Source organism: Pteropus medius, unplaced genomic scaffold (assembly GCF_902729225.1).
Source record: "Pteropus medius unplaced genomic scaffold, Ma_sr-lr_union100, whole genome shotgun sequence".
NCBI lineage: Eukaryota > Metazoa > Chordata > Mammalia > Chiroptera > Pteropodidae > Pteropus > Pteropus medius.
The window spans coordinates 389,726-678,083 of record NW_024350397.1 but is presented as its reverse complement, the minus strand read 5'-3'; the positions used below and the strand labels follow the sequence as shown (position 1 = coordinate 678,083).

The window sequence follows — 288,358 nt, the reverse complement described above, 5'->3', positions numbered from 1 at the left end:
AAAACAGCCTTATAACCTAAGTATGTTTAAAATGATATAGGACATAAAAGAAGGCCTCAATCATGAGAAAAACACTTGAGTGCTAGAAGAAAGATTTGTAAAAAGCCATATTTAAACTACAGGAATAAAAAAATATAGTCACTTAAAGAAAACAAAATTCTGCATAGGTCTCTCAGAGATTAGACTCAGCTTAAGAGAGCAAAGTGAATTGGAAGATAGATTTCAGGAAAATTCCTAGAAGGCAGAGAAATAACAAGGCTAAGACACATTAACTTGGTTTTTCATGGAATATGGAGTCCTAAAAACCTTGTGGAAGAATAAAGGGCTAAGAGGTTTTGCCTTACTACATATCAAGAGTGTATATAAAAATATAGTAATGATATTGGCTCAGAGAGGCGAATCAAGGAACAGAATAGAGAGCCCAGATACAGACACTTGTATGTGGGAGTTTGATCAATGTCAAGTAGTATTGCACACCAGTGGGAAAAGCGTAAATGGTGTTATCTTTTTGGAAAGTGATAAAGTGAGAGCTCCTTGTGGTGTGAGTTAAGACTTCAGCATATAAAGTAAAACTTAAGAAAAAAAAAAAGACACAGGAGAATCTCTCTATTACCATAGGATAGGAAATGTTTTCTTAAGAAATAAAATGCACAACAATAAAGAAAAATATATATCCGTGTATGTTAAAAAAAAACTTCTGCTTGTCCAGGGCCACTGTATTATTTAAGGTAAGGGGAACAATTGACACAGTCCAAGAAATGTAATAGTTAAGAGACAGTAGAAGTTAATTTCCCACTTAGTAATCATTTAGAGGGATATGCCAGATTGATGTGTCGCTCTCCTCCCTAAAGTGTTTTGGGGACCCAGTTTCCTTCCATCTGGTAGCTTTGCTGTCCCTTGAGGCCTTGTCTTAATCTGCATCCAGCTGGCAGAATGGGGAGCATGCGAGTTTCCTAAAGGTCTCAGCCTGGGAGTGGCACTTAGAACTTACACTTACATTTCATGTTTGACAGCTAATGTTCCTTAACCTAACTGCAGGGAGGAGGGGGAAGGGTGGGCATTATAGCAAATGCAGCTCTTGACTAGGCAGCTTCTTTCTAGCTACTGTGGAAGGGGACAATTGGTGTTGGGGAGCCGCTATCTCTGCCTCAGAAACTATTATGAAAAGACAAGTCCTAGACTGGAGACGATAGAAATTAAAACCATAGGGAGATTCAGTTTCATATCCATTTGATCGGCAAAAAGTCTGTGAACGCAAGTCTTAGCTAGGGTGTGGGGACACAAGAAACACTTAAACACTTGTAGGCGTGTCCGCCAGAGTGCAGGCAGGAGTCATGTGAAAGGGTATTCAGTAGCCAAAAGCAGAAACAACCATAGTGTTCCTCAATTAAAAAATGGATAAGTAAACTGCTGTTTATATGATAGACTGTTATTCAGCTGTTAAGAATGAACTAGATGGACATTTATCAACCTACATATCTCAATATAGTATTGAATGAAAAATTTAGTTGTAAAGGAAACAGTATCATTTAAGTACACTTCAAAAATAATAGCATGTATTACACACACACACACACACACACACACACATGTATGAAAATGTGTGTGGGACTGTATCCAGTTTCAGCATATTTTTTTTTTCCCTTGGAGGAGGAGGAGGAGGGAGGGATGAAAGGATGGGTCTTCAGTCATATCTTTTATGATTTATATCGCAAGATCTCTGAAGCAAATATACCAGGTTAATATCTCTTTAATTTTGATGCTGGTATGCAGTTTGTCACATTTTCTTTCCTTTTTTATATGTCTGTTTAGAAATAGAACTTTATTAAAATGCTGCAAAAATTTTAGAAGTTAGAGAATGGTGCACTACACACAATGAAAACAAACAAACAAACAAAAAACCACATGAAAGCCACTTTGTAAATTCCTTATTATTAGAAGCATTTCATGACTGAAGGGCAAAGATGAAAAGAGGGAGTTGAAAGTACGTGATTTCACTTCTGATTTTACAGTTGGGTAGAGAGCTAGTCCTTCATGGTCTTAGTGCCACTAGTGGCACAGGTGGCCCGATGTTTTCGTCCTATACTAAGTACTCTTAAGCGAGTACTAAAGTAATGGCAAAGATTAAATTGACAAAAACCTCTTTCTTCTCAGCTGCTCAACTAATGAATCGTGAATGAAAGAGGAACAAATAATATTTCAGCTTCCTTAAATAGGTCAACTGAAGTTTTCCCTTTGTATGATGTATGTCCTCATCTCTTTCTCAGGTCACCTTTCTAATAGCAAGGTTAGAATTACTTACTCTCCTGCCGTATTTTGTCTCTGACCCAGAGTATCTTTCTTCTGGAATGGGTGCTTATTTTACTCAAAATTTTAGGAATGAATAAACTCTGATTAGACTAGTTTGCCTTTTCTTTTGTTTTCCAATAATTTGTGTGATGCACATGACTGAAGTGTGATGTATGGCCGGGTTACATAAAGATAGAAGGAACAAATTAAGGTAAAAACAAAAATAAATATTAGAAAACAAAAATGGTGAAAGTAATAAATCTAAAAGGTGGTTCTTTGAAAATACAGTAAAATCAATATTAGTCGCTAATGAAAGGAGAAAATAGAGGAGGTATAAATCACCAAATAAGAAATGGTAATGGAGAAAAATGTACACAATACAAGAAATTCAAAGACTCCTAAGAGACTGTTTGCTTAAGTAATTTTTTTTAAAGCCAGATAAAAAGAAATAATTTTCCAGGAAATAGTATTTTCTGCAATTGACACTCGAAGCAGTAGAAAAACCTAAATGGAGAAATTGCCATAAACCAGCCAGAAGAAATAAAGAAATTTGGGGGATAAAGCTACCTTCCACAATGTATCAGACTCAGCTGGTTTCTCAGGGGAATGTCATCAAATACTTAAAGAAGAGATCATTTTTGGAGCATATAAAAATATAGAAAGCTTTCATAGTTTTAAAAATAATGAAATGACTATAACATTGATATTAATACCCAGTAAAGACAGGACCAAACAAACAAAACCAAAATACAAATGCCAGCCTCAGTTGTGAATCTTGATGCAAAAATTCTTCATAAAATATTAGCCAGTGAAATTCCATAGCACATTAAAAGAATAATACATCGTAATCAAGTGAGGTTCATCGTGGGAGTGCAAGGATGGCTTAGTATTTGGAAATCTATCAATAGAATTTACCAAATTAACTGGTCAAATAAGAAAACAAAATGTTTGTCAATGCTGAAAACAGCTCCTGAAATCAAACATCCATTCTTTTAAAAAATTCTTGATAAATTTAGAATATACGATACTGATTTCATGTGATAATATGTATCTGTGGCAAAGGAAAGCCAGATTTTATCACATTAAAGGCGGGAACGGAACAAGGATTTCAACTCTCAATGGTTCTATTAAAGTTTTTCTTTTTTCTGGAGTTATTGGCCGTGAAAATTAACCAAAAGAGAAAGGTTAGTGGTCTAAAACTGGAAAGGAGGACATACAGTTAGCACCATTGCCTTTGCTATGCTTGTTGTTTTTCAGTTTTAAATTTTCCCTTTATTGTCCCTTTTTTCTCTTGAGCCAAAATTATTTTTATCCTTTTGGAGAAAGGATTAAATTGTTCTTTTCAGTGAGGGTCCCAGCCATTAGAATACTTTTTTATTTCTACACAACATAGTGTATAATTTCCAGCTCATCTTGGCTGTCGTTGTATCCAGGGATCTTTTAATACTCAGAATTCCCTCTTCTTTATGTATTAAATAAAGGAGGGAGATGGGTGTGTGTTGTGCGTGCGTGTGTGTGCATGCGTGTGCGTGTGCACGCAACGCCACTTTTAGATTGGGTACTTTTACCTAACATAGAAGAGATTCAAACTGCTGAGCAGTTATTTCAGTACTTTTTTATGCTCATAATAGAAGACAGGAAACGGATTTTACAGCCTTGGTTTACTTAATGTCATTCCAGTAACCGTGAGTGGGTTTTTCAGTTTCAATGCCTCTACTCATCACCGAGAGGTTGAAAACAAATGATTGCACTGGGACTGGTTAAGCCTTATTTATACTTTTGTTATTGAAGCTTCGTTTAAAACGATTTCTACTGTACGTGTCCTTTTTAGATTATTGGCACCAGGTTCCCTTACAAATTTTAAGTATTTTCAAGATGTGTATAAATGAAGGTAATTACATATTTCCTATAAGAATCGGTTACATATAAAAATGATTTTTATTTTAACTGCCTTTTTCTGATTACAAATATAATGATAGAAAACAAACCCTTAAGGACACATACTTTAGACTATACTATTTAGGGCATAAATGTGTGTGTATTTTGAAATGCACATGCATTTTGAAATGTACGTTATTTCTTAATAGTGTATTTTAAATATTTTGGCATCTTTTTAAAGATCTTACTTTTGAATAATTGCATAGTTTTTATAGGAAATGAATTTAACCGGAGCCTCCCCTTCTCTCCAGACTTCTTTACGCCTGTTTCCTTTCCTCAACTCCTTCCACTTTTGCTTTCTTCTTGTTGTTCAGGTAGAAAAATGAATTGTATCCTACCGCTGAATCTTCAAAGGGACATGTTTAGTTAAAATGAGATTTTGCAGATGTGGCTATACATGATATTTAGTAATAGATGTTAGTTTGCCTTATTGATGATTAAGCCATGTCTTTGGATATATATTTTGTCTATTGGATTCCAAAATGTTTCCATTCAGGAAAAATTGCCAAATTATATCAGAGTGAATTTTTTTTTGAGGGGGCAGGAAGTTAAGAGGGAAATTACAGAGTGCATAATATAAAGCTATGCCATGTTATCCAATATGAAAGCCACTAGCCACCTGTGGTCATTTACATTTAAATTAATTAAAATTAAATGACAATTCAGTTCTTCAAGCATACTAGCCACAGTTGAAGTGCTCAATAACCATATATGACTAGTCCAAATTACATATCGAACAGGCAGATTTAGAATGATTTCAACATCCTCACAGAAAGTTCTCTTGAACAACCTCGGCATGAAGTCTATACATGTTACCTGTTTATTGTATTAGAATTTAAAATTCATTTTGGTTTTTAAATTTTCTTTTCTGGTGTTAAGCAGAATTTGTCAATATTTCTGGAAACATGAACAGCTCAAAATTATTTAGAGTTTTACTTTCCTACCAGCTTAATTTAAAAAATTATGTATAGAAGTAAAAAAACATAACATAGGGTTGCCAGAGTTTGGAAATCTCAGAACATTTAAAAAATTCTTGATCTAGTACAAAGGCCAGAGGTTGGCAGGGGAGCGCTGGGCCCTCGGGTAAGAATCTAGAGACAAGATGATATAGAAAGAAGAGCTGACTCTTTTTAAAAGCCACTCAGAGGAAGCAAATGAAGTGGAGAAATAATGTATGTGGGGCATGTAATTTTGGTTATAATTATAGTATTAATGTAAATGAATCTAGAAAAATTAGGAGCCATAGGAAAGGAAAAATAAGGGTGGAGAGACTGAGAGGAACCGTCAGTAATCCTGTCTTAATTGAAAACAGCCACTACTCTGTCACATTTCTATCTAGCCTCCTTTCTGTGTCCTACAAACAGATCATATGCATTCAGTGGAAGAGATCAGTGAAGAACGCAGACAAGATGTGAGTCTGAGAGTCAGGCTAGCAAAGTGACAAAACGCTGTGAGGCTGAGCCAGATGGCCCAGGTTTCAAATCCCAGCTCCGTCATTTACAATTTGTGGGACCACAGCAAGTTATTTCACTCCTGTGTACCCGTTTACCTGTAACATTTGGGATAATGGTGCCATCTACCTCCTAAGGTACTTGTAAGGATTACAGTATTAAAATATTGAACTCATGGAAGACTGAATTACTGATAGTACTGATAACTATTATTAGGTAATCTAGGCACATGATATCTAGTAAGTACAAGCTTCTATATTTATTACTGCAGGGAAGCAGACATATAAACAAGTAGTTGCAATAAAGTTAGAGGAGTTTATGAGAGAGAAAGTTCAGTATTCCATCATAGTATATGTTGAAGTGACCTCATTCTTGATAATTACTTAAGCAAAATTAATTTAGCTCTTAGGATGGTTGGTTTTGTTTTAAATTATACTGTAATAATGTTCAGATCAAATCTTATTCCTTATAAAGCTGTATTCTTGGAAATTTGTTTATTACTTGAATGTAATAAATACTTAATAGTTCCAAGATATTAAGAATTTTGCCCTGATGATTCTGGGAATATCATAAGTGTCAAAGTTCTTTCCCTGATGCTTTGCATTATGTACCAGGTTGCCAAAAAGGTAATAGAATCTCCTCTTAGCAGTATCATTAGGATATTCAAAATAAAATCTTTCCAGACTTTTTACATGAGAGTATGGTTTGCTTTGAGTATAATTAAAGAGTGTATTCCTTGATTCCTATTAGAAACAGGAAATTGTGAGGTGCAGCTGTTTTTCATTGTAGCGGGGGGCAGTTGGTCAACTATCAATAAGAAGCTAAAATAGATTTTCAAGTATAAAATTTTAAGTGTACCTATGTAAGAGCGGACATACATTAAACAAGTGCTGACAGTTTTGCATTCATCAAACCATCTTTCACTTTTTAACTATAATACTAGAATTTTAAAGGAACACAATTTGTTTTATAATGCTTTAAAGTATATTCTTGCCTTTGAGTTTCTTGGGTAATGATGATGGGAAATGAAGTCCCCAAATTATTTTTTATTAATGTAATTTTTCTTTCCAGTATGGGAAATTATTTTATTTAAGCTAACTAGTTATAAGAAATGTCGCTAGTTAAGAGAAATCGCTTTTTTTTCCTTAGAAACTTGAATTTGGGAGGAAAAATTGGCAATTAAAAAAAGAAGAAGAAGAAGTGAAAGGAACAGCGTGTTGTTCCCGGAGTGCTGGCACACAGGTCCTACAGCGCCAGCTTCTTCACCCTTGGTGGCGGTCGCATACCAGACTGCCCAAACGAGGCTGCCAGTTTACTGCTTTACTTTAATCATAATGTGTGTTTTTTAGCAGGAATATATACTACAACCAATACTTGAAGTATTAAAGCGCTATGTTTTAGAAATTAAAGATTTTATAAAGCTAATGTTTGTTGGGGGGAACAAAGGTGTAGTTTCTAAGTGGGTTTTATTTGATGATGATTTTTTTTTTTCCATTTGATTCATGTTATAAACACTGGACCATACTCATGGATGAATTATGTATGCATGTTTGTCATCTATAAGTTTATAGGAACATATACTTTTTGTTTAGAATATTCGATGGATTGGCTTCTATCGTCAACGATAAAAAACGGTTAAATATCTCAGATTGTTTGCCAGCAGGTGAACTTATATATGCATTTGCTATTCTTTCAGATTCATGAAAAACTTCACTACTATGAGAAGCAGAATCCCGTGCCCATCCTCCATGGCGCGGCAGCCTTGGCTGATGATGTAAGTAAGTGTGTCCTTTCTGAGATCATTGGGACATGTCTCCCACCCGCCGGGCCACGGCAGAACTCATCCTAGCACAGACAGATGTGTGCGATCCTATGCGTGAACACCAGAAGTCGCAAATGTTTCTGAAAGCCCTGTCATCACTGAGCTTACGCCGATGTTATGCTGATTTTCACTCACTTTCCTGTTCTAAAATTTTGCCTGTAGATACTGTCTTGTTCTACCTTAGTAACTACGCAATAGAAATTTTAGGCTGTAACTCTCTGGGGAGAGAGAAGCTGTCAGCTATTAGCGTTTGGAGAAAGTCACAGACAAGAGGAATGCTTTGGAGAGAGAAAGACAAATGAGATAGCTCTATTGCTGACAGTACTAAAAAAATGACAGATGCTAGTATAGGAATGAGGCATATGAAATACATAAAAAGACAGGATTGTTTTTAAAATGGATTATAAAGCATAGTAATGATTTATGGGTATTAGACCTTTCCAAATTACCTTCATAACCAAAAAATAAATTTTAGAAGCAGTTGGCATTGATGGAGTAGTTAATTTCCTGTAGCTATAATTTTATTTTCAATGTGGGGGAGGGAACTAACTTGCTGTTTCTTGCTGTTAACTTTCGGACTCGGATGAATTGAGAGCACACCTGGATAAACTATAAGGGACACTAAGCTAGACGAGAAATATGGTTAGTGTGAAGGCTGATTTTAGTGATCTCCTGGAGCTTATTTGTTGCTTTTTAAGTTTAAACTTTGTTATGATAAAATGTAATTCAGTTTAGTAAAATACCATGGCTATAAGAGTAATAAAAAAAAATTGACCATGTTCAGGTATAGTTTACTTGATACACTTTATATTCTAATTTAGAAAATAAAGCATAAGTAATAAATTTCCAAGCTGTATGGTATTTGTTTAGTCCTCAAACTTTTTGCCTTCCATTTTTATCTACAGAAATTACAGGTTACAAGAATGTTTCAACATATGTATTTTATGAGGGAGCTTACCTCTGCATTATAGAACCAAAACATTTAAAGTGAAGATGAATAAAAGTGTAGATATAGTTCCACAAAAAGCTGCACTTGCCACTTGAGAAAGTCTTAAAAACCAGTTTTTAAAAATTTACTGTCGAGGGTTTGGGGAAATATTTGTTTATAAAGTGATGAAATCGTACTACAACAATATCACTTTTTTAAAAAATTAGAGACTATTAGTAAATATGGTAAAACGGCATTTTGTAATTTATCAGAACAGTGCATTGACATGTTAAAAAATACCGTTACATATTAAGTGACCAAAGAGTGCAAAGAGCCCTTTGTGACTTTCTGCAACTTAATTTTGTAAAAATGTTACCTTGAAAAAGTAAAAGCACTTTTCAAAATGTAATCAATGAAGATACTGATTTTATTTTTTGTGCATAATTTATATTATGTCTTTCTTTTAGAGAAAAGTACTTTTCCAGAGATAAGAAAATTTTTAGCTTGATAGAAACATCAGGGCAAATAGAAATTTAATCCAATGTTTTAGAAAGGTTTTTAAATGAAAATATATACGTTGTTTGACTTCTGTATTTCATATTTCATGATTCTAATCTTTTTTCGAATCTTGCTTTTCTTATGAAAATTATGTGATCCTTCCTATAATACAAAATTGAATATAAATTCTGATAGGAAGATATCTTAATGAAGAACATGAGGCAGGTTCAAAGCTCCAACAAATCCTTTCTTTAGCTACAACCAGCAAATGAGAATTCTTAATCATTGTAAAGGACAGTCAGCGTTTTTGGTGCTGCGTAGTTGTCAACCTGTTATAAGTCATTTTATGATTGACTTGGTTTATATTTAACAGACTTCTTAGTCTGTGTAGGTAAACATAATAAAAGTTTCAGACTATTTGTTCTATTAGAGGCATTCTAGTTCTTTTCACCCAGGCTCTGAATAGCAGGCTACTGTGGGTTTTGGGAAACCTTGTGGATTTCACCACCTCATTCAGCAGGTCCTCTTTTCCCTTTTCTCTTCTCTTCCTCCTTTCCTTTCTTCCTTTCTTCTTCTCTCTCTCTTTCTCCCTTTCAAATTGAGTCAAAGCTTGATCCAGTCCTTTTTACAAGTGGCCCTTTGTCTGCACGCTAAACCCCATTCGGTAGATGAAGTGCTGGGTTTGCCCTCATTGTAATAAATCAGAAGATGATCTGACTGATTTATGCTCAGCCAAGAGCCTGGGCTAGGATCTGGCCTACCAAGGGCCTAAAAAGAAGAGCAATGATTGATAGTCTGTTTTCCTTCATGCCGACTTCTCCTTAATCACTGAACAGTAGCAAGATAGAATCGCAGTGGTCACACGTGGAACTACCCAACGCTCTCACTAAGTGTTCTTTATGTCAATGTGATCTCTCTTGCAGCTGGCCGAAGAGCTTCAGAACAAGCCATTAAACAGTGAGATCAGAGAGCTGTTGAAACTGCTGTCAAAACCCAATGTGAAGGTGAGGACGTGCAATAAATATCTTCCAAAAGGGCCACTTTCCGAGACTTCAGATGAATTTTGTTTCGAGCATCAATTTTCAAGTAAATGTATTTTTAAAAAGCGCATAGTATTTTAATAGTCTAACTCTCATTAAGGAAAAAGAGTTGAGCTTTTGATGCTAATGTTGTGACATTACAAAATACTTTAGTTGAGAAGCTCAGGATTTAATTTGGCAGACATAATGTGGCTTCACGGTTATTTTCCTTTTAAATGAAGTTACAAGTACAGAATACAAAACCTATTAGTGATTTGGTTTAGTTTCATTTTACTTGGCTAGTTAATGGTATTCCAATATATTTGACAACTATATCTATTTTTCTGTTGTATTATTTCAGCATTCCTTCTCCCCACCCCGTCTCCTATCCCTCTATCAGTTCGTATTATAATACAGCCTATAGTTTTGCAGAGCAGAGCAGTGTTTCAGCATAAATACCAATAAAATATCAGTAGACAAATTCAATTCTCCTTGCAATTTTCCTCCCATGTTTGTCACTTATTTTTTCCTCCAATGTGATTGGAGGCATTCTGAAAATGCCCTTAATTTGAAGATTCTTAATGCACTAAATCCCAAAACTTACATGTTTTGGACTAGACACTACTGCAGTTGTATGTAAAACATTGTCCACGAGTCAAAGTTACATATAGATTACATAATTATGTAATTAACATGATTAGTTAAGCATACGTGGACTGTTGGATGAAAATTTATGCCTAGATGCAAAATTGCTTTCTACCTTCCTTGAGTAATCTCCACTGGAATGTTATCTATGGTCTTAAATTGATATTCAAAAAAAGAAAGATTGTTTTAAATAAAAGATGAAGATATACATGGACTATAATTTCTAACCCCTATTTAAGTACACGGATATATTGCTGTAAAGGGTAATTGGATTATGATTAGTAATATGAGAGTAATTAACTTGTAATGGTACAGAGGAGGCTGGTTAAATTTTAGTTTCAAAAGAATAAGGATTGCATTAGAGCAGAATAGTTGCTTTATATTAAAGACAAAGTGTGTGGAAAGGTTAAGAGCTCAGAGTAGGAGATTCACAGTCAGTGCTCTGAAAATTTCATCACTTGGTCTTAGACTGCGCATAAGAAAGCAATATTAACCAGAGCATTTCAGGTTAGCTGCGATAAGTTTGTTAACTCCTTTTCGAGAAGTATTATCTTGGTTTGAGTATTAGAAACTTCCGACCAAAACAAAACATGATTTCATTCAAAAAAACTTTATACTTGAATACTTGAACTTTATCATAGCAAAAATTATTTTAGAGGAATAATTTTATTTTTCATACTTACATAGCAGTGTGAATAAAGCATGGGTGAGAAGTCAGCTTGAAAGGTGTATATTCAGGGAATAATTTGTAGAGGGTGGGTAAGATTGCAGGCACATGATGTTGCAGTTGGCAATAACTTTTTCTAGTTAGCCAGTCTTGGGAAGAAAAAACTTTCTTTCCTTTTTGACCTAACATTTGACATTGCTTTCCTTGAAATCATTTATATTAACTGTCATCATTTTGAATCTCACTTTTATAGGTATTACTTTAAGAAGCGCAGCCCCCAAATAAGTTTTATTCTATTTCAGAATACGATCACTGCCCCCTTTTTGTCCTGGGAATGAAATAAAATATTTGCTTTTTTTTTTTTAAAAGAAACAGAATCAAAGTGGTACAGTAGAATATGACATATATACATGAATTGTTAGTCGAACTGACAGTTAAAATATGAAATATGAATCCTGGGGTGTTAATTTGAATATTGTCTTTAATTTTCACTGGATAAAGAAAGTATTTACTTTTAAAGATTGCTGTTCCATTTTAAATATTCAATTCACAATAATACTAAAAAGAAACCTGACGTGTACGTCCAAAATAATAATAACTTTTTAAAATACACACAGATGTATACAACCAAATATGTAGCCACTATGGGAAGGTAATGTATCCCACAGATCTGCCAACTCTTTTGAAAAGTTTTACAACTTTCTTTGGTAATTTGTAAATGTCATTGGCGTCACATCTTGATTCATTCATTCTCATAGGTTTATTTAATGCCTACTCTGTGCCAGGCTCTATAGATACAACTTACAGAAGATATACGTAGATTAATGAAGGTAATAGGAGAAATTCTGGGTAAGAAAAGGGCACGTGTGGAATACAGGAGTAGTGCTAAATCTAAACTTGGGTTGTGGGAGAGGTCTGGGGGGGCAGGGCAGGGAGCGGGGAGGAAGGAAGTGGCATATAAGTTGAGATAATCAAAAGGGAGAAGAAGGGAGAGAGAGGGAGGGAGAAAGAGGAGTCAAGGGTAGGATGTGAAAAATAAATGTTTTAAATAGAGTGAATAGTATGTGAAATCCCATAAAGAATATAACTTGTCAAGTTTGAGGTTGTAAAATAAGTTCACTTTGGCTGAACAGTTGTTTGTGAACGACGAGGGGCAACAGTTTAGAGCTAGGCAGCAGAGCCTTTGATTGGGGTGGGGGGGATACGCATCCCTGTTTGCCCAGGATGGTCTGGTTTATGCCTGAACTTCTGGCATTATGATTGATAGCCTCTCTTTCAATTTCAGTTGTTTCCTTATTTAGATGATAAATTATGTGGTCACCCTAATTGTGAGCTTATTAAAATGTTTGGATTTCATTCTCAGAGCAGTGGAAAGCCATCGAAAGCATTTAAATAGGCAAGCAACACAATCACTCTGATTGGAGTATACAGAACAGTTACTTGGGCAGGAGTGGTGGTAGGGTGGAAGGAATGGAATCCGGAATGGAGGAAGGCCAGTTGGGAGCTCGTAGAAATAATTCAGGTGAAACATAATTGTGGCTTTAATGACAGATGTGAGGGATGGGTGGAATTGGATGTAACTTCAATACATGGTGTTGGTGAAAGCAGTTAATCATTGAGAGAAAGTAAGAAACTCCCCCTACTGGAATGAATTCCAAGTAGATTAAAGATATAAGTGTAAAAAATTGAACCATAGTCATGGAATAGAGAAGAAGCATTCACAACCTTAGGGACAGATATACACACACACACACACAGAAAGTTTTAAGGAATTCATAAATGAGGTTAGAAGGAATTATTTATATAAACAGCTATCTTTGTTTTTGATACATTGTGATAGTTTATTACTTTTTTTAGAAAGTCCTTTGATACTTTTAAAAATATACAGAAAAAAATTTTGATAATACGTAATAGTATTTTTAATTCAAACTATAGAGTAGGAGCCGCTGTCCTCATTTCTTTTTTAGGGAATATGAGCATTGTTTTTATGCTTAAAGACTTTTTCTTCTGTGAACTGTGTTCGTATACCTTTTCAGGTAACTTCTTAATTGGCTATATTACCTTTCATTCCTTTTTGTATACAGAAATATTACATATACATTTTTCCATTATAAATAGGATAATATAATGTGCTACTTAATGTTTTCTTGTTTTCTGGACTTTTAACATTTGGATATTTTGGACTTCTCTTTGGATCAGCATAATTACCTACTTATCGCTTAGAGATGAACATTTCTATTGTTTCTGCTTTTCTGCTATTTAAACATTACTATACCACACATCTCTTGTATATTACAGAATTTTTTCAGTGAATAATGTTGGGTTAAAATGTTTGTACATTTAAAATTTCGATAGTTATTGACAGCTTGTCCTTAGCAATAATCTAGACAGGTTCTCTCAATGTACAGTGCCTTCAGTACTACATGTGAAGGGCCTTTTGCTCTATGCCCTTGCAAGACCTGTTCAATTAATGTTCTTTTTTTTAGCTATGCTAGTTGATCATCACTAGAATATATATCAACACTTTTCCTGTATAACTTGTTGCCCCCTAGTCTTCAATAGTTAGAAAATGACTTATTACATAATAGTAGTCTCATCTGAGAACTGTCAAAGATTTAAAGATTACACTCAGTCTTTAAATCTTTGAATTGATTGGTTAGCTGCCCTATACAAAAAAAATAAAACAAGTATTCTTAATAATGTCTACAAAATCCAGGCTTATTGTTCAGATCTTAAAGTCCAGGACAGAATAACAAAGTTAAAACGAAAGAACAGATGGTGAGAAAAGGAAAATGGTAATGAGCAGTGAAAGGCCCAAATATATATATATATAATAGAATGTGAAAGCTTCCTTTAGCGATGGACCATTCCATCAGCAATAATGTTGGTGGCATTTGGGGGCACTGATGGAGGTTTGTTGATCTCTACAAAGACTTTGTTTCTAGGGGAAGCAAAGGGAGTCATCAATAAATAAGAACTATTCCTAGGCATCAAATTGTCACATTAAAGGCAAATCAAACTCTATGAGTCATCATTCTGTGGCTTATTTTTGATAAAACAGGGAAGTGACATCATTTTTAGAACATGGTATTATAATTTAGGAAGTTGGGGAAAATTCGGTAGATCCGTATTAGGCAATAAAATAAAAAGATTCGTTGTAATTTTTCAGCTTTCCAAAACATTCACCTACAAGTGAATTACTCATTGCCTGAGCATGCAGAATGGATGAGGTTTCATTAAAGCATGCTAAAGGGAAAAGTTAAGCTTCCTTCTGGAGGAATAAATCAATGTTACTCATCCTTCTGAGTTAGACACTTAATTCTGTGGACCTGAGAGATACTTAGAACATAGAAATGACTTCAGGGAGTCCAAGGCAATGAGAGCTTGTGAGCCTGATGAGTTACAAGGTCAAGTGTTCAATTTCCTGCAGATTATTCTGAGCGACAGGTAAACCCATCAATTGTGATTGGGATTTAGGACATATGGAAACACAATTTTCATTTAGGTATTGCCTTTTAACAGGAAAATGGAATACAAAGTTACTTTTAGTTGTCCGAAATAGAAATGTTGCTTTTACAACCAAAAATAGTTGTAAAGCAAAGCTATTAAAAATTAGGAACTTGATGTCTATTAATCTTAAAATTATATTTCGAAATCTAGACATGGAACTTAACACAAAGCAAACGAAGAAAAATACATAGCTGGTATTCTTAATATTGCCTATCAACTACAATATTCATTTAAAATGCATTCATTAGTTATCTCTATTCTTACTTTGTATATATATGAGATAGTTACCATAGGTGTCTAGATAGTGGACATTTCTGGTATTCTTCATTCCTCTGTATAGATCCATAGTCCCATCTGCTGCCATTCTTTCTGTTTGAAAGATGTAACTTTTTTTTTTTTTTTTTGGAATACAAGTCTGCTGGTGATGAATTTGTTCAGCTTTTGTATGTCTTTAAAAAGTCTTCAATATTCCTTCATTTCTAAAAGATATTTTTACTAGGTATAGAATTTTAGGTTGACAGTATTTTTCTGAGTATTTTAAAGATGTTGCTCCATTGTCTTGCAGCTTGTCTTTCTGATGAGACGTGTATTGTCATTTTTATCTTTATATATATATTTATAGATTTATAGATAGATGTAGATATATAAATATAGATCTATATGTAAATATAAATATGTAAATATATACATGGATATATAAATATTTATATATGTTTATATACAAATAATATAAATAAAAGGGAACATGTGTATTCCCTTTATATATTTATATAAAATATTTATATATAAATAAAAAGGAAATATATATATAAATAAGTGTGTGTGTGTGTGTGTGTGTGTGTGTATGCTTTTTTCTGCTAGAAATGTGCTTTTTCCCCCTTTTGGATGACTTTCTCACTGGTTTTAAACAATTTGGTATTACTTCTTTTGCGTTTCTCATAGTTAGATACACTGAGCTTCTTGAAGATGTGGGCTTTTTTCCCTCAGCATGTTTGGAGTATTTTCTGCCATATTTTTTCAAAATTTTTTAGCACCCTTCCTTTCTTTGAAGGTGCCAATTATGCTATATATTAGGCCATTGAAGTTGTTCTACAGCTCGATAATATCTTGTTCACAATTTTTCACTTTTTTTAATTTCATTTTTGATAGTTATTTTTTGGTTCTGGGAAACGCTCAAAAAATTTTCCATCTAAATTAATAGTAATTGCCCCTTTGCTTTATGTCATTTTAGGTTTAGGAACGTTTTCATAGGAATGCTCTACTTTCAGATCGCAGGGGAAACCTATAATGCAGGGTTTCCGAACCTTAAAACTATTGACGTTTTGGGGATGGATAATTATTTGTTGGGGCAGGGGACTGTTTTATATGTTATCAGATGTTTAGGAGCATCCCTGGCTTCTATTTTGACAAATCAAAAATGTCTGCAGATATTGGCAAATAGTTCCGGGCGAGTAAAATTGCCCTCAGTTAAGAACCATTGCTCTAGTCCTTTCTGGTAGTTTCTCTTCTGTTATCTTTGGTTAAGTACCTGGCTAAGGACTCAAGGAGGCCCCCTGCAGATCTCCAGAGCTCTGACCCTGGCAGTTCTCTCCTCTCTCATACCCCTGAGAACTTTACCACTTGACCTCCTTGGATTCTCAGCTGTTTTTTTCAACTTGAGGAGACCACTGCTTCCTGCCTGGGTTCCTCTTCCTCTGACACAGCCAGGAAACTCTATGTTGTAAACTGGGGCAATCATAGGACTCATGTTTGTTTCCTGTCTCTCAATGGTCACCATCCTTTGTTGTCTGAATTCCAGCGTTTTCAAAAACCATGGTCGTATTATCCTTTTTTCTTTTTTTAAGTTTTATCAGCAACCCCCCGCCCCCCCATTCTCATTCTTGAATGATACTTTTGTTAAATATACAATTCTGGGCTGGCTATTATTTTTTTCTATGCACTTTTGAAGTAATTTAACTGTCTTCTGATTTCCATTGCTGCTGCTGCTGATCGGTCAGCTCTCAATTTTTTTCTTTCTGATGATCTTTTTTTCTCTCTGTTATTTTTAAGATCTTCTCTTTGCCTTTAACATTGTGCACTTTCACTATAATGTATCTAAGTCTGGGTTTCTTCATTCTTTCTCTTTGAAACTCTTATTGGATATGAAAAGCTCCAACCAGAAAGGAAAAATATTAATTATGTTCATTAAAATTAGATCCTTTGTTGATCAAAAACACTAATAAGAAAGTGAAAGGGCAAGCTACAAAAAGGGAAAATGTATTCATAGCATGGCTAACCAACAAAAGCTTGGATCCAGTATATTATAAAGAATTCTTACAAATTGATAAGAAAAAGATGGATGGAATAGAAAAACATGCAAGAGTCTTGAACTGGCATCTCACAAAAGAAGGTATGCACATTCCTAATAAACATAAGAAGAGGTTTTCAATATCATTAGTTATAAGAAAAATGAAATTTTAACCCCAAGAGGATACCACTACACACTCAGAATGGCCAAATTTAAACTAATAATGTAAATTGTTGGGGGATCACAGAACTTATTAATGCTGTTGGTGGGGGTATAATTGGGACAAACACTTTGAAAAACTTTCTGTCTACTAATGTTGAATATTCTTATAACCCATGACCCAGAGAGTCCACTCTTAAATATACTTAACCAAATTATACATAGAAATATGTGTATGCATCAAACGATATGAAATATTTATAGCAGCATTATTTATTATTTATGATAGTCAAGAAATGAAAACAACCTACATGTCCCTCAGCAATGGGCATAATGGGTAAAGAAACTGTGAAACATTCATATATCGAAATGCTATGTAACAACGAAAAGTGAATGCTATCACCAGTAATAGTATGGATGGTTCTCACCAACTTAATATCAGGGAAAAAATAAATACATACTTAAAAATTCTATTTATGCAGTATGTAAATTGAGGCAAAACTACTACCTTCAGAGGAATAGAGGGCATGCTGACTACAAAGGGGCATAAGCGGGGGCTTCTGAGACTCAATTAATGTCGTATTTCTTGTTTGGGGAATGTTTACATGGGAATATTCATTTTTGAAAATATGCTGTGAATGTGTGAATTGTGTACTTTTCTGTATATATATATTATGGTCAATAAAAAGCTTAATTAAGAAATAGATACCATTTATTACATTACAGTTAATAAAACTTAAAAACTAGACATCATTTGTCACTTAGAGCTTCTCTTTCGGTAGATAGAAATATTAAATATGTGCACATAAAATATTTATATGGTTATGAATTATGAATGTATGAAGGCAAAGAAGAAGGCACTACAAGATCAAGTAACCAGGTGATCAGCTTTTATATCGAATGTTTTGGCCAAGTGAGGAGAGTGGTATAAAGTACAGTTGGAGAGAAATGCAGGACTAGGACATGCTCAAGTTTGATCTTTATCCCGAGATCAGAGGAAAACTTTAGAAGAGTTATTAGCAGGCCAGTTATGTGATTTTATCTAGTTTTAAAATAATCACTTTGGCAACACTGACTTAAGGATTTAAAAATGAGCCAAAGATAAATAAATGCATTTGGATTCTTTAGAGGTTATTGCATAGATCAACAATGGCATCAATGATCTGGACCAGGGGTCTGTCAAGTCTTTATGTGAAAAGTGTCTCTTGCTTCTACTTAATTTTGTTATTGGAGGGTGACAGTGGCCATTGACATTATATCAGTGAGTGAGCAGGGCTGTATTCCAGTAAAACTTCATTTACAGAAGCAGGTGGCATTGTCTGTCAACCTCTGATCTAGACTAGAGAGCATTCATTTTGGAAGTGGATTTACAGGATACAGATTGGACCTTGGAAGTGTAGGTAAGAGAGGAGATTTCAAGGATGGCTTCTCGGATTCTGGCTAGAGTAATTTATGATGTTGCTGGTTAGGGAGCAAATTAGTTATAAGTCTAGACCTGCTCACTTAGTGAGTAGTGTCATGTCAAGGTTCCAGTGTTTTTCTAATTTTTGGTCTATAATGACAATATGATGGTGTTTTGTGGAGTTTTACCTCTTTAGTGTCTTGGTCACCTATTACACTAAAAATTAAAAAGTGAGAAAACAACAAAAGAATTAAAGCTAGTCAATCATATTGATCAGTTATTTTTGTGTTTTCTGCTAACAGCAGGAAAGAAAATACATAGTTTTCTCAGACTCCTATTGGCTCATGGGCAATATGTCTATAGCCTCATTTTCTCCCTCTTTTCAAAATTGACACCCCCCCTCCCCGCCCGCCATGTCCCCAACTGCCACTCTTATATGGATGAACCAGAGAACACACAGGTTAGGAGATATTTTATGCTGATTTTTGTCATACATTAATTGCATTGGGGATGGGGGGTGGCAGCTAAGTGGAACTGTCTTCTGCTGTTCTATATATTCCTTGTTTGTAAGAGACTCCTTTTCAAATGGTTGCCTTATTACCATTGTTATGTCAAAATTATAACCTCAATTTGATTTTATAGTTTGAAGGGTTTGGGGTTTTATATTTGATTAATATATATATATTTTTTCTTACCAAACTTTGACTCTGATAGGCGTTGCTCTCTGTACATGATACTGTGGCTCAGAAGAATTATGATCCTGTATTGCCTCCTATGCCTGATGATATTGATGATGAGGAAGACTCAGTAAAAATCATCCGCCTTGTCAAAAATAGAGAACCACTGGTAAGTTTTGGTCTGCATCTTGTGCTCGGATATGAGTAGATGAGTAGATATCGTGATAAAGCCAAATCTGATGGGGGACATTCTATATATTTCTCTCTTTAAAATATACTTTTTCTGTGTCTTCAAACTTTAAAATAAATGGAACTTTCTCCTCTAAAGAATATGATTTAGAAAAATGAAAATGAAGCCAAATGATAGGCATTAATAGAGGTTATAAATAGCAGTAATTTTTAAAATGTAACTTGTTGACATTTATGAGACAGTATAAAATAACATGCACCAGTCACAGTTGGTTTGAGATTAAATGGTGCAACCAAAAATAATTGCTTATGGCTTTTCTAAAAAGCCTACTTATTTAATAGTAATGAGAAATTATTCAAGCGTCTCATACTTCAAAATGTAAATGTCACCATTTATTTTAGCACCAGAATTTATACAATGTTGAATTATGTTAAAGGATCTATGATAGACAGAATAATGTCCCCCACCCCAATTCCCAGTGACATCGCATCCTAATCTAAAGAACATGTAGATATGTTACTTTACATGGCAAAAGGGGATTTCCATGATTAGTTAAGGATCTTGAGGTGGGGCGATTATTCTGAATTATCTGCTGGGCCCAGGCTAATCACGAGGGTTCTTATGAAAGTGAAAGAAAGAGGCAGGAGGGTCAGAGTTACAGACGGAGTTGCGATGATGGAAGCAAAGGTCGGAGTGCTGTGACTGTGAGCGAAAGGATGCCAGAAGCTCCTAGAAAATAGAACAGTCAAGGACTGGATTTTCTCCTAGACCCTCCAGAGGAATGCAGCCCTACTGAAACCTTGATTTTAGCCCCATGATACCCATTTTGGCCTTCCTACCTCCGGAACTGTAAGATAATAAATCTGTGTTGTTTTAAGCCACTACATTTGTGGTTATTTGTTATAGCAGCAATAGGGAGTGAATGCAGTGTATCCATATTTTTATGAAACTACATTTAAAAGAAAAATTTCATTTAAAAGAAAAATAAATTTATCCTACTTAGGGTAAATGGGGCACATTTAAATCAGTAGCAAGTAGCAGTTGGTAATACGTTAGTTGCCGGGCATTATTTTAAGTACTTTACATATATTATATTTAATCCTCATAATTGGCATGAAGATCATGGTTTCTCTCTTTACAGACTAGGAAACATATTCAGAGAAGGAAAGCAACTTACCTCAAGTATCACAGCTAACAAGTGGTAGAACTAAGATCCATCTAGACTTGGCTCTTTATCTTCAAATACTAGTTTTTTTCTTCTACACCATATTGTGTCTTGATATCTTTCTCTTTTTGGTAGTTTTTGCATTCATGGAGGATAAAAGTGACTTAATTTTCTTATGGTTATACTGAGCCTGTGGGGCTATGCGGGTGCTAGGAGGAGGTTAGACATTTAGGAAAAGGAACCAGGGAAATTTCTTTAAAAATAGGTTAAACTGATGATGCTGTTTAAAAAATGAATTTTTCTTGTAAGCAAGAGAGTATTTTCCAAGTTTATAATATTTGTGTATTCAGGGTTAGTGTAAGCATTTCTCAAAATTGTTTGGTTTATTAGTATATTATGGTGTAATTTGGCATATATTTTGTAATATACTTAATAGCACTTTCCTCTCCATTTCCCCTTAAATTTGGGTGTTTACGAATTTTAGTTCCATTTTATTTTATCCCTAATTCACATTCTGCTTATTTGCCCATTTTTACATGGATTTTTAATTTTTTCTCTCTGAATTTCAGTTAATTATTTAAAAGTGAATTAGTAAAAGCTTTCCCTCTCTAAACATATGCAGATAACTTCTTTAAACTCTAGGTTTAGTTTTCTAAATATAATTGCATTAAATATACTAATGCAATTTAAAATAATTTTGAATGCTTTTAAATTATTTTACTTAAAATTATTTTAGTGATGCTTCGTCTTCTTTCTAGTGAGCCATGATTCGATTGTGTGATTTCTGTCCCAAGAGCTGTGTTGTAAAAATAAATAAAAGCTTCATACAGAAAATAGGACTTCTAATTGGAATGAAGAAATTCCCCAAATTATGTTGAGATTCTTGAGAAAAGTATTAAGATTTAAAATGTTTTAGCATTGGAATAGGAAATCAAATAAGGAGAATTACTTGTCTTGAACTTTTTCTCATCCAAATGTATAATCACTGTATTATCTTCAGTTTGACAATTATTGTAAAGGTAAAATAGGATTATTAGGTGAATAAATTTAAAGTTTAAAAAATGCAGTGCCCAAAAAAGTAGAAAATATTTATTTTTAACAAAGTTGTCATTTTACATTTATCAAATGTCATATATCAGTTTGGGAGTTACTGGAGAAGCCACAAAACTGCCAAGAGGGAAGGAAGCAGAGACCAAGAGAAGACTGAGTCCGAGGCATCTTTAGGAGAATAAGTCAAGAAGTAAGAATCAGAAATAGGTAAGGGAAGGGAAGCCAAGGTGGAGTAAAATTCATACAAGTGGATGGTCAGGAGCCATTTGGCAAATGATTCAGAAGAAGAGGCAGTAAACTTTAGCAATGAATGGGTTAGGTTATCAGTGTTAAGAATATAATTTTGTTTATTAGACCCAAAAATAATGTGGCAAAATGAATATGAAGCTTGCATTAGATGACCTAAGTGGGAGATACAGGGTATCACTTTCTGCTCTATATCTTTACAGCAGTAAGTCACTTAACATCTCAGCCTCATATTCCTGATCAGAAAATCAGGACCTGTACCTCCTCAGGAGTGTTTTAAATGTCAACTGAGTTATAATGTATTTGCAATGTTTTATAATGTATTTGCAATGTTAACTGTATAATGTATTTGCAATGTTTTATAAGTTCTTACGTGTTAGGCATATGTTATATAAACATCACATAGAATGACAAAGTCGATGACAACTGTTTAAGCAGAGGATGGTTTCCTGGGAGAAGAGGCAGTAAACAAAGGTCATGTGGACATTTGGCAATGCGAAGGGAAGAGGATGACAGTGTGAGGGGAGGATGGATAAAAGAATTGAGAGAAGGGGAGAAAAACAGTGGTCAGGATGCGAGGGGCAGAGCTGTCCTCCCTCCCTTATGTGCGGGGAGCATTTCATATTTGTTTTATCCAGATTAATTTTTAGACAAGCTTAAGAAAATGCAATTTGTTGTTGGGTGGATTCAATCCTAAGTTTTCAGCGTTTCTTGCATGGTTTGTCCTCTGGCTTATTTTAGAACTGTGGTTCTCAAACTTTGGTATTATGAGCATTACTGCAGGTGCTTACTTAAAATATAGACTTCTGGGCCTGTGCCCCAAAGAGGCAGTAAGTTTTGGGTGGGACCTAGGAATCTAGATTTTTAAAGAGTGTCTCAGAAGTTTTCGATGCAAATATTTGGTAAACCATACTTCGAAAACATTTATTTCAAAGGTTCAACCTGAAATCGATGTGCTACCTGCTTAAGGAGGTCTTACAATATTGGCAGTGTTATAGGACATACAGTTTTTATTCAAGGAGATCATGGTAGCCCAGTCCTCTTTCATAAACCATTTACAGAAGTGGCAACAAAAATCTAACGAGAATTTTAACTTGTTAATCTAATCTGAAGTTCTCTCTATCCTTATTTTTTGTCAAAATCTCTTAAATCTTATGCCTTAGCTCTGTTAACTTTTGTATAATATTGCATTTAATGTGCTCTATTTTACTGAGTTTTGATTTTATTTTCATGCAAGTATGTTGTACTAGCACTACATCAAGGAATTGTGATAATAAGGGTTTCAAAAGCAATATGGAAATAGATATCTTCAGGAATGAAGGGATCCACAAGAAGATTGAGTTGTGCTAGTATCATGTAGAAAGTGAGAGATCATGCCTCAGGCTCCTAGTTTACCATCCAAGGGTAGGGAGAATCAGCAGATAGCAATGTATTCTCCTTCAGGGTATGCATCTGTAACAAAATAACCCTTATGTGTGGAGTGCTTTTTTTTATCTACAGATTCTGGAAGAGATTTCATCCAGCCTATGGCGTTAAACAACATCTGTGTGCTAATGACTCCCAGAGCTATTTCTCTTCCAGATCTTTCTTCTGATCTTTACATTTGTATGGCCATCTGTCTACTTGATATCTCCATTTGGATGTCTAATAGACATCTCAGTCTTCACATGTTCCAAAGTAAACCAGTCTTTGTCCCCAAATGTGTTCCACCCATAGATCTAGTTCTCGCTGTCAGTTGATGATAATTCCATCTTTCCAGGTGCTCAGCCAAAAACCATAGTCAATCTTTGATACCTCTGTCTCTTTCCCATTCCATTTCCAACCCATTGAGAAATCCTTTTGGCTCTACAATACTATATCCAGACCACTTTTCATTACTTCTCCTTCTGCCAATCAGATTTCTCTTAGATTATTGTAACAGCTTCCAATTTGTTTCCTTGGTTTAGCCTCTGCCTTCCCTCACTCCTTTTCTTAGCACAGTAGGTCGACTGATCCTTTCAGATTGTGTCATTTCTGTTTCTCAGAACCGTGCGGGTTCTCCCCGTTTCATTCAGAGTAAATTTCAGAGTCCTCACAATGACCTGCAAAGCCCACGTGATCTGGCTCCCTGTTACCATCTGATCTCTCCTCCTCCTGCTTTTCTCCTTTTACCTTATTCCAGCCCCACCGGCTTCTTGGCTCTTCCTTGAACATTCCATTCACAGCCCACCTCAGTGCATTTGCCCTGGCTGTATCTTCTGTTCTTTCTCTTTGGCTAACTCCATGTCCTTCCAGTATTTCTTTACTCAGATGTCATCTTTTTCAATGAGGCCTGTGTCTTTACAATGTCTCCCCTCTATCTGCCCTGGCACTTCTGATTTTTCTTACCTGCCCTAACCCATCTCCATAGCATCTAACCCCCTTCTAACATATAAGTATTCCATTTTTGTTTATTGTCTGTCCCCTCTGTCAGAATGTAATCTCCGTGAGGGGACAGAAATCTTTGTGGTTTTTTTTTTTTTTCATCATCATATTATGAGCCTTTAGAAGAGTACTTGTCACATAGTAGGTTCTTAGTAAACATTTGTCACCTTCATTGAATTACAGACTAAGTCAAAAGGATGACTAGCATTAAGCATAATAAATGGGATGGCCCTATACTGAAAAACAGTACAACCCATAGTGTGGAAGGTACATTGCAGTCCTAGTTCTACATTACAAACCACACAAAAATTTTGTGACTAAATAACTAACAATAATATATTATTATCTCTCACAGTTTTGGAGGTTTTCAGGCTCAGTTGAGTGGTTTTTACTTGGAGTCTCTTACAAGGACAGTTAGACAGTGGCCGAGACGAGTCATCTAAGGGTTCCTTCATTCCCATGATTGATACCTGGGTTGGGATGGTTGGAAAGTTGGAGGGTAGTGAGGCATCTCTTTTTCCAAGTGGCATCTCCACTTGGCTAGATTGGACTTCCTCACAGCATGGCATTGTTCATGATTTCTTACATGGCGGCTGGTTTCCCGTAGAGCAAGTGTTTGAAGAAGCCCAGGTAGCATCTACAAGTCATCTTGTCATTTTCACTGTTTGATTTGAGAATATGGCATATGCGTACAAAGAGGGAAAGAATCGATTACCGCCATCTCAGAAACAAGCTCCCACAAGGGTAATGAGCTTATGACCTTATGAATAAAAAGTTAAAGATAATAAGGTAAGCAGGATTGAATGACAATTAAGATAATACGGTAAGCAGGATTGAATGGTAATTAAGACAATCAATTCTGAACAGTTTGCCTTAGACAGGTCCTGACTTTGCTGCACAGTAATTGTCTGCGTTTGGACAAATTATAACCATTCGGAATTCAATTCCTCAACTGTGAAATATGGATAAGTGATATTAAATCACATTAGTAGACCAGTCTGCCATTCGCCATACTTTGGTGGGAAAGTTTGAGATACACTGTTAAGGAAACGAAAGTTGAATTAACCAAACTAATTAGTTGTATTAAGAATATTAAATTTCCAGTAATCTTGGCTACAAGTTGACTGTTTAAAAGCAGAAAATACGAGTAATTGGTAACTCTAAAGTTTATGACCATGGAGAGATGCTTATTCAAGTCTTTGGCCTTAATGTATGCTTAGGTGATGAAAAATGCTACAAAAATCATCATATCAATTATTCGATTTTTACTAATATGACATGTATCTGATAGTTGTCATATATTAAATATGCTTGCTACAAATAGATTTCTAATTTTGTTCACATATCTATTTTTTAGTGATATAAATGTGTTTATTGGCACACAAGAAAAATTCCACTTTCTTGGGGGGGTTGAATTTTGCCACGACCTAATGTGCATTTTTATTTAGCCTCGTGATCCAAGGTAGAACAGCTTTTTGAAACCAGTGTCGGTTTCTTGGAAAGAAAAGTCATGAAAGGATGTTCAAAGTAACCGTTTGTGCCTGATGTTCTGACAAAGCAACATGTAGTTAATCTGCTTCTGAACATCCATAAATGAAGAATTTCTGGATTCATTTTGAAATTGTTTCCTAATCTTATGCCAAAATGTTCTGTTTGTACTAGGGACAATCCTAGTACATAAAAACCCTGGACTAGCAGTTCTTTGTTCCATTAGTTTATATTAGTCTTGAGTAAGAAATGCAACTAACTTTGGAGTTTTAAGTTTTTCTTTATTATTATCACTGAGCTTCTTTACTATAATACTGTAATAGAAGGATCACTGAACTAAAAGTTAGATGACCTGAGTTTTACAATTTATATAATCTTTTTCTATTCTCTTAACCTTGTTTGTAATAGTCTACCTTCTTTGTGGGGGTATTTTAAAGATGAAATGAGGAAATCCTTTAAAAGAGTAAAAACAAGTAGTACTCAAATACAAGATATAATAATGGAAAAAAGATATTTGTACTTTCCATAGTGTTGAAGAAGTTAGACTTTAAAAATCTTTAAATTTTGCTGAAAACTTTACATGATAAGTACAGTAGAAAATTCTATACCTAGTAATGAGCATTTATAACATACATGGCATGATGTCTATTTCTCCTACCTGCTTCCTTTAATTTTTTCTAGTTTTCAGTTTTTTCAGCTGAATGTCTTTATTTCTGCCTCCCCTTTCATACCACCAGCACATATATTTACCCACAAATATTGTTTTTCTTAAAAGGGAGCCACCATTAAGAAACATGAGCAGACTGGGGCCATCATTGTGGCTAGAATCATGAGAGGAGGGGCCGCGGACAGAAGCGGTAAGAGTTTAAATGTTAAGCGAATGCAGACAAGTCATGTATCCCAACAGATACTTAAGGTTTAAAAAAAAAATAAAAAGAGAAACACTTTAATGGTGAGAAATTCAAATAGAAAATAACTAATGGGACTATAGAATGGAAAACTTTCTGTATAGAAAACAATGCCATACATGAAACTTAAAAGACAAACAAGATTGTAGGAAAAGAGATTTCAATATATATGACAGAAGGCTAATATGTAATGTATGGAGAGTTCTTAAAAATGTTATAGGAAAATTGGCAGAGCATATGCACAATTTACAAAAGAAAATGTGTTTAATGTATAATATTTCCAATATATGACAAAGAGAATAATCTTTTGATATAATACAGCAAAACAAGAATAAGATACTTTTCATTAAGTTGAAATATGGGAACCTATTTCAATAAATGAGAAATAAATCTCTACTGTCTTGGTTTACATGGGCTTCCAAAGTTATATTGACTTGTTTCAGTGTTTCTGCTTTGAAAGGTACTGCGAAAAGCATGCAACCTTTTAAAAAATGTGTAAGAATTCTTTTATACGGGGCAAATAACATGCATTTTACACACAGAGGAAGAGGCTGTTGTCCAGCATGTCATAGTCATTGATTCATCGCTATTCAGAGACAGAATCTGAAAGCTGAGACGCATGAATGTCTCCTTTCCAACCCTCAAATGTGTTAGGGGAACCAAACAACGCTTGATGTGTGGAGACAACTGCAAATTACAGTTACTTTTGTAGGTTACACTGCTGATTTACCGCATTTACTGTTTCTCAGGTCTTATTCACGTTGGCGATGAACTTAGGGAAGTGAATGGGATACCAGTTGAGGATAAAAAGCCTGAGGAAATCATTCAGATTTTGGTAAGCTGAAATTTTATTTTAAAATTCAATAAAAATGAAACTGAGTCGCTCTCATTCAGACTTGGTTATGAAAACAGGATTCGAATTTAGCGTTCCTGGGTTTGAATTCCAGTCCCACCACTTAATCCCTGTGTGTCTGTGGAAAATATCTTAACCTTTTTATTGCCTCAGTGTTTCCATTTACAGAATGAGCATCGGAAGAGGTAAATATCTTACTGGGGTGTTTTGAGAATTAAATGAGCTAATGTATGTAAAGAATTTATTACACGGCCTGTCCCAAATTAGGTATTTAGTAGCTGTCATCTACTCTGTTGTTAGTGATACATTTATCTTTCTCTTTCTCCCATCGACATAGCCAGGCTATGCTTTCTAGGTATATGAGATTGTAAAACTGGTTCAGATGTCTTCTGAAATCTAAAACAGAATGAAATTATGTTTGGCCTCGACAATATTCGTTTGTTAGGATAAAATGAAGGGAGACTGTTACATACGAAAACATATTATGAACTTACAGAAATAAAAAAGAGAGTGTAGTATCTCAAAATAGACCTCGGTATATATGAAATTTAGTATATGATTATGATGGCATCTTATATTAGTGGGAAAAAAAATGAAATAGTAAATGATATTGGATTAATTGGTGATTCAGTTAGCAATAAATAAAATCAGTCCCTATTTTATACCACACACACAAAAATAAGTCCCGACAAATTAAATATTTACGTTTTTTAAAAATTACAAAAAAAATTCTTTAGCAGTGGTAATTTCAAATAGAAAATAACTAATGAGACTATAGGATTGAAAACTTTCTGTAGAGAAAATGATGCCAGACATAAAACTTAAAAGGTAAATGAGATTGTAGAAAAAATTTTCAATATATATGACACAAGGCTAATATTTAATGCATAGAGAGTTCATAAAAATTAGTTAAAAAAATAGTTACAGGAAAATTGGCAAAGCAAATGCACAATTTACAAAAGAAAACGTGATGTCTGAAAATTATTGGGGATTTAAAAACTTGAAAATGCCTAGAGTTAGCCAGATTATAGGGAAATAGATATGTTTACATGCTTTTAGTATTAGGATAAATTAATAGAGCCTTTTGAGATGGCTATTCAAACTATCAAAATTTTAAATTTGCATACCCCTTAAGAAACTCAACTGTTGGAAATTAATTCTAAGAAAATAATTTGGCAAATGCGCATAAACAAGATATCTTAAAAAAAAATTAGAAACTATCAAGAAGGTTGAAATGATTGAATAATCATTTATCCATGTGATGAAGTACCATGAGGCAATCACAATGGCTGATAGACTTATATTACTTAATAATAATAGTAATAATTGCTTACATTGATTGAGCTCTTAATAACACTGTCCTAAGGGCTTTATATACATTAAAACACACACACACACACACACACACACACACACACACACACACAGAAAACTAGAAGAATGGGAAGGGATTATAGAGAAGACTTGCTTTCTCTCTACCTATGTGTATGAATTCTCCCTACTGAGTGTATGAATTCTTAATAAGATTTGTGAATTACTTTTATGATAAGCAGCAACCATGATATTGCCATTTTGAAATCACTCTTTTATAAAATTCTGATATTTATACTGTTAAAACTCCATTTTACTTGAGTCTTTGTGCTTACTGGATCTCCTTCTTAGGCTTGCAATAGCTGATTCTAGACAACTCTTCCCAGCTTGGCTTCAGTGACTTCACACTGGTAAATTATAATTGGCTGCAGTGGGAGTATTTATACCACGGACATTGGCAAACAATACAAATCAGGGCCTTTTTTTTAAATAAAACATGGTCCTTGTTTACCAGCACACCCCTTGTAATGAGCCTCAGAGAGATCTACCCATTCTCCCCTCTCCTTTCCTTCCCTGCCTGCTTTCCCCTGTATCTGCCTGTCTCCCTCTTTTATTCCCTCTCTTTAATATGTGCCAGCTATTTACTGCTTTCATGGAGCTTACAATTAGCAGGGTAACAGATATTAGGAAATAATTGTATAAATAATTATTGAGATATGGTTATGATAAATGCTAAAAAGAGAGAGAGATGAATGACATGAGAATTTGTTAAAGGGAGACTTATCCTTGTCTGAGATAGTCAGCAAAGAATTATGGGTATTGTTGCTTGTTTTAATTAAATTAGAATAGATGCTCAATTCTTTCATCTTTTAATTACTCTATTACATTTGGTATTTTACTCACTAACTAGAATAGAGACAAATGTTCCTTTTTGTTTTTTTATTTTTTCTGATGAACATTGCAACTAATTAAATCACAGATTTCTAACTATAACTGACAGTATAGGTATTTTGTTTCTAAAAACATGGATGCTGATACTTAAATGTAATAGTCTGAACCTTGCACATTATCTGTTCTCAACATTTATAATTATCTGTATAAAGGCACTGTGCATATTCTGTGTTTCCATTTGAAAGTAACTCGGCATGGATGGTAATATATTCATTGGCATTTTAAGTGCACAGGAGGTAAAAGTGGATTTAATGGTCGATGTTTTTTAACTTATTTGACAAGCTTTAGTGCTTTCTCATGTTACAGGAATTTCTACAAAAATAGTTTCTCAGTTTGTTCTAAGAGTAGAAACCCCATACTTGTAGATTTTTAGATGCATTTAGTTTTCTAACCTATTTTACTTTTTCTTGGCTCTAGAAGTTGCCTAATAATTCTTTGTTTCCTCTGATATAAGGCTCAGTCGCAGGGAGCAATTACATTTAAGATCATACCCAGCATCAAAGAAGAGACACCATCTAAAGAAGGCAAGGTAATCATTACTTAAGAATCTTTTTTGTGGGGGGAAATGGTGTTTTTTTCCTCTAATACATATCTTCTTTGTCATGACAAGTTTATTTTAATATTGTATTTTTAAAAAATTGTTCTTAAATCAGAGTTAGAAGAATGCTGGCCATTTCACATTTATATTTATTCATTTTAAATGGAACTTTTTTCCAGATGTTTATCAAAGCCCTCTTTGACTATGACCCTAATGAGGATAAAGCAATTCCATGTAAGGAAGCCGGGCTTTCTTTCAAAAAGGGAGATATTCTTCAGATTATGAGCCAAGATGATGCAACATGGTGGCAAGCGAAGCATGAAGGTGATGCCAATCCCAGAGCAGGCTTGATTCCTTCAAAGCATTTCCAGGAAAGGTGAGCTACTGGCAAGTAAAGATGGCCTTTCTTCAACTGACCTTTCGTTCTCTGCAAAATATCACTCCAGCATAGTTGTGATAAAATAAGCACTAAAACCTTGCCTTAGAATCCTTTATCCCTCAGATTTGGATTTCTGTTTTGTCTAAGTATGAATAATGACCAAAAATAATATGACAGTACCAGGTCATATTCGGTTTTTGTTATGAAGCAAGTGGAAAATAGCACATTAATATCTGAGACTGTATTGATGTGAAGGATGGAAAAAAAAGAAGAAGGATTTTGGAATGAAGGTAATTTATAAAAGTTTGAAAGAAGAGTATTTATTTCTTAATTCGAATAGATTGCATCGTGTTCATTTCCCCCCTAACTTTCCATTTTTTTTTTCCTTAAGACTTTTATTATTTTGGTGTTATATTAATCTTGGATCTGTACTGAAAATTGATAGGCATATTGACCTTCTTTTCCCCCAGGAGATTGGCTCTGAGACGACCAGAAATAATAGTTCAGCCTCTGAAAGTTTCCAACAGGAAATCATGTAAGTTTGTTACTAAGAACGCAGAGTAACCAAATCTTGCTGTTTATTTTTGACTATTAAAGCAGGTGGTGGTGGTAGAATGAGAGGTCATATTACCTGTGATAGCTTCTGGATCATCATTTCACAGGAATTAAACAGATAAGACATTCATAGTAGGACTATTAAAGTGAATCTTTTGAAGAAAGGGATGTTCGGAGTTGTTTATAATAAACCCATTTTTAAATCACTCTTTAAAAAAAGAACTGATTACTACTACTGTGTTTGATTTTTGAATTTAGGTATTTTACAAATGTAACTTGAAATTCATATTTTTTATTTCTCCAAAGTCAGGAGGTTTGAGTAAGATATTTCTTGGTAAAGATTATGGGGGAAATTCCATCACATTCTTGGGCACAAAAGCAGTTGTGCCGAAGAACAATTAATTGTTCTTCCTCTTAGTTCCTTGCTTATCCAGAAATCGTAGTAACTCTGACCTTTATCTCGTCTGTTTGGACTTATTACCAGGCTAGATGAAAAGAAAATAAGGGTGAGAAAAAAGATGATACGGGATTATTGCAAAAGATAGTGTAGACTTAGGTGCACTTTTTTTTCTTTCAGCCTACGCGTCTTTCAGCTTCTTTGTACTTCCCACTTCTCTCCAGTCTCCATCTCATAAATTTCCTGCTTCATCTCTTCTAAATGTTTCATGGTTCTAGGTATTGTAAGTGTCAAAAAAAAATGCCCTTTGTTTTCAGTATGGAAATTGTACGTTAAAAGGCAAAATGAGCAAATAAATGGTCTTGGAATTTTACACCAACATCTGTTTTTAGTATTGTTGCATTTTTCACATCTCCTGTTATTTCTGTCAGTTTGTAGAAGCTTATAGCCCAGAAATTACATTATAAGAGAGCCAAACTGCAGTCGGTATAAATCTCCCAAGCAAGCAAATACTCCACATGCAGCACTGATTCAAAAGCCTGCTTGTTCTTGCTCCGCTAAGTCCACGGAGAAGGAAAAAACACTTGTCGTAGAATGCCACGTGTATTGTGACATCAGAAAGCTTAAAGTTTAACCAGGATGTTGCACTGTTTTAGTGTATGAATTTTCACTGGCAACTCATTCATTTGAAAGGGCCTTGGGAACATCCACCTGACTTGCCCTTTGAGGGGTTTTTAAATTTGGGGCTGGCACATTTTTAATATATTTGTATATTTGGTGCACGTGGGATAAAATATGTGTAGCTTGAAAACGAAATAAATGTGATTCTACTCGAATCCGAATCCATTCTCCAATCTAAGTGTTAGGCAACTTTGAAATGTACAATTTGTTATAATTATGAATTTTCTTTTAAAATTGTTTATTTTAAAATTGTGATAAATGTATGTTTCTTTAAAGAATTATACAATGTGTGTAGATGATCTTTTTAATACCACTCCTCAAACTGATTTCAGTATAAACGTGTGTAAAAGTGAGGAGTGTATGTAATGAAGCCTTTTTGTTAATTTGCAAAATTTCTTTTATATGTTAATACTTCAGTATTGGAATCTGCGAGGTATTTATTCCAGGACTTATCTTTACTGAAATGTCCTCATTTGAATGCTTTTTTTTTCTTTTTGTCCTTGAATACCATTTAAAAATGCCTACTGTTTCTCCTTTCACCCTTCTTTTTCTTTTTTCTCTTTTATTTTTTTATTAGATTCTGATTCACTGAGAGATATAGTATTCTCATATACAGATGTTCTTTATTTTTAAACAAAAATAAATCTGGTCAGTATTATCCAAATTAAATCACTAGTATAGAATTTATATGGCTTTATTCAGAGAGACAGTATATTTCTATGAAAACTAAATAGAAATCAAGTGTCTTGATTTTAAAAGAATTAAAATTCCATTTAAAATTTCTTTGCTGTTGTCTCAGAAATCCCTAAACTCAAGTTATGCAAAAATCATTGCACTGGTTCTGAACATTTTTAAAGGCTAAAGCACTTTGTTTTATAACTTGTATAGTTGATAGTGATTCTTTAAAGAACTAATTTTTGTAAAGGCCATCTGACTCAACACTTCCTGGACTTCAGCATTTGGTACGTAGATTTAATAGGGCATTCATGTCATCATGCTCTGCGCTAAATTATAGAATAAGGCTATGGAGAAAAACAAAGTTGATATAAAATCTTACATTTTAGTGACTTAATAATTCATAGGAAAGGCTTTAAGAAAAGTGTCTGATTTAATGTAAAACCTCTGAAAAAAGAGGTCTGTCATATTGGTGTTTATAAGTTTATGAAAAAATACTAGTGTTGATAAAAGTTTTTGGCAGTAAATTTTTATAAGTGCACTTAACACCTAGGAAGATATTGTTAAGCATTGCATTTAGAATAATTACTTTAGCCAGGTTGTAATATGTATCAAGTTGGCCAGTTAACTTTTTCACAAAGAGGCTGCTTGTATTATTATGTTTTACTCTTTACTTGATTCACAGTGTACCATCGTAAGTAAAGTTTCCATGGAAGAAAAGTTCATGAAAGATGGCTCTGGAAATATAGGAGTTCAGTTACTGTCAACATAGAATTCAAAAAGGAATGGAAAATCCCAGTACTATTACCTTGGTATTTCTATTTGTGCTTAGAACGCTCGATCCTGGTTCCATGGTAAATAAAATCAGGAGCCATGATAATACCGACTTCTTCAAGTTTTAAAACTACCAGCCTTCTGCAAAACGCTCAGTATGGATGGTGTTCATCTTTGATACTTGGTTATTTCCTCCCCAATCTAATAAGACATATCCAGAAAATAGGCTTCTCAAACAAAGTAATTGGCTTTTTAAAATGAAACATACCTAAAAACTAAAACATAAACTCTTAAAACATTCCTAAATCTTAGAAGGTGATACAGAGATTCATCTCCTCTTTCTCCTATTTTTTTTTAGAGTAGCTCATCAAACAAAGAAATTATTAATAGAATTTTGCTTCCTCCCTCCCTCTTTCATCTAATGATAAGATCTCACATAACGGATTTATATTAGTAATTGAGACAGAAGAGCAGACCCAAGTTAAGCGTTTTGAAAATGAGTAAGAAAAGTGTCTTATGTCTCAAGTAGCATATAGTAGGGGTTTACACGACAGACGCTTGGCATCTTGCAATTCGTGTGTTGATATAATTTAAAGTACTCTCATTTTCTACCAAAAGCTTATTTTTATAGTTCAGTTGCATATATAAAGGAATATGAAATATCACCTAACCTTTAAAAAGAAACTTAAATTTCTTTGATTACTTGAAATATTGTTTGTTCCCTTTCTATTGAAATCAAAGTATTTAAGTTAGGGATTGTCCCAATATTAAAAATATCACTTTAACTTCAGTAGGATGTAATTTATATTGAAATCCAGTCTATACGGTATTTAGAAAAAGTTCTTTTCCATATAGTGTATTTTACAGAAGAATACAGAAGTATGACATATATTTACAGTGCTTAGTTTTCTTTTTTTAGTTATCAAAGTATATCTGAACATTTCTAACACTGCTGACTGAATAATATTAATTTAAAAATTTTCTTTTACATAATAGCTCTTATAGAATTCTTGTAATAAAAAAACAAAATGTTTAGTTTTTTGACCTTTTAAAGATTAGAAGGTAAAACCACAAATATTGTAGTTTAGAAATTGTTTTAACCAATTGTGATTGTGATCATGTGGGTAAAAACGATCTTTAACTGCTGCCAAAAGGGTCCATTCAAACTGGGTGTAACCAAGTTCATTCAAAGACAAGTTCATTTTGGGGACTAAAGATCACCATCTACCAGCCACAAAATTTAAAACACTGCGTCAATGAATGATTTCATTCTACATGGTACCAATGTTTTGAAGGCCGAACATTTCAGAATAATATATAACATTACTCCACAGTAATACAACTTTTCAAATTGAATAAGCTCCTTCCTCCTGGCATCTTAAATAATGTCTGTTTAACATGTTAAAGTTAATTCAGGGATTAAATAGATAGCTAATGTTCTTATATTAAATTCGTGTGTCTAAAACTTTGTCAAACATTTTCTTAATATTAGCGAGATTTTGTATAACAACATCTAGGGTTTTAAATACTACAAGTATTTTTCCCCCTTAATACTTACTGATACCCTGGGAGACACCAGAGTTTAGAGTTTGGGTAGAAAGAGGTGCAGACAATCTAGGCTATAAATTACATGTCTGATTCCTTAATGTCATGAGGTGGTTGAGGTGTAGGCATTTCTAATTTCATTGCCCACTTTTTGTCTCACTAAATGTGTTGTCCTTCCATATATGAAGGTGTTGCTTATAAGACACTATTCAGGGGATGTGCTTTTAGCTTCTCCAGATGATGGGTTCTAAGTCATACTGTCTCTTGACTTTTGTCCTATGGACCCAGTGCCGTGCAGGTAAGAACTGATTAACGATTAGACAGGTCTGGTTAGTGGTCAGGGATTATTGCAGACTTGTAGGGGAGATGGAAGTGGGGGCAGAGGGGATTTGAAGAAAGTAGTTTCTCAGGTGGGGATTTAACTTTGCCCCTATGTATAATATCACCTAAATAGACACAATCTCTCCACTTGTCCAGAGTATCAGACATGTCCCCTCAGAGTGACATCCAGCAGCCTGGAAAAGCTCTCCTGTCGTGCAGGGTTCATCAAATGCTCTTCATGAGAGCCTTTCCGCTCCATTCGCGGAAGACAGAAAAATTGCTTTTTGTGACCTGTTGGCCTCTCCTCTGTGCTGTTTATAATTTTTTCATCCTGCTCTTCAGTGCTTGAAGATGTAGAGAGCGGGCTTCCGATGAGACTGGGGAGAGGAGGAACACGTGACAGGTTGAAGCTGTGGGGCAGGGGCCCAGAGGCTGGCGTGGCGGGCGGCAGTGCGAGTAGACGGGCATCTTGAAAGGAACTTATTCCCTTGACCTCTCCTGTAGGTCGTATTTTCTAGCCTAAAGCCTGAGTAAGTTAATCAGTGACTTGGGTGTGACAGTAGAGCATAACCGTTAAACGCTTGAGTCTGGAGCCAGACTTCGTGTATCCAAATCCCAGTCTTGCCAATTCTGAGCACTTCGTTTCTCTGTACCTCTGACTTCCCATCTGTACAACAGGGGTGAAGAGTATAGTGTTGGCCTCACAGAGTTGTTGGAAAATTAAATAAGTTTATGCATTTAATGTGTACAGAACACTGTCTTGCCATTGTAAGAATCATGCAAGTATCCCAACTCTCAACTTTTTATGTGGTTTCCCTCTTCATTCAAATTTGCTAAATGGAAGGAAATGTGTTCCTTTGTTTTTTCTATTGGATGCCTAGTAAGCATACTTGCTATTGGAGATAATGTGTGTGTTTTATTAAGTTAAAAATACTGTTCTCTTCCTACTTAAGTATCGCATAGAGGAAATACTCTTTTGAGAATTTACGTAGTATATTCATGACCTTTTATTAGAATATGACATAAACATATACTATATGTAATATAAAATATGTTTATTTTTATTGTGGGTTGGCTTTAATCATGCGTGAGTGATCGACATGGCTTTTTTCATCTGCTTTACATGACACTGGTTCTTTAATCAAGGGTGCAATACTCTATCCTATTGTTTCTTCTGAAAATGTACTCTCTGTTTAACAATCTTCATTATGGTGGAGTCTCTGAGATTGCAGACTGATCAGTTTTAAGCACCGTGCTTATTATTTCCAGCATGCCTAATTGCTTGGCTTGGCTAACCCATGCTTATCACGTGGTCGATTGTTGATTTTCTAATAATTTGTTTAGGTGTGTATTGCATTTCAGCGCTGCTAAGAAACAAGTATAAATAAACTTACAATGTGGGTGACTCATAATAATTGCCTGAATAATAATAACTTACTTGCCATTTTTGCTAATTCCGTTCAAATAAAACCAATACAGTTTGAGGACCCATAGGTATCTGAAAAGCAAAAATGCCATGGTGTACACTTTCTCCTGTGTTTTCTTTGACTGCCATTCTGTGGTTTGGAGACATAAAGGAGCAAAGAACTTTGCTGATCAGTCACACTCACTCTGTAAGGTCACGTAGCAAAACCCATTCTGCTTCGACTTGTGGGTAGATTTTGCTTCTGTTAAGTTGCCAGTTTTTTTTCCACCTTTAACTGAAGGTGAGTCGCCTAAGTCAAACTTAACTCTTAAACTGCTGTCCCATTAGTAACTCAAGAATCGCTTTTTAAAATCCCTTTCATCAGACATGATAGAATCAAAAGGTTCTGCCTGACTCATTTCACAGGTGTAATAAGGTGATAATTATCAGGATGTTATTGAATTTACAGAATATTTAGATTTAGGCATTTTAAAGGCAAATTGGTTGTTTCTAAAATGTTTTCTTTTTACTATTTTTATCATGGAATAGCCTCAGTGCTGAACAGATTAGTTTACACACAGAACTGTTCTATGAAAAGTAAATATGATCCCCTTATGAAGGATATTGTTTCAAAAAATTACTGACAGTTTTTTCTCATTTTTTCCATTTAGGTATTTAATAAGCTATAAGAAGGCTATATGCTTTTATTGCTTATGTATATACATTCTTTTTAGACCAAGAGTACAGTCTAAAATGTATATTTTTCATAAATTCTATTTATTTGTTGACTAATAATTTTGAAATATTTAAAATACATTTGTTTTTTTTCCTTTGGCTTTTCTAAGATGAGGAAACAGTTGAGTGTGGTAGGTAGATTTTTTTTTCCCTTGGATGCAATATCTTCCTACTTTAATTGTATTTTCTGCACATTTAATCATTTCCTTTTTCATTTTCTTTGTGCTTCTCAGAGGAAATTAAAGGTACATGTATAAAAGCTCCCCTGCGTAGTCTAGTGCACATATGTGTGGGATTAAATTGGATATAGCAAATAGTTTATAAAATATTGTACGTCCAAACTCCCATCTTGACATTGCAGTACCAAAAATCATGGTTGGACTTTGTTTTAGAAAGGAATGTATATATATATATACACAAATATATATACATATATATATACATTTGTATATATATGTATATATATATATTTGCTTCATATAGCAGAAATATGGAAAGTAATCTGAACTAGTACATTATATTTTTTTTCACTGTCAGTAGTCTGAATAAAAAAAGGTGAATGAGGAAAACAATGTTATTCAAACATATTGAAAGACTTATTTTTAACATGGATATGGGGAGAATCTTCTCAATTACTTGATTTCTGCATGAGCTGTGCTGTTCTAGAGGTATATTTATGTAAAGATTAGAGGCCCATATAATAAGTATTCCTCTGCTTAAATTAAGTTTTTAAGACAAGCATAGCCCAGTATTAATTCCTGGAAATAATTAATAGCATATTACTTTTAAATGTTTTCATCTGTTCATTTTAAAAGGCGAAATAAAAATAGAAATATTATGCCTTTATTCCTTTCCAACACAGAATCTTTTCTATTAAAAGAAAGGATGCATCTTAATCTTAACCTTTCTGTCTAATCCAGTGAGCCCAAATAAGTGCTATATTTTACATATTATCAAAGAGCCTGATTTACAAAAATAAATTTACTTTGGGGATCAAGTGTTGTCATTTCCTTAACTGCGAAAGTATAAATATCCCAGGCAAGTCTTTTATAATTTTCTTGGAACTGTATCAAGGAACCTCTGAAGAAGGTTGAGAAAAGAATTGCATGATATTTCGAAATGCTACTTTAAACTTAAATATAAAACAGCGTTTTATGTTTAAGAGTGGCATTGTGAAGGCTGTTCTGTGCTGTGCTTTACATAATTGTTTTAAGTAGTTTACTTTTTGCATCTGTGGCTGGGCATCTAACTTCTGCTTTATTTCTTGGCTTTTGTTCTGAATGCTTTTACACTCCATCCAGAAGATGCTGACTATGCTGGTAACCACAGTGGAACCTATATAGGTGAGCAATTGGTCATGGAAGAAGATTTCTTTCTTTCTGTTGCTTTCTTCAAAACCATTATATTGTTTTACCTTAAATTAGCATATTTTCATTAGCATGTCCTGCTGTTCAGTGGGGGAGCACGATCCTTTGTATTAAACAGGCTCAATGGGTTGGACACAAAGGAATTTGTAGTGTGCTCTGGTTATTATTCAAGAAGTTTTCCAGGTGCTATATTTTTTGTAAACCATTATATATTTTTTGAGAGAAGATGATAGAGCATCCATTTGTGCTAAGTAATTTTACTCCATTAACAGTATCTGGAGCTTTCTAAATTATCTGGTTAGCTGTAAATTATTCAAAGCTTCTAAATAACTTATTTCTTTGTAAATAACTTTTTGGTAATGTTTTCTAATGATTTATTATTCCCTTAACACCATCCCCTAAATAACCATTGACTGAACAGCTCCAAATATAATTAAACTTTATGATTAATCTGTATTGGAAGGAAAAATTTCCAGTTTGGCGACGCCAAGGGATATTATAAACAAAAGCCAAGATATCTAGAAATTGTTAAAGGCATCAGAAGTATCATCTGCATTTCACTTCAGACTGTTCCCCAACCTTGCCATGTATTGATATGCTCACAAGTTCTCTACTTTCGGTCATGAGGGGTAATAGTGTAGAAACAGATTTATAGATAACTGCTTCAATTTCCTTATTTTCAGATTAATATTTCTGTAGTTGACACTTGAACAACGTGGGTTTGAACTTCACAGGTCCACTTATATGCAGATATTTTTCAGTAAATATATAGTCAGCCCTCTGTATTCTGTTTTCGCATCTGCAAATTCAACCAACTATGGATCGAAAACAGTATTTTCCATCTGAAGTTTAGAGTTGGTGGGTGTGTATGCATGGTTTTATGCTGTTTCATATGCGGGGCTTGAGCATCTGAAGTTTTGCTATCCACGGGGGTCCTGGAACCAATCCCCACAGATGCTGAGGAACAACTGAGTTTTTCGGGAGTTAAAATTGCAATGTGGATTTTTGACTGCGCAGAGGTCAGCACCCCTAAACCCTGTGCTGTTCAGGCGTCAAATGTATATGATAATATCTCTTGATTACTGAAGAAATGTGTCAGATATTATATTTGGTGTTTAATATGTATAATATAGTATTTCAAATACTGTGAAATTGGTGGTATTTTATTCACTTTACAGAAAGGAAATTGAGGCCCAGAACATTTACAGGATTTCCTAAAAATAGTAAATGGTGAATTGTGGTTTCAATTCCACATCTACGTAGATATAATACCTGTACTCTATCCTTTAAAATACACCGCCTTCTAGTTTCTTGTTCTACAAAACAAAAAACCTTGTGCAGAAAGATAGAGCATGCCAATTTTTAGGCTGGAAAAGCTATAATTTACTAAGAGAGAATTAAATGATCAGAGAGAGGTTAAAATTTCACTAATTCTTTACTTATTCAAAACAAGCGTGCCAGATACTCTGTATATCGATTAATGCCTCCCCTTACATCCTCAGAAACCTTAATGGCTTAAAACGACACGCATTTATTATTCTCCTGATTCTGTGGTCAGCCAGGTGGTTCTGGTCTGTGTTAGCTTGGTGGATCAGTGCAGTCTGGTGGTTTGGCTGGGGTCTGGTTGATCTGGGAGGTGGGGTTGGTGAGCTAGGTGAACTTGTTTCTGTTTCATGTAGTCCCTCACCCTTCCCCAGTAAGCTGGTGGTCTCACGGTTCCAGAGAGCATTAGAAAATAATCTGGTAGATACGTGTTGTTGAAGCCTCCACTCACATCACACCTGCTAATGTCCCATTGGTCAAAACAGTGTCATGGCCAAGCCAGAGTTGGTGTGGGAGGAGACCACCTGAACACTTGGATACAGGGAGAGGTCAAGAAATGGGCAGCCATGACTGTAAGCTTCTACCTCTCTCAAAAATAGAGGGGTGACTGCTCTCTCTGATTTTAATGGTTTATACCCAATTAGATGGGACATGTATAGCCATCCAATGAATAACCGCGGCAAAAAGCATTATCTGATGAGTGTCACATAAAATGCCTTAATTCAGAAGAGAGGTGGATCATTTGAGCCTGTGACGGTGAGGGACTCAGTCTCACAAGAGATGACATTAAAACTGGGCACCATGGATTAGGTGGAATTATCATTAGCAGCAGAGGATGAAGGTAGAGGCAATAACGTGGAGAGAGATGACTGTTGCAGAGCCTGAGGCATATTTAAGTTTGGGTGACATGTAGATGATAGGGCTGGAAATTTAGCATGCCACTTAATAATGTGAGACCTTCAATGACAGGCTGTCATTTACACATTTATTACCATTTTGCTTGATTTTTGCACTCCCATTATTCTTTGTATAAAATTTCATTCAAGTAACAAAATATGGATTTTTAATCTGTATATCTCTTAAAGCATGTAGGAGTTTTATAAAATTAATATTTAATCAGTAGACAAATCAAAGCACAAAAGCAAAGGTGATCAGTAAAGTAGGTTTCTTTAGAGAGTTTAGAGAAAATGCATTCTGGTAAAATGGCACTGGCATTGGCAACAACGCTGTCATCTGGAGTCACAGATAAAATATGAGAAATAACTTTCCTGGAAGAGAAATTGCAAGGAGGAGCCATGGACAATGAAAGCAAGATAGTGCTTGAGTTCAAGCCAGGTTTTCATAGCTGAGGGCAGATATAGTTTAGTGGGAAAGGAAAATAGGATCAATTTTGTAGGCAGATGACGGGACCAATGGTAAAGGACTGAATGTCTGAGGCGGAAAGTAACGGGTTGAACAAAGCCCCAAAGCAGACTAGATTAGATGGAATTGAGACCACAGGAGTACTTCAGGTAAAAGAATTTGGCATTAGCAGGTGAAGTTAAGCATGTAGATATTCCAGAACCCAGAAAAGTGCTTTCCGTTGCAAAGGCAGAGGGCTTTGTGCTTCCAAGAGACCATTCTGTATCACCCTATTACAGATGAAAGTAGGGCACCATGTAGGTAAAATGAGAATATCATAAATCATAATAATTTGTGTCATTATTGGTGGCTCACAGACCATCTTTAAGATGTGTTTAAACGAAAGATATATTTTTGTTTGCACCCAAATATGAGAAATTTCATGTAAAATTTTCTGGCTCCTTTAACAAAAGTTTTGACCAACTTCATTTCTCAACTACTCACAATTAGCCGACTGCTCAAACGGAACACAAGCTCTCCAGTTCAACACAGTCTCCACCGCTCCTTCCTGTCTTGCCAGTGCTTGCAGAATATCAGCAGGCATTCTCCTAACACTTATGTTTGTGCTCATATCATAATAAGAAGTATTTCTTTGTATCCGCGTTCTCAAATGTGGGGAAATAAAAATTACCACAGAGTATTTAAAGAAAAATAGGACAACCTATTTCTTCTACAGCTGAATGTTGTGCAAAAATGTTTAGTCTCGACAGAATGCAGTTTAAGAGTTTTCTACCTGTTTAGCTTCTATAGGCTTTTGAATTTGCAAGCCCTGATTATAGAGTATAGCTATCCACTCCACCTCCTGGTCTTAGAAATTATCATTGTCCTTTCCACACCTTCCTATAGGAAAGAAAAAAATATGGCCCATACGTTTTAATATATGTGCATCATGACATTCTTTCTTTCTGGTCTAAGTGCTTGTCTGACACATGTGTGTCAAGAGACCACCATAGCTTCATGCACCTAGAAGTTTGTTTAGTTATGACTGAGTTCAGGGAATCTAGCAAGTTACCTGAGAAGCATACTGCCTGCCTTCTTATCCAAGGTTTCATTTTCCGTAGTTTCAATTACTTGTGGTCAACCACGGTCCAAAAACAGTAGTGGGAAATTTCAGAATAAATTCAGTAAACGATTCGTAAGCTCTAAGTTGGTCACCTTTCCGAGTAGTGGGATGAAACTCCCACCGTCCCACTCCATCCTGCCTGGAATGTGAATCATCCCTTTGTCCAGCGTCTCTACACTGCAGACAGTCCCCGCCCATTAGTCACTGAGTAGCCACCTTGGTTATCAGGCCAGTTGTTACCTATCACAGTGCTTGTGTTTGGGTCACCCTTATTTTACTTAATAATGGCCCCAGAGTGCAAGAGTAGACATTGGTGCTGGCAGTTAAGTTATGCCAAAGAGAAGCCGCATGTAAAGTGCTTCCTGTAAGTGAACAGATGAAAGTTCTTAATCAGGAAAGGAAGAAAAGAGCAGATGCTGAGGTTGCTAAGGTCTATGGTGAGAACAAATCTTCTGTGAAATTGTGAAGAAGGAAAAAGAAATTCATGCTAGTTTTGCTTTTGCACCTCAGATGGCTAACGTTATGGCCGCAGTATGTGATAAGTGCTTAGTTAAGATGGAAAAGGCATGAAATTCATGGGTAAAAAACATGAACAAGAAACATGTTCTGACTGACAATAATGTGCCAGAAAACACTGAGCCTGTATGGAGACTTCAATCAGCAATGGATCCCCTGAAAAGAGTGATCACATTCACATAACTTTTATTATAGTATATTGTTATAATTGTTCTATTATGTAAGTTATTATTAATCTCTCACTGTGCCTAAATTTATAAGTTAAACTTTACTATAGGTATGTATGTATAGGAAAAACATAGTATATTATAGGGTTCCGTACTGTGTCCATGGTTTCAGGCATCCACTGGGGGTCTTGTAACATATCCTCTGGGGAAAAAGGGAGAATACTATATTTTTATACTATTATCACTTTGTTATAAATTCATTGAACATATTGACTGTTTAGTGGCATTGTTTTCCCCCCAAAAGCCAAATTCTTAAAATACCTACAGATCTTATGCATTTTTAAAAGAGGTCTCATAAGCAACATGCTAACAAATGATAAATCTGTTTTATGGTAAAAGTATTATCTGGTTAAACACCTTACAGTATGCTGTGGTTTGGTGCAATACTCTGACTCTTTATTAGTTTTTCTTCTTCTTTTTCACTTGAATTATCATTTCCTTGCCTATTTTTTTCTATCAGGTTCTTTATCAGTTTCCTAGTAATTTGACGAGCTCTTTGTGTCACGAGTATTAATGTTCTCCCTGTTGAGTGCATTTTTGCATTTTCTTCTGGCCTTTGGGTTGGATTTTACCTTATTCTATGTAATTTTCACAGGATAGAGATATTTTAATTTTTATAGTCAAATCCAAATTGTTTTCTTCCTGTCTAATTTTTCTTTTGTGTTCTCACACCATAATTTTGAAGATAATTTAAAAATTTATATCAAAGTAATATGTTAATTAGGTTGAGGTATATAAAATTGCTGTTTTTGAAGGTCAAAAAACAATAGAATGGCAGCAGCTTCATATGGCTCTATTTAATAAATTGTTTAAAAGTGAAATAGTATTTATTGTAATTTTCACAAACCGAACAGGAATTCCTTTCCCTCTCCCTTTCTAGTTCCATGTCCGCCCTCAAGAGAAAGTCAGTATAGCTCTGGTTAGCAGTATTTTTTCTGGTATTTACAGAATATAACTTTCTTATAATGCTGTTTCTAGATTTTCTCCCTAGTTTTTATTGAGTGTCTTGTATGTTTCTAGACTGTTTTAGGACCTGGAGTTTTAAGAGAGGTCAAAACAAATACCCTTTCATAGAACTTCCATATTGGGATAGAACTGAAGACAGACAAATAAATTATGTAGTATGTTATATGGTAATACGTGCTATGAGGAAAAGTAAAGCAGAAATGGGGTGATGTGGGGAGCTGCGGAAATGAGGCTTCGAATTTCAATAGGATAGTTAAGGCATGCCTCACCGAGGTCATATTTGAGCAAAAGCCTGAAGGCTTGTGGGAAATGAGCATTCCAAGGAATGAAACAAGCATGTGCAAAGGCCCTGGGGCCCTGATGTGTCTGAGGATCAGTGAGGAGACCAGTGTGGTCAGAGCAGAGTGAACAAGGGAAGACTTTATGGGTCAGTGAGGTAGCAGAGGGGTTATGGAAGGGTGAGAGGCAGAGGGGCATTCCTTGGCTCTCTTCTGTGCGAGATGGGAAATCATAGAATGATTATGAGCAGAACGGTGACATGATGAGACGTACATTAAGGACCACTCTGGCTGAGCAGTTGAGAAAGGACCGTCGTGGAGCAAGGGCAAAAGCAGGAAACTATGTGATAATCCAGACAAAAATGACTGTGGCTTGAACCGAGATATCATTGGATGTAGAGAGAAGATGTGAGATTCTGGATTCACTTTGAAAGTAGAAGTGACAGGATTTTCAGACAGACTGGAGAATCAAGGGTGAGTGCATGGTTTTTGGAATTCGTGACTTCAAGGATGGAGTCACCATTTACTGAGATGGGAAAAACTGCAAGAGAGGGTTTAGGCAGGGGAAGATCAGGTATTCCATTTAGGATATATTTAGTTTAAGATATCCAAACAGAGATGTCAAACAGGCAGTTGGATAGACAGCTTTGAGCTCAGGGTATTGATTTGGAAGTTGTCAAAGTTAGATCAAATTTAAAGCCATGAAGCTAGATGAGATCATCCTAAGATCAGAAACTGGACAAGCATGTACATTCTTGACACTTACTGTACTGGAGGTGTTAGCTAGAGCAATTAGGCAAGAGAAAGAAATAAAAGGCCTCTAGAAAGAAAGTAGTAAAACTATCTGTTTGAAGATTACTTCATCTTGAATATAGAAGATTCTTTTTTGCATCAATTGAGATGATTGTGGCTTTTTTCTTTAATTCTCCTAATGTGGTGTATTAACATTGATTGATTTTTTATGTTGACCCAACTTTGCATTCCTAAGATAAATCCCACTTGCTCTCGGTATATAATCCTTTTTTTATGTTTGGTTTTATTGAACTTGGGTTGCTAGTATTTTGAGGAATTGAGATATTGGTCTATAGATTTCCTTGTGATATCTTTGTCTGATTTCAATGTCAGTATAGTACTGGCCTCATACATGGAAAGTGTTCCCTACTCTTCTTATTTTTTAAAGTATTTGTAAAAGATTGGGTTAATTATTCTCTAAACGTTTGATAGGATTTACCAGTGAAGCCATCTGGCCCTGGGCTTTTTTCTTTGAGAGAAGTTTTTGATTACCAATTTATTCCCTTTGCTTGTTTAAAGATGTTTGGATTTTCATTTTTTTTTTTTTCCATTTCCTCTAAACTATCTAATTTGTTGGCATATAGTTGTTCATAGTATTTTCTTGTACTCTTTTTATTTCCTCAAGGTTGGTAGCAGTATCCCCTCTTTCATTCCTAATTTTAGTAATTAGGGTCTTCTCTCTCTTTTAAAATTAGAGTAGATAAAGGTTTATCAATTTTATCGATCCTTTCAGAGGACCAAAAATTGGATTTATTGATTTTTCTCTATTCTAAGGGACGTTAAAATATAAGTCGATTTCTGCACTAACTAGGAAATGTTTATTCTAAAATTTTAACATTTAAAATTAACATTTCCTTCTTAATCCTCTGTATTAGTCAAGAAACAGAGTGTGCACACACACACACACACACACACACAAACATACATATATACAAAGAGAAAGAGAGAGTTTAAGGAATTGGCTTATGTGATTACGGAGGCAGGGTGGGCCAGTCAATCCAGAGGAGAGTTGTAGTTCAAGTCCAAAGGTCATTTGCTGGCACAGTTCCTTCTTGCTCAGGGGAAGTTAATCTCTTTTCAACTGATTAGATGAGGCCCACTCACATTATGGAGGGTAATCTGGTCTAAATGTTAATCTCATCCAAAAACCACCTTCACAGAAACATCCAGAATAATGTTCGGCCCAATGTGTCAGCACTGTGTCCCAACCAATTTGACACATAAAATTAACCATCACCTTCTCCATTCTCCTACTCTAAATATACCCATGGTAATCAATGCATTGAGGAAAAAGTTACCCTTTTGAGATTTGATATGTCTTCCACATATCAAATGTTTCTTTCACTAAAAGAAGTAATTTAAACAGTGCAAGTCAACAAAGTGGAATAGATTTGTAACATTTTAGTCACTGTGTGTCATACAAATGACCATAGTATTCTGGTGTGCGTCAAATGCCAGCAGGTACCACTACTTTCACAGATATGTCCAAGTGCCACTATTTTGAAAGAACATCTATGTACACAGAGTGGGTCTATAGCCATCCTTGGCACTGATGTCTTTCTCCAGTTCTAGAGAAGCTCCGGAAAATAATCGAGGGAGTTTCAGGAAGTTTAGCCTTCTTACGGGGGCTTTTCCAAAATCTACTTAGAAACATTTCTGAGACCTTTATTTTAGAACCTTAGCCTTGTCCTTCATCCTCCTCCACACCTTGTGTCTTCCGAGTCCACAGACAGAAAGGAAAAACAAAAGTGATCTACCTTGCAGACCTCGAACCAAAACTGGGACTGCCCAGGGTCAACCTGTAGACCCATGACCTCTATCGATTAAAATTAGGCCAATGGCCCAGTGAATACATTTGGTTATTTTCACTTCCTTTGAAGTACATAAAAATTAAGCACAAAACAGTGTGTATATAAGTAGTCCTTACCTGATGATCAGTTACATTTTTGAAAAATACATACTATTCCACAATAATCTAACTGGACTCTTTTGAAAAAAGCAATATTATAATACTCCAAGAATTGAATGTCTATTTGTATATGAATTGTATCTTAAAACCACATTTAATAAGCTGTCGCTGATACAAATGTACACTGTGTGGTATGATTCTTACTGATGTGTAACACACCACATTCTCTGAGGTCAGGATATTTATCAATAAAAAAACGTTTGGCTTTTATTTTTGGAAGGGAGGAAAAAAGTACACTGAGTGGGCAATGTAAGTTGTGTGGTATTTGCATAAAATTTTATAGTAACATGAAGGGAAATCGATAGTATGCTGTAAATATGAATTGCAGAAAATTGCACCTTTTAAGGTGGCCAGTCTTTTTATATATAAAGATTGCAAATTATTTACTTTATATATATTTCACTTATTACATATATTTCATTTATATTTAATTATATATCTATGTCATTTATCTTTGGTGGATGGTGTGGAAGTTAGTGTATTTTCGGTGTGTGTGTGTGCGCGCGCATGTGTGTGCATCCTAAAGGTAATTGTTTCTTGATGGTACAATGGTCTGTTTTAAAGATTCTCTCTCCTTTTTCCTAATGCCATACAAAATAGTGCATATGAAGAGTGATTTTTTTTTTTTTTTTACATTGGTAAGAATTACAGAATATTTTGCCTCTGGTTAATTCATTATTGAAATCTCGTTATAATCATTTCACAAAGTGCTGCTTATCATGCATCTGTCTTCAAACATAATTTCTTGCAAATGGTTTCCTGAAAAATCATCAATTTTTCTCCACTTTTGCCCTTGCTGGAGTACTTCATGCATTCTTTTAAAACAAGATCAGTTTTTGGGACTTATGTAAGTTAAGACTGTTCTTTCTATTTAACTAAAGTGTTTACCATAAAGTTTAATAAAATCAAAACTGTCCATTTGCGTTATTTCTTTTAAATGTTATTATTTATCCATCTATACGTCTGTTTTTTCTAAACCTGTTTCTTATTTCTCCTATAAATAAGCACCATTGATCCTCAACAAGTTACATTGCCTATTTTTTAAATTTCGTAAAAATTCCCATTTCTGCCAATATTCATCCATTTTATTAAAGAATGTTATGTAGGTAAATATAGCTATGTCTAAATATACTGCCTTAATATTTTTCCAAAAAATAAAATTTATTCAAAGAGAACATTTAGAAGCATTCTTTCAAAAGTGGTACAGGTTCTTTCTTGAACAAGAAAGAACTCTGCATAATCTCAACATGTCTGGAATTCTACTTGGAAATATTTTTTCTACAGAAAGAAACCATTCCTGCTTGGAGAATTTTAGGTTGCATAGACTCAACTTAAAAAAATATATTAAAATTTCAAATCCAATTTTCCTCTCTTTTCAGAACTATATTTTTATATTCAATTTTATATGTGCATACTGTATTTTCTCATAATTTCGAAAGAGTATAACTAAGAACTCATTTCTTTATTAGCTGGCTGGCAGAAAATTAAATTCTCATATGGTTTCTCTTTTTTTTTTTATGGTAATGCTGTGCTACGCTTTAGAAATTGTCAGTGGTATCAGGAAAACTTTTTAAGACCTAAGTGATTTTTTTTCCTTGGAAGTTGCAAATTGATATTTTATATTAGCTTCTATGATTTTATTAGGTACTTTGAATTTCTATTTTTAGCTCGAGATGAGTTGAAAGATTCAATGGTATTTATGGCATTTGAACACTTCTTTAAGTTTTACTGAGAGCAACTCTGAACCTGTAACATTCCAGAGATGAATTTTCTGTTTGTTCAAGCGCCTTTTCCCCTTCATATACAAAATTAGCATCTGTGCGGTCGATAAATGTAATCCATGATAACGTTCATGTTTCTCTGATTTTTTTTCCCCTGACACTGTTTCATAAGATGAATATAGAAGCTGGCTCTCCCAGCTTCTTCAGATCTTATTATTAACTTTTATAATTTTGTATTGGCATTTCTTTTCAATTTAAACCTCTTCCCAAGATTTTTACTTGTTTGTTGCTTTAAGATGTTCTTAATTATCCTCCCCTGTCTTTGGGATAATTTTATAATTGGCATACTATGAGAGCGTCATTTCAACAATAATTTTGTCTTAGGATCTTGTTACTACATAGTTTTTACATGTCTGTTATGATTTATATCATTATGACAATATTGGCTTTATATTAAAAATGTTGATTTTAATGGAAATTTTCAATGTTTTGTTGTCAGGAGCTTAACATTGTATAATAGTTTTCAGCTGCTTAGTTTTTATTAATGTCCACGTGGGTTTTTTTTAAGTCTTCTTTTAAAAGTCATTTATATTAAAATTTTCCTTGTAATTAAGTTACTAGTTAACTTGAACTAGTGAAATATTTGCTTCTTCACATTAATCCAGTGTTTTAGGATACAAAAAAATATTCATACAATATTTTTGGTAGTTCTCCCAAATTTTAAAAAAATCCACATTTGAGTATATTTAAGATGAGAAAAAACAATTAAAATGTTTATTTTTATCTCCTTTTAAGAAAGTAAGCAGTTTTCTTGATTGTGTTTGTATCAAATAAGTGTATTTCTTCAAAAATTAGTAACTTTAGAGTGGTTCCTTCTGTAAATCTCTAATTTTCGAGGTGCCTGTCGCTCTGTTACGATTAAAACAGGTGTCACTGAGATTCTTCTTTGCCCATCCTACAAACATCTGTAAAACTTAAACATATTGGAAAATTATTATTAAAAAAACAAGGGAATGCATAATACCTGATGTTATTAGACCAGTTTGGATACCTAAAATAATGTAACTAAAGACTAAAACTGTCCCATTTGAAAATTATAAGTGGTAACATAATAGTATATATTCTTTTGAATTAACATAAAAGCACGTACCGCTTTACCCTGGTTCACATGTATGTTTTTGAGGCTGTTAGTGGTGGTGGTGAGTTACCTTGACTCTGTTGGAGGGTCTCTTGTGTTAATGGACATGTTTGTTTATAAAATAGTCATGTATTTTTAATAAAATACCATCCTAAATGTCGTAATTTCATGAAAAAGATCATTAAAAATATAAATATTTATATTATAAATTTATACTGAAGTTATTTATAGGAGCCAAAGAATATGATAACGATTTGCGACTTTAAAAAAGATTTCACATCCATGTTTTAGTTTGGTTGTAAGTTTTCAGAACCCTGACTGCTTTTCTTCACTATCATCTTCACTTCTCAGGTGAGACTGCTGGTTCTCTCTTTATCTTCCTTGACCTTTGATCTTTAGTTCTTACCTTCTCATTTTCTCAAGAAACATTTTCCATTATTTTCACTTTCATTGCCTTTTTAATGTTGTAATTTATTGGTTATTTCTAACTATGGTGAACATTTAAAAACATTGATTTATTACCGTAATCATTTCAAAATGTAGAAGACGAGACCCTGCCTTTGAGACATAGTCAAAATGTATTTTGTGTTATATGTTGTTATAACCACACAAATACATCTGCCAATACTGGGAGTTCATTCGCTTGTTCATATGTTATGAACTCTGTGTTTTTTGTGTGGTTTTTTTTTTTTTCAAATTCTAAAATTATGTAACATTACAGAAAGTTTGAAAAATAGAACAATAATTGCCTACAACCCTCTCTCCTTAACACAACCATTTTTATACATGTTCTTCTGTATTTCTGTATCTATACTGATTTTTATATTAGTAAAAAAGTAAAACCCAGAGTGTAAGTATGATTATTGTATTCTGTCCAGTTTTCTCCATTTATTACATCAGATGCATTTCTATGTTACTGTATAATTTTATAATTATAATTTTAGTGGCTTCAACCAATTTCTTTGAAAAGGTGTTTCATAAATTATGTTTCCCATACTTCAGTATATTTTGGATGCTTCAGGTTTTTTACCATTAAAAAATCATTAACATTTGAAATGATAGGGTTAACAAGTATAACACTTATCTGCAATATGAAGCTTATTTTAATAATAAATGATTCTTAATTTACATATGTAAGCATTAAATTTAATTATCTCAATGAATGGCATTATAGAAATAAAATGTAGTGAAGTAGCTTTGAAAATATCCAAATCATAACTGAGTTTAATTTTTTTTACTTAAGAGAAGTGTCGAAGTCCAATCAGACAGATTAAGAGTACTTGAAGAAAAATCTTAGTTTCTAATCATGAGCCTATGTTGTGAAACCCCTAAAACTACAAATATTTGGGAATATTTTCTATGTCTCCTTTTAGATATGGATGTTTTGAGGGCATTGACACTTTTATTTTTTTTTTTTATATTTTACACATCATCTTAAATTCAGAGGAGTATCAAAAATTTATTTAAGTATATTTGAAAAAAATGTCTTCTAACAGAAAAAGAGCTTATAGTTTTTAACCCCTACATTAAACTGCTACTCCTCTTCGATAATTTTTTCCGATTAAATTATTTCACAAAGTAGCAGAAAGCTCATCATTTTTTCTATTATACATCTAGTATATAGAGTAACATTTCAAACTTTCTTCTTGACATTTTTTCATCATTTAATATTTGTACCGAAGCCTTGACAATCTTTTTTTTTATATATATATATATATTACATTAAAAAAAGAGTTACTTGAACCTGTGGGTTTTTATACTTACTCATTGGGTTGCTGTGACAATTAAATGATGCGCTTCATTTAAGCACCATAAAGTACTTCAAATGGTATCTGTTTTCTAGTAAGTTTTCAATAAATGTCAACTGTCACCACCACTTCTATTGTTTTGGTATTGATATTATTAATAAGATAAATATCTAAATCCAGACCAACAATCACCTTTTTTTTTGGTCATGACAATAAATCACCTGGTACTCTGTACAAGTATGTGTCAATATAAAGTAGTAAAAGGATTGTTCAGTAAGTATTTCTAGGACTATTGGTTAATTATTTAGAGAAATATAAAGTTACGGCCTCACCTCACAATCTTGATCACATGATTACGGCCAAGTAATTCCAGATGAAATAAAAAAAAATATACTAAGTATGAAGCCATGCAACCCATTTTTTTAAACGTAAGAAAATATAGGTGACTATATATCAGACCTAAGGATAGGAATAGTCATAAAAACAGTGGAAGAAATCACAAAGGAAAGAAATCCACAGATTCAGATACATAAATACTTTAAATTTCTTCAAAAAGGAAAATTGAAAATCTTAAAAATCTTTGCAACAAATAAGGCTAAGGACTCTGAGCTTAAAAGATACATGTATGTGTATTTATGAAGACCTTAATCAAAAAGTATTAACCAACCATTTACAAAACAAATAAGAAATGCAGATGAGTAATAAACATGAAAAGTAGTTCAACTCCACTAACAGTTAAAATGAAATGCTATAGTTTTTCACTTGTCAAATCACTAAAGGTTTTAAAGTGATGAGAAGTCCTTTTATCAGAGAATGGTATATGTATGGGCAGTTGTGCTTACTGCTGCTGGAAATGTACAGCGTTATTAACCAATCAGAGGCATTTGGACAAGATCTATCTAGCATCCAGCAATTTGTCCTAATGAAATCAGAGACGCAGACTAAAGAGAATATGCAGGGATGTTTACTTCAGTCTTATTGAAATAAGGAGCAGATAAGCAACTTAAATGTCACCTTTTATGGTAAAAAAAAAAAATGTAACTTTAAACAAAACTGTACAATTAAGTGATACGTTAACACGTCATTGTAAATTATTTCTACTGGAAAATATGAGATAAGAAGTGTCCCTTTGTGGTTAGGGGCTGACCTGCACATGCAGTTGTACTCTAAAGTCACTTAACTATTGTAATACGTTAAGTTGCCGCTCCTTTAAAACACACAAATCTCTAGCAGCTGTGGGTGAGCGCTGTGGAAAAAGCCTATCCATAAAAATGTTGAGCCAATTATAACTTACAAAAATGTGAAATATAAGGGAAAATATATTTTGTGTAAAACTGTTCCCTTACTCCACATTTCTTGTTACTGTTCCTTTTTTTTGAAAGCCACCTCTTGCTAAGACCTGGGCACTGGAGATGAACTGGAATGAAATAGGCTCTAGGTTACTTATATTTACCTGAAAGAACCCTCTGCTTGCTTTCAGTTTAAGTACACATTTTTTGATCTCCCTTTTAAGAAGAGAAGCACGTAAGATCTGAAGGCAAGAAATATTAACCCCTTTTCCTGACTCAGAATTCCCTATCCTCTAAGCTTAGATGTAACCGAGATGTGTGGACGCATCACTCATCATGTTACTGAACTTTGAAAATCCCAGTCTCTCTATTGCCTTGAAAGGCATGCCAAGTGTGCTCTCACCTCTCACTCCCTGTGGAGGATGGATTCCAGGAAAGTAGGCTTTTTCTTTTTTTTTCGTTTGAGAAATATAAGCAAGTATTCTGGATTTCATACCGTTTGTCACATCCTCTGTTCTGGCTGTTTTATTGGTTGCTCTGGATTTTGGATTTTTTTTTCCTACTCTGTTTATATATAGATATTTGTGTACTTATGCATACATCTGTATGCATGCATATGTGTACATGTATATATGTATTGTATGAGGTAAAGATGGAGTGTATAGAGGTATATGTGGATCATGAGAGTAAGGATCACGATAAGACAGAGGGAGGGATGCTCTTTAAATATAGTAGCAGAAATAACATACATCCCTAGAAGAGCATCTAAAAAACATGAAAGGGTAGTTAAGGCACACTAACTCTTTCTGTTGTTTCTTGAAAATGCCTCACTACTTTAATAGGGTACTTTTAATATTTAACACATTTAAATCTGGCTTTAATTTTAATATTTTGTCTCTTTTATAACATTAGCCAGTTAACAACTTATTAATAAGCCCTTTAATTTATTTTTCCCTTTCTAGCTAGAACACAGGGAGGTATAACATGTTCCTGCCTTTAAGGTACTTTCACTAAGTTGGAGACATGATCAAGTACTAATTTACAGCTATCACGTATTTACATGTGGTACTGGGCCAAATGGTTAAGGGGAATTGTTTAATTCTTAACAACACTGTGAGGTAGGTACTATTATGATGTTCATTTTAAAGTTGAGGAAATGAGCCTTAAAGTTGTTTGGAAGTTGGCTGGTAAGTCAGCAGGACAGAACCCAGACCTGTCTACCTTACCCGTCTTTGCTTTTTCACACTCAGTGACGATGCAGGCCAGGGAGGGAGCAGGGGACATAGCCGGCCCACGTGGACTCCAGAGTCTCCCAGTGCTAAGCCTTGGTGTACGCAGTGTCCTGTCCTTTTCTCTACCTCTTAGAATTTTTTCTTGTGAAAATACTAAAATGTGTCCTGCCTTCTTTGTCGAAATTTACATTAAGAAAATGAAATAGGAATGACAGGATTTTTTTTGTTGCCTTTTAAAATTCAATTTAGTAAACTTCTACCAAGCACCTATTCTGTGCCAAGCACGTACAATTAACACCACCAAACCACCCCATTTTCAGCGTCCGTAGATCCTGATTAGAAATCTGATTACCTCTCTCTTTTCCCCACTATCCCTTCATTGTTTACGATGAAAATAACTCCAATTAGTTGTAACGCTTTCACTGAAATTCAGGATTTAGCTGTGATTTGTGGATTAGAAAATTTTAAAGTTTTCACTTTGGGACTTTATTTGCTTTGAATGAGACATTTATGTCCTGATTAGATCCATTCCTGCTCCAAAAGTTTGTAGTGACTTGCCAATAACCCTTGCCCCATACAAGGAATAGTTGTGCAGGAATTTCTAGTTCTACCTGCTTTCCTGTAAATGCCTTTCATGAGACAAGAACTGTGAGAACCTGAAATTAAAACACAATGAAATACCAGAATGGAAATGTTAGCTGATTTGTCATTTTTGTGCTAAACCAGAAGCCCTCATATATTTGATTCCAATCTGGGCCAGCAGTCACAGGTGACGGACTTGAGGTGGGGTTGGGTGGGATAACTAATTTCTGCAAATTTGGAAGCGATGACTGTCTGGGAACCAATTCTGCTAAACCATCGGGAGTAGTTCTAAGAATCTTGGTTACTTCTGGTGTGGTGTTGCGATGACTCTTGAGATATATGGAAGGCATCCTTTTCCGGGTTCATATGAGTCTTCCCAATATTCTAGAAATGAGAAAAAAAAAATACATAACGTGCCCTCTGACCCTTTATATAGAAGATTGAGTTCCGTTTGCATGTGTGATTTCGAATTCACTCATTTTTTTTCTTCATCATAGGACCAGGTTGGCACATATACTCCTTTGCCTCCCTCAAATCTCGTCATTTTTTGTAAAATACCGATGTGCTTCACACTTACCCCATTAACTTTTTCCTCTCTACCTTTGATAAGAGAACTTTAGAGTGATTGTCTTGTTTCAAATCCTTTGTAAATGTTTTCCCTCAAATAATCTGAGTATTTCCTCAAAATCAGAATGACTGTCGGTGGCCCACAGGAATATATTATCAGATAAACTTTTATCACTGCATTATTAATATCTTGATCGATTTTTATTAAACAGTCTACAAGGTGAGTACTATAACTCCATAGTCACTGATAATTGTTTTTTAATATTGCCTTTATTTTGAATCCTATTAACTTTTAAATCCAATGGTAATAGTTATGTTTTCTTTATGTTCCCTAAAATTCAAACAGATTAGTTATTACATTCTTATAGTTTGTTATAAAATAGCTTTATTTTTTAAACAAAGTTTTCTATGTATCAAATGTAATCAATATTTTTAAAGAGAATATATTTTTATGTATTTAAAATGTACTTGTATTTTGTTTTGTACTATGGAGATGATTTAGAATATATAGCATGTCTTAATAAGCAGGCTATTTTCTCTCCCTTGAAGTCTATATTTTGAGAGAGTAAAGGGTTGATTAGGTCAAGAATTCATTGCACGTCTTACTCAATTCTTAAATTATGCGTATGGTAAAGATCCCTATTCTAGAAAACCAGAACAGTGCAACGGCATGAAGAGCAAGCAGAATGAGATGGGAGTTGACCGAGAAGAACTCTTGCCTCGCTTTTTTAAGCCCACATGTTAACTGACAGCAGTGAGCTGGAGAGAGCTCTTTAAGCAGACATGAAATTTATTTAACTACTTAAAAAGTTATCGCAGTAAAAGGTCATATGCCCCGTTGATAAGAGTACACAACTGAGACTATGAAACTTGTATCCAAATTTCCATAGGTTTTAAATAATAAAAACACAGAATTTCCATGGAAGGAAAAGGACCTGAGGCTCAGTCTTTTACTCCAACCCCCTGGAGTCTCATAAAAGTGAAATAACTTGCTTTTACAGATAGTCTGGTTCTATCAGCCTGATCTGTGCACAGGCCTGTTTGACACTACGCTCTCCTTAATTTAGATTTCTTTCTATTTAACAATAGATGCTGTCTGTGCCACAGGTATGTTGTTAGGCTAGGCTTAGAATATGGTATAAAACATTCCAGGATTTATGAATGAGAGAATTCCTCGTTTGTATTTAAAATGTTTTTTAAGTACTTTTAACTTTATCAAATGCGTTCAATCAGTGCGTGATAAATCATTTCTGACTTCCTTATTTTGCTTTATAACAGTTATTTTACTCATTGATTTCTGAAAAGAATACTATGATTTAGAATCAAATAAAATTTATAGTATTATAACAATAAAATTGTTACATGATTCTCTTATAAAGTGTTTTAATTAAATTGTGTAGTATCTATTTTTGTTCTCATATTAAGTGCACTTGTAACAATATTATGGTGAATAAAATCTAACCCACTTTGAGGGTTTATTATTTTTGTTTTGGGGGGCTTCTTTTTTTACTTTTTATTACTAAAAATCTTTTTTCTTTTTTTGTATTGACAGCTGGTTTCAGAAGAAGTTTCCGTCTCAGTAGGAAAGATAAGAAAACAAATAAATCCATGTACGAATGCAAGAAGAGCGATCAGTACGACACAGCTGATGTACCCACATATGAGGAAGTGACACCCTATCGGCGACAAACCAATGAGAAATACAGACTTGTCGTCTTGGTTGGTAAGTTTTGCTTTTGTGTGTAATTCTGATGAAATGAGTGAGGCACTGAGGATTTAACTTCAAAGAGCACCATGCTTAAAGTTTTCCAGCTACGGAATCTCATCCGCTTGTTCACTTAGACCCACCTGCAGGGCCTTGAGCCAGCGGATATTTCTCCTTCAGGCCCCGTTGGGGGAGGTCAGCAGGCTTGCTGGCTCGCTCCGTCTTCACTGCGCTGCGCGGGCATGGCCACTCATCGTACCGTCAATTACTCTTTCACTTTCCGTCATCTTCAGAATCGCCATCCATTCCTAAAGTATCCCACGCTGATTTTCCTGGAGTGGTTTTAGGTGGCGCAGACAGCGGCAGTGTCCGTTCATTTGGAGGAGGCCTCCCCTTCCCGTCGGCCTCCACCCCTCCTCCAGGGCTTCTCAGACCTCATTGAGATACCCAGGGATCTCGGAAACATGCAGCTTCCTATCAGTGCGAGGCCAGAGGTTCTGCATCTCTAACAAGTTCCTAGGTGCGGCCGTGCTGCCGGCCCAGCCTGATCTGAGAGTGCTTTTTTGCTTTTTAGCTATTGTTACTGGTTATAATGGAAACGGAGTGAGGTATGGGGCTGTGCACACCGGAAAGCCTTGTTGCTCTGAATGTGTTCGGTTCCTGTGACATTCTTTTGTTGGCGGTTGTAAACTGGCTGCAATTGATTTTGATTTTTCTACTTTTCATATCACACTTGTTTCGTTGTCATCATCTGTTATATCGAAGGTTTTAAAAATCTCTGCTTTTGTCAATCTACTGTTCAGGACTTGTTCAGTGAGATTTTAGATTTGGCCTGACTGTTTGGATTTATTATTATTTTCAGCCTTTATTCCAAAATTCCTATAAGAAAAATAATGATTTGAAATTCTTTAGTCCCTAACACTTTATTTCCCTATTTTGGAGCAATTGCTAGTGTAATATAATATTGTTTAATCCCACCCTTATCCTTGCTGTGACTGTGCAGCATGACATTTTGTAGTGAATTCGGTGACAGCCAAGGTCATCGTATGTGACTGTCCTTCAGAGTGTTTCCAATTATTTGCTTTCTTCCACATGGTCATTCATCACTTAGAAACCCTTTCCACTTGTATGCATGGCACATTTGTAGTATTAGAAGTTTGGAGTTTATTTTCCGGAAAAATCTCCATCTATTATATCTTGTGAGGCAGGATAGCAGAGATGATAAGAAGTGGGTCCCTGTGGCAAGAAGACAGGCTGCGTTCCGATCCCGTTCTCTTCAGTAGCTGCGTGACACCAGCACCTTCAAGACGTTCTCTGGGCTTTTGTGTCTTCACCTGAAAAACCAGGACAATAGAGCATCTGCTTTCTAAGCCCATTTGAGGGTAAAATGAAATAATATTTGCAAAGACAGACCAATTCCTGGCATCTTAGTAAGGTTTTAATAAAAAGTAGCTCTTCTCTATCGACTACAAATACCAACCAGATAAGCACACTATGTTCAAACATGAATAGGCTTCTGCTGATTTTGAACCTCAGTGTTCAAATCACTTAAGTTAAATTAGATTATTTAGCAGTTTATCATCTAAAAGAATCAAATTTTGGAAAGTCAAGATTGTTCCTGAATTAACCGTTTATTTTTCATGATTGTAAAAATCATATACTTAGGAAATAGTTTCTCGACTCCTACAACATGGATAGGAAGATGGGAAGAGCATAAGCATCGTGGTCCTCAAGCCTCATTTTTTACCCCCCGTGTTTTCAGAGCTATTGAGAATAATGGTGTTTGCCTTGCGACTGTTAGATAGGTATTGCTAAGGAGGTGTATAGTATTATTTTTTCTACATTCTTACCACAATATTGCGTGCTTTCCATTCTTGGACTTAACGTTCAAGTAATTAAAATCAACCAAGTCGTTAACATGGCAAAAATAGGACAGTGGAGGACTTTGAGCTTGGTCAGAAATATTTCATATTCTCTTCATTTTGTCAAGGTGCGAGTTCAAAGCGGCATTTCAGCCACTAAAACATCTTAGTGGCAGTTTCTATTATATTCCATTCCGCATTTAAAAGTATTTTCCAAAAAGTTTGTTAAGACCAAATGTCAGGCATTTAGTACTCTTACATGTTTTATCTTTAATGAAATCTGATTTTTTACAAAGTGAAGTAATAAAGCCGATACTGTATGTGTTTGCAGGGGAGGGAGCGGGGAGAAAGCATTGATGTTAAAAAACTATAAAACACTTTTTATAACTTAAGCCAGTAGAAGAGCAAAAATTCATCTTGTGAATATTCAGACAATTTGTGACTTGTTCTGTCTGGTTATGTGGCATAAGAGGAAACTAATAATAAATCTTTCTATATATTTCACATTTCTAGCTTGAACACTAAGTACTATTCTGCCTCTTTTGTGCTGAATCTTATATGCTACCTAAAGACTGCTTTGTAGAGGTGGTTTGAATAAACATTTATAAGACTGTCATCATTTTCCCATAGAACTACAACAGAACAAAAAGTCTCCCACATAAAGCAGAGAGAGAAGTAGCTCAAAACTAAATGTAAATGTTAATATGTTTATTAGAATTCCCTTAGCTTTTGTTGAACTTTGAAGGCTTGTAGGATTAGTCTGCTTTAGAGGGTTTTATATAGACACCTTTATCCCCAAAGTGATTGAATTTATGTGTGATGAATTTAAAATGATAAACTTTGTGTATGAGGTAAATATGATCTTTATTGGAATCACAGTTGGCTTTTTGTGCCATTGGTTCATCTTAAAAGTTTCTACTCTAGGTTAATTTCTGGGCGTAGATTACAGTTATGTTCATTCAGCAGATTTTTATGGAGTACTGATCCGCCACTTCCTCAGCACGAAGGTTTGTAAGTGAGACCACAGACATTCTTGACCTTGTGCTTACAGTCTAATGGGAGGAGATAGACAAAAAAAAAACAAAACAAAACATATACACAGTAAGTAATAAATAGCAGTCAACTGTATAGTTGTTAGACCATGATAAATTCTGTAGAAGAAAGTTAAAGCAAAGAAGGTTCCTGGGAATCAGGAGTTTGCGTTTTTGAATTGGTAGGTCGTGGCACCTCATTGAAAAGCTCTCATTTTTAAACAGACTCTGAAGTAAGGAAGTTATCCATGCCCTCTTTCACTTAGCTAAGGAAGACATGAGTGGTTTTCTTTTGATCTTTTAATTTTATTGCACTTTCATCATAGTCCTGAGATAGAGGTGAGACAGTACTTAGTTTATATAAGTCTGGTATAAGTAGCTGCTTTGGAAAAATGATGCTTTTGACAAGCTTCCCACTCTCTTCTTTCCCTTTCTTCTTCTTCTTCTTTTTTTTGACATGAGTCTTCAAATGCTGCTTCACTAATAGCATTTTTCTTCCATTATGAAAGCAACAGAGGAGATCAAATCTGAACCTCTATCAGGGCTTGTTGCTAAGTTGCTACATTTTCTATATGGTTTGATTCCAGGGGAACTTTAAATTTAGTTTTATAAACAGATCTGTCACGCTCCAACCCCCAAATCCAGAAGCCCACTAATGTGACCATTAGAACTGTGAGTCAAATGTAATAGCATGGTTGTTTTTATTTTTTGCCTACGGTGACAAAAATAGTGTTGTATTATGATAAGTAGACTTTTTACAACACGTGTCTGATCTGAGGGACACCCAGAGAGTTCATTTGATTTGTCTTGCAGTAAATCAAATGAGTAAGTGTGTTTTTTCAGGAAACAAAAGCAGTTCGGATATTTATTGCAGACTCCAGTAATTCTGATATTTTTCTCTGGATGGTAGGAGTAACGAGTCTGGCCCATACCATAAAAATGTCGGGGGAGAAATGTGGAAGAACTTTCATGTTGAGCAGTGCAGGTACACTGGAGGTAGACACGTAGTCAGAGCTGTGCCTATGTCAGTAGCTGTCCATATAATATGCTATTTTTATGTTTGTGCCAGAATATACAAGGATAATAGCAAAAGTGGGTAACAGTACTTGGTCAGAGCAACAGATGTCTCTATAATGTATAATTTAATATTGGACAAAAATCCAAATAAGAATGGATTTTATCATTAATGCACTATGGTGGTTACATGGATGTCTAGTGTGTTACAACTAATTTGGCTAATTTCCACCTACCTTTATCTCTCTCTCTGGGAAGTTTCTTTCCTAACAAATTATTAACACTATAATCTTTAGCATGATTATTCTCTTTTCATCTATATTTACCAATTATTAAATTCAATTTGATGCTCATCAGCCTTATGAAAAACTACAACTAAATTCTATGCTAGATATTTACAAATAAAAATTACTTTATCTTCATTCTTTGTAGACTACATGAGTGCCACTTAAAAACATATAGCGCATTCCATTGATTTCTGTAAAATTACTTTCACAGTAGTAATACGTTACTGTTTTGGTACATAACCATTTACTCAGGATCTGCACTTAACACACACAGATAAGTAGCTGGCTGAGGCTTAAGGCACCATAGAGCATGTCCATAAACATTTTTTTTTTTTTAAATATAAGACCATCATACTGATATTTTGATATTCGTTATGTCTAAATACTCCTATATAAATGGAGGCTATGAATTTGCATAAGGATTTTAAAAAAACTTTCTCTTTAAGATAAAAATAAAGGCATTTTTGCATTTAGTTAATGTGAATATTTTCTTCAATGTAAACTTTTAAATAGAAACTTTACTAGCATCATTTTATTGACACCCTACAAGACTCTATCTTTGGCTGAAATGAATGAACCTATATATAAAATCACACACAACACAGCTGCTCACTTTCAGGAAGGAGTTGTTAATTAAATACACAAAGTAATTAAAAATAATATGCCTGTCTAATCATCTTAATTATCTGACACATTTTTACAAGAACTTCAACTAATGGGGATTGATACACATGGCTTTATTCTTTCTGCCCAGAATTTGCCCACACTAATTTTGTAAATTCTTATGAAATTAAAAATAATGTAACTGATAAATATTTACATTTCTGATTTGAATAGAAATGTTCTTTTATTTTCAAGGCTAGTAAGCACATCAGCTTTAGTTCACTGCCTGAGTTCCAAATTAATGATCTCCAAAATGATTTTTTAATGGTTTTTTTTTGGCTTTTACTTACATCATTGTAAGTAAATCATTGTCGCATTTGATTTTCCTTAGTCCCGAGTCAAGAATCCCAACAGACGTGCCTACATGTATTGTCAGGCACGTTGCCCATACACGCTGCCTGCAAGAAGTTCAGTTTGGCCCACTCACAGGTTCTGTGCAGATGGGTTTTGAGATGACCAGATCTGAATTCTGCCACTTTTTGTAGCCAGAATGTCTTCCTATTCCATAAGCACAGATAGTCATCACTAATCTAGTGTGGGACAGCTTGGGACATGTGAAAGACTCCATGACCTGACGGATCACAGCTAAAAGCAGAGTGACTGGCTACCTGGATTCGCGTTTTATTGGCATTCTTTTGATAAGATAATAGGCAGAATGGAAGGAATGTCGACTTCTGAGTCAGACAGACAGGCTGTGAATACCAGTTAAGCGGCACTCCAGATGTGCGACCTTAGGGGCTTTAGTTAACCTTTGATTGTCTCGGTTTTCTCATCTGTAAAAGGAAGGTAATACCTTTGTTGCAGGGATGTTTTGAGGATTAGTAATGGTGTGTTTAACCATGTGGCACATGACCTCCTTGTGTCATAATCATCATCATTGTTCCAAAGCCTGTTGTCTTTGATTTAAATCTGCTCTTTAGATTGTCTCTGCCTCTGCTTAGCATTAACAAGGCAAAGGAAAACAAACAATAGAGTAACTTACTTAAGTACATATGTATAAATGTATTTCATCTATTGTAAAATTTTATGTATTGAAGGGGAAATGAATCTGTCCCATTGCAGAGACATACAAATGCACCTAACTCAGTTTGCATCCCAAATTGTCTGTAGTGTAAACAGATTGTGTATTCTAAGTACAAACCAGCCAACTAAAAACATTGTGAACCTATGCCTACCCATAAAAGGAGACAGGACAGGAATGTGAATTTAGTTAAGTTTTAAGGTCAAGATCTAAAGAGGAGAAAACTCTAGAACTTCTCCAGTGTAGATGGCAGAATCAAACCGATGACCTGTGAGGGAAAATGTTGTTTGCAGGCCCACTGGGCAATTTTTGTAGTTAAGAGTGATTGAGATTTTATCCCTGTTTTAACCTTCTTTTGATGATATTCCCATCCTTGAAGATGATGACCTCAAATCTAATCTAGAGGAAAGTTTTCAAGTAAAACATTTGCCACCGAACATTCTTGGCATACTCCATGAGTGTGCAGTGAAGTGAGCTCTCTACAGAGAGTATGTAAGGGCTGGAATTGAATGTTGTCAGAATTTAAGGGCATCACATTAAGATGGGATACTTTTCCTCACTAATTCGAATGTACTTTTTCTTCTAGAGTTAAAATTGTGTGTGTGTGTGTGTGTGTGGTTTTTTGTTTTGGTTTTGGTGTAGGTAGAAGAAATAAAGAAAAAAAGCTAGACTCTCACTTAGCAAACTATCTCACACTCGGGGAAGCACTCCAGAGCTGAGACCTACTGAATAAACAGTAAATTCACATCACCCCTTTTAGTCCTAGGTGTCTTGGGGTTGGGGGGAGGAGTAGGGGTATGGCAGGCCAGGTCCCACTATTTAAGTTTTAGTGTTTTGCTTGCTTCCGTCTTTTTCTTTGTGCATATATAATTGGGTTTACATCATCCGTATACAGAAGGCAGCCCCTTATTTTTCTTGCTTGTTTTCTATTTACTTTAAAGAGTGAGTTTAGCACTTACTCTAAATATTTTTCATACCTTTAGAGTAGCCTGGCATTTTGTAGACAGTCACTAAATTCCTGTCACTTTCCTCCTCTCCCTTGGAGATTTTGTCTCTTCTTGCAGTCTCAAGTTTTACCTTCATGTGACTGCATTCACCAGGGCACCCTGGCGTTGGCCTCTTCATTATATCACGGTTCTTGTCTCGGTTTAGGTAGATTTCCTTCCCTTAAACTCACTGTACCAGAGTCAGCGTCATCACTCTCCCCTCAAGCTTCTCTTTATCTTAAGATCCAGAGAGCCAAGTTCAAGCGTTTATTTCATTTGTTCATTTGTTGCTGTTTTATATCCCACAAGAGTGAAATCATCTGGTTCTTGTCCTTGTCTGACTTATTTTGCTTAGCATGATACTCTCAAGATGATGTATTATGGAACTGTACACTTGAAACTTATATGTTATTAACTGACGTCACCCCAGTAAACTTAATAAAATTTTAAAAGAAAAAGAAAAATATGATAAAATATGAAAAAAAAGTGAACCAAGTTCAAATATGAGCTCTGCCAACTTCTCTTAGTGACCTGAGCACATTACCTAACCATGTATCAGGCATTCTAGGCGCAAATGTTTTTTACCTTTAACTCCCACTCCTTTGGTTCATTCAACAAATAGTTTACCTCCATTACAGCATAGTTCCTGAGTATAAATCAATAAAACAGAATTATGAGTGCCTGAAATTTTCCAGCCAGGGAAAGTTAGTTGAACAAGTAGATGACATCCCTGTTTTTACAGAGCTCACTGACTTCTAAACGACAAAGACAAGTAAACAGACAATTACAATATAGTGTGTTTAGTCCTTTGAAGTGGGAGTACAGGGAACACATAAATTTGGTACCTAAAAAAAATTTAAAGTATCAGGGAAGATTCCGTAGGGTGTCTCTAAGCTGAATCCTGAACAACAAGTAAGCATTGAAGAGAGGACAGGAGTGTTTTTGCAAAAGCAGCAGCATGTGCTGAGGACCCAACACAAAGGAGCACCTGCCACACATTTCCGGCAGCAGCGGCAGCCTCCAGTAGCTGGAGTGTGCAGTGCAAAGGAAGGCGTGAAGATCAGAGAGAGAAATGCAGCTCACAACACGCGATCTATGTAAACCTGTCGAAGAAACTCATATTCGATTCCGATGCGATGGGGGAAGAATGAGAGATGCCGGTGAGAAATGACAGAAGCTTCAGCCAGGATGGTGGAGACAGGGGTGAGCAGTAGCTGTAGAAGACCATAGGGTTAAGGGACTTTTGCGTTTTTGTGTTTTTGTTAGTATGATTGTTTTAAGGTAGGAGAGAACTTATTAAGTGCCGATGGAAAGGAGCTTCAGCAAGAGAGGTAAAGTTTCAGGAAGAGAGATCTCTAAGAGAAGCGTAAGGGCGCATACTGAGAGGATAAAGCACGGTCTAGATGGGTCTAGGTGCATTTGTTATGGAAGGGCTGATGACACTGCACTGGTTGGCGTCTGTGTTCTCTGAAGTCGTTGAGGTCTTCTACTGACCTTGAGGTGATGATGGTAACACTAGCCATTTCCTTTGTTCAGCAGATTTTTATCGAGGGCTTGTTTACTTTATGGAGACAGTAAATGGGATAATGTGATTCCTGCCTTCACAGCACCCCTGTCTGCTGCTCAGAGACAGACCATTAAGCAACGTGTTACCTAATTGTTGAATTAGGATTATTAAGCATTATGAGGGAGATATAAAAGATGCTCTGATAACATATAAATGAAGAACATGGGCTACAGGGTCAGGAGAGATTCTGTCGAGGAAGTGGAAGCGCTGTTTGAGCTGAGCTCTGAGGTGCGTTTCAGAATTGCCTGGGGCTTCGGGTGTAAAGGGGAGCAGCTGGAGCATATGCTTCAAGGCAGGAGGACGAGGCCAGGCTCAGATCACGCAGGGCTGTGTAAAGATGTTCATCTCTTTCAGAAGAGCCACTGGAAACTACATTTCTAAGAATGTTAAGCAAGGGAACAAGGGGATGGGACGAGCTCCTTAAAAGACCTTTCTGGCTGCTGGGTGATGATGGATTAAAGTGGCTGGGGAGCAACTGTGGGACAGCCACTAGGAAGAGGCAGCTTTAGGAGAGGCAAAATGGTGGTATCTTGGACTAGTATGGCGCAGTGGCAATGGCAATCATAGATATGAAAGATATTTAGGGGGTAAAATTGACAGCCTTTGGCAATTGTTTGCTTATAAGAGTATGTAAAAGAAGTGACAGAGAGGCTCCCAGGTGTGACTAGAGAAGAGAATGGAGGATTGAAATTACCAAAATAGAGATCTAAGAAATATAATTGATAGGGACAACAGAATAATTGCTGGAGAGCAAGAAGGTCTTAGCGTCTATGTGGAGAGCATGACTATATGGCATTACAGCACCAGGGCTGATGGGTTTTCTGCACTCAGTAATCAGGTGTGGCTGTGGGGCAGGTGCGGGGGGGCACTGGATTGAGCTTAGATGGGCGGTTTCTTTGGCAGGTGTGATCAAAGGACAACGTGTAAGAGATCTGAGGCTATTAGCAAAAAGAGTAGAACACATGATGGCCCGTGGATGTGAAGACATGAAAACCTGCTAGATAAAGAGAAAGCAATGAAAGCACAGAGGCCCTTGTGATAATAGGTGCGGGAGGAATTACTCAGAGCTAAAAGGATCAGAGATTGAAATCATATTGGGAAGCTCAAATCAAATTTTTAGTAGGAAATACTCCCTAGTGATGGCAGAGTCAAGGTTTGCCCAGTAAGTGGTTGAAACGGAGAAAGGTCACTAGAGGTCAGGGATCAGGGAAGTTAAGTGGCTAGCATTCTGAAGGGTGTTCGCATGGGTGCTGAGGTTTCCCGCGATAGTGGTAGGATTGAGGTACAGACAGTGAGTGACAAGAGCCAGGCGCTTAAGTCTCAAAGCGGTGCTTCTCAACGGGGCGGTACTACTCACTGGGGAGTGTTATGGACGTGAGATTTTTGTTTTGTTTTGTTTTTTAAATACAAAAATGGCTGAAGGAGCCAGAGAGGTAGATTTGACATTTCTACAGAACAAAAATCCGATGGGTATCCCACATGACTTCCAAACGTTACGTTAGATGTTTAGGGACTGAAATGATGACTCAACATATAGTGGGGTTTCAAGATAGAGGGTCTGCCTTCTGTGACACCGAAGCACCCCACAGGGAATTACCGTTACACTGCACTCATGTGTAAAGGGCAGGTCATTTACAAAAATAATATTTCCTTAACTTTGATAGTCCTCACATGTCATCCCTTTCTCAATTCAGGCTGTCTCCATTTTTCCTTCTCACAGTCCAGTAAGTCTCATCTGTGGTTTCTATCCAGTTGCTAGTCCTTATTCTAATGTCAACATGTACCTTTGGGCTCTCATTTTCCTGTACTTTCTTGTACAGAATGGCTCCTGATCTTTTTATTACTCTTCAATCCAAACTTATTTATTATAAGTATGTGCAAACATCTGACTTCTTTCGGTTTTCTACTCTGGTCATGCCCAAGCATTTGCATATTGAAATAGGTTGTTTTATCATAACTTACTTTTTTACCTTTGTATCTATTAAACTAAGGCCTTATATTAATTTGGAGGGAGGAATTATATGTACTAGTAAGTTATATTAGATATGAAATGCATTTAGGATGCAAGTAGGATATTATGGAGTATTTATTAAGTATATGTACTAGTAAGTTATATTAGATATGAAATGCATTTAGGATGCAAGTAGGATATTATGGAGTATTTATTATGAAGGGGGCTTTGAGAACCACTTGTCTTGGAGAAGAAGCAGGGGAAGTTGCCAGAGAATTGGAACTTGACAACAGTTTGTGGAAAGACACGAGGTGGTAGTGAATGACCAGCAGTGGGGCAGGTCTTTGCTACAGAGTAAGGGGCCTGGAAGTAGCAGAGTGAAGAAGGCACAGTCCCCAACTCTAGCGTCTTAGTCTTTGCTCACACTTTTCCCTCCACCTGGAATGCCCATCCTACTCTCTCTCCACCTACATGGTCTTCATTGTCTGGCATAAAATCTTATTCTTTTCAAAGCTCAGAAGAGGAGGTAGGCAAGTGAGTGAACACTCGAATCCCTGGATGCTTTGCTAGGCACTGCACATAAGATTTCATTTATTCCTCCTAGAAGGAAGCATAATTACTTATCTCATAATTACTTTCAGAATTAGACTGAAGTCTAACCAAGCTCAAAGACTTTAACTTGTCCAGTGTCTTAGTCTTTTCCAGCTGCACAGGAAAACACCACAGGTTGGGTGGCTTATAATCGACAGAAATTTATTTCTCAGTTCTGGAGGCTGGGAATCGGAGATCGGAGTGCCAGCATGGTGGGGCGAGGGCCCTCTTCCAGGTGACAGATGTCTCCTTGTATCCATCCTCGCATGGCTGAAGGGGCTATGGAGCTCTGTGAGGTCTCTTTTATAAAAGCACCAATCCCTTTCATGAGGATTCCACCCTCATGACCTAATCACCTCCTAAAAGCCCAAACTTCTAACAGCATCACATTGGGCATTAGGGTTCCAACATGTGAATTTGGGAGGTGACACACACATTCAGACCATAGTACCTGATATCACCCGGTGAGGAAGTAATGAAGGTGGGACTCTAACTTAGGGTGGTCTGGCTCTACAGCTTGTGCTCTACCCAGTGCATGACATCATCATTAAATAGACCCTCACTGGGGAGTTGTGAGAAGCTAGCCATTTAGGGCTTGTGCCTTTCTAACTTTTGAGTTGACTCATATTTAAAGCTGCTCTTTGTTTTTGGCCCCAGCCTCTTAAACATTTTGTGTGACTCTTTCAACCCAGTTACTTTCTTTGAAAACGGAGTTTTCATCTTTGATTATCTTTGATTCTCCATAGCATCTACTGTATGCCTTGTTCATTATAGGTGTTTAGTATATGTATGCATTGATTGATTTAAATATGTAATGTCTATGCAAGTTTTCAAATGTTTAGGGACCAACTGAAAATACACAGTATAGGAGAAGACCTTGATAAATGCAAGTGCAGCTGATGGTTTTGCCAATTTAAAATGAGTCCTTAGATTTGCATCTAAAATAAAATTAAGATTTAAAGATTTTCTTTTATTAAGATCTAAAAACATTTAAATTGAAGTGATTGCTATCTAGACTGTGCAATTCCATTTTTTTAGGTGCGTGTACTTCTGCATATCATAATCTTTTTAATGGAGTGGTGGGGATGAAAATTTTTAAAGTAAATAAACAACAAAAAAATTAGCTTTTTCTTGTGTACAACTCGAGATAATCTCTGTACTTGGGACGCATGTAAAGTTGGATGCATGTTTTCAGTCTGTCCTGTGGATTCATGTTCTTTATAAATATGTTTATGTAGTGTTTTGTTTGGTAATGGATTTATATTATCCTGTTTTTCAGGTCCTGTAGGAGTAGGTTTGAATGAACTGAAGCGAAAGCTGCTGATCAGTGACACACAACACTATGGTGTGACAGTGCCCCGTAAGTCTTGTCCTAATAGATGCTACTACGACGGACTGGTCAGTACTTACACAGCACGTGCGGTGCCAACCACTAATTAAGCATCACCACCTAGACCTCACAACAGCCCTATGATATATATAGCGACATTATCCACATTTGACACAGGAAGAAACTGAGGCACAAGGGTTAAGGGATTTGCCCCAAATTATACAGATCACTGGCTAGATATTTGTTAATCATAGCTTTCCTACTGTCAATTTTTACGGTGAATTTTTATACACATATGACATCAAATTATTATTTACAAATTTTCTTCTAATGGAAGTCTATTCCTTTTCCTAAAATAAGTGCTAATGTTTTCCAGAGCTTTTCCCCGGCTTTAAGATTAGAAGGACCAAAGCACAGAAAGCTGAAGGGGGCTTTTTTATAATATAAACTTTCTTAATTACTTTTTATATGTAGTAATTGGCAGATAGTGTTAAATGGGCCTTTCATGGCCATATAATCCAAATATGGTAGGCTTTTGAGTACACAGAATTACATCTATTTTTATAAAAGTGGTTTTCACAGGCATTCTTACAAATAAAATGTGATTCTGGAAGCATTTTGATCTCCAGAATAAATGCCATTTGACTACTTAATATGTTGATGTTAGAAAGCTGTTTAAAAGACTAAATTGAAATGTTGGCTTTTTCAAGTGGTTTTAGTACTGTTTTTTTTTTTAATTTTTTTTATTTTTAAAAAAGCCGTTTGTATATTGCCCTTAGCAATGTTCTCTAGTTTTGGAAGAGTTCAACTTTATTTTAAAATTATAGTTTTCTATTACCTCAAGTTACTCCTTGTTACTACATTTTTCCAAATTATTGTTTGTAATCATTTTCAGCCATAAGTTACAGGACTGAAGGTTTCCACCAACCGAGATGAAAGTAAAGGAAAATGTGGACACGTGAAATTAAAGTTTTTTTTTTTTTCACTTTAATTATTTGCTTCTCTTACAAAAGCTGAGTTGCAATATACAGGTAATTAGAAAATTTTACAAAACATGCCCTTAGTTAAGCTTACAGGTGAGCAATTACAAAAGAGGATGGAAAAATAGATTACAAAGGAAAATGACTTTATTAATTTCCTACTGTGTATTCGTCTCTTTGATTTGTCTTAATTTTGTGCTCCCAGCGATAGTCAAGATGGGTGATATCTCCATTTCATCGAGGGAAATGGGATAGAGAGGAAACTCTGACTCAGAGTCCCATAGGTGATAACTGCACTTGAATTTGAAACCAGATTGTGTGTTACCACTTTTCATTTTCTGCCTCCTGTCACTATATAGTCCTTTTGAACTACAGATTCTCTTTACTGTAGCCCAGTTAGTAGGAAAAACCAATTTCTTTTGAAGATGAGAAATATCATGAGACTATCTATCCAACATAATCCTCTCTGAGAGTTTTCGTATTACTCAAGGACCTGGGGCAAGGCACGTTGGCCTCAGTTTATCCAACTGTTAAAGTCATATTTGCCTCTGAAGAATTGACAACGCTCAGACAGGTTCTGGGGCTGAAACTCTCCAGAGAAATCTCCAAAGAAGTAATTTTCGACTCTAATTCACTTTTAAACAGTTAATGTCAAAAGATCCCCTCATAGCAGTGTTTTCCAGACTTGCCTGATGATAAGAATCTCTTAGGGGGTCTTCAAAAGAGATTCTCCTTGAGACCTGACAGAATGTCTGAAAATCTGTATTTTAGCGAGCATCCCAGGTGATTCATAATATCACATGTTTGGAAAGTATAGCTATAGCACCAACACAGTGATTTAATTAATTACAGAAGCCTATATTTTAAAAGCAATTTTGGAATTTTAGATTGTTTTGCTCTGTACAATACTTTAGGTAGAGTCTTGATTATTTAGAGAAAAAGTATTGCTTTGATTATACCACTAGTATTCTGTTTGATGTTTAACTCTATAATTCTCCTTTCCAAAACATGTACTAAATATCCACCAGAATGGCTGAATTGAGAAAGATGTGGAGCAATGGAATTCACACACATTGCTGGTGGGAGTTTAAATTAATTTGACCACTTTGGAAACCTCGGGGGCCGTATCTACTAAAGCTGAGCAAACACCTTACAACTCAACAATTCCATCTCAGTACAGTACAGTACAGTGATTCCATCCTAGTACATACCCAACAGAAATGCATGTGACGTGCTGGCAATTTTCTGCTGCTTGTTAGAGTTCTGGTTACATGAGAGTGTTTGGTCTGTGAAAATTCATCAAGCTTACACGTGAACTTTTCTGTCTATATCATACTAAAGGTTTTTAAATGTTAAGTAGAAATTCTTGGTAGTTTCATTAATGGTAGTTTGCTGATGTCCATTTTCTACTCTGGACAAGCACGACAGTTATGGAAGATTAATACCTTCCTCCAGAGAAGGAAGCTGAGCGATGGTTACTTGGGACCTCTCTGAGCTATATCTGCTATTTCTTGTGACTCTACAATTATTTCAATTAAAAGAAAAGCTCTTTAAAGGGATGCTAAATCAGGTAAATGTTCTTGCTCTTGAGCTAAATGGCTGAACAAATTACACGATCTTTTAAAATTATCCCTAAAGCCATATTAAACATTCAGAGCGGCTTTTAAAGAAAGCCAAAGCCTGTCGCCTTCTCTGTGGGAAATTTCATCCTTGATAAGTTGCACTGATGTTGTTTTAAGGCTAGAGGTTATCATCGACAAATCTAAACGAACATGAATATAACCAGTCTTTTGAAAGGGCCTCTCAGTAAATTAGTTAACAGAAAGCATTGCAGTAGATATCAAACACTTGATAGATTCCAAGGTCTTGATAGCCTGGATTTGGCACTCTCCATCAACTATATTTGTTTATCGCTTTCTGTGGTTTTTCAGGAAGGCATATATCACAGTTAAGTGTTTTCATAGGTTTCTCAGTACTCATGTTCCAGAACACTTCCTTGTCCATAGGATGTCTCACTTGAGATTTCTAAAAAACACATATTGTAAACTAGGGTACCAGTTAAAAAAAATTTTTTTTTCTTAGCTTATGGTGCCAATTATTCTGGGACTTTGTTGGGAACAGCGAAAAAATGTGGTGTGTGACACATATTCGTTTGGTGTTTGTCTTAAGCTCAGTGAGCTATGGTGGAGTAGCAGCCTGCACTGTGGCTGCTTTGCCCACTTTTCCCTTCGAATTCCCTTCTAATAAGAACTTTCAGGTCCCTCATTCAGTTATTCCTCACTGCTACAGAGTTTGTGAGGTCCCCGTGATATCTCACTGCAATTAGACATTACAATTCTTCATCCACAAAATTATATTGGACCTGGATACCTGGCGTTGATCACGATAAGCAAACAATTTGGTTGCAGACATGTTACTTTTTAAGTGTGTTAGGCAGTGTCAGAAATGTCTTGTCCACTTTATGTGGTTCTAAATATTTTTATCCCTCCCAGTGTGTCAGGGCAGTGATCATTAAATGTGTGTTTGAGCTTTTCACAGTATTCTCCCATTAAAAGTGAATAAAGGCAACCTTTTCTCAATCCATGAGAAACCAGTTAATGCACAGAAAATTCTGTTTTGATTTTCAATAATACATTTTTCTTAAGCCTACTATTTGTTAAAGGAACATCAGTGAACAACAACAAAATGGATTAGGTAATAAGTGAATATTCACCCTAAATTCGAATCAGGGTATCATACTAATTTTAATATCTTCTTATTCTTAGATGCATATTATGTACACTTAGTGAAGTACATTTTTCTGCTATGAAATTTATTCATGGCTTTTATGATAGATTTAAATTTATCAGTACTTCGTGTTGTTCTCCAAAGGTGTGACATTCCATAAAGGATAGCGTGACTTTGGTATTCCACTAGCAGAAGTATGAAAAACTGTTTCAGGAGATCTGAGTGTTACATTAAAATATGCTTGCTAACTAAACAGAGAGCAATTAAGTTTTGGCTATAATTGGGTTTTATAAATCCATTACTTTTTGTATTAGGTTACTTTTTCCCCACCTCTAACATTTTTCCTTTATACATTATTGAAATGTAATTTAAAAAACTGCACATATTTAAAATGTGCATTTAGATCAGTTTTAACATATATATGCAGATGTGAAATCATCACCCCAATCAACTAATGAACATTTCAAGCTCCTCAAAAAATTCCCCTGTGCCCCTTGTAATCCATCCTCACTCATGTCCCCAGGCAACCACCGATCTGCTTTCTGTTGCTATTAGTTTTTCACAGATTAGTTTGAATCATCTAGCATTTTATATAAATAGCATTATACAGTACATTCCCTCCTTTTTTTGGTCTGGCTTATTTCACTCAGCAAGATAAGTCTGAGATTTACTCATGTTTCATAGATCAATAATTCATTCGTTTTCATTTCTGAGTAGTATTCTATAGTATGGAAATGCTACAATTGTTCATCCATTCACCTGTTGATGAACACGTGATTTTCCCTCATTTTGGCTATTACAAACAAACCTACAATAAGGTTTGTATTCAAATCTTTTGATGAACATATGTTTTTGTTTTTCTTGGGTAAAAAAGTAAGAGTAGAATGGCTGAGTCCTATGGTAGGTGTATGTTTAATTTTTAAAGAAACTATCAAACTGTTTTCCAACATGGTTATACCATTTTACAACCCACTAGCAGTGTATGTAAGATCCAGTTGCTCCACATCCTTGTCAACACTTTTGTGTACTTTATCTGATAAATTTGTTACAGATATTTTCTTCAAGTCTGTGGCTTGCTTTTTTCATTTTCTTAATGGTGTATTTCAAAAAAGCAAACGTTTTTAATTTTAACAAACTCTAACATCAATTTTTTTCTTTTATGTTTTGTTCTTTTTGTGTTCAATCTAAAAATCTTTTACTATCTCAGTGTCACAAAGACATTGTTTTTTTTTTTTCTAGAAGTTTTTGTAGTTTTAGGTTTTACATCTGATCTATTTCAAGTTGTTTTTTGTGTTATTTAGCATACTTGCCTTGTTCCTGATCTCAAGGGAAAACAATTCAGTGTTTTACCATTAAGTATGAGGTTGGCTCCTTGAGTCCCTTTATTTGTTTGAGGGCATTTCCTGTGATTCCTAGTTTGGTGAAACTTTTTTTTTAATTTTCTATCGTGAATGGGGGTTGGGTTTTTAAAAATGCTTTCTCTGCATACGTTGAAATAACCATGTGTTATCTACCATTTTGTTAATATGGTAAATTCCACTGATTTTCAAATGTTTCCACTGACATAATCTCTACTTGGTCATGATCTACAATTTTTAAAAAATATATATATTATTGAATTTGACTTCTAATGATTTAGTTGAAGACTTCTGCATCTAAATTTATGATGGATATTGATCTGTAATTTTCTAATGTCTTTGTGAAATTTTGCTCTTAGAGTTGTTCTAATATCATACAATGATTTAAGTAGTGATTCAGCCTCCTATTCACATAAATTGTTTAAGATTAGTGTTAATTCATCCTTGAATGGTTGGGAGACTTCATCAGCCATCTGGGTCTGGAGTTTTCCTTTGGGGAAGGTTTTAAAATAAAAATGTAAATTTGACTTATTTGATACAGGGCTATTCAGGCTTTTTGTTTCCTCTTGTTTCAATTTTGATTCATTGTATTTCTCAAGAAATTCGTCCTTTTCATCTAAATTGTCAAATATGTTGGCATGAAGTAGTGCATAATATTCTCATCCTTTTTAATGTCCGTAGGTTCTGTGGTAATAACTACGTTTCATTCTTTATATTGGCAATATTTGTTCTCTTTTTCTTGACCAGTTTAACTAGGTTTTTAAATTTTCTTTAATGTATCTTTCTTTCCTTTCTATTTTAATTTCTGTTTATTATTGTCTCATACTTGCTTTGGGTTTACTTAGGTCTTCTCTGTCTAGCGATTTTTAAGTTGAACTTTCAGTCACTGATTTTAGATGTTGTAAGTATTTATAGCTATAAGTTTCCCGCTAAGCACTACATTATCTTTATCCCATAATTTTGATAGGTTGTATTTTCCTTGACATTTACTCACAGTATCTTTTCACTTCCTTTGATATTTCATCTTTTAAGCATCAATTATTTAGAAGTGTTATTTAATGCATATAAATATATATTTTCAGATATTTGAGATTTTCCTAGTATCTTGTTATTGTTTTTTAGATTATTTTATGGTTAGAGAATATACTGTTTGTGATGTGGATTCTTTTAAATTTACTGAGACTTTTTATGGTCCAGCATAGGATCTGTCTTTTGGCAAATGTACCATATGTACTTTAAAAGAATGTGTTCTGAAGTTATTGAATGTGGTGTTATATAGATATTAATTAGCCCCAGGAGATTGGTGGTGGTACTCAGATCACCTGTATTTTACATTTCGTATAGTTCTATTGTTGTTGAGAGACAGTCATTAAAATCTCTTCTGATTTTGAAATTGTCTGTTTCTCCACTTAATTCAGATAAACTTTGTTTCTGGATTTTGAAGCTTTGTTGTTATGTGTACACAAATTTATAGTTGTTATGTTTCCCTTTTATCATTATGAAATGTTCCTCTTTATCTCTGGTAATACTTTTTGTCTTGAAGTCTCTTTCATCTGATTTGAAAGTAGCCACTTCAGCCTTCTTATGCTTACTTACTATTTACATTGTACAGCAAGTCCTTGAATAATGTCATTTTGTTCAACATCATTTAGTTATAACATTGATGATATGCCGTAAGAATTGAACTCTTGTTTATATCAGTTAGCTAATGGTAAAATTGGTTTTGTTATAAGTCACAGAACCTATCAATGACATTAAGTGAGGACTTACTGTATACTGTCTTCCATCTGTTTACTTTAAACTTATCTGTGTCTTTATATTTAATGTGTCTTATAGATAGCATGTACTAGGGTCTTGCTTTTACTCATTCTATAAATCTCTGCCTTTTAAATGGAGCATATATAAACCATTAACATTTCCTGAATTATGGAAATGACTGAATTTAAGCTACTGTTTTATTACTTGTTTTCTATTAATCATCTGTCTTTTCTTTTTATTCCCCTTTACTACCCTTTTTTTATTTTGATCGTTTGAATATATTTTAGTATTCTGTTTTAATTTACCTGTTGGCTGAATGCTTATGTCTCTTTGCATTACTTTTTTAGTGGCTGCTCTAGGGATTACCATGTGCATATACCTAACCATTCACAGTCTGCTTAGAGTTAACTTTGTGCCGTCTACCATAAAATTTAGAAACCTTGCAATAATATGTCCTTTTACCCCCACTCCTATCTTTTTGTGGTAGTTGTCAAATGTATTATATTTACATACATTGAAAACTCCACCAGATAATATTAAAACTTTTACTTTAAATCAGTCACATATTTTAAAGAGCTTAAGAGGAAAAAAACTAGACTTCTGTATTTGCTTAACTATTCTTTTTGCTGCTCTTTCTTCATTTCTGAAAAACTAAGTTTTCCTTCTAAATAGTTCTTTTCATACTAAAATATGCAGACACACACACTTCTAAATATTTCTTTTAGAACAGATCTGCTGATGAATTCTGTTAGTTTCTCTTCATCTGAGGTTTTATTTTTGTTGTTGTTTTTTGTTTTTTGTTTTGCCTTTATTCCTGAAAGATATTTTGGTTGATCTTTTCTTTCAGTACTTTAAAGATATTACTTCAATGATTTGTTTTTGTGATTTATAAGAAATTTGTAGTCATTGAAATAATTATTCCCTTCCTTGTACTATGTTGATTTTTTTCTAGATGTTTTCAAGATTTTTTTCTTTGGTTTTTAGTAGTTTGGTTATGATGTTTTAAGGCATAATTTTCTTTGAATTTATCCTGTTTGGAGTTTGTCGAGCTTCTGAAAACTATAAAATTTATGTCATTAATCAAATTTTAGCAGTTTTTGTCCATTCTTTCTTCAAATATATATGGATGTGTGTCTATATATTGCCCCGATCTCTTTTCCCTCTCCTTCTGGCATCCCAATTATACCTACATTAGACATCTCAGTTTTTTTTCACACAGGTTTTTCTTTGTTGCTCAGATTTTACAATTTCTATTGATCTGTTTTGAAGTTCACTGGCTCTTTTCTCTGTCATCTCCATTCTGATACTGTGCCCATCTAATGATTTATTTCTGTTGGATATTGTATATTTTAGTTCTAAAATTTTCATTTGTTACTATTTCTGTTAAGAATTCATATTTTCATTCCTTTAAAATGTGTTTTCCTTCACCTTGTGAAGCACACTTATAATAGTTGCTTTAAAGTGTTTGATAGTTCCAACTTCTGGGTCTCTCAGGGTTGCCATCTATTATCTTTCCCCTTGAGAACCGGTCATATTTTCTTGGTTCTTTTATATGGAACAATTGTAAGTTGCATTCCGGATATTATAAATGCAGTGTTGTCTCAAGAACTCTAAGAACTTCTGAAGAATGTTGATGTTTTACTTTAATAAGTAATCAGTTTATATTTAGACCGTAAGTTTGGTCTCATTTTCTGTGAGTTGTGGTTTAAATCTCATTTCAATTTTCTAAACTTCTGCTTTGTTGGTTTAGGTCTGCCCTGTCAGGTATTTAGGGACAAGTCTGAAACTTGTGTGCATAGTTCAACTCTCAGCTCAGTTCTAGCCTAACATTGGTGTGGGTGTGTTCTGTACTTCTGTTGTTCATGGGTTAGGCTGAGACTTGCGTATTCTAATCTCAGTTCACTTCTTCATATTTTGCTATGCTGGTTTGAGTCTGAGCTGCGTGTGTGTGTGTATAGCTCAGGGGTTATTCTTAGACTATTGTGGGTTCATACACAGAGTATTTCCTTCTCCAGCTCTCTCCCTTCCTGGATTCCCTCCACACACTTTAACTCACGGGGGCTTTCTCCGCCTGCCTCTTTAAACTAAAAAGTCAGGGCTTCTATTAGAACTTAGTCACACATTCCACTGCTGCTCTGTGAATGATCCCACCCTGAGGGCAAAGTTAAAAAATGAAAGTTAAACTCTTTCCCATGCAGACTGACTCCTCTCCACAATCTACCTGCTTTATTTATTTTCAAAGTTCTTGAAAGATAGTTATTTTGGGTCCAGAATTTTTAGTTGTAATCAGCAGGAAGGATGAACCTTTGTGGGTTTTTCACTTGCCATACTAGCACTGCAAATCCTCAGGGGTTTTTTTTGTTTTCGTTTTTAAAACTAATCCTGTATTTTTCTGCTCTATTATAATTCATTAAAAATAATTAGAAAAAATTACTGAAAGTTTGGAAGTTTAACAGCATTCCAAGAAGATGTTTATAATTTTGCAAAGGAGGAATGAATAGCAAGCACGTAGAGGCCTATGACTTCAGTTAGTAAAACAAAACAGTGATGGTATACCGACTATGTGCCATGTGTGGAAGAGTGGGATAATTTCAGAGTTTACCTTACAACCTAGTGGGCATTAGACTTGCTTCAATGAATAAAGATCAATAAATAACGATAATATGCATATTATTTGCAAAAATAAAGAGATATTTCTCAAGGGCTGAAATACCATTTTTATTTTATAACATATAAGTACTTTCAAAATAGTGAATAATAGCACAGACACAGTGCAATTCAATTCTGAATCCACCTTCAAATAATATAATTTTAATATCAGTGGAAAATCTTAATGGCATTTTGCTGTAGTTTATTAGCTAATTTGCTCTTTTATAAGTTTTAAAACCTTAATTGAAGAAAAACTTTAATACGTGATGATTTCTTTAGTATTTTCCCTAGGGTGGCTGATGTAGACTTTTCTAAACTCTTTAAATCACAGACACCACCAGAGCAAGACGAAGCCAGGAGAGTGATGGTGTTGAATATATTTTCATTTCCAAGCATTTGTTTGAGACAGATGTACAAAACAACAAGTAAGTGGACGTTTCTTAGATTTTGTGTGACTTTTGCTTTTAAATATATGCCTATATATCCAGTTTTAGCCACCTGAGAGTCCCCTTCCATTTGAAAGGTATTTTAATTTTTATAATATTTGAAACCAATAAAAAGGTAATAATTCAGTTAGTAGTTATTACCAGTCTTCACCTGTAATTTTTAAATAATCTAGAGCCACTATGTTTCTGATAAGTTAAACATGTAGAAATTATTTTGAAGCATGAGGGGAGGGTTGCTAGTGTCTTTTTGTGATCTCCTTCCACCCCACTAATTGAATCATAACATATAATTTGGATAGAATTTTATTTTCAAAACAACTATACTAGATTCCTAGTTCCACAGTTTCCTCCATACACACCTCTCCCTCTTATTAGCTTTTCAAAAAATTGAAATAATGGTAATCATCTTGTTTGTATCATATCCTTTAGCTAGCCCTAAGTCCCCTCTCCCCAGGTCTTCCATTTGTTTAAAAATGAACATTTTCGGGTATGAGGGAGCAATGTGTGTTTTAATGCAGGATTGTGGGATTTTATTGAAACATCAAAATGCTTTTTTCACGTTTGGCACAGCGATTATGTTTTTATAGCACATAATCAGCTGCCCTGGTTCCATTAGCCACCAACCAGTTCCTCCTCTAGTTCTGAAGCTTAGCTTGGTTTTTCTGTAGTGTGCAGTCAAATTTCAGTAGTTTCTATTGTTTGGCTTATTCACCGTTTTATTGCATTGCATTAGTCCTGAAAAAAGAGGTGATGGAAAACATTAGAGTACTGCTGGACTAAAGTACTTTTTTCTGCTTAAGTGTAATACAAGTAAGTGTTACCGATTTAAAAATGTAAAATAAAAGATTTTTTAAAAATTTGACATTCCGAGTACTTGGCCCTATTTATTAAACACAGTAAAAAAATTCCATGTTCAGCAAAAATATCTTTTATATATAGGAATTATGCCTTGCCATCTATCTATATATATTTAATTCATAAATGATTCTGATGCACGTCTAATTTTCTACAGGTTTATTGAATATGGTGAATACAAAAACAACTACTACGGCACAAGTATAGACTCAGTTCGGTCCGTCCTAGCTAAAAACAAAGTTTGTTTGCTGGATGTTCAGCCTCATGTAAGTAAACCATGAGCTTTCCAACACCTTCAGGCTCATGTAATCTACTGCACTTCGTGAGAGTATTTCAATATGAGGTAACTCTGAAGTCTACTCACTTTGGGCATATATGCGGCTTTCCTAAGATGACAAAAGCATTTCAGTGTAATTTGGCGAACAAAAAGCCTGTATTATTATTAGAAAAGAGGAGTAGAGGAAGTCCCGAGATCTGTGTTTGTAACTCTTATTTATATTCAATTTTTGTCAAGTATAATGACTCTCAGATATTTCTTCTATGTATTTAAAAAATATTAGCATGTATAATATATTCCTATGTGTTATGTATTATAAGTATTCACAATTTTCAACAATGGACATTTTGGTTCTCAGTCCTCTCTTTGATTTTGGTTCTGTATGTGTAATGAGGCATTCACAGGAATTGTATGGCGTGAGATCCTCATTGCAGCTGTCAGGCAGATCTCTGCCAGGCGCCCTGGGGACTCTTATGAACACTGTGGACTGAGAGTGGATAAAGCCATTCAATTCCTCGTCATATCACATAGCCTTTAGCAGAAACCAACCCACAGCATTTTCTCACTATCCAGAGGCCACAAAATCTCCCTCCACAGATGGCTGCACCCTTGGGTGCAAACCTCTGAGAGCCAGAATGACCCGGAGAAGTCTTTTGTACCTCTTAAGAGTCATTAGGGAGGCTGACTCCTAACTTAGTCCCCAGCGATGGATAGAACGCTCTTGCTTGTCCAGCACCTCTCTGCCAGTGTCCTGGGGCTACTAATTCCCAACGCCCTCACTGTGGTTTACACTCTGCATTCGCGGGGCCTCAGCATCCCGTCCGTCTCGTCTCCCCGACTGCCACCCTACGCATGCACACACACATAACCTGTCTGCCTAACCTTTCAAGGGAGTTTATGATTTATATCCATGTTCTGGAGAGGTCTCAATTCTCACCCTCTGTCAGCCAGGTGAATCCCCAGAAGCACAGTGTAAATAATGTAAAGTATTTGCTTGGGGAGTGTTGACAAGAAGGGAGAGCGGGAGGCTCGCCCATCGAGGGCGCTCTGAAGAGTAAGTGAAAGGGTAACTGGTGCCTCCGATCAGGAAGAGGCTTAAATGAGATGGTTGGAAGACTTTCACGTACTGGTGGTTGTTAAACTCAGCACCTTCTGGTTACGTGACTTAAAATTCAGTTTCATGGTATTTTTAGCCACTTCTGTTCAATATTAATTATGGCATCATTCAAAACATCTTTAAAGGCAAGTTGCATTCTCCATTATTTTATTAGGGGTGCTTATTACATTTAATTGTCAATAACTGATTGAATAATAATATACTGAAAGACCTACTGACCTTAATTAGAAAATAATTTTCAAGAATTTTCTCCTTAGAAAATAAAATTCAGTTTTACTGTAAAAGCCACTCATGAAATCATGGAGATATATAAGAAAACATTTCTTCTTCCTTGCAGACAGTGAAGCATTTACGGACACTAGAATTTAAGCCCTATGTGATATTTATAAAGCCTCCATCAATAGAGCGTTTGAGGGAGACAAGAAAAAATGCAAAGATGATTTCCAGCAGAGATGACCAAGGTGCTGCAAAGCCCTTTACAGTAAGTATGATGATGCATTAGTGAAAATATGCAAGCAGTACTTAAAATCAAATATGCAGTAGCAGCTACCTGAGGAAGACTATAATAGATAAACTGATCCAAAAATCTATAATATAGACTTGTATTTAGGTACATACATTTTTGAGTGATTGTACTGTGATTGATTTTTGTGCTTCTGTCGATGGATCTTCATATTATATTGACTCAAAACTATTTTGCATAACTTATAAAATTTTTGTAGGTCATTTATATAAAAGTTAGACCACTTAGTTTTCAGACTAGCCTTAGTTTTAATGGGAAAAATACCAAAGTCAGTTACTGTTATTCATTAATAGTCTAGATGAAAATTTTAATAATTTGCCTTTTTTGTCTCTTGCATCAACAGTCATAGTTAGCATAGTTTAAAAAAAAGCATTTTGGGTATAGGACAACTAGACTTATATTTTTCAATAATTGTATTTCCCATGAATGTTATTACAAATGGCAACTATGGCATATTAACGACTGTAACAATTTATGGTAAGCCTTTCATTGTTTTTTGTTTTTAATCTTAAAGTTAACATATTCTACCTTAGGATCAAAAATTAAAAGCAAAGAAATTAAATGTCAAGAACTTTTCTTCCTCTCCTCTTGATTAACTCATCTTGAACTTTAGTCAATATTGTACACTATTAATTGTGGTTACAAAATACAGACATGCTTTTGATTCCCAGTATTTAATAAGTAACTTTTTCTACAGTACTGCCAGTACATGTCCATGCTAAATGGGAACCGTCATATGATGTTACTCAGGGCTCTTGCTTAACACTAAAGTTAAGTCTTCTGAGACACTGAAATGTGGACTTTGAAATTACTTCACTATGTTGCAGAGTAGAGTTACTGTACTATTTATAAATTTAAAGGTTTCTCAGTGGAGATAATAAATGATAATAGTGTTAGGATCTAGCTCACTTATATTTTTATATATAGTTAATATAGTCTTGAATTATATAATGAACTGAAATACTCGGTTTCAAAACTGAGTATGAAAGGCCCACTGGATCCACTTCTAATGAGACATAAGAAGAACATGGCAACTGTCCTTTCACAAATGTATCCAACTCTGAAAAAGTAGTTTTTGTTATAAATTCTTTGCTATGAATAAGCATAAAAAATGCAGCATCAGGCTAAAAGACTCTTCCCACCCCTCCCACATAGCTGTTTTAATACTAAAATATCTTTATAAGTGATTATCCTGAACTTCAGGTAAGACAGGAATTTTGACTCTCGTCAGAGCAGTTTAGTTACAAGCAAATCACGGAAATGGTGTTAGAAATTATGACTTCTGAAGAACTCGTAATTAAAGAGGGTAATTAATGTTCATTTCTGGCTGAGGTGAAAGAACTGACACAGAACAGCATTAGATAAACCATTTGTGGAATGTTTGTACTGATATGAAGTGATGTAATTACCCGGTTAACCACTTAAAAAAATATTCCTTTTGTAGGAAGAAGACTTTCAAGAAATGATTAAATCAGCACAAGTAATGGAAAGCCAATATGGTCATCTCTTTGACAAAATTATAGTAAATGATGATCTCACCGTGGCATTCAAAGAGCTAAAAACAACTTTTGACAAATTAGAGACAGAGACCCACTGGGTCCCAGTGAGCTGGTTACATTCATAACTAAGAGAAATTTCCATAATCATTTTTTTGTAGCGTGCATGATTGAATCAGTTACCATTTTGGTGGTAGGGTTTTTTAAAAATCTGTATCATTGTCATAGATGTGCAATCTTGGTTAAAATTGAATGTTCGTTCTGTTTGTATCTTTTTAAAAAATAGCCTTATTTCAAACAATGTTTGAGTGTAAGATCCAAAATCAAAATTTGCACAGTAGTGTATTCCAAGCAAAGCTTTAAACTTTCTGGATGTTTTTAATATGTAGCTCTAAGATGCGGTTGAACTTTTTAGAGAGACATAGCTAGAGAATATATGCGAGAGTTCAGTGCTTCAGACTGCCATCAAGTCTGCATGTTCGCAGATGAAGGTATCAGCAGCCTCGTGCAGGCTCCAGACAGACAGGACAGCTCTGCTATTCTTTGAGTGGATCACCATAGATTCACCTGGGCTGCTAGTAAGGAGGAGTCCCCTTTCTATTCTAAAGGTGCAACCTTTTTCTTGTAAGTCCTCACTGAATGTGGTTGATGGTATTTAACAATGTATAATGAAACCAATGTTATCACAGGCTAGTCGATATAAACATGAGTTAAGTTCCTGTGGCATCTCATCGTTACAACAAAAGTTACATTGAACTTTTATTTGAGGACCTGCTGTATGTTCACAGTGTGTGCATTTGAAAGTCATTCTTGAAGAAATTACTGAAAACTTGCCTTAGTGGCCCTCGTGTTATAGTTTGAGAAGGCCTTATGAGTACATATCAGTGACTCAACCAATATTTAATAAGGGAAGATAGACATATAAAATATATATAACGAAAAACTTTTCCTTGTGGCATTAATCTTAGAATGGTGTTATCTTGGGGTAAGAAATGATTACAAAGGACTTTTTTTTATTTGTATATCCTCAGACCGCATTACTGGAGTCACCAAAAAAGCTTTTTTTAGCTGGCTTTGGATTTTTCCCATAAATTAAAAGAATGTGATTCTTATTCTAAAAGTAGAGGTCTTACATGTTACTGATTCAGTTAAAGGCAAATTTTCAAAATGCACAGTTGGTCACCATATATTTAAATTGCACTAAGATGTATTTTAGAAAAATTTTCATGTAATGTTAACATCCTTCATCATCAAAATAATCCTTAACACTGGCCAGATGCCATTCTAATCTTATGATGTAAACATTTAGATGGGATCTCTCATTTTCCTTTGATACTACTGATCTTCAGCAAGTAATTAGCTCAAAATGCTAGAATGTCCATAAGACAATGTGTCCTGCCATTCAAAAATCATTGCATCTATGACTTTCAAACAGAAAAATATTATTTTTTGATTTGTAGAGTTTAGATGTCATGTTTAAAGAAAAATAGAATGTAGTGAAATTTTATATATTTATGAACTATTTGAAAAGCATATTTTTTTATCAAATGGGGCTCTTCATAAAATTGTATAGATGGCATAATTTAAAGTAGTAATTTTATAAGTCAGGGTCAACATTCCATGTAAATATTTGACCTTTATTTGTACACAGATCCACTACTGTGTTATATGTGCACTGCACATTGGATATTATCCACTGGATTTGCTTCAGACATGTCAAATTTCATATTAGAAAGACAAAAATGGCAATGGCCTTGATACACACTCACACCGAAATACTTAATCAGACTAAATGTTAACATAATCCAAACATTGAGTTCTAAGTTTATGAACTAAATAGCAAGCAATACAGTTTTTTAAAAAGGTGGGGTAGGTTGCCAAATCTGCCACTAGAGCCATACTTTATAGTTGTGTGGCTGGTCTACAAAAACATAAGTCTTACGTAGATGGTTTGGGTAGAATGTTCTCTGTGTTACTGAATGAAATTTCCTATAAATCAAGATTTCCTATACAGAGAGTAATGGGAAATGTATCATTTAGGCAGTCTAAATTGTTTTGTTCTGAAATATCTACAAGGATTATTTTTTTCATCTGCACATAATGCCTCAGTTCTTTACTATGGACGTAAAGATGGTGTAAGGTGGCAGAAACTGAGTCCTTTTTCTTGGTGATGGAGGTGTTACAAAAATAATTGTCCAGACTTTCTCCCCCTTTAGATGAGAGCGGAGCAATATTTTGAAAATAATGAAAAGGGGCACTTTGAGAAATACTTTATCAGGTAGTATGCATGGTCTTGCAAGTGACATTTAGATGGCTGTCTTGATGCTTACAGAGAGATCTGGTTAGTTTAATAAGGCAGGCCAACTCCAAGGGCTGGTTGACAACTATAGCTAAAAGCCCTTGATTGATTCTGTATTTTCTGCATCCCCAACCTCCTTCTCCAGGAAGGAGACCAGCACCGTGTACTGTACTGTACTGTTCTTTGAGTAGCCTTCTACTAAAACCGTGCTAGCCACTATTTGAGAGAAGAGGAATGTTTACTTAAGTGTATATATTTAAAATCCAAGATCAAAAAAATTCTATGTTCCCATGATTAATAAATTAGAATTGGTTAAAAATAAAAAGGTGAAATTGAAAGAATTTTTTACCATTATTATACCTGTCAATATCAATGTTGTTAAGGCTGACATTCCTGGTATTATATAATGGTTGGATGTATCTAAATTTTAATAATTTAAATTGACAAACGTGGAAACTTCTCAGATTTACAAAACTATGTTAAAAGCTTCCTGAAGATATAGATTTTTATTATTTATTCTTTTTGATTAGTAAGGATTTATAAATGTAACAGAAAACCTTTGGTCTTAATAAAGTATCTTCAAAACATGTAATTGTTTTTGTACTTGGAGATCTATCACACTGCTTCTCATGGTAGAACTAATTCTGTTTTTTACTGATACTAAGCAGTTTATTTGAACTTTTATGTCTAAAATTTGTTTCAAACAATTTGTTGGTTTTATCAAGGTTGTTGGGAGATGGAATTCGCGAGTCCTGCTCTTACCCATACAGTGGGATGTACCATCCTGGCCCACCCATGACGGGGTCACCACTCCCCGCACAGGCAAAGCTAAACTTTTTCCACTGTGCATATGAGGACAACCTGCCACCTGCTTATACAGACAAGCTAATTATTGGCCTGGCTTCAACAGTGAGCCAATTAGCCCCAGCTCTGTTTCCACTGAAAGCTTATACAGTGTAGCAGTTAAAAGAATTGTTGAGTTTTTGCTAATTACCAACTTTGCAGCCTTCAGAAAGTAGTTTAATCTCTCTGGTCCTAAGCAGAAAAATGGAGGCAATAATAGTACTTACCTCATCAGAGTCTTGTGGGCATGAAGTAAATGATCCATGTGAAGCACTGGAACAAAACCTGGGATAGACGTATTCAATAATTGTGAGCTGTTTCATAATGATCATTCCCACATCACATAATATAAAAATAGCTACATAAAATTCTAATTTTCCTACACACAGTTCCCCTACTAGTGAATTCACTGGAAGCTTTCTAATAATTTCTATTATAAGCTTTATTAAAAAAAAAATCCCATTACTTCTAAGTGATACATCAGGAAATAATTAGGTAATCCTCAATAGGAAAGTGAGCCAATTTTTATTTTTAGCCACTGGTATGCAGTATAATATCAGTTTGAAAGAAATGTCTCAATGTCCTTTCTTCTGCTACCATCCTCCCTTTCCAAATGTTTGCTCAGTTACACGTAACCTGCAGGGCAAGAACTATGTTCCCTCTATAACTGCTGTCTTTTATATACACCTGCGCAGGCCCAATCACTACCAGAAGAAACTGTACTTAATAATCACCCATCTGTATGATTTCCATACACTCTCATTTAGTCCTCACAACTATCTGATATGAAAGATAGTACCTTGATATTTACAATTGAGAAAACTGAGAGGCAGGACTTAAGTACCTTGCTCAAGGTGACGAACACTGGAACCAGGATTCAAATCGTGGTCTGGTTTCCTCCAACTTCATGCTGTTTTCACTGCATCACGCATCCTGGTGTTGCTATAACTTGAGCCAAAGCTGGAAACAGATGAGAACTGGTTATTAGGAGAGTGACTGTTCATTCCTTTTATGTACATACAGTTTACAACGAGTTTTTAGCAGAACACTGTTGCTTTAGACAGCTATAACTTGATGTATCTGTGCCTATATAAGTAGGTTAATCTTCAAACACTGGCTATTATTAGAAGCATAAAAACACCTACATAGAAGAATATGCAATTTTCTGTTTGGTCTGCCTGAGACACAGTCCTTAGTGATGAATCATGACTGGTCTAAGTCAATCGTGGTGATATGCTCTGGGCAATGACTGCTCTGAGTTGGTCATACTACCTAATTCCAGGTAATCTGTTGGAAGAGCCACGAGAAATGCTTGTTTCCCTGATTTAAACAAACAACTGCATGAGGTGAAAATCTTATGCCCTGCCACGATCCTTCCTGTTTGAGATGCTTCAGTTACGTTGTCGTGCTTGCCAATATGACAGGCACACTCCTAGCCCTGGACCAGCAGATGGTAAAGGCCAATCTACAGAGGATGACCAAGTAGAAAAAGGAGAAGAACCTAAATCCATGTTACTGAGCTGTCGAAAAATTCCTGAGGCCTCCTTCCTCTAATTGCTAGATAAGCAATAAATGTTCTTCCTGTGCACAACTGGTGGGAATATAGATTGATGCAGCTACTAAGGAAAATGGTATGGCAGTTACTCCGAAATTAAAAATAGAACTACCATACGATCCAGCAATTCCACTCCTGGGTATGTAGCCAAAGGAAACGAAATCACTATGTCAAAGAGACATCTGCACCCCATGTTCACTGCAGCATTATTCATAACAGCAAAGACATGGAAACAAGCTAAGTGTCCATCAACAGATGAATAAAGAAAATGTGTGTGCATATATATACACATATATGCATATACCCACACCATATATACACATGTATACACACACAGAAAGGAATCTTATTACTCAGTCATTAAAAAAAAAAAAAGGAAATCCTGGCTTTTGTGACAATATGGATAGACCTTGAGGGCATTAGGCTAAGTGAAATTAAGACAAATGCTACATGTTCGCACTTATATATGGAATCTAAAAATGCCAAACTCATGGAAATAGAGAATAGAATGGTGGTTATCAGGGGCTAAGATGTGGGAAAAATGAGGAGATGTCGGTCAAAGGGTACAAACTTCCAATTAGAAGATGATTTCTGAAGAATCTAATGTACAGCAGAGTAACTGTAGTTATACTGTATTAGATACTTGAAAGTCGCTAAGAGAGTAGATCTGATATGTTATCACCACACACACAGAATTATGTGAGGTGATGGAACTATTAACCTCACTGTAATCTTTTTGCAATATATACATCAAATCATCACGCTTAATACCTTAAGCTTACATATGTTATATATCAATTATATGTCAGTAAAGCTGCAAAAAAAATTAAATGTCTGCTGGTTTAAGTCACTGTTAGGCTGTTGACTTGCTGCTGAAAGCACTCCTCATGGAAGGCAGTGTCCACGAGCAACTCCGGCTACTCCCAGTATCTACTTTCACTTACCAAAGGTTGCCTTTTTGCTCAACTGTCACATGCCCTGCATTGACACATTGGTTGAACTTTAAAACACTCTGGAACCTATAGGGTAGACCAAATAAGAGACTCCAATTAAATTTTCTTTTTCCTGGGTTCCACTTTTTTCCTCCATAATATGGACGAGAATTTCATCTTAAAATTCAAATTTAGAGAAAGCTTATGTTTTTGGATTTACAAATTTATCATGGTGGTGAGGCTACCATTTTTAACAAAGTATTGCCTGTTTAACTGTTTAACTTGACTTGGCAATACTAACGCCAAAAGGTTCCATTTGTTCTGTGCTGGGCACTCTAATTAGTAGTATACGATCTGTTTATAATCACTGGCTCCACTCAGTAGGAATATATTGAAATAATTATGACTATAAAACAATAGAATTGCTGTCGATGTTGAAGAAAAGTTATACAGCATAAAGTAATAACTTAAGAAAATATATTGCTATTAGGAATCAATTAGATACCACAACAGGATAGAAGAGGGACGGAAGCAATACAAATGTACTTAAATATGGTAAATTAATATTTTCTAAGAATTCGAAGGCAATCAACTGTGAAATTAAAGTAAACACAGGGCAATCAAAAAGAGAATCCATTAAATGTGATAACAGAAACAAGACCGATGGATCTCTTATTACAGATTTGATTGGCATAAACTCGTGTATTAAAAGACAACTTTTCACTATCAAAAATTGAAACTATTTCTAGAAGAGAAAGATTTAAAGCAAAAGAATTGGCAGGAATAAGGCAGACAGATGCAAATAAAAAGAAAGCAGAGGACACAATAATATCAACGTTACATTTGGTATTCAGAAATTGGTTCAAAAAGTCATTCTTTAGCAATCAATGGTATAAGCCACAACAGGAAGAGTACTGAAGACGTACAGCACAAATGAGAAATGTAATCAACAAAGCCTCGTTACTTCATAATCTTTAAAACACTTCTTTTAGACCTTAAAGAAAAATAGTTATAGGAGGTCCGAATATCATAATTCCTCAGACTGATTTTATAGCCAGGAAAGCTTTGTGCAGAAATTCTGGTCAAGATGGAGGAGTATGTAAACACTGTGCTTGCCTACTCCCGTGACCACATCAAAATTGCAACTAAATTGCAGAACAAACATCATTGAGAACCACGTGAAGACTAGCTAAACTGAGTCCTATGACTGGTAGGAGAGGTGGAGATGCTGAATAAACAGGTCTGACACACATGGTGTGGCAATGTTAAGAATTGGGAGGGATATCTTGGCTTTGGAGGTCCCCCTTGAGAAGGGAGGGATCACAGTCCCACACTGGACCCCTCAGCTTGGGGCACCAGTTTTGAGAAGCTCCAATAACATCTGGCTGTGAAAACCAGAGATTGCACCTGAGTGAGACAGAGGGCTGCTGGAGACAGAAGTGCTCCTCTTGACGAGCCTACACATGAACTTGCTTACAAACTTATTGGCTCTAAGTCCCAATGTGGGGCAGTAGCTTGAAAAGCACCAGGGACATAAGGGGAGTAACTAAATAGACTAGCTTCAGAGCAAGGGCTGAAGGGGCAGGGGTCAGGGCAGCTCTCTCAGTACAGAAGTACTGGCAGGTGCCATAGTTCCTTTGTTAAGCACTTCTACCCAGCAGACCAGCATAGGTGGGTACCAAATCTGTACTCTCCATTGACCTGGCTGACACTGTTGGCACCATCCTGGGGATTCCCTGATATCCCACCCACCCAATTTGCTCAATATACCTGAGCCATTTCCAGCAGCTTTCCCACACAAGTGGCTTGGCTTGGCTTGCGCTGCAGACTTTTGAAAAATCTCTCAATGGTCTACTAACCTCGAACAGGCAGTAGCAGGCCTTAGTGTACCCTACACCTTTTGCAATGTAGCCCAAGCCTGGTGCAAGTGAGAACCAGACTCAACTTGTATTGTAACTCCCATCGGGAGGTCCACAACTTGGCATAAGTGGTGGCCAGTCTTGACTTGGAATGTAGCTTTAATTAAACAGCCAAAAGTCTGGCACAAGAAGTGGCTGGCCTAAGCTCACATTATGGTGCCCATCAAAGGGTACCAAGCCTGGCACAAGTGGCATCTGGCCCTGGTTCCAGCATAGCCTCTCCCAACTGCCTCCAAGTACAGCAAAAGCAACAACCAACCACAGATCACTTTCTAGCTCTGACCAGGTGGCCCAAAGCCCAGCAGCGGCTTTACCTTGGCCTGCACCAGAGTTCCTCTAAGAGGCTCCAGAACCAACACACCTGGTTGCCAGCTTCAGACCACACAAGAACGCCACCCAACCAGCTCCACAAATGATATACTGAAAGGTAGACTCAGTTGGTACCGGAGCCCCATGGAAGTGACTCCCATGGGGTCAGCTCATCTGCTGTAGTCAAAGCCAGCTCTCACAATCAGTTAGCCTGAGGGTTAACCCCTGCACTGATGTGCCACCAGCAATCAAGGCTCAACTACAACAGTAGAGCACATGCAACCTATACAAGAAACACCCATGGAGCATCTGGCTTAGATGACCAGGGAGACTGTGCCACTGGGCCCCACAGTACACCTACCACATAAGGCCTCTCTGCCAAGATTGGAAGATTTAGCAGATCTACCTAATACAAAAACAAACAAATAAAAACAGAAACAACAACAAAAAAACCCACAGGGAGTTCTCAAGGTTCTCGAGACAAAGAAATATGTCTCGAATGAAAGAACAGGACAAAACTCCAGGAAAAGAACTAAACAAAATGGAGACAAGCAATCTACCAGATACAGAGTTCAAAACTGATGATAAAGATGCTCAGTGAACTTAGGGGAAGAATGTACGAACTTAGTGAGGATTTAACAAAGAGACAGAAAACAGAAAAGGATATAGAAAACAAAGAATCAGAAATGAAAAATACAATAACTGAAATGAAGAATATCTTAGATAGTATCAATATAAAATTAGATGAAGCAGGGGATCAATTTAGCAATCTAGAAGACAAGGTAGCAGAAAACATCCAATAAGAACAGCAAAAAAGAAAAGAGAATTTTAAAAATGAGGTATTTTAAAGGATCTCTGGGACATCAAACATACCAATATTCACATCATAGGGGTGCCAGGAGGAGGAGAGAGAGCAAGAAATTAAAAACCTATTTGAAGAAATAATGAAAACTCCCATAACCTGGCGAAGGAACTAGAAATACAAGCCCAGGAAGCACGGAGTCTTGAACAAGATGAACTCAAAGAGGCCCATGCCAAGACATATCATAATTAAAAGGACAAAAGGTTGAAGACAAAGAGAGAACCTTAAAAGTACTAAGAGAAAAGCAGTTAGTTACATACAAGAGAGCTCCCAGAAGACTTAGCTGATTTCTCAACAAAAACTTTGCAGGCCAGAAGGGATTGACACAAAATATTCAAAGTGATGGAAAGAAGAACTACAACCAAAATTACTCTATCCAGCTATCATTTAGATTCAAAGGAGAGATAAAGAGCTTCCAAGACTAGAGAAAGCTAAAGGAGTTCATCACTACTAAATCAGTATTATAAAAAATGTTAAAGGGATTTCTTTAAGAAGACAAAAAAATATGAATAAGGAAATATAGAACAGGAAAAAATTATCACTGATAAAGGCAGACACAGTAAAAGCAGTAGATCAACGAACTATAAAGCTAGAACAAAGATTAAAAGGCAAAAGTAGGAAAATCATGTGTAATTACAATAAATTAAGGGATACACACACAAAAAAATAATTTAAAAAAAATGACAACATAAACATAGTAGGCATGAGTAAAACTTGTAGTGATTTTAGAATGTGTTTGAACTTAAGGGACTATCAACTTAAAATATAGCAATGACTACATACCTATCAATGATTACTTTAAGTGCAAATGGACTGAATGCTCCAATCAAAAGATATAAAGTGGCTGGGTGGATTAAAAAAACAAGGCCCATACATATGCTGCCTACGAGAGACATACTTCAGATCAAAAGACACACTTAGACTAAAAGTGATAGAAAAAGACATTTCATGGAAATGAAATGAAAAATGAAATTAAAAAGTTGGGACAGCAATACGTATATCAGACAAAATAGACTTTAAAACAAAGGCTGTAACAAGAAACAAAAAAGAACGTTTCATAAAGGGATCAATCCAATGAGAGGATATAACTCTTGTAAATGTTTACATACCCAACACAGGAGCACCTAAATACATAAAAGAAATATTGATATACATTGAGGGAGAGATCAGCAGTAATACAGGAATAGTAGGAGATTTTAACAACCCATTGACATCAATGGATAGATTGTCTAGACAGAAAACCTATAAGGAAACAGTGACTTTAAATGACACATTATACAGATGGACTTAGTGATATCTTTAGGACATTTCACCCAAAAGCATCAAAATATACATTCTTTTCAAGTGCACCTGAAACATTTTCCTGGACAGACTACATGTTAGGCCACAAAACAAGTCCTGATAAATTTAAGAAGACTGAAATCATATCAAGCATCTTTCCCAATCACGATGTAATAATACTAGAAATCAATTACAAGCAGAAAATTGAAAATACACAAATACATGGAGGCCAGATAACATGCTGCTGAATAAATTGGTTACAACGAGACTAAGGAAGAAATCAAAAGATACCTTGAACCTAATGAAAGTGAAACCACACCAATCCCAAATCTATGTGACAGAGCCAAAGTAGATCTAAGAGGGAAATGTATAGCAATACAGGCCTACCCCAGAAACAAGAAAAATCTAAAAAAAATCTAACCTTACACCTAAAGGAACTAGTAAAAGAACAAAAATTCCCCAAGTAGAAGAAATAATAAAGATCAGAGTGGAAATAAAAGAAATAGTTTTAAAAACAACAGAAAAGATAAATGAAACTAAAAGCTGGTTCTTTGAAAAGATACACAAAACTGATAAACCTTTAGCCAGACTCATCAAGAAAAAAAGAGCCAAATAAAAATACCAGAAATGAAAGAGAAGTGACAACGGACACTAAAGAAATACAAAGGATGGTAAGAAAATATTACAAACAATTATATGCCAACAAATTGAACAACCTGGAAGAAATGGATACATTCCTAGAAACATACAATTCTTCTAAGACTGAATCAGGAAGAAATGGAAAATATGAACAGACCAATAACTACTAATAAAATCAAATCAGTAATCAAAAAACTCCTAACGAACAAAAGTTCTGGACCGCATAGCTCACAGGTGAATTTTACCAAACATTCAAAGAATACCTATTCTTCTCAAACTACTCAAAAAGAAGAGGGAAAGCTCCCAGACTCATTTTATGAGGCCAGTATTACCCTGATACCAAAATAAGACAAAGAAACTGTAAAAAAAGAAAATTATAAGCCAATATCCTTAATGAACATAGATGCAATAATTATCAAAAAATATTAACCGAATTCAGCAATACATTAAAAAGATCATACATCATGATTAAGCGAGATTTATTCCTAGAATGAAAGGCTGGTTTAATATCAGAAAATCAATCAATATGATACAGCACATAAACAAAATGAAGACTCAAAACCATATGATCATCTCGATAGACGCAGAAAAAGCATCTGAAAAAATCTAACATCCATTTATGACAAACACTGTCAAGAAACTGGCTATAGAGGGAACATACTTAACATAATAAAGGCTGTATATGATAATCCCACAGCTAACATACTCAACAATGAAAAGCTGAAAGCTTTTTCTCTAACATTAGGAACAAGACAAGGATGCCCACTGTCACCACTCTTATTCAACATACAGGCAATTCCTCAGGGATACTGAAGAATTGGTTCCAGACGACCATAATAAAGCAAGTATCACAATAAAGTGAGTTGTAATCTTTTTGCTGGTGGAGGGTCTTGCCTTGATTTTATACAAAATGCAACATCTGTGAGGTGCAATAAAGCCAGGAGAAATAAAATGAGGTATGTCTGTAGTATTGGAAGTCCTAGCCAAAGTAATCAGACAAGAAAACAAAAGATATCCAAATTAGAAAGGAAGTAAAACTGTCAGTATTAACAGATGGCATGATACTTTGTATATTTTTTGGCGGAACTCTAAAGATTCTACCAAAAAACTATTAGAATAAATTAATTCAGTAAAGTTGCAAGATACAAAATTAATATTTAGAAATCAGTTGCATTTCTATATGCTAATAAACTCACAAAGAGAAATTAAGTAAACGATCTTATGTTCAAGTGTATCAAAAAAAATAAAATGCCTAGGAATAAATTTAGCCAAGGAGGTAAAAAAACCTGTACTTGGAAAACAATAAGACATTGAAGAAAAAAATTGAAAACAATATAAATAAATGGAAGTATTTACCATGTTAATGGACAGGGAGAATTAACATCGTTAAAATGTCCATACTATCCAAAGCAATCTACAGATTCAATGCAATCCCTATCAAAATACCAATGACATTTTTCGCTGAACTAAAACAAAAAAAATCCTAAAATTTATATGGAACCGCAAAGACCCCCACATAGCAATCTTGAAAAAGAAGAATAAAGTTAAAGGTAGCACACTACCTAATTTCAAACTATACTATAAGGCTACAATAATCAAAACGGCATGGTACTGGCATAAAAGCAGAAAAATCAATGGAACAGGATAGAGAGTCCAGAAATAAACCCACACCAATATAGTCAAATAATCCATGACAAAGGAAGCAAGAATATACAAGGGGAGAGACAGTCTCTTCAGTAAATGGTTTTGAAGAAACAGCATAGATAAGATGCAAAAAATGAAACTAAACCACTTCCTTACACCATATACCAGAAAAAAACTCAAAATGGATTAAAGACTTAAAATGTAAGACCTGAAATTATAAAAACTCCTTGGAGAAAACACAGTCTGTAAACTCTTTGACATCGCTCTTAGCAATATTTTTTTGATATGTCTTCTCAAGCAAGGGAGACAAAAGAAAAAATTAACAAATGGGACTACATTAAACTAAAAGGTTTCTGCACAGCAAAGGAAACCATCAACAAAATGAAAAGACAACCTAGTGAATGGCAGAAAATATTCAGCAATGATACGTCAGAAAAAGAGTTACTATCCAAAATACATAAAGAATTCATACAACTTAACATCAAAAAAATGGACACAGACAATAGTTTAGTGGTTACCTGAGGGAAGTAGGAGAGAAGGGAGATAGATAGGGGTAGACTGGGTCAAATATAAGGTGATGGAAAGAAATTTAACTTCAGGTACTGAACACAATGCAATACACTTGAAACCTATATGATTAACCAATATTATGCCAAAACATTTAAAAATATTTTTGATTAAAAAATGGGCAGAGGACCTGAATAGACATTTCTCCAAAAAGGACATAAACATGGCCAATAGACATATGAAAAGGTGCTCAACATTACTAATTATCAGGGAAATATAAATTAAAACCATAATGAGATATCACCTCACACCTGTCAGAACGGCTATTGTCAATAAATTGATAAACAGCAAGAGTTGGCGAAGATGTGGAGGAGAGAACTCTCATGCACTACTGTAAACTGGTGCAGCCACTATGGTAAAAGGTATGGAGGTTTTAAAAAATTAAAAATAGAACTAGCATATGATCCAGGAACTACATTTGAGTATTTATCTGAAGAACTCCAAAACACTAATTTGAAAAGATATATGCACCCCTGTCTTCACTGCAACCTTATTTAAAATAGCCAAGATATGGAAGCAAATTAAATGTCCATTGATAGACAAATGGAGAAGGAAGATGTGGTGCATATGTACAATGGAATATTACTTGACCACGAAAAAGAATGACATCTTGCCATTTGCAACAATATGGATGGACCTAGAGGATGTTATGCTAAGTGAAATAAGTCAAAGACAAATACGATATGATTTCACTTATATGTGGAATCTAAAACACAAAATAAATGAACAAACAAAAACAAACATATACAGAGAACAAATTGATGGTTTCCAGATGGGTAGGGAGTTAGGGGGTAAGGTGAAAAAGGTGGGAAGTTTAAGAAGCAGAAAATGGCAGTTATGAATATAGTTATGGGGATGTAAAGTACAGAAGAGGACTATTTCCTAGTCAATAATATTGTAAGACTGTATGACATCAGATGGGTACTAGACTTATCTGGGTCTTTGCTTTGTAAGTTACATAACTGTCTAATCACTATGTTGGACACCTGAAACTAATATAATATTGTATATCATCTGTAGTTGAAAAAAAGAAAAGAAGCTTTGTCCTGTGAACCGAGATTACACCTATTCAGAGTCCTGCTGAGCGTTTACCAAACACCATCCTAATGTTGACCATAAGAAAATTCTCATTAAATCCCGAAATATTTAAATAATTTAAATTATATTTCATGACCACGATAAAACTAAAAAGAATAACAAATAGAAACAAACAAATATATCCCTTGGAAAATTTAAAAAAATTTTTAAATTACTCTGGCCATTGAGAAATAAAAATAAAATTGCAGATTATTCAGAAGATAACAATAACTATCAGAATCTATGGAATATGACTAAAACTGAGCTCAGGCAAATTTGTTGCCTTAAAAGCTTTTCTAAGGAAAAAAAATAAAAATAAACATTGGCTCAAGCAACTCAGGAAAGAATAACATGAGTGGTATTTTGGCTAGGTTATAATATACACTGAATTTTCCAGGAATGCACTGCCATATAAATCAAAGGAAGATTGTACTTCATTTTTTTCAGAATGTTACCAAAAGTTTTAACCATTTTGGAACATTATGCCACTAATGGCAATACCACTTGTGGCGCCTGAGTCCCAGCATGGCACGTCACACCCTTGCTGTGTCACGTGCAGTGACTATACATTTGATAACTGTGATCTTTAGAAAGTGCTTGAGGATTTACATATCGGAAGCGTATTATTTTATTTTCGATTGTTTCCCTTTCATTTCTCTCACATTACAATGTATAGTGGGGTTTCTTCTTAATAATACAGATTACATACACTATTTATGGATTACATTTCAGAATAGCGAAAGGGATATATGTCAATATCTCTTTTGGAAAGGGACCACTGAGTTTGATAGGATTGATTATTGCTGTTTCATTTAAATCCTACCTACTTTGCAACTTTTGAGTTTCACTGCTCATCCAGTTTTAATATTATATGTTGGTATGATTTATAACTGAGCATGAGACACTACTGCTATGAACAGGCTACTGAAGAAAATATCTTTAAAGCTGAAAATATTTTCAAAAAATTTCTAATAGGATTGAGTAAAATAATGGGCATTATTGCAGACCTAAATATTAAATTAAGAAATCAAGCTGATAGACTCTCCCAACAGGAAATTTTAAAAGAATAGGAAGTGAAAATGAGAAATGTTGAGATGTGGAAAGTAGATCCAAGAGAACATAGATCCAAGAGATCCAGTATCTACCTAGTAGAATTTCCCATTAGGAGACAATTAAGCTAAAGATATGAAATAAACAATAAATTTACCTAATTGGAAGATATGTCTTGAAATGAAAAGATCCAGATACTTGATTCCTAAGTTTGTGAACCTCAGCAATAGAAAGAATCCTATAACCTGAAGATGGGGGGCGGGGGGTGGGGAGGAGGAAGGCTGGGATTGGGAGATATATTACCTACAAAAATATGAAAAATCTGCTGGGCAGCAAATATTTAATCTGCAACAGGGTATCAGATAACAAAGGACACATGTACTGTGGGGAAAATGAGTATGAGCCCAGAGTTTTATCACCAGCCAGACTATCATGCAAGAGTGACGATAAAACAGACTCATTTAGATATACAAGGATTTAGACATTTTTACCATTCCTAGAAAAAAAAAAGGCTCAGAGATGCACTCTAGCAATGCAAATGAATTCATCAAAGAGGAAGGCATGAATAAAACCAATAGTGGTAATTAAAAGAATCAGCACAACTTACAGACAATACTAAGTGAAAAAGGATCTGGGTTCAAATCAACGCTCTAACATGTCTTAGCTTTGTTACCTCATTTAAGTTGTCTGTCCTCCGTGGACCTTCATTTCTTTATCTATAAAACAGAATAATAACACGAATACAAGAGAGTTCACTGAGATGCTCTACACAAAGCCCTTAGCACAGTGTTTGCATCTGGTAAATGTTCAATAGTTATTAGCTATTAGGATATAGATGGCAGGCTTCAAATTGCTAAAACATTTTTGGAGGGCAATTTTGCAGTTCTTTCAAAATTTAAAGTACACATGTCTCTACACCAGTTTCATTTCCACACTCCTATTTGTTCAGAAATGTTAATTGCAGTAAAATTTATTATGGAAAAAATAATAACCTTACCATCACTGGTGTAACATAATTTTGATGACTATGCCACAATTTTAAAATCTGAAATGGCTCTTTTTGTATTATTATGTACATATAACTGTACATATAATAATGTACATATAGTGTCTATATATTGACCTGGATGCTACATTCTTTTGTGTAAAGATACACACACAAACCAACAGTTAATGGAGGTGTGCCTGGGGCGTGTAAAGGTACTGAAGGGGAGAGGTCTCACTTTTTAGTATTTACCTTTCTGTATTATTTGAAAGTTTTGTTTTTTTTTTAATTTAGTATGTTCTGTTTGTAATCCAATTTTTAAAAAATAAATGCCTCATAAACACCACAGCTCGCCTTTGGTTACAATATATACTACAAGTTCTTAGTAGAAAGTGTGTCTTGGTGTAGACTCTAGTGTGTGAGGCATGACAGATTCACCTGTTTGCCCTCAGAAGTGTGTGAGGTTAATCTGTGCCCCACTGTCGGGTCCTGATCTGTTATGAACATGAATGTTTGAACATATGAACGTATGTTCTCCCAACTCCTTTTACTTTATGCCTTGTATTCTGTCCACCAAGGCAGCATTTAAGTTGCCATCTTTTTTTCATCTTTGTTCTTTTCTACAGGCTTTCCTGGACGGTCTCATTCATCCCAATGGCTACACCTGCTGGGAGGAAGGACAAACACTAGCATTTGTTGGGCACATATTTTGCTTTAGGAACTTTTAAGTTTCCTCATCATTCACTGCTCACACCAGTATGAAAGAAAGTGAAATCTTTGTTTTACAAATAAGGAAAGTGAAGATGTATAGAGCCCAAGGTCATGCAGCCAGTAGATGATAGATATGAAATTTAAAGTCAAAGTTGTCTGGTTCTAAAACCGTGTTTTATTATCCTTTAAATCATAGCGTCTTCTAAATCACAGATTGTAATTATCTGTTTATATGGTCAGGGGCGATACCTATTCGCTCTGTGCCTCAGCTTCCTCATATGCAATGTGTAGATAAAAATAATGCCTAAAAAATTGCTAGGACTGTTATGAGTATTAATCCTGAGTTACTATTTGTGATAATGCTCAGAAAGAACGGTGCTTATACTGAGTGCTATATAGGTGTCTGGGTTTTATTTTTTTCTCAAATTCTAAATCCTCATTTCCAACTGAATCACATTTCCTTGATTAACTCTCATTTGCAAAAGTGATCACCAGCACCTGTTGGTTCTATGTCAAAGACATCTTTTAGCCCACTATCGCTATCTTAGCATCTTTTGTTGGACCTTATTCCAACATCCCTCAAACGGCCCCTCTTCTGCAGCCTGGCCATCCTGGGATTTCATCCTCAATATTTCCTGCTTGAGGGATTTTTCTAAAACATAAATTTGATTATGACGCTTTTGTTTAAATCCTTTCAATGTCTTAGAACTTAATAATAAAAAATGTGTAAAATATTTGACCAGACATTTCACAAAGAAAATAGACAAATGGCCAAAAAGTACATCAAAAGGTGCTCAACATTAGTCGACAAGGAAATGCAAACTGAAACCACGATGAGACACCACCATACTCCCATTAGGTTGCCTGAAACAAAAAAGACCGACCATGCCAGGTAATGGCAAGGATGTGGAGCAAGTGGAACATTCATACCTTGCTGGATGGAAGGAAAAATGGTGCAGCCACTTTGGAAAACGATTGTTCAGTTTCTTAAACATACAACTATCATGTAATGTAGCCATTCCACACCTAGATGTTCACCAAAGAGAAATGAAAACCATGTGTTCACATAAAGCTTTGTACACAAAAGCTTATGTCAGCATTATTTGTAATAGCTCCAAACTGTAAACAACCTAAATGTCCTCAACAAGCAAAAGGATAAATTATGTATATCTATTACAAAAGAACTCCACAATAAAAAGAACAAACTAAAGAAACATGCAACATTACAGGTAAATCTCAAAATCATTATGCTGAAGCAGAGAAACCAGACAAGAAAAGAGAACATACTATATGGTTTCATTTATAGAAAAGTTTAGAAAATTCAAAGTCATTTATCATGGTAGAAAGCAGATCAGTAATTGCCAGGATGGGATGAGAAGAGAGGGATTTCACGGGGGCTCGAGGAAAATTGAGGGATAATAAATTTGTTATTTTATCGATGGTAATGACTTCACAGGTGTACACATCTGTCAAAACTGATCAGATTACACACTTTATTATGCAGTTTCTCGTACTTAAATTTTACCTTAATAAAGTTGTAAAAAAAAAAAAAGAGAGACAAATTCTGGGGGCGGGGAACCACACACATAGAGAATTGGCTCTCCAGGCATCTACATCGCAAAACGACCGAATCCTGGTATAAAAAGCCTTTTATGATGCAGTCTCTGGCTGAGTTTGGCCCTCATTTCCATCCTAGGAAGTGTCTAGTACCTGTACATAGCTCTCTTAGCTCTGGTCAGACTGCATTGTAGTTATTTGCCCTGAAGGCTGTCTGCCCCCTGCCTCCCTGTCTGCAGGATGAATGCAGAAAAGGTTTGGTTATACCAGGTTCTTCTCTACCCCCTGCAATGCCTAGCATCTCAAGAATTTGTGGGAAGGTGGGCAGAATGGTGGAAATTTATTTAACTAGACAATGGAAGACCATTTGGTAGTCTCTGGAAGTGTTGCCCCATGTAGTTGATATTTCATATTTATGAATAGGTTTTTGAGGAAGAAGGAAAATTACCTTGTAACTTTGCACAGTGAGGTCTTCAGCAGGCAGAAATATGCAACGCTGTTATTCAGCAGACGGCTATTTCCTGCCACAGGTAGAAATACCTACTGTAATGAAAACTTGGGGCCAGGTTCTCTCAAGAATTAGAGAATGAAAATCTGGCCCCTCATTTTATAACCCACTATGAGTTACAGAATATTCTTTGGAACTTTCAGATAGCTAAGCTGAGCAAAGTATTTTTAGAAAGTATAATTCTTTACCCTCACATTCCCTAAAGATCAGTTCCTTTTAAACTTATTTTTCCACCAATAGTTATATATTTCAAATAATAATAATAATAATAATACCACTGGGGACTAGCTGGCAAGAAACATTCTTATATACAAAAAATTACTTAGTTGAGATTTTTCCTCTTAAACTATTTACCTCATGTATCTGCACTTGAACTCACTTTCCCACTGAAACTTCTCTACCTTCTGTATTCTCAGCCTTAGTTAATAGCTCCACTGTTTTTGCAGTGTGTCCAGCTAGAACTCTCTCGGTCCACCCTCCCTTCTCCCTGTCTTAACAGTGGCAGGCAGACTTCTGAGGTGACCTCCAGAATCCTGCCCCCTGGTGTACTAGTTGCTCCAACACCAACCTAGATGCTGCTATACCGGTATTTTGCAGAAGCACTCAAGGTTCCAAATCAGCTGACTCTAAGAAAAGGAGATTATCCTGGTCTCAGCACATATGCAGTGTGAGAAGGACTCGACATGAGGGAGATTCTCTGTTGCTGGCTTTTAACATGGAAGGGACCACATGGCAAGGAATGCAAGTGGCCTCTAAAGGCTGAGAGCAGTTGCTGGCCAGACAACAAGAAAGCTAGGGCCTCAGCCTTACAACTACAGGACTGAATTCTGCCAATGACCACATGAGCTTGGAAATGGACCCTGAGCTCCAAATGGGATGAGCTGTAAGCCCTGCTGATACCCTGCCTCTGGCCTTGTGAAATTCTGAGCAGAGAACTCAGCTAGAACTCTCCCGGTCCACCCTCCCTTCTCCCTGTCTTCATACTCGAACTTCTGACCTACAGAACTGTGAGCTAAAACTGTGTAGTTTTAAACTGTTAAGTCTGCAGTAATGTGTTACACAGGAACAGAAAACTTGTATGTTCAGCCCTTACATACATTCAGCCACTGAATCCTATCAGAAATCTCTTAGCTCCCTCCTCGCTACCCTCTCTCGTTAAAAAAAAAAAAAAAAAATTTATTTGGTAAGAACACTTTTAAGTTCTACCCTTAACGAATTTTCAGTGTACAATATTGTTATCTATATCTATAGGCACAATGTTATACAACAGGTCTCTAAATTTGTTCATCTAGCAAAACCCATTGATTTTAAATCCATTGATTAGTGACTACGCATTTCCCCCTCCCCTAACCCCCCGCAACCACCATTCTTTTCTTTGCTTCTATGAGTCTATTTTATATACCTCATAAAAGTGGAATGATGCAGTATTTGTCCTTCTGTGACTGTCTTATTTCACTTAGCATAACGTTCTCAAAGTTCACCCCTGTTGTCACATATTGCAGGATCTCCTTTTTAAAGGCTGAATAATATTCCATTCTATGTATATACCACATTTAAAAAAAATCCATTCTTCCATCCATGGACATTTAGGTTGTTTCCACATCCCAGCTTTGGAGAGCAGTGCTGCAATGAACATGGGAGTACAAATGCCTCTTTGAGATCCTGATTTCAATTCTTTTGGATAATCAGGAGTGGGGTTGCTGGGTTATACGGTAGTTCTAGCTTTAATTTTTCGAGAAGCCTGCATGCTGTTTTCCACAGTGGTTGCACCATTTCTGCATTCCCAGCAACAGAGCACAAGGGCTTTGATTTCTCTGCATCCTCCGCATCTACAACATCTGTTGTCTCTCATTTTTTTTGATAATAGCTATCCTAACAGGTATTGAGGAACACCTCATTGTTTTGATTTACATTTAGTGACAGTGAGAATCTTTTCATATGCCTGCTGATCATTTGTATCTCTATGGAGAAATGTCTATTCAAGTCCTGAGACCATTTTTAATCAGGTGTTTCATTTTGTTTGTTTGCTGTTGAGTTGTAGGAGTTCCTTAAATCTTTTAGAAATTAATCCCTTATCAGATATATGGTTTACAAACATTTTCTTCCATTCCATCATTCCATAGGTTGCTTTTCCACTCTCGTTCCTTTTGCTATGCTTTTTAGTTTGACATAGCCCCACTTGCCTACTTTTCGCTTTTGTTGCCTGTGCTTTTGATGTCGTCCAAGAAATCACTGCCAAGACCAACATCATGAAGCTTTTTCCCCTATGCTTTTTTCTAGGAGTTTTATAGTTTCAGGTTTTACATTTAAATCTGTAATCTATTTTGAGGTGATTTTGTGTGTGGTGTCAGATAAGGCTCCAATTTCTTTTTCTTTTTTCTTTTCTTTTTTTTTTTTGCATGTGGATATCCAGTTTTTCCAATCTCGTTTGTTGAAGAGACAATCCTTACCCTACTGTGTATTTTTGGCACACTTGTTGAAGATCAGTTGACTGTATTTAAATTTATTTCTGAGCTCTATATACTATTCTATTGGTCTATATGTCTATCTTCATGTTAGTATTATATTGTTTTAATTGCTGTAGCTTTGCAATATATTTTGAAATCAGAAATCTTTTTCCCCCCAATATTCTTTTGTCTATTTGGGGTCTTTTGTGGCTCCATAAGAACTTAAAAATTTTTTTTTCTGTAAAAAAATGCCATGAGGATTTCAACAGAGGTTGCATTGAATCTGTACATCTCATTGGGTATTATGGACATTTTAACAATATTAAGTCCTCCAATCCCTAATCACAGGATGTCTTTCCATTTATTGTGTTTTCTATCATCAATATTTTGTAGTTTATAGTGTGTAAGTCTTTTGCTTTCTCAGTTAAGTGTATTCCTAAGTATTGTTATTTTGATGCAACTGTAAACTGTTTTCCTAATTTCCTTTTCAGATAGTTCACTGTTAGTGTACAGAAAAGCAACTGATTTTTGTATGTTGATATTGCATGATGCAACTTTACTGAATTCATGTATTAGTTCTAACAGGTTTTTTGCGGGGAGGAGGGTAGAGTCTTTAGATTTCCTATAGATAAGATAACACCATCTGCGAACGGGGCAAATTTTACTTTTCTTTCTGATTTGGATGCCTTTTTGCTATCATCTGAATGTTTGTGTTCCCTCTCCCCAAATTCGTATGTTGAAATCCTAACCCCCAAGGGAAATGGTATTAGCAGGTGGGACCTTTACGAGGTGATAAGGTCATGAAGGTGTACGGCGGATGAGAATCTCATGAATGATATTAGGGCTCTTATAAAAGAGAACTTACAGAGCTTCCCAGTCCCTTCCTCTGTGTGAGAATACAATGAGAAGTCTGCAGACCAGAAGAGGGTCCTCACCCAACCATGCTGGCACTCTGATCTCGGACTTCCAGCCTCCAGAGCTGTGAGCAGTAACTTATTGCTGTTTATAAGCCATCCAGTCTGTGGCATTTTGTTACAGCAGCCTGAATGGACTGAAACTTTTTTTTGCCTAATTGTTTTGTCTAGGACTTCCAGTACTATGTTTAATAGAAGGGGCAAGAGTGAGTATCCTTGTCTTGTTCCTGATCCCAATGGAAAAGCTTTCAGTTTTTTCACTATTCAGCATGATCTCAGATGTGGGCTTTTCATATATGTCTCTCTATATACCAACAAACTGGATAATCTAGAAGAAATGAATAAATTCCTAGAAACATACAACCTACTAAGACTGAATCATGAACAAAACATTTGAACAGGCCTATCACTAACAAGAATATTGAATCAGTAATCAAAAACCTACCAATAAAGACAAGCCAAGACCAGATGGTTTCACTGATGAATTCTACCAAATATTTCAAGAGAAATGAATGCCAATCCTTCTCAAACTACTCCAAAAAACTGAAGAGAACACTTCCAGATTCACTTTATGAGGCCAGCATTACCTGATATCAATGCCAGACAAAGATACCACAAGAAAACTGTAGGACAATATCCCTGTTGAAGACAGATACAAAAATCATCAAATACTAGCAAACCTAATTCAACATATTAAGAGGGCATTAAAAGGATCATACACCATGACCAAGTGGGATTTATCTTTAGGATGCAAGGATGGTTCAACATATGCAAATCAAGTAATGTGATACACCATACCAACAGAATGAAGGATAAAAATCACACGATCATCTCAACAGATGCCAAAGAGCATTTAATAAAATTCAACGCCCTTTGATAAAAACTCTCCACAAACTAAGACTAAAGGAAAATTACCTCTACCTTCTCTGCTGTTGCTTCTCTTTCAGAAGCTCATGCTCTTCCTCCTCCACAATTATAATGGTCTTAACAGCCCCCTTTCTATGTCTTCCTTAACAATGTCACTATTAATCTCACCTTCCACCTGTTCCTTGCTCTTACCATGGTGCCCTGCCTATATACCTTTGGCTCGTTAGTCTATTAACAATTTCCAATTCCTGTACTAGAAACACAGCTAACAGGGACAGGTAGAACAAGTGTGCGCACCTCATTTATGGAAGAACTATTAACGGAGTGCTTGCTCTATTTCCAGCCTCTGCTCAGGATGCAGATTAGTGAGTTGAATAGAAAGAGGTACACGAATTGAAAACTATGAGACAGGCATAAGAGCAATCATAGAGATATACACGTAAAAGCTCAAAATGGGATCTAACATGCTCAACAGAAGGGGACAAGATGTGAGAGAGAAGAACTGGAGAGTAGGATATTAAGTATTTTCATGAGAGGAGGTATGAGCTGAATCTCAAAGGATAAATAGGAGACAACCAGGCAAAGGATGGGGCGTGAGGGCAGGAGTCAGAGGGTGTTTCTGCAGGGGCACAAGCAACATCAGGGAGTGAGACACTGCAGTAAAATAAAGGTATTTAGGATTATCAAAGAATGGAGTTAAAGTCAGGGAATAGTGAGAAAGAAGATGGGAGAGGCAAAGGCCAGGATCAGGAGAGATTTTTGGTGCATCACTGGACCAGAGGTTCCAAAATTTTAATGTGTTACTGAGGTACATATGGGAAAATCTGGATTTCTAGTCACCAGCTGGCGATTACGATTTGGTAGGACAGTTGTAAGGTTCAGAAATCAGCACTGTCACAAACACCTTAGGTGAGCATGATGCAGACATTTTCTGGTTGATAATTTGAGAAAGACTTGTCAGCAATAAGGAGGCAAGGAAGGAATCTGAATATAGTTTTGCTTGGCTATGTTTTCATATTAGGTCTTCTACAGGCTTGAGGCGGCTTACTTTGAGGAGGAAAATGAAAAACCTGCTCCATGGGAAAAATGACAATGATCCAAATTATGGTAGAGGTGATGAAGATGGAGAGGAAAAGCCATATTTTGAAACGCTTTAGTAAGCAAAATCTGTAGGATGTGTGATTGATTAGAACGCAGAGGTCAAAGAGGGAAGAGCTAAGTTTCCAATATGAGTGATTAGGTAGATAGTGGTGTTGCCAACTGATCTTTAAAATACAGAAGGAATATCTGATGTAGTCGGGGAGTATTACTGGGTGAGTTTTGAACAGGCTGAATGTGAGAGCTTATAGAACATCAATGTGATGTCCAGTGGGCAGCTGGATGGATGAATCTGATGCTTAAGGGAATATCTGGGATGGGTATTTAGATTCTGGAATCCATGGAACACGGGTTCTCGATGAGGCAGGACAGTGGATAAGAGGCAGGACATAGAGAGGCTGTAAGAGGAAAAGAACAATATATTAAGGACAGAATCCCATGTAACATGAACTTTTACTAGGTATACAGAGAAGGTGTGAAGAAGGCAGCAAAAATTAGAAGTGTAAAGAGAATCATAAGAAAGTAATATCATAGAAGGAAAGGGAGTAGAAGATATCAAGAAGAAAGGAATGACCAATGTCAAAAACAACAGGGAATTAAGAATGATCAGGGCTGAACCATGTCCATGGATTCAGCCAGGGGTGGCCACTGGAATCCTAGTGAAACTAGTTTCAGGTCAGTTGTGAAGGGAGAGGTCAAAATGAAGCGCGTTAGGAGGCGAGGCGATGAAAATGGCAAATCTATACTACTTATTTGCAAGGTTTGAATGAGTATTGTGGTTAAGAGGCTGAATCGTGCAACGGGGGAGCTCCGTGTCAAATGAGGTATTTTTTAGGATGGGAGATTTGAGCATATTTGTAGACTGAAAGCAAGGAGGTTGTAGAGAGAGAGAGGTGATGATGGAGGAGGTAAAGGAATGGCCTAAGGAGCAAGGTCGTGGGAAATGTGGGAAGGTGAAGGATCAGTAGCACAGGGAGTAAGGTAGGTCGCCATCCAGAGGAGTCATCTCCTCATCTGAGACTGGAGGAAGAAAAGGGCCATGTTATAAGTGTGACCTTAAGTTTCTTTATAAATCAGGAGGCAATGTTCTTTGCTAAGGGTGAGTTCTCATTAGTTTAGTGTTTTTTAAAAAGCACTTATCTTCACTGACGGGCACAGAATAACATTTGCATGTTGTATCCCTTAGAATTCCTTTAGTCTTAAGTGTCAAGATATCCGAGCCAAACTGGCTTCAGTAAAAAGCCAGTTTTTGTATCTGGCCAAGCTGGCTTGAAGTGGTGCTTGATGTCTGAACTCCAGAAATATCACCAGGACCTGTTTCTCTCTGCCTCCAGGCACAGGGCTTGGCCCAGCTCACTTGGCTTTCTTCCATGCATTGGCTTCACTCTCAGACAGGTTCTCCATCTGGGATTACAAGCCAGCTGTACAAGGAACTGACTCCAAGACAGCTGGAAGAACAGAAGTCTTCTGGGAGCTTCCTATAAAGTCCTGACATTTACTTTAACTGGACGAGCCTAGGTCCTCTGTTCCACCCCTGATCTGGGGTGCCTGAGATTAGGGAAAGGAGTGGCACCCCATGGTAGTAGCATTGGAATGACACGGAGAGCCTGTTAAAGCACACATTTTTGGGCCCCGGGCCAGAATGTGTGATTCAGTAGGTCTGGGGTGGGGCCTGAGAACATGCATTTCTAACACGTTCCCAGGTATGGCCAATGCTGCCCATCCTGGGACCATGCTTTGAGAACCACTGATTTATAGGCAGTTGGAGTACAGCTACTCAAGAGAGGAAATACTTGCTACACCTACTCTGCTCTCCAGAGTCTGCCTCTGATTATATATTTGGCTTGTCCCGTAAAATGAGGCAAAAGAAACATCATTTCTTCAGTACAGAATGAAAGACCTGCTTAGGCAGTTAGAAATAAGCTGGTGAAATGCCAAAGCACTAAGCACAGTGGCAGGGACTCAAATGACATGACAGGGCCTTTGTTCGCAGTCAGAGCTTTTGAAGAATTCTTCCAGACTGCTTGCCGGAAGCACAATGAAGGAAAGATTTTTTTTTTTTATACTCCTGACGTGTATGTTTCTGCTCTTTGAGTCGAGTGCAAAAGTCTGTCTAGGTAGTACATTTTGACATTCCTATAAATGATATCCTATATTTTTTGTCATTTATCATTTATATTTTACTGAACCTTATATTTTCATCAAGTTAATTTAATAGTCTAAAATAAAATATACTAGTTGCGAGAATGACTTCCAGAAGCTGATTTCTTATCTATGTGTATTTTCAAGACTTCTCCCTTATACACACACACATACACACACACACATATAAATTTAATTCTAGATTCTTACTCATATTTGAATAGATTTTTCTTCCAACCTAACGATAATTTTTAATCCGTAATCTTCAAATATAATTAGTGAAACTAAGGTCATTTCTATGTGGGTCCATCGTCAGTGGGTGAAGAATGGACTATAATCCAGCCCACCAGATCAGTGGTAGCTGGAGTCCCTTCTGCAGGGCTGAGGTCAATTTCTTGCTAAGGTGCAGTTCTCCAATCTGGCATTCACCAAGTGCAGCAAGGCCTTGGTGGGCTGAGAGAGCTGGGCACTCAGGGATAACCATTCCTTGCATAAGACCTGCTTTTGACTCTCATATCTAATACTGGACCTAGAATCTACAGTTTGATTTTATTATCTTTGTGGAGATCCAGTTCCTTGTGGACACCTGGGAGATTTACTTGCCCCAGATTTTCAAATCAAAAGCCAAATGTCTGGAACTGTGTAGTTTCCAAGAGTTCTGACTGGCTCCTTCTACCCCCTGACCCGGATCCCTGGCCCCTTTACTGGTCCTGCCAATATTCTGCTCTTACATTGACCATAAATCTGAGGCCTCTTTTCCACTCGCTGCCAGTGGATCTTAGTAACAGCCCCCACTAGTCCACTTGAATAGATGCCAATAATGTTTTATTTTAAGGAGCATGGTCTAGACTCCTTCCTTACGCCTTTCGGGTTTTCAGTTGGAGATCACCGTCACTTCTCTTTTATGTCTCTCACCCCAATTAAAGTCTGTGTAACACAGAGTCCTGTAAATAATATGGCGCATAATCCAGATGTGGGGAATCAGGGAAGGTTTCGTGGAGAAAGGCAATCCTAAACCAAGACCTGAAGGGAGTCATCAGAATTAACCAGAGGACAGGGACATATGCTTGAAGGTTCAGGAGCGAGAAGATAGAAGAGGCATAGCATGACTGGATCATAGATTTTGAGGGCTGTGGTGGCTCAAGACAGACATGAAGAGATCAGCAAGAGTCATATCATGCTGGGCTTCATCAACTCTGCTAATGATATTAACATGATCTTAAAAGCGATAGGAAGAAAATAAATAATGCTGCTGAGAGATAATGGTGGCCTAAACCAGGGTGCTGGCCATGGGAATGGAGCGAAGTGATAGATCCTGGAGAATTTTGGAGTTAGAATCAACAGATCGTAGTGTTGTTGAGTGTAGTTGTTGGGTGTAGGTGGTAAGGGAGAGGGAAGCTATCCACAGAGGTACATGGGGGACAATGGAGTAGGCTGGGGTGGGTGGGAGAGATGAGTTCAAGTTTAAATATGTTAAGTTTGAGGTGTCTGTGGGTATTAGGTGACAGCTAGGTATATGGATCTGCAGTTCTGAAGTTAAAAAACAGGCTGGAGTTATAGATCTGGAAGTCATCATCATGTAAATGGGAACCTAAAGATGGAGAATCACACAGTGTGTGTGTATAAGAAAGGTAAGCTTGGGGTGGAATTCTGAGAGGTGCATGCATTTAAAACAGGTAGAAGTAATTGTAAAGAAAACATAGGGAGATCAGCAGCAGTGATAGGAAAACCAAGAGAGTATGATGTCACTCAAGCCCCTGAAGTGAATATTTAAAGTGGGAGTGGCCAGTAGTGCCAAATGCTGGCAAAAGGTAAGTACAGGTCAGGTTGCGAAATTATCCATTGCATTTGGCAGCAAGAAACTTGTTGGTCGCCTTGAGTTTCAATGTGGTGCTGGGTGTGAATGTAAGGTTGCAGAGAGTTAAGAAGTGAGTAGGAGGTAAGAAAATGAAATATGTAAGTATGAAACCTTTTAATAACTGTGAACTTCTCAAAACATTAAGCTTTGGAGTAGAGGAGAGAGAAAAGGATAACTAGACAGAAAAGTGGGACAAAGGAAGGATTTATTTTAAGAGAGGCCCCTAAGCATTTATAAATTTAGGTGAAGACAAAAGGGAAGATACTCAATAAAAGAAATCCTGATAAGGTCAGAGATGGTGAAATCATCCATTCTCAGAGGCGGCTTTTCTGATAAACAACAACAACAAACACACTTGTAAATCCATGGAGGATGGGAGTAAACCATGTGGACATTGGAGGCAAAGCATGCCAAGCCAAGAAAACAGCAAGTGCAAAGGCCCCGAGGTAGAAGCACATTTCACTGATCGAGAAATAGCAAGACCAGGATAGCTGGAGCAGTGTGAGAAAGGGGAGAGTGGCAGGAGATGAGATCACGGAGGTAGTGGAGGTGAAGATTTTTAAAGGCCTCTCAGGCCATAGTAATGGCTTAGAATTTTGCTCTGAGTAAGATGGGAAGGCACTGGGAGGTGTAGCAGAGAAGTGATGAGTTCGATTTAGGAGTCAGTACATCTCTTCCTTCATGACAGGAAGAGGATGGAGTATTTATAAGTTATAGGAAGGAGACTAATTCCCATTTAATTTCTTCTCAGCTACAAAGAAAGGTCAACTACTGAGAGGGACTCCGGAGTGTCAGAGACAGAGTGAATGCGTGTTAAAGCAACACTGAAGAGATGCATTTCTAGAATGGTAGAGTAAGGGCCTCTGAAAAATCCATGAGGTACTGGCAAAAGGGTCAAAATAAACTTTATTGTAACTCTGAAGATTAACCAAAGATTCGCAATAACCTAAGGAGTGTTTATTTAAAGGAAAACAGCTGAATCTAAGTAAAAGCAGCAAGCTTTTGATTTCTCCTCTTCCCATTACTCCCACTCAGCTCCACAGTAACCTTAAAAGCCACAGCCCTACAAGCACAGTGAAAACCAGAAACCTACCAGGACAGAGAAGGACACAGAATGCGATGAGGGCTTTCCCAAAGCCCCATGACCAGATAACTGTCACTATTTGACCTGCCCAGTAGTTGCTTGAAAAGGTCTATTCTTGGACCTTGTATTTATTTAACCTAATTCAGGGCTTACTCAATGTAAACAGCCCTATTGCCAGAGCATTTGTAGAAAACAAGTAGTAGCAATTGTGTAACACTGCAGGTGCCTGAGGCAAGAATATCATTTGGGATTAATAAAAGGCTAACCAAAAAACTCAAAAGGAAAAATCAGGGAATGAGTTGTTCATAAGGGATTGTGAAAAGCTCTGACATTGCTGGAAATCTAGAAAGACATGCTTATATGCAGGGATGTGAATATGCTCTGGAAAGATCTGGGAAGAAGTGACCTAATCTCTAACCTCTGGCTGACCTAGAGGCTCTGTACAAGCAGGAAGTGAAGGCTAAGGCATAGTTAAAACCTGTATGCAAGAGCACTGCAGGCGTACCCCAACACACAGACCCCTCGGCAAAGAACAGGAGACTTATTGATTCAAGGTACTTAAGGAAATCTCTGTTCAATCATTAGCTGACTACTAAGCTAAATAAATAGAGACTTCATTTGCTATGTACAAGAAACAATAGAGATTTTTACAGAATCAGTCCAGGAAAGTCATCAAATAAATAGGCGGCAACAAAAACAACTGAATGACAACAACAACAAACCATGGGGAGGGAGTAAGGAATCTGATTTCCAGAGTTTCTACATTACATTATTTTCAATGTCCAGTTTTTAACAACAACAACAACAACACAACAGGAAAATATGCCCCCTCCAACATACACGCAATCAATGGAAACTGTCTCTGACAAAGCCTAGACATTGGCCTTAGACAAAGACTTCAAGTCAACAACTGTAAATATGTTCAGAGAACTAAAGAAAACTACATCTAAATAACTAAAGTAGGAGAACGATGTCTTATCAAATAGACACTACCAATAGAGAGACAGAAATTATTTTTTTAAAAGAAATTCACAAAGTACTAAAAAAGTACAGTAACTGAAATGAAAAGTTCAGTAGTGGGTCTCGAGACAGATCAGAAATGGTCAGGAAAAGGGGTCAGTGAACCTGAAGGTCCATTGAGATTATACAGTCTGAGAAACATATAGAAATGAGAATTAAAAAGAATAAACAATACTTTTAGAGACCTGTGGAGTACCATCAAGCATACCAACAAATGTATAACGTGAGACCCAAAAGGACTGGAGAAAGAGAAAAGGGGCAAGAGAATATTTGGAAGTTCCAAATCTAATGAAAAATATTAACCGCACACTCAAGAAGCTCGATTAACTCTAATGAGGATAAACTCGGAGAGCCACATCTAGACACGTCATAGGGAACATGTCAAAAGACAAAGAGAATCTTAAAAGCTGGAAGATACAAAGGACACACCATGTGTAGGGGAATCTTCAACAAGACTGACAGCTGACTTCTCATCAGGAATCATGGAGGTCAGAAAGCAGCAGGATGACATAGTCAAAGTGTTTAAATAAGTCAGCCAAGAATTCCATATCCAGTAAAATTATCCCACAAAAACAAAGAATTACAGTATTCCCAAATAACCATACTGGAGATAATTTTTCACTTGACCTATAAGAAATACTAAAGGGAATTCTTCAGGCTGAAATGAAAGGTTACTAAACAATAACTTGAATCCACCTGAAGAAATAAAGAGCACGATTAAAGGTAACTACATAATATAAAAGACATTATAGGAGGAATCCAAGGTGGTAGTGCAGGGAGACCTTGAACTCATCCCCTCCCATGAACGCATTGAATCTATGCCTATGGAGAAATTCCCCCTGAACAAGAACTGAAGGCTGAGTGCACAACTTCTCCACAGCAAACAAGAAAACACATAAAAATGGGTAGGCGAGATGGAGACACATTACTGTAGGAACCTCTCTCCCACCCCACCCCAACTACAGAGATGTGTGGTAGTAAGGGATCACTGAGGAGCCATGCATAGACACACCCACCCTGGGGCACAGCAAAACAAACAAACAAACAAAAAACAGTGATTTAAAGGGAACCTAGACTATATGATAAGGAAATCCACTTACTAACCCTAGAGCATCTAACAGATGGGAGGCACCAGAGAGGCACATTTGTTGCATTCCCCCTCCACCTAGATGGCATGATCAAGGTGTTCTGGCTGGCCAGCCATGGCCATCCTAGCACATCCTTGACCGACACCAGCTATGCAGCTTGCCCCCAGGACTTCCCATAGCTCATACCCACTCTAGTTAGAGCTCTGGACCCTGGGGTGGCTTGCCCCAGGATGTCACACAGCCCACGCCTGCTCCAACTATAATCCTGGCCCCAATGTAGCTTGCTCCTGGGACTCTCACTGCCCAAGCCCACTTCAACTACAGCTCCAGTCAGCCTTTCAAGGTGACCCCAGTGTAATTTGCCCCTAGGAATCTCTGTGGCTTGAGCTGGGTCCAACTATAGGCCAAGCTGGTCCACTAAGGCTGCTCCAACAGCTTGACCCCAGCAATCCCCATGGCCTATGCCCCCTCCAGGTCCAGCTGGCTTGCCAAGGTGGTTCTGGCACAGCATGCCCTCTCAGGCCCTGCTGTGTCCCACAACCTTTCTGGCTCCAGCCAGCTGAACAAGCCAGCCCCAGAGTGGCTCGCCCCCAGGACTGCCCGAGGCCCACATCCACTCCAATTCCAACCAGCCTGCCAAGGTGGCCCTGGTGTTGCTTGCCTGAGTCTCCCTGTGGCCCACACCTGACCTGCCAAAGACACCCACCCAGCACATGCAGTCTACAAGGGGAAGCTCCTACACAAGGCCACTCTCTCAGGACTGGAAGAAGTTATTTCACCTAATTTATAGAAAAAAGAGAGCAACATCCAAATGAGGAGACAGAGGAATATGTTTCAAATGAAAGAATAGGACAAAATCCCAGAAAAGGAACTAAATGGAGACAAGCAATCTGCCAGATAAAGAGTTCGTAACAAATATTATAAAGATGCTCAATGCACTAGGTAGAAGAATAAACTCAGTAAACCTTCAATGAAGAGACAGAAAACATAAAAAGGAACCAATCAGAACTGAAGAATACACTAACTGAAGTGAAAAATACTCAAGTAGGAAATCACCAACAGATTTGATCACACAGAAGAATGAGTTAGCGGCCTTGAAGAGAAGGAAGAGCATAAGGAAAAAAGATTTTTTTTAATGAGGGTAGTTTAAGGGACCTCTGGGACAATGTTAAGCATACCAACATTTGCATCATATGGGTCACAGAAGAAAAAGAGAGAAAGAAACAGAAAACCTATTTTAAGAAATAATGGCTAAAAAATTCCCTAACCTGGTAAAGGACACAGATATTCGAGGCCAAGAAGCAGTGAGAGTCCCAAATAAGATGAACCCAAAGAGCTTACTCTAAGACATTTCATAATTAAAATGCCATGTATTATTTCTTACAACTGCAATTGAATCTATGATTACCTAATTTAAAAAAAAAACTGTATAAAACAATAATAAAATTGTGTTGATGGGCCTACAATATAATTTGTATGACAATATGGCATGATGGAGGAAGGGGGAATAGAAGTATATTACTTGGTATTAATCTGAGCTAAATTATTTTAAATTGAGATGTTAACTGTAATCTCTAGGGCAACTAAGAAGAAAATAAGTGGGAAAATATACCGAAAAAAATCAAAGAAATTATGATATACTAGAAAACATTTATTCAAAACAAAAGAAGGCAGTCCTGGAGAAATACAGTAACAAAAAAGACATGAGATATATGAAAGAAATAGCAGAACGGCAGACAAAAATCCTACCTTAGCCAACCAGTATATTTCAGTTCCTCGGCCACAGTGTTTGGGTTAGTGATGGATACATGATACATGCTGAGTCAATGTGAGGTCAGCCTATTCAGTGATTGGGGAGTTTACTCTCCCTCTGGACAAGAAAAAGGAAGACTTGGTTGATGCTGGCCTTCATTTGCTAAACCTGAGTGGAGCCAACTTATGGATGTTGCTGACATCATGATTTGCCAAAAAGGGAAAAAGAAACTGATAAGAATCAGCTATTGGAGCTCCCACTGTTAGCACACGAGACATTCCTGGGTGGATAATCTGGGAAAATCCAGCCTGCAAGAGCAGGCTTTGCTGTTGGAGGCTCTTTTCTGTGGCTAAAATGGCACTCCTTCCTCCCAGTAGACCCAACTTCATGCCTGGGCCTACTGGGGTGATGGGGGGTGGGATGGGTTGAGCTCCCACTTGCTCCCTTGCCCAGACATCCCTGAGCAGTGCACGATCTATACCACAGTACACTAGACCTCTGAACCCTGCCTGAAACCTACTCATGCTCTGGAGTTGTTATACAAGCCAACACATTTTCTTTATTGAATAAGCCAGTTTAAGTCTTTTCTGTTACTTGCAACCAAAAAGAACACAACTCAGAATTTCTTATCAGAAAATTGGGTGTTACAAAGACGGGATTCTAAAAGTGGAATGGTCTGAGCTGAGAAAGTAGGCTGGAGTGTGGCGAGGATGATTTATTCCAAGCTGAGAAGTGGGCAACCTTTGTATGTTGCAGCAAAGAGCTGGTTGAAATGTTTCCTATTGTATTTTGGGGCTCTGTCCACATTTCCATCAAGGTTATAGCATTAAGACATCTAGTAGGAAAAGAAAATCAGGACTTTGGAGATTTTGAATGTATATATTGTGGCCCTGAGTTAAGTCTTACGTGAGACAAACTTAGGCTGCTGGGGGCCTTTCTGAGAGCAGAAAGAGCACATAATGCAGTAGCTGCTGTCTTAACCAACCTCTGCTGAACTGACTGCACACCTGTTGCCACCGAGTCTGTGGCCACCCAATATAGTTCTCTTCCTAAATGTATTTATGCCAATTATACTTATTGTAATTATATAATTTAATTAAATATTACAGAATTACAGGAACTGATGAAACCAAAAGGATTTTTTTTTCCCCATATAAAAGCTAAATTAAATGATTTGGAAAGACTTGATTAATTATGTCGATTGTTCAAAAAATTGCTTCCAAACTCTACAAATTAGGAGAAATAAAAATGTAAAAGGATTTCTGTCATATGCTTCACAAAGGTTTTTAAATGCTTGCTCACATAAAAAATAAAAGAAACTGTAAATTTTAGATGCCTCCATGCATTATGGCTGAGGTTCATGTGAGAAAGATCCAGACCCACATTTGAAGAAAAAGCCTTGGCCTCACACCAAAATAATGTAAATAGTTGAGTTAAAATGTTTATAATAGATATGTATCCTTTCATGTTTCTTTTTGAATTTAAATTGACCAACAAGCAGTCCTACCATGTTGGTTAAGCTAAGAGATACTTTTCTGTGGAACTGGCTATCCTGTGTCTGGGGAAAGGAAGGCTGGAAAAGCTTAATTCTCCTTCACGAGCTAAGGCCAGTGCCAGAGAAAGCAGGAAGGTGAGCATTTTCCATAAGAGTGAAGCTTAGGCTTGAGCAATCTCACTCTCTGCATCTATTTCAGACACCTTAGATATTCCACTAGCAACCAGGTGAACAGGATGGGGAGATGACTAAATTCTTAAGGAAACTATTTCCAAAGAAACCCAAGCCTGGCCAAAAAACAGTGGTGACCCTTCAGGTCTAGTGTTGAAGGAAGAGATTTGCTCTCTCTCTTCCTGGGCATGCTGCTGGTCATCATCCTGCAACTATTAAATCAACAATGATGAGGGCAGGGGCGCGGGGGACACCACTGAGCTGTAGATCAAGAGTTGACCCTTCCTTTTTAATCATGTTAGCCATCAGATTTCCTTTACTATATGGATTTGGTCTTCTGCTTGTTTCCAAGCATATACAAAGAGAAGCTATATATGCTTCCACTTAGTGCTGCAGGAGGCACGGACCCTGCAGGCTAGTTCCCAAGCTGGAATGGCCAGGGTGGGCACTAGTGGAAGATGGTGGAGGAAGGAGAGAAGCGCCAGTGGATTTCTCCTGCTCCTTATCTGTCCCTAGGAACACCATATGGAGCAACTGAGTCTCTCTCAGCTCCCCTCAGAAGATCTTCGCCCTTTGCCTCCTCACTCTGGCCCAGGGATGGTGGTGGCTTCCTGTGAGTGTTAATCTCTGGGCCGTCTCCCTGTCTGTTGTCTGGCCTTTCAGCTCTGCCTTCCTTCCCCAGGGTAGCCAGTTTCCTGCATCAGGCCCCTCTGTCTTAAATACTCCAGTGATTTCCTTGAGAAGACCCTGACATAGTATCTAATTCAAAGCCTCAGTCCAGAGCTTCTGAAGGAAGGGTCCAAAATACAGTCTATTACTCTTCTATATCTGAAGGTCTTTAGTTTCACATTTAATAAATGCTCATGTTATTTTTTCCCCCTGCATTCTCAACATGTCTTCTATTTATGACTTAAAGTTACACTGGAGCTTATAAATGGACTTTCTTGTTTTCTAGTTATTACATTTTGGCATAATACTTTCCAAACACCATTTTATTATGTTCCACACTTAAAAAGCCACCTGGATATTTTCCCTTTCTAGTCTTTTTGTTAAACTATCTTTAAGCCCCCTTGCGTGTTTTCGTAATGTGTAACACAGACTCTGTTACGACAGAAAAGTTTCAAAAGACTTGTGCAGCTGGGAACTTTTTGATGATTTCATTTTATAAGTCCTTTGGAATGAACGTGGGCATTAAGAGGAACGATGAATACAATATCAGTTTAACAAGATTTGAGTGGCCTTATTTTTACGGAAAAGTTAACATTTCTAGACACTGTGATTCCACCAGTGGCTTTCTCTATAATGTTATAAAAATGGAATTTAGCAGACATATAAAATGAAAAAAAAAAATAGAAGAGCTGTCATAAATCTCTTTTACTAAAGTGTTTTGTGATTGCTTCAGAAAGAAACAAGATGAGAAAGTCCAGGTGCTATCTGTTAAAGTTTAGGGCCGATGTTTCAGCATCTCCAAGGGCTATAATGAAAGAAACTAAAGAACACAGGTCGCATGTTTGACAGTAACTCACCAGAGAAATCAGGTCCATCTGGCTTCTCCACAAGAAATAGGAATGCACGAGATTGAGGCAATGAACAGGGCACAGCATGGCAGAATTCCCCTCTGTGGCAGGCCCCAGTCTGTCCCGTCCTGGCCATGATACCGCCCTGAGTAGGGTGTGACAGGGCAGTCAGAGGGTGGGCTGTGGAGGATGGATCTGCTTACCTTTATGACTATTTCCTGTGATGGCCGTATCGGCCACTTGTATCACAAAGGCCGTTCCCCCAAAGAAGCCCGCATGGCTGCATCGCTTGGGCAGGAAAGGCAAGAGGGAGACTGCTCAAGGATTGCTTCTCTCTCTCTCCGGTCTGTGCACTGATAAACGCAAAGACAGTTCATTGTTGAGTTTTGTCTTTGGACCAGCTGTACTTCTTCATAGACTTTTTTTTTCTCTTATCGGTCGTTGGTTTATACCCTCCGAAAAATACAAAGATTGTTTAATATTTTGACTTTTTATTAATTTTTTTTAATGCCTACAGCACCTGGTATTCCTAAGTGGTCTCCCATCCAAGTACTAATCAGGCCCGACTCTGCTTAGCTTCTGAGATCAGATGAATCGGGCATGTTCAGGGTGCCTGATATGGCCATAGACAATATCTTAACTTTTTAAAAAACAATATATTTTGAGAGCTTTTCATATTCTATATGATCTAATAGCTGTGTGATAGTTCTTCACATGGATACACTGTATGTGTTTAAACCAGTGTCATATTGGTGGACATTTTAGATAGTTCCAATTTTTGCCATGGCAAATACTGCTGCAGAAAACACCCAGGTACATTTTCCCCTCAGTGACCTTTCTTTACATTTCCATCAGATGAATTTCTAGCAGTGGGATTTCAGGGACAAAAGGTATATATATTTTATATTTTGATAGGTATTGCTATATTGTCTTCTTGGAAAATCACACCAGTTTATATTTACACAAACATCATGAGGGTGGTTCCTGGTAACTGCAGAATCCTCTTGTTTTCTGAGTACCTTGACGGGATGGGTTTGGTAAGCAAATTTAGAGGCAGAAGGTAAGGCTGAGTCAAATCTTCCCGAATAATGTCAGGAGAAGGAAACTTGAAGGGAGAGGTATGGATTCTGGAGGCCAAAGACTGGAGCAGTAACGCTGGGGCCTGCTGCGTGGGAGAGGGGAAGGAGGAAGAAATGTCATTCCTGGCCCCACAGCACAGGAGGGATTCTGAAGAAAAGCAAGCCAACGGGGCTTTCAAATTCTAATGTGGATGGGTGCCGAACATCTCTCCCCCTCCCCTACCAAACTGTCAATAAACTGCACATTGATTACTTAGGCTTTGAGTAAATTCCTTTAGAGGTATTCAACGAGGAAGACAAGGGAGTGGTAGGCATCTGAATCCTGGTAGTATAAGAGCACCGCATAGCATTTGGAAAGTCAAAGCAAAGACAAGCAAAGCACCCAGGGTTCTGTAACCCTAACATAACTACGAGTATAATGTTAGTGGATTTCCGGCCACTACATTTTTTACATAGTTGTAATCATAGTATATACATGATTTTGCATCCTGCTTTGTAAATCTGATATTAACGTGTATGTGTATATTTAGAAATAAAATTGCAAAATGGAGAAACGAATTTTTTATATTCTTTTCTCTTTTACTTGAAAGTTCTGTTTTGCTCAGAAGTAATCGTAGACATAAGTATGTAGTGAATGTTTGGGATTCTATTCTGAGGGCTGAAAGTTCAGTGTACATGATATATGGATGTGTTTGCATACAAAAAATATGACAATAAATAAATTGTTGAGGACTGTTGTCACTTTTTAGTTCTAAATATATAGTAGTATTGACTGAAATGCCTTCTCTTTCAACTTTTGCAGATATAAGCATTTTGTATTTTGATTCTTGATCAGACTGAATTAATTTTTAATAGACAATTAGAGGTTAAAAATTGTCAGCTTGAAAGACTACAATACTTTCTCCCTGAGGTGCTGTTTTTCTAAAATATCATTTTACTTATTGAATTTCATGCCTTATTCAACTTTGCATGTACTGATTTAAGTACAGAGTTTTTTGCAAAGAAAATTAGAGAGTTGACTAGATACTTTGCTTATATACTGCCAAGTAACACACAAGGCATGTTAACTATCTGGACCATGAATAGTCACAGAAGTTCCTTCTAATAAATGTTTAGCATAGATGATGAAGAGATTTTTAAGCATATGATTGTTTTCACGATATAAATATATAAATAATAGTTGTGTATGCTGCATGATACTTAATGTGACTTACACATGTATGGTTATAAAATTTAGGGTCTGTTCTAGGACCAGCTTCCCACTTTTACTAAGACTGGGACATATTCTCAGGGAAGAACAAAGTTTTCCTCGGGCTAGACTACAAGTTAGGTCCTCTTGCATTCTTCTTTCTATGCTAGTGTCTCTCTGGTCCTTGAGTGTCCTGAGGGAGAAGTATAACCCTATGAGTTCCCTCCACCCACCTTCCCTCTCATCCTGGTGTGCTAGTATAATTCTAGGAGCCCAAGTTCCTACTTCTGATTTGACCTGATTTCTACACAAGTATTCCTGAATTATTCTTCTGTTTGCTGTATTTGCTTCCTCCTGATCGTGATCTCTTCTGGCCCTGGCTGATACCCTATCCCCATATTCAGAGAATTCCAGAGTTTGCTTGATAATATAGCTAGGTAACTACTCTGACCTGGCTGCATCAGGTTCCAGATGACCCGATTATAGAAATTTAATAGGAAGGACTAGTATCTCTTATAACATACCAGCTAAGTAATAGTTTTATTTTACTGAGGAAATCCAAGGTTCATTGTTCTTATCAGTCAGTAGCTTATCGTAAGAGAGCCAATTATGTGTAGTCACTTAGTCTATCAGACTATTTTTGTAATGATTTGTGAATGACAATTCAGTATCATCTCCACCTACTCTCCTGTCTTGTTTGATTCATTTAAATAATCAAATAGATCTGAATTCTTATAATGTATAAACTTTTGTACCTTTAAATTATGTTTGGGAAATAATAAGTAAGAAAGAATACTTAATATTATTTAAATACCAGAGAATATTTTAACTGATTTAATCAGATATTCAATGAAATATAACAATTCCTAAGACTTTGTTGTCATCTCTAACTTTTAGATCAATCCTGAATCAGGTGAATTTATATGTCTGGAAGTATCATGCCGCATGATACTTAATGTGACTTACGCATTTATGGTTATAAAATTTATTAGTTCCAGAATATGTCCCAGTCTTAGTAAAAGTGGGAAGCTGGTCCTAGAACAGACCCTAAATTTTATAATCATAAATGTGTAAGTCACATTTTATATTAGTAAGTTGCTTCAGAAAATTCTTACAAATATAATTTTTAAATCTTTCTAATTCTTAACTCTTTGAGGCTTAAGTAATTTTATTTCTTAAAATATAGATTTGATTTTTTAAGACAATTTACACATTTCTCCACTAAATGCTTACCCAACTTGACTTTCTATATATATGTGTGTATATATAATTAGAGGTCATTATGTAAGTATGTAAAGCTATGTATATAAAGATGCATAGTTTCAGTGCTATTTACTTAAAAGTCAACAGTTAAAGGGCTAAAATTATAATACATCCTTATTATAGAATGCTATGCAGTCATTAGAAAAAATGAGATGAATTTACCTAGAATGACAGACATTTCATGATATCTGGTTAGTGAAAAATTTTAGACCTAATACATAAAATGACACCAGTAGTTTAAAGTAGTCCTAGATCTACAGTACTCCGGTCACATTAAATATTGGTATCTGGCAGAAGCAAATGCCGGTCCTCTCTGAAAGAAGCTTTTCCCCTCCAGATCTCAAAGAATACACTGAAAAATAAATTCCCAAGAGAAATGAGCAGCTCACAGGCAAAAATTCAAAATTATTGGGAAATAAGATATCATGAACAAAAAGCAGCAAGAATAGAGATGTCAGAAATAAATCCAAAAAGACTTCAGATACTGTGACACTCAGAGACAGATTATGAATAATTATGTTTGGTGTGTTTAAATAAATAAAAGTTTGAAAATCTTCACAGGGAACAAACACTATATGGAATGATCAATCAAATTTGAGCAAGAATCAAACAGAACACCTGGAAATGAAATACATTATAACTGAAATGAACAAAAACTTAGTGAATGGAATTAGCAGTAGATCAGATACAGCTAAAGTCAGCATTAGTGACCTCAAAGACAGACAGGCATAAAGAAATTACCTAAAATGTTACACAGAAGTGACATGCAATCTATGGAAAAAACAGGTTAAGAAAAATGGTGGATAAAGTGGAAATGTGTCTAATTGGAGTTCCAGAAGGAAAAAAGATGTGGGGTGGAGGGGAGGGGAGCGATAATATGTGAGAATGGCTGAGAATTTTCCAGAACAGATGAAAACTATTTTCCTTCAGATTTGAGAGCAAAGTGAAAATCAGACAGGATAAATACAAAAACAAAACAAAACAAAAATCCACAACTAGACAAATCATGGTGAAACTATAGAGCAGCAAAGACAAAGAAATCTTTAAAGGACACATATTACCTTTCAAGAGTAACAAACTGACAGCTGCTTTCTTGATGGCAGCAAAGGAAGTAAGCCAGGAGACTGTGGAACGATACATTCAATGTGCAAAAGGAAAACTATTTTCAACCTAGAGCTCCATTCTCAGGGAAAAAAAAAATTTTCTGCTTGAAGCCAAAATGATATTCTCAGGCCATCAAAAACTGAGGGGAAGGTCAGCCATTAGCTGACCTTCGCTCAAGTATTAGATGTAGAAGGAAAATGATCACATTTAAAGTCTGAGATACAAACAGAAATGAAGACTTCCACTAACAGCCATGATAGGGTAACAGCATTTGGATTTAGGCTTCTGCCTAAAACACCATCACAATAAAATAAAGTGACAGGAGTGCAGGATTAAAAAGGGCTGGAGAAACCTTTTGGAGGTGATGATATTCTCATTCTCTCAATTGCAGTGACTGTTTCATGTAGTCGAAACTTATCAAATTGTACATTTTAAATATGGGCAGTTTATTGTATATCGATCATACCTCAATAATTTTATTTTAAAAAGAAATGGAGAGCAGAGAAACTGATAAATATATAGATAAATATAAACAATATAAAATGACTGTATAAAACAATATTGTTTTAAGAAGTTTAAAAAAAGAACTTAAATGCATGGCCACAGTAGCATATTATTCCAGAGGAGAATAAAATTTTGATAGGGATGAGGATAATGTTCAGGAAATGGGTAAAGGTATTGATTAACTTGAGACTTTGTTAATTATGCATGTTTTTTTGGAATAAACACAAAAAGAATAGTATCAGAGTGCACCACTTCCAAATAGTAGCAGATACAATAAAATTTGAAAAAAAAAAAATAATCGATCCAAATAGGAGGCAACATAGGAGAGAAAAAGAATCACAGGAAAGCTGGCACAAATGGAAAGCGTAAAATAAGATGACACATAATGTAAATAAATCAAATGCCTTCATCTAACACAAAGACTGTCAGACTTATATTTTAAAAATCAGCTATACTCTGTTACAATGAACATATCTAAAATATAAGTTTCCAGTAAACTTGAAAGTAAAAGGATGGAAAAAGAAATACCAGGATAATACCAAATAGAAAGCTGGTGTACTTCTATTAAAATCAGACAAAATATACTTTCAGGCAAACATCATTACTAGATAAAAACAGTGTCATTTTATAATAAATGGTCAAATACTAATAAATTTAAATTTTTATATACCTATTGAGAGAGATTCAAAATGTACAAAGCAAAAATGTTTCATATGATTAATCAGCCAAAGAGACAGAAGTAGAATTGTGGTGTGGTGATTTCCTTAGAGAAAGCCAGTGTGTGACCTTTGCCCCTTTCTTCATGCTTCCTTCCTTCCTGTTGGATGGAATGTGGTCGTGATGGCTGGAGATGGGGCAGATCTTGGAAATGTGGGCCCTGCACAGTGAAAGAGCCTGGGTCCCTCGGGACCGTGCAGAGTAGAGCCAGTGCTGCAGACCCTAATGGCTCACTCCAGACTACTGTAATAAAATTGTCTTCTATAAGCCACAGTTTTTGGAGTTTCTATTTCTTACACCATAATCTAATTTGGACTTAACAGAGTGAGTTTACAAAAGCTAAGGAAGTAGACACTTTTGCAGAGGGGGAAAAATAATCATGGCTTTCCTAATCCCAAAGTGTTCATGTGATGTTATTAAAACACTTAGCTAATCAATATGACAGAAGTAAAAACAGTTCCTTCAAATGACAACTGGCAATATATTGCACATGGTTTATTAATCTATGCTTCTGCCCCTTTCTTTCTGCTGACTTGCCAGTTAGGAAGGAAACAGAAGATTAACTTAGTTCATTTAGACTTCCTTTATTTATTTTTTTTCTACTTCAAGCACTTCATATCTGTGGAAATCGCTAAATGGTCCGTTTGTACTTAATATCCCCTATAGGAAATTTAATTGATTAAATGGAATCTCCCTCAGAGAATGCAGACATTGTAATTTCTGTTCTACAATACCTAAGTACAATCTGTGATCCTTGGAGGTTAGGTTTGTTCCTGCTGCTGTCGCGGTTGTTTTTCAATCCAGTGACAAGACCCAGAGAACTGCTCAAGCACACACACTTGCCAGGTAATATTACAGGGAAGAGAAAATTAAACAGAGAAAGTCCAAGAAAGATTTCGATATGGAAAACCAAAGCCTGCTAAATGCGTTTCGCGACTCCAACTCTGAAAGCTAGTTAAGTTCTGGCACATTGCGATTGGTGCAAATCCATACTGGAGTGGAATGGAGGGAGTGGTCTAGGTCCTCGAAGGGCACAGGGGTATGGAGAGCTCCATCAGTGAACCGAGTAAGTAGCTTCCAGACTGGGGAACCCAGGAACTCTTCCCAAAGGGTGTGTTGGTGTAGATGGTCTGTAGGAAATCTATTTCCGGATTCTACATTCTTTCTCAAATTTATGTATCTGAAAACGTCCCTATATATGTTCCAGTCGGTGAAATAGACAAATCATCTCATCATAAAACCCTATTTTCTTACAAATAATTCATACTGAATGCTAAAACTGATTTTCATTGCAAACAACTGTATTCATCATTTCATTATTTGAAAAGGATAATGTTCTTGGCTTTTCTCTCTTTAATAATATTACAAAGTTGAAGTGCAAAATACTACTAGTCACCCAAAGAATGCTTCTCTTCTCAAAATAAGTAATATCCTCCCTTTGCCATGTTCTCATTTGGTAGAGACACATGATTTACTAGGCATCTGGAAACCATTCTTTTAAGACGTCTTCACTGTTTCCTTTGGTGTTATTGGGAGACATCACCCGGATATTATTAATCCTCAGTTTGTTTTTCCAAAATATCAAGTCTCACATTAAATCCTTTATTCTCCATGAGGATTTCTGGAGTAATCATGTCTTGGCTAGACCACGCGTTTTCTATATCAAATAACTTCTCCTACATTCCACTGTATTTTGCTCTGAGTTTCTACCTTTAAAAGTCCAGAACAAGGATGAAGTGCTACTTGACAGAAAATGGGATAAACATTTTTTTTTACAATGTTCTATCTTCTTATTTCCATAAGAGAGAGCACTTAGAATAAAATGACTTTGAATAAAATCATTTATAAAAATATTTAGAATAACTGTATGAAAATAAAGAAGCGAATCAGAAGACTTAATCATTAATTCTGGCTATTCATCCTAGAGGATGGAGAATATGATAAAGTAACCAAATCATCGTGATAATGTAATGAGAATGAAGACCAAAATTAGAAGACATATGATGAATGACATAATGAAGAAGGGTGCTTTGGTAGACTGAATTATTAGTTTCAATAATTTCTTCACTCTGCTGTAGTGACATATATCTACATTCTTGCCATGGCTGTATGGTGGGCAAATAATCACTCCCCACTCTTTGATTTTGGCTTGACTATGTGACTTGTTTTGGTCAACAGAATGTCAGATGACGTGATGCAATCAGAGACTTGGAAGTGGTTCACCATGCAAGAACATGCCACAGGTAGCCATGGCCCCTGAGCCTGGGTTCCAGAATGAGACACGTGGAGCAGAGTCACAGCCTGGAACCAAGCCCAGAAGACACAGCCACTTAGACAGGCCTAACCTACATCAGTCAAATTGCAAATGAAACTTCAATCAACCCACAGACCCAGATGTGCACTACTGAGTTTCGGGGTAATTTGTTATGCAGTACTATTGCAGCAATAGTTAATTGTCACAGAAGCTTTATCTCCTCGGACGGTCTGTGTCCATCCCCACTGGATCTGTTGAAGTCTGGGTGATATTTAGCCAGGCCTACGTGATGGAGGACACACTTTCTACAGCATGGTTGGCTGGGTCTTACAAAACTGATTTGCTCCTGGTTGTCTTCTTAAAAACCACAGTGATGGGTGACTACTCTGACCATTGTCTTTGGTAGTGCTCATCATTTCCATATTTGTAAAGAACATGCTTAAAATGATATTTCTTGATTTTTCTCTTTTTAAGAGATTGTTAACTTACTCTGGAAGAAAAGGGTATAACTCTATTGCTATCACTCCTGCCTCATGCTGCTTGCACACTTCCCCTATTACCAACAACTGCATGTGATTGGAAGGTCTCTTAAATGCTGGCACCTGTGGCTCTTTGCCCTCAGGCTTGTCAGTTTCAGACCTTTCACCAGAAGGTGTCAGGCTGCCACAGTGGGGAACCGGCTAGAAGGGGCTGAGGGGATTCTCGGCCTGCAGTGTGCCTGTATTAATTAGTTCTCACAAACTAGAAGTCTCATGATGTTGCATACAGGTTTAATTAATTATATAGATCATTTTTTTAACATTTCTACAGGTGTTGCTCAAACTGAGAAGAGACTATTTGTTTTTTTTCTTTTAGACAGTACTAAAGTTCATAACATACTTGCTCTATTCCCCAAAATATTTAATTTGAGGTTCCAATCATTTTGATTATTTTCTCAAATATTCCAGTCAAAAGGCCAATCAACTGAATTACATGTAAATACGAGCGAGATAAAGAGCAGAGAAAACACATTTTCTCCATGAGGTTGCTTTAAGTCAAAATGTTTAAGACAATCCTAGAGTTTTAGTTTAGAATCAAAATAATTTTGTTGGATATATAAGAAATAACCTATTATACTTTCATATTTGACACATGACCTAATTTTAATGAATATGTATATACAATTTCAATTTACCCCTATGTCCTATGTCTCCTGTTTCTTATACTGTCCTAATATCTTACCACAGGAACATAAGCTCGTTGTAACAGATCAAAAAATAAAGAGGTATACGGATAAAAAAATTAACAATTCTTCCCCACCCATTCATTTTCTACAGCAATACATATTATTGATCTGCTGTAAAACCACCCACAATTTGTACATATACCTAGGAAATAGTTTGTTAAAATTGTTTCACTAATTCAAGACATTGGGATTCAAGATACAATAGACAATTTATTCCAGAGTGAGGGCCTAGGCTGAGATGTAAATTTGTAAAGTCTGTAACTGGAAAGTCAATTTCCTGACTCACCCATATTGAAGTTATAGAAGGGAAATGAGTGGATTTCCAGGGAGGAGATTTGGGGGAGAGCTGTGCTAACCATCTCTCCTCACCTGCCCCCAGTCTCAGTTCAGAAGGAAAGAAGAGAGATTTTAAGGAGACCACTTAGAGAGCTTAATATGTGTCCTTTGTCCTGTGCAGTTGGGAGTGGGGAAGGACACAGTGGACGAGCCTGGGGGATGAGGCAGGTCAGGTATAGGGGCTTTGGCAGCAAAGTGCAGGAAAGCTTCTATGGTGTGGGGATTGGCCTGCACTTCCAGAGTTTGCTGGGCAAGTAATGAGTGTATGCTTCCCATGAACCAGGTTCAGGCTGTGCGGGGAAAAATACACTGGTGGGGGCTAGAGGAGGTGGGATGGCAGCTATAAGACCTGACGGTAGATGTATAAACTGCTAGATGCCCATGACTGTAGCCAGAACTGAGAAGCTTGTTCTGGGATGGAGGAAAACATAGTGTGAAGATCACCAACAATGTAAGGTTTTTGAAGAGCCAAGAAAAACACCCGTAAGAGAAAGAGTCAGTTTAGGCTTCATACAGGGAATGCAGAGTTAGCTTCTTGACAATGCAGACAAGTTAGAAGTTTCCTTGTCACGTTCCGTCTTCTCCCTTCCCTGTCCTTTCTTACCTGAACGGTTAGACTAAAACTACAGCTAGGAAATAGCAGAGACATTCAGTAATAAAAAGCCAACTATGCATTCTAAATATCCCATGACTGTTACCTTGGCTGGTCTGGTGGGATGACCCAGACCTCTGAATCTGAGGGGTCTGCGCCCTTACTTGCCTTGCTCTGGTCAGGCTGTGGTTGCTGTGATTTCCAATTCACAGTTATTGTAAGGCACGGAAATACTAAGAGCTGGCCAAGTGAATCCCCTGCCCCCTTGGCTGTAAACATCCTCCATCCTGGTGGTGGCATTCTAGCTCTCATGGTAATCATGGTCAATCTGTGACCCGACTAGCACAATAACTCCTCGTTCCTTTTGTTGTCCTGCTAATTCACTGGCATGAGGACCCCAAAGTAGCCAGGTAGTAGTCGCAGCTTCAATTTCAAGGGAAGCCTACTGTATTCTCTAATGGAAGCAACTCCCCCCCTGGCAACTAGGGCTTCTAACCTGGCAGAGCCCAAGGTCGTGGAAACTGGAAGCCCAAATTCCGCAAGCAGGTCACTCAGAGTTGTGGTGAGAAGGTTCATGCCTTGGTTTACACACTCATGAATTCTAGTTATTAGGGAAAAGTGCACTGCCTGTCTGTCAACCGTGAATTCAGTGCCTATCGTACATCTCGGAGGATGGAGACCCAGCCCTGCAGGGTGTTGTGCCTTACTGGTACCTTAGCTGGGACTTCAACAGGTCATTCCACTATCCTAACAGGATGGCTGCCTCTGGGTGATGGGGTTCATGCTAAGATCAGTGGCTTTCATAATCATAAGTCTATTGCTGCATCTCTGTTGCTCTAAAATGAGTTTTTTGTTCTGAGGGTATGTAATTACCCGAATTAAATAACCCAGTACCGCCAGCAAAGTGCATGGCACATACTGCTATCCAAAAGAGCATGTATTGAATCAATGAAGGTCTAGGAGATTAGAATCTAAGAAGGAGTCGCTTCATTTCCAGACCATGGACCTTAGTCCACAGTGTATCACTGAGAAATATCTTTGGGCACAGGGAGGCAGTTGAGGCTGGATTTCTTTGATGCTGGTTTTATCTGTAAGGGAAGGTAGGACTTCATAACATTTTCTAGTAGAAGTCCTGTTGAAACCTCCTGAAAACTCCACTGAGAGAGAATCTCGTCCCATAATGAGACCTAACTCCATTATCTTACAATATAAATAACTGTATTTTCCCATAAGACTCATGAGGTTCCCCGTCTCAGTCCTTTCTTTATTGGGGTATTAGACACTAAAACCAACTTGGCCTGTCACCTTCTCCTGGTTATGACTTTTAAATGCTTATGTTGGCTGCCTCACACCAGTTGGCCCCCCTCACACAGACGAACGGGCCCCTGAAGCCTGCTGACTCCTGTTTACAGACTACCACATGTTGAATTGTGCCCCCACTTCCCAGAAAAATCATACGTTGAAGTCTCAGTACCTCAGAATACAACTTTATAGGAGATAGGGTCTTGCTGAGCTTATTAAGTTAAAGTGAGTTAATTAGGGTGGGCCCCAATCCAACAGGACCGGTGTCCTTAGAAAAGGGGGAAAATTTGCACGTAGAAACAAGCATACAGAGAGAATGTCACATGACCATGAAGATGGCCATCAAAAAGCCCAGGAGAGAAGCCTAAAAGAAATCTTTCCCTCATTGCCCTCAAAATGAACAATCCTACTAACACCTCGAGTTTGGACTTCTAGCTTCCAGAACTGTGAGACAATAAATTTCCGTTGTTTAAGCTACCTAGTCCATGGTACCTTGTTATGGCAGCCCTGGCAAACTAATACCCAGAGTCTATGGCTAAACTCTGCCATGCACCAGAGGAGCTGGCCTGAGCCAGGGTGGCGGTTTCACAGAGAGCATGTTTAGCCGACATAAAGTTGATGGGATGGGCTAAAAGCTTTCAGGTCTTTCCCAGAAGCCCTTGGCAGACTTTTTCTAAAGTTTTAGTGGAAGAACTGAGTCACATGCCTATGCCTAGCTGCAGGCAGTGCTGGGAAAGGCCTCTGTTACAGCAAACTCCTGGGTGTCCTCTCAGTATTAAAAGCTCGTTTCCAGAACACAGCCACTTAGAATCGTCAGACTGGCTCTGTCAGTTGTGTCCAAGGAGATGTGGGCCTCACCTTGCTGGTATCTGGCTCAATAAAGAAAGCCAGGTAGCAAGTCTTCTTTGACTAGATGACTCATCAATTTTGCTCCTTCCGTGTGTTGGTTACTCTTCCAGACTTGAAGGCAACAGAAGAGGTCCCTATTTCATTGAACTTACTGTGGTGGTAGAAGACAGACAGTAAGACAGATCAGCCCAGATAAGTCCTACTGGAAGCGACTGTGAGGCTTTGTTAGATTGGTTGGACAGCACTGTTGAGAGGTAGTCACTTAAGTTGAGAGCTGGCCAATCAAGTTAGTGCTTCAACGTGACAAGGAAAAACTGCAATAAGCCAGCTGGGAATTATACAATTTAAATTTACATGCTTTTTCTTGGGAACTATCTGGTTAATAAACTCAGGTTTTGCCATCATATTAAGCACTGCTACATTCTGACACTTGGCATGAATTTGGCATGCCTTAGAGATAGTGCAGGTTCAGTTCCAGACATTTGCATCTGAGCTAGTTGTAATCTTTATGCTGGTGGAGGGTCTTGCCTTCAATTAGTAAAAAACGTAACATCTGTGAGGCACAATAAACCAAAGTGCAGTAAAATGAGATATGCCTGTAAATAAGGACACAGATGCTCAGGTTTTGATGGGCTCTGGCTTTTTCCAGCTGTGCAAACCAAGGTCAACAGTCCTGAAATTTACAGATCTCTGGCCATTTTCTGTATTGGGCCCAGTAATCCTCTCTCGTTGTATACAGCTGATTCAAACATGCATGTGAAATTAAGCACCCAAATGAATTTCCATGCTTCCAGGACTGCTTCCGACTCCTCTGAAGGGTAAACTCTGACCCTCGCCAGTCTATGCGACCTGCGTCAACTCTATAGGTATGGTACTGTGCTTGCCTCAGAGTATAATCTATCCAGTTTTTGAATTCATATTATATATCTATTGATGCATAATCTTCCTGATTAGTTGCAACTCTAGGCTTCTCCAGAGGTAGAGGCCCCTTTAGGCAAAATGATTCCACTCCTAACAACTTTCATACTCTCAGAAAGAGAAGAACCTCAAAACAAAGGACGAATTTCTCCATCTCATTTCCCTACTTGTCTGCACAAAGTCTCTATTTTTGAGCTGGGACAGTATAACTACCCTGACATGTAATGCCCTAACATCATTACACACTTGCCTCTTTGGCTTTAGGGAAAGAATCCAGTTTTAATTCCTAAACACTCTACCACCCTAACTTATCCAGTGCTGGTCCCTAAATACTGTACACCCCCCTGCCAAGATAGTACATGGCTCTTCTCTTTTCTTCCCCCCCCTCCCCCAAATATTTTTTTCCCAGTCATCTCCCGCTGGTTTTACGGAGTTGAGACTCTTTTTGGTGGAGTGTCTACTGGTACAATTAAGGCTTTTCTTAATGGACAAAGGTACTGGGCACTAAAAAATATGAGGAAATGTTCTCATTTCATACCAATACTCTGAACTAGACGACGAAAGCAGTTTCTGCTTTTGCAGGATTACTCTACCACATTTGCTTTTTGGAGAGACGCATTTAAGCCTCAAATATCCTGTGAGAGGCCCTACGCTATTAAGAGCTCAGTTAAGATTTACATAGAACACCTTATGCAACACCACTGAACACCTGTCTGCAAGTCTGTGGAGAAACACAAACCCGCGTTTCTAACGAATAACTTCTCTTTGCTTTTTGTTGTAATGTTAAGTTGCTGTTGAAACCCCTAACTGCTGGTGACTTTCATTAAGGTAAACACGTCCCACCTGATGGAGTTAGTCGGGTAGAGTCCTCGAAGGAGGCTGAATAACACTGTTTCCAGGGAAGGGTCGAGCGGGGAGCAGCGGGTGCGGAGCCCGTGGAGCCCCGCACGAGCCCGGCGTCTCCAGGACCCGCCGTGGCGCGGCGGGAGCACGAGGTCGCGCGGCGCACGCGGCCGCGGTCGGAGCAGGCTCAGGGCGCCCTCTCCACGTGGCCGCGCCGGGGGCGGGCTCGGCGCCTTCCTGCGCGGGCGGCGACGCTCTGCGCGCAGCCGGGGCCCCAGGTGTTTACCTCGCGTCCTAGCAACCGGCGGGCGCGCGGGAGCGGCGCGGGGCGCGTGGTGGGCGCCGAGCCGGGCTTTGCAGGTGAGTGCAGGGCGCGGGCGCGGGGCCGCCGCACCGGGCTCGCTGCTCCCGCGGGCCCGCCCTTCGGCCTGCGCCCGGCTCTTTGCAGCCGTCGCGTTGTTCGAGAAAAGGGGGCAGCTCACGGGTCTCGCTTCTGTCCCTCTCATCGTGTTCCCGTTCTGTCCTCGGGCCCGAGCGCTGTCTCCTCCCCTTCTTTCTCCCACACGGGGCTTCCCTACAGATACCTGGCGCCTGCTGGGACCTGGGGCCCTCCTGCTCCTTCGCCCCTGCGCCCCCTTCCCCACCCTGCCCGGACCGTATCTCCTCCCTGACCCTCTATCTCTACTTTCCCGGCGCCTCCCTGCTCTCGCCCTCTTCGCCTTTCTCCTCGGCCTTTGCAACTTTGCCTCCTTCTCTCTGTACTATCTTCGCTGTCTGCTTCCTCCCGCCTGTACCCCGTACCCCACACCCTCGGACGATTATACTCGAACTCCGACGGGCTTCATGTCAGTTCTGAAATTTTGATTTTTCTGCAAGTCTCACTGTATAGCTTCGTCATTCTCAGAATGCCGGCGTATGCACTGACTCCCAGTCCATGTTACCAGCCACATTTCTAGTTCTCAGAGTGGTTGCTTACATTCCCTAGCCTCATAAAGAATTCAATTTGCTTCTGCTTAGGTGTTACAGAAATTATTCATAAGTGGATTTTATTTAATTAATGATAACTGGAAGCTTGCACTTACCCTCAGAAAAACAAATTCCTATTATCTCTATTAGAGAAAATGAGTGCAAAGTGATTCTCAGTTTATGGAAATACACGCCCAGAAACTTTTTTCCTTTCACTAGTTAAACTTTTTAAAAACTCACTGTAATTCAAAGATATGCACTACGTATTCATATGTATTTATTGTAACCATGGTGCTTAGGCCAAAAGAACTCAAGGATTGGCAGTGTGTAGAAACTGAGCTGCCTGTCTTGATAAAAAGTGTTAATTTTTGTATTTTTTCCTGAATTATAATGACTGACCATTTTTGAACACCTTAGAATTAATTGAATAAGTGCTGTAGCTTCAGTTCTCTTGGTAAATTAAGAAACCATTGAAATTTCTCATATTTAAGATGAAAATAACACCAGATTACCCTGTTTTTATACTTCATTAAGTTAGGCTTTCTAAGTATCTCTCTTTCTAAGTCTTCTTATACATGGTCTCTTCTTTGGGATGGACATAGGCACCCCCTCCCTGAGATTTTCTTAGGCCTTTTGCTAACCATTCTTCTCAAATCAAATCTGTCTGTTGCTGAAGCTCCTGGTTTACTAGATCCAGGAAAACAATTTGAAGAGATTCAAATACGTTTCACTTAAATTTCTATAAAAATGTATCATGATAAAAAGAATTTTTTGCACATCTTAGTTCTTTTTAAAGTGTTCCAGGTAGTTGCTATGTGGTATGTTGACTGCCACAGTCTTATGCAATCTATGTAATTTCATATCTTACTTTAAAAAGGTACAAGAAGGAAAATGATGCCCATGCTATAGCTTTATAAGATCACCAAAACAAGTGTTATGCTTAAGATTAAAAACAAACAGAACTGTCCACCTAAGCCTCCCTGTATAAGATAGGAAGCCATTTGAACTTATTCTTAGTTTGCACTTATTTTCATAATACCGGGAAACTCAAGAGTGTCACACATACACATCAGTTCATGCTTCTGTGTTTGACATCTCACGATAGAATTGCACATTAAATGCACAGAACAAATTTATACCGTAATTGTACACATTTTATTTTACTAGCCCTTTTATATGTACATATACATAAATATGTACATATATACATATATCAGTTCTCAATCCTATGTGATCCACTCGGGTTTCGATAGCACATATATTGTAATGTTTGCTTCAGCTATTCCCCCAGAATAGCTGAAATCAAAATCTTAGGTAATAATTCTACATATGTGCATAGTTTTAAGTATCAGTGGCTCCCTAACTGTAAAATAAAGGAAAATTAAAAGGAAAATAATTGTAATAAAAGATCAGTATGTCAATAGTTAGATACTACTACACTGAATATATAATGAAGTAGTCAGATGCTCCAGCTTTACATAGAATTACTCTCCATGCAGTAGCTCCTAGTGCAAACGGATACAGACATGTCATTGAAACTTAAGTTATGTGAATAATATTGCCATCAATGGCATGGTTTTCCAAAATGCTTAGCTCTTGGTAAGGTTCCATATAAAACAAGTATGTATAACCTTTCTTTGATTTATATGATAGTTGCAATCCTGGAAAATCCAGTGCATATTAAAACTGTGAAAAAAAACCTGTGATTATTTGTACAGTGGAGCTAGGTTCTAGGAGCAGGGTTTACTTACCTGAAGTGTTTTACTTTCTAGATGCCTGGAGATTGCCGCAGAATTCTTTTGTCTGGGGTACTGTCCTTCACATTGCAGGAGCTCTGGCATTCTTGATCCTTATCACTAAATGCCAATAATGCCCCCTTCCTATCCTTTTGATGATGAAACGCCTGTATGGCACTTCTGCTTCTCAGCAGGCAGTACTGCCCCACTGTGAACCTCTGATGTAGATGTCCCTGTTACTGGATTTCAAGACAATACAGTACAGAAAGTAAAATGCCCAAGTCATTTCTGTAGAGTCTTGCTATTTCTGTGCTTTTGTAATAATGATGAGAGAATGAAGCTAATTATAGTCAATATTTAACTTTATAACCATTCTAATATCCTGGAAGAAAGATTTTAATGATCCGTGTTATAAATGAGGAAACAAGCAATTATAGATTATCTGGAAAAAAGCCATAAATATCCATTATGAATGTCAGAACTTGTTTTCTAACTTGGTTCTTATTAAAGTTACAGATAATACTATCCTTTTAAAACTCTCTTAAAGATTAATTTCTATTTAGCGAAAGCAAAATTTATTTCATTTGAATGTCTTTAAATTTTAAAGCTAGACCGTTTTGGTAACCAATTTAGATAAACAGCCTAAAAAGACTCTCGTTTGTTCTTTCACATTTGATCTTAAGAAGGTTACGAATGACAATAAAATTTTCTGGGTAGGACACATGGGCAGAGAGGATAGTATTTAGATTGTTCCCATACTCTAGTGAAAAGGAACAATGCATACTATACCAATTTTCAGAAAAAAACTAAAATTGTATTTCACAGTAACGTTCTTATTCTATTTCTTATTAATACAGAAGGCACTTGGGGAACTTTCAGAGCTCCCAGAATCATGCCCTCAGTCATCATTGCACTGATGCAGATATGATGACTGTAAGAAAGTCAGGGTAACAGTTCAATGTAATAACAGTTCTAAACAATGTGTGGCCCAGCTCACTTAACCTCCAGCCCCAGCAGAGGTACGAATCAAAGGCCAATGTTTTTTTCCACTCTTGGCGTTTTCTCTTTCTGTTTTCTAAACGTTCTCTCTTAGGCCCTGGGGAAATGAGAAAGCAGTTATTCATTTCCAGGCAGAGATTGGAAAATCCTTCAATACTAGTCTGTTTTATTTAAAGCTGGTTCAGTGAAAATTAACTGTTTTATTAAATCGAAGACAATTTAAAAAATCAAATAAGTAGAATGCGGGTTGGGTAATATTTATTAGCTTAAACTATTGAAAAACGTTCCAGTGCAAATGTGGATGCTGTCGTCTCTTTCTGACTCTCCTCTGCTGTAGCGCGTGTGCTAAGCTCAGATCGGAGCGTTCTCGGATCCCATGGGCGTGGCGCTGACCAGATCAGCGCAGTGGACTGCGGCCAGATATGGAGCTGGAACCCTGGCAGTTACTCCGTTAAATGAAGCGATAGTAAAAGAGATTATTATGTTTGTGGAGTGTTTTATCTATAAACATCCCCAAGAAGCAAAATATGTTTTTGTAGAACCACTTGAATGGAAGACAAATTTGGACCCCTCAGCATTCAAATCAGGTTATGTTGTCAGGTAAGCCAGTGAATTGCTTCTAGAATTGCTTATCTTTATCGTACACATTTTTATTGATTGGTTATGAGTTTGGGACAGGTAATTTAACATCTATAAATCTCAGGAATCTTCTGACCCAGGGATAACGAACTGGAGGCACGTAGGTGAAATCTGAGGGTATTTTGTTTGGTTAGCGCACTAACTTTCAATTGAATTTGAATTTCTTTTGATAGGGAATGCATTCTCCAACTCACCACACTCCTAACATTAGCCGTTGTTTGATGTCTGGCCTTTGACCTCATCCACACTGTCTGCCAGAAGCCAGTAGGCATTGCTTTTGTGGCCTCTGAGGTAGACATATCTTCTGATATCTAAATCTACCAATTCCTGCGGTGGCAGAGGGAGACTGGTAAATTTTGCTCAATATAAGGAAGAGATTGCCTAGCAATTAACATCGCCCTCAAATGAGAACTTTCCAAATCCGAGATTTAAAAAAAATCCTACTTCCACTTCAAACAATGAGCTGTTAATTTCTCCTTTGAACATACCTAAAAACTATGTGTTTATATAAATTGCATAATTACATATGATAAATACACATAAATTCAAAAATCTCTTGTTTTCGTCAGCCTCGGTTTATTCTCCACTTCTGGCATTCTGATCTTCTTTTCTTTGGTTTTGCATATAAACTTAGTACAAAGATAGATTTAAAGCAGATGTTAGACGCATATCAAGATGGTCATTGTATCTTGCCTCTGTATTTTGTTTTCCAGGTACAAACATGACCACGTCTGGGGCCTAGTTAGGTGGACTGTCACACACACCTCAAATGTATTACTCTTTCTCCTTCTGTATCCTTGTCCAATTTCTTTCTTTTTTTTTTTTTTTTTTGCTTTATTTCCATTCTTACATCTGTATACAGTCTTCATGTACAGTGTTCCCTCTTAAGCAGGATGTTTTGACGTTTTGACACCATGTATGCTTTGAACCAACTACCCTGTATTCCTCTGTCAAATGTACTATGCAGCTTATCCTTGGGCCAAGTTTTCTATCCATCATTCTTGTTTGTGACTTTTATTGATGATATCTTTGATGTTGGAAAGGATGAAGAAGGGTCTGATAGTGCTTGTTGTATTTGGAGCAAACCACGTATATGTGGCCCGATGAAAACCAGGTAGGTACTGATTGCCCCAAAGAAGCAAAGAATATAGCTGAGATTTTAGTAATAATGGAAAATACCAAATGCTTTTACATGCAGGTCTTCATCACGTTCCTTGTTCTCCCCACCAACCAGAAAACTGTCAGCAACTCATAGCCACTCGGACTTTACCACGTCTAGCAACATAACAAGTGATGTAAACCAGAGATGCCTCAATGGGCAGAAGAATATATTATTTAAACAGCCCCAACGACCTTATTCTTTGGTTCACATGCACTCTTTTTCTTAGCTGCTGGCCCGGAGTGCACCATTTATGCATTTAGTTAGAGTGGGAAGCTGCCGCTTTCCAGATAGGATTCAGGTCTGTAAGTGCACGTGGATGGCCAAAGTCATCATGAAAGATTTGAATTTACAGTCTCTGTATTTCTACCAAAAAGGAATATCTTTGTATATTTTAGAGTAAAAACAGATTATTATTTCTAAAGATTCTGTCAGGCCTCTCATAGCAAAACCAAGTCAGTTTAATCTACACTGAAAGTAAGTGGATAAGCTTCCCCTTTTGTTGATCTCTGCTGATATTTTAGGGCATATATTTATACTTGTGGCCTCCCTTCTCATTTGATATTGTGCATCTCCAAAGGTATTCTGTGTAGTGGTCAGTAAAAGTCTGATTAGCCTACTTCTGAATTAGGCTTATCAGTATCTGACATTGAAACGGATCCTTTAGTTACAAACTGAAAAGCTTTTACATTTCATCAGTGATCTTTCCTTTTGTGTAGTTGCTTTAACTGAATACATAGGCACAGCACTTTTTATATATTGCATATTTCCTTTTGTTCCTTTAGAGTCATTCCCAGTGTACAGCTATTGATCTGTAATAACATTTGTCATTCTCTCTCCATGTTCAATTTGAGGGGGATAGCTCTACTTTCATTTTAATGGAAATCAGGTCTCTTTATTACCATTTTCAATTACTTTTGTTCTTGTCAAACAGGATGAGATTAATAATCTTCCTAAAATGCCTCAGAATGAAGCCCAAATCCACCGTAAACTAAGGATGGACAACTCAATGGTCACACCTTCCGTAGATGGGACACGGAGCTGAGACGTTTTGACTCTCTAGAACCTGGCTTGGGAAATTTATAAATTGGATAAACTTTTAGAATCACTTTGTAAAAATGTTATTACCTGTTCTTTTCTCTTTTTCTCTGATAGAACTATGATTTTTGAATCATATTTCCTTTAGTATTAGTATTTTAGTTGTGAATCATGCTCTGCTGTGTCTCAGTGATATGTATGAGTTAGGACAAAGTTATATCCTGGTAAATTTTCTGTATGGATGAGAAATCAGGATGCCTGAGCCATGGCCCTCTTCCTAACTGCAGTGCACACTTTACTCATAATTCATACCTTTCTGGTTCATAGTTTTCTGATCAGTATTATGAAGGGCTGAATTACATGATCTCTAGCCTTAAAGTATTGTATTTTGGTAAAATTTCTAAGTCATCGTGTTAGGATCAGTGGCCATAACTTTTGTTATTGGGCTCTGTTTTTCATCCCTGAGGAATTACTAAATAGTTTCTCAATTCTAGCCTTATTTCCTATGTTACTATTTAGATATGGCATTATTGAGTAATTACTATGTTCTGGACACTAAAGCAGACAGACACTGGGGATTAAATAAATAGTACATTTTTCCCGTTTCGTATTTTCAGCTCCCTTCCCCAATTCAGTGTAGAAGTTTCTTGGTTTAGATTGGGGGACTTCATTCACAGCACATTGTTCTTGAGCTTCACGTGGTGGGTGCAGTGTTTTTCTTTTAAAGAGCGCTTTTTTTCAGACGTGGGAAACTGCGAACCCAGAAATTCAAACCTGCTCTTCCACATCCTCCCTGTAGCTGGCTGGCTCTGTTAAGTTACAGGTTTCAACTGAAACCTGTAGGAGCACTGATAAATGTCACCTGTGCCCTACAGTTCTGTTTCTCACCAGGAGTTTCATTTTCCTAAGTTAAGTAGCTTGCTATTGTTGGCTTTCATTCAGCCTGTAATTTAGTTCTCTCACCATCCACTTAGCATGAGTACCCAACCCTGATACAGGCCTTTAAGAGATCTCTTCAATCCTAAGGACATTTCTCCAAATGCTTTATTTTAGAGAAAATATCCATTTTGTACAGAATATACATCACTGGCAAGTCTAAAAACATTTTATTCATTCATTCATTCCTCGAATTTATTGACCACCCTCTGTGCAGTTACTATGTGAAATAGTGGGAACAGAACAGTGGGCAAGACTAATAAAAGTCCCTGTCTTAGCTTCAGATTGCTGCTGTAACAAATTACCACATACTTAACAGGTTAAAACAACACAGCTCTATTATCTTACAGTTCTGGAGGTGAAAAATCTAAAATGAGCCTGCAAGGCTAAAATGGGTGTCGGTAATGCTGTGTTCCTTCTGGGGGCTGGAGGAAAATTCATTCTTGCCTTTTCCAGCTTCTAGAGTCGCCTGCATTCTTTGGCTCATGGCTCTGCATCACTCTGACCTCTGTTTCCATGGTCACTTTGCCTTCTCTGACTTGACTCTCTGCCTGCCTCTTCCAAAGACTCTTTCAATTACATTGGGCCCACCTACGTATTCCAGAGTAGTCTCCCCGTGTCAAGATCCTTAACTTGATCCATTTTCAGAGTCCCTTTTCCTATGTCGGGTGCCATCATCACACGTTTTAGGGATTAGGACGTGGAGCCTCCCATAGTTTCTGCCCTTTTGTTTCTAGTGATATCGGATTGGTAGTAGATAGTCTGTATCAGATTTACTTTTTCTGATGAACTATCAACATTTCGCATCTATCTGCATTACAATTTTAAATATGTTAAATCAGGTCTTAAGATGTGGGCCATTTTGCAGGGAAATTAGTATGTAATGAAAAGCCTAAGTGATTTAATTAATGTTGTAAGGGGGTAGAAATCTATAGAAATATCACTGCCATAAAAAGATCTTAATATTTTTTTAATTTCAACAATAAAAAAAAATCATTAAAATGGAGGGAAACACAGATCTGAGAGACCCAATCATTTCTGATCTTAAAGAAAACCAAATTAAGGGGTTTGGAGTGGGAAAATAATCTGCAGAGAGGATCTAGTGTGCCTTTTTTTTTTTCATAGTTTTTTTGTTCACAAACACAGAGGAGCCAAGAAAATTTCTAACCACTAATTGCTTGGTGTAAAAATTTTATAAATAAAATAACATTAGAAGTCCTCAAAACACAAATGGTTTTGTGGAATCAGTGATTTTTTAAAGCTGTCCAGTGCATTCTTGGGAAAACAAAAACAGTTCATGTAGGTATTCACAAAATTTTCTTTCTGGATATATTTTATATTGCTCACTATGATTGCTAATAAGTTTGGGGATTTTAAGGGTCTGAGTGTAGAGGAAGGTGGAAAAAAGAAAATAAGCTTCTAGCAAGAGGTATTTATATTCTCTGTTTTATAATGAGATATGGGAATAATTTGCCAAAATAATTTAAATTTAGCTTCTACTGGCATTCAGGTAACCTGAAGCTTTCGATTTTTTTTTTTTTTCATTTTTAGTGCAACAACAGTCAAATCAGAAGAAGTTGATAAAAATGGACAGCCTTTGCTATTTCTCTCTGTACCACTAATTAAAATTAGGAGCTTTGGGCAGCTGTCACACTTGTTATATATTGCCAGAGATACAAAGCTGAAGGAAACACAAGCATGTCTTGAAGGTGATATTTACACTCCAGTCTGTTATTTGAACTTTTAGAAACATAATCCTGGGGCAAAATCATTTGTTACAGTATCTTGAAAAAAATTCTATAACCTAAAAGGTAAAAAGTCATATGTTCAGCTTCATAAAAATGTCATTAATTTTCCTTGGCTGAAATGTTGTGCTAATATCAAATTTCTACTTTAAAATAAAAGGCCTAATACTTTACCACTAGTAAGCTTCTAGATTTCTAATTTTAGCATGCGTTTTAAAGAGATCTTTCCTAGCTTCTGGAACAACCCGAGGCCTGTAGCCTTTAAGGTCCACGTCAGAAGAGAAGACAGATGTCCAGGACCGGAATCCACATTCTCCCCTCACAGACCGTTGTGATGGATGATGACCTATTTCCTTTAAAATGAATGTGGGCTCTTCCTTTAGCACATAATAACATCACTTTCCATTTGCCTCAAACTTATTCCATTGTGGACTACACAACCTTCTGTGATAGTTACAGTCAGTCAATGGGAAATATTTTTCCTTTTCTTTAGGGATATATAATGTGCTCATTATTATCTAATCATCTACTCTCCAAAGAAGAATGTGATCAATTGCCTGTTATCATTGTGCTCTAAATATTTCTTATGAGAAATACCTAAAGATGTTGTGTATGTGTTTTGCTTCCTTGAAACCATCTGATCAGTGGGTCCCAGGCATAGGTACCTGAGTCCTGCCTCTCAGATTCTTTGCCACTGTCCATGGCTGTGAGGTGAGAAAATGGTCTTTCCCCTTTAAAAAAAAATAAATTAAGATGCATCCCTTAGGGCAGCAATCTCCTTTTATTTCTTGCCTGCCTTTCCTTATTAGGCTCTTCTGTACACCAAAGCTACTTCCATGAGGAGGAATTAAATCTTGAGAGTAAAGCTGAATTCAAGAATATAGTTAATAGGGGCATGATTGTTCATTAAACTCAGTATGTAAACTTAATACATAGACTGCTGTATATCTGGTTTGGCTAGATGCGTATCCTTTGCTGCATTTTGCCCTTTCTGTAAGGGTTCTAGGTACAACTCTTAGTTTTAGGTGCAAATTGCAGAGTACCTGGTAATTTGGGAGTCACTTTTATGTCTTTCTCTAGAATTCACCTAGTATCAGCTTTTTTAAGTCTTTATAGATAACAGCCATAAGGTTGATAAGTTGAGATGCTCAATAAGTAGTTGATTTCTGGGTCTCCTTTCCTTACACCTACCCTCATGCAGTCTTTCTTCAGCCCTGTGCCTTTTCCGTTTTCTGGTGGCCTAGCCCGTTTCCTGTTGAAGAGTGAATGGCATTTCTGTACTTCATTTCAATCAGGTCAAGCTTTCTGAATTAGTCCCATAGGCATTTTTCTCCTCCCCGTCCGAATGGCTACATATTTCACCTGACTTGAATTCTTTCTTTCTAAACATGGTTCCGCCCTTTTCTCCCTCATTTTAAATCATATATGTAGTTTAACCTTTACCAAAGTCTGTTTTCAGCATCTCTGGGTACAACTCTCACATCTCCGTCAGCCTTTCTCATGAGTTTTTCACTATAATTTTGGTATGTGTGTAAACACTGGCTAGATTTGTTTTTCTACCTCTAACATCAAAAGGCATTGAAAATATATGCAGTTTGAACAGGTGGAAAAGGCTGGCAGGAGATCTGTAGGCTAAGGGAAGCAAGCTGTTTTGGAAAGAAAGCATTGTAAATACTGAGCACTGGTACACACACACACACACACACACACACTTCTAGTAATGCTTTTTCTAAGACCGGTATTTCTCTATCTTCGATTTAATATTGAATATATTAATTGAATGCCTATTCTGAATAGTGTCTCATGGTCACCTAAAAAAATGTCTTGGCATTTGTCCTATTAGGGAGATGACATATATAGATGATATTACAATACAAGGTAGAACTTCTCAAAAAGTAAAAGAAAGTTCCTAAGTACAGTGTATCTGAGAAGTAGAGATTAACTCTCTGAGTTGATCAGAGAAAACTTGAAGAAACCCATTTGACTGGGCTTCAAAGGATTTGTTCATCTGTATGTTTCTTGTAATATGAGACAAGTAGGTAATTTTTGTTTACTTTTTTTGGTCAGCTAACAGAAATCTCATAGCAAAAATCCTGGGCTTGGATTATAATGTAATGAAAGACGACTCATCAATATTAGAAATTCTTGATAAAATTGCCAAAGATGATGATCCTGAAAGTGAAATTAAGATAAGGATTGCCATACTGCTTAAGCAACTGGATCTGCATCTCCTCAATTATTCTCTAAAACATATTTCATTGTGAGTCTTTTAAAAAAAGAAACCTCTAGAAATTAGCTACAAAAAGTGCTTTCAGAGTTTTAGGGAATTAAAAAAAACGAAAAATAAAATATGGAAGTTATTGCTATTGATTTAACATTCAATTTTATTGAAACGAAATTTTAGTTTATTGCATGGACATTTCTGGTCCTAAAAATTAAAATTTTCAGTAAACATTGCTAAAACATTGTAGTGGGATTTCATCTAATTCTGTAGACATTAAGTGGCCTTAGAATTTTCAAAGTCTCTTAAAGCTCTCAGATAAATTATTAAATTATAATACAAATATCATGTAGAGTTTGTCAAGTTTAAAACATTCATTTTTCTAGTGTTTATAGTATTATTAACATTAAGAAACAGTGAATATTAAGTATATTTAATATTACATTGAATACACAAGTCACTAATTCCTTGATGGTTTCACACCATTATGAGATAACATGACTAAAATTAACTAATTTTGTCATATAATTTATCCGCAATTTTAATTGAAAAAAAAGATGTTCCTCTTAACATAATGGAATGTTTTCATGTATTTTCTGTAGGTTTTGTTGTATTTAAAATGGATTTCTAAACATTTATTTCAGAGAAATATGTTTAAATCCAGTAACTGTTAAGAATGATATAGAGCTGCTCAAACGTTTCTCGGGAAAAGGAGAACAAACAGTTTTGGAATCTATCGAATATACCTCAGGTTAATATCTTCTCAGGTTCACTTATGTTATATATATTTTTTCATAGTTATGTTTTCAAAATGCTTCATTAGCTACACTGGAATTTAATATTTAAGGAAATGAAAACAATTTTAATTTTTTTTGAGTCAGTGTATTTTATAAAACTCTAAATTGATTGATAATTGGTTTCAGATTATGAATTTTCAAATGGATGTCGAGCCCCACCTTGGAGACAAATTCATGGAGAAATTTGTTATGTGCTGGTGAAGCCACATGATGTTGAAACTTTGTGCATTACCTGTAGCACAGAAGGAGTGTTTTTAAATGGCGTAAGTAATTAAAAAAAAAAACAAAACAAAACAGTATTGACCTCGGTGCTTAGCTTGGTCCCTATGAGTGCAGGCATGTCTCCAGGATTGAATCCCAATGGCCATGGAAAATGAAGTCCTGTTCTGTGGGATTCAGGCAGATCCCTTTGCTGTGTGTGTTTGCTGGGCCAATCCGAAATTACCTCAGAATTAGACCCAGTGTTCCCCACTGCACGTCATTCAGTCATTCTTCTAAGAAATGGCTTTTTGAAGTGACTCATTACACTTTATAAAATGAAAACACAAGTGTTGAAGGGGAGAAAAGGCAAAAAAAGGAGCACTGAGGTAATGCAGAAGCAATAACTGCAGCTTCTGCCCTAGGAGTAGAGGGGACAACGGGAAGGGGAGGAGGGGTCATCACAATGTGGATGCCTGAAGGAAGTGCCCCCTGAGGCTGGGCCCCAGATGTCTGGGGAGGGGGCTGTGCTGGTACCTTAGGATCTCAGAGGAGGGCCCTACTGAGCTGCAACCTGGATTCCTGGAGAGTAGACCCTGCTTGCCTTGGTGATGGTCCCTTAGGAGCTCAGAGGAGGGACCCCCACAGCACTGGGACTTACAGTAACTCTGAGGAATGGTCAGCAGTGCTGGTCCCCTTGGAGTTCAGGTGGTCTTCATGAAACTGAGACCCAGACCTCTGAATAAGGAGTGCTGCCCTCTTAGGAGCTCAGAGAAGGATCTTGGCAGAGCTGAGACCCATATCTTTGAAGATGGTGCCCCGGTCGGCTGATGATGGTATTTCTGAGGGGTTGTGATGAGCCTTGTGCTAGGACTACAGGGAAAAAAAAAAAACTCTGGAAATTAGAACCAACTGTTGCTACTGGAAGCAACTGCCACTGCCGGGGCGAGGGAGGCTGTTGCTGGGGTGACTAACAGGAACAGGGACAAGTAGGAGGGAGCATGTCCCTTCTCCTTCTTCCAGGCTTCCTTTCACTTTGGCTGACTGAAGGGAGCCTGGCAAAGGAGAAGCACAGTTTTGCAGATTCCCAGCCCAAGTATCACAAAGCAGAGTGGGGATGGGCGGGCTTCGAGACGTGAGAGAAACAACATAGAGCCTCCTGAATCTTCTGGATTAAAAACCTTTGTTTCCAGTCTCATACCTGTTCACTGAATTTAGCTAGAAGGAGCTCAGCTTTCTCCTCTGCAACACCCTGCCCTCGATATCTTCTGTGTAATTTTGGGACTCACCAGAATTCTACCGGGGGACCCAAATCCTAAATGGGGTCTCAGCTATCACAGGGGACTGCTTGGAGAGCTGTCACACTTCAGCTTGGGTTCGTATCAAAATGCTGGTGCTGTCTTCTCGATTACTTGTGGACACCTCTTCTGACATGTCTTGGGTGCTTTTCTTATCAGCACGACACTTATTTCTTCGTAAACAAAGGAGACGACCTAAATATGATGTTGCTTTTGGTTCGTTTTGATACTTTAGAAAAGTGAAATCTCAAATGAGGAAATGAGAAATTAAAAAAAAAGAATGATTTCCTTTGACCTTCTAGAGTGGGACAAGGAACCTTTGCTTCTGTAAAAGGCTATTGATCTACAGACAACTTTATTTGATTTGGAAACATCTAAGTATTCCTCTCAGCTTAAAAATGAAAGGCAGGGAACACGAAACTATTCAGTAACTACAACAAAATGTATAACACTACAGTTATATATACATATATGTTTTTATATATATACAGGTATGTATATATATAAGTGACGTTCCAAGAAGAGACAGAGGCAGAGGGACAGATGGTGGTTGCGTATATATAGATCAAAACTAGAATATAAGCCTATAGCAGCCACACTACACACAGAACAAGAGCAGTGCAATAACTAGAAACAGGCTTTTCTGTGGTGCCATTCTAATCTCAAGGCCGTTTATGACTTCGTCAAAGGCTCTTGAAGTCATAATGTATTTTCATATTAGATTACAGCGGGCAGGAAGCTCTGACTTCTCTGCTCAGTAGCAAAGTGCCCTAGATGTGTATGGGAGGTATGCAGTAAGGACTTGCTGAATGAACAAGTGATTGAATAGTACCATTAAGGTAGGAGGGAAGGGGTTCGCCTGTACATTTCATGTGTAATGTCTACCTGCGGTCCTTTAGAGAAGAAAATGAGATGTGTGCTTGGGTTGTGATGTATTGGTCAGATTCTCATATTGTTATTACATAAATAAAAGCACCAAACTTTTTCTCCCAAAGGGCAAGACAGATGATGAGGAGGAAATTAATTATGACAGAAAAGGTGCAATTTATAAAGACCTTTTCACATTTTTAAAAGAAAAATCAGCAAAATTTTCAGAAAATATGTCTAAACAGGTAAGTTTTATAGTCTCTTTTGAACTTTTATAGCATTATATTACTTAACAACAACTGTTTATAGTATAAAAAATGGAAGCAATTCTGCCTATTTCAGATGATGCTTTTAATTATTAGAGTGTTTTTCACAATATGATATAAAGTAAGAAATACTATAAATGTACTTTGGAAATGTTTCTGATTTTCTTTAGGTAATAGGTATAGTATTTCAAATTGCTTTCTAAATAGGACTTTTTCATCTTTCCTTTCGAATGAATGACACTAAAATCAAAGGACTCACCCTGTTAATGAAGCCTAGGTGTTTTGATTATTTTTCTTCTTTGTAGGTATTTCATGATTGCTGCCTACCAGGATTGTGTTAATAAGTGTATCAATTGCATGTACATGAGAACTGTGCTTCTTTTGTGATTTTTGAAGTAGTGCTGGACAAGGAAATGAGTCAATATAATATTTTATGAAATAATTTGTTTGAGGTTGATGTGGGTAAGAAACGCTATGCAAGAAATACTAACATGATACGCCTAAGTTCCAGGCTGATTCTCAAGCTGGCGTCAATTCCGTAGGTCTCATATGAGATAATTTTTCTGGTCCATTTTCTTTCTGACCCTGCAACTTCTGGAGTGCTTCCTTTTCTTTCTAGACTACTGTCTCTCTGGTCCTGGAACTTCTCTTCATCATCATCCTGTGAATTCTTTTTGTTTCCTGGTGTTTGATCACTTGTTTCCTGGGCCCCAGTTTTCCTTTGTTGTTTGTTGTTTTTGTCATAAAATATATACATAAAATATAAAATTTGCCATTTTAAACATTTAAAGTGTATCATTTAGTGTAGCGGTCCTCAACCCTTTTGGCACCAGCGACTGGTGCTCCTATGAGAATCTATTGCCTGAGGATTTAAGGTGGAGCTGAGGTGGTGATACTAGCCTTGGGAAGCAGCTGTGAACACAGATGAAGCTTTGCTCGCTGGCCTGCTCACTTCCTACTGTGCGACCCTGTTCCACAGCCTGAGGGTTAGGAACCTCTGCTTAGTGGCATTAATTACGTTTATAATGTTGTGCACCCATTTTTGCTATTTCCAAATCTTTTTCATCATCCCAAACTAAAACTTGTCCCCCCTTAAGCAATAACATCCCAATTCTCCTTCCTCCAGGTCCTGGTAAACTCTAATCTACTTTCTCTATAAATTTGCCTATTTTAGAGATTTTGTATAAGTGGAATCATATATTTTGTCCTTTACGTTTGGCTTATTTCACTTAGCATAATGTTTTTAAAGGTTTATCTATGTTGCAGCAGGTATCAGAACTTCATTCCTTTTTATGGCTGAATAATATTCCATTTATGTATATACCACATTTTGTTTATTCATTCATCTGTTGATAGACAGTTGGGTTGTTTCCACCTTTCGGTTAATGTGAATATTGACATACAAGTATCTGTTTGAGTTTCTTTTTTCATTTCTCTTGGGTATATACCCAGGAGTGGAATTTCTGGGTCGTGTGGTAATTGTTTAACTTTTGGAGGAACTTCTCACAGTGGCTAAACCATTTTACATTCTCACTGGCAATGTGCAGGGATTCCAGTTTGTCCACATCTTCACCCATATTTTCTGTGTGTGTGTGTGTGTGTGTGTGTGTGTGTGTGTTTTATTATAGATATCCTAGTAAGTGTGAAGTGTGGTATCCCATTATAGTTTTGATTTACATTTCCCTAGTGATTAGTGATATTAAGTGTATTTTCATGTGCTTATATGGCATTTTTATATCTTCTTTGAAGAAATGTCTGTTCAAGTCCTTTGCCCATTTTAAAAATTGGGCTTTTGTTGTTGAATTGTAAGAGTTATTTATATATTGTGGATATTATCGGATAGAAGATTTGCAAATATTTTCTTCCATTCTGTGGATTTTTTTTCTTTAATTTTGATAGTGTCCTTTGAGGAACAAATACTTTTAATTTTAATAAAGTCCGATTAATGTGGTTTTTTCTTTTGTTGCATGTGCTTTTGGTATCATATTTAAGAAATCGTTGCCAAATCCAAGGTGATAAAGATTTGCCCCTATGTTTTCTTCTAAGAATTTTTTAGTTTTAGCTCTTAAATTTAGGTCTTTAATTCATTTTGAGTTAAGTTTGTATATGGTGTAAGATAAGTGTCCAATTTCATTTTGTTGCATGTGGATATGTAGTTTTCCCAGCACCATTTGTTGAAGAGATTGTTCTTTCCCCATGGAATGGTCTTGGCCTCCTTGATTAAAATCAATTGGCCATACATGTAAGGGTTTATTTAGGGGATATCAGTTCTATCCCATAGGTCTATATATCCATCCTTAACAGCACCGTGTTTTTTTGATTATATATCCTTGTAGTAGTATTAAAATCAAGAAATGTGAGTCCTCAAACTTTGTTCTTATTTTTCAAGAATATTTAGGCTATTTGGAGTCCCCTTTCTGTATGAAATAATTTTTACCTAGAATTTTAAAGACATTTTTTACATGACCTGTTAGTTTTGCCTTTTGTGATATAATGAAATCTAAGATTTTCTCCTAGCCCTGATGTTCTGCAATTTTCATGGTGATATGGTTGGTGTTGCCTGTTTATTTTTCATTAATGATGACATATGTCCTTAAAAAATGGAAAATTATTTTTCATATTACATGTTTAATAATTTTTTTCTCTTCTTTTTCTCGACACTTACTAGTTGGTTGTTGGGCTTCTGGAATTGATCCTCTGATCATCTTTTCTCTCACACCCCTGCTCTTTCTGTAAATATGCCGTTACTTTAATCTACCAAACAGTATAAATATCTTTAAATTTTAAGCTCTCTTATTTTTAAGCAACTGTTAAACTGATTTCGAAAGTGGTTGTAATATTTTACATTCACTCTGGTAGTATATGGGAGTTCCAGGTCTTCCATGTATTCATCAATAATTGGCATGGCCAGAGCTTTAATTTTAGACATTCTAATAGGTGTGCACTGGTATGTCACTGAGTTTTCATTATCATGTCTTGAATGCATCTTTTCATATGCTTATTTGCCATTCATATATCTTAAATGCTAAAACGTCTATTCAGATCTTTTGCCCATTTTTTATTGGATTGGTTCTTATTTTTGAGTTGTGAGAGATCTTTATATATATTCTTGGGTTATATATTATGACAGATATGTAATATGTAAATATTTCTTCCAGTTTGTGCTTGTCATTTTCTTCTCCAAGCAGGGTCTTTCAAAGAGCAAATATCTTCAATTTAGGTGAAGGCCAAGTTACTAATTTTTTATAGTGTTGTACCTAATAATGTCTTGTCAAACCCAATGTCACAAAGATTTTCTCCAATGTTTTCTTCTAGAAAGTTTTAAATGCTATGTTTTACATTTAGACCCATACCATTTTAATTTATTTTGTGTACATGATATGAGGTATGGATCAAAGTTGCTTGTTTTCTTCTGCATGTAGGTATATAGTTGTTCCAGCATCATTTGTTGAAAAGTACGATCCTTTCTCCACTGAATTATCTTTATACTTTTGTCAGAAATCAGTTGCCCATTTGTGTGGATATGTTTTTGTTCCATTGATCTATTTGTCTATTTCTATACCAGTACCACACTGTCTTGATTACTTTAGCTTTATAAGTCTTGAAGTCAGGTAGTGTCAATATTGTTGTTCCTTTTTAAAGTTGTTTAGCTCTTCTATTTCTTTTGCATGTCCGTTAGAATATTAAAATCAGGTTGTCAATTTCTTCATAAAAACCAGTCTACATTTCACATTTGGAGGCTCTTGTTAATAATGGCAGATATAAAATTTCAATCTGATTATCTGTTGCTACTGTCTAAAAATGCTCTTGATTTTTTTTTTTTTTTTTGGTTTTATATCTTGAAACTACCTTTCTTATTAGTCTTAGTATCTAGTTTGTACATTCCAGGTTTTCTTCCTTTCTAGTCTCAATCATTTTATTTCTTTTTCTTTCCTTAGTGCACTAGCTTGGACCTCCAGTAGAGAAATGAATAGAAATGTCTATTTTTCCTGATGGCAAAGGGAAAACTCAGTTTCTTATTCAGTATGATATTAGCTGTAGGTTTTTCATAGATGACATTTAAAAGATTGAGGAAGTTCCCCTCCATTCTAAGTTGTTGAGAACTTTTTTAGGAATAGATGTTGGATTTTATCAAATGATTTCTCTGTACCCATTAAGATAATCATGTGTTTTTTCTTTTTTAGTTCAACATGGTAAATTACATTGATTTTCAAATGATAAATCAACCTTACATTTCCGAGACAAACTTCCTTTATTCAGGATATATTACCCTTTTAATATATTTTTGGATTTAATTTGCTAAGATTTTTTTTTTAGAAGTTTATATCTCTTTATAAGATATTGATACATAGCTTTCTTTTCTTTATTATCTGTCTGGTTTTGGTATCAGAGTAATACTGGCCTTATAGAATTAGTTGGGAGGTTTTCTCTCCCCTTTGGTTTATGTGTAGTTGGAAGAGTTTGTGTATAATTGGTATTCGTTCTATCTTAGATGTTCGCTGGAATTCACCAGTGAAGCTATTTGGGCTTATTTTTTTTTTTTTTTTTTGTGGGCAAGTTTTTAACTACAAATTCAATGTCTTTACTAGTTATAGGGTCATGCAGGATATCTGTTTCTTCTTGAGGGAGCTTTGGTAGAGTGGCTTTAAAGGAATTTGTCCATTCATCTAAGTTGTTGAATTGGTATAAATTTGTTCATAATATTCTCTTATTAACCTCTTAATAGCTGTAGAATCTATAGCTACTGTCACTTCATTCCTGATATTGGTCATTGTGTTTTATTTTTTCTTAATCCATCAGGCTAGAGATTTATAAATTTTCCCAATTTTCTCAAAGAACTAGCTTTTAGATTCATCGATTTTTCTCTATTTTTATTTTTTTTCTACTTTTGTATTTATTTTTTTCTTTTTTACTTGTGGTTTCATTTACTCTTATTTAGCTTTTCCCACTTTTTATCATACATTTAATCTAGTCGTATTTACATTTAAAGGAATTTTGGTGGTTTCAGTTGTAAATAATATTTTACTTGGAGCATTTGAAAGAAGGGGTGTCATACACTAAAAATATTCACGTTAGTTGAAAAACTCTTAAATCTACATTCTGCTGTAGAGAAGCTTCGCTAAGGGCAGGACAATGGTGAAATGTAAGGCAGCTTTCACTTTTCTGTTCGCACCATAGTGTTTGACACTTTGGAGGTACAATCCCATTTCTTTACATTCTATTTTTACATCGTTCTGCCTGTCTGGATTTTCCATTACTCTTGTTTTCTAGTTTCTTAAGGTGGCAGCTTAGACTATTGATTTGAGAGTTTTTTTGTCTAATATAAGCATTTAATGCCATAAATTATCCTCAGAGAACTTCGTCTGCCTCCCATACATTTTGATATGTTTTATATTCATTTTCATTGTTTTAAATTTTTTAAAATTTTCTCTTTAATCCATGGATTATTTAGAAATGTGTTGTTTAGTGTACGAGTATTTGGAGATTTTCCTATTATGTTTGTGGTGTTGTTAGTTTGAGTCCATTGTGGTCAGAGAATACTCACTGAATTATTATAATTAATTAAAATTTGTTGAGATTTGCTGTGTGACCTAGGATATAGTCTTGATGTATGTTCTTTAGATGCTTAAAAAGAATATGTATTCTGCTATGGTGGAGTGCTCTATAAATGCAGATTAAACCATGTGGTTTTTGGTGTTGAGTTCCTCTGTATTCTTGCTGATTTCCTGTCAGTTGCTGAGAGAAAGGTATTGAAGTCCTCCAACTATAATTGTAGATTATAGTTTCTGTTTCCCCTTTTAGTTGTGTCCGTTTGGTATTTGCACCTTGACATATGCATTTAGGATTGTTATGTCTTCTTGATAGACTGACCATTGTACTGTTCTGAAATGTCCCTCTCTGTCCTAGGTATTTTTTTTTCCCTGAAGTTCATTTAATCTGATGTTAATATAGCCACTCCTGCTTGCTTTTAACAAATCTTTGCATGGTATATTTTACTCTCCTTTTACTTTCAAGCTACATACGTCATTATATTTGAAGTGAGTTTCTTGTAGACAGCGTATAAATTGAGTCATTTTTCAAATTCACTCTGTGAAGCTTTATCTCCTGATTGTTGTGTCTAGATCATTTACATTTAATTATTGATATGTAAGGGCTTAAGTCTGCCAGTTTAGTTTTGTTTTCTGTTTATTACTTCTGTTTTTCATTTTTCTTTTCCCTGTTTTTCTTTGGATTACTTGAACATTTTTTAAAATTCCATTTTGATTCACCCATAGTGTTTTGAGTGTATCTCTTTGTATAGATTGTTTTGTGGTTGCTATAGGTATTTTGTATTACATTATGCATACATAATTTATGATAATCTACTTATTTGACATTGTACCAGTTTGCATGAAGTACAGAAACCATATCTCCCTTTAAGCTCCTTATCCTCTCTCATTTATAATATAATTGTCTATTTCCTCTACATACAATAACTAATGAGACAGTGTTATAATTTTTGCTTCAACCATCAAACATCATTTAGAAAACTCAAAAGGAAAAAGTCTTTTGTATATACCTCTGCTTTTATGCTGACCATTGTTCTCTTCCTTCCTGGTGATGCAGGTTTCCTTCTTTTATCATATACTTTCTGTTTAAGAACTTACTCTTTTAGAGTAGGTCTATTGTTGACAAATTCTCTTAGTTTTTCATTATCTGAGGACACCTTGAATTCTCCTTCATTCCTGAAGAATATTTTCAGTGGATATGGTGTTCTGGGTTAACAGTTCTTTACTCTCAGCACTTGTAAAATGTTGTTCCAGGAGGTTCTTCTGGCCTCCATGATTTCTCATGAGAAATCAGTTATTTTAATTGTTTTTTCCTTATAGATAAAATATTGTTTGTTTCTTGCTGTTAGGAATTTTCCTTGTCTTTAGTTTCATGGAGTTTGATTGTTATGTGTCTTGGCATGGATTTTGGGGGGGTTTATTGTATTTAGAGTTTGCTCAACTTCTTAAAGCTTAGATTTATATCTTTTTCCAAGTTTGGGAAAATTTGAGACATTCTTAGAATACATTTTCAGTCAGATCTTATCTCTCTCCTTCTGGTTCTCCGATGACATGCATGTTGATTTTTTTATTATGGTCCCACAGATCTTGAGGCTATGTTCGGTTTTTTCCAATCTATTTTCTCTTTGTTGTTCAGATTGGGTAATTTCTCTTGCTTTATCTACAAGTTAATGGATTCTCTTCTTTGTCCTCTTCATCCTCTTCCTGAACCTATCCAGTGAGTTATTTCGGTTTGTAAATTTTAGTTTTGAAATGTCGATTTGGTTCTTCTTTATATCTTCTATTTATTTGCTGAGACTTTCTAGTTTTTCATTTGTTTCAAGTCTCTAATTGTTCATTGAAGCATTTTTGATGACTGCTTCAAACTCTCGTCAGATTATTCTGACACCTACTTCATCTTGGTATAAGAATCTATTCATTATCCTTTCTCATCCAAGTTGTGATCTTCCTGGTTCTTGGTAAAATGAGTGATTTTTTATTGTATTTTAGACAATGTTGACATGATGTTGTGAAACTTTGGATTTGATTTAAATCTTTTGTTTTAGCTGGCCTTCTCTGACACCTCACTGGTGGAGGGCTGGGGGAACTGCAAGGTAAAGGTGAAAGTCCAAGTTCCCCACTTCGTCTCTGTCGACAACCCTGGTGATGTGGGTACCTCATTACCGCTGGGCAGGGGTGGAAGTTCAGTCTCCCTACTGGGCCTCCACTGACACTGTCTTGGGTAGGAGGGGGAGGGTGCTTTATTACATTCTTCCCAGGGGCCCTCCACTTAAACCATGGGAGGTGAGCCCATCACTGCTCGGAGGTGGTAATGTTACTGCCATTGTATTAAGTTTAATGCCATTGTATTAAGAGAAGATAATTTTGTTATAATTTTAGTTCTGTTAAATATGTTGATATTTGTTTTATGGCCCAGATTATGATCTATTCTGCTGATTTTTTCCTTGTGCATTTGAGAAGAATGTGTATATATTCTGCTGCTTGGCTGGCATGTTCTATAAATATCAGTGAAGTCAAATTGATTAATAGTGTTGCTCTTCTATATTCTTATTAATTTTTTTGTCTGCTCATTTTATTGATTACTGAGAGAGTATTTTGAATTCTTCCAATGTAGATTTTATTATTTTTCCTTTTAGTTCTGTTTTTATATCTAATATTTTGAAGTTTACATCTAATATATGAAGGAGACATATAATGACAGAGTTGTTAATCAATTCTAATTGTGTGTTAATCAACTCTGTCATTATATGTCTCCTTCTTTATCTTTGATAATATTTGTTTTGAAGTCTATTTTGTCTGATTTTAATAGGCAATTCCTATTTCCTTTTATCGTTTCTATGGAATATCTTCTCCCACATTTTACTTTTAATGTATTTATAACTTTATATATAAAGTGGTTTCTTTTAGACTACAAATAGTTGTGGTTTCCTTTTTCATCCAATCTGATGATTTCTCTTTTAATTGAAGTTTCTAAACCATTTTCAGTTAATGTAACTACTGATAAAGTTGAATTTAAATTTACTGTCTTGTTAGTTGTTTTCTATTTGTGCCATTTCTTTTTTCCGTTTTTTTTTTTTTTTTGGTCTCTTTTGAATTGAGCTCTTACAAATGACCCATTTTAGTTATGCTACTAGTAAATCAGTTATGCTTCTTTGTAAAAGTTTCTTCGTTGCTGCCTTAGGGCATATATATGTATATTATTATATATGACTTTAAATAATATAATTTCATAAATATTTTAAGAACCTTATAACAATGTATCTTGAATGCCTCTCACTATCCTTTGTGCTATTGTCATACATTTTACTTTTACATGCTTTAATCCCTCAAAACACTATTACTATTTTATATTTTAGAATGATTAAAAATAAGTCTTTTATATTTATTTTTACCATTTCTACAGATTTTAATTTCTTTGTGTAGATCCACATTTCTGTCTGATATGATATTACTTCTGAAGAAGTTCATTACCATTTCTTCTAGCACAGGCCTTCTGGTAGTGAATTCTCTCGGTTTTGTTCATCTGCGAACGTCTTTATTTTTACCTTCATCTTTGAAAGACTTTTTTTTTGTCTCAGTATGAATTTTTGGTTGACAGGTTTTGAGTATTTGTTTTCTCTTTTAGTACTTTAAAGTTATAATTAATTCCCTTTCTTTCGGGCTTGCATCGTTTATGATGAGCAGTCTCTTAACCATTATGTTTCCTCCTCTGTCATGTGTCTGTCATCTGTCCCCCTGTAAGATGTTCTCTTTATCCTTGGCTTCAGCAATTTGAATATGATGCATCCCAGTCAACATAGGGTTTGAATTTCAGGGTTTTTTTTTAGCAGTGGTGAGGAGTGAGGCAGTCCAGCCCTGCTGTTGTATCTGTGCTACAGCAGAGGTGAAGTTTAGGACATCATATCACTGTCAGTCTATCTTCCCTAGAGGCCTTGGTCCTGAAGTTGATCCAGTTTGTGTCACTAAGCAATAGAAGTTAGATGCATCTGATACTTTCTTTTCTGAATTTACCACCAGTGTTAATTTTCAGACAGCACTAGATAATTCGAAAGTGATATCACTGTAAATGTTAATCTTAATTTTTTTTAATAAAGCAGACACGACTCAATGAAGAACAGCAAAAAGAAAAGGATCAGCCTCACGAGGCACCTAAGAAGGAAGAAGCAGATTCCTTACGTAAAGCTACTACTGGTTCAGGCAAGAGTTTGCTGAAGAACCAAATTAATTTGGGGAAGAATCAAATGACCAAGCGATTAGAGCCGAGTTTAAACTGGAAGACCACTGTCGATTTCAAAGAGTATGTAGACATCTGCATGATGGGATTTTTAAAACATCTTTAGTAACCACATTTGCCTAATTTTTCACACAACTTTATTTCATAGTAAGATAATACTGAGTAGTAAAAAAAACCCAAAAACCTCCCTTTATTATACAAGTGGGTTCCTTCCTGCTCCTCTTCATACTTCAAGTAGATAGATTTGACAATCAACAGGGTTTATGAGTGGGCACTGTGAAGGGGAGAGAAGAACATAATTCACTTTCACGTCGTTGGTGAGTCGGCAAATTACATGTGAAAAAGATGATAAAACACATGGAAAAATCGCTTGGGAAACGGAAACAGTGATAGGGACCTAAGTAAGTGCCAGGGGAATTTGGATGAAAATTACGTGATTAAATTTATGTGAGTTAATTAGAGAAACCTTCATGGAGATAATGTCTCCTCTAGTAACAGAACTTTAAGTAAATACTGTGAAAAGGCTACAGCCTCAAAAATATTAACAGGCTTAAGTGGACACTGGTTTGATGCAATGTCTGAAATATACAAGACCAGTTTCACTTAGGACCCTCTGTTAATAGGTATCAAAGTAGAGATTAAGGGCCAGTGGTATGTAAATGCTAAGGCTGTCAGAAGGCTAAGAGCACTTTTTAAAATTTAGCATTGTTTTTTATAAGTTTCAGCCTATTTTTAATGTCCTATCTTGTCATCTGATTGGGTTAAGCTCCCAGCGGCTCACACCAGAGCCCTCCCCTGCAGGGTTTCTGAGCACCAGGGGATGTTTTTCTTCTGGAGGCAAATTCAGAGAACTGACAGGAGGAGGGAGTCCTGTAGAAAGAGGAGACACTCTTGCTCCCCTGATTCTTGTTGATTTGGGGGTGTTTGCTCTTTGCGACTCTGTTTGAAAGTGTGAATCTGAAAATGACAAATGTGGGCTACTCTGTTGACTGACTGGGAGGTGAACTTTTAAATTCTGCTTTTTCCACGTGCTTATTTTTTTTAAAATTAAGAATTTACTTAAGCATTTAATGAAAACCCTGTAGATGCCAAGGACTGTGCTAAACCTGGGAACACCTGGAAAACCAGACAAGGCCCTGCTCTAAGGTTGGGTAAGGAAGGTAAGAAAATAAGTAACTGTAATCAGGGCAGTAAGCTGCTAGGTTAGAAGGAACAGAGTGATGGGCTTTCACAACAATGGCAGCCTGTTAAGACCTGTTCCCAGTACAAAGAAATACTGGACAAAACATTTCTTCATTATATAAAATGCATGGCTGTGCTCGAAGGACGAAAGAATGTCACATGAGGCTAGAACTCATCGTCATTGTCTGTGTCAAGAAAACACATCATTTGGGTGCATGGAAATGATGGAATATTTGTATGCATTTCTATTTGTAATATTCTGTTGGTCAGTATAAAATAATAAAGGAAATTTTTTTTTCAGTCGCAAAATCTTACAAAGAGACACCCAAGAGGAGAAACATGGAGGAAAACTTGAAAAGTCAGCACCATCTGTTTCGCCTGGAAGAGCACAGTTAGTTCATTATGTTTCTGTTGACACAAAAAGTTCTTTAAAGCCATTTCTTACACAGTGGGCTAGTTAATGCTAATTAATGGAGTTCTTACTATTCTATTAGGCTCTTCCTTTATTGTTAAGTAGCATTCCATGGTATGGATGTACTATAGTTTAATTATTCACCTACTGAGGGAAATTTTAGTTCTTTGCAGCTTTGGGCTATTAATAATAAAACAGCTATGAACAGACATATACAGTTTTTGTATGGATATAAGTTTTTCATTTCTCTAGGATCAATGCCCAGTTGCTGACACATATAGTAATCATGTGTTTAGCTTTTTAAGAAATTGCCAGATTCTTCCAGAGTGGCTGTACCATTTTACATTCCCACCAGCAGTGTGTGAGACTCAGTTTTTCTTTATCCTTGCCAGTATTTGCTATTGTCATGTATTTTTAACCATTCTTAAAGATATGTACTGGTGCCTCATTGTGGTCTTAGCATTTTCCTAATGATTAATGATGTTGAACTTTTTTTTATGAGTTTATTGTCATCTGTATATGTTCTTCAATGAAATGTCTCTATGTCTTTTGCTCATTTTCCAATCAGATCATTTGTGTTTATTTTAATGTCGAGTTTTGAGAATTCTTTATGATATCATTGGTTGGATATGTAGTTTGCATATATTTGCATATATTTCTTCTCTCTGTTACTTGTCTTTTCATCCTCTTAATGTGTAAGGTCTGTCATAGAACAAGTTTTTAATTTTGATGAAGTTCAGTTTATCATTTTTTTATGGATTGTGCTTTTGATGTCATGTCTAAGAACTTGTCATGAAACCCGTAGGGCTGAAAATGATTTTTTTTCTAAAAGTTTTGATAGTTTTACCTTTTACAGTAAAGACCGTGATCCATTTTGAGTTAATTTTATATAAGGAGTCCAGTTATTACAGCATCATTTGATGGAAAGGCTGTCTATTGGATTGCTTTGCATCTTTGTCAAAAATCAGTTGGGTGTACATATATGGGTCTATTTCTGGGTCTCTGTTACGATTAGTTCATTTTTTATATCTAGCCCTTCACCAATACCCACACTATCTTGATTACTGTAGCTGTATAGTAAATCTTGAAGTCTGGAAACTGATTCTTCTCACTTTCTTTTTTCAAAAATTGTTTTAGCTATTCTAATTCCTTTCCTTTCTATATAAACTTAAAATAATCTTGCTATATCTACAGAAACATTTACTGTGGATTTGATGGAAATTGCATTAAACCTCTGTCAATTTTGGGAAAATTGGAATCTTAACTATGTACACTCTTCTAATTCATGACCACTGTGTCTGTCTATTTAGGACTTTGGTTTTTCTCACCAGCATTTCACAGTTTTCAGCATACATGTCCTGTACAAGTTTTGTTAGATTTATATCTAAAACTAGAGACTCCACTACTATGTTGAACAGCCATTGGCCAAAGTGGACATGCATGCTTGTTCTAGATCTCAGGGGGAAAGCATTCAGTCTTGCACCATTAAGTGTGATGATAGTATAGATTTTTGTATACATTCTTTATCAAGATGAGGAAGTTCCCCTCTGTTCTTGATTTTCTGAGAATTTTCATCACCTATGTATATGTTTCTGAAATAGTAACAGTACAACCATGTCCATGCTGTAGCATGAATATGTTTATTATATGCCGTTGTTGTTATTGTTCTTAGTAAGAATGCTGACAAAATTGAGGAAATTGTTAGTGAAAGCTCCTCAGAGAGTGAAGAAGATGAAGAACCCCCTGATCATCGTCAGGAAGCGAATGCAGATTTGCCATCGGAATATTGGCAAATTCAGAAGCTGGTGAAATATTTAAAGGTAAGACAGATCTTTTGTACTATGTTTGCTATGTTTATTTTAAATCCTTTTTTCAAAACTGTATATTCTCCTTCCAAGTTTATCGTATGTCTCTTTCAAATAAGGGTAGTAAGCATCCCTAGTTTTAGTTAAGTGTATACGAGGGAAGGTCTAATAACCTTGAGCAGCCAGGCGGCCCTTTCTCTAGCCGGGGAGTAGGCAGTGGGTCATGGCAGCCACCAGACATTGTGACTTGCTACCATTTTTTGATTTGCAGCATGGTGTTGTGGAAAGAACATGGATTTTGGAAGTTGGACTTAGACTAAATTTTAGGCTGCATGACCAACAGTGTGGCTGTTGAAAAGTTATGGTTTTGAGCCTTATTTTTCTCAACCCACGGAATAAAATTAATATCTATCCTATAGGATTACTTTAAGGATTGAGAAAACACATTTGAAATATGTATAGTGTCTGATGCATTGTAGATGCATAAAATGTGTATTGGCCTATTTCCATTATTCTCTTAAGCAAGATCATGTGTGTGTGAAAACATTTTACATAATAACCGACCCATATGATGTTTTATTTAAATACTTGAATGGGGGTAAATTAAGGAAAATGATTTGCTAAAATCCAGGTTAATATTAATTTCTGATATTGGACAAATGATATTGATGATGTATGGGCCATGTCTAAAGCTGTAGTCTAGAAATACTTGTAAAAACATTTGACTTATCTCATGTTTTCCTCCTGCTTTTCCATATCTTTGGTCAAATCAACATGGGTATTTGCAGGTGGCTTTGCATATTATTTAAAGATATTTATGTGACTCCTAAAGTGCTAAAGCGTTCTTTTCCTGTGCCTTTAAGGTTTTTCTCAAGTAAAATAGCACATTTTTGTGAATTCAACAAAGGCCCTCTGCATGGACACGGCCTTGTAGGCATAAGTCAGCCAAAAAAAGGTTTTCTTACAAGAAAAATATGCCCCTTTCCTCTGATGGTCACAGCTTTAGCTGCAGTTCTCAGAAAAAAAGAAGTGATATGCTTTTCTGAATCCTGAATCCCAAGAAAAACTAGTCAAAAAATTGGGAAAATGGGAAAAAAGTATTCTAATTTTCATTTGAGAATTAAAATTTAATCATCATCATAAAGACCTTACTGATTTGAAGTAATCCACTGGCATCATTGAAAACAAGAGCAGTTAATTATATTGATCTTGGTAATCATTCCACAGTGTAGATATATATCAAATCAGCATGTTGTACACTTTAAATAGAGACAATTATATTTGTAAATTATTCCTCAATAAAGTTAAAAAAAAAACCCAAGAAACAAAAAATACTGATAGCAGAGTCAAAGGTGAAAGCAGGCATTTCCAAGCTTCAGGACAGGAGCAAGTAGGAGAGAAGTGGTCACAATCTAATCCGTCAGCCTGCTTGTAGCTGTCATCGTGCTCTAAACTAGTGTGTCTGCTGCTAACGGTGAGTCATTCTTGCAAAACTATTAATGAGTTTATATGCATGGTATACTTTATACAAATCCTATTAGTGGTGTTCTAAGAAAGAACAAATTTGGAAGCAAAATAAGTCATTAAATTTGAACTTTCCACCTGTGATGCTATGTAGTCTTGTCAAGCATGCTAAGGAGATCTGAATGTTACGTTATTTGGATGTGCTACCCGGTAATGTCTGCTGGCGTTTTTTCAGTGTTTGGATGTTTGCTATTGTATATATATTATGCATTACAATGTGTTCTTTCTTAGTAATTTAACAGAAGAAATGCCAGGAAAAGATGATGTAAATATGTTGTGGAACGCTCCGTTATAAAACCAGAAACTGATCTAAAATCCGAATTAGCAAAAACAACATAGACTTCAATGGCCAAACCAGAATCAGGGCAAGCGGATAAAATATTTTTATCATTAAAGAAGGAAATGAGTTTATGTGAAGCACACCCTAATGCCCGCCTTGGCTGTGCTTTTCAAAGCCTCTGAACAATTTGACCAATATCAATGTAAAATGAAAGAAATTTTTTTATTTTTACATCTGGAATATTTATCAGGAAACAAAACCTAACATTGTCAGATAGGACAATTAATGGTTGGGTGCTTTAAATTTTTATTTTAAGAATGATATCTTATAAACAAAATATTTTATATGGTTTTTCGGTATTTAAAATGGCTTTTATTTGGCATTTATTTTGCATTAATGTTCCCCGTTTCAGTGTTTTCTGTTATCAAATAAGAGGTGAAAGTCATTTTTACATGTTACTACAATATGTAGTTTTTTTTACAGAAAGCGTCTGAAATTTTTAGCATCTCTACCACAAAAAATAATTCACTGTTTAATATGGAAATTATTCTCTGTTGTGGTCATCGTTATTATTTTTAAAAATGTAAGTAAAATTTAGGAAAAAGTATGGAGTAACTTTGATTTCCATAATTCCTGGGAATTTCTTGGTAATGCTGACTTCTTATTCTGAATCTTGAAGATTCATATCTTGGGAGTTTGGAAATACTAGCACGGAGCACAGGCTGGAGTTCATGCCCCACTATCCTGCACCCCCGTTGACAGGTGTCTTCATGCACAAATCATGCAGTCAGCATGGCGGCCCAGCCCAGCATACATAGCAGTGATGTCCAGACTCCGGAGGCCTTCCAGGCAGTACCTCTACTCCGTTACTGAACCACAGAGCTGCCCACGATCTCTACTCTTGAGGAGCATGTCATCTGGGGAAAAGTCTGTTAGTGGGGAACTTTGTTACCCAGCACTTGGGTGGTTTGAGCCAGATGGGCATTGGTGGTTGTATGTGGCCTTTGAAAGAAGATTTGGAAGAGCCCTGGTGTTTATCCAAAGAATTATGGTCTATTAACCATATTTCATTAGTAAAAGGAAAAAAAGAGTTAAGCATCAGCCAGGCCAGGAGGCAGAATAGCAGAGCAGCATGATCTTCAATGTCAGAAAGACTTAAGATGAGTCAGGATCTACCACTTACTAGCTCAGTGGCCTTGGGGGAGTTGATGGACCAATCTAGGCTTTTTTTTCCTCATTGGTCAAGATGGCAAAATAAAGTTCCCACATTTTAGGATTATTACGAATATTACGTGAAATCTAACACATGGAAAATATTGGCAATAATAATTTATATTACTTATTATAACATAGACAATGCATGGTGTGGTCTTACTGACTTACGCAGAGGACCCTCAGCTTTTGCTTTAGGCTTTCTAGCAACCAGTAAAGAGAGAGAAATACTGTTGAGTTAATACAGTGAGGGAAAGACTCTTACCACCATGAGATAGAAATAACCCAGTTGCCAATGAGTGTAACTGATCCTGAGGCTAAGAGCAGAAAGAATTTTCTCCCTGAAGACTTAGCAGGGCAGACTGTGAGTTAGGTAGTGAACTGCCTTTTCAATAATATCCTCCCAGTGAACATGGCAAAGGGGTTCTTAAAATAGTCTAATTATTGAATAACTATCTTGAGTTTTTCAACTGTTTAGGGTAAGTCCCTATAATCTAGGCCAAAAAGGGATGCAATGTTTCTGTCCCAGAATGGCTAAGGAAAACATTTATTGATGAAGTGCTACTTAAGCTCACACAAGTTCTTCATCAATAAATCATGTGCAAATGTGATACTTTTGGCCAGACAGTAAATTGCTTGGAATTATTATAGTTCCCACAGGTAAATATTCTTAGCATAGCCAATAAAAGAAAAAGTATATCTACAAATGATTTCAAGGTTTCAACGCAGATAAATGTCTTATATGGAGACACAAAAGGATATTAAAAGTCTGTGAAATGCACAATTGAACGTCTGTAGGTAATCTCAAAATAAATAACCTGACATTTTAATTTATAAAATTATGCCTTAAATGTAGATTTAAACTAGCAGAGGAATATTAATGTTGACCTGACTTTTTACTTACAATTTTCCAAGTACAGCAATGTCTGTGATTGTTGAAAAAAAAATTTGATGAGCTCATTAATACCCAAACAGGTCAATGAACTATAGCTTATTATTTATCCAGACCTATGAGCTCAGATCTTGGCATGTAAGTAAAGGGAGTTTGTATTTAATTATTTGGCCTTGATACACGTTCATTACATCTTGCAAATTTTATATATGTATATATTCCTTTAATCTGGATTTTTAGAACACAATTCAATTTTAAACTAATATTTTGCATTTTTACTCACCAGCCTTCCAACTTTTTTTCTACATAGCCAATGACTCTGTACCCCAATTCTAAGTGAAGCAGTGAACCCCCTTCAGCTACCTTAGTGAGAAGCACTTGTATTCTGCCTCCTGCCATCATTATGATTCATCGTGTCTGTCTCATCAGCTGCTCCTTGAGTGGCGAGACCTTATTAAATGTATTTCTGAGTCTTGCAGAGTGTCTTGCTATGAGCACAGGCTTGCCTCTCCGCCCTCTGCCCAGAAGGTATGATGGGGGAGGACAACACTCTTGAAGGGCCCGGCTGTGCTGTTCTTCATGCCCAGGTCCTCGAGAGCTGTCTTGCCTCCTGAGCCAGAGCCGTTCCTTCTGCTGCTGCCATCTTTCCCTGCCTTCTTTTATTCTCCTCTGCCTTTTCCTGCTCCCTTTCTCCTTGTAAATATGCTATTCTTACCCCATTTGCGAGCTTCATATGGATATTATTTTCTCCTCTGGTCAGGATTCCTTCGAAATCTTGCAGTTAAAATGTTTTCCTTTGGACCAGTTCCAATGAGTAGGGGAGACGGTTTTTAAGGTGTATGCTCTACACTAATCCTGTTCATCTCTAAAAATACAGAAGTTTCACTCATTTCTAAATCAGGTACGTGGAGAACTCCTTTGTCAAATAGGAGGAGCGCTGAATGATTATTAGCAACAACTGTTATAATACCATAAATTAATAGAAATGGGTTCTCTTTAGTAACATGAGACAAAATGTTAAAAGGCCATAATTAGAGATCTGCATTTCATACCCATTAGTGCAAGTATCCTTAAAACCAAGAATGAATTTCTGGATGGAAGGCCGGAGGCGTGTTGCAGTCCATTTCTGTGTGGCTTGGGGTTGGATTGGGTTTGGAATTTAATACTACAGGATCAGTAAATCCAAGAGAAAATTGAGACTAAAGTGATGGCAAGAAAATGGTCAGCTTTTAGGTAGCTTGGAGGTATCTCAGAGCCTTGGTCTACAATCAGGCTTTATCTCCCCTGTGGGTATTTCCCAGGGCTGTCCCTTGAAGATAAACTCTGTACCATCCTCGCATCAACCCCAAGCTCAGCTGAGATAATATTAGCAGGCAAGTTGAAGACCTGAAGGGCTTTGTTGGTCTGGTCTCTTTCCTGAGTACATGTCTCAATAATGGAGGAATCTAGGGCTAATCCCCAGGGCCATTTCTCCAGGTGCATCTCCTCCCTGCCGGATGTCTGTTTCAGCACCTGGGATTTCGATCAGAGTCCACCTGGGGGAGTGGGAGGATGAACGTGTTGATTGCAAAGGCTGAGTCTAGCAGCAGGTGTTATGCAAAATGAATCTGGGTGGGAAGAGACGGAGGCCAGTGACAAGGCAGTTGTGTTTATAGTGAAAGTCTGTTGGGGGATTAGAAGAGGATCATGTCTCCAGTAGCAACAAAGAAATGACCAAGAAAAAAGGAAAGCCAATTTATGATGAAGGTTTGGTTCAGGACAGATTAAGTTTGAAGAGAGTGAACTGTTCAAATAGAGATGCCCATGCAGTAGTTGGAAATAAAGGAACGAAACTCAAATTAGTCATTAGAAATGAAGCTGTGCCTCTTCAGGAGCCACAGGATAAGTGAGACTGAGGAGAGAGTATGGAGCTTGTGGCCCTGTTTTGTCTTTTAATTTATGATGGAACGTGATCACTTAATAGTTAATCAGAGAGTTGCTGCCTCTCCCTTGAGTTAGTACAACTGAGGCAATATTTTTGGATCAAAATTCCAGTGTTAAACTGGAAGTCTTTCTTTAAATGTTAGTTTGCCATCCTATAAGCAGATTACATCATGGCCTTTTAAAAAAAATCTTAAAGTAACATTTGGTAATTTTATGCAACTAGCTCATAGACACAAAAGATTAATTAAAGGAAGATAAGTAATTGGGAAAGTTTGAAGCAAAAAAGGTCTATTTTTAAAGTGAGTTTCCTTCCAAGTGAAAGCTCTTACCACTGAAACTGTGAGGAGCTAGATGTGAAGCCTGGGGAGACTGAGGGCTTTTTAATGTATATTCACGAATGTGGTGTCAGTCTTGAAAGTGATACAGGGGCAGTCCTTGTTCCCACATTCTGGGGAGATAGTGATGGTATCTGAACCTTCACTAAGCGGAAAATGTCTGCTGTAGGCTGCTGAGTAGCAACTTATAATGACTACTGTGCATTTATCTTCTCTCTCCACACCGACGTGTTGGTGAGAGGTAGTGCCTAATTTGTTCATTCTGTATGATCCAATTTGTAAAACACTGGTGTCGACTTCACTTTTCATATGAGCCGGGGGTCTTGCTAGTTATTCTCCTGTTCTGTCATGTATCCACAAATTCATAATTCTCAGGCCAGGACTCTCCAGAGTGATAACTAAAAGACAATCACACCAGAAAGCCCATGAAGCTTCCCAGGAAACACTCGGGCCTCCCTCCCCTGGCACGGTTTGGATTTCCGGTCTGGTGCAGGGATTCTCAGCAGTGATATTCTCATATTTGAAAACTTTGGTTAAAAACTACTTTCATTCATTCATTCATTGTTAGTTTCAGGTACACAGTACAATGGTTAGACAATTATGTAATTTATGAAGTGATCCCCCCGATTACTCTAGCACCCACCTGGCACTGCACATAGCCATGACGATAATATTGACTATGTATGTTCTCTATGCTGTATTCTACATCCTCATCACTGTTTTGTAACTACTACTTTGTACTTCTTCATCCCTTTACGGTGGTCAGTTCCTTAATGATCTTCCACGAAGCGAACACATGCACACACACACCCCCCACACACACACCCACCCTTAACTGGTTAAAGAGTTCTAAGCGGTAATAGGGAGTCGCAGGCATAGCTATTGTGCTTCACTTTATTGTGCTTCACAGATGTTGCAGTTTTTACAAATTGAAGGCAAGACCCTCCACCGGCAGAAATGAAGGACTTGCTGTATTGTGAGGCTTTAATGTGGTGGACTGGAACTGAAACCACAATACCTCTGAGGTATTCCTCAAATAGGTATATGATTTTTCATTGCAAGAATTTGATGGACTTTGCAATCAATTACAGTTAATTAAATTCCTTCCCCATTACTTGGGCTTTGGGTATAGAGTGGCAGGTACTGTGATTCTTGTTTCATTGTGGAAAAGCTGAGAAATACTTCACTCCTGGCCACACAGAAGGCGGCGTGAGGCCAGGACTGGCATCCAGACTCCTGTCTTTACTACCGGTTGCCTGGTTATCCCGTCCCACTGTCAAGAACTTCAAGGGTCGGGGGTGCTGCAGGCTTTGCTGTTGGATGTTCCTTTTTTTCTATCTTGGGTTTTTCTTCTTCTCGTCTGTATAAGAGGCTAACTTAACAGAAAACACTTTTTAAAAAAAATTCAGTAGTCGTTTTTGGAGGCAGTATGAGAGTGCTCTTTTGTTAGGTTTTTACTTAAATGGAGAGGAACGTCGTACTGTGTTATTCTTATTGAAAAGAATCTTTCAAAAATGAAAAAAAAAAAAGTCACTGTTTATGCACCCAGATAAACTCCACTAGTTAAAAAGGAAGATTAATACCACTTTCCTGAGATACATTCTTTAAGTTAAGACATACGTTGTTACATTGACATGGGTTAACTTAAAAAAAAAAGACTGTGACAAAGAGTAGGAGAGCTTTTTTAAAAAAAGCTTTTTAAAAAAACTACCTGTCAGATATCATATTTTAAATTCCATCATCCAACAAAATTTCTACCCATTAGAGTTCACATTTATATTTTCTTAACTCATCAGGTGTAAGAAATGAACATCTTTTAAATACTTGGATTACTTGAGATGTGTATTACTTGTATGTTTATATTGCCCACAAAAAAAGAAGTCATCCCCTTTGATTTTTATTACACAAGAGATGGTGGAAGTGATGGAGAGATTTCTCATCTCCACAGGGAAATCTATACTCCCAAAATAAAATAATAACTTTTTCAGTTTTTGAGCTTTAAAATCTCCTTCCTTTCGGCTATTATAAATAAATGAAAGTGGAGAAAAAGCAAAGGTGATTTGATGAGTATGATAATACAATGCTAGTGAACCATAACAGTTTATGCCACTTCTAGCTAGCATTATACAACCACGTCAACTTAACTACTGAAAAATGACAATTTAAAAAATCTCATAGGCAGCCTCTTAAGCTTTAACTCATTCATTCATGAATGCACACTGTGAACTAGCCCAGCTAGAGCATAATTATATGATACACACTGCCCATCTAGCTATTCATAAGATTTTTGATTGGAAAGAATTTTGATATCTAAGGCAGTTTTATGTAATGATCTGAAAATGTAATAGATATTTCCAAGGTATTTGCTGCCTGATGTATTTGCAGCCACACCATTTTTTTTGTTCCTCGAATTATGCTTCCCCTTCAAATTTGAGAGGCTAAAAATAGTGAAGTAAAATAATATTGCCTAGCTCCCAGTTAATATAATGCACCAAGCTGTTATACTTTTTGTTCTAAAAACACATATTCATGTCTTGTTATAGAAGTTTGTATGCTGAAGAATTTCTAAAGGAGTAAAAGAGGTACCAGATTGGGTATAAATGATCTTTCATTTTACACGTGAATCTATAATCTGTTGTAATCTTTATTACAAACTGCATGTTTATAGGACAAATGTTAAACTCCATGTCCCTTTTTGGTCTACTAGCCTCTGAGATTCCTGCTGGCAAGGGCTGTGACTTTCTTCCCAGCTTTTGCTCTCTGGGTGGGTGTGGCTATCTGGTTGTGGCCTCTTAATGTTTCTGTGACATGCAGGGTATAACAGAAGCATATGTTCCTCTTCTGGTCCTTTTCTTATTCTCTTCTGAATTTAACATCTTAAAATATTATAAAATGCATTATCATACGCTCATTGTAAATATTCAAGCCATGCAAAATAATGAAAGTGAAAGCTCCCTTCCAGATGTTTCTGTTCATATACATTTATAATTTTTATACATAAAATGAAGTCATACTATTCTACATTTTTCTTTTTATATTTAATGTTACACCTTGGTGATCTTTCATGCCTATTTGAGCCCTTTAAGTTGCTACATAGTATTTCATTATATGTATATATCAATAATTGAACAGTTCTTTTTTGATAACTTGTTAGATCATCTCCCAGATCAATTTTTGTTGCTCCAGCAGCACTGCAGCAAATACGTTTATGTATTCTTTGGCTATGGACACTATTTCTGTAGGATAGATTCTTTGAAATGGAATTGCTTGGGTCAAAGAGTATACATTTAAATGTTGATAGTTCTAATGGAGAGTTGTCGTTCAATGGGTATAATGTTTCGGTTTTGCAAGATGAGTAAGTTCTAGAGATCTGCTGTATAACATAAGTGCCTATAGGTAATAATACTGTATTGTGCCCTTTAAAAAATTAAGAGGATAGCTCTCATGTTAAGTGGTATTACCGCAAAAAAGCGGGAGACATAAGGAAACTTTTGGAGGTGATAGATATGTTTATTACCTTGATCAATGGTAATAAATCTGTTGTTGATGGCTTCAAAGGTGTGTGCATATTTCCAAGCTCATCAACTTGTATACATTAAAGATGTGCAGTTTTTTGTATATCAATTATACTTCAATAAAGCTGTTTTAATAAACAGAAAAAATATATGCACAGTAAAGTTTGGGAAGTACTGCATTAATTTTTTTTTTTAATTTAAAGAGAAATAATGAAAAGTAATAAACCAACCAAGCTGGATTCTATAAAAATCTTTTTATTTGATACTCTCTACAGAAAGCAAGCATCAGTTTACATTCTATTAGTAAAATACCAAAGGTTTTCAACCTTTATTACAGAACGAAATCAGCCAGGCTTTTAAAAACAAAACAAAGACCCCGATGCCCAGATACCATTTGTGGAAGTTTTAACTGAATTTGTCTAGAAAAGGTCTGGCCATTAATAGCCTTTAAACTCTCCCCAGGGTCTGAGACTTGTTCATCTAGGAAAGAGATTCACTGTTATAAATTCTTACTAATCTGCAGTATTTTATTTATTTATTTATTTATTTATTTATTTATTTATTTATTTAGCCAATTCTGATAAGGGAAAAATGTGTCGTGTGTAAATTTCCTTATTCCTGATTACTAGTGAGATTGATAATTTTTTTCAAATGTCAGTAGCCATTGTATTGTACGCCTTGCCTGTTTTTCTGTGGAGTTCTTTGTCTTCGGTTCTCAATGCAAATTAATTCTTCATTATATTATTTACAGATATTTTGTCATGTCTTTTTATCTACTCTTTGTTATGAGTTTTTAAATTGTACATTAATAAATATATCAACTGTTTTCTTAGTGGCTTATGGATTTTGTGTCTTGAGAGTTAGAAAGGTTCTTCTGAAGCCATTCTAAGACAACAAATGCTTTCTATTTCCTTCTGATAGTAGCTTTTTAAAAAAGTTCAGGTCCTTAATCCATTTAGATTTATGTATAGTGAGAGGTGGTATCTAACTTTACTTTTCTTCTCTAGGTGGATAGTTGTATCAACACAGGTTATTGGCTTGTCCACTCTTTTCTTAAATGATTTGAGAGCATCTACCTTTAACAAATACTGTAGTCTCACATGCGAGAGTTTGTTTCTGGGTCTGTCTCTGTTATGTTGATTTATTTGGATGTTCCCAAGCCAGTTCCATACTGTTTTAATTGCTATAGTTTGCTATATTTTAATAATTGATTTGCCAGAGAGTTTTCTTTAAAAAATTTAAACCTACTTTTTGTGTATTTTGTATTCCAAGTCATATTTAGAATGAGTTGAGAATTAAGTTTAAAAAAAGAAACAACTCAAAAACTGCTATTGAGACTTTGGTTGGCTTGCATGAATTTATAAGTTACCATTGGATAAACTGCAATTTTAATAACATTCAGCTATCCTATTTAGGAGTATGGTATAACCATTTATTTATTTAATTCTTTACGTACTTTAGTAAAACTTAATTGCTTTTTTCCATATATTTCCAACACATTTCTTGTGAGATTTACTCAGATATTTTTGTTGTTATTTTGCTAATATTGTCATGGGAACATTTTTCAGATTATACATTTCTATTTGTTATTCTTAGTGTATGGAAAGTTACTTATTTTTTTGAATGTTGCCCTTGTATCCAGCCACTTTACTGAGCTATTTTTAGTAATTATCATAATTATTCAGTTCATTCTTCTACTCTTTTTAGGAAGACAGTTATATTTGGTACAGATTTTTTCTCATTGTAATAACTAGGATATTCCAATAAGTTATCAATGTCTGTCAATGTTCCACGGCTATTTAAAAAGAATGTGTAGGGAATCCTTGCATCGTCCCTTACCCCTTATTCCCAATCAGAATTCTTAGCAAGCTTGTAGTATAACAGTCTGAGTCAAATTTCTTTTTTCTTCTGGAACAGTCTTTTCTCATTTTCCTTCCTGGAGTTCTCTGAGTCTCATCTCTTGAGTCTTAGGTTTATGAGCACTGAATCATCGGTATAAAATCGTTTTGCAAATAAACAGAAGGCAAGGCAATATATTTTACCGCCTTGACTTACGTGGCCATGTGCCACTCACTTTGAGCACTGACTGTTCGCCATTTCTGACCCCGGGAGGGGATGAGCACCTGTAAGCCAAAGCTCCATGCCGGGTGCCAGGCCCTTCATCGTCATTAACAGTCATTGGCAGGCACTCACTTTTCTTGCTCTCTGAGTGGCGTGTTTGGAGGAAAAAATGCTAAGAACATAGAAAGCCAGCTGGATGGCTATGTGATGGTTGTGTCACCTCACCAGGTCTTGCCTGCTGACTCTTGATCACGGACACTGGGGGACAGGAAAAGAGAGGCCTGAGTTCCCAGTCATGCCTCTGTCTGCCGCCTTGCCTCACTGTCGTCCTGTGGGGCTCTGACAGCAAGCTGTGACTTACTGTCCCTGTGAGTGTGTTGCCCATCAGTTCCATCTACTAGCTTTGTAGTATCCTCTTCTGAACCAAGTTCCTCGAATTCTTTCTGACACGGTAAATCACATCAGCCTCCGGATCCGAGTCACCCCTTTCTATATGCTCTTCTCTGCATAGCTGCAGTAACCTGATGTCCACACTTGCCCCTTTCCAGCCAGAGGCCTCGTCAACAGAATGGTCTTTTAAAAATATACTCAGCTCATGTTAGTCTTTCCCTGTCCTCTCCTCAGAAAAACAACTGCTCTTGACTATTTCCTATCAATCTTCAACAAAGATTAAAATTCTCAACCCTGCCTATGGGCCCAGCAGGGTGTGTTGCCCACCCTGCTCGTCTTGGACCACTCAGCCACCCACTATCTGGGTCTCAGCCACACTGGCTGCCTTTAGGTCTTCAACACGCCATGTTCCACGTCAGTGTAGAGCTTTGCACATACCGTTTCCACTGACTGCAATGCCTTCCATCAGTTCCCTTCTCCATCAGGGAAAAGCTCCTACTCTTTGTCCAGACCTCGGTCCAAACATATGGTCCTTGGGCAGAACTTCCCTGATCCCCCTGGCCTGGTTAAAGGCCCTATCGTGGGCCTTTGTTGCCCCATGCCCTTCTCCCTTATAGCACTTTTCATAGTTTTCACGTATTTGAATGGGCTTAAAAAAAAAATGAAAATCTTTCATCTTCGCTAAACTGTAAGCTCCATAAAGACAAAGACCATGTCTGTTTTTATTTACCTGGATGTCTCAGGGGCCTAGCGTTGAACGCAGTGACTAGTTAGTGTGTAAATTTGTTGAGTGAAAGAATATAAAAATGATTTGAGGCAGCTTGCTTCCCGATTTGATCTTGAATACATTCTCCACCTAAACTTAGTCAATATTTATTCCTTATCAAGCAGTAAGGGGGTTTGGGAGTGAGTATTGCTCTTTATACCAAATAATGTAATACATTTTTATTTCAAAGATTGTATTTAAAACAATGAAAAACATTATTTAGAAAAATGTCTTCTATTCATCTTGTCTTTCAAAAAGAAATTTTGAGAAAAGTAAGAGAAAGCAACATTCATTCAACCTTTGTGTGTTTAAAAACTGATTATGCACATGAACAAATGTCTCCCGGTCATAAAAGGGAATGTGAGTTGCAAAATATCTGAAGGCGGACAGAGCCAGGAGATGTCTGAGAAGAAGCAGGGGCAGGAAGACAACTAGCAAAAGAATTGCATTAATTTAAGGAGTGGAAAAGCTTATTGGAAGCATTCTTCAAAACCCTTCAGAAGCTTGTAAAATAATATTTTACTATGTTTTCTCCAGCACTTAAAAACCTCACAAATGCAAATGCATTATAAAATGTGAAAATAAGGATTGGCAATTAATTACATTCTCCAGGGAGATTTAATTAAAAAAGGAGTGTATTTGCACTGCTTCTCCACAGTGAGATGTTTATGGCGTCTGGGAAAGGAGAACGAACATTTGAAAATTTTTTGACATAGCCGGTATTTAAAGGATAGCAATTGGCTAACATTTGCGGCTCTGTATGTCGAATATTTTGGCTCCCATCCTCTGGTATTCATTCTGAAAGATTTATAATCCTTCGGGGAGTGTGGTCAGTGACAAGGGTAGAACTAAATCCTGAAATGTGGAAAAACTAACTTTCCCTAATATAAAACTGTTCTGAAAAAAAAAATCCCTCAAGCCTATGAATATGTTTCCAGATTTTCAGAAAAAGCTCTTAATTTACAGAATTCTTTTTTCCTATCAGGATCTAACTTCTTAATGATAAATGTAAATTTTCCATCCTTTGGCTTCAAAATTGGCCTAGAGATAATTCAGAAAAATATAGAATGTTACCTTTTGAGTATCCGCTGCAAGTGCACGACTTTTAAAAAATTGATGTCATCGGTCGTAGTGTAAACAATGAAATAAAGCTCCAAGGATAGACATAGTCTACAGAAAGAGAAAAATTGGGAGACCTTAAAATGAAATAAGGAAGCGATGATTGTACTGAGTGTATAAGTGTAAAATTGCTACCAAAGAAAATATAATGCAAGAATAGCAGTCAAGGAGGTCCTTGATCATGTACAACTGAATGTCGGAATAGTACACTCTTCTTCAGGAAGCTGGGCCTGTGGCGTGGGGACTCTCGGCTTGACTGAGGCATGACACAACTGTCTGACATCTTGCTTTCTAGCCAAGCTTGACCCTGAAGCTACTGCCTAAGGAACTCACTCTACCTGAAGCTCTTGGTTTGCATTTTCAACCTTTTAATGTAGGAACCTGGGTTTGTTCCTTCAGGTACCCCACGGGAACTTTCTAGCTCCTTTTAACTATTTAAATTCAGAAAAAGGGCTTCGTTTAATGAATTGTTTTTTCTTACTTGCTTTGCTTTTCTTTATTCTTCATTGTTTAATTAATGATGAGTAACATTTAGATTCTTTACGGTTTACAAAATATCTGCCATTTCTTTTTCTAAAAGAGGCATCAGAAGTACTAGCATGTGGGGGTCCTGTGCCCCCCAAATGAGAAAGTTTATGAAACTGACAGTAATACATAGAGGGCTTATTATTTTATGTTTCAGAACCAACTGTAGGAAAGTTAGTGCTGTTAAAATCTCTCTTGATACTGAGAAAAGGACACTAAGAATTGAAGGAATAAAATGTACTTTAAATGTAAATAATAAAATTAAGGCTATTGTCATTCTAGACTTAATTTTGAACATAGAGGACAGTCTAGATAACCCAGAAGGAAAATTAATATAAAATTAATTTAACGTAAATACGGAAATTGTCAGTGGTGTCTCCACAGGATAGTGGTTCATAACATTTTTAGAGATCTGGAGAGAATTTTCTGGAAAGGAGAGGAAAGGCTGAAGTCTAAACCTTTCCAATTTCACTTTTGCCGCTTGCCCTCTAGTAATCCCATTTCAGTGTCTTATTTTAAAAGTAACATATTATATTCAATTCACAGGAGGATTTGAGTACCGTGCTATGGAGGGAGATGGGCAGCTTGAATATAATTTCCATTTTTTGTGCTAAGTCTATATGTTATCTATATGTACACATATATAATGGATATGGCAATATAGAGTAATGATAACAAATGCAAATAAACAATTTATAGACATCTTCCCTCAAAAAAGAAAAGGTTGTTTTTTGGTTTTTTTTATGCCATTGGTACTATGTTTTGAGGTAGAAATCCGAGACAAGACTCTTTTATGACCACATTTTACAAAAATAGTTTAGTCTTAGCTACATTAGACATATTGCTTTTGTGTCTTATGAACTATTTTAGTGCTTATACTAGAATTCTTATTTACCAGCTAGTCTTAATAGCAGTAGAAGTAATCTGTACTATGCTGTGTTCTTCAGAAGATTTTCAAGGTATTAATGATCAGTGGACATTGTTTAAGAATTCCTGCACTGAATTCTGATTTTAATTTCCTGGCAGGTCAGTTTCACTGATCAATCATTAAATTTTAAAAACGCTCTCAGATCGTTTTATCTTGAAGGAGCAGTTCCCCACTATTCTTTATATGTGGTGATTACGTAAACGTTGATTCGCGTGATCCTCTCGTTTGGGCCAGCATTTTGCTCATGGCAGTGAAGCTTTATCTTCCTCTTCTTCAGCCACCCACTGCGTCATCTCCAGATCTTAACGGAACTGCCTCTTCTTTCGCAACCTCCGCAGCCCTTACTCCACTTCCTCTTGGCTCCAACGTGGATTGTTACACTGCCTCCCACATGGTTTCCCTCCTTCCAGGTTTTCCCTCTTCCAAACATACATGCATTTGTAAGAACATATGTACGTACGTTCATGCTAAGAACACATGTACATATGTAAGAGCGCACATATACGTACGTATGCACGTAAGACCATACCTGCATCTGTAAGAACATACATGTGCATGCACATGCGTACAAAAATAAGAACATATGTACATCTGTAAGAAGAATTTTCAGACATGGTTTGCATGGCACAGTATACTGGGCGAGAACTATAGGGACCACTTGTCACCTCTGCATAAAACTTACATTCCTCAGTGGCTCTCTCAAGGCTTGCCCCTCGACTCTATTTAATACACTAAGACCGCCTAATGCTGTAGCTGCTTAAAGCAGACCGACCATCTTTAAATGTTCTCTTTATTGGAATAATGTTTTATGACACTCTGTACAGCTTTTTCATACTTTAGCTCCACACGATTCATTTAACACATTATAACCCACACGGAGAACTTGAATAAAGTGTAATGTGCCGTGTGAGTGGGGAGTTACATTTCCCAGTTCACGGATTTATAACCGTTTAGTACATTTCTATGGGAGGATGATCCTATTTAATCTTTCTGTGGCACTGTGTCTTCATAGGGAGGAAATCAGACCGCTACAGTGATTGCATTGTGTTCAATGAAGGATTTCAACTTAGCACAAGAGACCTGCCAGTTGGCAATCAGGGATGTTGGAGGCCTTGAAGTTTTAATCAATTTACTTGATACAGATGAAGTCAAATGTAAGGTGAGTGCTTTGTCATAGTGGATGAGGAACCTTATTCTTACCTTCTCGTGGTTCACTTCTTAGTGCTAGGTGCCTGCCACTCCTGCTGCCTGCTTCTCGTGTTTATCTGCTCTTCTTACTGATAATCTGCTACTTCTACTGTTAGCTGTTCTTCTCATCTCTCTGCTCTTCTTCTTTCTCTTCTGGTTCTTTTTCATTAGTATGCGCTTTTTAAATGATGAGTATTTACATATACATATGTAAATTATATATTTTCATATATATATAAAATTATATGTTTATATATGTATAAAATTATATGTGTATATACGTGTATATATACACAATTTTATATATATAAAATATATAAAAATATATATAATATATATAAAATTGTGTATATATACACGTATATACACATATAAAATATATAAAATTGTGTGTGTATATATATATATATATATACATTCAATTATATATATATAATTGAAGGAAAATATGGAGGCTATGTGTAACACCTGGGAATAGAATTGGGGAAGGATTTTTAGTTGACTCGGAATTTTTAAAAATAAAGCACAAGTTCTATAGTAAGCACTCAATTCATCTATAACGTTTTTTCTCCTTTAGATTGGTTCATTAAAAATCCTGAAGGAAATCAGTCATAATCCTCAAATCAGACGTAATATTGTTGACCTTGGGGGCTTACCAATTATGGTTAATATACTTGATTCTCCACATAAGAGTCTGAAATGTTTGGCAGCTGAGACAATTGCGAATGTTGCCAAGTTTAAAAGAGCCCGGCGGGCAGTGAGGCATCACGGGGGCATCACCAAACTGGTGAGTACCACCGACATCCTCATCAGCACACCAGCTGCCACCGGGATGTCAGCTCCCTGCTGTCCTTCCTGGCCACTCCCGGACATTAGATAACCACGGGTGTGTTCTGGGAATCTTCTTTTGGTATACCATGTCCTTGAAAACTATTTTTGTATATTTATATTAGCAAGTGGCTAAAAAACATGTTCAACATTATTTTGCAAAGAAATACAAATTAAAAAAAATACATGTAATTTTCACCTATTACATTGGTAGGGATATAGTGTGTGTTACAGTGTATGTGGGTGTGCGCACGTGTGCGTGTGTGTGCGTGTATGCATGTGCGCATGCAGTGTTGGTGATGGATGGTGAGAGCCTGTGCAGTGCATAGCAGGTTGGTAGCTCTTGACCTCCAGTGTGGTGACCTCACCATGAGGATTGTCCCCAAGGAGAGAGTCAGAGCTGCAGATACTTATTCATCTCATTGTTACTTCTAAGAGCGACAACTGGAAACAGCATGTTTTACATTATGCAATAAGTAAAATAGTTTGCAGTATACCCATAAGAAATATCTATTTTCAGCTATTAGTGTTATATTTTGGAAGTTTATTTAATAACAAGGAATAAATGTATATTTAATATTATATAAACCATAATAGGATTAAAAATTGATGGCATCTATGGTCTCAATTTTTAAAGACCTACCTAACAAGTACAGAAAAGACATTTGAAATAATTGAAAATTGAAAATTGTTCACAGGGGTTTGATCTGAGGTGATTACCAAATTTTTATTCTATTTTACCACATTTGCTAGTTTGTCATAGAAGTATTACTTTTATAATCAGAAAAAAAGATTATTTCAATAACTATCGCTGAAAGAAAAAACTCTCCTTAACACCCTTGCATGGCAGGAAAGACCTTAATAAAGTGTAATATGGAAATGCATTTCTAACCTCCTAGGTAAGGATCGACAGATAGTGTGTCTCTCCCACAGCTTTTACTATACTAGAGGTCACCACTTCTGTATTTTAAGTTCCTTAAGATGAGAAACATGTCTTATTCATCTTAGTGTCATCCATAGAATTTAGTACCATACATTACGCATATAAAAAGGTTAATCATAATATGGATTTAACAGGATATTCACAGTCTCAAAAATATCATATTTATTATATCAAATTACTTATTAAGAACAGAGGGGATAGTTGTATTTTTTTCTGTGGGGAAATCTAGTGTACACTATCATAAAGTGATCAAATTTAGCATCATCAATAACAGGACAAACTGGCACCAAGTGCCTCCTAATGGATACATTGGGAAGTACGACATCACTTTTGGAATATTCTGGCCAAAAATGTTTAACCTGAATTCAGCCATGAAGAAGCAATCAGACAAATTCAGACTCGGACAGTTTTTAAATTATCTGACCTGAACTCTGAAATTTCTAGGTCATAAATAAAAAACAAAAACAAGAAAAGGCAGGGAAAATATTCCTAATTAAAAGCGACATAACCAAATGCAATAGATTTGGGATCAATAAATTCTATAAATAAATACTGTTTTTTGGGGAAAAATAATGTGAATACATGCACAGTAAAATGTGTTCAGAAATTTACTGAAAGAGAGTCTTTGTTTTCATTTGTAATCTGTAGAGCACTGTAAATGATAATTACTGTTTCAAAAATAAGATGTATTTCTATATGGACAGGTGGATGAATGATGCTTAGCTGTGTGATAAAACAAATATGGCAGAATGTTAATTATAGAATCTAGGTGGTGGGTGTATGGATATTGCTGTATAATGGCTGTATAATTCTTTCAGCTTTTGTATATGTTTACAAAATTTTATAATAAAATCTTGGGGGAAGAGGTAATTATTACTGTGATTGTCATTGTTCTGTTTAAATAATGAAATTACATGGTAGGCTGATGTGGCTCCCCACTGAAACTACTCCCATTAAATTATAAGAATGAATAACGTAATGTGAAACTAAAATATGTTTTTAGGGAAGTTTTATGCATCACATTTGAAGGCCTGGAATTTGTATGATTGCACTAATTTAGTCATGTTAATGACACACATTTTGATTTAATTTTAAATAATAGCTGAATCAGGTACAGGAAAGACCAATAATAGATAGACTAATAATAAACTCATAATTGCTGGGTCGAGAACACATCTGAGAAGGACAGAGATTGGGGATTCACTTTTGTTTACTAGGTATGGGGTGGGGATGGTAAAGTCCGCAGGGAAAACTGGAAATGAGGGAGGTCACCAATGCAGAGATGGATCAGTGAACTGCTTATGGCGTCAGAGCAAGGACATCAAGGTCAGGATCAGAGAAGGCAGAAGGTCACTGGCCACAGTGAGGTTGGAGCACCTGGATGAAGGTCAGTCTCTGGAGAGACACACCTAATAGAAGACTGGGCAGAAGACCCAAAGTCTGAGTAGGCAGGGAGAATGCATCAGGCATGGGTGTATTGCCGAATCTAGCTCTGTGAATTCTGTGGCCAGTTTACATGTTCCTCTGTATGTGTAGCATACTTGACACTTTCATTGAAAACCATTTCAAACATTTCTTGAAATGTGTGCCAAGTATAGAACTAGCTGGTGGAATTATGAATATAAAAAATGTATGTTCCTGGACGTGGTTCCATAGTGTAGCGGTTAGCATGTCTGCTTTACACAGAAGATCCTGGGTTTGCACCCCAATGGAGCCATGGTCTATGGTCTACGGCCATGCCACCCTGAATGAGCCCGAAGTCTGATCTCTGAAGTTAAGCAGGTTCGGGCCTTGTTAGTATTTGGATGGGAGACCACCTAGGAAGACTAGGTGCTGTAGGCAATAATAATAATAATAATAAATAATTTTTTAAAAATGTATGTTCCTGACCATAGACATGTCACAGTCTCACAGTGGTGGGGGAAGGGGGGCTATAAGCAAAAGTATAAGTGTGATGGGGTGAGTATTAGATATTTTATGGAAGTCAGTACTAGGAATAGTGGAAGAGCAAAGGGGAGGGGGTGATCAATGGATCCTACTTGAGGGAGCACAGTCAAGAGAAACTGGAAAGAGAAGATGTAGTCTTTGTCGAGTCTTGAAAGATGAGTAGGTATTTGTCAGGCAGACACACCAGGGACAGGCATTTCAGGAAGATGGAGTCGTGTTAGTAAAGGCCCAGAGCTAGAAACAACACTACGTGTTCAGAAACTGCAAGTGGTTTAATGTGGCCAGACCTAGGGAGAGATGGGCTGGCTGCACAGTGAGAGGTGAAGGTGGAGGACCACGGTGATCACACAGGGCCTTATCCGATGAGCTATGGAGTCTGGACTTCATATAGATAAGAGGGAATAACTGTAGTCCACAGATACTTTTAGTCTCTCTGCCCTGTGTTCAATCCCATTGTTTTAGAATATCTTCCTCACATTGCGATACCTGAACCCATGTAAATTCTCCTCACCCCTGTCCTTCCTTGGTTCATAACTAATTAGACCACAGGCGTCCACCTGACTCAAGCTGGTTCCACGTATCTCTCCCAGGAATTTGAAATTAGGAATCAAAGACTCTACTTAGTCTGGGCTACTCCCTTCTAAACTCGGGATTGGTGGTCGTGATTATGTGGGCAGTATCCATGGAATTTGGCCTGCAGAGAGAGAGGAGAATGGTGTAGACATGTGTTGGATACAGACAGTTCTGGGGGGCTTGCTTTACTTCATCTTTGGGGCCCCCTGACATACTGCTATATCCATATAAACTGCCTTTTCTTAAGGTCTCCAGTAACTTTGGTTTTTCCAAAGAAAAGGGCATCCTGGCATCTGTGCCATTTGGTTTGCTTGGTTTCAGTAGTGCAGGTGGGATGCTATGTCAGGGTTTTAAGAGAGTGTGGCCAGTCATTTCTCATCAGACAGTTCTAATGGCTTTAGGGAGCCTGCTTTCCTGAGATGCCAGGGCTGAGGATGTGGTTTACAAATCTTACTAACGTAACTGTTAGAGCCATGTTAGGAAAATACCGTCTTTGCTTTCACTGGCTGCTGTGTAGTATGAACGTTAGTTTTTAAAAATACTCTTATTTTTGATTGAGGTGAGCTTGGTGGCAAGCCTGTGGCTGTTGTTGGATGTAGTCTTTTATTTTAAAGATTCCCACATATACCGTGTTTGTTCTCGTAGGTTGCTCTTCTCGACTGTGCACAGAACGCCACAGAGCCTGTTCAATCGAGTTTGTATGACGAAAGAGACGTGGAAGTGGCCCGCTGTGGGGCGCAGGCGCTGTGGAGCTGCAGTAAGAGCTATACGAATAAAGAAGCCATCCGCAAGGCGGGGGGTATTCCTTTGCTGGCTCGGTTATTGAAGACGTCTCATGAAAACATGCTGATTCCGGTGGTGGGGACATTGCAAGAATGTGCATCAGAGGTACCCAGGCCAGCTCCGCTCCCCTTGCCTTTCTCAGCCAAAAAACAATTTGTAAGGTTATCATGACTGCTAAGGATTTTTCCCCACAAGAAGTCAGTATCCTATTAGAAAGAGATCAAAATACTAATAGAACATTAATTAAATTGTTATCTATGTGATATTTTTTTGAACATGTTGACTAAGTTCTCTTATTGTTACACCCTTATGTGAACCTTGGGCTTTAATGTATTTACTTAGAAAGTTTATTTAGTGTACTTATTAATAAATGTAAATACTTATATGTGTGCATTATGCACATATCAATATTTAAATTCATATTCCTAGGAAAACTACCGAGCTGCAATCAAAGCAGAAAGGATAATTGAAAATCTAGTAAAGAACCTAAATAGTGAGAATGAGCAACTGCAGGAGCATTGCGCCATGGCCATCTACCAGGTACAGGGGACCCTCCACCCAGTCCTGGTGGTCTTCATGTAGGTGGAGGTGGTGCTTCTAAACACAAGGCCTCATTCTCTGGGGATGGGACTCAGGAATCTGCATTTTCTCCAAGATCCTCCGGGGATTTTCATGCACACATAGGTCTGAGAACCATTGTCTAGTGCTAGTGACAGATGCCTGTAAATTTCAGAGAGCAACCTGCTTCAACCTGTCTGATTATTTGCAGTTCTATAAGACACATGTATCTTTGTCTGCTAAAATGATTTAGTTAGTATAAAATGGCTAAATATGTGTACGGTGCTTCTATATTGCTTTTCACATATCCCATTCAAACACAGTGGTCTTGGAAAGTCTATCTCCTACCAAGACAAGGTGGATGAATGAGTACAAGTGTGTTGTGTGTGTGTTCCTGTTTTATCTGTTTTTTAATTTATTTACTTTTAATCTTTGTTAACTTTATATGGGTTATAAATTTCATAGTACAGGATATCTTCAAATAACATTGTTTCATTCAACATTATTTCATTATAATGTCGATGAGATGCTATAGTAACTTAACTCTTAGCCTATGGTAAAATTGATTTTGTTACACATCGTTTCACTTCAAGTCACAGAACCTGTCGATGATGTTAGGTGAGGACTTATTGTATGCCAGAAAACAGATTAAAATGGTAAAGGGGAAGAAAAGATGGCCTTGATAAATTAGTATATGGCTGGTTACTGGCCTGGCCAGCTTCTGTCTAATCAAAATTGATATCCTAGAGGAATGCGTTTTAAAATATGCAAAGTGAGAGTGCATCAAAAAGATAGAGAAGAGGTTCATGTTAGTAGAAGGTTGTATTAGTTTGCCACGGCTGCCATAACAAAATATCATGCACTGGTGGCTTAAATGCCTGGTGGATATTTATTTCCCTATAGTTCTGGAGGCTAGAAGTCCTAGATCAAGGTGTCGACAGAACTGATTCCTTCTGAGGACTCTTTCCTTGGCTTGTAAATGGCCATCTTCATGTCATTCTCCCTCCATCTTTACATGATCTTTCCTCTGTGTCCTAGTAGCCTCTTCTTATAAGGACATCAGTCAGATTGGATTTCAGAGCCCAGCTCAATGACCTCGTTTAACCTTAATTACCTCTTTAAAGACTCTGTTTTCAAATATGGTCACATACTGAAGTACAGGCGTTAGAGCTGCAGCTTAAAAAAGAGTTTTGAGGGCACAATTCAGCTCGTAACAAAGATATGTCTTGACTTGTATATGTGCCCCATATGAGAAACCGTTACGGGTTGGATAGAAATAGTGATTAATTTTTAAAAGTTGCAGCTGAACCAGAACAGAAAGTCGCAAATGGAAGATAAACATGGCAGGTGCCTCGTGGTGTATTATGATGAGGATTTCCTCTAGTGGTTCTCATGGATGTTGTATGACATGCATCTGTATCATGTGGCCTCAGAGCCCAGCTGTATGCTTAGGATAATAGCAAACCTGTAGTAAATCATCATCTTGCTCTATAACCTAGGAAGGTTGATCAGTTGGGATCACCTATGTGGTGCATATTTATTTCGAAAGATGATACAAACATATGGATAAACATGTTTGAATAAAATGTCAGTTGCTATTGATATAACCCACTGGACATAGAAACTCTGTTGGGGGAAATTCCTTATCTCTTAGATTTGGGGGGTCATTAAAGATCTGACTGAATCCCTGTCACTAATCTATCTACTATGTTTTCCCAAGATTCTGGTTGCATCACTGCAGAAATCCTCCATTGATGCATGTGACATTCTAGATTTACCAACCTCTGTCTGTCTTGGTGGAAACCCGGGTACCTCAGAGCTGGCTTGAGAAAATTGCTAAATGTGCAGAAACTGCTAGACATGGCCAAAACCTAGCAGAGAGACTGTCAGATAGCTGCCAGTGTAGAGAAGAATTATATTTTACTTGGAGGTGCCTTCAGAAAACGGTACTCTCTGAAAAGAAGTTTTATAGTTACTAGAATGACAGCCTCTTTAATAATCACAGAGATCTTGGTATGCCTTGATCACTGACAGCTTCTGATTTGATTTTTTGTGTAGTGTGCTGAAGATGAGGAAACTCGTGACCTGGTTAGGCTGCACGGAGGACTTAAACCCCTGGCCAGTCTGCTCAATAACACCGACAATAAAAAACGTTTGGCTGCTGTCACAGGGGCAATATGGAAATGTTCCATCAGCAAAGAGAATGTGACCAAGTAAGAGAAGGCATTCCACATTTTGTAATGAAAATATGGCCACCAAAACACATTCTTGTAATTTAATGCTATTGTAAGAAAGAGTCCATTTTAATGTTACTGCTATAGTTTTCATAGATGTACGTTTTGGACTAAATTGGTGGAATTAAATTCTTAGAAATGAAAGGCCACTATTTCCCACCCCACCTCCTGGCAGTGGTTTTCTATGCCTCATGAGGGCTCTGGGGCTTGCTGATAATCTGTCCAAATGAGCTGTTTTGCATATGGGCAGCCATTTAAATGTGAAGCATTTCTGATACTTCCTGCAGACACCTGTCAAGGTGAGAAGATGAATTTTCCACTGAATCTTAAGAGATCCACAAGTGGTTCCATTTTTCTCTCTTTTCTAAAGATAAACAAGATGAGTGAGCTAAATGCCAACTAACCAGTTAATCTTAAAGAGTAGTCATCTTCAGATGTGATTTCATTTACTTTCAAAGTCTTTGTAAACTTTATGACCATCTGATTTAATTTAATGCTCAAATTTATCTCCATTTATTTTTAGAGTTCTCACACAGTGATGGATGTTCTGAGGCAAATCTTCCTTGTCTCGGTGTGATGATTTTCTTTAATAAGAAATTCACATGTCCAGTTTAACACATATTAGGTTTATTTGGCTTTGTTTGTGTAAAATGGTCTCTGTAACATGGGGAAATAGCCCTTAGCATAGTGGAATAGTTGCCGCTCAAATTTGGAAGAAATTGTAGTTGCCTTAGAGGTTGTGCAGTGTAGTGGTTAAGGGCACACAGATGGCTACGTGTGGACGCCAGCTTCACTATTTACCAAGCTTCAGATTAACTTTTTGAGAATGGGGATTATAATAGGATACAAATCATAGGGTTCTTGTAAGGATGGATGGATCGAGCATATAGTTGGCAGTAGTAATTTTTAGCGATTAATGTTATCATCAGTTAACTTTATATGAAAAATAATATTGTTCTCCTCTTTTCCTACCTCCGATCTCTTTTTCTTGTGGTAAACTTAGGTTTCGGGAATACAAAGCCATTGAAACTTTGGTGGGACTTTTAACTGACCAGCCCGAAGAAGTCCTTGTGAACGTGGTTGGCGCGTTGGGAGAGTGTTGCCAAGAATATGAAAACCGAGTCCTGGTCCGGAAGTGTGGTGGCATTCAGCCACTCGTAAACCTCCTTGTTGGAATAAACCAAGCTCTACTCGTCAATGTTACAAAAGCAGTTGGTGCTTGTGCAGTAGAATCTGAAAGTATGATGTAAGTGGCCCTACAGAGTGACCATTTTATTTGAGAGTGTTATGGGAAGCACTTGAATAATCATAGAATAATATCATCACTTATAAATGGTGTGCACAAATGATGAAAAAGAAAAATGCGTTTACAGATAAATAGCCACAAGGTTACCAAATCGTGACTTACAGAGCCATGTTGTTCCCTTGAATGAGCTGGAGGGCTGATGCTGGGCATATTGGGAAGACTAAAAATACCCAGTAGTCAATTTCTCTTGCAGAAACCTTAATATAGTCAACAAAAATTTTCTCTATATCCTGGGGAAGAATTACCTATCTCTATCTAACTGAGGTCCTAAGTTGTTTTAGATAGAATACTCTTCGTATCCTCCTTGTTTCTCAATTCAATTTAGCAAACATATTTTGAGTACCTAACAAGAGCTGCGAACTGATGAGGGGGAAAAAACAAAGGATATTAAGCTATGATCACGGTCCTTAAGCAAATTATTGTCTAATTAGGAAGAAAAGGCTTAAATGTTGTATAATTTAAGAGTAATAGCAGGATTATATAGAAATACACACACACAAACATGCAAACATACACACACATACGTATATATCCAGAAAGGGAGGAACCTATATGAGTAAAAGTTGTTGTATTAGAGTTCTCCAGAGAATCAAAGATATAGATGGATGGATGGATGGATGGATGATAGGTAGATCTATCTATCTATCTATCTATCTGTCTATCTATCTGTCTTATTATCTCTCTAGAGAAAGAGAGATTTATTTTAAGGAATTAGCTCATATGATTGTGGAGGCTTGACAAGTCCAAATTCTGCTGGAATAGGCTAGCGGGCTGGAGACTCAGGAAAAAAATTGCAGTTTGAGTTCACAGGCAGTCTTCTGGCAGGACTCCTTCTTGCTCAGGGAGGTCGGTCTTTGTTCTATTAAGACCTTCAACTGATTAGATGAAGCCCACCAACATGGAGCATAATCTGCTTTATTCAAAGTCTAGCAATTTATATGTTAATCTCACCCAAAAAACACCATTGTAGAAATATTCAGAATAATATTTGGCTAAATATCTGAGCATCCTTTAGCCCGCACAAACTGATGCACAAAAATGAGCCCTCACAAATCACCCCTTGTCAACTTGATATTCATATATACATTTATTTATTTAGTTTCCATATAAAGACAATAATAAGGTCATAATTCTTACCAACACTACACAACTATCTTACATACAGCTAAAATGCACTAATCAGTTCCCCAGAAGAGGAAGCAAAGTCCTTGGGTGATGTTTACTCTTATTGATATCCTATGACTTAAATACTGTGATGTGACGTTAACAATACTTCAAACCTGTGATATATATAAGGTCAGTGCATCTCATGTTACATGATAAGAGGATAAGAGGGGAGAAAAACAAAGGTATATATAAACATACACGTGCATTTATAACATAATAGGAAGGAATCCTCTGACAGTTACAGTCCTCATTTCTGTAATTGGTCACATGCTGTAGCTGGTATTTGTAACTGCCTTCTTTCACTAACCACTCCGTATTACCTTTGTCCTCAGCTGGCACTTCAGTTGGTTGTGGTTCTTCACCTGACGGGGTGACTTCACTCTCGATGGGTCTGGGCCATTAGTAGTCCTGCCTGGATTAGGTTTGTTGTAGTTTCTTTTGACTTTAATCACAAGGCAGGGTCATACTAAGAGACACCCTATAGGACCTCCTGTATTCCAGATGGGCCCCTCCTGACCTCTGTTGTAGCATCTGATTTCCCCTTGGTGGTCGGGCTCAATCACCCAGCCAGCACAGTAACTCCCGTCTTTGCCTGGTGATTTAGAAGCATGGGGAGGTCAAAAGTGGCCAAGTGGCCATCTTAACTTCTATTTTGGCGATGTCATTATTGTGTCTCCTAGTGGAAACATTCCTCCCTTTGGAACTAAAACCTCCAGGCCAGCAGAGCATAAGGTTGTGGAGACAGAAGTAAAATCTTTGCTAGTAGCTCAGTAGGAGTAATAGTGAGTATCGCTCCCATTTCCACACCTTGAATCCTGGACCCATGAATCCTGACTATGGGAGAAATGGCAACATATTGTTTACAGACGCATAGCTCTGTTGACCCATCTGTAGAATCCCGGAAGTCCAGCCGTGGACTTCGGTTCATCCACTTCCTCTAACCCCTTGGGTCCAGGATGGCAGTGTTTCTGCCGAGACGGCTGATTGGATCCATGTGTCACACCTTTAATCTCTGTCATATGATTGTCTAGCCACACTTTTGATATTTTCCCAGAACACACATTCTCATTTTTTTGCAGTACAAATTAGCTGAACATTTTCTAAATCTTCAAGTTTGGTTCCTTTTTGCTTAACAGATCTCTCTCTTGCATTATACTATAATTAGTATGGAGAAACCACGCTGCACCTTTAACACTTTGTTTAAAAATCTCTGCTAAATATCCACGTTTGCCACTCACAAGTTCTACCTCCCGCAAAACACTACAACACAATTCAGCCAAGTTCTTTGCCATTTTATACCAAGGATCACTTTCTTCCTGTTCCAATAATATGTTCCTCATTTCCATCTGAGATTTCATCAGAATCACCTTTAGCATTTCTATTTCTACCAGCAGTTTCTTCAAGGGCAATCTAAACTTTTTCTAACACTCACCTCTAACTCTTCCAGCTTCCACCCCTTACTCATCACATTTTCAAAGCTCCATCCACATTTTTAGATTATAGCAGCACTTCACTTCCCAGCACCAAAATCTATTAGCTTTCTAAGGCTGCCATAACAAAATACCAGAGACTACAACAGAAATTTATTTCCTCACAGTTCTGGAGGCTGTAAGTCCAAGATCAAAGTGCTGGCAGGGTTGGTTTCTTCTAAGGCCTCTTTCCTCCGTTTGTATATGGCCACCCTCTTGCTGCCTCACATGGTAGTTCCTTTGTGTGTGCCCCTGGTGTCTCCTTATGTGTCCTAATCTCTTTTAATAAGGACAGCAGTCAGATTGGATTAGGACCTACACTAAGAATCCCATTCGAACTTAATCACTTCTTTAAAAACCCTGTCTTGAAATATAGTTACATTCTAGGTACTAGAGATTAAGACTTCAACACATGAACATATGGGGGCTGTAATTCAGTCCATAACAATTGTCATAATGAGTTATCTAGAGGAAGTGGATGAAGTGTATTGTTAATGAATAAAACCTATTTGAATGGGTGGAAGAATAGGGAAGCATGACTGAGGGATATTTGTGTAGAGGCCTGAGCAATGAGAGAGTGCAAGAGTGGAAAGTCCCATCAGAGGAAGATGAATAGGAGGTAGTATCGACAAATAAGATGGAGTCAGACAAAGGAAGACCTAGATGGCTAATTTTATCTTCCCGAATTCTCAGTATCGCCCTTTTCTGAGGCTGTGCAGGCATTTATCCTATCAGGCATTATGAAGCAAGAGATCAGTCCCTAAACCTACCTAACTAATACTGGGTAGAGACAAAAATATGGTAGGGACGTTTCCATTCAGTCTCGATACTCTGGTCCTGCCCCCTCTTGGGTCCTATGACTCCTCTGATTTCCATTAAGAAATGCAATAAAGGACTGAGTGATTCAGACAATGCTAATCAGTAGAACTTTTCAGGCTATTAAGGAAATAATTTAAGCTTATAATTTGCATTTAATACAGAGTAATATAGAGTGTACATATTTTAATAGGTTACATATTTTTATTTTGGGTTGTTTATTGTGTTTATATATACCATACATACATACATACATTCCTGTATGTATCTCCTATGTCATTTTATTCTGATTCACTCATTTATTCATTCAGCTCCTTTGGGGGCTGCTATGTACAGATATATCCTGCACAACTCTAGGGAGTAACATTCATATGGACTGCTATGTATGGAGCACCATACGCTATGTGGCCATACAGAGAACCCTGGGAAGGTGCAGTTTGCTGTCTGTTTCATCATTTGGTCACTACTGAAGGCTTATACTCTGTGCCAGTAGTCTCTGGTTGTACTTCCTCCCTTCAGCCCACTTTCCTGGTATCTGAGAACAAGGATTACATGTATTCAGTTGTGTAGGCCCTCTTCATAAAAAGCCCCAAACTCTAAGACAGTCATAGAACTTTTTAACATGATTCTCTTTTGGATTCTCGCGGCTTCGTCTAACCACATGCTGGTACACAAGTCCTTAAAGCCTTCATAACTGCTTTAGAATTTGGTTGTCAGAGTCTTGGTCTCAGGTGTTTCAGACACTAACGAACACTACTTACACGTAACATGCTAACTTTAAGGGAAGAATGTTGGCTGGCATTATAAAACAATTTTCTAATACATTTATCTCTTTGAAAAACACATGGTGTTCATTAAAACTTGATAAACGCTTTTCAGAAATGACTTTATGTACTTCTTTTGATATTTGGCTCTTCTTGTTTTCTGTCTGCTCAGATCTACCAACTACCACCAATTACATCTGAATTTTTTTGAATGTATCTCCTCTCTGCTCTCAAGTTGAGGTTCTGTCACCTCTAACCTGGACTTCTGAAGTCGGTTCTCTTGATCTCACTTCAGATCTCTCCCCCTTTTACACCTTCCTGCACAGCTCCTTTCCTTAGCCTGGTATTCAAAACATTTGCCTTCTGGCCCCAGTCTACCTCTCAAGTTTCATGTTTTCCCCCCCGCAACTGTTAATTATCTAGAGTTATATTGTTATTTGTGTTTGAGCAAATATTTTTCAAGCATCTTTTGTTCCGGCCGCTGGAGATAACACAGTGTAACAAAGAAAATTCCTGCTCTCTTGGAACTCACATTCTATTGTATGTGGGGCACAGACTGTAAACTCTTGAGCATCTAACGTGATTTCAGATAGTATTAAATGTGACAAAGAAAACTGTGTGATTGAAAGACAGCAACTAAGTGGGGAGGGCTTACTTTAGCTGGATTCGAAAGAGGAAGGAGAAGAGGGAAGAGACGAAAGTGGTTTCTGGGAGGATAATATTTGAACCAAGACCTGAGAGATGAGAAGGCACCTGAGGAAAGAACATCTCAGACAAAGAGTAGGAAACACAAAAGCCCTGAGATGGGATTGAGCTTTGCTCGAGAAGCTACTTTGAAATTTTTTTATACTTTTATGTAGCTTTTATCATTGTCTGTCTTGTTAGTCGTATGTTTTCTGTATATCACCGTGCAACTGTGTCACAAATCATCTTTTTATCTCTTTATGACTACTAATTTCTTAATAAACACAATGAATTTTATTTATATAGATTACAACTTATTCTTGCAAAGCTCCTGGTACTATTTTATATCTAAGATTTAATGATTTTTACATGAGTTATTATCAGGTTATCTAGTTGACACCTGAAAATTTCTTCTAAATATCATCATTACATTTCTTTTGAATGGGCCTTCAAACTCGTTTTAATATAACTGTATTAAGTAAATTATTATATTTATTAATTTTCAGTTGAATCCATTCAAGAGAAGAAGAAAAGGCCAGAGAAACAGCTACACACATTTATTTTTTATTTTGAATTTTAACCTAGATTTAGAAGCAACAAAAATGTAATGAAAGAGAAAGAATGACTCTGTTAAATAGGCTTCAAGAACCTTTAGACTGAGTTGGGGAAAAAAGTAATTTTAAAATAGTAAATAATGGGATGGCAGTAAATAAACATTTATTAGTAAATATATAGAATTATTTTGTGGAATTTTATGAGAGCCTTGATTTCAGGATAGTGAAATGAAAACTACAGTGAAGAGTAAAAGTAGAAAAAAATCATATTCCCCCAAACAAGGAAATGGCCACAACTCCAAATCTTAAATGTGAAACACACCTGCAAAATGCTATGAATTATTGGCCTATATGTAATGTGCTGACAGCTAACACATGCCTCTTCAGATAGTAAGATTTCCCCCCCAAAAAAGTGTCATGGTCATGAGATGCATAGCCAACATTTGTTTCATAGAGAGCAGACACGAGGGGAGTGAATGGGCTTTAGAAGAAGTGAGGGATTTTCCATCGGAGACCTAGTTTTTCATTATAAAACATCAGAAGTGGAGCCTAAGGAAAAGTCATATGGACATGTCATTTTATATTGTCTACAATAGTCATCCAGCCCACGGAGACTGCAGGAGACACTTAGGAGTGAAAAGGATACTAGAGACCATGATTGCCAGAACACAGCACAGTGAGACTATAAATTTTTAGAGATTTGGAGTGAGCCAGATTGACCATTTGAATGCTCAAAACTGAATGGAGATGTGTTTGTAGGGCGAAGAGAATTGCAGATTTTCGTGGGATTGTATTTGAGGTAATTTCATCACGAAAGAAAACAGGTAAATTTAGACAAATAATTTTCTCACAATCATAAAGCCATTAAAGCAGTGTATTCCCTCTTAATAAAACTGCAAAAGAAATTACATAAAGTTTTACAAAAAGACTTTATAAGACAATCTAAATAGTTATAAAAAGCAAGTTGTCAGAGCTCAGAAGAGAAGTAGAAAACTTATTGAACTAAAAGCCTAGATAGAAGCAGAAGAAATACAATAAACACAACTGAATACACAGCCAGAAATGTGGTATATAGGAAATAAAATTGAAATTTAAAAGAAAAATATATTAAAATTATAATAGAAGCTAGATAAATAGATAACCCAAAGAGATCCAGCATTAATCATAGTTGGTGTTCCTTAAGAAAAGGTTGGAACCAATGGAATATGATCTTAATTAAAGCTATAACAGAAGAAAATTTTTTTGCATGAATCTGTAGATCAAAAGCCCCAAAAAGATCCTAGTGATATTCATTCAGAATGGCCCGTAGTAACACGTCCTGATAAAGCTACTTGCATTTCAAAATAAATATATGTAGGCAAAAGAAGCAAACCTCAAAGGTAGATTGTCTTCAAGCTTCCTTTAATGTCAAAAGACATTAAATGATTAAATCCCTCAGATTAATACCCCAAGAGAGAGAAAATATTGCCCAAGAATTTCATATCCCACCAAGTTGTCCTAATATGTAGGCAATAACACATCCTCACTCATAAAAGAAATTAGTGAATATAGTACTTATTGAAAAAAACTACTTGATGACAAAATTCCAGTCAATTAAGAAATTACTCAAAGTATTTTAAATAGCAAAACTGTGGCTAAAAGGTACCAAGGGAGACAATCATTTAAATATTAAATTAAGACATAATAATGGAGGAATTATCATTAGGGGAATCATCCACATTTTATAGATATTGATAATAATGTAATAATAAAACTGACAAAAGTAAAAACAGTATAGGGTAGATAAGTGCAAATTTTATCATCTTCCACATAAATCAGTAGATACAGTACACATTATTTTTATTATCTATCCATTCATTTATCTATTTTTCCTATCCATCTGTTTTATTTAGACATAAAGAGATATCTAGAATCATTTATATTAGCTGTTAATGATTGTTATTTCTGGATGGTAGAATTAGGGATCATTTTTATTTTCTTTATATTTATGAAGTCTGTATGATGAGCATGTATCATCTTTACAAAACCAAAGTCCTCATTTAATACCTTGCTCAATCTGATTTTATTTTGTATAGTGTATAATGGTTAAGAGTATGGTTCTGGAACCATTGTCTGGAATACCAGTCTCCCCACTTACTAACTATGTTTCCTTTGGCCAATTATTAAACTAGTTGATTCCTTGGTTATCACATAAATAGCGTGAGGATAGTAATGGTGCCTATCTTATTGGGTTGTTGTAATGATTAAGTGAATTAGTATATGTAAAGTGCTTGATACATAATATGTGCTAGGTAAACGTTGGCTAGTATTGTTCCTGTAGCAGAAGCTTCAATTAATAGCAATTTTAAATGATTATACATAAATAGAAAATTAAAGTCAGAGCATATAGTATCTGTATTCATCTACAGATAAGTCCGTTTATTGTTTCTCTCATAATAATCCTGATAAAAAAAAAATCCTGATATTTTAATTTGCTATAAATTGAGAACAAGGGGGCCCTAAATGGTGAATAACTTGTATTTATAGACATATAAATAAGCACTTTTAATTCAGGTCTTTTTGCATTATGGTAATAAGTTTGGATTTTGTTTATAAGTTAATTGAAGATTATTGAAAGGTTTTAAGCATAACTTGGGACAGAGAAGCTTGTTAGGGGATCATTGCAGGCCAGAGGTGAAGGTGGCTTAAACTAAGCCAATGGAATATAATGTAACAAAGAATAAAGAAATCGACAGATTAAGAGATAAAAAGGGAGAAAATGGATAGGACTAGGGGAATGATTGAACATGAATTGTAAAGAAAAGAGAGGAGTCATGAATTATATTTAGGTTTCTGACTTGCGTAACTAGATGGATAATGGTACCGTGCTGATTCAAGGAATATAGTCGGAGGACTGGTAAAGGAAGAAGGAACTTCACGAGGGGAGAAAGAAAGGCAATTTGTTGATCATTACATCATCAGTGCCTAATCCAGTCCCAGGCTCAGGGTAGGCCCCCCACAAACATTTATTATATAACGAATGGGTAGTGAATTCACTTATGGTTGGGTAGACATTGAGGTTTCTATGGGACATCCAAGTGACTATGGCAACTAGTCAATTAGATGTTGATATCTCAAGCTTACGATAGAGATATGGGTTGGCCATACGGTATTATGAATATTTGGTAATCGAAGTCATGGATATATGTGAGATTGTGAGGAAGAGAAAGCAAAGTGAAAAGAGAAGGATAAGAACAGAACCTATTGAATGCAATTTTTTAAGTAAAATGAAAGAACAAAAGAAGTACCTGTGAAGAAACTAAGAATCAGCCAGAGAATTGTGAGGGAAACTTCTAGAAGAGTTACTAAAAAATAAAAAAAAGGGAAAAGAATATTTAAAGGAGAGAAAGTGTTCAAAAATATCACATTCTATGACAAAGCCTCTTTAAGATAAAGACAAAACTGGCCTTTCTTGTGCAACAAGGAAGCTGTACATATAAATGTGATTTTCCCACAAATGCTCTTATAAATGCACTAGGGTAGTTTCAGAAAACAGTATTTTGAGTTTGGTAAGAATCCAAACAGCATTACTCTTGGCATCATATTTCAGACATGGCTATTATTGTTAGATTTGTAGAATTTATTGCATCTTTGAGCTTTAAGTTAAATGGAAGGAAATGACAAACAAATACCTCTCCCCTGTGTAAGCCTTATATAATTCATTGGTTAGGAACTTATTTTAATGACTAGAAGTTTTATGTTTTAATGATTGGTCTGTGGCTGTGGCTAAAATTTAGATCACATATCAGGATAAACATATACTCAAAGCACAGTTTTGCTAACTTGGAGCAGTAGAATGCATAAGTACTTCTCTTCCCTTATATATTTTTCAGTAAGAATAAGAAATATCTTAATAATAACAGTTTGGCTACTGAATCAAAAGTGATTTTTACGAAACCAATGATTTCATAAAACTCTGTTGACTTTTTTTAGTACTTCAGACCACTGCTTTTAAAAACTCAATATAAATTATTTCATATTAATTATGCCTTTCCCCTGGAACAGGTATCCTGACATAAGTTTATGAAAAATTAGATTTATTCAGGCTGAACTTTTTTTTTCTTGTTGACTTTTAATGTCTCTTTCATGTGTACAGAATTCATCTGGAGGTAATTTGGCCTTCAAGTATATAAAATCCTACTAATATTACAAAAAACGGTTAACACTTGTGTTTTGGGGAATGTAATTTTCTAATAGAATACTATAAAATTTCAAACAACTAAAAATACTGAAGCTAAAAATTTAAGAAATAGCTATGATTTATTTTCCACATCGCAGGAACTTTACTTTCATTTTTAAAATTTTCTTTTCAACTTTATTTTGAAATAGCATGAGACTTATAGAAAAGTTGAAAAAACAGAGTGCAGAGTGCAGAGTTCCCACATATGCTCTTCACCTAGCTTCCCTTAACATCCTACATAACCAGAGTGAAATTATAGAAACTTTTCATTTGTTCAAGTCCATTTTTTTACTTTGAAGAGTATTTTAAAGTTTTCTTCATGTGGATTTTGTACGTTTTCCTTCATTTCATCGCTAAATATTTAATCTTCCTTGCTGTGCTGTTAATGGCTTTTTTCTCCTGCCATTATGCCCTTCAACTGATTGTCTCTATGAACACTATTGAATTTTATGTTAATTCTGTATGCTACTACCTTATGGAATTCTCTTATTGTTTGAGTTCATTTTATTGTTAATTCTTTAGCACAGCGGTTGACAAACTATAGCCCATGGACCAAGTCCTGTTTTTATAAATAAAGTTTTATGGGAACATAGTTACACATTCATTTATGTATTGTCTTTGGCCGCCATTATAGTGGCAGAGTTGAGTAAGTTAATGACAGAAAGTGAATAACCCACAAAGACTAAAATACTTACTTTCTAGTTCTTTACAGAAACATTTGCTGACTCTGCTTTAAGATATTCCAGACAAAGTTTTGCTTCTTTACATATTTTTATTCTTAAAATTGATTTCTCTTGCCTAATTTTATTAGCTAATTCCCTGGCACTAAGTTGAATTGTAGTGGAGATAATAGGCCTCTTTGCCTTGTTTCTGGTTTTGGTGGAAATGCCTCTAGTGTTTCTCTATTAAGTAAGATAATATCTTGAGGACTGAAGTATACATGTTTTATCGTATTAAAAAAACCTCTTTTTAAAAAATTTCTATTTTTAAAGTGTTTTTTCTTTTTTTAAATCAGAAATAGGTACTGAATCTTGTCAAAGGTTTTTTAAGCATTTATGGAGATTATGTTCCATTGTGATTTTTTCCTTACATCTGTTAATATGGTGAATGATATTAATAGGTTTCCAAACATTGAACCACTTTTGCATTCTGGGAATTTTCACTTGGTCATGGTGTACTATTTTCTTAATGTGGTGTAGGATCCCATTCGATAATATTTTATTTAGTATTTTTGTAATGATACTCATGAGTGATATTAGTCTGTTGTCCTTTTTTTACTATCTTTATCAAATCTAAGTATCATATGTTATACCCGCTTCACAAAATCAATTAGGCAGTTTTCTTTCATTTCAATACTTTGGAGTAATTTATTGAGCAATGGGACCCCTAGACTTTGAAGGTTGTGTAGAAGTCTACTGTGCAACAATATGGGCCTTGTGTGCGTGTGTGCGTGCATGTGTGTGTGTATTAGCTTTCTCTAGTTCTTCTATGGAAACTGGTCTACTTATACTTTCTACTCTAATGGGGTCAACTTTGGCAATGTGTGTTTCCTTATAACGTGATCAGTTTTGTTTGGTATATCAAGTTTATTTGAATAGTGGTTTGCAAAGTAATGTCTTATGACTTAAATTTGTCTTTTTTCAATGGTTATTTTCTCATTATTTTTTACTTTTGTATATGTGAGCTTTCTCTTGATTTTTTTTCTTAATTGGGTTATCTAGTGTAGTTTCTCTATTTTGATTTTCTGAAAAAATGTTATTTTATTAATTAGGTATGCTGTTCTATTCTCTACCTCATAAATTTCTTATTTTTATTAATTACTTGTTGCTTTCTTTTGGTTTATTTTACAATCGTTTTTCTAATGTTTGAGCTGAGAAGGTATTTTGCTTATTTGTATTCTTTTAAAAAAATAAAAGTGGTTGATGCTGTCTCTGTTTGACTCTGCTTTAAATGTCCTGTGTAGATTCTTACATGTAGTGCTTTTATTATCATTATTTCTTTAGAAATTTGTTAAGTTCAATTTGTATTTCTCCTTTAGCCCAGGAGTTGTTTATTGGATCCAAAAAAAAAAAAAATCCACATGGAAGAACTCCTTTTGGTTGTTAGATATTTATCACTACTACATTTTGGTCAGAGAGTGGTTGATTGTTTTATTTCTACTTTTTATAGAACTTACTAATGTTTTCTTTATGACCTAATATAAAATGAATTTATGTGAAGCATAGATACTTGGGATGAAGATGTAGTTCCTGTCAACAGAGTGTAAAGTTTGATGTGTATCCTTAAGATCCACTTTATTATGATCCTCTATCTCTACTTATTATTTTTGTACTGTTAATCTGTCGTATACAAACTATTGAGTTTATCTGTCTTATACTGAAAATGGTTTATTAAAATCTCTTACTAACGTACTTCTGTCTTCTCATGTCTCATGTAGTTTTTGCTTCTTAAAGTCAGATGCTGTGTTACTTGGTACATAAATGTTTCTAATCATTGTGAATTGTGGCTTTTAATAGTCCAAGTGCTATTCTTTTTCATGTTTAATAAGTTTTGGCTTGATTTCTACTTTGTCTGATATTAGAATCTTTATCCCTGCTTTTTAAATTTTTTTCATTTTTTAGAATATCTTGCTCTACTCTTTATTTTTAGTCTTTCTGAATCATTTTGTTTTAGGTGTGCCCTTTTATATAGTATATACATGAGTCTTGCTTTGTAAACCAAAATAAGAATATTTTTTCTTTTAATAAATGAATTAAGCCCATTCACATTTATGGGTATAACTGATATGTTTGGTCTCAACGATGTCATAATATTTTATAATTATTTGTATTTTGTTATATTTACTGTTTCTCTATAAGATTAGTAGTCTTTGCTCTTTTTATTTTTTATTTAGAAAGGTTTGTACTTTTATCTCTTTTTCTCTTTTTTCCTCCCATTTTTAAGTGTATCATTTCTTCTTTGTCATAACATATGACATTTGAACATTGTTATTCCATCCACACACCTGCCTTTGTTTTAATCTTGGATCAACAATTATACATGTACATGCATATTAAAATGCTCATCATCTGTTTTGTGCCAAAGTTTTGCAGTCATATTTTAATTTGGAGCTTTAATTTTGGAGCCTATCCTGTAAAAGAATCAACAAGAAGGGCTCATGGGTGCAGAATTTCCTAAGGTCTTATATGTTGAAAGTATTTTTCCTTTTTTTCCCAGCTTTATAGAGATATCAATACTTGATAAATACTTGGTTAACAAATAGAAAATATTTGATTGACAATAGAAAATTTATATTTAAGGTCTACAATGTGGTGTTTTGATATAGGTATGCCTTGTGTCATGATTACCACAATCAAGCTATGTAACACATCCACCACCTCACATAGTTACTTGTTTTTGTGTGTATGTGGTGAAAACACCTAGGATCTACTCTCAGCAAATTTCAAGTATATGATATTAATATGATGTAAATATGATATTAATATAGTTACCATGCAGAACATTAGATCCCTAAAGCTTATTCACCTTATAACTGAAAATTTGTAATTTTTGATCACTTGTCTCCCCATTTCCTCCATCTCTCAGCTTCTGTCAATCACCATTCTACTCTGTTTCTCTAAGTTCAGCTTTCTTAGATTCTATATATGAGTGATCTCGTACAATATCTTTCTGTGTCTGGTTTATTTCACTTAGCATACTGTCTTCCAAGTTGGTCCACAGTGTCACAAGTGGCAGGATTTCTTTCTGATTTAAGACTGAATAATATTCTACTATATGTATGAACCACAATTTCTTTATCTGTTCATCTGTCAGTGGGCACTTAGATTGTTTCCATACCTTAACTACTGTGAATAATGCCACAGTGAACATGGGAGCGCAGGTATCTCTTTGAGATATTAATTTTATTTCCTTTGGTTATACGCCCAGAAGCGGAATTGCTGGGTCTTATGGTAGTTCCATTTTTAATTTTTTGAGGAACCTGTATACTGTTTTCCATAAAGACTACCAATTTACATTCCCACCATCAATATGCAAGGGGGGGGGTTCTTTTTTCCACATCCTTGCCGACATTTGTTATCTCTTTCTTGTCTTTTTGTTAATAGCCATTGTAATAAGGAATGAGATGACATCTTATTGTGGATTTGATTGTCATTTCCTGGTGATTAGTACTGTTGAACACTTTTTCATTTACCTGCTGACCATTTGTATATTTTCTTTGGAGAAATGTCTTTTCAGTTCCTCTGTCTATTTTTTAATTTAATTTTTTCTTTGAGTGGGGCGGGGAGGTTGAGTTGTATGAATTCCTTATATATTTTAAATATTAACTCCTTGTCAGAAATATGGTTATAAATATTTCTCCCATTTCATAGATTGCCTCTTTGTTTCATTAATTTTTTTCTTTTGCAATGCAGAAGCACATGTGGCTATCCAGTGAAGCTATTTTTCTATAAATACTCAGAAGACAGCCTTGCTAGATATAAAATCTTTGGTTCCTACTTTTTTCATCGAATTAAGAAAATTCTGCTTCATTGTTGCCTTTTTTTTAAGTCTGATGCTAATCTAATTCTTCAGTCTTGTAAGTTATTTGATCCTTTTGTCCAGAGGCCTTGAGGATTTTTTCCTTTATTTTTATATTCTAATTAGTTGATTGCTAATTATTTGGTTAACCTGAATTATAATTCATACAGGAAAGGCAGGATAAATGTTTTTTTCTTCCTTTAAAAAATCAAATTTTAAATATATGAGTTGTCAGGAACCCTAGCAACTTCAATTGTGACAATAAGGGCTGTTTTTTTTGTATTTGTTATGAACTTGTAAATATTCGTGATTTACTTTAGTCTCTATTGTTCTTTTGTACAAAAAGCCTGGCATACATGATTCAAAACATACTAACATCCTAATGTCCTAAGTTTTTCATTCTTTTAAAATAACTTTAAAATCTAAAGGTTGGCTTTCAAATATAAGTGAGTGCCTGCCTATAAAAGAGTACATTTCATGTTCTTTAAAGACAATCAAGAAAAAAAAGTGTTTCTATTAATATTCTGTAAATATCTAGGATCCTAAGAAATTTTACATAACAATTTACCTAAATAATGTACTAATTTCCTATAATTTATCCTATAAAATATTTTCCTTCCACACATTGTAAAATAAACATCTGCAGAACTGATTGTTACATGATCTAGTGTTACATGATCATGTAATGAAAGACTCTTTTATAAAACATATACACAAGGATAGAATTAAAACTTACCATGGAATTTGTAACTCTAAATTTCCTGTCTTCTGTGGTTTAAACATAATTATGTTGCATTTACATAGTGATTTTTTTATTTTTACATTGGGTTTATTTGTTCTTTACAAAGGATAAAAAAAAGGAAAACTATGCTTGTTTGTATACAGAAGAGATTTAATCTCTTTGTGGCTGCCCAGATATTTCTTCTACTACAGAACTAGTCTTTGTGACCTTATAGAGTTTATGCAAGACATAAAATAGAGTATATGCTTCGCACATTTGTACCAGTAAGGACATTTTTCTTTCACATTTTTTTGTTATTTGTTTTTCATCTGCATACTTTTTAAAGCATATGGATTTAACTTAGATACCAAAATGCCAAATGAAAAGCAATTGTGTGAATCATTTAATCTGCTGAATCTTAGTTTTCTCATTTTAAAACAAGCTCTAGGGACTTTTAATTTGAGGATTATGCGGAATTTATTTCTCCACATTATATATCTCATCCAGCCAGTTGTGATATGGGCTTAGTTCAATAGCTGAATAAATGGGCTGTTCAGTACTATTTCCTGTGTATGTTTGTGCTCACTGTGAAATTAAAAAACAGTTTTAAAACTTTCAATTTGTAAAATATAGCACAGATGAAGTGCGAATGTAAATGAACATTTACATAGAATTATTTTCTAATAACTTAGCAAATTATTAGAAAAGGGAGATTTGTGTAACTGCCACCCAAGCCAAGAAATAGAATACTGTCATTACTCCAAAACTCCTTGGCAGCCTCTTATCACAGCCCACCTAGAGCCACCTCTCTTGCCTTTTATGATAATTAGTATCTTGCTTTGTTTTCATAATTTCATACTCGAGAATTCATCCCTCTAAAATATAGTTTAGTTTTGTTTCTATTTGGAAACAAATGTAAGCATATAGTATGTGTTGATTTTTGTCTATTTTTGTTCAAAATTCTAGATTAATTGTCCAATTTGATACATTTTAACAATTGTATGTACTCTTATAACCACCAGTCAAAATAAAATATAAAACATTTCCTTCTCCCAACAAGGTTTACTCATAGTATTATCCAATCAATCCCACTTCCACCCTAAGCAACTGCTTTCTGATTTCCTTCACTATATGTTAGTTTGCCTATTCTAGGAGTGGAATTTCTGAATCATACGATGGAAGTTTAAGCTCATTAGAACTTCCAAATAGTATACAAAAGTGGTTGTACAATTTTACATTTTCATCAGTGCCAATATTTAGTGTTGTTGGTCTTTTTAAAAAATTTAGTCCTTCTAATAGGAAAAAAATGGTATGTCATTGTAGATTTCATTTTTCGGATGAAAATGATGAGTAATTGATGAGTAATTACTAATGATGAGTGATTTTCCATGTGCTTATTGTCCATGTGTATTATTTTGCAGTTTATTCATGTGTTTTGTCCATTTTAAATTGGATTTTTTTGGAGCTTTTTTTAGTGATTTGAAGTTCTTTTCATATTCTAGATACAAATTCATCGTTAAATTTCTGTGCTATAGAATAACTTTTTTCCCTCTCTGTGTCTCTTCTAATCAGTCTCTCTGAGAGAACTCATTTATATAAACTATAAGCTAAAAATGATTTGGAAAAAAAAACAAAAAACAAAACAAGAATATGCAACAGAGATCATATATTGCCTACAAAGCCTAAAATATTCACTGTCTGGCTCTTTACATAAAAAGTTTGTTAACCCTTGTTCAAGTGGTTTATTCATCTTATTTTCATTATTTATTGTACTTATTTGGGTTTTAAAGTTGTGATTATTGATATTAGATAAGTCAACTTTTTTCTAGTATATAAGCATTTAAAGCTCTAAGCACGGTTTTAGCTTCATCCACAAATATAAGTTGTGCTTTCGCTTTTATTCAATTCGAAATGTTTCCTACTTTTCTCTGTGATTTCTATTTGGCCCAGGGCTTAACTTCTAAAAATTTGGGTATTTTCTAGATACTACATTGCTTCTGATTTTCTCTTTGGCCCAGAACTTAACTTCTAAAAATTTGGATATTTTCAGGATACTACATTGCTTCTGATTTCTAGTTTAAAACTATGTGGTCAGAGATTATATTCTTTATGATTTAAGTTCTCTCATATTTAGCTTTATTGCCCAAACATGTTTCATATGCACTGGGAAAAAAATGTATACTATGTAGCTGTATTCTATAGTAATATTTTTTAAAATGTTGATTAGGCCACTTGTTCAGTGTGTTGTTCAGTCTTTTATATATTCACATGTTTTTTTTTTTTCTATTTTTTTCTATCAACTCCTAAGAAAGGGATGTTAAAATCTTCCATAATGGGTATAGATTTATTTCTAGTTTTTCCTCTGTAATCGTCTTCATTGACAGTGAGAAGCTGATTTCCGTCCTTACTTATTTGACTGATCTCCCTATATGTAACCAGTCTTCTATCTTCATTCCTATTTTGTCCCCTTTGCAGATGCTCTTCACCCTGCTGTGACTCTGGTTCAGCATGCTGGATTGCCCAGGCACCTGGATGCTCTCTTTAGCTTATTTTGGCTCTGGTACCCCATCCTGGGCCACCTTTCCCTTCTAATACTTTACTACTCACGCTGCTCCACCTCTGACTTCCCATGCAAGGCTTCTCCACTATGTTGACACCCTCCTCACCCTGTTCAGGCTTTGTCACCACACAACAGCTGATTCTCAGTAGGGACATCCCCTCATTCTGCTAGGGTTCTGTCTTCCCACACTGAGTTGTACCCCCAACTCAAAGTGCTCTGATCACTTTATTTAGTATCAGATATCCCATCGCTGGTTTTCCCTATATGTAGAGATTCCCTGTTCATCCTCCTGTTCCTCTTCCTGGAGCTCTCATACTCCATTCGGAGCCACTAAACTCATCTTGCCTTCCACTGTGGATGCCTACATTGTTCTGCCCCACATTATTACTTTAGGGCTGAATTGTTCAGGAGGCAAAGGGAAGGGGCTTTACCATAATTTTTGAAGAATATCTTCACTGGGTATAGAAGTCTAGATTGTCATTTTCCTGTGAAAAGTCAGCTTTTATCATAATTTTTATCATAATTTCCTATACCTAATTGTCCTTTTTCTTTAGCTACTTTTAAGATCTGCTCCTTATCTTTGGGTTTCAGCAGTTTGATTACATGTTTAGGTATGATTTTCATTGTATTTATCCCATTTAAGGTTCACCGAGCTTCTTGAACCTGTAGATTAATGTCTTCCATCAATTTTAGAAAGTCTTCAGTCACTGTCTTTACAAATATTCTTTGGTCTCATTCTGTCTTTCCTCCTCCTCCTGTACCTCCATATATTGTTTCATTTAATATATCCCTCAGACATTGGACTCTGGACATTTTTTGGTGATTTTTTTTCTTTATTTTTCAATTTGGATACCTTTTTGCCCTCTTATGTCCAGTTTGCTGTTAAGCCCTTATAATAAACTCTTCATTTCTTGTACCTTAGTTTTCAAATCTAGCATTTTTATTTTGGTCCTTTTAAAATAATTTTTGATGTCTCTGGTCTCAGAATTTTTTTCTGAATCCAATTATAAACATTTTTGAAAAGTGCAAAATCATAGTCAAATTATATAAGTGCCTCCTAATCAGGAAGCAACAAATTATTTTATAGAATTAAAGGGTATCCATTTTGTGGGTTGTTGTTCAGTCATTAGAACTCATACATGTATTAAAAACAAACAACTAACGGTACAGGTATGGATAGATCAATGGAATACAATAGATAGCACTATATATTGATGACTATATCTATATAAATGCCTATCAAAATTTAAGATATGATAATAGCGTTTTCATGAAGAAAAAAGCTGAATCCCTACTTCCTTCTTATAGAAAATTCAGGTAATTAAAATATTTAACTATAAACAAAGTAAGTTATAAGAGAGCAGAAGAAATATGCAATTTTATTATCTTGGGGCGTGGGTGGCTAAGCATAAGCTAAAGATCAAAATTATAAAGGAAATGATGGATTTAGTTACATAAAATTTTAAATTTTGAGGAAGAATGAAAATGAGAAAGGAGAAAAATCTCCTTTGCTTCCAGTGAAGAGGACTACTAAAATAACTCCTTATGTAACAAAGTGGTCAGTAACGGGAAAGGATTAAACATTATTCTGCCTTTCTGGAGGATAACTAAGCCCCATTTAATGAGGAAAAGCTCTTCTTTATAGAAGAATGCGAGGTAACAAATAGAGTAGACAGAATTAGAAAAATCACTGTAACTACCAATAAAATAATTCTTTTAGGCAAGAATAATTATCAGATGCTAAAACTGTAAAGAAGGGAAAAGTTTATTGGGACAGGACCTTCTCACAGTGACCAAGTGAGACCCCAATGAAAATGGAAAGAATATGTCTTTACAATGGAGAGTTCTAGTGGTCATCATTGTAAATAAATGACCAAACTTGGCATCTAAGAATGAGACAATTGGGCATTATGAGCCTCTTTATGTGTTCAATGTGAGGTACCTAGTATCACCTATGGTGTATTTTGCAAAAAATGTGTAATTTGAATCAAGCTCAGACTTTAAATCTAACTTCCTGTTTATAGAAAATGGGATAGACGGGCAAGTTAAATAACACCAAGGAAGCAATCAGACAAGTTCAAATTGTGGGATTTTCTACAAGACATCAAGCCTGATCTCCTTAGAGTCAATGCCATAAAAATGTTCTAAATTAAATGAGACTTAAAAAACATATTAAAAACATATGCTCTTTTTTTGAATCCAGGTTTTGTTTGTTTGTTTTTTAAAGAGCTCTAAAGGAGTTTTTGAGAACAATTGGGAATATTCGAATCTGAACTGTATATTTAATTATGTTAGGGAATTTCACAGATGTAATAATGGTACAATGATAATATGAAAGATTGCACTTACGTGTAAAAGATTAAATTTTTTAAATTTTTGTGAATGTTATGACATCTATAACTTGCAAATTGTTTTGAAAAAAATGAACACATGGTTATATTAATAGATGACACAAATATGTAAACTTTGAGGGTTGTGTCTACTGGTATTTACTAATTAAAAAAACTTCTTAAGCATGTTTGAAATTTTCCATAATGAGAAGAGAGAAAAAAATTGAGGAAAAAAGTAAATATTTTTACACTTGATAGAATGGCAAAATTAAGATAGTACCCAATGCTGGTGACTGGTATTCTCATGATCTGTTTATGGGAATCAAATTGACATAACTTTTATGGAGTACAGTCTGTCGATATGTATTAATATTTAAAATATGTAAAATTTTTAATGAGCAATTCCATTCTTAGTATTTCTCCTAAGAATATAATCAGTGTATTGCAAAAAAGATGCAAGGATGGCCTTTGCAATATTATTTTTTTCTGTTATTATGCAAAACTAAAAAGAATCTAATTTACATCAATAAAGGATCAATTAAATATGATCCTTTATTGTACACCATTACAACAATACCATCTAGCCATTTAAAAGTGATTATTGTAAATCCATATTCACTGTATTCATTGACAATGGAGGAAGCTCTATCATATATATTGAATTAGTAAGGCAAGTTATAAAACACCACATATAGAACAACTCCATAATGTTGCATGTCCACATGTTTGCTTAGAGACTAGAAAATTCTTTATACAGAGACCAGGGAATTGGGAAAATTTGGGTGATTTTTTAAAATTTCTCTTCATCATAACTTTTTGTATTATAGTTGACCCTTGAACAATGTGGAGGTTAGGGGCACCAACCCCTCACATAGTCAAAAATCTGCACTTAACTTTTGACTTAACTACTAATAGCCTACTGTTGACTGGAAGCCTTACCAGTAACGTAAACAATTGACACATATTTAATATATGTATTAATACTGTATCCTTAGAATAAAGTAAGCTAGAGAAAAGAAAATGTTATTAGGAAAATCCTAAAGAAGACGAAATACATTTAAAGTGTTTATTGAAAAAAAATCCACATAAAAGTAGACCCACATAGTTTGAACCCATTTTGTTCAAGACTCAACTGTACTTTGATTTTCTACCTGAGAATTTATTAGCTTATATGTTGAAAAAGTCTCATGCTTTTGAAAACTGTTGAATGATATGAATAAAACTCATGGTAATATGTAAGTGTAAAATCCAACAGGAAACCAAATCGTATTTACTTACAATCCATTGAAGTAGTTTCCTGTTTTGTTAGAATTTATTGATATTGGGGGAAATTAGCAATGCATGCTGCTTCTGTAGTTTTGTTACAAGCTGACTCCTGCAATTGTATATACTGCTCATTTTTAAATGAACCCTGGGCTTCTAGAATCCTTTATATTCCATTCATTTGTTTTCACACAGAGCTTTCCGGGTCTGCCCTGTATAACTCTGCAGACTCATTCCTCATCCCCAAGCACATCATCCCCAGGGCCAAAACTCCACTGTGCTCCAAGCAGTCCCCCAAACCTATTCAGCTTGAGATGCCTCTTTCCTTTGTCCACTCACCCTCCTGGCCTGGAAACTTCCTTTTCACTCCTATAATTTATACATTCCTGATGATATTGAGATAGGGATTTAAATTTAGGATTAAAATGTGGATTTCTTGCAATATTCTACTCAATAATGTACAATTAATCTCTGTTATCTAAATTAGAACAAATTATTTCATAAGCCACATGGAGTGTCACTGCAAGTTTACTTTATTGAATTCAAACCCAAATCAACTAGATTGTCTTTTCTATCAGTGCTGGTAACATGGTGCCCACACACACTCAAGTGAGGCTGTGTGCCTGGATAAAAATCAGAATTTTCTTGGTTCAATATTATATAATATTTTTCTAGTATATATGTGTAAATTTATAATATTCTCTAAATAAATCTTAGCAGTCTAATCACTGGATATAGATAGAACGATAGGTTAATCTAAGATTATTTGCACAGTTACCATCCTCTGAAATGGAACTAATATTATCTCCTTGTTATTGTATTGCCTATCTCATTAGATGATGGATATCTAATATCCTGAGTTTAATAGATGAGGAAACTCAAGCTTCAGGAGATTAAATGTTTGCCCAGTGTCATGGTTATAAGCAGTAGTCTTGGGATTTGAATACATGGATATATAATTATCTAGTCTATGGTCTTTCGATAATAGCAGGTAACACTTAGGCAGGTGCTGACTACTCTTAGATTGATTTCTATATCTGTTTTGTTATTTTGAAAAGTACTCACTCAATCATAGCCATAAAACCCCCAAATCCAGGTAAAAATATAAATTTATCCACTAATAATTTTAAGTGTTTAATTATTTAGGGAGTTTATTTTATTACTCCAAATATTTAGGGATGTTTATAGTTGCATCATACCATTTTTACAATGTACTCACCAAAGTCATGTACATTTTTTTAATAAAGGAAAGAATAAATGATGTTTTGTGCATACAACCAACATGTTATACAGAATTGGTCAGGCCACTCTACCTGTTTTCTCATTGTATTAAAAAGTATTGGAGTAAATTTACTCTAGGTTCCAACACTAATATTTGATGAATGTAAGGATGTCTGAATAACTTTTATTTAGTGTTTATTGGTTGTCTCCATGCCAGGGACAACACTAGCTAGGTCCTGGAGTACCTGTAGTCCTGTGGCTGGCTCTGTTTCATTGTTTCATTGACACTGTCTCCTTGCACCCTCTGTCTCTCCTTCTCTGTTTGATTGTCCTCTAGTCACTTCTCAGTATTTTATATAGTATACAGATTTCTCTTTTATATCATTTCCCAAAAGAATATAGCTCCATGAGAGCAGGGATTTCTTTCCTGATGGAAACAAATTCCTAGTGCCTCAAAAATTGCCCGGCACGTGATAGGCACTCTCTTCGTATTTACTGTAAGAATGAATAATTTTTCTGAGAAAAAGTTTCTAGAGTTTTTCTAATCATATTGCTTACACAACTATAAAAAGATAGATCATCATCCTGCTTTACCAAGGCCAAGGAATTCTGGAACATCCTTTTCCAGAGGCTGTCACGTTCATAACTTTCCTCCAAATTTGGTCTCCCATAGCTTCTTTAAAATAATACATAGAGATATATACATGAAAACTTTGAGACTTTTTTATAAAAAAGTAAAATTCTTGTTTAATTGTTTTTCACAGGGATGATCATTCAATTCCGACATCATTTACGTTTCTGTTTTCACTGAATTGCCAACTTGGTTTCAAAACCTACAGATACTCGTTGTGGTCCTTAATGTGGTTTAAGAACATCGTGATCTGGGTAACCACATGTAGTGTGAGCCATTGTCATACAACAGTATTTATCTGTGCAGTTTTCATCAAATATTATGAAATTTTTAGAAATCATGCAAACTTATGGGTTCAAAATAGATTTATTGACATTGACAGAAAGAAATGCTACAACCTTAGCCACATCTACTATGTGGGCACAAACATTTCACATTTGTTCATATGTGGCCTCAGTGGGCAGACAAGCCAGCCAGACTTCTTAACAATTCTGGCAAATGTTAAAGAAACTGAAAAACATAAGTACTGCATCTTTTTTGGTTCATTTGTTTTTTTAATAGCCAGAATATATATATGTATATGTTATTCTGCCAGCCACCCAGTTTGATTTTTATGATGAGTTGAGGATTTTGAAAACATAATTTTGATTTGTTTTTATAATGTCAAAGAATTGCTGTTAAATTCTATTGATAGTAAAAATGGGAAGAGCCAACATAGTGCTGGATATGAACTCAACAGCAAGATGCTAATCAAAATAAAAAACAATGCAAAAGGAGATAGACCCACTGCAAATGGACAGTGGCAAAAATTAATACCACATATTAGCCCATCATTGTATATGCAAAAAGCAAAAAAGTTGTACAGAAATTCTATACAAATGCACTTTGAACTTGGAGACAATTTCAGATGAAAACTTTCTCTACTGATTGTATTTAGAATTTGAGCATGTCCTTTGTAAGTATGAGGTTAAGAATGAATGTATTTGTATTGGGAGAGATTTTTGATTCATTAAGAAAGGAGGCTATCCTGTTTCAGGCCCATTTAACCGATATTCACTGGCTACAGTTGTGTGCCTAAGCATAGTGGGCATATCATTCCTGCTGTCATGGAGATTACACAATAACTGAGGTCATAAACAGCATACATACATGACCACAACAAAGCAAAGCAATGCGTTATAAGTGCCAGAAAAGGGGACAGCAAAACTCACAAGAAGCTTAAAGGAGGAAGAAACCAAAGAATTTGTGGGAGAGGTTTTGTTTTTAAAACTGTGACCTTAAAAGATGGGTTATTATAACAAAAGATGGCAATGGCATGGGCAAAGGCTTATAGTTGGGAGAATTTCTGTGGCTCGTGAGTCAACCGGTGTCTCCTGTATGTGTTCGCAGGGAACTCTATGACACATCAATTGTAGCATTTATTATAATACATTATAATGATCTCTTTATCTCCCTTAGTAGACTCTAGGTTCCTGAAAGACAATTGAAATCCTCATTATTTGCAGATTTTGTATTTGTGAATTCGTATCCCTGCTAAAATTTATTTGTAACCCCTAAATCAATGCTTAGAGCATATTCACCATCAATCTTGGACATGCGCAAAGCAGTGAAAAATTTGAGTCACCTGGTACACGTTTCCAGCTGAGATTGAAGAAGGCCACTATCTGCCTTCTTGTTTCAGCTCATAGTGTAAACAAGTGTCCATTTCATGGTCTATTTAGCACCCTGTTTCTCACATTTGTGTGCTTCAAGCTGGCGATTTTACTGTTAAAAATGGCCCCGAAGCAGAGTGCTGCCGCGCTGTCTAGTCTATGGTTCCTAAGCACACGAAGGCTGGATGCACCTGGCGGAGAAAATGTGTGTTGGCTTCATAGTGCTATTGGCCCTGGGTTCCATGTCAATGAATCAACCACGTGTTTTAAATAAGGTGCCTTTAAACAGAAACACACAAAACAAGGTTATATATCGATGAGTTGATGAAAATGTTCTGACTAGAGGCCCTCAGAGACAAAATTTTATATTTCTCCTAGGAACGTGGTTCAGTATTTACTAATTCACTGTTTGCAGCAACTTTACAGAACATAACTACCCCCAGTAGCAAGAATTGACTGTATCTGTTATTTCTGTTTGCTTAGCACTTATTGTTTAGTAGATGGCCAAACAGTTTTATTAGAGAATGTCTACATATAGGGAATTGGGAGGAATACAGCAGCTCCTTGGACATGTTGAATACAGAGTTCAAGAACTGAAGTTTTAATACACTGCAGGTGATGGGAAGCCCTTGGAGACTTTCTCCTGGGGGTGATCTTTCTGTGTTGATTGAACGTGCTGTGTGGTGTGATGAACAGAATGAATATCCCTGGGGTCCGGCCCTCAGGAAGTTACTGCAAAAGCTCAGAAGGTCCTTTAAGAAGATGAATTTCACAGGTATATCTAGGATGGATTGGAACTGAGAGAAATCGAAGATACAAAACCAAGTTTTGTAGCCACAGCAGCAGTCCTGATATGAAGTAGTAAAGACCAGGATTAGTAGGTGTTGCAGGGAGAACGGAGGACTTGGGGAGGGGATACTCGAGTTATTGTGAAGTAAACATTAGTGGTCAGTGGGTTGATACAGGGGATGAGGAAGATGGAAGTGGAAGGGACAAAACTAAACTCTGAAGTTGGCTACCCCTGACTTTGTTAGTTCCTGTGTTTGAAAATGTTTTCTGAAAATATTTTCCTCCTCTAAGGTTATTTATTACTCTGTAATGTGCTGAGTTATTTTTATGACATCAGTAATGGGGTTAAAATGCTCATCCTATGTAACTAAGTAGCTAATGAATTGCCTTGGGTTTGGGGTGAGGGTTGGGGACAGTAGATCTCGTTTTATAATTAATAGTGAGTGATTATAGTTAGTTGTGAAATTTTGCCTGGGGAGGAGGTCCAGCATTGAGTTATCCTTTTTATTTTAAACTGAAAATGTGTGCCATCTGAATGACTTCCACTCTAATGAAAAGTTATATCCAGCATTGTATAGATATTACTAATGCAAATGTTACTGCTACATTTGTGAGAGGGTAAGACAGACCTGTCATTCATTGAGAAATTATGTGCAGAAAAATAGAGACCCAAGGAGCAGAATCAGTTATGTTTTCAGTGGCATATGTAAAGCAGTAAGCTTAAGTTTATAAAGTAAATCTTTTGCTGTGAAGTGCTCAGTATCTCTCTTTACAGCTTCCATAAATTGAGAAATAAAACTTTGTTTTCTCTCAGCATGATATTGACAAAACTTCAGGTTTCGAAAGGTATTTAGTTAAACTTTGGGTTAAAACACTTTCTCAATGCATTTTTTTCTTATTATAAGTTATTTTTTAAAGAAAGAGTTTATATCTTACTATACTCTATTTGCAATTACCAATTGTTTTATACAGTTATGCAGAAATGACATCCTACTTGGAACCTTTGGAATAATACTTTTTTTTCTGGCAAACTCATCTCAGCTAATCAAGAAATGAAGATGTTTTTATGTTGACTTTCAGAAAGAATTTGAATGGCATTTTAAGCTAGCAGTATTTGTTCTGTCCGTGGCTAAAAACTACATGTGTTTAACGCAATTTGAGATTAAAAAAATCAAAGAAATTTTGATGTTCTTTATCTTTTCTCATCTGCTTTGAGTTTAACATATCTTTCTGAACAAAACCGTGTTTGTAAATGATATTAAGTTTTGTTTGGCCTTCTTCTCAACTGCAAGCACTCAGTGGACGTTAATTTGAGGTTCTGCTCCCTGGACTGATTGATGTATAAACAGAAGACAGATGGTGTAGAGATGACTCTGATGATAATTCATTTTTCAGCTAGTCATGAAGATATTTTGATTACAGAGTGTTTAAGTAATTATAACACAGTCGGAGCACATGGAAAACAAGTTACGTGTTATTCGTGCCCAACAAAGGATGCACTGTGGTGTAATGATTTTAATTCCTAATACTAGATTAGGACTGGCGGAGTTTAAAATATGTCATACAGTAAGGTAAGTCAATTAAACATAGACCAAATAAAAAAGGTAACTGCAGAGTTGTGAGGCATAAATATTTGTTTTGGGAAATATTTAGATGTTACTATATGAAAGAAACTAGTATTTTTACATCTAGCTAACAGTCTGTGTACAGCTAATTAAAAAATTACATGGCTTGACTTTAAGTTTATGTGAATCATAATTATCATGTAGCTTGCTTTCCGTGTCATGAATTTAAAATTGAAATCAGAGCACTCACAATTCAATGGCATGTTATATCCTTGCTGTTGTTGAAGTTAAAAAAAAAAAAATCAAGCCAAATGTCAAAAGGAGAAAAAACAATTAGAATTGTGTGAATAGATAGGCCATTTAAATTTTCATTTTCATGTGCTAATTACAGTTTATACCTCTATTTTGGTTTCACAATAGGATCATTGATCGCTTAGATGGAGTTCGTTTGTTGTGGTCCCTGCTGAAAAATCCTCACCCAGACGTTAAGGCCAGTGCAGCTTGGGCTCTTTGTCCCTGCATCCAAAATGCTAAGGTAATAGACTGCAGATCAATTGATTCTAGAATTTCTAATACCATATTGAATAACGCATCACAGGTCACTAATCGCTTTTGGCTTATTTTTGGTCAGATTTATCTGGTGGAAAAGAGTGCTTAACACTTGTGCCAAAATAATTTTTGAGCAATGCCTTTTCCTAGTCAGTTTTTCAATGCCAACTGAAACTAGGCAGCAGTTATTACCAGGTTCTGCCTGGCTGGTGCAATTGAAATGAGTACTCCAGGTAAATCAAGATGAAGAAGTTGACTGTTCTTATCTCTTGAATGATAAGAAAATTGACTGTATATTGGCTACTTTCAGAAGGACAAGACTGCTTCTATTTTATTTATAGCCTCAAATGTGGCAGGGAGAGATCACTACATTTTTTTGTTACCTTGAAAAAGTCACTTAATTTCACAAATCTTACTTTTCTTATGTGCAATAAAGATGATATAAAACCTATGGATGAAATATTTTCACAAGAACAAAGACTGAACTAAAAGTTGCTGAAGACTTAGCTCTTCATTTATAAATTTTATTATCTTTAAAGATCTCTTTTCAGCCTATATCTGTTAACTTTACTTAAAATTCTTTGCTATAGGTTTAGAGATTTCCCTTTAAGATCCTTGTTGCTAGAGGTATTTCTCTTTGTTGAACATTTTTATCTAAAGAATTTAATTCCTATAATAAATTTAATGCAATTCTAAATATCATCCTAAATGTTTTTGACTAGAAATAATCTTTTGTAAAAAGTGAATTGTGATATATACTAATATAATCTATGACTTTTCTGGACAGTCATAGATTAAGAAAGGGTTTCTGGAAATAAAAATATATTTAGCAAAACAGTAAATTTAGTAGAAGAGACAAATACCAGATTGGGTATGACTGAGTATTATCTGGAAGATAAAGTCTAGTAAATGGAAATGTAAAAAAAAAAGTAAAAAGGAAATATGTCATGAAAACACCAGAAAGAAAGAGAGCAATTGAAAAGAAGAACTAGCCATTTAAAAAAATGGTGGGTAGTGGGGAAGTCTCTGTAAACTGAAGCTCTGAAGAAAGATTATAGTCTTCACTTGATCTTAGCCAAAAGGCCAAAAATGATGTGATTATAGTCATCAGATCGAAAAGACCCACTTAGTGCAAAGCAGGAAAAACAAAGTTATCTATACGCAACATAAATTAAAATGCGATGTTTTCAGAAACTAAAGGAAAGGAAAAACTTACAAAGAACAAGAATCATACCAGTATTAGACTTAACATTGTTCACAATAAATTCTAAAACAAAATTAAACAAAGCCTTTACTGTCCTTAGTGGAAAATCTTTTTATCCCAGAATTCTATATCCTGCAAAACTAGCATTCAAGTGAGTGTAGAATAAGGACAGAATAAAGACATTTTTTTCTTTTAGAATTGTGAAGATTCAGGAAATTTATCCTCTATGAATCTTTTCTAAAAAAAAAAAAAAAAAATTAGAATATCTTCCAACAAAACAAAAGATTCTAAGAAAAAGAATAAAATGAATTACAGAAACAATAATTACCATAAAATAATTAGAATCTATAGTTAAATGTGAATTTGTGTTGATAATATGTCTTTCAAATTATTAAGAAAGAATTTTTTTTAAATAATGGCATAAAATAAAAGCAAATAATATTATCATATTAACAATCTGAAGCTAAACTATCAGATGATTCAGAAAACATGTTAGGTAGTGGAAGGTAATAGGTAAAAATATATAAAGGTCTTTAATTTTCCAGGAAAAGAGTGTTATAGATACTGGTTAATTGTCAATCATCATTAAAAATATAAATTTAAATACAGAAGTTAATATTTTCATTGGCAAGATACCATTTTGTGTAGATAACATTTCTACTTAGTGCTTTTATTATGTACAAATTATATCCTTTATTATGATGGACTTCAACTCCAAATCTACCTACTTATCTATTACTGATATTAAAAGATATTCCAATATTTCCATTTTTATTATCCCTGCCCAGAATGTCTGTCCTGAAGGGCCAACTGGTCTCCTATGCTAGCTACCTAAACTGAACCACACTCAGACTTTAAACACAACACAACCTGTCTGTCTTTAGCTCGTGGCCCCAAGGCCTAGACTAGATCCACGACTCCATGAAGAGCTCCTGCTCGTTCCATTGCTCACCTGCCCTCTGCATGCTCTCTATTCCCACCAACTTAGTATCTTTGAATTCTTCTCAAGAAACAAAAATAACTTCAGCTCCCTTCTTCTCACTCCTGAGGGAAAGACAGAGTCACGAAGAAAAGAAATCTTTCCCATGTTCACTTCATTTCCAAGAAGATTTTTCCCGGGTGATCGCTTTGTGAAGAAAAATCCCTATTGCTTTAGAAAATAATGGATGTCCTAAAAGTCTTAGTGCTGTTTTAAGATTTGAGACCTTCAAAGATGTAAATACTACAAACTTTAGAAAATGTATTCAGTGTACCACTCTGGGGTGGGGGATATTTTTAAAATGTCTTTGATACATACCGTTGTGTGTGCCATACAGTGGGATAACATTATGCTGATAATGGGGAGGCGATGCGTGTGTGCACATAGGGATATGTGGGAAATTTCAATACCTTCTGCTCATTTTTTCTGTGAACTTAAAACTGCTTTAAACAAGTCTGTTTTTTAAAGAATCTTAAAAAATCATTTAAAAGTTCTATTATTTAACTTTTATACTTGTTCAATTTTGGAAACTTCGAAGTAAAATTTTAACTTAAATGTTTTGTTTTAGTCAGTGCCGTATTCAGTGAGAGAGATTAAAATATTAAAATTAAAAATGTGTTATCAAAATTCACAAAACTAAACATGTGAAAATGAAACATATATAATTGAGTTTTCAAAATCTGAAGCATTTATACTTCTGAAGTAATTAGACCATAAAACTGCACTAAGACTTTTGGGCCACACTGTATTTGTTTTAGTAAGCTTTAAAAAACATTTTACATTTAGTAAGCTTTAAAAAACATTTTACATTTATTGATTAATCCTTTTCACACTAAACCAAATGAATATTTAAAATCCATGAATTGCTGAGTGATTTCATTTTCAATACTTGCACCAAAAATTAATCACAAATCAAGAATAGAAAAGGTTTTGTTTGTGTTTAGTTCAATCTTTAACTTATGATGTGGGAATCTGAGGGTTGTATGAGCTTATCTCTCAGTTTCACCCATGTATGACACCCAAGGATACCGAAGGAGGTACAACATGTTCCGTTACTTTCCTTGGTGGCCTTTAGGTAAGTGTGAAAGTCCCAGAATATAAAATGATGCCAGAGAAGAACATATCACAATATTAATAACTAGTAATTGGATTGTGTTTATGCTTCGTTAGCATTTGCATTTACATTTAAATTTTTATTTTGCCTCGAAGAATTTTGCAGCAATACATGAATATAGAAAAATTAAAAGTTAGCAATGATTTAACTTTATCTCTAGGCATATCAAATAATTTTATTAATTCGTCAACATTCTTTTAACACCCTTTGCCAAACCCCATGCAGATACACATTACATTCTGTATACCCTCACTTTTTTTTTTGCATCTTAACACAAATGCATAACATTCATGCAATTAAGTTTCCAGTGTTAAAAAAAAAAGAGAGTGAGGTTAAATGAAATAAGATTCTCATTTGAGCCTTTCTAGAATGTTCTCTCAAGGGGGAGAAAATAAAGGCACCTCTGACTTATTGCTAAAAATTTGAGCATAGCTCCCCAGGGATGTGTTTTATAATTACATTGTGTCATAGGTTAAAGGGCAGTGTATTCTCTTTCTTGGTGCTGTGTAAATAATAGTGTATTTTGCAATCGGTTGCCTTGCGGTTTGGCCGAAACGATATGGGTGAAGATACTTGCAAATGTCTGTACGCGTGGAGGTCGTGTGTAGTTGGAACTCTTTTAGTATATCATGTATCCTTTTTTCACATCACCATGCAAAACGTATCCTACCTGATTATGTCCAATTTAGCATTTTCAAGTAGCATTTTGTATATTTTATCATTTTTAGGAAAATTAAAATTGTTTTTTAATATTATAAGTTCTGAGGAAGAGTAGAGGTGAGGCATGAAATGTTTTTGTTGTTGTTGTTGTTGTTGTTGTTGTTGTTGTTGTTGTTAATATGCTGAGTATCAGCTTGCGGTAAAAAGAAATCTTGCCAGAAATTTTGGTCCATTTTTCCCTCCTCCTCCCCACTTCTCCCCCTACCCACCCATCCCTCGTTCAAATAAGTTAATATGACTCAGCTTTCTAAGAAAAATCACCTTTTATTTTCTAAGATGGCATTTCTACAATTTTTTTTTTTTTTTACAAAAGATGCTTTTGCAAGTCATTTAGACTTATTAACATATGAATCATAGGATTTGGCATCATTTTGAAATAAATAACTTCTTAGTCTGGATTAATGGCACTGAGAGTAATGCTGCAGAAACCAGCCATTGTCGATTACAGCTAAGAGCAATGCAAATGGGAAGAAAGCACAAGCTGTGCCTTCAGACAAGTTATTGCTCCTTCAGGGTCTCACCGTGTCTGTCAGGCATCGTGAAACCTAGGCACTTGCACTATGTATGTGTCCATGTGGAATGGATACGGTGAAATGTCAACTGTGCAAAACAGATGTTATTCATTTTTGATATTGTTAACAGCATACATATTAGAACACATTTTCAGGTCTGTCTGTAAAGAAAATGAGATGCGAAAATTACTTCTAGTGAATGTACTACATCTTTTCTTGCTGGGAAATCTTTAAAGCTACCTGTCAGTGAATGAACCAGGCCATGCAGTACCAGAATCAAAGACTTCAGTAATAAATTGTGGAATAATTGAGACAAAGATTCATGATGTAAATTTGTATTGTAATTATTTTGTTATTACATGTATAAAACAAATATAATCTAGGATCTTGGTAGTAGAAAGTATTACATTTTGACCAGTTAGACCAGTGTTTCAATTAGAAAGCTTAATATTTTCCTTCATTTTAGTGAAAGTCGATACTTAATAGTTTTTGATAGCTTATCAGTAACAAAGAAAATGTACTAAGTGAAAAAAGTATGTTTTGCCAGCTTAATCATTCTCTGTTTATTCTTCATATGATTGGAAAATCAGAGTGCGAATTGTGCTTTATGGTCTCGTATAAAACCTGAAAGAATATCTAAGACAGGAAATAAGCAACCTCAGTTTAAAAATTACTCAGTGTTCTTCAGTCTATCAAGAACTGAAGGACAGAAGGCTGAACTAAAGTGAACTAATTACAAAAAAATTCGCTGCATATTTTTCTAAGTACTTTTATTTAGCAGTGTACCATTTAAAGTGTTTTCTGGGTAAGGCTTAAGGCGGGTTTGTATTGTTGTTGTTTAGTAAAGATTGCTAAAAAGATTTGACCTCTGTAGTGATGTTATGTAGTAAATTTCGTGAGATCCAAGTCTGCTTGCAGACAAATAACTGCGTTGTGAAAAGTATGGGAGATTTGTAAATGGAAGTGAAAAGCTGTTCCTTTCAAGCTGAATGATCAAACACATTTTTGGAGAAAAACAGAGGTTGAGCAGGTGTTCAGTATTATGAACTTGTGATGTAAAGAATGCAACAACTGAATCTGGCAAAAATCCATGTAGTATTAAATTCTTTGTTCTTAAGAAGCAAAACTCTGCTACAGAAAGTCAACTCAAATTTGTGTTCCATGAACAATAAGATATTGAAAACTACAGTAACTCATATAAAGTATGGTATGTATAATTATATTACATCACTTACAATCAGTTTTATGCCTTTTGCCAACATTTATAAGAATCACATTTCTTTCTTAAAATATCATTGCATTTTTTATGTCATTATGAATGTTGTAAGATAGTATTTAAATTCCTCAATTCTGTTTCTTTAAGAAGTTTTTATTAAGAAAAAAGTAATGGTTAATACTTTTTTGCCCCTTGATAAGAAGTTATTCACAAAGTTCATATTAATTTACGATCACCACTTCCTTATGAATTAGAAAGGAAACAGGTATTCTTATTTTAGAATAAATACTCTGAACGTGTAAATCAGTTGTAGAATTAGGAAGAAAACTCAATCTGTATTCCAAACCAGTAATATATCTATGAGATCATTTTCCTCGTAACCTCTTTAAACTTAATTTTGCTATTTGTTTAGAAAATAAAGTCTGGTTTTGAATTTTGATCTTGGAGGAAAAAAGTCTCTAGTAATTTCAAAACCAGTGGCCTAAGGATCTGCTCCAAGCAGAGAAGCTAAAGACATTTGAGAATGATTACCCCAAAGAGAAGAGAACAGTTAATTTCTGTGAGGTTGGAATACAAGGTTGGGTGATTTTAGCCAGGAATGTCGAATGCTGAGTGTGGATGAGGCCAACTTCCTGACTACAGGTGTGACAGAACACAGCTGATCAAACAGGACAGGAATTTGACATCACTCTCTGTTTAGCTTCAGCTGCCCAATGAGCCATGGTCAATCAGGAAGCCACAGAGAACTTGGAGAAGGCGTGTGAAGGGGGAGCAGTTTCATACTAAGATTCCTGCCATAAACACGTTTATGAACTTCAATTTGGTCCTGTTTGGGCCCTAGCTGTTCGACAGTGTGCCAGAGAGGCTGCGTTGTTTTTCAAAATATCTAAAACCTCTTTAAAATGTAAAGCCTATTTGGGGTCTCCTATCATTTTTAAGTCACTTAATAGTTTCAGGTATGCTGTTTATCTGGCTCCCAGTTCCTAAAATCCTAAAAGATTAAAGTGAACTATATTGTAATGTTTTTGTTTTTGTTTTTCTCTATATGCCTGATTTCCAAATGGGGAAAGGAAGGGCCAAAACAAGATTAAGGATGTCTTCAGATTACAGCTGGAAAGTCCACTATCTACAGGTCAAATCTGTTGCTTTCATTTGGATTCTTTTTCTCTGCTACTGCTCTCTCATTCCATCCTTCTTAGTCCCAACTCCTTACAGGGCTAAAATGGAGGTTGGTAGTCTAGGAAGGGGTAGAACTGACAGAGGCATAATATACAAAATGGAACGTTACAACTAAAGGTATAGTTGTACATACAACTATACACATCCATTAGATATAGTTACGACTATATTTAAACAGGTCTGTACAGACTCCGTGCTAACAGTTAGCTACAGAAGAAACCATTTACCCATTTAATCTCGAGTAGTTTGTTGTTGGTTGCAAGTTACTTTATAAAATTAAGAATCTCATCCATTTAATTAATAATATCATTATATTCACTTCAGCCAAGAACAGCCAGGATCACACACTGTACTTCATCACCATCAGAAACTTTGCCATCTCAAAATTCACTGCTTCAGACATCTGATTGGGACCCCAGTTCTAATTACAAGGTTGTATCCTTCCACCTCTCTAGACACACAGCTTCTTACAAGAAATAGTCTAGGCAACAGTTAGTAGTAATGTTTTTCTACCTTTTTCATAACTATGGAAGCCCTTTTGTTACCCTTGTTCTCAAGAAGTGAACTAGCTTTCGGTCCCCTGTCTAGAATATTTTTATTATCCTGCTTCTAGACCCAAACTCAGGATACTCAAGACTTCGGCTACATTGCACTTTGGATTTTTTCTTATAGGAATTTTATAGTTCCGGGTTTACAGTTAGGTCTTTAATCCATTTTGAGTTAATTTTTTATATGGTATTAGGTAAGAACTTCATTCTTTTGTATATGGATATCCAGTTTTCCAAACACCATTTGTTGAGCAGACTATCCTTTTCTCATTGAATGTTCTTGGTAGCTTTTTGGCATGACAAAATGATTTTGTCAAAAGTCACTTGACAGAATACTCAAAAGGTTTATTTCTGGGTCTCTGTTCTGTTCCATTAGTATACATGTCTGTTTTTATGTCAGTACCACACTGTTTTGATTACTATAGCTTTGCAATCAATTTTGAAATCAGAAAGTGTGAGACCTCCAACTTTGGTTTTCTTTTTCAAGATTATTTTTGTTATTCAGGGTCACTTGAGATTATGTATGAATTTTAGGATGGATTTATCTATTTGCGCAAAAAAAAGTTGGAATTTTGATAGGAATTGCATTGAATCTGTAGATCACTATGGGTAGTATTGAAATCTTAACAATATTAAGTCTTCTAGTCTATAAACACAGATGTCTTTCCATTTATTTATGTCCTCTTCAATTTCTTTAATGTCTTACAGTTTTCAGGGTAAAGGTCTTTAACTCTCTTAGTTAAATTTATTCCTAGGTATTTTATTCAGTTTGATGCAATTGTAAATGAAATTATTTTCTTAACTTTTCCTTCTAATAGTTCATTATTGCTATATAAAAATGCAACAGATTTATGTATATTAATTTTGTGTTCTGAAACTTTACTGAATACATTTATTCTAATAGTTTTTTTGGTGGAATCTCTAGGGTTCTCTACATATATAGAATCATGTCATCTGCAAATAATAACAGTTTTACTTATTTCTTTCTAATTTGAATGCATTTTCTTTTTCTTATCTGATTGCTCTGGCTATGACTTCCAATACTATGTTGAATAAAGTGGGGAGAGTGGGCATCTTTGTCTTGTTCTTCATCTTAGAGGAAAAGATTTTTTCACCACTGAGTATGGTGTGAACTTTGGTTTGTCACTGATGATCTTCATGAAGTTTCCTTGTATATGATGAGTTATGTACAATTTTTCAAGTGCAACTTGCAACTTTCAGGAGTCTCTTCTTATCTTTCAACAGTTTGACTAATATATGTCTAGGAGTATATCTTTTAGTTTAAGATACTGGATTTGGAGGTTAAAGTTTTTCATCAAATTTTGATTTCATTTCTTCAAATATTATTTCTTCCCTTTCTCTCTCTCTTCCTCTTTAAGAATTCTCATATAAGTATGTTGGTGTCCTATTGGTCTTGAGGATGTGTTCATTTCTATTTTTATTTTTGCTCCTCAGACTAGATAAGCTGAATTGACCTATTTTAAAGTTCTCGAAGTCTCTCCTTTGCCTGTTCAAATCTACTATTGGGCCTATCTAGTGAATTTTCTATTTCAGTTATTGTACTTTTCAAGTCCAGAATTTTTCATTGATTTTTTTAATATAATTTAAATCTCTTTATTGATATTCTCTATTTCCTGATACACTGTTCTCAAACTTTAATTGTTTAGTAGGCATTGTTTCCTTTAGTCCCTTGAACATATTTATAATGACTGATTTAAAGTCTTTATCTATTAAGTCTAACATGGTACAGGCTTCCCGAGGGTCAGATTTTATTGACTTCTTTCCCCAGAACATATTTTGCAACATATCTGCCTCTTTCTTTGTATGTCTCATAATTTTTTGTTGGAAATTAACATTTTAAATAATATAATGTAGAAACATTGGAAATCAGTTTTCCCCTTCCCAGGACTTATGCTGTTGCTATTTGTTGTTGGTTTTGCTATTGTTTGTTGGTGACTTTCTTGGACTAATTCTGCAATGCCTGTATTCTTTGTCAGTGCGGCCACTGAGGTCTCTGCTCATGTAGCTTATTAGTCAGCTAATGAGTGGAAAGAGATTTTCTTAAGTGCCTTGCACCACTGGGTTTTTCGCCCTTTGGTAAGGGATTCTGTGTGCGTTTTATGGCACACGTTGAATACTCCAACAGTTTACAACTCTCTCTTGCCTTTCAATTCTGCCTTCATAGAGCCTCAAGGTCAGCCAGAGGTGAGCAGTTAAGGCTATCTCCATTCTTTTCTGGGAATGTATAAAACTCTACCCTTGCACGTGGCATTTTAGATCCCCAGGAATATGTTGTTTTTCAAAGCCTTCTATAGACATCTCATATCCAAGATTTTCCTTTTAATGTTTTTTTGGCCATCCTCTTGTTTGTCCCAGCCGATGTTAACATCTCTAACAGTTTTTATATTAAATTATTGCTTCTGATAGGAAGATTTTCCTCACTGATTGAGCTCTGAGGTACAGAAAAGACAAGGCTTTAAGGTTTTTCCTAGAGGTTGTCATTCAGGTAAAATGGTGATAATTCTATTGGAATGGGGCTCTATGGGGAGCTCCAGATCCGTTCTTTCCCTCCTGTAGCTGCTAGGCTGCAGGTTTTCCCAGATACCATGGTTGCAAGTCTGCTGGTTTTCAAGGCCACTGCAGAGCTGGGGAGAGGGAGATGGGAATAAAGAAAGTTAAAATGACATAAAGCTCACTATTCTTTCCGAGATTCAACCATTTTTCTTGAATAGACACTCCCGTAAGCCTTTCATTGAATTTGAGAGTTCTAAAAAAGTTGTTTTTGCCAGTTTTCCCAGTGTTTTTACTGTTGTTATAGAGGATCAGAAGCAGAGTCGTCGTCTTCTCCATTTGTTCTTAAAGTAAATATGGGCATTTGAGTTAATCAATTTTACACCAATGCTATGATTTTGGAAATAACAGCAACACAATTTGATAATTATCCAGATCAGTTATTCTCTACTCTGGATACACATTACCTTCAGAGCTTTAAAAAATATTCTTATGCAAGGGCCCAACCCCTGTTCTGTATATTGAGATTGAAACCTAGGCATTTATATTTCTAAAAAAAATCAACACAGGTGATTATAATGTGAAACCAGAGCTAAGAACCACTGATCTAGATCTTACTCATTTTGAATCCCATAACATAATATACTACTTTACATTTCCGAGGCTCCTAATTTGCCAAATGAAAAATAAATTTATGAATGAAAGTGGTTTCAATGATATAAATAAACATAGATTTATTATCTAATGACAGTAAAAGATGTATTTTGTTAACTCATTTTTTGTAGATTTTAAAACAGGATTCAATATGTGGCAAAGTGTTTATTACCACCTGAGTTTTGCATATTGAACACATTCACAAGGTGGATGATATGTGGAATCAAATACATTCCAAGTGGTTATTTATTAAGTTGCTATTTTGTGCAAACCATTAGTAACATATACATTCTCAAAATAATTAAAGGATAATAATACTAATAACAGCTGTTATCATATGCCAGGCATCTTGTTATATGCTTTATATGTATCCTCTTAACAACCCTTAAGAGATAAATATTATATTAGCTCCATATTACAGATGAGGAAATTGAAGCTTAGAGAGAAGTAGAGTAACATTTTTAAAGCCATATACCTAATGAGATGAAATGTGGATAGGCCCCCAGGTATTTTCATTATGTGACTTGAACTCTTAACCCAATAGTTCCCAAAATTTGATGCACGTTGGCATCACCTAGAGATCTTTGTGGATACTGGTTCCCAAGACCATACTTTCTGATATAATTAGTAGGAGGTACAACTTGGGCTTTGAGGATGTTAAAAATTCCCCTGGGTACTTCTAATGTGCAACAAAATTTGAGAACTAGTATCTTAAAAACTATATTTTCTACCTACCCAAGGAATTTATTTTAACATCAGAATGCTTGGATACATTTTCACTTTAAAATATCCAGATAGCTAACTTGGTTTCTCAAAGTATTATATAGAAGTAGATAAATTACACAAGGTGGAATTTCACATCTAAAAGTTTATGTCTTTTCTGCAAAAATTGTTCAACCCAATTTTCCTAGAATTCCCGTAAGTGCAGGATGTGGGAATCCTGACTGTACAATATTGGTTATTGGGTTATTGAGATTTGAGCCGATTCAAAGTTTAATATGAACAAATAGGGTAATGTGACCACTGAAATAATACCTGTAGTTGGCCACAGTACTGCTTCTAGATCACAGAAGAATTCCACTCCACTCTGCCCTAGTCAGAACACAGCTGGAATTCTGTGTTAATCTCTGGGTATGTTTTAAGAGAAACTTTGATAAATATGAAAGGAGACCTATGAAAACCATTTAATACAAAAATTAGTCAAAAGTACATATTGCATAAGACAGGGTAAACCGGATACCTGGCTTCAAATATGAGAATATTCATGAAGACAAGGGTTAGTTACAGTTAGTATAATGTTATATTTCAGGTTCATTATGAGTTCAATAGACTCTTAGCTGCTGAACTGGAAAGCTAACCACATATTTATACACTTAAATGTCATGTAACAGATCCAACAAATAAGCTTCTGTAAAATAATCTCTTCATAATTAGAGACTCCATAGTTTTTTGTTTTGTTTTGTTTTGTTTTCAAATATGTTATTTCAGATAGTTTTTTTTTCTGTCAAGATTATGGTTTTCACACAAGTCACTGTTCAGATGCATCTGATTGAATCTTAAGAGGAAATTGCTTTACTTATTTTAATCTGTGAGTTATTGAGTACAAGTGAGAAAAAAATTTTAATATATATGTTTAAACTTTTAAATATATATAAATGCATGTATATACACATAGTTTTATAAGTAATAACTATTATGATAATATGACAAATTTGTTTAGCACCTTGTATGTGTTATAAACTTCTTTCAAATGCATCATTGGTTAAGAATCATGTAATTAACTATATAAGCCTCTGGATACACAATAGTACCTCACAATTTAGACCTCCTTATTAACAGAATATTGCATCTAAAGCAGAATCAACACAGGACATAGTAAAATGTAAAAATTACAGTTGTCTGTGATATTTAAAAAAATTATCTCTAATTAGGCTAGGGAAGTAGAAAAAAATCAGAACTATTAAATTTATTTTCCTTAGTTTTCTTGTGATTTAATTGGATAAAGCTACCCTAAAAGTATAATGCATTTTCTTCTATGTTAGACTATGAGGGTTGTATCATTTATTTTATCTGAAATTAATTTATTTTTCCTTCAGAAGCAAAAGGGTAATAATTGATGTTCTAATTTTGATTTTTGAAGAACTGCATTTGAAAGTGTAAGGTAATTCTAAATCAGCTGTGTGTGTGTGTGTGTGTGAGTGTGTATTATTGAAAGCTACAGGACTTGTTAACTACTAGGATCAGAACAAAGATCTTATTGTGATAGAGCCACACAGTCTGTTTTCCTTGAGTGTATATAGGTTGTATTTAGAAATTTAAAAACCTTTAATTTATTGAATACACTTTTGGGACAAGATTTGCCTGTTCAGTTTTGGTTTTCCTGACATGCTATTCTAATGTGAATGTAGCATTTTTGAAATTTTTTATGTGCAATGTGCTATTTTAAAATCTTTTTCAAACACTGTATTGTGCATTGTATAGTCTCTACATGGCACAAAGCAGGATTTCTATAGCCTTTTTGGATAAAAATCTTTGTCTTAAGTCATATTTTGCTTGCTTGTATGTGCTTTAAAGTTGTATTATGTTTATCTCACCTCATCAGAAAACTGCCAGTTCTTTTCACTGGAGGCAAGAGAAAGAATTTCATACCCATAAGTTTAATTGCTCAATGCCAAAATATCTATTTTCTGTTTTATTCATTAATCTGTAAATAATGTCTTAGTGTTTTTCTATTAGTTGAATTTACCAAATGTATTTTGCTTCTTCATATTCTTCATCTTATTTGTATATTTGACCTAATTTTGTTTAATTTGAACCTGACACCTTTTCCTACTTATTCAACCATTCAAGCTTTACTTTAATAGCAGTATAAAGGTGTTTTATATTCTCTTTTTCAATTACTGTTATTGTTTGTCTTAGGAGACATCATTGGCAAAATAGCTTCATCTCTTTGGGAACTGTTAACCCTATAAATTGTGAAGATTCTTCTCACTATTTATAAACTAGGTTTAATCTGATAAATATAATGATTCGTACTTCCAAGTCTAAGCACATGGTGTATAGTGAACAGATACATTAAATGAGAAATCAGGAAATTTAAAGTTGATTTTTAGTTTTGTCATTAACTGTTCATGAACTGTAAGCCTTCTCGTCTAAGGAATGGGGATATCATACCTCCATAAGGCAGAGCTATGAGGATCAGATGAAATATGTATATGCACATTAGGTTGTTGTTGTAATACTAGTAATAGTAGTAATAGTAGTAGTAGTAGTAGTAGTAGTAGTAGTAGTAGTAAGAGTTTTTCTATTACAGATGAAAATTTGAATTATGTATAACCAATACTGTAGCAGCGGTGAAATTGGCAAAGACTAATTTTTAAGATATGTGAGAAGGTGGAAAATGTGGTAAATTTGCCCCGTCGCTTAGCATTAGTGAAAGACAGTTTTGGCAGTGTAATGACTTTTTCCATCCTCAAATATACTGTCTCCCTTTCCATAGAAACTATGTGAGGCACGTTGCCATATGTTTAAAATATTTAAATGCAAAAAGAAAAAAAAGAAAGAAATTCACCTTCAAAACAGATAAACTTTGGAGGGGTCTGTAGGCTTGACTCTTAACATTTCACTGTCCCACAGATTGTAAACATTACAAGGCCTTGGTGAGACATGCCCATGATCTCACTGAGACTTTGGCTCCCTATATCTCATACCATGTACCTTAGGAAGTTCTTGGATCACAGGCAGATGTGATCATTTTTGTTGTTTTTCCAAGTATAGCCCCAGTTCTGCGGCTTACTCTGCCTCCTGATAAAGCAGCGAAAGAATCAGGAAGTCACTAGGCTGTGAGTTTGAATCAATCTTATCAATTTATATTCCATCCTACAGAGCTCATGCTCTTTTCCTTCTAGTGTTTGTGACTGTGGTTAATTATCTTAAAGTTATAGTCCCCTTATTCCTTTTATTTTTTCATAATTCAACAAACATTTATTGAAAATCTACTGAGTGAAAGATAGCAGACTATATTTTAAGGGAGAATCAAAGAACAAGACCAGGGGTCTCTTCTTGAAGAGCTCACAGATTAATTGGGAAAGGATCCGTAAGAAAATAACTATAATATAATGAAAAATGGCTATTTGTATTTGGTATTAAATGGCCAAATCAGATATTAGGGTAAATTGATTGAGCAGCTCGACAATGTCACCAAGGACCCAGGCTGTTTTCTTTCCCCTTTCTGTTCTGCCAGTCTCAGTGTGACCTATGATTATTCCTTATTATAAATAGGAAGACTTTTCCAGAAGATTCTGGTAGATATTGTCTCAGAATTCATTGGCCACAATTGGGCCATATCTACCCCACCCCTTAACAAATAATTGACAAAGGGAATGAGACTCCAGAATAGGCTTAGGCCAGTCAAGAATCACCTCTGGGGTCTAGAAGCAATTTCTCCTGATGCTTGTATGTGAGAGATGGACACTCAAACAAAATCGAGATTTGTCAGACACAGGAGGAAGAGGAAATGGATTTTGGAGGAAAACATCTACAAGAATATGGAGGGAAGGGAGTGACTAATACTGAGAAGGGAAGTGGAGGGAAATTTCATGGAGGAGATGTTATCTAAGCTGCTATTAAAAAATGTATTACAGAGAATGAATTGATGGTCACCAGATGGGATGGGGGTTGGGAGCATGGGTGAAAAATGGGAAAGGGACTAAGAAATACAGATTGCCAGTTATAAAAATAGTCACGGGGATGTATATAAAGTATGACATAAAGACTATAGTCAACAATATTGTAATAACTATGAAGCCACATGGGTACTAGACTTCATCAGTTAGCAATGGATAAATAGATGGTTAAGATATTCTTAGAAGGCAGCTCATAGCTATATCAAATATAATAGAATTTTGGTGCCATGATCGAGAGAGACATGATGGAAGAGAGCAAAAGCTCAGATTCATTTACTGGGAAAAAAGTAGTTGATAGAAGTTTGGCAAATAACCTTTAATTTTGATAGTCCCAAGTAGAATAAAGGAGAAAGAAAATAATGTAAAGGTGCCTTTTTATAGGGGGTTGGGCTCCAGAGTAAGTACATAAGAAAAAAATCGAGTTAAATTTATCCTTGTAGAGTCCTTAAATCATCCATGCAGTAAACATGCAATACAACAGTCTACAGTCTTGTAGAATTTTTAAACTTATAGTTTGAGAACCACTAAGTTTTTCTAAAGAACAGAACAAAGGAAACTGTGCCTATATGCTCTATGCATGAAAACAATTCTTCTTTCAATATATCTTTTGAAAGAGGAATAAATAGAGAATTATGTTGTTTTTACTTGTCTGTAGGATTTATTTTATCCTATTTTAATATAAAATCTCTATGGTCACTTAAAAACAGAACTTCAAAATTCATGAAGCAAAAATTGGTAGACCTGAAAGGAGAAATAGAAAATCCACAATAATGGTCGAAAATTTCACCACTTCTCTGTCATCAATACAAAACAATGGAAAATAAGTAAGGATATAGAAAACCTGAACACCTGTGTCAAACAACTGAACACAACATGTATATAGAACATTCCACACAATGACAGCAGAATACACATTATTTTAGAATACATTCAGAACATTCATCAAGCTGGACCATATTCTGAGCCATAAGACAAACCTTAAGAAATCATAAAAATTAAAAGTTCTTTGACCATAATAGAATGAAACTAGAGGTCAATAACAGAAACATAGTTGGAAAGTCCCCAAATATTTTAAAATTTAAAAACATCTAGATAACCATGGACCAAAAAAAGTCACAAGGAAAATTAGAAAATCTTTTGAATTGAATGAAAATGAAAACACAACATATCAAACATTGTTGGATGCATCCACAACACGTTTTAGAGGAAAACCCATAGCATTAAAAACGTAAAGTTAAAAAGAGTATCTAAGTTTTTATTTTTAAAAACCACTAGAAAAAAAAAAGGCCGATTCTTGAAAAAGAAATCAATAAAGTTAATAAACCTCTGGTCAGTATGATCAAGAGAAAAAAAAAGATTCAAGTTACCAATATCAGGGGTAGAAATAGACCATCACTATAGACCCTACAAATATTGAAAAGATAATAAGCAGATGTTATGAACTAGATATTAAACCACTCCTGCCTACTCAAAAACAAAATTTATGCTCACCAAAAAAACCAGTTCATGAATATTTATAGAGGATTTATTCATAATTCCAAAAATCTAGAAACAACCCAAATACCCTTCATCTGGTGAACAGATAAACAAACAGTGGTGCATTTACAAAATGGAATATGATTTAGCTATAAAAGTGGATCGAATACAGATACATGCAACATCATGGATTAGTTTCAAATGTGTTATCTAAGTGTAAGAAGCCAGATTCAAAAGGCTTCATACTGTATCATTCCATCTATAAGATATTCTGGAAAAGGTAAAAATATAGGGGCAGGAAACACATAAAGAGTTTCCAGAGACTGGGAGTGGGAAGAAGTACTGACTATAGCAAGATAGCATGAGGGAGTTTGGGGGTGATGGAACCGTTCTATATCTTGATTGTGGTTGTGGTTACATGATTATAAGCATTGGACAAAACTCATAGAACTGTAATGCAAAAAAAGCGAATTTTACTGTTCACTAAAAAAAAAATTAACAAAACAATCTCTGTAACCTTAAAATAAAAAAGATGTATTAAAAGATGAGTCAGAGTTTTTAGGGCTGAGAAGGAGTTTAGAAGATAAAGAAAACAACAGAGTTAAAGATGTAAAAATCATGAGGGAACAACAGTAATCCTAGATGCTGGAGTATGGATTATGCCAAAGAGTATACCAGGGAATAAGAGAAGAGGGTGAGGTTGGGCCAGTTAGGGGAAAATACTTCAGTGTCATGCTAGCAATTTAGACCTCATTTTGAAGGAAATAAAGCCACCAGAGGATTTTAAGAAATCCTCAGTTATTTTGTCAATGTCTTCTAGTCTTTTTGGAGGTCTGACACTCATCCTCAAATAGATTGCTCAGGAAGGGCCTGTGTTGATAGCATTCCCTGAGGTCTTCCCTGTACAGTGTTATACTTGAAAGCCATTTTGGCTGGATGTTAGAACCTTGATTCACATTATCTCTTGAGTAGCTTATATAGGTTATTACCTTCCCCTGTACATGAAACATTGCTATTGAAAAGTCTAAGGATGATAACATATTCTTTTTCTTAGAAGTGACTTGGTCTTTTTGCCTAAATGACCAAAGAATTTTTTTCTTTTTTATTAAAGTCTAGCAGTTGTACTAGAATATGTCTTTATGTTAGCCCATCCTGGGCCAACTTTTCCTGGTATATAAGATGACTTTTCCATATATTTTCAGGTTTTACTTATTTTAGGAAATGGTTTTCTTGATTTATAGTTCTAAAAATTTGCTCTATTTTAGTGCTTTGTTTCCTTCTTGGGGACTGTTACTATACATATGTTAGATCTTCTCTGCCTACTTGTTCTCTTGAATTTTTCGTTTGCTCTTTTTCCATCATTTTCAAGTTTTCACATCTTCTGTTTATTTAAAAATATTGCCTGTGTTGTTTATTTATTCTTGTGTTCCTTCTAGTTTACTCTTCATTTCCAAAATGAATTTTTTTATTTCTAATTCATTGTGGAAATTGTTTTATTTTACTAATCACCTAATTTGTGCACTTTAATAATCCTAATTCATATTTTCCTTTCACTGCTTCTATAATTATTTGAGCTCATTTTTTTCTTATAATAACTCCATATGGAAATTGACTGTAGTCTTTCTATATTGCTCATTTTTAAGTGAAATGTGTTTCCATGGTCTTTTAGAGAGAGAGATGAGCCAGGGTAGCATTTCTAATTTTATGGTTCTCAAGATCTCATGTCTGTAATTTTCACAGTGATAGAGAGTAGGTTCGGGCTTCCTCCTCTCTTTTTATCTGGACTTTCTCATCCCTTCATCCCACTGTCCTTGCTCAAGTTGGATGCCACCTCCAGTAATTTCTCCTCAATGAGGGGCTTTGTCCGAGGAGAGGGCTTCTAGTTTATAGTTTTAAGAATTCACAGGTCTCAGACCTACAGAACGCTTCAGTACTATCAGACCTGGTGGCATTTTTTTTAGACTTACCCATCAATCGCAGCCTGAAAAGTCCATTCCCAGCTTCTGATGCTGTTGTGGGCTTTTTAGTGAGACCTGATGGCAACTCTGTTCCCTGGCTCTCAGGGCATTCTCTGAGCCTTCCCTACTCAGATTCCAGCTCTTTCTTAGAACATGCAGATTTTGTAGTGGTTGGGAGTTTGTCCCGACCTGTGTGTATTCTGGGGTTGGTATAGATACCTTGTCACTTAGTGTTGTTGTATATGTTGTCCTTTTATTTGTTTTGTTATACCAGTTGCCCCATTTTTATAGGGAGATTAAAAACTATGTCACCATCATCTTTCTAGAATTCCTCCATTGTCCCTTGAGAAAAAAATTGTTCTATAAATTTGTAATTGAAAAATATGTTAGATTATTGACGCATATAACATCACTTAGAAAAGTTGAGCTTTTGGGCTATACTTTTGAACTTTCCTTAAATTCTAAGAGCCATTATTTTGCTTTTCAATTTACATGTTCACAGTCTCATTTGGACCAAGTAAGTAATGGTTAGGATTTACATAACCACCACATTGTAGAGGGGCTTTGGGATCAGGCAGATCTGGAGTCAAATTCACCTTTTGCCACTTATCATTTTTCTTTTCACACATTAATTCACTTGCCTGAAGTTTTCCTCATCTACAACATGGGAATACTACTTCTACAACTACTGCTACTAAGTATCTTAAAGAATAATTTGGATTAAGTTATATTGGATATTTGACTGAAGGTTAATAAATTTATATTTATAATCTTTTGATTTGATTGTATCGAATGCATAGAAGTATAATAAGATGCCAGTATAGAAGACAGTTGAAAGTAAAATAACTTCTTTTGTATTACATAAAAACTTTATTGTAGAATTTTAGAAAAAAAAGGCAAGTAAATATGTTCAAAATAATTTTATTAATACATCAGAATTTATGTGTGCTATCAGAAATTGCATTCAAATATCCAATGTTGCTGACATCATTTCTCGCAGCAATTGGGAGAGACAAGGTATGGAGAAAAAAGTTTTGTCCTTACCCTTGGGAAGAATCTGATTGGGTCCTTTCTTCGACATTTACTGGAAGCTTAGTTTAGTTTGTTATGCTGTCAGTGAAAATTCCTTTTGTAGACGTGAGTTTGCATATAATCAAATTCAACGAATGTTAATTGAGCATGTACTTACTGCTAGAAAGTGGCATAGGCACTGGGCATACAACAGTGAGTAGGACAGAGTTTCTGCCCTCTTGGAACATAAGAGTTTAACATTAAAGTCAAACAAATAAGCCACTAACTTCATAGAGTGATAAGTGTTATTATAATATAGAAGAACTGGGTATCATAGAAAGAGCAGTTTAACCCAGACTTAAGGTTCAGGAAAGGCTTATTAAAGAAAATGGTACCTTCCTTAGTAGCTGAGGAAGTGTAAGAATTCCCAAACTAATAGAAAAGTAGACAAACAGGGCATATGCAAAGGCATGGACACATGTGCAAGTAGCACATATGAGGACATGAGACTTGAAGGACTAATGCATAAGCCGTGTTCCCAATACCAGCTGAAGTTCAAACTCACCACGAGACTTTTTAGAAATATAGGTGTTTGTCATAGGCCCCACCCCACGCTTAATGAAACGCGTTCTCAGAGAATGTCAGGATTCTGATTATTAGCTCCTGTGGTGAGCCACTGGCTTGGGGTGTGTGAGAGAGCTTGGAGAATGGGGTCAAGGCAGGAAAGCTCCAAACCCATATTTCCCCCTGACTCCTGGTGTCTCCAGTTAAATGTCTTGTGGACACTTCATTCAATTACATGTTCTCACACCAAATACCACCCTTCCTCCTCAAGAAAACAAAAGAAACCCCTGCCTTTAGCACCACTAGGTCAAGCCAGAAACAAAGGAATCATCACTAAATCATTTGTCTTAATCTTCTCTGATCAATCCTCACGAACCCACACTGTTCTCTCCAGGTCTAAACCATCACCCTCATCCAAACTATGCCCACCTCTTATCTGAACTAGCGAAATAACCTCTGAGTTTCCAACATCATTCCTTGCCCCAACTTCAACCCTGCAATTCTGAGAGATCTCCCAAGACAGAAAATTGATAAAAATCCCCTCTCCACCTTACACCCCCAACACTTAAACCTCTTATGTGGCTTTCAAATGCCCTTAAAAGGAACTCTAAACTCTGTACCAAGGCTTATGAGACCCTTCAAGATCTTACCTCTTACGTGTCATTTTAGCCCATTTCTCCCTTTCCTATTTTATGCTCTAACCATTGTGACCTAGAAAAAAGTCACTTCTCTCACTTTCAGATCTATGTTATATGATGACTTTCACACAGACTCTCTCTCACACTGGATTATGCCTCAGGCCTCAGTTTTCAGACATCCTCTTGGGAGGCAGTCCTTGAATCCACACCAGCTGAGATTCCTTTGTTGTATGTATTGTGGTATCTTTACCTCTTCCCCCTTACGGCTATTTATTATACTCATAATTTCTTAACACTCATGTTCGCCACAGATTGTAAGCAACATGATGGCAGCAGAGTATACACAGTCCATCCATATTATTCACAGATTCTGTTTGGGAATTTGCCTACTTACTAAATTTTTTTGTAACTCTGAAATCAATACTCACAGCACTTTCTTGGTCATTCTTGAATATGAACAGAATGGTGAAAAATTTAAGTTGCTCAATGTGCAAGTTTTCAGCTGAGGTCAAAAAGATGATGCTCTGCCTTCTTGTTTCAGCTCTCATACTGTAAATAAGCATCCATTTTACAGTCTACTTAGTGCCACATCTTCCACATTTTCATGGGTTTTTTTGTTGAAGATTTTACTGTTTAAAATGTCCCCCAAGCATAGTGCAGAAGTGCTGTCTAGTGTCCCTAAGTGCTAGAAGACTGTGATGTGCCTTACAGAGAAAAAGTGTGTATTAGGTAAGCTTCATTCAGGCGTAAGTTATAGTATGTTATCCATGAGTTCAACATTAATGAAGTAATAATATACGAAATAAGATTTTTAAACAGAAACACATATAACACAAGGTTATATATTGATTAGTGGACAAAAAATGTTACCAGAGTCTTGCAGGAACTTTACCTTGTATTTCCCTTAGGCAATGGTTCAGTATTTACTAATTCCCTTTCTGTGATGATTTTATAGAACATAACTACTGGAAATAAAAAGATTCAACTGTATTTTGTTAACTTCTATATCTCCAATACTTAGCGCAGTGACTCATATCATAGTTGTTCAGTCAATATTTGTTAAAACTGAATTGTGTGCATGCATGTATGTATATACACATACATACTTTATACATACACACATCGATAATATATACAATATGGAAATAAGTCAAACCGAATTTGTTTTTCATGCCACAGGTATACCTCTCAGCCTTATCATTACTTTTTTTCTTTTAAAGAAATGCTAGATACCGGTTTATTATTGATGTCATCTTTATTTTTATTGTTATCTAGGATGCTGGGGAAATGGTTCGTTCCTTTGTTGGTGGTTTGGAACTTGTTGTCAATTTGCTGAAATCAGATAATAAAGAAGTTTTGGCAAGTGTATGTGCTGCTATTACCAATATAGCAAAAGATCAAGAAAATTTAGCTGTTATTACAGATCATGGAGTTGTCCCTTTATTGTCTAAACTAGCAAATACAGTAAGTAACACATCTTTTTATTTTAAATGCATGTTGTCATAAGATATCACAGTGTAGTGGCAAAAACAATGAGCTTCAAGTCCAGAAACCTGGATTCAAGTTTAATATCCATCGCCTATGAGGTTTGAAATTTTGGTTAATTCATTTAATTTCTCTGAGACTAATAAGTGTGAAAGTGTATTTTAAAGTGTACAATGTTAATATGCAAGATCCTTGTAAAATAGGGGCTGTTATTCATTTGTCACTAGCAAGTAAAACAGTGACAAATAGGTTATTGTAGAAGTGTTAACTATCATCGTCATCACATCATCATTACTATTACTCTTAAGGTAATTGTTATGCCAACTTTAGGAGTTAAATGTGCCTCCCCCAGCTTGGGTCTATGGCATTCTTGGACTCGAAGATTTTGGCAGTCACTGTATTGTTTATCCAGAGCTGTGCCAGATAGAATAAGTAGCCTTTCGACATAATGACTTCACCATGATCAGAGGTATTTGAGCATAGGCTGGACTACCACTTGGCAGAAAAGTCACAGAGCAGAAATTCAATCATTGGAAGGATGCTTGGTCTAGAAGACTTTTTAGAGCTAGTCTTACACAGAGAACCTAAGAATATCTGCCAGATTCATTTAAGGACACCAAGTTATTGCCTTATTTAAGAGAACAGTACAATTAATGAACAAAAAACTGTACTTTATTTAGTTATATTATACCTATATGATATAATTACATCCAAAAAGAAGGATATAGTCTGCATAAAGAATACAGAAAGGAAAATGACAGATTCAAAACATCATTGTTTGCTGCACTGTCTTCTCCCTTTAGGGAGCCAAGGTGTATTACTGACGTAGAAGTATTCCTAGGGTGATGAAGTAGAATTAATCTGCTTATCCCAGTTAAGTGAAATGCTCCATTAAGAATGTCCCGAATTATTTTTATTACTAAACTACTTGCTGATCTGTAATTCTGTATTGTGAGTAGATTTACTCAAAAGGAAACTGAGCCTTGAACAAATAATGATGTTCAAGATCAATGATGATGATGTTAATGGTGGTGGTGGTGGTGGTGGTGGTGGTGGTGATGATGATGATGATGATGATGATGCCAAATGATGATAATGATGATGCCAAATGATGATAATGATAACAAATGATGATGATGATGATGATAATGGTGGTGGTGGTGGTGGTGATGATAATGATGATGATGCCAGGCAGATATCTAAAATGCCAGACTCCTGATCACCTGTTTGTGCACTAACAATGTCCAGTTCATAAAAAGAAAACTCAGAATTGAAACTTGGTCCATTGGCGACCCACCAAAATCCTAGTTCCCTTCAAGACAGCACCTGAGTAACTGGGCTCATTGGCATCTTAGTGGATAATAAACATCTAGAGCATAAACATGATCTCACAGGATCATTACAGTGCACATACCACCATTTGTTTCCTTCGTGCAGAATAACGATAAACTGAGGCGTCATCTAGCAGAAGCCATTTCACGTTGCTGTATGTGGGGCAGGAATAGAGTGGCCTTTGGCGAGCACAAAGCGGTGGCTCCATTAGTGCGTTACCTGAAATCAAATGACACCAATGTGCATCGAGCAACAGCTCAAGCCTTGTACCAGCTCTCGGAAGATGCCAATAACTGCATCACCATGCATGAGAACAGTGCAGTCAAGGTACAGTTGGTCGACTTTGTGGTTTCATACAAGTTAGGCAAATGTAGGCTAGAAAGAAACTGTAATGTTAAGATTTTACTGAAGAGGATATTTGAACACATAAAACTTCCTCATTGTTGGGTCACAGCTGCAGCTGAGCCATGTGTTATCAAGGATTATGCTGCAGAAGAGCCATGTGGAGATAGAATTTTTCTAAATCAAAGAATAGAAAATGTACTCAGTGAAATTGGTCATTACATTATTTGAATTTGATTAAACAAAAGGTACAGTGTATGAACAATCAGTGTTATTCATAATTCTATTTAATATATTATTTACTTAATACTTAAATCAGGGGTCTCCAATCCCTGGGCCACAGACCGGTACCAGTCTGTGGCCTGTTAGGAACCAGGCTGCACAACAGGAGGTCAGCAGTGGGCAAGTGAACAGAGCTTCGTCTGTATTTGCAGCCACTCCCCAACACTAGCATCACCGCCTCAGCTCCACCTCAGATCATCAGGCATTAGATTCTCATAGGACCACTGGTCCCTGGTACCAAAAACGTTGAGGACTGCTGACTTAAATAATGAAATATTGTACCAACTAAATGGCAAAGTACCTGAATGAAACAGCAACTAGTCTGCAGTTTGACAGTCTTAACCATAATAGGAAAGAAACAATTCAAAGATGCATTTAAAAAAAAAAAATCTGTGCATCTAATTTTCTTTGCCTTTAACTAATATATAGGTAGAAGTGTTTCTGCTCATAGACTATAATGTATCTATATGTTGGAAACGACCTAGAGCTTCTGAGTGGAATATTTTGATAACAATAAATATAAAAATACTTAAGAGTACACAGCCAGTTTACATGTATTGGGAAAATTGATTTAAAGTATTTGTTCTTTTCTATAGATTGTTTCCTTGTACAGTATAATTTTACTGTTTATTACCTCAATTCAGAGACTATGACAACCAGGTACATTTACATTTTAAAATGCATGCCCAAAGTGGGCTTGATCTTTTAAACAAAAGTTAATTAAAGTCTCCAGTTAATCATATCTAGTCAAATTTACATGTGCCGAATACACAATATCTCGGGGGGAATAAGACTCTTAAAGTTCCAATTGGTAATTTTCTGAGGTGATTATTTTAATTTATCTTTCAAATCTATTATAGTTGAATATGATGTTAATTTTTCTGAAATTAAACCCAATTTACTTTTAAATGTGTCAACCTTTCCGTTATAAATCTGTTCTTACAGCACATAAGTTTGGCCAAATTAGTTTCTTCAAGCAAAAACCTGGCATAAAAATCACCTTTTAAACTAAGCACTAATTTTTCAAAGTAAATTATAAAAATGTATATTGGAATGTTAACTCCAAGTTGCTAAAGAATAATAAAAATACTGTCACTTCTATATGATTCTGTTTACACTTCAAAAAAGAAGACATTTCTAATTTAAAATTACTGTATACATTCTATTATTGAACAGAACTTGCACAGCCTAACATACCATAAGTATAAAGTCTTTAAAAAAATGAAGCCATAAAATTTAATTAGTCTGGTAAAGTATCTGACATAAAACATATGCTTAGACAATTGCCAGTGACTTTGAGAATTTCTAAACTACTCAGAAAATTTTTTAAATTTAACAAGGTTTGCATTTTACTGTTCAATTGACATATGCCAGGTGTACGTGCAACTCTCAATTATTTCTTCTAATGCAAGTCCATAGATAATCCAAAATCGTTTACGAATTGCATTTTGCTGTGAGAAGTGTTAAAACTGTGTTCACCCATGGACACAGCTTCTATGTATTAGAAAAAGAAGGCAATAGGAATGATTAGGGTGAGGAGACAGGGGAAAAGCAAAGAAGGAAATCTGGTGATGACCAGAGGGGAGCGGGGATTGGAGGGGCTGGGAGAATGGGGTGAAGGGTTAAAGAAGTACAAATTAGTAGCTGAGAGATGGTCGCGGGGGTGGGGAGCACGGCATAGGGAATGCAGTCGGCAGTAATGTAAATGGCTAGGTGTACAGCCAGAGGAGTGATGGACTAATTAGGGGGATCATTTCATAAACTACATAAATGTCTAACCAATGTGCTATATACTTGAAACTAATAATAAAATAAAATGCTAAAAAAAAAAAAAAAAAAGAAAGAAAAGAAAAGGTTTGTTGCACGCCAGACCCTCTCCTGAGTCATCTTGAGGGCCTCTCTGTCTTGTCAATTTGCATTCCTAACACCTGCTATTTCTACTGGACGATAACAGTAAAGCACAGGACTTACTTTATTTTCTTTTAATGTTACTCTATGGAGGCAGGCCTTACCATGGGCTCTCCCTCCTGGGGCCATGGGAAAAGCATAAAGACCTGTGTGTCTCTTCTCTGTTTTTTCTTTAATGAGGAAAAAAAATGTGGATGTGATATACTGGGTGTAGGTAGAATAAATGGGGTTTGGTAGTTGCTTGGATTGGGGGAATAAAGGAAAGGGTCGAGTCCAAAATGACTTCTGGTTTCAGTCTAGTTAAAGAGGAAGATTTCTTAGCCAAGATAAAGCAAGGAAATATTTGACACATTAGGATGGTGAAAATACCTGCAGCGAATGTGTCACAATGTGTAACTGCTAACATTTCTGACACCAAATGCATATAAACTTTATCCACTATTTTGGCAAATCCCTGGTTGTTTTTATTCCTAATTGCTACAGAGCCTCTCTAGTCAAATGCTTATAGTGTTATTTCCCAGGCCTGCAAACATTCCTGCTGCAGCTGCCCATGAACAATGTTGACAGTCTCTTTGACAATTACCAGAGTCATCCTGTCACCCTGTTCATAAGTAATTTATTCTAGAATGAGCTTCCTTCATCGTACAATTTCCTCAACAGCAGTGGCTGATGTTATGCAATGTATCTGTCTCATGCCAACTGATGTTTATTCTATGATGACAGTGAGGGAGCAGTACTGAGGGTCTGAAATAGATTGAGTTCAGTTTCTAAAGTGTTAATGTAAATGGTCAGTTTGAATTTTAGGTCAGAGCAATGTTGTCCAATAAGAATGAAATATAAGCCACATATGTAACATTCGATGTTCTAGTAGCCAGAATTTAAGAAAAGGTAAAAAGAAACAGGTGAAGTGATCTCTCGATTATAAATGTCTAACTTTTTAAAATTTAGAATAAAATGTAAGAAAAAAATAATAATGCTAAATACTGGGAATAACCTCATACAATTGCTTTATTATGTACATATTGTAAAAAAAGAAAAAGAAATAGGTGAAATTCAGTTTATTAATATATTTTATTTAACCCAATATATCCAAAATATTGATTTCAATATATAATCAGTATAAAAAATACCAATATTTTACTTTTGTGTGCATGTATTAAGTCTTCAAAATGTATGTTTTACACACATCTCAGTTTGGACCGGCCACATTTCAAGTTCTCACTAACACGTAGCGGTTTTCTTAATGGACAGCACAAGAGACAAGAGAGAGGGGAAAAATCAGGAAGTATCAGCAGAGAGGTTTTAAGCCGCGAGCGAGGGTGGATAGGATGTTTTTGGCGCAGAGTTCAGAGAAGCCTGGGAAAGATCTCCATTTTCACTCACAGAGCATGTAAACTAGGAAGAAGAGCTGTCAGAGTAAACTTGGGACATTAATAGGTTAACCAAGAGTTCTGGAAGCCCAAGGTAGCATGAGTTTCCAAGGGGTTTGCGTGCAAACGCTGCTAAGCAGTCAGCAAGGATTTCCTGATGGAGTTTCGTTGAAAAACGATCCTTGAGTTTGAGCCTTTCCTGGTAGGAATCTCTTCTCCTGCGCTAGTTAAGTACAACATGATAAGAGTAATGCAATCCTTATTCCCTTTTCGATTGTGCACAGACCTCCTCCTCAAACATATCAGCTCAGGGTCTTGTATCAGTTCAAAACCCTGTGAACGTGGATGCAGAGCTGTTGGCATCTCAACTGAAAATACGAGCAGTCTAGGAGATGTACCAAACCTATTTGCTAATTATGACAAAACTGTAATGTAGGAAAGAAGTATAAGAAAGGGAAGAACTTTGCAGGAAAAACTGAGCAAGAAAAGCTCTTTCCTAAGACAGAAAAAGTGATCGAATAGAAAGATGATGAGTGCCTATAAAAGGGATTAAGCTCCCTTCCCCATGGTGACATTGGATTTGTTTTTGTAAATGTCTATACCAGGCAAGTAAAAGCTATGTTATGGCCTATGACTTTCTGCAAGGCAGGAAATTGAAGAAATTGCACAAAATCATCCAGAAGTGGGTCCAGCAGTGAGAGAGTGAGGGGAGAGCGTTTCCACTGGCGCGGAATTGAAAGGGTTGTCTGGGCTGCCGCGCACGTGGGTCAACTCAGCACGTGGAGTGGCATTCAGAGAACAGGGCAGGTGAACTCCGGAGCAAACACGCCTCATAGTTTTTTGAAGCCTGGCCCAGGAAAAGAAAATAACACTAAAGCTTTTGAGTCAAGTAAATGGACATTAGAGACTGAGATCACCCAGGATCTTGGTGTCTAGTTGCAGTCTACGTACTTAATGTTTGATCAAACTATAATATTTTCTATTGATTAAAACTCTTAATGTTCTTTTTTGGTGTTGAGTACTTTCCTCACATTTCAGATATTCCCTAGAGTGCTGGGGATGGGCCACCTGGCAGGAGTTAAATTACTTAGTGCGACTATTAGGTGTCAGCGACTATACTATGTTACCGTACTATGTATGATAGAGTCATATATAAACTTGTTTCTGACTTCTTTCTTGTTATTTGCATTTTCCTTTAAAATGAGAAAGAAATTTATCGTTACTTAAGGGTTTAGTAAGTTAGATTTTAGTTTAGCATGTTTAACTTGATATTAATATGTATATCAAATGTTTTTCTTATCTTTTATTTTTTAACTTAAATATGTAATAGCATTAAGGTATAATTGACATACACATGCACATATTTAATATGTAAAAAAAATTTTAAATTTATTTTTAAAAGATTTTTTATTAAATTTATTAGGGTAACATTGGTTAATACAATTATATAATTTTCAGATGTACATTATCATTTGACATCTGTATATTCTATTGTGTGTTTACCACCCAAAGCCCAGTCTCCTTCAGATACCATATATTGATCCCCTTTACCCACTTCACCCTCTCCCTGTCCCCATATATTTGGCCCCCTTTACCTCGTCTACCTCCTCTTCCTCCCCCACCCCCTATCCTCTGATAACCACTAGCCTATAGTCCATGTCCATGAGTCTCTGTTTGTTTGTCCTGCTCTTTGTTGCTTTTAGGTTTATATCCCACATATAAGTGATATCATGTGATTATCAACTTTTTCTGTCTGGTTTATTTCACTTAGCATGATTATCTCGAGGTCCATGCATGTTGTCGCAAATGGAAGTATTTCATCTCTTCTTATGACTGAGTAATATTCCACTGTATATATGTACCACAGCTTCTTTATCCAATCATCTACTGTAGGACACTTCGGTTGCTTCCATGCCTTGACCACTATGAATAATGCTGCTATGAACATCTGTGTGCAAATATTTTTTTGGATATAGGTTTTCCAGTCTTTGGGGCAAATACCCGGTAGAGGGCTTGCTGGATCATGTGGTAGATCAATTCTTAGTTTTTTGAGGAACCTCCATATTGTTTTCCATAGTGGCTGTACCAATTTGCAGTCCCACCAGCAGTGTATGAGGGTTCCTTTTTCTCCGCACCCTCTCCAACTTTTGTTATTACTTGTACTGTTGATTATCGCCATTCTAACAGGTATGAGATGGTATCTCATTGTGATTTTAATTTGCATTTCCCTAATAGCTAGCAATGTTGAGCATCTTTTCAAATATTTGTTGGCCTTTTGTATGTGTTCTAGGGAGAAATGTCCGTTCAGGTCCTCTGCCCATTTTTTGATTGGATCATTTGTGTCTTTTTGTTGTTATTGAATTGTATGAGTTCTTTGTATATTTTGGATATTAGGCCATTATCAGAGGTGTTGCTTATAAATATATTTTCCCATTTGGATGGTTCTCTCTTTACCTTGTTGACGGTTTCTTTTGCTGAGCAGAAACTTTTTAGTTTGATGTAGTCCCATTCTTAATATGTAAAATTTGTTAAGTTTTACATCCACACACACATAGAGTAAACCATCTTTCTTGGGATCATATAATATTTGTTTTTTGTTTGACTTCTTTCACCCAGCTTACTTATTTTCATATTTATCCATGCTCTAACATGTATCAATAGTCCACTCTTTTATTGCTGAGTGGCATTCCATTGGCTATATCACAATCGTTTATCCTTTCACTTGTTGGTGACCATTTGAGTTATTTCTCATGTGGGGTTATTGCAACTAAAGCTGCTTTAAATATTCATATATAGATTTTTGAGTGGACATATTCTTTCATTCCTCTTTGGTAAACACCTGAGAGTGAATGGCTGGGTCAAAATGGCACGTCTCCAAACAAAGGATCAGATTTATCTTTATTCAGGAAAATTGTGCATAAACATGGAGCTGAACTTCATCATCAGTATAGGTGGGCACATTCCTGCGCATGCGCATTTAGAAAACGTGCCTATCCATACATCGCAAGTTTAAAATAGCGGAAAATCTTTTCCCCGGGAGGAGATTTTAGATTTTAGTATTGTAATGAGCGTACAATGAGAATAGTTTATGGAGAGGTCAGTAGAGAGTCCTCCCATCCTTTGGCCAGCCTCAGGTGATTTGAGCAGCATCAGCCCCCTTGTTCTGCAAATCACCCTGGCATCTCCCTGAAAAGACAGTAATGGCAACTGTCAGGCATGGTGTAGGTGTTAATTAACTTTCCGTTAAACTCTTAGCGAATTACAGAATATGATTACACAAACCTTATAACATCTAGGGTAATCTAGGTGGGTTTACAGGTTAATCTAAGCAAATTATGAATTCTAAATAAGTTAGTCTATGCTAGGGTAACTGCAAGGCTCTATAGGTTAGGTTACTATATGTTCAGTCTTTTTTATTTTAGACATTCTAATAGGTGTGTATGGGTCTCTCATGATTTTGATATCAGTTTTCCTAATGATTAATGATGTAGAACATTTTTTTATGTGCTTATATACCTGCCGTGTAAACTTCTTTGGTAAAGTGTTCAGATTTTTTGACCATTTTCAGTTGGGTTGTTTTGTACTGAGAGTAGAAGGTTACTTTATACTGAGGGAAAAAGACTTAAGGATTTTCTTGTTTAAATGGTGATTTGGAATAATAATATGAAATATGTAAGAAGGGCTTAGGAAAGTTATAGTGATCACATGTTCTGATCTCAAATCAAGATTTTTAGCAATTTATATAAAAAGTTTTACATGGGTATAAAAATAAATCACATGTATACATTTAACACATATTTAACATACATCTAAATCAACTTTGTAGAAAATATTAAAACTATCAAATTGGAATAGGTAATAAAGGCAGTCATAGAAGGAGTATTTCAGTATTGATTTCTTTTTCTAAGCGTATGTTAGCGTGTACTCCTTATTCAGTGCTCTTCTACCTGTACTGTGGACACGAATCACCTGGGAATCTTGTTAAAATGCAGATTCTGGGCCAGTAGATCCCGTGTCAGGCCTGAGATTCTGCATTTCTAACAAGCACAAGGTGCTCCTGTTGCTCCCTTTCTGGAACCACACTTTGACCAGCAAGTCCTTAGCCCTTTTGGCTGCTGGGAGAGACAGAGCAAGAAAAGGCCCCAGACCAGTTGCTCCCAGGCCACGTTGCTTTGTCCATTTATAAACATTAGCTGTTTTTCTGTTGACCGGAAAAAGGCTTAGGAAGCACTGTTCTAGAAGACAACCATGTAACATATTCTTTGATAGCCTTTCAAAGGCAATAAAATTAATTGCATTGGCCAGCGGTCTGGCATACTGTCTCAGATTTTATATTCCTATTTTGAAAGCTTACAACTTTGAAGGTAGTATTTTATTTTCTCCTCCAAATGAAAAATCTCTATTGTCCGCAACTTAATTTAATTCCAGTTGCAAGTTCCATTCTTTTGGGGTTGGTGGCAGACCTGAACCTTATTTGGTTTGGCGTTGCTTCTTACCCTGTCTTCAAGATTATATTTAAATTTAGGTTGCATGCATAGTCCCAAGCATTGGAAAGGCCCCTGGCAGGAGAGATACCATGATCACAAAGATAGTATTTTAAATAGGACTCCTGTCTCCTTTATCCATGCCAGCTCCACTTCACTACAATGAAGTCACCTTTCTTCTACTAAGTCACAACCCCACCTCCAGCAAAATAGATTTCCCTCCCCTCTTGAAAGCTAAAAAGGGAGAAAAGATGAAAGAGAGAGCTGCATGTAAAGTGTAGCAAAAGAGCTAGATGATAAAGTAACAAATTTTTCATTTATTCAGCTTCACGTGTGCCGGATAACATTCTGCAAGCACATTCACACACAGTCTTTTACTGAATCTTTTCTGTTATCCAGTGAGATGAGAATTATTATCTCCATTTTACATATAAAGGCACTGAGTTTCATAGAGGTTAAGTAACTTGCCACACATCACCCAGATCATAAGGACCCAAGAAATCCAGTTCCAGAGTCTGTTTCCTTAACTCTCATTGACAGATAAATCTGAAGGACTGACTCCGAGGCACGTGTGCGGATGGGTGTGAGCCCCAGTGTTTAAAGCTGTGTTGAAGGACTCAGCCTGGCTGAGAAACTGCTTTATGAGGCAGAGCAGCTGTCTGGGGAGGCACAAAGGGGAATAGGACTTGGCAGAGAACACAGTGGTTTCACGGTGGAATGGTGCCTGTCCTTCCTGTCACAGCCTGCACATCCTCTCTTGAAAAGACATCCCAAGCAGTCTGTTTCTCTCCTTGGTCTTCATCGTTTTCCAGGATCTCTTGCTGTCCTTTGCATAGTCTTAATATATACCAATTAAATATTATTACTAGTAAGAGTTATAGTATATGAAGTTAAAACCAGATGATTTTGTCATTATTTTAATTATGTATATTTCTGTCTTTACCCAGATTTTTAGAAGGGTAGCTATATTTTCCAAAGGTGGGTTTAGAAACTTGTTATAGATAGGTGAAAAGGGTTGAAATTAAGTTCAAAGTTCATGTGTTCAGGTTTTTTTAGCTTTAATTTTCTTAATTCTAAAAATTAGGGCTAATTTTTCACACACACATACACAGAATAAAATACCATTAATATTAACAAAATTAACTAATATTAACTGATATATCATTACCTTTCCTTATGGCCTCTAGGCAGACATTTTCTGTCTGCAAACTCTTCTGTTTTCATCCTTAGTTTAGATGCATCGGCTCCAAGATGCTTTCTCAGACTTCTTGGGCTAAAGTAGGTTATCCATCTGTCACTCTTCATTTAGCGCTGTTGATTTCCTTCATAGTATTCGGCACACTTGATAATTATTTTGTCCACTTACTTGTTTTTGACCAGGCCTGCAAGGATTATGAGACTCTTGGTCCTGCCCACTCCACCTGAATTCTGGGAGTGGTGCATTTAAGGGCAGGTCCTGCCTGTGTGGAGAATCCATATACTATATCTTTATTCCATTCCTCTTTCAAATTTCACCAAATAATTTGGAGTCACCCATTCAGTGAATAATTAACAAATATTAGAATAGTAAGCTGAATAATAAGAGATTTCAGTGCTTTCCTTAGACTAACAAATAGTTAATATAAATAGCTATGTATATTTTATAGAATGTATATTGTAGGATAATCTCTTTTTAAAATAAGCAGCCAATTACTGAGTGTTCGCTGCTAGGCTTGATGCTTTATTTCTTATTTCTTCACAATAACCCTGTGATGCAGGCATTACTGCCCCCATTTTAAAGATTGAGAAGCTTTAAGTTCAGTAGTCTAAGTGATGTGTACAAAGTTGCACAGAAGGGATGCAGGATCCATGAGGATTCAAGAAATTGCACGCAACACAAATAACTCAGACAGGCTGAGGCATCGAAGAGGAATCATGGATGTCTGACAGATTACATGGGCCAGAAAGCAACAAAGAGCTAAGAAGGTGCTAGGACAGGGACTCAAAGGTTTTTATCATCTTCTTTCATCTGTCCTCTCTCTTCCTTTCTGTATCTGTTTCATTTTATTCTTTTTCCATGAGTTCTCTCTCTCTATTTTCCCACAGTTTTCTCTGCTGTTTCTGCAGTTTACTTTCCTGTCACCCAGAGGGGCCTCATATAGTTTTCTCAGTTACAATTAAAAAAAAAAAAATCTCAGGGAAAGGAATCTGCTTGGCCCAGTTTGGGAAAAGTCCCCACCCCTAGTCCAAACTGTGGACAAGCAAACAATGTGCTATTTTACAAAACGGCTTTCTAGGCTTAGAACTGGAGGTACAAGGACAGTGAAGAACATTCCTGGTGAGCTGGGAAGGCACCAAAAAGGGTATACACTAATGTGACAAGCCATGATTTAGATGTCTGGACCAATGGACATGAGAAATTGTTAGGTCAGTTGACACTCACTATTTTTTACTATCATGCTGTTATTTAGTGTATCTTAGTATTATATATACTTTTATTGTGAGGTTATCATTCCAAGTCTTTCTAAGATGCACAGAGGGCATTTTACCCAATGATTCTAAAATGTTGTACCTTGTTTGTTAAAATTAACAGCTTTGGCTAGCTTTATTTATTATTATTTTATTAAAGAACCCTTTCATAAGGCAAGCTTTGTGAGTTAAATGGATGTAAATTATAAAATGTGAGAGGTAATTATTTATAGTTTTTATTGAAAGTATTCCAGAACTAGCTATAGCCAATTGCTGGTATGGATTTAGCATCCTGAAATTTAAACAGTAACTTTTGGCTCTTTTTTTTCTGAAATACTTTGATTAAATGGTGTGATTAAATGGTGTATTATTATACTGTCAACCTAAATTTAAGAAAAGACACTCCTTCACTATTTTAAATCTATGCAAAGCAGTCTTCATTTTATGCACTTGTAAACCTGTGAAGCATTCACATGTTGATTTGGGGATTTTAAACTTGGCAAATTACAGATTTTTATTTTTATATCTGTCACTGCTGGCTCCAAACTTTAAATCGAAACCACAGGATTTATCTGGCACTTACACAAAGCTAATACTTTTTCCTCACTTTAAATTAGCCGCTACTTAATGATTAAGAAAGAGTACAACTAGATGGCAAATAACATTAGCACAATTATATATTGAAGTCACTGTCAACTATGCAAAGTCTGCTTGAATTTTTGGCTGTTTAAAAACCAAAAACTTATCCATCACGTTGCAAGCAGAAACTTCATAGCAACAAGTACCCTAATCTTTTATTTTTGTTTAGTTTAGAGGAAACGAACGAAAGGTAAAAACAAAGTGTCACTTCCGTCCAGGTTATGTAAATGACCTGTCAGGTATGAGCCTCTGTTCCTGAGTTGGGTGAAGCTGAAAACCATAACCTTGATTCTTGCTCCTCAACATTGTATTTTTAGAGATTGTTACTTACATATCCTAGTAAGATTACTATAGAATCACCTCCAGATAAGAAAAATATTTTAGGGTTAAGAAGCATTGGAGTCCAAGAAACTTAGATTTTGGGCTGGAGAGTTTTTCTTTTTTTAAACATAATCATGTTACCAACATTAGGCACATCATGCTACACGTCACCATTTTTCTGATCACAAATAAAAGAATACGACAGGCCTGGGAGTTTATCTTGTCTAAACTGTACAATCCAGGATTCCTTATATTTAAATAGGTTTGGATATCAAGGCATTAGGTTGGCATAAGATGCTGTTGGCACATGTTAAAGCATCTTTTGGTCTTTGAAAAAGGCACTTTTCCTGCCGAGCTGTAGGTCTGTTGGCGCTGTTCAACAGTAGCTCTGCCCCGCAGCTTTTTTTCGATGATAAATGATCCGCTTCAAATAAACGAAATGGCAGCCAACTCTGCAGAAAGAATCCCTTTCTGAAAAAAAGAGACAGTTTTGTAGGGTCAAAAATGCACAAACAATATGGTAAAATAAAATATATGCTGCTCTTTTTCATGGAAAAGATTTGCTACTGCTACATTTGCCAAATTAAATCGGTGTGCCAAAAAGTCGAGGAATCTGGCAGGGGCTGGAGAAAGCAGTTCTATCTTTCATCTATACTTCTTCTCTGTATTTATCTCGCTTTAGAAAATGCCAAGAATGTCTTTTCCTTCCGACTTGGCCCTTTTGCTAAACCACAGAAAGACACCGGGTAGCTTCTCGTAATTGTTTGGTTCCTTATGGTACAGTCTCTAAACTTGTGAGAAATATATATTTTTTTCCATTGGAAGTTTATGAAGAGCACCAACAACTGTTTGTTTTCATTTTCTGAAAATTATCCCAGTAACAAAACAAAATCACTTTTATTAATTGGCAGCTACTTGACTCAATACACAAAGGCAGGAGGCCAGCTCATTATTTTTGGCCTTCGGCTGACCCAACATGGTTTTCTCTTATAAGAAGCTATTCACAGATGCTAGACGTAAGAATTAATAATAATAATGGTATTTCAGACTTCACGGATAAGTAGTTTTTGGCGCTCAGAATATGTCTTCTCTTTTTCCCTTGAAAACAGCAATCCTGTTATATACAAAAAGTAAACAGTGCTCGAATTAGCACGCTGGAGTCTTTAATGTACCAAAAATATGCATGTATTAACGTTTTTTTCTAAGGCTCCTTTTTTTCCACTTCCTTCAGGATCAATCAGTTTTTGTTATTAAAAAAATACCAAACTCTTAGGTTCTTAGGAGCTGTGTTCTCTGTATTTTTCAACCCATAGCCATGGTGGAAGATGTCTCTTTGAAATGTCTTTGGGACACAAATTTAAAAGTACAGGTGCTAAACAAAACTTACATTTTTAAAGTCAAGTTAATTATAGCTTACGCAGATTCGAATCAGAACAACTATGGTCTGTGGTCCAGGAGCGATTAAACATAATGACTAACAAGCCAGGACTAGATTATAATACCCTAGTTTGCAGTGAGCTTTCAGGAAAAAGCACTTCCTTCCCCAGGATTTTGTTTACCCGTTAGTAAAAGTAAGAAAAATATTTCTAAAGTTTAAGCTATCATTCTTTATAACCCAAGTTTAAAATTTGAATCCCTGAGGAGGAAAAATATCAGAAAAGCACCTGTAATGCCCTGTTTGCAGCAATGAAAATGACATATAGTTTGAGGGCAGTCTTTTTATAACGTGGGAGTTAGTATTTATTTTTACCTCTAGTTATTGTAAGAAGTAACTTAAAATATGCACACTAACTACTGCTAATGTTGATACTTTCACTAGACCATGATTTTCTGATTAGGGGAAATCTGATCAAATTTATGTGAAAAAAAAAGTTTTCGAGGTATTTTTTCTTACATGGTCACTTGCCAATGAACCTACTTGTTAAATAGTTGACTTGATATTTTCATTTCATTTTGCATGCAGAGAAGTAAAAATGGTCATCTTTGCCAAAGGAGGGTAGAAACACTCATCTAAGGTGTGGTGGATCGCTTTTCGGCCTTTTGACCAAGGTCAGGTGTGAGATGTGTTGCGTGGTCACACAGAGACAGATCTGGGGGTGCTGCCACGGTGACACTGTATGGTCAGGGGACAGCGCCGATGGAAATGTGGCATCTTCCCTATAATTAGGAGAGGCTGCCAAGATGCTGATTTATTTACAGTGAAATTGTGTGTTGACAACAAATTATCACATGTGTGGATATATATATCTGGATGAGTATACATTTCTTGCACTGAAATGTGCCCTCAATTTTGCTTGTACAAGTCACAGAAATCCTCACAGTGGGGCCGTTTGGGCCCTGGAAGTGGGGGACTTAAGAGACTGACTTAAGTAACATAGGTCTAGCTCTTTTCTTCAAAGCCAGGGCAAGTCCCCGTTTTTACACATGTCCGACAAAGGACTTGCATTATTCAAATTACATAAAGAATTCTTACAACTCAATAAGAAGAAGATAAACAACTCGATTAAAAATTTACGAGCTATCAGAATAGACACTTCAGCAAAGCTATAGGATGGCAAACAAGTACATGAGAGGATGTTCAACCGCACTAGTCATCAGGGAAATGCCAACCAAAACCTCATGAGACACCACCATACACCTAGCAAAATGGCTAAAATTCAAGACTGACAATACTGAGTGATGCGAGAATGTAGAACAACCAGAACCCTGTGTATTGCTGATGAGAATGCAAAATGATACAACCACCTTGGAAAACAGTTTGCCTGTGTCTCTCAAAGTTAAACATGCACTTTAGCACATGACTCAGCACCTCCACTTGCCGAGGTCTGCCCAAGAGAAACGGAAACATGTGTACACACAAAAACCTGTGTGTGAATAGATATACCAGCTTTATTCGTAATCATCCAAATACAGAAACCATCAGTAAGTCCCTCGACAAGTAAATGGATAAACAACCAAAGGTAGATCCATACAGTGGACCACTACCTAGCAATGGGAAGGAACAAACCACTGACACACGCAGCGACATGGATGAATCTCAGGAACACTATGCAGAGTGAAAGAAGCCACAGTGATGTTTTTGAAGCTTAGTCGTAATTCTCTTAACTATCCTCATTAGGTTTGACTTTTATTAAATCACTCCTCCATGCTGAGTACCATTTCAAGTTTTAACTCTGATAATTGTTCAATTAAATTAATAATTATTAACCAGAACTAAATTAATTATTAATCAATCCATTGATAACACCTACCATTAATAATTAAATGAAAACCACCAATGTGGCTTATCTGTATTTTCATATTCATTGAAATCTTAAAAGAAATGATGTCCTATCATAATAAAAATGATTTTATAGTGAACCACAAGCCATTTTTAAAAAATAAGATCATCAGAATTTTCTAATGTCCTTGATAGGATATAGCCAATGATTTGTATGCAAATTTAGGTAGGTTTTGAAAAAATCACTTTAGATGGTATCGATCAGTATAATACATATAAGTATAGTTTACACAAATCTCCCAAAGCTAGTTCATTGAACCAATTTAGAAAATGGATAATCTGAAGGGAAAACCTACTAATTAAGTAAGTAACACAGGGCACAGGGAAATGAGCATGTATCTGGTACCAGACAGAACTGGGTTTAATCCTGGCTGCCTCACCATAGGTGCATGAGACCACTACTGCTATTGCTGGGGGGTTTGGTTGGTCGGTTGATTGGTTGGTTTGTTGGTTGGTTTTATCAGGGGTGGAATTCTGCCAAGGCTATGAGTATGAGATAGGTGGCTTTCTAAAGTGTTCCCTGGATTCAAGTCCCGTCCCTATACACTGGACCAACTCAGACAGCAGCTATGAAGTCCTCACCCTCGATGTGTTCAGTATACACAGAATTTGAGGTGCTGGTTCTTAGTAGCATTTCTCCTCAGGGCCTGAACGCCATGTGTATGGACCTCATATTTATGGCAAGAGCTGACGCTGCTCAGAAAGGCTGCTTGTAGGGCTGGGGCGCCCTTGAGGATAGTTCGGTCTCCGACGGCCAGGATGCAGGGGCCACATTTGTATCTATGGATATGAATGTGCTGGTGCAACCTCCTCTGCACCTGAAGTCGTGTGTTTTACTGGGACCTGTGTGACTGTATGTAAACTTGGAGCACAGTCTGACTAAGGTCCCCAACAGTATAAAGCTGAATAATCCAGGATATTTCAGGTTTCTGTCTGCATCTACAAAAACCTTTCTGTTGAAATATAACCTCTCAGACAATTGCTTCAGAGACCGTAGGACTCAGATATGTGTCCTCTGAATGCAGAATTTAGGTTGTCGGTAAACAAGGACATACAATAATTAAATGGGAGAATCCTTGGGGAATCTTGGCTTGTGTCTACCTTGGTCATGCCTTTTCTGGAAAGCACTTTCTGCAAGTAAAAACTGATAATAATCTGCCACCACACTTTTAAAATCACTAACACGGTTTCTTTTGCTGTAAACAAGGCTTCGTGTGATCTGGTTCCTGCCAGCCTCTCTGCCATCATCTTGCCCCTCTATCCCTACCCTACCTTGTGGCATGGGCTGCTGAATGTTCACCAACATCCGCCCTCTTCTCTTGGGTGATAGTTTTAGCACAGCACATGGCTGCCAGCCACAGAATACGTGTCTCGGTCTCCCCTGAATCTTGATGTTACCATATGACTAAGTTCTCACAAATGGGAAGTGACAAGTGATGCATGCCACTTGTGTTTCTTGCCCTACCTACAGGGGTGCATGCACATTCCTGGGTCCCATCCCTGTTCTCGAAGCCCAAGAGATAGAAACCACTGGAGTAGCCTTGAATCAGAGATTAGCCAGCACGTCGAAGGTGGCAGAGCCATGCTACCAGACTGGGGACCACTTACACTGTTACATAAGAGAAAACAAAACTTCTAGGTTGTTTAAACCACTAAATCTTGGGGTCTTTATGTGAAAACAGTTTATTCTGGACTGAACATACTCATGGGATATGCTTGGTAAGCGTTGGCTACTTTCGTGTGGTGAAAAACATGTTCGTGGGTGGGGGGCAGCCACATGCCAGGGTGCACAAGTGGGGAACAGAGCGCGGTTGATGTCTCTCACCTCCTCCGCTGACGCCTCTGCTCTGCAGAAACTGCAGGTCCAGCTGCAGCGGCCCCACTGCTCTTCCTCTGCCCCAAATGCATAGTAAATCCCCACCTCACAGTTGGCGTTGCCCATGTCCATTTTCCAGGTATCAGATCCACTCTCGTTCATCAGAGAAGTCTACACTTACTCCCTGCCCCGATCTGTGCTCTCTTAAGACTCGCGTTTCTTCTCATTTGCCTTAGTGGACTGTAAGATTCCTGAGGGCAGAAGCCTTGCCTGTCTTGTCCACTTCTGCTTTCCCAGGCATGGTTCATCCCGCAGAGCAGAACATAGTAAATATTTGTTGAATGAAGCAATGAACTTCTCATTATTTTCAGTCTCACCACATAACCACCGTATCCTAATATCAAAATACTCTGCAAATGTGAAGACAAAATACAAAGTATTTGAGAAAGGAAACATAGTGACATTAGTTTTCTTCTACGTAGCCACATAAGCCCCAGAGCTTAAATTGTTTAATTTGTGAACAATACAGAGAGGGGACTGAGTTCCTGTCAGACATTTGCTTTTCAACTCCACATTTTCCCTGCTGCTAGAGAAGTTTAATTTTTCTCATCGATTTTTTTTTCCAGTTTATACCCTGGAAAACTAAGGTGATAAATACAGGCAATCATTGCAAAGTATGACTATTGCCGGGCGCTAATGTTTTCAAATTGCTGATGATTTTTAGGGACACCACAAACTGGCCGCACTGTCAGAAGCATTTGGCAGTCATAACTGGCAGCAGGAAATCAGACTGTAAATTTAGAAAGCATTGCTCCCTATTCAGGAATGCACCTCACAGTTACCTCCAAATATGTCATAGTCATGTAGCTGGGGTTCAGAGTGAATTTAACTACCCTTTATTATGTATTTTGTGGTACATGAAACACTTCAAAAAGCACGGCTGGTCAGGGGAGAAAGCCAGTCTGTTGCACGAAGGCAAAATTTTCATTACAGATTTCACCTGCCACTGCCAAGTTGGGAGAGCCATTTTGCACTGATAATTTCTTGTTATACCCTTCGACTTTACTAAAATAATTTCTTTAATTATTTCTCTTGCTTATTCTTTTAATGCTCACTAGGATAGTTTTCTTGGCAACTGCTTATGTCAGGATAAATCGATAGGCTGAAAAAGATATGTTTAGTTTTAATATATGAGGGCTTTCACATACGATTGACTCACAGAGAATAAGATCTGCATTGTGAATGTAGCCTGTCAAAAGGCAATATTAAGTCCTTTTGCCCTATGTGTTCAGCAGTAAAGCTTGAGGGGGAAAAATAGCATTACCGGTTATTTATACTCTGGTAATTCAAGAAATATGCTTACAGTTAGCCGATAGTCTCCTTTACTGTGATACCCCCAAAAGGAGCAAGCCAGTCATTATGTAGATTTCCATGTAGGTTCTTGAGAAAGTTCTATACCAAAGCAGTTAAAAAGAAATGTGTGTCTGTCTACGAATCATAATAGCATAACGGGAAAAGAAGCCAGCTTCATTATGTCCCCTGACGAGGGGACAAGAGACAGAGTCGACAGAGGAGGCAGCTACTCCTCGGCAACATTCTTCAAGGGTCAGTACCAGGAATAATCTTACCGAACAATCTGAAAAACAAAACACACAATGAATTCCAGTCTGCACCTACAAGTAAACTGTTAGGAATATTAAACCAAAGAGATCTAGAGTCAGTGTGCCCAGTCAAAAGAGTGACTGATAAGTTTTATTGTGTACCAGAGAAAGATAATGCAAAAACATTTAAAAAGGCATAGGAGTTGAAATGAATGGAGGGGTCCAAGGACTAATTCTGAAATCTTTTCAGCCTCATTTGTTGGAGCTGAAATATGATGAGCAATCTACCTTCGAAATAGCATTTATTGACTTAGTGCTGTGTAAGCTCCTGAGGATATTAAGATGAAAGCAAGAGGCTTAGTTTGAGGAGAAGCTTTAAATGTGCTTGACTGCAAGTCCAGTATGGTGCAGGAACAATGGTGCCCCATAGGTGGAGATGGCATCCAGAAGGGTCAGCCACTGGTGGGTTCTGGTCGCCGTGGACTGCACGTGGCATGTCGGGCAACCATATGTTCCCAGGGGACCCACAAAGAGGGTTTGCAGAAACAGAAAGGCCTCGTTGAGTGGAACCATTGCACGTGGAGGCAGTTGATTAGGACAGATTTCAGCACTGGGCATAAACACAATGGCCCGAGGTCTGGGCGGGGGTGGCCGCACCCCAGAGAAGGCTGGTTAAGGTGTCCAGGGACCAGGCAAGACCAGCTCTTTCTCTGTGGGCCTTAGGCCAAGGGAAGTAAGGTGCATGATGAGTGAGAGTGTAGATCTGGAGCTTGCATTCAACTCCTGCCTTTCCCAAGCTCTGCAACTTTGGGCAAGTGACTTAATCTTTCCATGCTGTAGTTTCCTCATCTGTAATACTAGAATACTAATAATATCTAACTCTGGATTTGTTTAGAACATTGAACAAATTAGTATATATATTAGTATGTGTGTGTGTGTGTGTATATATATATATATGTATATACATATATATATATATACACACACACACACACACATATATATATATATATATATATATATATATAAAAGGCACTTTGAATAGTGCCTGTTACATGGTAAGCAGTAACTAAAAATGTCAGCTATTGATATTATTATCTTCTTGCTTCTTAAGGGATACCCACCCTCCCCACCTTTTCTGGAACTATAATGGTGGAAAAGGCAGGGGAATGTGGTTTCCAGTGGGGATTGGGTGATGGCGAACTGAGAAAAGCCCTTCTGAGCTTTAGCTTACATCCTTTCCCACCTCTTCCCTGAGCCTGCGGACACTGGGCATATAACGACCAGAGAGCTGGGCAGCCATCGTCTCTGTCTCCATAGTGATGGGATGACTTCATTACAATGTTTGATCAGGAACACTGGGTTGGTCCTGAAACAGGCTTAGGGATTTGATCCATTCCAGTTCTCAGGCAGAAACCAAGACAGGTCAGTGTAACACATAAATAGTCTTCTACGTGTATCATTTTAGGGGAGACCAAAAAAGGCCTTCCTAGAATATATCACTTCAACATATAATTTGAAATTTCATAAACCAGCTTAAATCTATCTTCTGTAAAATTTGTAAACATAAATTTTAAAATCTGCAAACATCGGGCAAGGTTATATCACTCATTTAAAACTCAGTAGGAATGTGTTTACATTATGTCCCTCCAAACGTCTAGCTGAGACTTCCAGAGCTGAGGGAATGAGCTTTTTTTTTTCAGATGGCGGTGCAGGTAGTGGTTTGGGGCAACTGTTGGAAGGATAAGTGTGGATTGAGCATATCCGTGTTGCATGAGTGAGCCCTGAGCAGGCCAGCATCACTAGCGGAGGAGTCAGCAGTAAAGGGAGGTGTTCTGCAGCAAGAAAGAAATTTCAGGAATGAAGAAGTGAGGAGACCAAAGATTAGCTCTCCTCTCATTCTGAAGTGGGTTTTTTTTTTGTTGTTTTATTTTTGTTTTGTTTTTTGTTTTTGTATATCACGAAACGAGAGAAGATATCGTGAAGAGTTCCGGGACCCTGGGCCCTACTTTCTCTTTAGATGTTTCATTTTATGTTACATGTGTATGTTTGTGCATATGTTACATGTGTATGTTTGTACATATGTGCATAGAAAAGTTAAGGTCTTGTTTTCGGGGAAGAAAAGGAAAAAGTTATCCACTGCAGGAAAAAAATGTAAAAAGAAAAAATCATGGGCCTAGATACTGTACTTTGGACCAGCCTTGCTCTTCTGAATAGGTAACTTGGCAAAAATCATGTGAGTTGAGCTTTGAAATGAACTCGGTCTTTGTCAGAAGTGGAAGGAGAATCATTCTGCTCTAAAATTCATTCAGTTTATTTCATCAAAATTTGAAGTTCTTATACAAATGACCTTAAGAAGCATCATTTTATATAATTTCAACAAAAAGAAAAAAACCTAAAATTAATATCCAGTTATTTATTTAAAAATCTTTCAGGGGGTTATCAGGTTTTTTTTTTTTTTCAGAGCGGGTAGAAACATTTTATGAAATTTTACAGTAATATTTTTTAGGTTTCAGTAGAAAAGATCTTGGATGTTAGACATAAGCTTTTAAAAGAGAAATTAAGAAAGCACAATCACATTTTGACTTATTCCTTCCAAAAAATTATATGAGAGAAGGAAAACATTTCCCAGATGGGTAGCAAATGGTGAGACAGACTTTTAAGGTGCACTTGACACCAACAGGGCACACCAAAAGGACGGACAAGAGAGGCCTTGAGAATGAGGTTAAGTCAACCGGAGTTTAAGAAAAGCAGTTATTGGGCCAAAAGAATCTTTCCCTGAAGGTTATTTCCCAAGAAATTAGTCATTTATTTTCATCTTATGAGCTTAGTTCCAATTTAGTAGGAACAGGGAAAGCTATTTCTCTGACACTGAAGAAGAAAAATTGTGTCTCTTCTCTCCAGCCTCGTGCTTTATTTTTTCCATATTAATCTACTTTTAAAAGCTGAAAAGAAATCAAAATAAAATTGGGAAAGTAGTTTCACTAAAGGTTTTTTTTTTTTTTTCCTTTTCAATTTCTTCTGGATATCTTTCCATTTTTACTCCTATGGGAATGAATTCTGTATTCAATAAGGTATTTTAAATATTAACATGTCTTCGGTTTTGAATTCCTCCTAATAATGTGCCAATTTTGAGAGATAAGTATAAATGGAAACAATAAAACATTAAAACGTAGACCGATTCTAATATGGAGGAAAATGGTGGAAATTATTATCTATTTTAATATATCCATATTTAGATAATTCTTGGCCTGGACTTATTCTTATATAAACTATCTAAAATCTTTTCTTCTCTTGGTAAGATTTAATTTTTATAATTTTATATCACATTTTATAAATTCTTAGCATTTCCAAGACCAAAGTTGCAAACCAAAACAAAATCCTTCCATGAACAACTTCTTTATATAATTAAGGTAATTGTCTTCTAATAAACAGTGCACATCTTTTATTGTTTTAAAATATTTCTATGTTTAATTATTAAATATAAATGTATATCAGTATTCAGTAAGGCTATTGCTTTCATGAACTTGCCTTCCCTTCAATATTAAAAAGAAAATTGAGGTTATAGGTAGAAAATGCCTCAACTTCCTGTTCCACACCTGTAAATATATTTGTAGCTACATTCAGTGTAAACATCTCCTGGCTATTCCCACCCACTGTACTAGTAATTCCTTTTTGTATCTGCCAGAAGCTGGAAATTCTGACATTGGCTATACCCTTGAACTTCTGCATATAGCATCTTAATCTCTTTTTTCCTACTTGCTCATTTCCTAATGCCCTATCACTCAACAGCATATCAGAGGAGTGGCATTTACTGAAGATCCTCACTGCCCTCTCCTGATTCTTCAGCCTGCTACTATTGGCTTTTACCTTAAAAAATTCACAGATCACTCTACCTCTAACCTAGAGGTTACTAACGTTTAGGATTTCCAAAAGTCCAAATCCAAGGAGCTCTTTTCAGTCCTCAAGTTATTTAATCTCTCCAAGGCATATTATAATGCTAACCTCACCATTTCCTTAAAACATCACCCTTCCTTTGTGATGCTGCCGGCTCCTGATCCTCTTCCCAGGCCTTTGATGACTCATCTCCTTGCAGGCCTTACTTCATTCTGGCCAGTCCACTTGTTATAGCTTGTTAAGTCACATAAGTTATGTATGTTCAGTGAAAAAAAATAGAAGCTAAAGATGAACAGAAAGGGAAATACCAACTGAAGCCTGTTGAGAAAGACCCCCTTGAACCCTTTCAGGGAACTAGAACATTATGCCTGGGTCGCTGGGGAGCCATTGACATATTTTGCGAAGGCGAGTTAGTTGGTCCTATTCACCTTTCCAAAGTTACTCTGGTTTGAGAATAGATGGGAATGGGGATGGCAGATGAGTTGGGCAACAATTCAGAAAGAGATAATGGGGGCTTCAAGCTAAGGTCATTAGCCCTGGAAATGGAGAGAAGTTGGTGGATGCAAGAAATATTTGGGAGGTAAAAACTATAGAACTTGGTGACTTTTTGGATGTGAAGAATGAGAAAGAGAGAAGGGAGAAGACAGCTAAATGTCTAGGATGGACGACTGGATTTAAGGATAATAGGAGGAGTCTGCTTGTGAAGGAAAAGGAGAATTCATGGGGACATTTTGTCTTCAAACGTCTCGGAAGATCCAAAGTGGAGATGTATGTATCTTGAGGGCCATGTTCAGGAACTAACGATGATGGATGACATTTCTGAGGGTATATAGAGAAAAGAAAAAACTGAGAGGGATGAAGGACATGCTAGGATATCTTGAGGATCAAAGAGAGAGGATTCCACAAAATAAGCAATTAGAATATTAAAGGGAAATATCCAAACAAATCAGGGCAGTGCTATGTTAAAGCAGTCAGGAGAAGAGATTATTTTAAGCACAAGGGCGTGACCAATGGGACAGGTGTTATGCAATGATGACAAGAACCAAAAGTGCCCACTGGATTCATACCAAAGTGATTCCTGAGAACCTTGAAAAAGAGGTAAGAAAATGGAGGCTGCAAACGGAGGCCACTCTGGAAAAGTTTAGCTGAGACTAGAAAGTAGAGATGATAGCTGGGAAGGGAAGTCAAGGACATTTGCATGGTTTTTCCTTTTGTCTGTTTGTTTTGTTTTTGTTCCGAGACAGCTGACTTGAGTGTGTTTAAATGCTGATTTTCAAGAGCAGAAAGAGAGTGGAGCCTGGTAGAGGTCTGGGGTTTCAGTTTGCAATATTGGCATGACAGAAGACTGGTAGAGAGACAAGAGAGAAACTCAGTCATTGTAAAGCAGTTGACTGGTAAACCATAGAGTGTAGGCCCAGAGCAGGGAGGCTGTAAAGATAAGTACCTCCTGTGTTCTTGATCTCAATCTGTCTCTTTAGAACCTGGAATTTATTTCTTCTTTTTAATTGAGCTATAACTGACATATAACATTGTATTGGTTTCAGGTATAGAACATAATGATTATATATATATAGTGATGTGATCACCACAGTAAGTCTGGTTAACATCCTGGAATTCTCAGAGAGGGCGATTAGAGGCAGAGATGAAACAGTTGCTGGTATTAATAAGGTCCAGCTGTAGCCATGAGAATCGTTGACTAGTTAATGTGGAGCAGAGGTGAAGATCGACGGGATTGAGGAGGGCAGGGTCTGAGGCTAGAGGAGAGGTTATTGTTTGGGTCAAACTGGTTTTTGTTGTTTTTGATTTTGATAGGAGATGCCATTTTAAGTCATAATTTTATTTACATTACGAAAAAATATATTCATTGCTCGGACGTTACCGAGGGCTGCCATTCCTCTTATTGTGTAGAAAACATTAACTGCTTTCCATGCCCTAGGCAAAGTCTGAATGCGGGGAGCAGGGTGTGTCTATACATCCTCACAGCCATCTCCAGCTTCTGATCATTTGCTTCAGGTTATATATTCTATCGCTCTTTTAGGCATGTTGCTCCTATCTTACATGGAGCTGATCTAAATTTGGAATTCAATGTGTTTTTCTTGCCCTCCCACTAATTTCTACCCCCATGAAAACTCAATCAAACCAAACCAAACCAAACCAAGAACACTCTTAAAAGGTCCTTGTGGAAAAAAAAAAATCAAAGGTTTGGAGTGATGGAAAGGAACATACATTGCAGCTATGCCAGCAATTTTCAGGTCACGTATTACATATGTCAGGGCTTTAAAAGTCTCATGGTGATTCTGAACGAGGCTTTTATTTTCCCAGCGGGTCACTTAGCTGTCGTGTCACTCCTCTGCCTTTTCTCCTTAGAAAGAAGGAAAGATTCTCCTAAATTCCCAATCTGTGTGATTTAATTTTCTCCAGGCTGTACCTTCTATGTCAGCACCAGATCTTCTCACATATCAAAAACTTGACCTAATCATTAAATTCAGACAAGAGATGATAGTGGCTCAGATCACAGCAATGGAAGCCATGAAAAGAGGTCAGATTCTTGGTACATTATGAAGGTAGAGCCAACAGGTTTTGTTCACTGCTTAGATAAGGGCTGTGGGAGAAAGAAGTCTTTCTGCAAAGTTTTTGGTCCAATAACTGGAGAAATGAGTTGACCTTAGCTGAGATGGGGAACCTGTGGCAAGGCAGGTTTTGCACGGGAGGATCAGTTCAGCTTTGTCTACGTGAAATTCGTGGTGGGTTTTTATGTCCACGTGGAGATGTCCAACAGGCAGTTAAAGGTTCAGCATTCAGGTCAATGCTAGAAACATTTTGGAGGAGTCACAATTAAGTCTTCTCTGCTTGTTCCGTGTATACAGGAAGTCCTTCCTTAACAGTGTTGATAGGTTCTGTGACTTTAAGTGAATCGGCATAACGAAACCAGGCTAATTGATATAAACAAGAGTTAAGTTGCTATGGCATCTCATCCACCTCATAACAAAATGATGTAATTCAAAGACCTGCTGGACTTGGTTTTATCTGCACTACGTATTAATGGAGGTCCTGACTATTTCCTAGGTCGTTTTCTATTTCCTAGGTCGTTTTACCCCACAGAAATGTGCTTGGACTTACTGCTAAGAACCAGAGGAAAGCCATAGTGACAGGCAAAGCAGAAAACACACAGCTGTCTGTTCCTTCTACTCTATTTCTATAGGACCTACAGTACCCAGTGCACAGTGCTGTGACTGCTGTGAGCCCTGCCTCTCCAGGCTCACTCGTTTCTCCAGAAGGGCCTCTTAGAACCTGTCACAGAAGCCAAACTGGACAGGGGCTCAGAGATGGTCCTGCCGAGCTTCCTCTCGGGGCCTCTTGCCATTCCTTATACAGAGGTGTTCACCCGCATGACTCCCAGCCCCCAATGGCAGTAGCAACCTGACTTCTTCATGGGAGCATCAATCACTCCAGCCAATACTGGACACATTTTGGCACTCGTCACTTGTTACTAGCATCAGGTTGAGTGTACAGTGCCTGAAGTGTGTTTTCTGCTGGAGTAATAATGGCTAACAACTAGAAAGCAATTACTGTGGGCCAGGCCTCATTCTGGGAACTTTACAATTACAATAATTGAAGAACAACTTGAAACCATCCAAATGATACCATGAGCTTCGGCCTGGGGCCCACAGAGACTTTCTGCTTCCTTTTCCTCTAGAGTCCAGAGCAGAGTCCCATAATCTCCTGATCCAGCCAGTAATCAAATCATTCTCCACTTCTAGCCTTCTTTAAAAGAAGGTTGTTGGGGCTCTCTTTATTATTACATATTCTATTTCTACTATTCAGTACTCTAGACCAACAGTCCCCAACCTTTTTGGCACTACGGACCGGTGCTCCTATGAGAATCTAAGGCCTGATGATCTGAGGTGGAGCTGAGGTGGTGATGCTGGTGCTGGGGAGCAGCTGCAGATACAGATGAAGCTTTGCTCCCTCACCCGCCACTCACCTCCTGCTGTGTGACCCGGTTCCTAACAGGCCACGTACTGGTACCAGTCGCGGCCTGGGGATTGAGGACCCCTGTTCTAGACCCAAAACTCCAATCTGTGTGTGTGTTTGTGTATCCGTGTGGGCCTGTGTGTCTCTTTGGATACAAAGGCCCTCTGGTAGAAGGCTCATGAAAAGACGACATGGAAGAAAGACCAGAGGACAAAATTACTCAAGTATGAGCAAAACATCTGCACAAGAAGGGCGCGTGATCGAACAAGGAGGACCCCCTTTCAAGCACTGTGAACGTGGATCTTGGATCACGTGCACATGGCAGACACGCCTGTCAAGGAAAGGCAGACAGACATCACCAAAAGACAAACCCCTTAATTCACTTCGCTGACCAAACGATCAAAGGCTTTGCCCCAGCCAGCAAATGTAAAATGTGTTCTGAGGCCCAAGGCTCTGGTGAGCTGTCATGTGAAACGAATTACCAAGGCTCAAAGTCAGGATGTGAAAGAAACCGCCGCGGAGTCCCCACTGCCACAGCGGCAGAGCCCAGCTGCTGTGGACAGCCAGGCAGCCACTGCGCGGGGCAGACACAGTTCAAGTGCATTCCTTGTTACTGGGCTGTGCATCAGTGCTCCAGCCACACCACAGGGCCTTGTAAACGGGAAAACAGCAAACAGTTTCACAGTTCACATCAGCTCCGGGAATGCAAGATCTTTCTGGAAAACCCTCTAAGCTCTCTGTGCACACAGGTATTTCAGAGCTCATCCGGCTCTAATTAAAACTCATATTTCCAGCCTGCATTCACCCAAACAATGTCGAGTCAAACCACAAGAAAATCTGTTATCACTCAAATTGGTACATATTTTTCATTCAGCTGAAATATTACATAAAATCATGAACTATTAGATATAAAAGTAAAAAGCGAATGCAGACAGCCATCCCCATGCTACCTGGTCTCACCTTCGGAGGATGTCAGTCATAGGTCACAGCTGCTACTGAGGGCATTCGCCTTAAGATCAAAGCCTTTGACACTGAAGGAAGTTTTGGTGTCAGCCCAATCCACAAACCACGCTTTGTGCCCCTCCCATGTCCTCGTTTACGCCAACCTTGTAAAAAGTTATGTGTTTGAATGATGTTTTAAAGTGCCCTATGCAATTAAGTTTTAAAGCAAGGGGACTAGAGTTCCTTCAGTGTATATATGAAACTCCCAATAAATTTAAAGTCCTTGGGTGCGCTTGGGGGAGGGGAGGATTTAAAAAAGAAAAGTTTTTGAAAGAAACAAATACTTCAAAAAGGTAAACCTGAGGTGTTTTTCCCCTTTATAATATTAAACATGTTTTTGTAGTTGGAAAAAGTCTACAGATCAAAAAGCGTATACCAAAAAAAAATGTGTACCGATTCTGTAATCACTTGTACCCAATTTGCATCTCACTTTCCTAAAAAAAGTACTCCTCTTAAGTAATTATTGCAAAGTATTACAAACCACCTTCATCTTGCCCCGTGTGTTAGTGATTTGAAAACATGTGCTGCTCTTTACTTTCTGTTAGCTGCCCATCAAATGCAGAATTCTGTACTAAGTTTCTGTTATGTGGATGTTTATATTTGTTTTAAAGCATTCTTCTGAGAGCTCTAGTTTGCTTGTGAAGCTCTTAAAGGAAAACAAAAGCATATATTCCTTAGCCTAATTCTAAACCAAGTTGCATATTACAGAGTACATGTTATTCAGATGGTAGTTTGGGAAAGTAGCACATCCTTACTGAATTTGTAAAGCAAGCATTAGCTACCTAGCCTGTGGGTATGTAACAAAGCAATGAGTAACATTCATTGACAACAAAATAAAATTCAGGAAAAACAATACATTCAAACAGCAGCATCACCAAAGAGGATCCCGGAAGTGCTTCTCAAATATCAAGCCATTCATACCCTGGGCACACAAAAAATTCTATACCCTTGATTGAAAATATTCCTGGCTAGGGAAAATGGGCAGAGCAGGATAAATTAACCAGTAAAGGATAAATCATAGTGCCTGGCACATAGTAAGCTTGGTAGCTAATAAAATCATTTCACGTTGTGCAAACATTATGTAACCTGTGGGCCTGATGCCAATGAGTCACTCGAGGTACATTTAAGGAAGCAACTCTCACTGCTCACCACATGTACATTCTGTACCCTACTCTTCTCTTTCTATCTTTTTTTTTTAAATTCCCCCTTGCCTATACATCAGGGCTTTAAAATACTGGACTGCTGGACTCTACTGGTCAAGTTTGTAGTCTATAAACATTCTTCGATCACCTTTTGGGATACGGAATGAAGCCTCGTGGTTAATGCAAGAAACTTAGGCAAAACTGATTTCCCAAAGAGTAGTAGTCCTCTTAATGCATTCAGGACTAGAAGTTAGTCAGGTAACAGAAAAAGTCATTTACAGAGGAGAGTCATCAAAAGGGTCCTGCATTGCTTCATCATTGTATTCTAATATCAAGCATGTGAATGCACAGTAGATGCTCCCTTTGGCAACATTTATCTAGCTGACTCCTGGAATAGCCAACGTGCCACAGGCTGTCTGTGAAACACTGAGATGCCAACAGCATGCCAAACGCTATGACTAGTACATTTCACACTCACAGTTCCTTGGTTTATGTAACATGGAATTATGTAACTGGCATCGAGGATTTGGGAGTAAATGAAACTCACTCTTGGAAAACCAGAGAGGGGAACGCAAAACGACCACCAGGTCTGGGGGAGTATGAGCGAAATGCAGGTTCAGTTGGGGCAAGCCTCAGACCAAGGGCTGCTTCTCAAGGCAGCTGCACGAGGCGGCAGTGGCAACAGCTGATGCCAAGTGAAGCCTGGGTCATTGGTACCCACAGAGGTCAACCAGAGATGAGGTGGGATCTGGAGGGAGCAATAACAGAGGCTAGACTGACCTCAGAACCAAAATTCCTACTCCTCATTCCTCCCAAACTAACTGGGGCTGGGCTCCAGGCAATAAATGCCAGAACCAGCCTTCAGAACTGGCAAAATAAACCATGAAAATGAACACCATTTATGGAGCACTTACTTTGTTCTGGGCACTGGGTTTATGTGATTCAAATGCATAACCTGTATGAAGCCAAGCTACATCATGGTTCAGTCATGAAATGCAGACAGAGACACAAAAGCCTGGCACCCAAGTAACAATTAAAAGTAATTTTAATCCTAGTTTCACTCTCTCTTGAAAATAGAGAGCAAAATCATGCACTGTTAAACGTCTTTAAAATTCTCCACCAATGGGAGGGAATGTTTTTATAGAGAAAACCCAGAGACACAACGTGGAAATTATTTGATTGGCTGTAGCTTAAATGGCTGCTCTATTCAGGAAAACCTAGTTGGCTGTTGGTGAGTGGTTGTCCTTACATTTCATTTCCTCAGATTCACATGTATTGACTGTAGTTGAGATTTTGGTTTGCTTATATAGCCTAACAAGGCATTTCATCTAATGGCCTCCTTGTTCAATTACATTAACAATGCAAAACTCACAAGGCATGCGCTCCACCAAATGGCCTTGTTTCCCTTACTCAGAAGAGAACATTTATTTCTGTTGAATCTCAGAAAACTAATTATCTCATTCTCTTTTGTTTCTCTAGAATTTTGCCCCTAGTTGATGAACTTTGCAATTTAGGAAATTGCTATGGATGTAGTATGAATGATTGATTATCGGGGGCAAGAGAGGGGACAAGGACAGTAGGAAGCTGTTGTAGGCTTGAAAGGGGTGGTAAGTGACAGTGTCAATGGGAGTGAATGACTTGGATAAGTGTAGGCAGTTGAATGATAAAAAATATGATAATTCTTTGGATGTAGTGTGGTAGTGTGAGGCAGGGAGATTTCTGGCTTGAGCAACTAAGTGATTGTATATATTACTGATAAGAGACAATACCGAGGGTTTCAGGTTTAGAAAGAAAACATTTAAAATTTCATCAATAACTTCCATTGAGACAGCTGGATTGCTGAAGGCAGAAGCCAACCTGGAGCAAATGGAATTTAAGACTGGAAACAGTGAATCCAGATAACTCTTTAAAGAAATTTGACAACGAAGGGAAAATAATGTGTCAAAGTGGTGGGGTTTTGGGGGGGGTGTTTTTTTTTTAAGACATGGAGACATGCTTTTAAATGATAATGAGAAGAAATCAGCAGAAGGGAGAGGTTAAAGATAAAGTAAGAAGAGAAGGAGTATGTGGTGGTAAAATGTCCTCATGAGAAGGAGACTGGGTGGAGAATACCAGTGGAGCCGTGGACCTTGGGTAGAAGAGAGACATCATTGTAACTGGATGGAAGGAGAAAAAGGTGTGCTCAGATGCAGGTAGGTTTGCAGATCGGGTTAGAATTGTTCCTGTCTAATGGCTTCTATCAGGTTTATGAAGGTTATCTGCTGAGACTGGGGGATGTAAGAAAGAGTTTGAGGTTGGAGAAGAATAAAGAAGATTTGATATAGCATTGAAAAGAGTGAGGAAGTGAACTAATTAGAGAGAGTCATGTTTGGGTAGTGATGAGATTCAGTTGAGGTTAGATTTATGGTGTGGATTCATTTGCCTTGTTGTATACATATTGCCTCCAGCAGCGCTCAATTATTGGTGACTGCAAGGGAAAGACAGAGTTTGTTATGGTTTTCCTGGATACATGTCACAGGAGGTTTAAGAAACTGGTAAAGAATGATTGAAAAGATATACTGCGGAATCTTAACTGGTTGTGGAGAAAGTGAAGGCAAGAGATGGTTGAAGAAAAAGTATATAGGCCAATGGACTAGAGGTCATGATGAGAATCAATAAGTTCCATAGGAGAAGAAATTGTGGTTCAAGTATTTGGAGGTCAGACTATTGAGAGTGAGGAAAAATAGGGAGCAGGGTGTGCCCCTGGAAGTGGGGGCCAAAGTGTGCTGAAGACCGTTGATGATGAGGTCAAGGAACCGAGGCCAGACTTCTTTCCATACCCCAATTTGATCGAGATTTTCTCATATCCAACCTTCTAAATGTTTTTTATATAAATTTATTTATTTATTTTAATTGGTTTCAAGTACACAGTACATTGGTTAGACATTTATATAGTTTATAAAACGATCCCCCTAATTGCTCCTTCTCTCCTCTGGTTTTCCACCTAGCCAGTGTATTAATGCTGACTGCATTCCCTATGCCGTGCTCCCCATTCCCGTGACCATCTATCAACTACTAATTTGTACTTCTTTAACCCTTCGCCCCATCTAAATGTTTTACACGTGCCTTTTTTTTTCCCCTCTAAATCATTGATCCACCTGGAATCGATGTTTATGTATAATATGAGATTACCATTTTCATTGTCTTCTGTTTGGATAAACAACTGTCCTCCAGCTATTGGTTGAATAGCTTAGACCCTAAATATTCCTTGAATTCATTCCTTCCACGCCTGTCCTTGTTTCTGCTTTATTCAATCCTTATCACCCCTCGCCTGAAGTATTGCAAAACCCTTCTGTCTCTTCTCCCTACCATTCATATTCTATGAGTTGCCATAAAAGTTATCTTTCTAAAATACAAATGACCTTGTCACTATCCTGATTAAAGTGCTTAAGTAACTTCTCTTTATTACCTGAAGAATATAAGCTATACTCCTAATCCTGCCATATTTAAGCTGTTTCACAGAATTTCCATAGTATTTTAGTATTTCTTTGCTTATTAAGTCATCCTCATTTTCTGACATTATCCACATTTGTACTCGAATGCTGCTGTATAGATAGTATACAATTCAAATTAAACTTTTAAATATCGAAACTACTCATTAGATTCATAATTGATAGATTTTAAAAGCTCTAATTCATTTCTTTACAATTTACTGGGCATCTACTATGTATTAGGCCCTATATGGTACTATAAGTTTCAGAGTTTACAATCTAAAGAAAACATTAATCAAACGTCTGTGAAAAAGGAAGATTTTTAAGTTTAGCAACAAACATTTGAATAAAATGCTGTGAGTTCTGATGGAGAAATGACATTAAGTCTGATGGAAGTCAGTAAGGGCTTTGTGGAAAAGTTAGCTGGGACGTGAAAGATGGTTAAAATTTAGAAAGTTAGAGAAGGGGATGGAAGGGCACTCCAGGTAGAGGGATGGCGTCAATCAAGGCAAGAGAAGTGGGGAAGTGTGATCTTGAAGACAGAAGAATGGCTCGAAAGGTAAGCTGAGTCAGAGCACAAAAATCCTTTAAGAACGGGTTAATAGACTGGGCTCTAGTTAGTTAGTGTTTGGAGTCAATAACAGTCTCTGTTAAGGGACTGATGCAATTAGGTTGTGACATGATCAGGTGGATTGGAATGTAGAGAGAGTCAATCTGAGAGCTTGCACTCGTAGTCAGGTAGTCCATGGCATGCTGTCGGCTTGTCCTGGGAGGTGCAAAAGCCACAGAGAATGCAAGAGAAATTTGAAAGCAGAATCCACAGCAATTAGATGACCAAAGAAAGGTAAGAATTTCATGGGAAATTCCTACATCTGATTAAACACAATTTATATTTGTATTTTCCCAAATGAAATTTCTTGTACTTATTTTTTGGTGACTTTGAAAAATATTTAATATTTAAAATTATTTTCCAAGCTTAACTTTACATCTTTAGATTAACTATTTTATCCTCATTCCCCTTCTTCTCCTCTTCATTTATGTGTGACAGCTTCTACTGGATATGGTTGGGTCCCCTGATCAGGATCTCCAGGAAGCTGCAGCTGGTTGCATATCCAACATCCGAAGGCTGGCTCTTGCAACTGAAAAGGCAAGATACACTTGAAATTTGAACAGACATTACAAGCTACCAAATTTTACATGACACGGAACATGTCACTCCCATGGCCAGGAAGCCAAAATTAGGGAACATTTATTAGCAAATCCTTGACAGGCAAATGTCTGAATGAAAATGCACAGATGAAAAAGGCAGAGAATGCTGTTCATTCAAAAAATTGCATGGGTATTTTTGTTCTATTTAATGTTGTTTTAGGGATATGCCATGTGATGAAATGGAAAGCCAATAAATTTGAAGTAATTTTCCAGGAATTTGAGAATATAAGTATACAGTACATATGTATATTTCAGTGATGCTTTTGTATTTGTGATGATTTTAATAAAAGATATGGCCTTCCCGGTATGCAGTTTTACAGTGAATGACTGTCTTTAGCATTCTCTTTCTGTTAAACCTATTTAACGGTCCTGTCATTATGGTTTTGTCTGTTTGATCACTTGCAACCCACAGGAGAGTTCTGAGGAGATGTGCTGATTTCACAAACTGTTATTAAATAGAATTTAGATTTAAGCAGCTGGACTTGAGAGATCATCCCGAGGTCATTCCAACTTTCTCCTATATACTATCGAACATCTGAGAAGATAATGCATAACTGTCACTGTACCAGATCATGCAAATCACAAAAACATAAGCAATGTGTGAGTTTTTTTTACTTTTGGACTTACAAAGCACAAACAATGATATGTTTTATTTCCCTCACAGGATTCACCAACACTTTTATTGAAAGAATGAACTTATGTTGATGTCAGGATAATATTACCTCACATAAAATTGCTTTGAATTTTTGAACTTGTTTTCAGCACACAAAGTACTTTTTAAAAAGTGGTTACAAAGGATTAATAGCATTTTATCAGGTTATAGAAACATTATAAGCCACTTAAAAGAATCACATATGTAACCTCGATGTGCTGAAATGTTTGGGAACTAACTGTTCAAGCATCTAATACTAGCCAGGAAAATAGTTTTGTATGCATCAGCTCCGTAAAATGACAATCCTGGTTAATGCTTTAAAAAGCAGGCAGGGAGGTTTTATGGAAAAATATTAAGTACTATGTATGCTTGTCTTAATTTGGAGAAGATCATAAACTTAATTGAATTAAACGTAAATAATTTGGATGAAATGAAAAGCCAGTACAGGATGAAATTACTAGTGATAGATTCTCTAATAAAAAGATAAGGCGTTTCTGAGAATTTTAAGGTTTTTTAAAACACCAGTTCATCTTTACTGCTTTTCAAAGGAGGTTATGAAAGAGGATAATAGGAACAAGGAAACGATATTAATGTTAAGAGCTGAATTTAAATAATAGTGTAAATCTTTTAACTTTCAACAATAGATATTTCTAATGTTAAAGCCACGTTAAAAATACATCTAGAAATCCAAGATTTTGACAGCTATAGAAAATGAATAATTACATTATTTTTATATTATTATTATTAAAGGAAGCTTTACCATTGTCTTAAGATTTTAAAATATTCTTGGAATTCATGGGTCTTGGGAGTGAAAGTGGGTAGCAACAGACAAAAAACAGCAGTGACAGAAAGAAATGAATGGTAGGTCTGGGGGAGACGGTTTCTTTACAATATGCTTGTTGGAAGGAAGCTCGGGGCTTCCGGTTGTATGATTAATAAATGCATAAGCAAAAGTACCAATTTAAAAGAAACTGAGCCCTTGGAAACAGGTAAAAGAAATTAACATTCACCTGTGTATTCTAAGAAATTTTTTTAAATTCTAAGAAATTTAAAATTTCTAAGAAATTTTTTTAAATTCTTAAGCACCAGAAATGTAAAACTTTCAGAGTAAATAAAGGAGAAGCTGCATTTAAAGGTCAACTTTTGGCTTTATGTGTGTGTGACATGGCATAACAGAAAACTCTGATCTTACTAGAAAAATGTCTAAGGCAGTGAAAAGGCATCCATAGCTATCAGAGAACAAAGGTGTGGCTGATCATACCATTTCTTTGCTACTGCATGCTGTGAGAGCTCTCACTTTTTTTTTCATTAGTAGTTGTGTAACATTTGTTTTTTTATGTCATATTGATTTTCTGCAATTCAAAGCTAGCAACATTAATTCTTTATCAGTTTTCAGCGACAGCATTCATTTGAAGGTTTTATTCTTCCCCAGGACACCCTGGGAATCCAATATGCTCTCTGTGACAGCTGGCTGTTTCAGTTTGAAAGGATTTTAAGGTGGAAGGAATTTTAAACAGACATTCTTTGATCTTCCACTGCCCTTAGTTTGCAAGCTTTCCTTTTAAAAATCCTTGCCATGATCATTCTGCCATTCCTGTCAATGTTCTTTTGCTACTCAGGATGATTTGAGCTAAAAATAACTTATTTCTTTTAAAAACTTTTCTAGATTCTAGAAGTGATTGGAAGGTTAGATTTCTTAGGGGATGGCATTGAAAATCCTGATAGATTTTGATGTTACCGCTGTATTTCTGCAGCATTTGTACGGAATCGAGATGATGATCCAAAATATTTAGAAAATTTATTTTCACTTAGGAAAATGAGAATCATAGTTGTTGATAAACAGGCAACAAACAACCCTGAGTAAATACTGTCTTTTTCTTTAACCTAATGGGATTGGGTTTAAAAGATAAAGAAAATTTTGCAGTCCAAAATAACCGAAGATGTTTAATCTCTTTTCTTGAAAGACGTGGGAATAGAATAGGCCATTGTTAGTGAAAACAATAAGGAAACCCACTTATTTAAGAACCTCACTGCCTCAGATGCATTAAATGTCTCCCAAACTCTATGTTCCTCTTGTTTTTATGTGTAGAAGTGGAATTCTTTCTCAATGAAAATGGAGTAGAAAAGGAACCAAATGCAGGTAGTGTATGTAGGTACTTCCTACCTGTGATCTCATTTAAAATGCAGGAGACTCGGTCAAATAGATACTATCATATCATACCAGAGTTTGTCTTAATGAGAACAATCATTCTGCAAGGACAATTTGGCAATCCACACCAAAAGCTTTATAATTTTGTGTGCCTTTTTTTAAAATTAAAATTATTGAGGTGACATTGGTTAATAAAATCAAATAAATTTCAAGTGTACAAATCAATAATACACTATATGAATATTGCATTGTCTGTTCATCATCCAAAGTTAAATTTTCTTTCATCACCATGTACATGACCCTTTTTACCCCAGTGTACTTCCTCCACCCCCGCTTCTTTCTGATAACCACTAATCCGCTGTTCATGGTAACCACCGTGAATTATCTGCTTTCCATGTCCATGAGTCTGTTTGTTTGTCATGTTTGTTGCTTTCAGTTTTATATTCCACATATAGTGAAATCATATGGTTCTCAACCTTTTCTGTCTTACTTTGCTTAGCATGATAATCTCAAGATCCATCCGTGTTGTCGCAAATGGCACTATTTTATCTTTTCTTATGGCTGAATAATATTCCACTGTATATATGTATCACATCTTCTTTATCCAATCATCTTTTCAAGGACACTTGGTTGCTTCCATGTCTTGGCCACCATGAATAATTCTGCTGTGAACAGTGGGGTGCACATATCTTTGCAGATAAATATTTTCAAGTTTTTTGGGTAAATACCCAGAAAAGGGATTGCGTGGTCATATGGTAATTCTTAATTTTTGAAGAACCTCCATACTGTTTTCTATAGTGGCTGTACCAAATTTATATTCCCACCAGCAGTGTCTGAGTGTTCCTTTTCCTCTACAACCTCTCCAACACTTGTTATCACTTGTCCTCTTGATGATAGCCATTCTAACAAGAGTGAAGTACTATCTCATTGTGGTTTTGATTTGTATTTCCCTAATATTTAGTGAAGTTAAGCATCTTTTCATATGACTGTTGACTATTCTTAGCAGAAGTGTCTGTTCAGATCCTCTGCCTATTTTTTAATTGGATTATTTGTATTTTTTATTGTTGAGTTTTTTGGGCTCATTGTATATTTTGCTATTAAGCCCTTATCAGAAGCACTGTTTGCAAATATAACCTCCCATTTGGATGGTTGCTTCTGTCTTATTGATGGTTTCTTTTGCTGTGCAGAAGCTTTTTAGTTTGATATAGTTCCATTCATTTATTTTTGCTTTTACTTTCCTTGCATTTGAGACCAAATTCATGAAACGTTCTCTAAATCCAAGATCCATGACTTTACTATCTATGTTTTCTTCTATGCAATTTATTGTTTCAGGTCTTATATTCAGGTCTTTGATCCATTTTGAGTTAGTTTTGGTGTATGATGACAGACAGCAGTCTAGGTTCATTCTTCTGCATTTGGCTTTCCAATTTTCCCAGCACCATTCATTGAAGAGGATTTCCTTTCTCCATTGTATGTTTTGGGCTCCTCTGTCAAAATTATTTGCCCATATATATAGGAATTTATAATTTTGTGTAATTTTGGATTATGCCCCAGGGTTTACCTACAAAGATGTTCACCACATTATTGTTTATAATGGTAAAAATGTTAGGAAAAAAATTGTTTAATTCAATTATAGTTTAACCACACAATGAAACATGGTATAGAATAATAGTTAATAACATAGAAAACTTTTTATAAGATGTTGAATTGGAAAGCAGGTTCTGAAGCCATATGAGCACATTTTAAAAAATTATATCCATATAGCTTGTCAAAATAAAAGAAGGACCAACTTACACCCACCAAACTGTGATTGTTTACACAAATGATTATTGCTGGGTGGTGAGATAAGAATGATTTTTGTTGTCTTTGTTGCTCATCTGTGTTTTCTAATCTATTTTACAATGAACACAAATTACGTCTTTTTAAATAAAAACGCTCTCGATGAATTTACTTGTTTATTATTTGTAAACTTCTAAGGCAGACTTTCCTCCTAATACTAACTTTAAAAAGAGAGACCCTCAGTTTACACACGGAATATACACCATTCACATAAAATAAATTTTTTGCTTAATCAAAAAAAATCATAGGTTCAACATCTAAAATATGATAAAATACTTTAATATACAAAGTATACATTTGTAATAGCTTTCAACTACAACAAATAATAGTGCAATATAATTGAAACATAACAAAGTGGCCCATATATAAATTCCGAGTATTTCCTTATTTGGTTTTTGTCAGTTAAGCAGCTGATTTCTATTCCAAGAACACAGAGAGCAGACAAATGAAATAACTCAAAAGGTCATTGATAGATTGCTTCATACAACATTGTTGTTTTGAAAAATAAAATGATTTTGATCCATTCATTTGTTTATTCTGTTATAGGTGCCGAAGACAAACAATATTGTTATTTACTGTCTCTTTATATTTTTTGCCTGAATTAATCAAATAGAAATATACTCCCAACCCAAATGTGCCAACCAATAAGTAAATTAGTACCGTTTCATAGACTTCTCTTCTCCTTTAAAACATCATATTTTTCTTCTTCGTGCTATTCCTTTATATCCTAATTGTTACATCCTTCATTTTAGCAATTAATTTCCTTTTTTCCCTCTACTCTGTGTCTCCAGCTTCTGCTCTCATTTTCTCTGACAAATGGTTATTACATTGGCTGGCTCTTAAAATCTTTTATGCTTTAATTTCTATAAATGCAAGATGTAAAGTTAATATTTCAATATGTTTCTGATGCACAACTGTCATGGCTGACTTGCAATCATGTAACAGATGGACTCCTTATACTCCCAATCCATTATTTTCAATTTTTCAAGTAAAAGTAATTTATTCTTTATTTGCATCCGTCAAGGCAAAAGGGAGCTTTTATTGTGCCAGTTCATGCCATCCTGATTTATTAGTTGATAAAAGACACCCTTTGCAAATTACATAATTAGCCCATGATGTTCAGAGTTAAAATTTGTCATTGCAGTTTAAATTTGTGTTCTAATTTATTTTCATGGTTGAAAGGTATATTAGTGTATATCAGTAGACTTGAAGAATCTGTAGCTGATTGTCTTGTTCATAAAGGAACATTGTATATCACAAAGGGAGTTCAGAGAATTAGAGCGTGGATAGTTAAATGTACATCATATTTCACTATTGGAAAGAAAACCGACTTATCAGCAGATTAGTTACATTAGCAATTACAAACCTAAATATCCACAAGCATCAGGCAAATAATGTAAATGAGCGAAAAGAGCTAGATTTTAAAAAAATAATGCTGATACAATTGCCAATTGACCCTTCAGCCTCCATGTCTGGGAGACAAAAGGGAGTGGTGAAGACTGGAGAACTGAAGAGTGCAGACAAATTACTACTCATCTTTAGCCAGTTGTTGCCAGATTTGACAACTTTTCAACAGAAATTCATATTTTTATAGGCAATCTCCCAAATTTTAAATATTGGCAGTTGTATTAGTCTGCTAAGGCTGCCATAACAGAAAACCACAGACTGAGTGGCTTAAATAATAGACTCATTTTCTCACAGTTCTAGAGACTGGAAGTCCAAGATCAAAGTGCTGACTGTTTAATTTCTGGTGAGCCCTTTCTTCTTGGCTTTCAGATAGATACCTTCTTGCTCTGTCCTCACACAGCCTTTCCCCTTTGTGCATGCAAGGAGAAATTAATCTCTGGTGTCTCTTCCACTAGTCCTATGGGATTAGGGCCCCACCCTTATGACCTCATTTAACCTTAATTACCTCCAGAAAGGACTATCTCCAAATATAGTCACATCGGCATCAGGGCTTCAACATATGAATTTGAGGGGTGGGGGGAGGGGAGGGGAGGTCACAGCCCATAATAGTAACCATGTAGAAAAATCAGAATGATTCTGTGAGCCAGGTATGGCCTTTATAATCTTCATCTATTAGAATGAGAGTTTATTTGATTAAGTTCTGACATTAGCATCTCTAAATATGCCTGGAGTTAATCAATAGAAAATCAAAGAAAATAATTTGTGAAAAAAGAATATATGTCAAAATTATCTTGGTTTATATAGAGTCATATTATAATGTCAGCACTAGAAAATGCAAACTGAACAGGCTGATTTCCTCAAATTCAGGCAGAAGCTTTGAAAAATTACTCTGAGGATATAGATAATCATAATGGCAAGTTTAGGTGCATAGAACAGCAGAGCTGGAGACATCTACAGGGCCAACTCTCTCCCCTCAATTAGGCAAGTATCAAACTGCTCAGGACACAGTTCTATTTCTTCCAAAGGGGTATTTGCTTCCCATTCTCTCTCAGACAGATTGGACTACCCAGCTTATGAAGTAAGAAGAGCCTTGAAAATTACTTCGAGAAATCTGTTAAAACGCAAGCCTGTGCCTTCTGATTCAGAATCTCTTGGTAACCTGAGATCTTCACACTTCCCAGACTGTAGTTACTGGGTTTTGAGCACAGGAAAATACATGTTTACAAGGGTTTCCTAAAAGTTTATTTTTTTTTAATTAAATTTATTGAGGTGACATTGGTTAATAAAATTATATAGGTTTCAAGTGTACAGTTCAATAAATAATATGTCATATGTATATTACATTGTGTATTCACCACCCAAAGTCAAATCTCCTTCCATCCCCAAATATTTGACCCCCTTTACCCTTATCTACTTCCCCCTGTGCCCCGTTTCTCTCTGGTAGTCATTAAACTATTGTCTGTGTCTATGAGTCTTTGTCTTGTTCCTTAGTTGCTTTTGATTTTATATCCCACATATGAGTGAAATCATATGGTTCTCAACTTTCTCCATCTGATTTATTTCACTTACCCTGATAATCTCAAGATCTAACCATGTTGTCGCAGATAGATAGATCTTTAGATTATCATGCTAAATTAATCTGGTAGGGGAACAGTGAATAGATTATAGGAGAGAAGAGATGAGATCGAATAAATATTTTGTTGTACTAGGCTTCATATCAAGTTGTAGAGGACCAAGACTAGGGAATAGGAAGAGAACGGAGCAAGTATGAGAAAAACTGTTAAAAAATTGACAGAACTGACAGAGTCTTAAAAGTAACAAACAATGTTGGTCTCTCATACCTTAGTGAACGAGCCCATGATTATGAAACGAGCTCTATGCTGTTATACCATGAATCACCCTGGTATACCTCTAAGAGCAGTGCTGTCCAACAGAAATCTAAGACAAACCACTGTGTAATTTAAAATTTTCTAGTAGCTGTAAAAAAGTAACAACAAGTGAAATTATTTTTAATGTTGAATTTAACCCAATACATCTAAAATACTATCATTCAAAAATGTGATCAATATAAAAATTATTAATGAGATATACTACTTTTTTTTTCACTAAATCTTTGATGGTGTGTGTTTTATACCAACAGTACAGTTCAGTTTGGCCACATTTCAAGTGCTCCTCTGTCACATGAGGCCAGCGGGTGTTACGTTGGATGAGTCTTACTCTAGCCGCTTGGTTAGGTTAAGGAATTTCTTTTATCGGAACTGTGCTTCAGTTTATGCGCATTTCCATTATTTCTTTGAGTTATGCCAGATCATCGACCATTTTGTCTTAGTGCTTTTTTCCCTCCTGACAGTTCTCTAAGTCATGTTCTTTCAACTGGCATGATGGCTTTTAAAATTAAAATTTATATGAATGCAATACAATTTTTCTAGAAGATCACAGTCAACATTATATTTGGCTCTTAAAATCAAAATTTATATGAATGCAATACAATTTTTCTAGAAGATCACAGTCAACATTATATTTTTTTATTGTGGTAAAATATACGTAACATAAAATTTACTATTTCAGCCATGTTTAAGTGTACAGTCCTGTGGCATTAAGTACATTCATACTGTTGTGTAACCATCACTGCTATTGATCTTTCGAACGTTTTCATATTCCCAAACTGAAACTGTACCCATAAACAGTAACTCCATATTCCCCTCTCCCCCAGCCCCTGGTAACCACTGTTCTACTTTCTATCTCTATGAATTTGATGACTCTAGGAACCTCGCGGAAGTGGAATCATACAATATTTATCCTTTTGTGACTGGCTGATCTCACTCAGCATAATGTCTTCAAGCTTCATCATGTTGTAGCATAGGTCAGAATTCCCCTCCATTCGACAGCTGAATAATATGCTCTTGTATATGGATACACCCCATTGTGTTTGTCCATCCCTCTATTGATTGGCATGCAGGTTATTTCCAAGTTTTGGCCATTGTGAATAATGCTTCTAAATATCTGTTCAAGACCCTGATTTCAATTCTTTTGGGTGTATAGCCATGAATAAAATAGCTGGATTGGGTACAGTTATTTTTAAAACAACTATTCAAATCTATAATAAGAAAATGTGGTTTGGGGCATGTTTACTAGGAGGATCAGTGGACTTGAGATAGCCTCACACAGAGGCTCTCTAAAAGGAACTCTGTTTGTTAAGCATTTCAACAGTTTCACAGTCAGTGACTCATAGACAAAGAATCCCCTCAAGTTTCTTCAGCCAGTTCAGTATATTTTTAATTCTGAATGAGCCAACTTCTCCCAGTGAGTGATTCAGCGGGTACAAATTAGGCATTTCAGAAGGTACAGTCATACTTTTGGAAAAATAGTAAAGTCTTACAACCATGCCACTAACGGTACCAAAATGGACTAAAAAATGCGCATAACTCTCATCCGTTCCACTGTGTGATGTTTAAGTTGTGCTAAAGGGCAAATGTGAGTTTTCTGCAACTCCTGTATACAATTCAGTACTTTTAGAAAGCAAAAGAGTCTGAAGGCCTCTGAAAAGTTTGTGCTGGAGCTGTGAGAAATATTTCTTTGGTGAGAGCTGCCATTAGAATTTGCTCAATATGCATTGTGGACATAACCTAAACTTCCATACAAATAGGCCCATAAAGATGGTGAAACTGGTTCCCTGACAGCTTGCAAATGCCACTCTCTGCTCCTGCAAAGTCTTCCCCTCCATTGCAGAGAAAAGGTAGCCCTAACCAAACCTCATCTTGCTCGAATGTTGTGTGCACATGGAGAGGATCTCACAGTTAGACTCGGGTTTTGCTTTGAAGAAAATGTGTTGCTTTTTAAAGCTTTGATGGCTGTTCCTAAAGCCCCACTTGCAAGGTGTAAAACATTAAGGGATCACCTTAATTATTTTGTCCTGTTTGAAGCAATAAACAGCTGCCAACGCTGATTTAAAACAGAAGACAAGCTAACACATTGTATTCTCGGAGGTCAGTTTATTTGGATTATTCTCTTAAACTGAACTAATTATGAGCTAAAACAACAAACACGAAGGTGCAAAGGAAAGGAGAGTCTTTTTTTCTCTGCCTGTATCATGAACGTGCAAGACAGATGTGTGAGACCGATGTGCTCTAGCAAATCCTTGTAGTCCATCTTTTCAGAGCTCTTTTGAAGATATTGCTCAAATGGACATTCCCTGTACTCTGGCTGTGTGAGATTTTCATTTTTGGATAATATTGTTAACAATTTCTTTAGAAAAGAAATTTCTTATTTATGCCCTTTAGGGAGAGAATTGATGTTTCAAAGAAGGAATGAGGAATTCCTTATGAGCATTATAAAACCCTCATTTTACTCTTTTTTAAAAAACAGCTCCATTGATGTTTAACTAATATACATACAATTAACTGCACATATTTAATGTGTACATTTGACGAATTTGGATATATGCAAGCACCCATGATACTAGCACCACAATCAAGGTTATAAACATACCCAACACCTTCCAAAGCTTTCTTGTGTGCAATTTCTCAGGTTATGATCAAGAAGGTAGAATAGGTAGAGGTTGTGCTTGCCTTCTCCCATGATCACATCAAAATTACAACTAAATTATAGGACAATCAACCTGGAGAACCATCTGAAGACTAGCTAAACAGAACTCTTAGAACTAAGGATATAAAGAAGAAGCCACATAGAGAGTTGTAGAAGGGGTAGAGATGCAAAAGGAGCTGGACCCATACCCATGTGTGGTGGTTGAGAATCAGGAGAGATATCTTGACTGCTGAGGTACCCCCTGAGAAGCGAAGGGTCCCAGCTCCACACTGGACTCTCAGCCCGGAGCATCCTTGCTGGGAAGAGGAGCCCCCAGAACATCTGGCTATGAAAATCAATGGAGATTCCATCCATCCGGAAGTCTGCTGAAAACTGAGGCATCCTCTTAAAGGACCTGTACATGGTCTTAATCCCATAGACACTCACCTTGGGTTTAGGCAGAGGGACAGTAGCTCAGGAGGCACCACAGACATGCAGGGAGATACTGAGTTGTGTAGCTTCAGGGCGAGAGCTAGAAGGACAGCCACCACTGTCCCTGTGTTGAACTCTCCTCCCAACAAATTGGAAAACCTGGAAGAAATGGATACACTCCTAGAAACATATAATTTTCCAAGACTGAATCAAGAAGAAACTGATAATCTGAATAGACAAATTACTACAAATGAAATCAAATCGGTAATCAAAAAACTCCCAACAAACCCAAATCCTGGACTGGATGACTTCGCAGGTGAATTTTACCAAACATTCCAAGGAGAATTAACACCTGTCTTTCTTGAAATATTTCAAAATAGTCAAGAGAAGGAAAGGCTCACAAGCTCATTTTATGAGGCCAGGATTACTCTGTTTCCGAAACCAGACACAGACATTACAAAAAAGAAAGAAAGAAAGAAAGAAAGTTATAAGAAAATATCCCCAATAAACATGGATTCAAAAATCCTCAACAAAATATTAGCAAACTGAATTCAGCAACACATTAAAGATATTATACACTACCATCAATTTTTATTCCTAGGATGCAAGTTTGGCTCAATACAAGCAAATCAATTAACATGATACACCAAATAAACAAAATGAAGGATAAAATCATATGATCATATCAATAGATGTAGAAAAGGCGTTTGACAAAATCCAGCATCCATTAATGTTAAAAACTGTCAGCAGAGTGGAACTAGGGGGAACACATCTCAATATAATAAAGGCCATATATGACAAACCCACAGCTAACACTATAATCAATGGGGAAAAACTCAAAGTATTTTCCTTAAGATCAGAAACAAGACAAGGATGGTTACTCTCACCATTATTCAACATAGTATTAGAAGTCTTAGACACAGCAATCAGATGAGAAAAAAAATAATAAAAGGCTTCTAAATTGGAAGGGAAGAAGTAAAACTGTCATTACTTGCAGATGACATGATACTATAAAGAGAGAACCCTAAAGATTCCACCAAAAAACAATTAGAACTGGTAAATAAATTCAGTAAAGTAACAGGATACAAATGAATATTTAGAAATCGGTTGCATGTTTACACACCAATAATGAACTATCAGAAAGAGAAATTTAAAAAATGATCCCATCAAAAATAAATAGAATACCTAGAAATAAATTTAACCAAGGAGGCAAAAGACCTGTACTCCAAAAATTATAAGATATTAAAGAAAGAAATTGAAAAAGATAAAAATAAATGGAAGCATATACCATGCTCATGGATAGGAAAAATTAACATTGTTAAAATGTCCATACTACCCAAAACAATCTATAGATTCAATGCAACCCCTAGCAAAGTATCAATGGCATTTTTCACAGAACTAGAATAAATAATGCTAAAACTTATATAGAGCCATAAAAAACCCTGAATAGGCATGGCAATCTTGAGAAAGAACAAAGTTGTAGGTATCACACTACCTGATATCAAACTATACTACAAGTCTACAGTAATCAAAACAGCAGGGTACTGACATAAAAACAGATACATTGATCAATGGGACAGAATAGAGAGCCCAGAAATAAATCAATGCCCATATGCTCACTTAATATGTGACAAAAGAGGTAAGAATAAACAATGGAGTAAAGACAGTCTCTTCAATAAATTGTGTTGGGAAAATAGAATACATGGAAAAAAAAAAAAAGAAGCTGGACCATCTTCTTACACTGTATATAAGAATAGACTCAAAATGGATTAAAGACTTAAATGTAAGAACTGAAACCATAAAACTTCTAGAAGAAAACATAGGCAGTAAACTCTCTGATATTACTAACAGGAATTTCTTTTTCAGATATATTTCCTTGAGCAAGGGAAACAAAAGAAAAAATAAACAAATGGGACTACATCAAACTAAAAAGTTTTTGTACAGCAAAGGAAACCATCGACAAAACAAAAAGACAACCAACTGTTAGGGAAAAGATATTCACTAATGATACATCTGATAAGGGGTTAATATCCAAAAATATATAAAGAACTTATACAACTCAACAACAAAAAACAAACAATCCAATTAAAAAATGGTCAGAAGACCTGAATAGATACTTCTTCAAAGAGGAAATACAGATGGCCAATAGGCATATGAAAAGATGCTCAAGGTCGCTAATCATCAGAGAAATGCAAATTAAAATCACAATGAAATATCACCCCACACTTGTCGGAATGGCTATCATCAATAAATCAAAAACAAGTGCTGGTGAAGATGCGGAGAAAAGGAAACCCTCATACATTGTTAGTGGAATTGCAAATTGGTACAGCCGCTGTGGAAAACAATATGGAACAATTTTCGGAAAAAATTAAAAATGGATATACCTTTTGACCCAGCAATTGCACTTCTGGGTATTTATCCAAAGAAAACCAAAAGAAGAGGGGATACCTATATACAATGGAATATTACTTGGCCATAAAAAAAAAATGAAATCTGGCCATTTGCGATGACATTGATGGACCTAGAGGGTATTATGCTAAGTAAAATAAGTCAGACAGAAAAAGCAAAATATCATATGATTTCACTTATATGTGGAATCTAAAGAACGAAATAAACAATCAGAAGGAAAACAGACTCATAGATACAGAGAACAAACTGGTGATTGCCAGATGGGAAGGGGTGGGGTGAGTGGGCTGGGTGAAAAAGGGGAAGGGATTAAGAAGTACAAATTGGCAGTTACAAAATAGTTACAGGGATATAAAGTACAGCATAGGGAATACGGTCAATAATATTGTAATAATTATGCATAGTGCCAGGCAGGTGCTGGCCTGGTTGAGTGATCACTTCGTAAATTGTTTGGATGTCTGTCCACTGCGCTGTACAACTGAAACTAATATAAAGTAATATTAAAATAAAAGATGAAGTTTNTGTGTGTGTGTGTGTGTGTGTGTGTGTGTTAAGAGCACTTAACACTAGAGCTACTCTCTTAACAAATTTGAAGTGCACAATATAATATTGTTAACCATAAGTGATATGTTGTACAAGACATTTCTAGAACCTACTCGTGTAGCATACCTGGAACACTCTTCGCATTGAACATCTCCCCATTTTCTCCACACCCCTAGCTCCTGGCAACCACTATTGGTTTCTCTACTTCTACGAGATTGACTCTTTTAGATACCTCATGTAAATAGAATCATCCAGTATTTGTCCTGAGACTGGCATATTTCACTCAGCACATGTCCTCCAGGAGAAAACTTTCAATTTATTTTTAGATTATCGGATGTAGTCCTGGTCTTTCTATTCAGAGATCAGGGGAGTCAACATAAATGTCTTTGATTTCCCTTCCCTCAAAGAAAACTTTAGTGTTCTAATTTCAAATTACCTCCCCTGTCTTCTCTCTCACTATTCTCCTTCAAATATATTCTACATGGTCAAAAAAAAATCACATATGTTGACTCAGATGTACAAAATTCTACATAATTTCCTTTCATTTTTACATGTCTTTCCAATGATGGCTGAAAAACTTGACTTTGCCAAAGTGTCTAGCCACTCTCGATTTAAAATAGTTCCCTTGGGTTAACTCCTACAGCTTTTGGAGTTCCTCTGGTTCTGGAATGTTCCCTTCCTTATCCCCTTTCCCCGTTGGCACCTGTGGGTGAGGAGCAGCCTGGGAGACGTGAAGAAACCTCCATGTAAGTTATATTGCCCTGTTTGCTCACCCATCACCAGCCTTCTCTGCCCTATAGCACTGCAGGGAGCATGGTTTCTCCCAGTCACTGGGCATCTGGTGCTGGTGGCCGAGGCTGTGTGGCTGGTGCTTGGGTATTATGCCGTCCCTGTGCTGATGCCTGTTGTCATCCCTGGATCCTAGTCAAGAGGCCCCCACCTCTGCAGCTTCATCTGGGAACCCTGGCCTACTTGACATCTGGATGGGTCTTCTCAGCACGTCAGGGCCCTCCCAGGGTGGCCGGGACCTGCTGGCTGCTCTCCCAGCACCACAGGTCCGTGTGGAGGGGGACGATGAGGGTGCCCTGAGTTCATCAGCTTAGACACCTCCTTCAGCTAGGCCAGACATGGTGCTTCGCTGACACTGGAACTTCTCTGAGAGGCTGGTCCCCGCTCCAGCCTCTCTCTAATATTTTTTATCTCCCTCAAATTCCCAAGTAGACTTCTTTCCCTTCTCTTCCTTATACTCCCAGGCACTCCTGCCAAAACGGAGGAGTTCCACCCTCCTCTGTGTGGCAGGAACTTTTTCAAATTCTATCCTTTTCTGAGGTGAACCCGCCGAACTTCAGTTCTTTATATAAAAACTCCGTTCTAAGAGGTCTGAGAAGATTTTCTATTCCTGCTTGAAAAGTCGAATTTTTTGAGGCCATTATTTATCTACAGACCAGATTTTAAAAATCTGGTTTGAAACTCGAAGCCGAGC

The 288,358-nt window shown here is 36.3% G+C and overlaps 2 protein-coding genes, 2 long non-coding RNA genes and 1 pseudogene across 10 annotated transcripts in view; 3 read left to right on the top strand and 2 right to left on the bottom strand.

Moving 5' to 3' along the window:
* MPP7 (MAGUK p55 scaffold protein 7) overlaps positions 1-87,121 on the top strand; it is a 219,575-nt gene extending 132,454 nt beyond the window's left edge. The window contains exons 4-17 of the mRNA XM_039839690.1: positions 7,375-7,452; positions 9,850-9,930; positions 19,330-19,461; positions 26,610-26,691; positions 27,492-27,577; positions 30,312-30,386; positions 30,575-30,771; positions 31,245-31,309; positions 57,594-57,764; positions 69,999-70,079; positions 79,853-79,946; positions 80,980-81,088; positions 82,554-82,697; positions 84,184-87,121. Of these exons, the coding sequence (XP_039695624.1) occupies positions 7,375-7,452; positions 9,850-9,930; positions 19,330-19,461; positions 26,610-26,691; positions 27,492-27,577; positions 30,312-30,386; positions 30,575-30,771; positions 31,245-31,309; positions 57,594-57,764; positions 69,999-70,079; positions 79,853-79,946; positions 80,980-81,088; positions 82,554-82,697; positions 84,184-84,363 (1,575 nt within the window). The 3' untranslated portion in view covers positions 84,364-87,121. The remainder of the gene's footprint in view (positions 1-7,374; positions 7,453-9,849; positions 9,931-19,329; positions 19,462-26,609; positions 26,692-27,491; positions 27,578-30,311; positions 30,387-30,574; positions 30,772-31,244; positions 31,310-57,593; positions 57,765-69,998; positions 70,080-79,852; positions 79,947-80,979; positions 81,089-82,553; positions 82,698-84,183) is intronic.
* On the top strand, positions 19,499-24,406 carry LOC120584098 (uncharacterized). Its single transcript, XR_005647960.1, has 3 exons — positions 19,499-20,331; positions 21,787-22,263; positions 22,310-24,406. It is a non-coding gene; the product is annotated as an uncharacterized LOC120584098 (long non-coding RNA).
* LOC120584097 (uncharacterized) lies at positions 53,750-88,430 on the bottom strand. Of its 2 annotated transcripts, XR_005647959.1 has the most exons (4): positions 88,222-88,430; positions 87,605-87,662; positions 57,890-59,080; positions 53,750-55,858 (listed from the first exon to the last, which is right to left on the bottom strand). It is a non-coding gene; the product is annotated as an uncharacterized LOC120584097 (long non-coding RNA). The 2 variants fall into 2 exon arrangements; XR_005647958.1 differs by lacking the exon at positions 57,890-59,080.
* A 32,505-nt stretch (positions 88,431-120,935) lies between these two features.
* On the bottom strand, positions 120,936-121,057 carry LOC120584163 (uncharacterized; annotated as a pseudogene).
* A 13,819-nt stretch (positions 121,058-134,876) lies between these two features.
* On the top strand, positions 134,877-273,226 carry ODAD2 (outer dynein arm docking complex subunit 2). 6 transcript variants are annotated; one of them, XM_039839672.1, is made up of 20 exons: positions 134,877-134,962; positions 138,641-138,903; positions 143,627-143,784; positions 145,888-146,080; positions 146,686-146,792; positions 146,965-147,101; positions 149,330-149,446; positions 159,114-159,313; positions 160,734-160,823; positions 162,517-162,664; positions 179,132-179,278; positions 179,885-180,094; positions 184,244-184,486; positions 184,811-184,921; positions 186,998-187,152; positions 188,177-188,419; positions 215,823-215,937; positions 238,196-238,384; positions 239,843-240,064; positions 272,763-273,226. In XM_039839672.1, exons 2-20 carry the CDS (start codon positions 138,680-138,682, stop codon positions 272,874-272,876), a joined length of 3,123 nt encoding a protein of 1,040 aa, XP_039695606.1. In that variant the 5' UTR covers positions 134,877-134,962; positions 138,641-138,679; the 3' UTR covers positions 272,877-273,226. The 6 variants fall into 6 exon arrangements, with proteins under 6 accessions (XP_039695606.1, XP_039695605.1, XP_039695607.1 ...); XM_039839671.1 differs by having other exon boundaries at positions 159,111-159,313; XM_039839673.1 differs by lacking the exons at positions 143,627-143,784; positions 145,888-146,080 and having other exon boundaries at positions 159,111-159,313.
* The last annotated feature ends 15,132 nt before the right edge of the window (positions 273,227-288,358 follow it).

What these genes read in the sequence shown, in the direction of transcription:
- ODAD2 (XM_039839671.1), top strand. Translation starts at nt 138,680, where the DNA reads ATGGGCGTGGCGCTGACCAGATCAGCGCAGTGGACTGCGGCCAGATAT. An exon ending in ACCACTGTCGATTTCAAAGA is followed by an intron (nt 159,314 to 160,733) that starts GTATGTAGACAT and finishes TTTTTTTTTCAG; the next exon opens with TCGCAAAATCTTACAAAGAG. An exon ending in GTAGAATCTGAAAGTATGAT is followed by an intron (nt 188,420 to 215,822) that starts GTAAGTGGCCCT and finishes GTTTCACAATAG; the next exon opens with GATCATTGATCGCTTAGATG.